At 40.5% G+C, this 288358-nt stretch overlaps 2 protein-coding genes across 3 annotated transcripts; both read right to left on the reverse strand.

The window, feature by feature from the left end:
- Positions 1-19730: 19730 nt before the first annotated feature.
- Positions 19731-26697, reverse strand: PRR29 (proline rich 29). Its single transcript, XM_063301999.1, has 6 exons — positions 26641-26697; positions 24134-24218; positions 22564-22667; positions 21159-21358; positions 20404-20474; positions 19731-19762 (listed from the first exon to the last, which is right to left on the reverse strand). The coding sequence occupies exons 1-6, from the start codon at positions 26695-26697 to the stop codon at positions 19731-19733; spliced, it is 549 nt and encodes a 182-aa protein (XP_063158069.1).
- Positions 26698-40560: 13863 nt separating this feature from the next.
- LOC134495350 (acid-sensing ion channel 2-like) lies at positions 40561-190252 on the reverse strand. 2 transcript variants are annotated; one of them, XR_010067804.1, is made up of 11 exons: positions 189218-190252; positions 111289-111439; positions 63566-63693; positions 53578-53728; positions 52465-52521; positions 50823-50976; positions 49349-49440; positions 47041-47120; positions 44752-44820; positions 43531-43642; positions 40561-41761 (listed from the first exon to the last, which is right to left on the reverse strand). XR_010067804.1 is itself a non-coding variant. In XM_063300722.1 (10 exons), the coding sequence occupies exons 1-10, from the start codon at positions 189782-189784 to the stop codon at positions 41660-41662; spliced, it is 1551 nt and encodes a 516-aa protein (XP_063156792.1). In that variant the 5' UTR covers positions 189785-190248; the 3' UTR covers positions 40561-41659. The 2 variants fall into 2 exon arrangements, 1 of the variants encoding a protein (XP_063156792.1); XM_063300722.1 differs by lacking the exon at positions 43531-43642 and having other exon boundaries at positions 189218-190248.
- Between the last annotated feature and the right edge of the window lie 98106 nt (positions 190253-288358).

Raw genomic sequence — 288358 nt, forward strand, 5'->3', positions numbered from 1 at the left:
AAGCATAAAGAATCACACACTTAGACAAAGTAGGTTCAAAAGTAAGCAAAAAGAGCCTTATTAATTTTATTCTTTATGGTCCAGTTACATTTCCATTCAGAAAAGATGAAATCTTTGTTCTTCTTTTGTCCCTAAACTTAATTTACCCTTAGGCTTCATTGCTGCTAAGGGCTGCATGGAGAAAAAGGGGAAATTCCTTCTTTTCTTGGGCCTATGCATGTGGCCAAGATGGAAGGAGAGCAGCATGCATGTTGCCTTTCCTGATGGTGGAAAGAGGAAGAAAGAGGAAGTGGGAGGGACAACAAACAGCTTCCTCAAGAAGCAAGGAGAGTTGCATCATGGGATGAACTCATTTACATGCTAATAAGGCATGCCGATTTGCCAGGACCTCCAACACCTTCTCAAATCATGCATGCATCATGCCTACACAAGATTTAGCTCACTTTGTAGGCCTTGACAGACACCCTTTGCAAGTGGCTTTGTCAGGATGTCTGTGATCATGTTCTCTGAGAGACAGTACTCCAAATTTATTAGTCCTGTCTCCTGTTCCTCTCTAACGACATGATAACGAATATCCATGTACAGCCCTCCCACCTTCTTTGATAGAGAGTCCTATACAACTTTGGTTGTCCTCAAAGACCCTTATTGGAGCAGGAACACTAACCCCCAGATCCTCAAGTACATACTTGAGCCATTGCACCTCTGCACATGTCTCAGCTGCTGAGACATACTCCACCTCAGTAGTTGAGCATGCCAACATAGTCTGCTTGTGACTAGCCCAGCTCACAGCCCCTCCCCCAAACAAAAACACATTCCCACTAGTGGATTTACAATCAGTTGCATTCTCTGCCCAGTATGCATCGGTGTACCCCACTAGTTCAGGAGAATCAGTTGCTGGCAGCTTAAGCTTCAGGTCTGCAGTCCCCTTCAGGTATCTTGCCACCCACTTAATGCCTGACCACCCCTTTGGGTAGGTGCGCTGGCTTTTCTGCAGAGGATCCCCACTCTTGGGCTGCTTTCCTCCACTTACTTGCTTCAGCTGGTGGCAGCTGTTGTACTTCCTTCCATGATGCAGGCTCTTTTGGCAACACCACCCCTGTGAGTGGGACAGTTGCTTGGCCGGAACTCTCTTGTTGGCTTGCGATGAGTGCCTCAGGTCAGGAACAGAACTCAGGTCTGGATCATACTGCATCTCTGCCCCTTCTGTTCCTCCTGGTTCCTCATCATCTGACACAGGTGGAGTGTCCATCTCAATCTCCTCTCTCTGGGCTTGTCTGCTCGCTGCATCTGGAAACACTGGGTAAGGTACCTTGAACAAGTGTTCATCACCTTCCCCTTCTGCAGTGCTATTAGTTAGAGGATTTTGATTTGGCTCTGTTTCATCAAAATGTACCACTCTGAAAGTATGAGTTGACCCAGTCCTAGGATCTAAAACTATATCCCTTGCTTCCCGGTGGGTATCCCAATAAGATTCCTTCTTTTGCTCTGGAATCTAATTTGGTTCTTCTCTCTTTTGCAATGTGGTAGGTAGCTGTCATTGCTACTCCCCCACATCTGTTGCCCCCAACAGATGCTTGAATTGGCCAACACAGCTCAGTGTGAATTAGCTCCAGGGGTTGTTTGGAGCACCTGGTGCTTTGTTTTGGAATTGCAGGCCTAGTGGCCTTTCCCTGTATGCAGGCTTTGCGCCTTGCATCAGTCTTATCACAGTCCTTGATTTCCAAATTGCTTGCCAATCCACTTTTCTTCACTTGAAGAATTGCATTTGAATTTCTGTGTCCAAATCGACTGTGCCAGAAGGTGGCACTGTCATCCTCCTCTCCTCGGTGACTAGCCACGCATGCCATGCCTGGCTTCTCATAATTGAGAAAAATTAATCCTTGATCTAGGAATCCAGTTAAAAAGAGACCTTTTTGATCCATTATTTCACATTTGATACCTTTGAATCGAATAGTATGGCCCTTTTTCATCAGCGCAAATGCACTAATCAGATTCATGCTTAAGCCTGGAACATATAAAATGGTAGTTGCAATCATGTTCCTCTGGGTGGCGCAATTTCCACACCTTAGAAGTTCACCCCCACCCCCTTCCACTGGGATTGTTCTTCCATCAGCCAAACCAATCTCTTCCTTTGAACTTGGATTCAATTCAATAAAGAAATCATGATCTTTCATCATATGCATGCTGCATCCAGTGTCTATGATGAAGGAAGGGCAACTTTTATTAATAGATGAAAATGCAACAAGAGTAGCTTCTGGAGCCTTTTCCCTGTTGCTTTTCTGATTTGCCTTCCCGGCCCAACAATTTTTCTTTAAGTGCCCACTCTTTCCACAAAAATGGCACTTGATGGGTTTCTTTGTCTTTGAATCACTCCTCTGCTTCTGACCACCATCTTTGCCCTGAGGCTTTGTAAAATAGCCTGCTTCATGATGGGTCTGCTTGGAATTTCTTTAGGAGGTCTACCCACTATTTTCAGACTTTAATTCTTGAATTAAGTCTGATAGGGGTTGTCTTGACCCCCTATACCTGGCAGCAAAGCTTGAAAAACTCTCAGGTAAAGATCCTAATAGAAATCCAACTTGAATTCTATTATCCAGAATTACATCATTACAAGCAAGCTTGTGCAATAATGACTGAACTTTGGAAATACGTTCATCAATGTCTGCATCTGCTTGTAGTTTTACATTGGATAACTCTCTCACCAAATTAACAACTTGGGAATCTCCTCCTTCTCACAGAGTTTAAACAATTCCTCCATCACTCCTTTTGCAGTTTCTCTGTGCTGGATCTGTACCAACATTGATCCATTTAAGGAATTCATGATTAGCCCTTGGAGTTTCAGGTCACTGGTTGCCCAGTATGCATAGGCTTCTGAATCTAAACTAGGAGGATCTTCCTTTAAAATATTATACAGATTCAGAATCTTTGCCTGCCTCTCCACCCAAATTTCCCGGGGTAAAACTCTCTGGGTTTGAGTTTAAAAATTACTGGATTGTGAGGCAGAAGTTCACTGGCCATTTTGTCTAAGCAATAAGGTTTTAAAAATCACTTCAAAAAGAAAAAAATTCTTTAAAACAAAATTTCTTCCCTTTATGGGGTGGGGAGCTGCTTGCTGTATATCTGCTTCTGCTTAAGATGAAGAAGATGTGCCTTCCTTGTTTAGAAAGCGGCTGTCAATCTGGTGAATGCCACCTGACATCAGAACAGAAACCTTGGGCTGACCACAGTTGCCCCAGAATACTGGATTCAAGTTCTTACTTAATATTTTTGTTTTGCAAAGAGCTTCATCTAGGAATTGGTGGAGAAACAGTTTAATTCATTGATACCTCCACAGGCCCTGTGCCCTATATTAGGGAGTGGAGGTCCTCACCTCTCCATTCTGAGCAATCTAGCCTCCTCTGCTTTTCTTCAATACCTGATTAAGTGAATGTCAATAAATAATCAAATTGCAACTTCCCTGTGCATTAGCAGCAGTACACCTGAGTTAGTCTCTGAGGTTTATATCTCAGCTAGGCTATATTTCTGGAATCCCAATGTTGGTTAGGAAATGTAGTTATTGAGAGACGTGGTACCTATGGGGGGACCATTTATTTATTTTTACTGTTTTATTTGCATTTTTCTTACACCTTTCCTTTAGGAGTGAGAGGAATTTCAAATACCTTTCCTCATGTTATCCCCACAGCAAGCCTGTGAAGTAGATCAAGCAGAAGTGGACAGAGCAAGGGAGTAGTAGGGAATCACCATGGTAGAGTTGGTATCCCCTGCCCCAGTCCTAGTCCAACATCATAGCTACTATTTTACAGCTAATGCCTTTCCTGTAGCTCCTATATTTGGCATACACCACTTGGGTTATTTTCACAAGAAGCATTCAATTACGAACCAAACACATCTTTATCTGCCTAATGATGCCAGATCAGCTCCTGTGATTCATGTTGCCCTCAGATGCTTATGTAATCAGCGTTAAGTTTAATTGATATCATTGCTTTTATTCTGAATGAAACATACATAGGATTTTATTATTATTGAAATGGGAAAATCCAATCCATGTCTTCAGCAGCAAAATCTCAGAACTGACCCTCTCAGGTTGGCCAGTTAAAATTGCCCTTTGCTGGTTCATTTTGGTCTGCATCAGAAAACCCATCACATTTTTAGCTTATAGCTTTAATCCAAATGCAGGCAAATAAAAAACTGGATCTCCAAATGAGAAATGTATTCTTTTAGAAGAGGATGGGAGTACAGCTCATTCAGAACAGGATGCATTTCAATTAATTATATATCATGGGATAGATGGAAAGGAGAAACTCAGTTCTGTCATCAGCACACTGATGGCATCTCACTCAGGTTTCTTGGTTAATCTCATCTAGGGCAGATCTATGCAAAATGTTTAAGTCCTACTGCATCTGTCATTATGCTCTCCAAAGGCTTCTAGGAATTGTAGTTTGGTGAATTGTAGAGGATCCCTTGGGTTCCCTGAATAGAGGCAGTGAATAATAAATCTTATGCATGTGAAGTGTAGATAGGCTGTCTGAGATTTCTTACAGATCTTCCTTCCCTACTCTGATGACCTTCAAATGTGCTAAACTAAAACTCATATTACCATAGCCAGCATGACTACTGATTATGTTGACAGAAGTTACCATTCTGAACATTTAGAAGACCTCAGATTGGAGAATGCTGATGGAGATGTTGACAAGAATGTTGTGTCACCCAACTTCACTGGTGCCTTCAGGTGAAACAGAGATTCTCAAGCATTACATTCTGGAATCTTTCTGTCAGATAGCCACGAAGTTAGTCTGTCAAAGTTAGGGAATGGAAAATTCCTGTCATGTGATGTGATGTGCAATATATAACTGGCTCATAAAATATTCACTAATTGTCAGTCCACAAATCCTGCTAGATAAACCATTTGTTCTCATTCACTTCTCCCAAACTTTTTTAGGGAATCAGAGAACATGAGAATATCTGTGTATCATCTCTCTCTCTCTCTCTCTCCCGTTTTATTTATAAACAAATGTAATGAAGTGTTGTTTAAACTTTAGTAGGGCTTCCAGATGATTCATGACTGGATCCAAGATTTCCTCTTGGATTTCAAGCGCCCTCTGATGGCCAGATGGTTTTCTGCAGTACTTTCCTCTTTGTTACATGAAGTACCTTGGTATAGGCTACCTTTTAAGAGCTGGGCACATCTGGAATTATGAGAGCATGTGGTATATGCCCTTACAAAATGATTGCCATACAAAACTTGCCTATTCACAAAATGGTTTCTATGGTTGGCATGGCAATTTTCTCAACCTGGCACCTCTTGATGCATTAGATCACAATTTTTGCCATTTCATATATGTAATTTTATTAAGGATAATAATTATAATAGTAAAAACTAATACAAACTAAAAGAAAGAAAGAAGAATAGAAAGAAAAAAGTGCAAAGGAGAAGAAAAAAAGAAAACAGAAAACAGAAAAATAAGAATATAGTAGAAAGAGAAAAGAAATATATAAAGAAATCCAATCACAAGTATAAACAATTTTTGTAACTCTTTACCCCCTCTTAGTTTACAACCAATGTAAACTTCATCCCATATCCCATCTCTTATCTACAGACTAATCCATAAAACATCATCTTTTCAGTTCGGGTGTCAGCAGAAAGTCCATTAAGGCTTACCAGAAATAACAACATATCTTATTTCAACCTTCATCAAATAAACCAACTTTATATTCCTTCCTTTTACTTCTAACAGTCTTAATCTTTAGTCCATTCAAATAATGTCATATACTTTGATTTCTTTTCATTTCTTTTTTGCCCTTCTCACAAGATTCTTCAAAGCTTTAACAAGCCTCTTTCCTAAATTCAATATAAAAAAATTATCCAGGTCACTCTCTTGGTTTATTATTTGTATTTCCCTTTTGATTTTTAAAACATCAACCAGTTTCTTTTGTATGTCCAGTGAGAAATCCTTTTCCATATCATTCTCGTAGCCTGTCATTTGAGATCCACTTTCAATGCCATCTCTGTCTTGTCAAATAAAACTTGTTCCTCATCTGCCATTTCTTCTATAACATCTTCTGGGCATACTCTATCCATAGAAGCAAACTTCACTATTGGCATTGTTGATTCTAACTCTGATTCCTTTTTTCAAAATTGTCCTTCAGTATTTTCACTGTTAAAATGTTTTGTGTCATTTTATATGTCCCAGTTAATTAGATATTAATCAGGCTTGTGTATTTTTCTTCTTTAACTTAAATCTTTAGTTTCCTCTCATGTGCAATTTTAAAAATTGCTTATCTTTATTTTGCAAAAGTCCAAACAAATCTATTTCTCATGGGAAGGATTCTTTATAATTCTAAAATCTTATTCCAAATTTATCTGGCCCCTTAATTCACTTATAACTTTCTAAAAACAAAGTCTTATTTAGCTTTTTGCTGTTTATCTCAATTAAAAAATTTTTTAAGCTAATGGTTAAATTTTTCTTTCATTAACAATTGAAGGCAAACTCACCTGGCATTTTCAGACTTGTCGATCTGAAGGTCTCTAATAGTTTAAAAGTAGTTAACATACAATTTCAAATGTGATTAGAAAAGGAAGTTTGTGAACTTAGTGTCCTTTAAAAGGCACAGACCATGGTTGCAAGCAAGATGGCTATTCTTGGCTATTCCCAGTGCTCAAAATCCACCAGGGACTGCTTTCTTGCAGTCTCCTTTCAAGGAGCAACTGTCTGGAGCACTTGTGGATGATCTCAGGTCCACTCCTTGACCAGAGAAGTTTCAAAGAGCGGTCTCCTTGTGAGGAACAATTGTTCACAGTGCATGTGGGCAATCTCCTGTCCTCTTCTTGTCCGGAGAGGTTCCAAAGAGCTGGTCTACTCACTGGCTCTTCGTTGTTCACCGTGGTCATTGGCTGAGCTTTTCACAGAGCTGTCTTCAGTCCTCCATTTCTTCCTCTGGAAGTTTCACAATTTTTGTCATTTCCAACAAACTGCTATTCATATATAGATGAAAGGTGTTCATCTATATTTGTAGGATAACAGAATGGGAAAGTCCATTATTCTTCAGCTAGAATAGAGATCTAGAACATGAGATCCAGTTTGGTGTAGTTGCTGAGGCATCAGGCTACAAACTGGGAGACCATGAGTTCTAGTCCTGCCTTAGGCATGAAGCCAACTGGGTGATCTTGGGCTACTCACTCTCTCACAGCCCTAGGAGGCAAGCAATGGCAAACCACATAGGAAATCTTGCTAAGAAAACTGCAGGGACTTGTCCAGGCAGTTGCCAGGAGTCAACACTGACTTGAAAACACCCCCTCCCCACAACACACAAAAGGCTATAACAAAATGAATTGAAGCCTCATCCAAGCATAACTGTCTTGGCAACAATACAGGAGTGCTTGTCATTACTTTTTGCCAGGATATTTTTTGACTTTCCAGTCTAGACTATAGCTCTGGCATTTCCTGTCGGTTCAACTCTGCTCAGCTTTACAAGATCAGCCAAGGGTAGCTGGGTGCTGCCACCTAGCTAGGCAATTAATTCTAACCAGGAAACTATTAAAATCTGCAGCAGGTGTGAGATGGGTATATAAAAGAATATTGGATCAAATCTAGAGTTCATAATGCTTAGAATATGACAATTATGCTTCATGTTATGTGTAGCAGTGTGTGATGAGATGGTGTGTTTCAGTGTAATTGTTTACTCATTATGTGACTATTACTTTGGTCTCAGTTGCATTTCCATCCTTGCTAGCATATTAATTGGAGAAATAATTTAAAAATACGATTGTCAAACATTTGTCATCCTCATTCAGTTTCCTTTATAGATGACAAGTTAATTTTCTATGTTCTAACATTACTAAGATTAACATACTGTGGCAAGATAAATCCAACTGACATACATAGTTGCTTCAGAAGAAATGAAAAGTGGAACAAAACCTGAACCCCCTTGTTCCAAAATGAAGGTCAAGATTAATTGAAAGAGAATATAAAAGGATTTTAGTTTTCTTATTCATGTTTCACTGACACTAACAGAAGAAGAAGTGGTGAAGAGCTAAGAGGAAATGGTTGGGTAATCACTGTTGTTGGAGGGACACAATGAGTTGGGGATGGTGTGTTGGAAGAGGTGTGTCTGTTGCTGTAGGGGGGAATAGGACTGATACCAGGAAAGCGATGCCTGCTTCTAGGGCTGCCTGGGTCGACAGTGACTCAAGCCTGAACCTTGGTTCCTGGATGCTGGATTGCTGGAGGCCTTGGTTTTTTGGGGAATGCCAAGCATATTTAATGAGACACTGCTCCTTCATGAGTTAGTGGTAGAAGAGAGACTGGTCTGGCTTCTATCTCTCAGACTCAGAATATCAGAACTCTGTCTAAGATCTGCATGGCCAGGCTTCATGTGGGCCTCAACACCAGGCTAGCGAGGAGAAGTGGCAATAACGTTCTGTGGCAACTTTGATGGTGATCAGTTATGTTGTTCTGCAGGTAGTTGGATATGATGTCCTGGAAGTGTGAAGCCATGTGGAAGTGTGAAGCCATTTGGTGGCCAGCTAGAACCACTGAAATGGAGTGGAGCTTAACCCAGCTGAGAAGCTGGCACAGAAAAAGAATATTATCTTAAAATAGCTTTAATGAGCATCTCAGAGAAACACAGGTTATTGATCTTACACATTCAGCCCTCCCAAGCATAAAGAATCACACACTTAGACATAGTAGTTTTAAAAGTAAATGAAAGAATATCTTACTCATTTTTATTCTTGGTTCAGTACACCCATGTTTGGTGAAAAAGATGTTCGTCTTTTGTCCCTATACATAATTCACCCCTAGCCCTACAGCTGCTAAGAGATGCGTGGAAGAAAGGGGAATTCCAGGCCCACCGCACGGTGCCCAGAGATGGAGCAGCACACAGCCATGTGCTTCTCTCCTGGTGGAGAAGGAGGAAGAGAGAGAGAAAGGAAGTGGGAGTGGCAACAAATAGTTTCCTCAGAGTTTCATCTTGGGATGAACTCAATTTACCTGCTAATGCACATGCTAATGAGACATGCTGGATTTGCTAACACTTCCAACAAAGTGGATGTGAGGGACAAGGTGGAGCTACTAATAGTGTACAGTCTCCACTGCTACCTAGCAGACTCCTTTCTGTGCAGCTTAATTTCATTTACAGTTGGTGATGGATTCCCCAGGCTTTGCTTGCTGGAGGCTTTCAACCTCCATGCCTTTGTAGAGGGGTCTGAGACACCTGGGAATTCATAGTCACCATGCCAATTCTGGGTTTCTTCCAAATCATCATGGCCCTGACACATACTGGAGGCTATACATTAGAGCAGGGTTTCTCAGCCAGGGTTCTGTGGCACTCTAGGGTTCCGCAAGAGGTCACTAGGGGTTTCCAGGGAGATCACGATTTATTTTAAAAAGTATTTCAAATTCAGACAACTTCACATTAAAGAGGTAAGTTTCATTCTTTATGTTTAGTTTAAGAACACTGTTGATGTACATATACAGGCCTGTACATGAAACAAATATAGTAATTTTGTAACTTCTGGCCTATATTTGGGCCTGAATGTGCAGGGGTTCCCTGAGGCCTGAAAATATTTCAAGGGTTCCTCCAGGGTCAAAAAGTTGAGAAAGGCCAGTCTGGACATTGGCAAAGAGAACAGTGACTGAGAAATGTGGAGGGCTGCCATTTTTTTTAATGACAGCCACCATTTTCTTTTCCCAGAATACTTTGGGGGCAAAAATAGTTTAAAAAGAAGAAGAAAGAAAATAAAGATGATTTTTTTCTCAGTGAATGGAGAAGAAGGGCCAAGAAAAGTGGGAGCAGAAGTGAGGAGATAAATTACAGTAAGATGGACCATCCGAGATCCCTGACTGGTCTGAATTTTTTTCAGTGGGTACTTGAGTGTGTTTTCCCAGCAGTTCTGTCGAGTGCCTGGTTAGCCATTGGCAACAAGCAGCAACCTGGACATTTGACATCATTGCTCCCAGGCAGCCTTTTCTGTTGGCCGGTTCTGGCCAGTTCCTTAGTTTAGTGAGTAAGGATCTCTGAAACTGAAGTGGCAGAAGAGTCACATAAAGCACTAGTACAGGAAGACTAAAAGAGAATCTGACTCAGCCTGGGTACTTATTCAATCTCAAGTTTACTTTGTGGTGATAGGTAAAGGTAAAGGTTTCCCTTGACGTAAAGTCCAGTCGAATCCGACTCTAGGGGGCGGTGCTCATCTCCGTTTCTAAGCCTTGGAGCCTTGTGGTGATAAGGAAAGTGAAATATAATTACTTACCCTTCCTTAGTGCTTCAATGGGCATTTAGAAGCCTTGTTTAGGGTGGCCAATTCTCTTTTAGTACACCTGGCTGTTGTGACCAGTTAGCATAGCATTTTGCAAATGAAGATTTTTTTAAAAATTTATTTTCTATCCTGCCTTTTTTATTTTTATAAATAACGCAAGATGGGGAACATACCTATTATTCCTTCCTCCTCCTATTTTCCCCACAACAACAACCCTGTGAGGTGAGTTGGGCTGAGAGAGAGCAACTGGCCCAAGGTCACTCAGCCAGCTTTCATGTCTAAGGCAGGACTAGAACTCACAGTCTCCTGGTTTCTAGCCTGTTGCCTTAACCACTTGACCAAACTGGCTCACTTTGGCAAAAATCTTGACTTCACAAGCAGAGTCCATTGTGGTGACTAGGGCAATGTCTATCTATGGTATCTTGGATTGTTTGTAGTTTATGAACTCTGATGAAATACTCTTTTGGCGCTGTCTGACCATCTGTGGGCTTGATCCTGCCCTTGTGGCTCCTTAGGAGGTCTGGAGGAGTGGTGACAGATTGGATCTGGAAGGTATCAGTACTGCTTTGGGGGGCTGATGACCTTGCAAGAGACTATGGCGTATCCCTCCATAGGAAGGCCTCCCGGGATCTGTCTGTGTTGTCTTATCTCTAACCTTACACTTTTGGGGAAGGTTATTGCAACTGCGGTTGGTATTCAGCAACAGAATGCCCTGGGGAAAACGAATTAGCTGTATTGTTTTTCAGTCAAGAACCTGGGCAAGGGACTGAGACAGCACTGGCTGCTCTGATGAATGATCACTGTCATTCATGGGGAACTGTACCCTTCCTGGATTTGCTAGAACTTCAGTGGCTTTTGATACCATCAACCATGGTATCCTTCTGGACCGCTTGCAGAGGTTAGGGGTTGGAAGGATTGATTTGCAGTGATTCCACTTCTCAGCAGTTCCAGTGGGTGATAGTTGTGAAGGAGAGATCATCCAGCCCCTCCATTGTAAGGTAATACAGAACAGAGCCAGGCAGAGAAGCAAACTGGATCATATGAAACAGAATGGAGGCAATCCCATTCCAGATGAAGAATCAAACAGACAGAAGACAATGAAAAATGCTACATGTCCCAGCTGTTGCTTTAGGCACTTTGCAAGGAAGGGAAGAAAGATGGTTTTTTAAAAAAACAATCTGTTGTGTTTATGTGTGATGTGTGAGTGAGAGAAAAGATGGATTTCTACTTTCTTAGTTAGCCTTCAGAGCAGCCCTCAACAATGTTGGCTGAAGATTTGGCAGTTGAGTTGTCTTAAATTAATTGCCAAAGCAACTGGAGGGATCCTGCTGGGAGATCTCCTGGTGAACTAGCTTCTCAAAACCAAGTTAGTGTCTGTGTTAAAACAGTCACTACAAAATATTTTAAATAAACGATAGACACTTCAGTTTTTCAGAGGTATTTGTCAGCACTGAGGATTTAAGAGAAAATGACCATGAATGGCTGCTCCTTGCCTTTCCTTCTGGCAGGGATGATTGACAAATGCTATGAGAGAAAAATGCAAGTGGAGCAGATGCTCAGTACTGTGTGTGTATGCTGAAAGCACTGATTGCATTTCTGGTCATTGTGTAGACATGCCAGTCAAAAAGGCAAATCCCAACAGCTTTTCCCAAACTGTTTAAACACCCAAAGTTCTGACCAACATCCCCACTGGTGGAAAATCCAGTATTTTTAAAATTTATTTAATTTTACTATCAAATACCAAAACAAACGTACTAGAAAACAGTAAAGGGCATTATAGGTAATTGAACAAATCCTTACATAGAATGGTACTTAACTTACCCAAATTTCTGGACAAATGAACCTTTGATAGAGGTGGCAATTGCAATGAATAACTTTTCTGGAGATATCCAGTGAGCTGTTAGCTAAGAGGAGAAGAGAATACTCCTCATCTGAGCTGACCTATGAGGGGGTTAGGGAAAGTATTATTGCATGTTTTACTGCCATAAAAAAGGGACGATGCACAAACACAACAGACATCATTTCTGGTTCTTCCAGCAAGGACAGGCAGTCTCTCTCTTGTACAGGGATATTGGATTTCCTTCTGACGGTGAAAATGGCAAAATGTTGTAACAGGCTAGAGCGGTGTTTCTCGATCGTAGCAACTACAGTCTTAAACTTGCCACGGCTGAGAAACACTGGGCTAGAATGAAAGCTGTTCTGTGGGACTGGCAGAGAAAGTTTATTAAATGTTTGGTATGAGAGAACAGCCTCGTGAATGAGCCCACTCTGAATGAGAACAGGATTTTGCTAGGGTTGGGCTAAGCCAGTTGGATGTGTGGGAAAAGACACTGAATGGGAAACTGGGAGACTGTGAGTTCCACTCCTGTCTTAGGCATGAAAACAGTGGGGTGACTTTGAGCCAGTCACCCTCTTAGCCCTAGGAAGGAGGTGCTGGCAAGCCATTTCTGAAACGTTGCCAAGAAAACTCCATGAACCTGTCCGTGTAGTCATCTGGAGTCAAGACTGACTCAGACACATATTTACATTTAAAAAGTTGTACTGGACATTGATGTTGAGGGCCCTTTGTTTCCGTTCAGGCCAGACTCTCTCAGAACCAAATAAAGTCATATACTGGCTGATAACTAATAATATTTTAAATACGCAAGGAAGCCTGTCTTCCATGAGGATATACAATTAACCTGTAAGCTCAGGAGCCCTATGTGTGAGTTTATAGTAATTTAAACCGATCTTCCAACCAGCAAAGCATATGGGATCACCCCAGAAATTAGGCCAGCCAGGAATTTAATATGCATCAGGGCACTGGCAATTAAGGTCTAAAAAATTTAGACTGAACTACTTGTGTACAGCTTAAAGAACAAGCCTGCACGCCATATAACAGGTAGCTAATAAAAGAGTTTTTAGAAAAAGGTGTGGCAGCGGCATATAGAAATTGCCACTGCGATTAGCAAAATGCAAAACTGTTTCAAAGTTTATGGGCACTAGGGGTGACCTCCTTTGGCTGATGTTTCCAGCTGGACTCTCCCAATATCTTGTATGGGTGTGTGGTGAAGGTAAACCACAGATTTATTGGACTAGATTTGATGAATAGAGTGACTGGAGAACTCTGGGCCAAAATTTGTGATATCGTTAAGGATGAAGCAATAAAAAATATTCTGCACTGGAGAAAGCAAAAGAAGGAGAAATGACTGTCTACACAATCTACGGAAATACTGTAGCTGAGGAAAGGAAAAAAGCAAAAAGCAACATGCTGAATTTGAAAGAAGAGCAAAAAGAGATAAGGAGATACAGTATATCCCCAAATACAGTGCAAAGATTCCAAGGACATCAACCAAACAAGAAAGACAAGATACTTATTTAAGAAAATTGAAGAAGTCAAGGGAAAGTTTTACGCAAAGATGGGCACAATCAAAGATAAGGAAAACAGAATTCTACTAGTTACAAAGAAATGATGGCACAAATACATGAACTATACAGGAAAAAAAAAAACCCAAATCACCATTAGGTTTCAAAGCGTAACCACGAAGATGGAGCCAGACAATTTTGAAAGTGAAATGAAATGGGCTGTAGAAAATATTGTTAACTGTATTCATCTATGCAGGTGTAAATACTACCAGAACTGTTTAAAATTCTGTAAGATTATGCTATTTATGTGCTGCTTGCAGTTTTTTAGCAGGTATGAGAACCACAGCAGCAGCCAGAGGCCTGGAACAGACCCACCTATATTCCAATAACAAAAAAAGACAGTGTTAAAACAAATGCTCAAATTAGTGAACAGTTGCATTTACCTTACGCACCACTAAGATTATTTATTTATTTATTTATTACTCAAATTTAGCCACCGCCCATCTTCCCCAGAAGAGGGACTCTGGGAAGTTTACAATAAAATCCCACATGAAACATAAACATTAAAATCACATAAAACAATTATGATAAAACACAATAAATAAATAAAATCCAAGAGAGATGTAAACTCCAGGCTGGTGGGAGGGACTCTAGGGTGTGAGCCATCCCCAAGAATGGTTATTCGCTTTCCCGCCCCAGGTGAGACGGCAGAACCAGGTCTTCAGGGCCTTCTGGAAGGTCAGGAGTGAAGGAGCCTTCCTCACCTCCTGGGGCAAGATATTCCAGAGAGCGGGGGCCACCACAGAGAAGGCCCACTTCCTGGACCCCGCCAGATGAAATTCTCTTATGGACGGGGTCCGTAACATGCCCTCTCTGGATGATCAGGTGGGGTGGGCCGATGTAATGGGGATGAGACGGTCCCTCAGGTAACCTGGCCCCATGCCATGTAAGGCTTTAAAGGTAATAACCAACACCTTGAATTGGACCCGGAAGCAAACTGGCACCCAGTGCAGCTCTCGCAGCAACGGTGTTATATGTGCCCATCTAGGGGCACCAAAAATAGCCCGTGCGGCTGCATTTTGGACCAGCTGAAGCTTCCGGATACTCTTCAAGGGTAGCCCCACATAGAGCACATTGCAGTAGTCTATATGGGAGATAACCAGGGCATGAATGACTGTTCGGAGGGCTTCACGATCCAGGAACAGGCGTAACTGGTGCACAACCCAAAGTTGCGCAAAGGCCCTCCTGGCCACGACTGCCACCTGCTCTTTGAGCAGGAGTTGTGAGTCCAGGAGAACCCCCAGATTACGCACTGAGTCTGTCTGGGGCAGTGCCACCCCATCCAGAACTAAAGATGACAGTTTCACGGAAGATGAAGCCCCATCAATCCACAGCCACTCCATCTTACCAGGGTTCACTTGAAGCCTGTTGTTCCCCATCCAGATCCCCACAGCCCCCAGGCACCAAGAAAGGTCACTGCATCACTTACCTCACCTGGGATAGAGATGTATATTGGTAACAGATGATCTCACCCAGTGGTTTCATGTAGATGTTAAACAAGAGAGGAGAGAGAACCCTGCGGCACCCCACAATGGAGGGGTCAAGGGTCGGATCTCTCCTCTCCTATCACCACCAACTGGGACTGGCCCTGGAGGAAGGAACCAGCACAGAACTACGCCACCCACCGCCAACTCCCTGAGCCGTCCCAAAAGGATACCATGGTTGATGGTATCGAAAGCCGCTGAGAGGTCAAGGAGAGCAAGGATGGATGCACTGCCTCCATCCCGCTCCCTCCAGAGATCATCCATAAGTGCGACCAATGCAGTTTCTATCCCATATCCTGGCCTGACACCTGACTGAAAGGGGTCCAGATAATCCGTTTCCTCCAGGACCCTCTGGAGTTGTAATGCCACCACCTTCTCAACCACCTTCCCTAAAAAGGGGAGGTGGGAGACTGGATGAAAATTGTCCAGCACAGTTGGGTCCAGTGATGGCTTCTTGAGGAGAGGGTGCACCAGTGCCTCCTTAAAGGCAACCAGGAACACCCCCTCACTCAAGGATGTATTTACCATCGCTTGGACCCAACCACACGTCACCTGCCTTCACCAGCCAGGAGGGGCATGGATCTAAATAACAGGTGGTGGCATTCACAATCTGGAGGATCTTGTCCACTTCCTCAGGTCCAACCGAATCAAACTGCTCCCAGATAACAAGGCTAAAACATTCCCTCGGTATCTCCACAGACCCTGCTTCACGCACGGAGTCCAACTTAGACCGGATCCGAGTGATTTTATCCTGCAGATGCTCAGAAAACTCTTCTGCACGGCCCTGTAGGTGGGTCACTAGGCCCACCTTCCCCAAAAGGGTACGTGTGATCTTAAACAGGGCCATCGGACGGCAATCTGCGGATGCAATAAGAGCGGAGAAATAGTGCTGTTTTGCCACTCTTACCGCCACAAGGTAGGCCTTAATAGCAGCCCTAGTTTGTGTTCGATCAGATTCGGTCTTTGTCTTCCTCCAGCGGCGCTCTAGGCATCTCTTAAGCCTCTTCAAAACCCTCAGCTCCTCCGTGAACCACGGGGAGTGTCGGGTTGGATGAGGCAAGAGAGACCGCACAGGCACAATCCTGTCCAAGGCCCTGGCCACTTCCCTGTTCCAGGCAGCAGCCAGGGCCTCTGCTGGACCGTGCAGCAGATCCCTTGGCACCTCCCCCAGATCCCTCTGAAACCTCACTGGGTCCATCAGTTGCTGGGGGTGGACCAATCGAATGGGTCCTGCCTCCCTGTGGAGGGGAGCAGCATAGGAGAAACTCAGGGCCACCAGGGCGTGATCTGACCATGACAATGGGGATAGATGCGGCTCTCCCCTCAGATCACGTTGCCCCTGCTCCGACAAGAAGACCAAGTCCGGAGTGAGACCACTGTCTCGAGTCAGGTCCTGAATGATCTGGGACAGGCCCATGGCTGCCATGGTAGCTATGAACTCCCGAGCTGCCTCCGAGGCACACCCCGGGGAAGGCAGATTGAAGTCCCCCAAAACCATAAATTTGGGGAACTTCACTGCCAAACCCGAGACAGCCTCCAGCAGCTCAGGCAGGGAGGTTGCTACGCAGCAGGGGGGCTGGTACAGTAGCAATACTCCCAACTGTTCTCGGGAACCCAACTTGAAGAACAGGGTCTCACACCCGGCAACTTGTGGGGCAGGGCCCCTGAAGGCCACAAAAGACTCTCGGATGACAACAGCCACCCCTCCTCCCCTACCCTGGTATCTCGGCTGGTGCCACACCCGAAACGCAGCTGGGCACATTTCTGAGAGGGCTACCCTGCCTTCTGAGCCCAGCCAGGTTTCAGTGATACACGCCAGGTCTGCCCTCTCCTCTGCAATCAAATCGCATATGGGGGGGGCTTTGTTGTTAACTGACTTGGCATTAAGTAGCAGCAGCCGGAGACCAGGGCCCTCAAGGATCTGCTGTCCAGGGCCCAGGTCTGAACTTGGAGGGCCGGAACATGCCACCGGTAACAAACACCGGGGGTGTCTTCCCTGAAGATGGCCCTCCCTCTGGTTCCCGTCATAGCATCCCCGACCCATCACCACCTTGATGATATACCCCGCTCTATAGCCCCCAGAATTTCCAGGCCTGGTTGCCTCCACTCTCAGACCTCCAGAAACCCTGGGTGGAAATAAGGGTCTCCTCCTCCATTCACACATTCTCCAGAATCAATCAACAACTGGGCAATGGCCAGCCCCACAGCGCACCAGCTCATGCTCTCGGCGCTGCGGGATTCTAGCCAGAGCTCCGCACACCTACCCTGTGCCCCCCTCAGCCTCTCTCACTGGTCGATGGGGAGCACCCACCCATTCCTGCCCCACCCCGTCTCTCACACAGGGGGTAGACACTCTCTCACACTCTCATGCACAAACACACAACTCTGGACCCCCCCCCCCGAATCTCTCACCCTCGGAGGGGAGTACCACACCCACACAGGAGGGACCCTCTTAACCGCCTGCTGTCTCTGGGCAGGTTAGGGGATGACTCGCACCCACACCCTAGCCTCCCCCCAAAGTCTTCTACCAGGAGGCTCTGGTGCGGAATCCACTATCCTGGAGACCATTGTTCCTCCAAGGCCTGGCTGTCCCATCCAGGTCTTGTCACTCTGCCGGTCCGCCACTCCACCAGCCACTGCCAGGGTCCAGCCTTGCTGCCTGGGCCCAGGGCCCAAAAAAGCCCCAGGCCCACCGCTCCTCACCACACACCGCAGAGTCGCCACAACCACCAAGGCCTGGCCGTCCCATCCAGGGCTCGTTGTTCTGCTGGCTCACCACTCCACCAACCGCTGCCAGGCCAGCCTCGCTGCCGAGGCCCAGGGGCCAGGGGCCAGAAAAACACCAGGCCCGCCACTCTTCGCCACAAGCCACAAGCCGCAAATTGTAGTGAGCCCAAGCCTCGTTGCTGAGCCACCGAGCCTCGTCCGGGACCGCGGAGACACTCAGGCCACACCTCCACGCTGTCAAGGCCGTCGTGTCACCCAGCTCTGGCCCATTCAGCTCGCCGCACCAACCGGATCCAGCCTGCAGGCCACAGAATCCACCAGGACCTCCCGATGCCCGCCGGGGCGTGCCAGGACCTCCCGCCGCGGCCCCCCACTCACCGCCAGTCCAGGTATTGAAGTCCAGGCTGGAAAGACTGACGAATCTAAGACCAGGCTATTTAATTTAAGCCCAGGCGATTCTTGTCCACCTCAGCCCCATCAGTAGCAAGGCGGGGGCTTGGCCAAATGGACCAAAAGAGCTGAAAGCCCCCGAAATTCCTCAGCACTGACCCGGCTGACTATCTCAGCCGCTCTGTCCGGGCCTTAAGATTTACTATCCAGGTTTCAAGAGTAAATGAAAATGTGAACATCCTGAGATATGAACTGGTTTTGGAAATGGCAGATACAACAGGGATCATGCTGACAACATCTGATGGATAATGGGAAAGGCCAGACAGTTCCAAAAATACTTTCAATTTTGCTTTACTGATTACAGGAAATCAGTTTAGTGACTGTTCACAGTTATGACAGTGATAAAAAAGTAACTTTACAACCAACCCTTGCATTTATGACCTTCACAGTTTCTAAAGCAAAAGAAAGCTGAAGTAAGATCATAAGCACAGTTGTGGTTTCACTCAGTGACCTCTTCGCTTAACAACCGAGTTGCTGGTCCCAATTGTGGCCACTAAATGAGGACTACCTGTATATGATATTTTTTCTGCCGCATAGACTACAGCAACTTGTGAACAGCCCTTAAGCATACCAGGCCACCTCATCTCCATTTATATGCTGACTAGAAAGCAAGCATTAGAATGACTTATGGAATGACTAATTGGTATACAATAGGTAAAGAAGTGTGTTAAGACTGTATACTGCCATCCTATCTACTCAGTTATATGCAGAATGTATTATGAGAACTGCTGGACTAGAAAAAGCAGAAGTTGAATTAAAATGGCTAAAAGAAAAATGAAGAAGTTCACATAATTAGTATTAGGTATGTTCACTGCCTTGAGTTATTTATAAAAATTATAAAGGTGGGATAGAAAATAAATAAAGAAAGAAAATATAATGTTGATACCACTTGAGCAGTTTGAAGTGAGGAAGACTTGAGGAATGTCTTACTGAAGGAGTGCAAAAGACAGTCTGATGCTCAGCTTAAAAAAACAAAACTAGGTTAACTGCAGCTGCCAACCCAGTGCAGATAGGTAAAGAAGTAGCAGCACAGACTTAATCTTCTTGGGCTCAAGAGTCCATAAGGATGATAAAGAGATGTCTACTTCTTGGAGGAGGGACTGACAAATCTAGACAAAATATCAAAGTGCAGGCTGCCATCTAGGAAATGGAAGCAGTGCTTGTCAGTAGCAGCATTATGCATAACTCACATAACTTAATACAGTTTATTCCAAACTTTGGTAAAATGGACATAAATATAAACATACAGAGGTAGCTTGGGGTGGAAGATTTTGATCCCATGAAGAAAACAGTAAGATACAAAGTTTGCCACGCTTGGCTAGGGTGCAGTTTTGAAGAGCTTTTAAAGCCTGCCTGGAGTTAGAAACCAGTATCTTTTTGGAGGAAGAACAGGTGAAACTTTAATTTCATCTCCATTGCTCAGTGTAGTCATAGTATTCTGGAAGGAGAAAATTATATAGAACAGTTTGACAGAGTATCTAGCATAGGAAAGGCACTTAATCTGCCATTGACCCCACCTTTCTCTCTCTCCTTTCCTCCTGCCCCCGTCCTCCTTTCCATAGAGAGAAAATAGTTATTTCATATATATGAAATAACATTTAAATATACTCAAATTTGTTTCATTAAAATTGTTAACTCATGCAATATTGCTAAATTTCATCATATCTCTGTGCTCTCACTGGCCATCTTGCAAGATTTCATATGAAATGTATGGAATCTGATGAAACTGGGCCCTTTTAAATTGTTAATACTTTTAAAAGTATTTTTTTTTAAAAAATAATAGTTTCCTGTGACTGTGAAACTGCGTACTGCCTAAAAAAAGGCAATTTGTGATACAAACTGAAGGAGTGAACAATATAGAGCAATGTTACTCTGTTTCCTCTGATTAGGTTTGATTTTGACTCTCGTAGTTCCCATCCGTCTAGAAACTTTGTGGCAAATGGCCAAAGGGTCATTAAGCCAATGGGCGAACAGATTCCATAACCCAGCCTGCATCAGAAGGTTGTGATGGGAATAATGGACATATTTGTGGATCTGTGATCATTCCACTTCAGAGCATACCATCCACTGCATCCTTACCTGAAGCTGGTAGGACATCAGCTGTCACTGTTCCAGTGGCACTTGGAGGTGGGGGTGGGGGTACCACTTGACTAAATAGAGATAAATTAAGATGGGGTATTAATATAACAGTGGGCAAGGTGGTGGGAAATATCCACTGGTGATTCTCAATACTCAAAAGAACTATCTTACGCTAACATGATAATCTGCTTACTTTAAAAAATACTAATTTTCAAGGTTCTTCCTCTTTTTGTTTAAAGCAAGTTTCTTCCCTCATATTACATTTGCAGAAATTTGATCTGACTTTGTCTTTGGAATGCCTAATAAAATACTAGGAGCCAAAGGAAGCTTCTAATATTGCTGGATTTTTAGTTCTCTGTAAATATCATTGTTCTCCAAGATCTGAAGTAATTGAATAAATTATACAAGAATAAGCAGTGGTAAATATCTGGGATATTTACACATTTAACAGAAATTGATATGCAGAATCTGGGATTACCACACAACAAAGAACTGCAGTAGTGCCACGGACAGGATAAGAGTGGTAGTGACTAAACAATGCAACTTTGCTTCACTTGGCTTACCATAGCCTAGAGAAGATTCCATGTTCGAGTGCATCTCACCTTGTAATTTTTGTGATGAGCTATTACTATTTTACTGCTTGTCTTAGCCTTACATTTTTATATTCAACATTTGGATCAGTTATTGCAATGCGTATTGGAATACTGAAACACTTTGTTTTATCCTCCTTTTCCCATCTGCACAGTTATGCTCACCCATCATCTTGTCTCCCAGTTGACTGAAGGTCTGGGCCCACATGGCGAATGATTGGCTGCTGCTGGGTTAAAACTGAGGACTGAGATGGGGGTTGCCATGTTCTGAATGGAAGGATGCTTGGATAGGGTGCATAATGGTGGTGGAATACCATATCAACCTCTTCTTCATCCTCTGTCTGCCAGGGGATAAGGGGCATCTGCTAGGAACAAAGAACAGGGCACCTAAGACTGTGGTTCTTGACTTGACAGTCATAATCCCACAATGGTTTTGCCTGTGGCTGCAAAGGCCCAGTATTATCTTGACAGGCAAGCATACTACTACCTCTGAGAGTCCTTCTCTGTCACTTCCAATTCTCAGTATTGGCTCTCTCTTCTTCCTGTAACTCACAGTGGCCTTGACTAGAAAACTGTTTATACTCAAGTCTGCTAATATGTGCTGTTTGTGACTGTTTTAGGCAGAAAATCTGGCTGTGTCATGTGAAAAAGCCCCAGAAAAGGTGAGTAGTGAAAATTCTGAATTTATTATGCATAATAGTCCTAACTATGGGCCATGAAGTTAGCATCCAGATATATTCTGGATCCTAACCAGAAAAAGTTAAAAACTCCTGACATGAGAACCAATTTGTAATGCATCACATTCCTTTATTTCTCCTGTGTGAAATTTGAGAAGATGTGGCTGTCAAGTCAGGGCTTTGAAGCTGTCAGCTCTTCAAGGTAGACCTGACTCAAACACCAAAGTCATGAATAGTAAAACTACTTTTATTATAGGGTTACAGTAACAGAATCTTGCAACTCTGAATGTGCCCCCCCCCACCTTTATCCTAAAGAAAAGGGTCAAGTCTGAGATGCTTTCTCAAGTTCCATTCCTGCTTTGGGCTCAGATTTCTCTTATCGGACTGTTGCCTTGGCGGCGGCTCTTCCTCCTCTTCCTCAAGATTATTCTCACAGCCCATGACACAAGCAGACTCATTCAATACTTTATGGACTTCAAGGATGTTTCAGATGATGTGCCACTGCTTCATGCATATCTGTTCCTGCCCATATTCATCACTAGCTATGTTTCATGTGTTAGGCAGCCAATTTCAGAACAACAAAATCATTGTGCATCACAGATATCTCCTCATTACGTTACTGAGCACATTCATTCTCACGGCAGGTTTAGGTTTAAGGTCAGAATGGAACCTTCAATATTGTCACTGAAAAAATGACAATCCATTCCAAGGTTGTCTTCTTTTATGTATGATGTGACATCACAGCACATGTTTTTCTGCTCTCCTGCCCATCAGCTGAAGCCAGTAGAAGGCAGGGCAGTTGGCACAAAGATGCCTTTTCCCCCCTTATTTCTTGCATCAGCTTAGCTACCTCCATCTTATGTAGGTCCATCCTAGATCAGCAATCTGCCTACCTGTGTCAGGTTGGATTCAAAGCATGCTGCTGCTGACATAGCCAGATTGTTCATTATCACTTGATGCATCTGGGCATTTTGTATCATCATGAGCTCTATTAAATCTTCCAGAAAGTAAGAATACAATCAGTTATGCATTACTTTATTTGTACAGATATACGAAGAGAAATGTGTTACATGAAAGGAGGAATCGCAGAACCTTAGTGCAAAGGTGCACAACCTGAGCCCATAGCATCCATAGCCCCACAAGCTTTCAATATTTCCAATTTCCATATGAGAGGAAGTAAAAATTACTGAATACTTGATTGCAGAATAATCATATTAACTATATTTAGTTTTAATTAAATGCAAAAGAAATGAAATCAAACTTAGTTACTTTTGACATGCACTTCCATATGTTCAAAGTCCAAGTGTGATTTTCAGCATGTGCAGTCTTGCTTTAGAGCTTAATGTTTAAAAATTGGGGCTCTTTTAATTAATCAAATTAAATTAAATTCGAACAAATCAAATGAAACTCTACAAAACAAACTGAAAATGTAGTATAAGAAAGAAAATGCTAAGCCTTAGAATATAATAAGTAATTGTATTTTCAGGCAGACTCATATTAAAATTGAAAGATTCTCAAGTCTCAGTCCATGCTTCTGATCTTTTCATACATCTGCTCTCAACATAGTAACACATCTAATCCACACAACAAATAAGAACCAGTGAAGTGACTACTGTTAATAGACCCATGTGGCAAGCCTTTGCAGGGATGAAATTCATAAAGCCCTTCCAGATTATTTTCAAGGGTTATACAATTAGCCACTTACTGCAAGGAATACCAAAATATTCTGCCATTGGGCCATGCACGGCTCCTCCAGATAATCATGCACCAATTATATGGCTTAATATATCACTGGAATCAGTTCTGGGACAGTCACTGGTACATATAGCTGTAGCCTCAGTAGTGAATACGTCCATGTCAAATGTGGTGGATGTGTATGCCTGATGGAATTACATGCTTCACACACATTTTATTGCAACTTCTCATCTTCCTTCTCTTATTGTTTGTAATAACAGATGTTGACAACACTCTATTTTACCATTACAAAAAATCCTCTTTATAACAGAGGGACAGAAGCTGGAAAGGTGATGCTTGCTGCAAGATTCTCTTGCAAAAGTCAAAGCACCTGTGTAAATTCCTAAACCGGTTAAAGACTCAAGACAGATTTGCATGCTTTTGGAGGTTAGGAAAAGTATTTAGGTCATGTATGGAACTAAAACCAGTTTATACTAGAAATATAAAAACTACATATGCTCACATTATAAGTGATTCTCTTTCTGATTTTTTAAAATCATTATTAGGAAGAATTAACTATTGATATAATAGCATATAAGAGACTCAGAAATAATTTAAGCTTTAAAATATACTGGATTTATTCATGTTCAGATAGTAGTAGTAGTAGGGGAAAAGTTTTTCAAACTAGTGAGATATGGATGTGCTCTATGATACTCAGCCATTTCTTTTAGGGTCTCCTCCCTCCAACAATCTCAGTTCTCTAGCAAATTGGTAGACCTGATTTCTTACTTTCTCTGATGTGGCTTGTGCAGCTGGACTGAGGAAGTGTCCACGGCATCTGCTGGAGAATGGTCACCTCTGGCTGCTGAGCAATCTGAGAAACAGTGGACAGAGATTCAGAGAAACACAGGCAGTGTTGGGGACTCGACTCTTGCCACTTCTTCCTGGACAAGGTTCTGTTGTTACTGTTGTTTTACACAACAGTTACACATCTAATTGAGCCAGACTAGACTGAAGCTAAATGCACTTCTAGTCATCTCTGGCTTCTTTCACCCCAGTGGTATAATTTAGAATGGATGGATCCATATTCTTCTGATGGTGAAGCAATTGCAAACAGAAATGTTGGCCTATATATGTGAATCTCCCAGGAATCTTTTGGTAGAGTCAGTTGGTCTTTTGCCCTCTCTTGCACCAACCAGATGGTCCTGAAGAGTCCTCCTCAATATTAATGAAGCTGTCACACCATTCACCATTTCTTTAAAGTGAAGTTTTACTCAGATTCCTGATCATGGGCAAAATTGTAAATCCCTTCAGCTGAATCATTAGGGGATTTAAGGATTCCATATGGGGTCCACCTCCTAGAAGCCTCTAAGATTAGATTTTCTCCAAGGTTCCCAGAATAACCAGCTGTAATACCTACTGAGTTGTAGAATATAATAGGCCCCTGTTCCCACCCACCCCTGCCCCCTGCCGCCCCTGTCCTTGTGGGACAAATTCACCAAAATCAGAACAGCAACTTAAGTTGAATACTGATTTAAAGAACATCCAAACAATATATAAATTGATTGCCTAACTAAATTAATTATATTAACATAATAATTAATAAAATTAACATTAAAAAGAACTGGGGGTACAAATAGATAAACAATATTTGTATTGCCTAATTCCCTCTTCAGAACTATAATGTCTTTTCTTTCCTGATCTTCAGTCATTTAGCTGGTCCCCTCTGTTACAGACATGGTGATCACCTTCTTGGATTTGAGCCAGAGATTCCAGGTTTTTGCCTCTTATATCTGTGCATTGCAGGAGCCCCCTCAGTTGGGCAATTTGGCAGGGGTCTCCTCCTGCTGCACCACACAACTTCCTTCTGCACTGTACACCTTTTGGGAGGAAACTGCATACTTCAACAGAACACAATCCACAGCATGCCTGACAGACTAGTTTTAGACATGGTTTAGCACTCTTCCACCTCACCTAGTTACTGATGAGAGGGTGGTGCTGCACCGTGAGGCAGGAGTCCCCCTCCTGCTGCACTGCACATCCCCTCTCCTGTGCTTGTCAGCAGTTGGATTAGCTGTTTTTAAACACAGTTTTACTGATTTAGAGAAAGAGCACTGAGCCCATCTTTAAAAATAGCCCACCTCGCAGCTGACAGGGTGGTGGAAGTCCTCCTCCTGTGGCACTGCACAGCCCTTCCATCCATCCCCATCACCTATTAGTTAAGCTAATCCCTCTTTCCAAGGCTGAGAGACCTAATGAGTTCAGTGGGAGAGTATCTTTTGGAAGGACTCCTGTAGGCTTTCCTATTGCTCTCAGCAGAAGTGCTCTGGAGAATCTGGCCCAAGGAAAGGAAGGGAGGAGATGTGCCTGAATCATCCCCAAGTGGCCAATTGGTGCTGATCCAGTCCCAGCCCTGGGAGACCCCCGACTGTGCTACCAATGGAACGATTGCTGAGGCATGTTGGATTATATTTACAGTTAAAGAAATGTCTCGGGAGATTACTTCAACATTAACACAGCTAGGGACAGCTTGAGAGCATCTCAGATATGGGTCATTGATCAGATGAAGGCAACGTCATAGTGATATGGCAGAAAAAAAGTCAGGTTTCTCCATAGCTAGATGGTTTTTTGGTTGCATCTCAGGTTTGCTGGCCAGGTGAAGATATTAAACAAAGCTACATGTTAAACAAAGATCTCTAAGAGCAACTGGGCATGGTACTTCTATGTGCCATCTGTGTACTGTGGACATCGGTCTGCACAAGGTTTCTCTGTCCTCATTTTCAGTTTCCAGAATGGTAGCCATGTTGGTCATTTATAGCAAGTGCAAAAGATGTCTGTGTGACTTAATCCATTTATTATCACCTAAGTCTACTTCATCAAATTACCTAAGGCAGGGATATTATATACAACTCCTCCTGGCCCCAACAGCTGCATTATATAACACTGTTCTCTCTGTACTGTATTCCATGCATCTGATGAAGTGGATGGAGATCTATTAAATTTTATGCAGTCATAAATATGCTAGACTTTAAGGTGCCACAAGAATTCTTGTGATACTTCCATTTTCTGTTCTCCTCTTGGGACTCAGGAGGGCCATTACAATTAATGATGGCGTATAAAATGCACTGCCTCTTCCACTACGGTCTATCGCACAGACCTCCCAGAATTTGGTAGCCACCCAGAACTTTTCTTGGGTGGAACTGAATTAAGAAGACATGCAGGATTACAAAAGATTCTTCTCTTTGCCACTCAGAGTGGGATGCCCTTCAATCCCCCCACCCACCAGAGTGACTTACTGGATGTTGAATGAAGTACACTTGTGGGGAGGCAGTGCTGTGGTCCTCCAGGTCCATAGCAAGGCCTTACGGGTCAGGAGGAAAGCCCAGCAGGAGGAAAGCCGTCAGACTGGTTGCTAAGGGAGCTGTGTTCAAACATACCCAGTCTTGCTTGCCTGCAGGTGTTTTTCCTCCTTCAGTTTGTAATTAGTTTTATCACAAGCATCCAGAGGAGTTTGCCTAGCAAATAATCTAATAACCACAATACTCTCAATCATACGTCTGTGTGTGCATGTGTGTGTGTGTATACACATGTACCACACATATAATTGCTATGCCCCTGAGACTTGTAACTCCAAGTCTTAGCAATAATTCTAAGTCACTTGATTTCATTTTTAGATTTTGCCCATTCCAATATGCCTGTCAAATACAAATGGGTTGGAAGGCTACATTTTCCAGATAGTAATTGACCTGGGCCACCCACACCATGTGAACACAAAGTTGTTTCCTGAGAAATAATATTTGCTAAGGAAAGGGGCCAATGGAAGAAATAAAAGATGATGCCCACCAGCTGTTTGGATGTAGCACTCTTTGGCTTGATTATCTTTAGCTGGATTTTGGCTGGTTCCAACTGAGTGTCCCAGTTGAAAAAGCCTGGACATACCACCCCAACTCCTAAGCTCCCTTCCTTTATGGAACTGCTTGTCCACTCAGAATTCTCTGGCTAAGTTCATGAAGCATGGTTGAAGTGGTTACTGAACTGACCCCATATTGTCTAGGTGTACACGATACATTAAATCACAAACTTAACAATCTGGTTGGGTTGATACAACACAGGAGGGAGGGGGACGGGGGGAGGGGGAGGAAAGGTTGATTCTAACCAAGAAAGCATGTTGTGTGAAGGCAGTCTCTAAGACCTGGTTGGGAGAACATAGCCCTTGTGTGCTGCATACAGCCACAGCAACTGCTTCTCCATCCTGAGAATGGGTAAACAAGGGGCACTAAGTGAGGTGGTGGGAGAGTTCTGGTTTTTAACCTGACAGCCTTGTACTGACTTGTCTGCAAGAAAGACACATAAAGTAGAGCCTCACATTTCCAGCAAAACTCCCTTCCCACCACAAACCAATTGAGCATAAATTATCATCCCACTCGCAATGCTGAATTGTTTAATGAGGTCTGATGCCATCAACCTCTTCTGACAAGACTCTATTCTCCCTTTAGAAGATTAAATGCAAACTTCCTGCTTTGAGGAAATGGAGGGCTTGGCAGCCTTTCTCTCCTGCTCCAGTCAGATAAGGGAAGGCAGTGTGGCATTTTGGCAAAATGAAAATCAGACCAAAATTATCTGTCCCTCCATAATTGTACAGTATTTCCCCTAATTAGCCAGGGTTTCTATAGGAACTAAAAGTATTCTGCAGTGTCAGCTAGCCGTTATTACATAGGTACAAGTCAGGGAGTATTGTCAATCAGCTGAGAAAAAAGGAGTTTAGGCAGAGTGAGGGAGTAAGTGAAATGGACTATCAATATTGTTCCCAGCAGTAATAATCTATATGCCTCGGGGGCTTTTTGCTTTGAGAGTCAAAAGGATTGGAATTAGAATTGGGAGAGGCCACTTCAGTTACCCCAACGTTATTGCAGAAATTCAAATTAAATCACAATTTTTGCTGTTATGAATTATGCATTGGGAGATTTTGTCCCTTACACGTGTACCAATTTGTTAGTACAAACCTGTTCTTTGCCCCAGAAAGACCACATTCTCCCATTCCAGCTTACAAGGGGAAGATTTTCTGAGCTTGTGCTTTGTTCCTACTGTTCTAAATTAACCTGTCTCCTAAGAAGTCTATTCTTCTCACTAGGGAAAAGATGGCTGTCTGATTGGATGGATGGATGGATGGATGGGCAGGCACAAGGCGAGACCTATAGTCTTATACTCCAGGGAAAAAAAACTTAGCTTGGAAGAGTGGAAAGATTTACCAGCAAAATAAATTAGAAGTGAAATCTGCAGTTTGTTCTCTAGTTCAAAAGACATATTAATACAGTTGTGCTGGACAACTTGGCTTTTGATTTGCGAAGTCCATAGGGGAATGGCTAAGGCATGTGCATTCTTTTCCAGAAGGCCTGTAGCTCCTGGGATGATCTAGGTTGGGAATATTGGATAGGGGCCACACTCATACCAAATGTATTAAGTGATGGTGGCAAGAGTTTGTAGGCTTGCAAGGAGTTCTATGTTAGAAATCCTAACTTATATGTAGAATAGCAGGGATATTCTTGGGAGTAAAACCAGGTTTGGGCTGCACTTTTGGCATGCTCAACAAATGTGGACAACTTTTGAGTAGGAAGGCCTCTTTAAGATTGCCTATTTGTTGAACTGAATTGTTTTGCTGCCCACGGAGAGCCAACGTGGCATAAAAGGTATTGGGCCCTGGTTCATGGCCACCCTCAGCCATGGAAACTCCCTTTCGGATAATTACTCCACAGCTACTCCACAGGATGTTGTGAAGATAAAATTGGGTGAGTGAGGGCCATGTATTCAGCCTTGAGCTCTTGGAGGATATCTATAAGGAAATGTTGAATAAAGATCTGGGGTATGATGAACAAAAGTCATTTCTGCAGGTTGCTGGATTCAGCCATGCAGGTTTCCTGTTTCCTAAGTGTCACCACTCAGTATTCTTGTAGGAAAGTCTCTCACTTTCATGACCTGACAAAATCACTGATGAAGGCTGCTTCCTTGGATGCTTCCTTGGCAGTCTGGGTCCTTTGAGGGAGTATAACTAGCTTTCTCATTATGCTTGGAAATTGTAACTTGTGACAAGGGAAAAAGTTTTCAAGGAGTTGGGGGGTTGTTCAGAGAAGTATCTTGCAAGCTACAGGCAAAAAGTGGATTTTCAGTGGTATGATTTGTTTTTCATTCAAAAGATATAATATGTCCTAAAATACATAAATCAGGATGATTTGGTGTAGCTAGCTTGACTAAATCACTCCTCAAAGAAAGATTGAAAATGTTCTGCTTCTAGAAGATGGATAATTCTGTGTCCATAACACCCCCAAACAACTCACCAGATCATACTTCTTCATGAGTGAGAATCACTATATTAATTATGTCTTATTTCTGTGTAAATGTGCCAAAGATTAGGATAATCAGGCACTGGAAAGTTCATGTCAAGTGTGCTTAATTTACTGTGGAAATACATAGATACCGAATATGCAGACCCATTTGTTTTTTAATCTTTGAGAGACTCAGCAAAGCTCCCTCCAGTTGTCACTTAATGAGCAGAACTGATGCTGTGCTTTAAGAGGAGGAGAAGGTGGGATTTTTTTTTTGGAGGGAGGTCTATCATTCCCCCGGGAGATCAATAAGCCTGTGCCCAAAAAACAAAAATAAAAAAATATTCTGATGTCATGGCTGGTGGGACACAGGATGAAGGAAGGGGGAGCATAGAGTCCCTGAAACACATCCTGTTCTGGAGAGCATTTGGTGGTTATTTCCCTGTTAGCAGGTAAGACTTTTTGCTGCTGGAAGAGGAAAGGAAGATGGAGAACCCATCAACGGCTGTCTTGAAACTTGCACATCACAACCATAAGAATAGCACTATTCCCTGGCCTACTAAGGCTTTACTATGCCACCCCGGCATGATACTGTAAAGCTCAGCCATGGGGACGGCACAATTTATGGCAATATAGTTCTCTGCTGGTCAGGGGTGTCTGTGACACACATAAAAAACAGGCAGAACTTCAAATGCACCATTGCAGCCACCATCTTGACTTTTTTGACCACACCTTGTGGACACCCCTGCTGCCAATTCGAGAATGGGAAGAATGCACATTACGATAGCCATGAGAAAATACTCTAAGTTATTTTAAAGCTCTTCTCTCAAGTTTGTCGTTAAATGAAAAGTTAATGTCAATATAAATATTTGTAGGACTTGCAGAGCAGGTAGATCTCTGAATGCAAAATTTTGTATTAACCTCTGTGATGGATTAACTTAGCTTTGATATAAGTATCAGGTTGTGAAGCTTTCTTCTAGAAGGAGATTATCAGTTGTAGAACAATTTTGTCATACAGTTCACCTGCCACTTTTGGTGTAAGGCAAACACCTTTTCATTTTTCCAAGTTTTGAAGCTGCAGTTTTAACCCCAATGACTCTCTTAATCCTGCTTTTATAGTTTTATGGCTATAGCTTATCTACCTTTATTTATTTATTATAATTGTAATACATTAAGCAAGCCCATGGTTGTTTGTAATGTAAATTAACTCAAACACATTTTTATGAAAGTGAGTCATCTGGATCAGAGACAAATGGGCTTATGATTCCAGAACTGGGAGATGATCTTGCCATTTGATCCTGAGAAGCAGTGGGAGAACAGGAACAGAGCCAGGAGATCTGGGAAAGCAGGCAGGACTGAAGCAGGGAAGAAGTCAAAAGTGGGCAAAGACAGGGCAATCCAGTCTTCCTCCACAGGCTGGCTGGTAATGGTGGAAAGAGATCCAACATATCTTGCAGATGTCAAGTTCAGAAGGGCACAACAGGGTCTCAAACTCTGGATTTCAGTCCAGTCCCATACTGCGTGCCTGCCTTTTTTATCTACACTAGGGGGCACTGTGGTTCCAGTTAGCACTTTGTGGGGCTTTTGAACCTAAGGATTTGCAGAAGTTGCTTCTTTGCAGGGTTGATGGGCTTGAACTTTGGTTTCAGACATACTATGTACTGTATCAACAAAGTAGCATTGTATCTGTCAGACTTGGGTGGTGTTTGGTGACTCTCCTGCTGCCCACTCAGACACTTCTTGGAAAGTTTGCTTTAACAAATTTAAGTGCAGGCAAGACACAAACCTACAGCTACAGCATTTGGAGGAGCATCAGTTGAAGCTGGAACTGATTCATCCTTTTTTAAAATGCAAATTAACACAATTGACCACCATCAAAATAGTGATTGAATGGAGAGATTTAGGTGGAGAATGAATGAACGAATAGAGAAGTGAATCCAGGTCTCTCTTAATTCAAGCCTGACATGTTATCCACGACACGTCAGTCACTGAATCCTTATGATATAGATTTGTCCACACAACCAGTTTCAGGAGTAGTCTGGACTGAGAGATGACTGGCTCAAGCTCAACCAACAGCAAGTTTTGTGTCCAAGGGGGAACTTAAACTGTGTCTCCCTGGTCCAGTATTATCTGTTAATGAGATCCTATTGGCTGGCTCCTCCCCTTCCCTCAGAAGTTGGGAATTTGCAGTCATCCAAATATTGCTAAACTACTACAGCACCCACTAGCTCCCAGCAATGAGGACCCCATCCATGTGGAGGAGGAGGAGGAGGAGGAGGATGGGGAGGGGAAGAGAAAGAGGTTGAGGAGGAGGAAGAAGAAAGCAGCTTTTTCATCTTCTGGAATAGCTGATTTCTATATTCCCAGAACCCTGAAGAAAAGACAGACACCTGCATCCAATATTAATCTCACTTAACTGCTTGGCTCTAAGTCATCCGATGCTGATTCTTTTCCTAGCTGAGGAACTAACCACACAATGAGAAGCCAGGGGACAAGGACGGGGCTTCAGGCAATTGCAAAAAAAAAAAAAGAGGATGCCAAATGCAGTTAAAACACTGAAGCTGCCAATGCAAGTTGTTCAGAGCCACCAGGAGGAGCTGTTAGCTTTACATTCTCAGCGGCGGTACTTCGTTTTTCTTTTTTTAAATTCCAAGTTGATGTCACTTGGTGATTTTCCTGTCTGACCTTTCAAACATACTGAGAGCAAGACAGTAGATTCAGAAGGGAGAAAAGACAGTTGGTCTTCACACAATGTATATATAAATTATGAAACTTTCTGCTACAAAAAATGTGGTGAAAGGCATTCACTTAGATGGCTTTAAAAGAGGATGGGACGAATTTATACAGACAATGTATAGCTAATCAGAGCCTACTAATTCAGGGCAAGTATCATCAATGCCATTATTATCTTTTCAATATTCTTATTTAAGACATTGCATTAAAAAAAATAATTTTTTAAGAGGGCCAAGACTGTCATCTCCTGCCAAACAGATTTAAGGTAAGGCTACCAGATCTGTGCTAAAAAATCAGATAACTACCCATCAGCAGGAAGGAGTTAGGATTTTCTGTATCTTTTTGATGCCATCTAACTGTGGTCTGGATTTTTGCAGTCCAGGTCTTCTAAACCTAGCAAAAGGGGAGTGGATGTGCTCAGTGGGAATGGAATGCTGATGTTTGGAGTGGGAGGAAACAGCTGAAAGCTGCTGCTGTTAGAAGAGGATGATGTGGAAGAGGAAGAGGAGGAGGAAAAGGAAGAACCGCCCAGAGTCCCTCTTTTGGGGGAGACGGGCGGTAGCAAAATTTGAATAACAATAAATAAATAAGAATCGAGTGGCTGGAACTGAAACAAACACATTCCAAACCATAGTACTTTATTACAGTTCCAACTTATTTGCCCAAACAGCAGGTGCTGGAGGAACCATCTTCTGGAAAGCATATGGAAGCTGTTATACTGGAAATGGGATTTTGTACTCCGGAGTCCATTGGTCTGATCCACCTGATGTCTACTTGTTCTCTTTTACATCTGAACCTGCTGAGATTTATGTTTGCGAGTCACTTTTTACTATGTGAAGACTTGTGACACAGAAATATTGTAAATAATTGCAATCTTCCGTTTTCCAGAGCACTTACATTTTATGCCTCTGTAGTCTAGGCTGAGAAAGGTGGCTGACTCAAGATGAAACAGTGAGCTTCATTTCCAAGCAGAGATTTGAACTCAACTTTCCCAGTTTCAAATTCAAAATTCGATCCATTACCCTATCACCCCTCAGTTTAGGCCCTCCTTACAGACTTGTTGGAATAGGGCTGCCATCAGTCATAACCTGGAATGCTAGGGATAATGACAGATGTAGCCTAGCACATCTGCAGAATGTTAGGATGGGGGAATCTGATTTTGATTTTGGCTCAGATCTTGCAATAGCATAGGTACCACGGAGACAAGCAGAAAATTATGGCATTAGGTATGAAAGCCCCAAGGCATGGATATTCAATTACATCCTAGATGGGAAGGATATCACAGTCAGTATTACTATTATTTTAAAAACTACTGAAAGGAGTGCTCTCCCCGTGACTGTCATGCTGGCCACATGACTGTGGAAGTGTCTTCAGACAACGCTGACTCTTTGGCCATGAAACGGAGATAAGCACCGCCCCCTGGTGTCAGACATGACTAAACGGGAACCTTTACCTTTACCGCCCCCCCCCCTCCATGGCATTTGCAATGTAAGATGCTATCAGGATCAATCTAACATACTAAGCTACAATGTGGCTGGCTCAGCATGTTATACAAATACTGCCAGTGTGATTAATTCATGGTACTGCATGTGGTACAACCAAGGCGGTTGGGATAAGCAGTACTTGGTTTAGTTATCCAAGGCCTAACAAGCTGCACGAACACAGCCATTGGCCTCCTGCTGCTTCAAATCTAAAGTTGATTTCAAGTGCTCTGTTCCTTACTTAATGCTACGTTGCAGGCTAAGAAATTGATGTTTACGTATACTTCTTCAATCAGCTTGACAATCAGAATCAGTTTCACTCTTCTGGTTATTTGCTTCCCCTCACCTCTGCAACATCCTTTTTGCCCAGTTAAAGGGTTACCAAATTGATCTAAATAACAAAAACTGATCAGATTTTTCCTTTAAACATTGCTGCCGAACTCCCAGCTTCCAAACAATGAAAGGGCTCTTTCTGAAATATTCTATTCTGGCCGTAGACGATTATTGCAAGGTAAACTCTTGGGACTCCAGCTGGAGAATCACAGTTGCTGCAGAGGCAGGAAATCTGCAGCCTGAAAGATGTTAGTGAAGTCCTATTTCCATCATTCATGCCCACTGTTGAATGATAACCATAGTCCAGTAACATTCTCATTCTTTCATTCTTTTTTTGCCAAAGACATGTGTGTGAATCTGCTTTGCACATGCTCAAAAGGAAAAAAAACCCTATCTCAACAGGGATAGCTCTGTGGAGTTGATTAATTCAACCCTCTCCCCAGACTTACAACTCTTGCATCTGGCTCATAACTTAGCTGGAGAGTTACTTTGTCTTTCCTGAAAATGAAATGTCTGCAAAGACAAAGAAAAATGTCTTTGTAATCTTGAATGAGTTGGAATAGTGGCAGGTCCTGGTGTTGAAAAGGGGCAGGAGATTAATCCAGCCCCAGTGCTACTTCATTCAGTTTACAGGGTCCTATTCATCAGTGTCACAAAGGAGTGAACAGATTAGTTGGACCTCACAGCTCTCTCCTAAATCCAAAGCCTTTTTGACAGATCTCTTAGCTCAGCTGGGGAAAATGCAGTTTTAGGAGTCGTTGGGCAATGAGAAATTGGGTATGAAAACACACTGAAAGGTCCATCCTGAGATGAAGCAGCCCCTTCAGGTACCACCTTGGGAGAGCAGAGCAGGTAGACGACATATTCCTTCATCCACAATTTACCAAGCCTTCTGCCTGGAAGCATCCTCTTGATTGCATCTGACATTATTTGTCAGGAAGAAATGGTGCCACTTTGCTTTAACTCACTATGGATATTGGAGACTGGGATTTGTTATTTTGAGGCCAGGTGCTTTTCTTGTTGTATTCTTGGGCCTGGCTGGTCCTTGGATGGCAGATCACTAGAAAAGTCCAGGGTTGTAAGCTAGACTAACATCCCAGAAGAAGGGAACGGCAAACTATTTCCACACTGTTCCTGAGCAAACCTCATGGATATGACCACGCAGTCAATAGGAGTTGAACTTGACTTAAAGGTGGTTTCACCTTTACATTGTTCTGATGGATTGTTTTGCTCTCAGACAGCCATTGATCCAAGTCAGCTCATAACAACTGAAATAATTACATTAAGATGCACAGTTGCATCGAATATGCAGTGAATTGTTTCAGCGGAGATTTTTTTCAGATCATTAGATCAGCAAGCAGCTCCCACCTGATTCCTCTTTCTACAAATACCAACTCTCCAAACTGAAAGATCTGTGATAACTGTCAAAATAAATATTTCCTGTAAATTACAATATTATTATCTACGCTTATTAAGATTTTCTCTCTCCTCCCTCTTTTTACTTTTGCTGCATTTAATTTTGGAGTGTTTCACATGCAGCCTAGCCTGATTTGTATTGGGTGGTGGAGAACCGCTTCTGCCTCCCCCGCCTCCCCAGTATCTGCAACCCAATGCCAAATGGTAGGGCTGGCACTGCAGCTTCCTTCTGCCGAAGGCAAAGCGATTGTAATAGAAAGCAAGCATCACCATTCATTCCATCTCTGCTGTGTCTTGTCAGGTTTTGTTTTCTTTACTGTTTTGTTCAGCAGTTTCTAGTATTCACCAAGAGTGTACCTACATGGTTTTTAAAACTAGTCTGTGCATCATAAAAGTGCTTGAGGTTGAGAAGATGGAGGTAAAGCAGGGGATACTCACAAGATTTCCTGCTATATGATACTGAAGTGACACCAATTCCTTTAGGGGGCAATGCATGCCTATGAGAGAGCATTTGGAATACAGCATGCCTATTTTTGTCCTCACCATTCTTCACTTAAGAAAAGCATTATTTGGTTAAACATTTGGGCTTCCTCCACCCATGATGTTTTATGTTTTTCTAATTTCCTTTCCAAGAATACTGGGCCAGAGATGATTTCATATTGGGAGTTTGAATTGGTTGCATGAAACTAATGGCTTCTTAGAAGAGTCTGGATCAAAGGGTGGGGGTGGAGGAAGTGTCCACACAACATTTTAGGGATTGTTGGGACCAGTGAGGAATGATTCAATGACAAGACATGAACTTGGGGTTAGATGAAGTGGTAGGGACTTAATCCCAGTTTGCAAGTCCAAGTACTGAAATTTGGTGATGGTTTGGAGAATTCTGTAAGGGACCTGCCTTCAAAGAAAAGGAGGATATACATTTACTAGCATAAGGAAAGTCTGGCAAATAATAAGACTGTGCAGTGCATCAGATTAGATTCCAAAAATGGGCTTTGGGGTGGGTGGAAGTGCAAACCTAGTACCTGCCTGCAGTTCTTTAAACTAGACACATCTGCCATGGGTCCCAAGAAAAGAAGTGGCTATGTTAAAGAATGGCAGGAAAGTGCTATATTTACATGAAACAACTTTTTGGAACAAAGGCTGAAGTACTTCACAGCCCTAATGGGAAATAAAGAGGAAATATACCCCAAGGTTCAGAAAGGCTAATATTTGCACCAGTTGCCAAGTTCCATGCTTGTTACTATGATGCAGTGTTAAAAATGATATAATACTAGATACCCAACTGATCTGGGAGAAACCACACAACAGCCGAGCCATAAACTTGCTTGGCTGGCATTAAATTTGCCGCTCCAGTCTCCCCACATGACATAGAAATTAGCAGCTCTTACCTTCAACCTTGTAAATAACTAGCCTGCATAAATATGCAATTAAAGATACAATAGTTTAGTAGAGACTTGCAGAGTTCTTCCTGTCCTACAACAGCCTGCAGTGCTGGCTCCAGCATTGCCTTTTAAAGATTGTGGGCAGAATGACCCTTGATGCCCTACCCCAAGGTGAATATTTATGTACATACGCATGTCTAAATAAATAGTCCATTAAAAAGAGCATGCAGGGAACCTCAACTGAAGTCAGCCTTGGGTTTTTATTCTTGCTGGTTTTACAGCATTGAATTGATAAAAAAATGTCCATTTCATACTTCAGACTATATTGCATAGGCCTCCCCGCTCCATTGATGGAGTCAGAAGAAATTGCTCCCCCGCCCCACGCTGTGAGGCACAAGAGCTTCCTTCTTCTAATGGCCCACCTGCATCCTATGCCAGGTGCAGCTGAGGGATGTCATTCTCCCCCTAACTCTTCTCTGCCAAATTTTTCATTGACCCACCTGCGTGCAATTCTGGGTTGCCTGAACTAACAAGGGACTAATTTCAGTAAAGGGGTAGCTTTCATCAATGATCTGTTCCTGACAGTAAACTACCATCATTCTTTGCTTGCATTATGTAAATAATGGCAACATTTGCATAATGAGGGGCTAGTAGAAGTGAATAAAATTAGTGGAATAAACACCTGAACTTTTAATTCCAAGCATGTGGAGCCAGCCTGCAATAGCTTGGATCCTAGGGGAAAGGTAGTCAGACCATGAGCAGAGGTTCATTTATTATCTAGCAATATATCGTATCATTTATTTAAAGTAGTGGCATGGCAATGGGTGGGTAATAGTAATTCATCAAATAGGCCCTAGGAAAGTGTCATACAAGCTTTGGTTTGGAGGTGGGAAAGAGAAGTGTGCTGTAACACCCATTTTATATTCTGGAACCCCAAGACACACTTGTAGGATCTAAGTGTTGTACTAGCAGACGGTTCAAATGCCTGGTGATCCGAAGTTGTCTGAAAGATTCTTTTCCTTGTGTTAGGTTGTTACCTCTTTAAAAAGGGTTATATTAAGGAAGTTTTGACATTTCCATGGACGGACAAGAATGTCTTGCAGACCAAATTCATAGGTAACAATTTTGCAAATCCCCCTTCTTTTGTTTCATTTTCCTTGGCATTTTTCTAAGGCACGGTTGTCCTCTTCACTGAATAATCTACTCACCTTCTTGAAATGGAGCTACTACAATCTACTCCATGCAGAGAGCACTTTGACAACAGAGCAATTCTCTCTTTCCTGATGATTCTTGATAGTCCCAGGAAGATGGCACTTCGGACACAATTATCTATTAACAAACAGATCACCTAGGTTCATCGTGGGGAGATGGCCGTTTTTGTTTTTTCACTCAGTGCTCAGTATGTGATGTAAAGGCAAAGAAGATAAAGGACTTTGCTGAATTTTTCTGACAGCTGCACTGAAATCTGGACTTTAGAAGGATTTTTGACGCTGTTATCGTTGGCTAGAGCTCTGGTAAAATGAGAACAAAACCCTGCTAATTGGCTTGGAGCTGGATATGGCATCTCACTGCAGTTCCAATCCTGCTCAGGTTTTCATTCATTTGACTGGAATGCCCATGTGCGCGCGCCAGAGAGTGAGAGAGAGTGAAATGCTACCTGACTGCTAGGCTACTTTGGCACAGAAAATCAGTGGAAACTTCTATAGATACTGTGAAATTGACTAGGTTATCCTTTGATTAGCTGGTAAGATCTACAAATGAAACTCACTGTCATAGGCAAAGCACCAGCGGGAAGGTTGCAGCATGGAGGCGTCTTGATCTTGCTACCCCGTGCTGCATGCCTATGGCCCTCAGGATACCTTCTATGAGCCCAAAGCACCCACAGAGCCTCCCAATAGAAGGGACCCCCCCCCATTTTATTTTGTTGAGTGAATTAAGGCAAAGATTTGAACCAGAAAATGATTGCCAACAGAAAAAGTAGAATAGCATAACACCTATTACACTAAAAGTATGCAACAATGTACTCCTCCTTGCACACACACACCACCCGTTTTGCCTAGTTTCAAGATACGTCTCTCATCTTCATCTTGTAAGCTCGGAGATGAGATGATGAAACTTCTGTATTTAAAAGTGATGTTCCCTTGGGACTCTTAAAGGCAGTGACAGCAACATTCACAGCAAAACATGATGCCAAAATGATGCGTGTGATGACAGTTACGCAAAAGCCATTTCCTGTTTGTATCCATCTTGATGCCTGATGCAAGGGTGTCATTCACAGCACTTATACTACATGGTGATGTCACGCATGCCTCAGCACCTGCCTCCATCTTGCTCCCCAATCCCATCTCCATCCCATGGGCACATGCTCACAGTGGTAGCAGTAAAGTAGCATATATCATAGTTAATAGATCCCTCCAGAACCAAAGCCATGTTGTCTGCTGACTGGAAATAAAATTTACCTTTGGCTAGCTGCCACATCTAATCTTCGAGTGAACTCTGGGAAGTGTTTTGCACCTGCTCTCAGTGAGATCATCCTGGAGGGTAAGCATGCTGGTTTTATTTTCCACTGGGAACAATTTGCATCCCTAGTTGGTTATGGCATGGGAAGGCTCACTGTGAATGTCAACACTGCCTACTGGTCATATGCTCAATGAGCAGCAACTGGGAAAACTGCTGCCAGCATGGGACTTTGTATAGGAAGGTGCTCCAGTGTAGATCCTGCCAAAGCTTCAGTTAATAAAACCACATGGGTTGATGCAGTAGGCTCTCACCCAGCCAGAAGAATGTCATTAGTCAACAGTAACTTCACTGTCTGAGTGCAAGACTGCTCAGTTAGAAAAAAAAACAATGAACAAAAAACAACTAAAATGCTGAAACAACATGACATTAACTTTTGCAGAGTAATTGTTTCATTAGATACCTACAGTGGATACCTACAGTGTATTGTGAGATTCAAGTATTTACATATTAAACCAAAAGCATGGGTAGAAATAGAAAACAGTGCGGTTGGAAGAAAATAAAATGCAGAAGATGCAGACAATAATAACTACACTCTTGACTTAGGGTATTTACACTGACAGTCTGTGGAGTGGTGAAGATATTATTTCATTGGTCAGCTGATTACTACATGTAGGCCTAGAGTCTCCATATCTATTTTAGGATTACTGTTATAGAACTTAATAGTGCCATTCATAACAAGAAATGAATAATGTGTTGTTCATTTTCCAATGTTACCTATGCCATTATTTATAAGTGCTATTTTACTACATTCTGCATAGGACACACTGATTGGTTTCTACACAAAAGAACAAATGTGTAAATAACGTTTTCCCCAGAAGTTATAATTGCTTGTATCTTCTGCATTCAACTTCCCTTTAGCCTCACCAACTACTCAGTCTAGAAGGGTGCATACACTCTATCTCAAGATAATACTGCAGGGATCTGATAAAGCAGATGTAGTCCATGAAAAAAATTGTGTGGTTTATTGTAACAGGCTGATGTGACACATCACACTCTGAACTGCAAACTAGCCACCCACATTGTGACTTAAGTTGTATGAATCTAGTTTGTGTGTTAGTTTGCATGTATCGTGCAACCCAGAGATTTGGGTTCAGTCAACCTCTGGTAAGTCTATCACATGACTTACACAATCTACCAGAGCTACCTCTCTGGAAACTGTTAAAACATTGCTTATAAATAGCCTAAGAGGACATATTTTTTCTTTATTCTTTTTAATGTTGATAGTTCCCAAGTTGTAGTAAAACATCCACAAAGGTGGAATAAGCAGAAATGACAGTTTGTCCCCTTCCACAAGACCACCTTTAATAATGCTGTTAACAACGAGGAAGCAGGGCAAGTCAGAAAGGTAACTGGACCCAGCCTCCCCCAATCCTGGGACACACACATGTTGCATTACACGCCAATCTGAACAAGACAGTAGCTGTATGGCTAACTAGTGCCAATGGGGCTGGTGTGTTTGTGGGTGCCTGCATGTAAGAAGTGGTCTGTAATGGTAGATGAGGTGAGCCATTCTATTTGAGCATGCTCACCTTGGTCATCAAAAAGCTGTCTTACCCAAGGATTTGAGCAGAACCTTTGACACCCTGTCAAATATTTAGCATATGACAAAAGAGAATGGTGGCCCTTGAAAATGGACCATTGCTTGCTTCTAAGTCAGCTGTGATGTTAAATAATGGTAAACTTTTGAGCAGGAAAGTCTGTGCCATGGCCTCCACTTTTGTTGTGGCCAAAAAAAAGGAACAGTTGTTGGATGGAGTCATGGCTTGTAAGGAAAAAGAGAGAGACTGCCATCAAAAGGACTGGCATGCAGGCTTCCTTTGTATAACTGTAGGCTGTCTATGAAAGAATGGTTCCTTGGTCATCGCACTTCTCCAGTTCAGAAACTGAGATGTGCTGTCCGCTGGTGGAGATAAACCTTGCCCCTTCCTCCACCCTCCTCCACTCATCCTGGTAGGACAGGCTGATGCAACTGAGTCCATGGAATCTTTCACTGATTTTGGCAAGAAGAGAGAAAGAGAACAGTTGGGTGCATAGCGAATTCCTCAGTGGTTCCCCCACCCTGTTAGTGAGCCTGAGTAGGATTCCCTGGCTTCTGTAGGTTCTGCCATCCATGGTGCTGAGGAAGCACTGTCAGCACGCAATTTCTTCCAACGTGCCAAGTGTTGTCTGCAGCGGGACTGTCACAGTGTGGCTCGTGGGATCAGCGTGGTTTGACAAGGGTTCACACGTGCTCTGTGAACAGAAAAAGGGAAGATGGCCAAGGGAGAATAAGTTGACAAATCTGTTCTTCTAATCTTACCTCAACTAGGAGCTCACTAAATAGTTTTAGGCAGCCATTCTTCTTTTGGCCTTAGCTGCCCATCTCCAAGATAACTTCCAGAGAGACAATATTGTAGGAGCTTTGCTGTGTTGCATAAATGCTAGTTATTATTAAAATCACCGTATGGAATTTTAATATCCTACTACAACAGGCCAGAAAGATAGGCATTTCAAGGATGTAAATAGAGCTGACTTCCCATTTATATTAAACTACTCCTCCCACATTTTTTCTTCAGGTTGTGATGAAATTTAGATCTGATGGCTTCAACACCAGCTATTTTTTCCTCCCATCCCAGCCAGTGTTTATTTTGCTTACTGTCTTGATTGATAAAATCTATGGGGAATTTAAAAACCTGTACACTATTCTGCAACCTTTGAGTTTTCCTAATAAATTGCCTAAGCATGATGGTTCTCAAAATACTAGTGTGTTTCAACCTACCATTTTCAAATGATGCGTCCTGAGAGCCCCAATGTGCACTGAAAGTTTTAAGGAAAAATTCAGAAAGGGTTTTGATGGCTGAGGGAATCACAGTCTGTATTTGTATGCATACAGCTTATTAGTGACACAACACATACTTGAGCAAAAATACATGAGCACTTAATATGAACACTGAATATGAACCAGACAAGGTTTAAAATGTTGAAGTCTTGTTCATAGCAGTGTGGGAGTTACAACACTTCTTTAATTTCTCTTATTAAAATCAATGGAATATCAAATAATTTAATTTGGGCTAGGTTAAAACTTATACACATATATATGAAGAAAAATATCTGCGAAACTTGATATCGGAAACAACTATACTTTGAAATTTGAAATATGATTCATGAGGGGGGTAGTGTTAAATTCTGAAAAGCAAATTTCTTTAGGATTTCAAAGGCTAAAATCACATGTCTTCCTGAGCCCAAGAGAAAGCACTCCCAAGTAAAGATACTTGGATTATGTTGCAATTCCTTGAATTGGATAATTTTAAAATATTATTTTCATATGTGTGCATGCTTCCTCATAAATGAACTCTATTAAATTCAATAGCACTTACTCTCAGATAGAAGTATACAAAAGTACAATCTCCAATCTTATTGATTTTGTTGGATAAAGTTAAAAGGGATCATTCTTTGTAGTGGGCAAGGTATTCTTAACTCCTTTCTTGCAATGCTCTGATGACAACTCTAAGATTGCTAAAGCCCTGCCTGTGACAAATCAGGTTGTCAGAAGAGAGGGCAAGGAGTAAAAATACTGCATCTGGGCTGTAAAAAGCCAGACAACCACTAAAAGGCAGCAAAGAGTTAAATTTTCTGCATTTCTTTAGTGGCATCTACAATAATAATTTTCTAGATTTTTGCATATCAGATTTGGTAGCCTTAGCAAAAAGACATATGTATCTCTCCTTCTCTCTAGGATGCACTTAAAACAAACAAAAAGCAAACTAACCAGTAATAGTATGCCTTTCCATTATAAGCCAGATCTTTTGAACAAGGCAGAATTCTAACTAATAGGCTAATAAAACTATTTTGGCATAAATGTTTGTGGAGCAATAAGATAAAATGGTCTTTTTAAATCATGTGGGCAAACTTCAGATCTGCAGCATTTATTTTGTTGATTATGAGATTGGTCAACTGAAGCTAGTAAGAAAAGGCTCAATTTGGAATTAAGATTTTGGAGTTCAGGGATTTATTTAGAATACCTAATCTTAATTGTCCTTGTACTCCTCAGGCACTTCCATATTGCTAATGTTTCCATTTCCTCCAATCCCTTCAGGAAGCTGTCTGAATCTTCACATCTGTCAACCTCAAAAGCTGGCAACACACCAGGAACATCATGAGCTAATCAGTGTTCACCTTTTCCCTTCAAGGAAGAATCCAAAGAATGTAATGCTATTGGTGTCTAATGCACTAAGCAACAACCCCCCCACACTCATATAGCCACTGTCCATGCAAAAAGGAAATAAAATAAATTGCTAATGCATAACAAACAGTAAACATTAACATTTCCCAAAAGCCTTCTACATGCTTTGCTGCCATTCCTCTGTGACATTTAAAAGTCCCTGTGAGCTGTGAAGGTGAAATGTTGGATGTCTGCAATTTTGCAACCAGCAACTGAAGCTGGGGGGCAGTTCTAGCCAACGCTACAGTGAGAATCAAGCTCCAGGCACTGAACTTCTATTGGCTGGGGGGGAGCCCAGGACCGGGGTGACTCAAGAGTTCTGCCAGTGGGAAAATGTATTGCCCACAAGTTGTGCAGAGTCTCAGTAATTCAAAGGGAAGTCCCAATTTTGCAGCAATTTCCAATAAATCAGAGCAGCATCAGAAATAAATTGACTCAGCTTGCCATAACAGAAGATGGCATGAGATCAATCAGGACCAGAGTTAATCACAAAGTGGTGCAAAACAATAATATTGAATGACTCTGGAGAATCCCCCTCTTGGAATGTTTCTTCATTTTAGTAGTACTAAGTAGGCGAAAGTGGGATCTGTTATTCAGAAATCCTTGCCAATCTAATGCACGTCAACTAGAGATCTAGCAGTGGAGCTACCCAGAGCTATCTTCTGCCCATCCCTTATATAATTAATAGTGACCATTTGCTCCAGAGCTCAAACTCAGGGCTTTTTTTTTGCCAAGCCAGAAGTCAACCTGCACAAAATGAATTAAAAAGGGACCCCTCTGAGCATATGGAAATGACCTTGCCTTCTGCATAAGGATAACTACAAGAAGCTGCTGTATCTCAGATTGGAGGGTAAACGTCTGGAGCAGAAAGCATAAACTGGAGGCCCAGTGCCACTCTGTGCAAAAGTTAAGGTCATCTCTCCTGCCAGATAGCAAACAGACTCTACCAAGGAACGTGCCAATCTGCTATATGTCGGCTTCTTGCTCTTGTGAGTCCTGGCAGGGACTCACGTCTACTTACCACATTCTCATCATGGCTTCCTTCTTCCTCCTCTGGGCCAAGAAGATCAAACAATTTCTCTTTGATCAGCTAAAAGAAATAGGAGAAAGGAAAAGGTTCTCAGTCCCAGCAAAAATCTGATTAATCCCAAAACCTTTGGCAGCAGCAGGAGAGGTTCTCTTCTTTGTATTGCGCTGGATTATTTATTTATTCTTAATCCATGTGTTGTGGTAAATTCAGGGCACTGAAGCCTGTTTGCACAAGAAGTCTGAACCAGTACTCTTTGCTGAATTTAACATTTTTAAATTTTAAATAGCTTGTTCACCTATTTCTAAGGCTGTTCTTGCTTTCTTAAAGCCTAGGAATACATTTTGTTAAAAAAAAATTAAAAAGAACATACTAAGATTTAATTTTAACATTGTAAAATTCTTCTTTCCACATTGCAACTCTCAGGAGGGCTATTTTCAGCAAACCATTATGATCTTAGCTTCAGATTCCTTTCCAGAGATAATTATATTGACCCAGCCAGAATGGGGAGAGGGGAGGCATGTTTCAAAGCCCTGCATCTGAATTATCCCAGAGAAAGGCAGATGTTGCAGGGCAGACCTGTATGCAAAATAGGTTCTCTTGCCAACTTCAAGCAAGTGAATTGTGCTACAGGTTTCTAATTCTTTCCCAGAAACTGCTTTGTCCAACAGGCCCTAAACCCTATGCCCTGGGGAGCCCCTACGCCATGCTTGAGCATTCCAACTGACTGCAGTCAGGAAAGAGACTTGAAAATCGATAGACATTTTATGGACTTGTGTTTATTTATTTTTGCTTCTTCTGCCTCTGCTTGCAGGGAAAAGTTTGATGCCAGCCAAACAGCTAGCTTAAATTCTACTTTCCCGTGGGCTGGTTCTATGCAATAAGGCTAGAGCTATGCTTAGGATGCTTTGACTACTGGGTATATCCCACCCCAACCCTAAAGTGTCTCTTTTTGAGGATTCCCCAGTCTGGAGAAAGCCAGCCAAAGAGGTGGGAACCAAGATCCAAAATCACCTTTTCCTTCCAAAGCTTATTTGTCATTCACTTCTTTTGTTAGATTTATATCTCACTTTTTTTTCAGGATCCCAAGCAACGTAGAGATCAGTCCCCCACAATAACAACACTGTGAGGTTCAAGAAGGGGTTACCTCTGAATGACAGAATCCCTGCTTTTCATACAGTAGGTTCCAGGCTCAATTCCTAGCATCTCCAAGCAGAAAGACTCTTTCATTCAGTGTGGATGATACTGAGCAAGCTACACTGATCAAACCTGGTAGAAGGCAATCCTTTGTGACAGCCAGTGTGATGCTGGGATTAAGGTGCTGCATTAGGACTAGAAAGACCCAGATTCAGTCCCCACCTCAGCCACAGAAGCTTAATGGTTAACTTTGGGCCAGTTTCTCTCTCTCTCTCAGCTCAGCTTGGTACCTCAGGGGTGGGCAATATCAGGAATCCAATATGAGGATTGTGCTATTAGCTGTTGTTGTTGGTGGATATCCATAAGAAGGGGAGAAACCCCCCCAAAACCAGCAGTCTTAGATGGGAAAGCAATTGTGATGATGCTTTCTTTCCATGCTGCAACCCCTCTCCTCTTGATCAGAGACAGCAAGCAAAGGTTAACAGCTACCAGCCTATCAAGGCACAACCTTGCAAAGCCCCTGGATACCTTTTCCTGTTCTCTCTCTGCTTGGCATTGGAGAGATGCAATTTCCTGACGCCAACTGATCAAAAGCAAAGCAAAGATAAAAGCTGTTTAACCCTTCAGATAGGCTCAGCATACCCAAAACTGCCATAACAGCCCCAACCCAAGACATCACTTCATCCCAAACTGAATAAAACATTAGACTGTGGTCCTGCCTTAACTGCTGGGAAAATATATAATGAAAGAAAATGCATGTTGACATCAAATATGTATTTAATGTCACATCTTGCTCAGCCTTTTTTTTTAGTTAAGTTAAAATGCAAACTGGTGTGTGTGTGTGTGTGGAAGGCAGGAAGGCAGGCAGGCGCATCAGGATTTCTGCTACCCTTCTGGAGTTCAAATTTATATTCTAAACCTTATTATTTTTGAATCTTCTAGGAGAAATGTGAAATTTGGTGGTTAGATTTTGTGCTTCAAGATTTCAAAATGTGTATTCAGGAAACAGTAAGATGCCAGAACTTATTATATTATTGGGTCAAAGCAGGCCCACGGATGGAGGCTCTTCTTCCATTCCCTCGGCCAGGGAATGCTTGGCCGCTGGACCATGTTATTCCCTACCTCAGGGAAAGGGCTGCAACTTACCTCATAGATATAGTCAAATACTTCCAGAATAGTGAGGATACTAGCACCAATAAATAAACCCATCTGACCTCCAATATCACCTGGGGAAGAAAGGGGGGAAAACAGAAACAGACATTTTAATGTTGCATTTTAGCACACACTGAAGTAACCTGCTTGGGCTGTGAGCCCCTACCTGGAAATAAGCATGCTAAACTAACTAAACTAAAATGTATTTTGAGCATTTTTATGCTGGCGGTAAAGGAAAGGGGAAGCTGCCGCCACCGCCACTGTCTCCGCAGTCAGCATGAAACTGTAGGTTATGCATCCCTTATTAGCAGGATAGACCACTTCTTTTTGAAAATCAAGTTCCAGAGCATTGCAGTTTCTAGGTTTCCGGCCAAAGCTGTGTAAACTCTGCATCGGTTGGCTCCTGGGACAAAAACTCCTATTTTCCTCAGCAGGGCTTCCACTTACTCCATCCAGCATTCCAGAGATGAGGACTCCTACTCCTACTATTACTCCTACTTCTCTCTTCCCTAGGTCACTGAATAAAGAGTTTACCTAAACTGCCAGGTGCTTGAACATAATGCCTGGTTTTAACAAAAGTTGAAAGCCTATTCAAAGCAAGCTGTCAGCACAAAGGATAAAGATCCATGCCAGGACTGCCACTAGGTATTGATGTCAAAATTGAAAACAGAGTTGGGTTGAAGGAAAGAAGTAGCAGAAGAAAAAAATACCCTACGCGTCATGTAGAAGTGTATCTATACATATATCTTCCGTGATGGAGAGGTTCTATGGGTTGGAAATGTAAGCAAGATGATTGCCAGGATCTGGCACGGAGTAACACGCAAGGTCGTAGCTTCCCTTCAATTGCTACCTGCCTTACCTCTCCAATTCCTTGATCCCTGCCTATATCAGCCTATTTCCAAAGTGTTTGCAGATCGTCTTTCCTGGTTTGGAACCATCCATGATTCTGATGCATTCTTTTGATACTGCCCTTTGCTGCCCATTTACCATGCCCTTGTCTGTTTGGTTTCTCCATCCTATTTGTGCATTGTCATCAGACTTTTTCATCTCTGCTGCTCCAATTCAGTAACCTCCATAAAGCATCCAAGGATGCATATACATTATGAAATACATTACAATAGCAGAATCTTCCTCTTTTTCCTGTCTTTAGGTATCACAGTCAATCTCTATACAAACTAGAATGAATCTCTCAGTTTATTATTCAGAAAGTAAAAAGCCTACATCTCCATGACAACAGGGGATATGTTTAAATGCAGCTAACAAAGACCTTGGGACAAACAAGACAAAACTCAGATTGTCTTCTTTTCACCCAAACTTCATACAAGGGTTGGAATTTGACTTCATAAGCCAGGTATTTTTTTTAGGTGGATGGATGGTAAGCCACAGCTTCTATCATGGCAGCCCATATTTTCTCATCTTTTTCAGTATTGTTTCAGTTACTAGTACTATGATTTAAGGTGCAACCCCATATTTAGGATGCCTAACTAAGGGCCAGAGGATCTGGGGGAAGATCCGATACATTAGTGGAACACCATATCAGATAACAAACACCTCATATACACAAATACAGGGATATGGCTCCTTTGAGTAATGGGTGCAACCCTACACAAGCCCAAGATCTGATGCAAGAAATTCCCCTCTCATGGACTCTAGTCTCATCTTTCTTTGGCTACTTGGCAAAATAGTTTTTTTTCTTCAATTTTATCTGAGAACCATAGCCTCCTTGCCATCTCAAATATTCCTCTTTGTGCTAATTCAAGAAAACTTCACTCTGTCAGCAAGACTTCAAGTCAAAACTGGATGAGACCCAACAGAGAAAATAGAGAATAGTAGGCATGGCCAATACTCTTCTGACAGATAGATTTACCTTGAATATTTAAAGTGGTGCCAGACTCTAGACATAAGCAGATAGATCTTCATTTCCCAATTTGGCTATTTTCCCTGCATGACTTGGCCCAAGCTCCATGCGTTCATACTGTGATTCTAAGCTGCTGGAATCAGACCTTTCTGAGCTCAGCATGAAAGCCTCTTAATTATAGACCAGAGCAAGCCAATGATCCTAAAGGCTTCTGGATCAGACCTGTTCAGTGGTCAAAGTAATAAGGAGAGCCTATTGCTGCCTATGGCATTTCTTATGGCTGTTGGGTTTGTCTCTCTCTTCGTGCCCATCTTGTTTTGTCTCTGCTTCAAGTTGTTCCTCACCAATTGACAGGTGTTCCCTGGGATTAGCTCATGGGGCTGAAGGTCCAGATTGCCTGCAAACTGCAGTTGTGCTGGGTATACGCATAGAATGTTTACTCACCAAGTAATGCTGCCACTTCATATGCTTTCCTCTGCTCAATGGTCTCATAGTTAAGAGCTTCGAAGAATATATCCAGAACAAGGATATTCTCCCTAAGGAAAGAAAACAGGCAGCCAGAAGGGCATCAAGAAGAAGTAAATGCATCCTCAAGTTCTGTAGCTGTTGTATGTCTCTGAATTTGTAGTGGGAAACTCCTGTGTGGCAGCCTAAGGAGAATGCGGTATTTGGTACTGGGTCAGTCCACCTCTTGACTAAGAGAATAAGTAACTGGTGAAGAACATGCAGGATCCCAGTGTTGTTAGACAGTAACCCCTCTTGTACCAGACCACTGGTAACGTTAGTTCCTGCTATAGCTCAACACAGTACAGAGGGTCTCATATTCTCCAGTCTTGCCTTATAGTTTCTTGACAACCAGAACATTTACTCTTCTCTTATCTACCCTTTCTTCATGCATACTTATTCCAAAAGTCCAGGTGATTAAGAATAAAAGCTGCTTATAGACTACTCTGATTCCCTTGGTGACTGGGGAGAAGAATGCCACAAAGTGCCAGTAAACAATAGGAATGCTTTACTAGATTTGACCTCCATTCTCAAAACTGGCACCTTCCAGATATGCTGGTGCCATAATTCCAAGAATGCTTAGAATTACAATCCCACCAAATTTGGAGTGCAGCAGCTTGGAGAAGGCTGAGATAGTCCATCTTCTTATTTCCCACAGCAAACAATGACATGCACCCAGAGCTTGAAGGCAGTAACTCTCTGAAGCTGTTGCCATTCTCAACAACTGATAGTCAGATGTAGACTGTAATGAACCTGGAAGGTCCGTGCTAATAATTTTGTCAGCAGTCTAAATTATTGGGTTTGGGGCTGTTGATTTTGACTTGGCAGTTTGTGCCACTGACTACTGTGAACTTTGCAAAGCCCCTTGCCTTCAAGGAATACTAATTGCAGTAACAGCCTGCCAGAACATAACAGCCTGACTTAGGGACTGAGCCCAAGATACAGTGTCCTGTAAAATCCTGACTTCCAATATATCTCTTCTGAACAGTACAAGGAGAGAGTACTTGCATCTTTCATGGATCTGGTCAATTGCTTGTTTTGACTGTCTACCTACTTCTAGATCTCCTGATCTTCAACTGAAGGTTGTGTCTTCTATCTAAGTTTGACTAGGCACTTGCCTCTAGCCCTGAATCTTGTTTGGTACTTTGGAAACCCTAAATTGTAACTGAATTGGATTTTGGATTCCTGGTCCAGTTGAGTGGCTTATTCAGTGGCCTTTGTAGCAAGTAACACACAATTCTCTGAATTCTGAAACCTAATGAATTTGGAACTGACACTTGAATGAATCCCAACTGAATGAATCCCAAATGACAATAACCACCATATATTTTGGTATTACACAACCAACCTCTCCTTGGCTTACTTTACTTAATAAAATGATTATTCCACCCCTGTTTGAACCAGAATTACGTACGAGATATATTTCTCTGACTTGTTAAACTTCTTCTCAAGGTATTTAGCTGAGGTCTTGCTGGGGATCTTAACCATGGAGAGCTCCTTGTTGTAACGGGTCAAATTGCATGGGGTTTGGCACTCACAATAATCGTTACCTTTTTCACCAAGAAGCACTGTAAGGCAAAGCAAGAATTGGTAAAGTTCCATGCCCCCACATGCAGATGGAAGAATTGCTTTTCTGGCCTAGATGAAAGATTGAGCCAGACCAGCATTCCCTAACATAGAGCCTTTCAGCTGTGTTTGACTGCAACTCCCATGATCCCACCCAGGCTGTATCCAGAGGAGTTACATGCTCATGAAACTGAAGAATATGCTTTTGGAAGAGGCAGATTTATACCAGCACCTTAATAATAGCTAGGTCAATGCCCCAAGAATGTTTTATGCAAGTCATGACAGAGATAGCTAGGAACCTATTGTTCTCCTTTCTGTTCATCAAAGAAATTCATTGAAGTTCTATTGTTAACAATCACAGCTAATAAAAGCCTCTGATGGAGCAATCCATTATGAATTGTCTCCTCCTTTTAAAAAGTCTATCAAAAACCCAATTCATATGCTGTAGTGGCAGTGAGCTTGTTGCCAAAAATAGCCTCTGCCTTCCCTGTGTTCCACCAACTGTTTTTTGTAGTAATACATAGAAACTTGCTCTAAGACTATACTCCATGCTCAGCTGTATGTAACTTTAGAAAATGAAATAGAGGTGTACAGTGTTCGATGTTTGAAATGTTTTGAGCTCAAAAACATTTGTTTTTGCTAAATCCTGAGTTTGCAACAACTGCTCTGATCATTCCAGAACTGTGCCAAGCTCAAATCTGAAATAACCCAACCGTAAAACACTCCATTTTGAGTCCAAAATGCACTGATCCAAGGTCAAAGGAACAAAAGCAGCTGTTGGAGGGTACAGGATGCATATAGTGTTAGGGAAAGCTGAGGAGTGCTTAATTCTGTCCTTTCCTACCCCAGAAACCACCTGTCTTGTGGAACAAACCAGTATGTGAATAAAGATACCACAGAAGAATGAAAAATGGGATGTGAGTCTAAATAGATACCATATTAATACTGCGGCTGCCCAAAGTTGTTCATGAAGTTGAAATGTCAAAAATAAACTCTTGCTTTTTAATTCTGCCTTGATGCAAACTCTTTACAGTACAGGTTTCTGATGAATTTCAAGGCAAAAATGTTTATCTCCTTAGATAAACAAAGGCCGCAACTGGGGGGGGGGAGTTAATTAGTACACTGCAAATTCAAATGTGAAATTAGAAGAATTGGTGTGAATTTCATTCTTCAAATTCTTCCCAGTTTTTCCCAAGTGCTATCACAGGCAGAAGTTGTAAGTTCTGGGAAAACACGTTACATTGCAACTGAGTCATGCCATGTGCTGTGGAAGGGTTGCTCAAGCCCTTCTTCAATGGGGCAGCTGACATTTGCTTGGTTGTGTGCAAGACACACTCCACGTGCATGCAGAGGAACTTTCCTTCTCATTTAACATATTCTGTGACAACAAGTCAGAAAACACACTCCCAGTTTGAAATGTGGTCCTTTTGAAATATCGAACTAGAAGAAATAAACAGTCCTGATGGTGAGAGAATCCTTTCAGAACTCACCTAGTGCAGGCTCTGCACACTCCTTATACTGCTCCGGTGTACAAAATGGAGCATCCCCTGTATAAAAAGAGCACAGGGTCATTTTTAATGTAAGCTTAGCAGTGATGGGTTTCTTTCTAAAATGCTTAGGAAAACCATTCTTACGTTTCAGCCACATATGGGCAAACCACAGTCCCAAGGCAAATATGGCAACTGGAGTTCCCATGGGTGGTATTCCAGGGATGGGCACTACCTTCCCTGAATCCTTCCTTCCTCTGTTGCCACTGTTGCAATCATATAATGGGAAAAAAGTGGGCGCACATGTCCCTTCTTGTCTTCTCCTTCCGCAGAATGACTGGAGGTGATCAGTCACTAAAATTGTTTATACTTGTGATGAAGGTGGGAATTCACTTTATATACAGTATTTCTTTTCATTTTACTATATTCTTACCTTTCTTTCTTTCATTTCTATTTCTATTTCCCTTTCTTTTCTGCACCTTCTACTCTTTTTTCTTCTATCTTTTTTTAGTTTGTATTAGTTTGTACTGTTGTAATTATAATCTTTAATACAATTACTGTTAAAGGAATTCATTAGGGTTTACCCTTAAGTATATAGCTTAAAGCATGCAGATTTACATGAAAATAGTGCTTTTGCCACGTTGTCTCTAAAATCAAATCAAATAAAGGCAGGAAAAGATTTGAAATAAAAAATCAGGTATATATTTTGAAAGCTCTGTAGTTATTGGATATGAAAGCTCTTTATATATAGCTATAAAAGTTTATTCCAATTACTTCTGATTGTTTTTAAAAGCAAATAAGCCTCTACGAAGATACACTAAGTATTTTGAGCAGCATATCATTAACAGTAGAAGCCATCTCTGAGTGATTAATGTTTGAATTTTTTGTGGTGCATCCTAGAGAGGCATCTGACTTGGTTACTGAAAATAGCCCTTTTAGTGATGGCCTGAACGTGAGGTTTACTGATTCAAAGAAGCGATGAAGGATGGATGCTGGCCAAACCATAATTATCTCTAGGGCCATATATCCTCCAGGTAAGTTAGAGGGTTGGAAGGTAGTTTCTGCATGCGTTCTGCATTCTGACAGAATTCTGGCAGCTCATCCCCAAAGACATACCTGGCATGTGAACCATTTTGCAGTTGCAATTCTCTACCACGTAGCGGGTCTCACAACTGATCCTGCATGCAGTGATGCTATAGGTGGGGAAAAACTCAAGGCCAAAGTCTGATGAGTGGCACTCACCCCATGGAGGTGGAAGGTATGTCAGCTGCAAGAAAAAGGCAGAGATCTGAATCAGCCTGTGGCCAATAATGGCACTGGCTCCTCACTACAAGAACTCTAAATGCCTAAGTAAGACTATGTGTTTCAACTTCTCACTGTTGGCAAAATGGCTTAACCCAACCATCATTCATTCATTCATTTTATTATTCTGACTGCACAGTACTGGATTTCTCTGGGTGGTGTTGAAAAAAAATAATGCACATAAAATGAGAAATAAAAATAATAGTAAAAGAAACACACATCATTTTTAAAAAGCCAATCATAATGATAGGAATGACACTTGGATACAGTATGGCCCTTTCTTTTGTTACCACCTTTCTCCCCTGATTTGGCATATGCACTTAAGAGAGAGTTTCTCAAACTTTGGGCAATTGTGGACCCTCAGTTAAAGAAATACACTCCTATGTTTTTGCCCTTAAGAACATGGGAGCTTGCATTGTTGGTGAGTAGGATCATGACTATGGTTGCATTTGTATACATCTGTCTATCCCCCTTTTAAAAACTGTTTTTAAATTAAATTTTGTACCCAAAATGTAATCCAGAATCATTTAGTATCAATTGAATTATTTTATGTGCCCCATCCCATAATAAAATCTCTTAATACAAACTTGTTGGTAAAAAATGTTCCTCAACAGAAATCTCTAGGTACTAAGGGGCTACAGGCAAGTCCACTCAGTCCACTAAAATTCTATTTTTATTCTTCCTAACCCAATAGAAAGTTGAAGATAAATGATGTAAAGAGGGTCAGGAGTCTGTCAGAAGGACAACTCTCCAAACACTGAACAAGCTGGTGTGGGGAAAGGAGCTGGCCAAAGAAAGATGGAGCGTGAGAATGGCCTGGATCCAAGCAAGGGCAGCTGGAAAAAAAAAGTGGGGGAAAAAATCCCCCAATGCATCCCAAGGGGAGAAGCATTTGGACAGCAGCTTGGAATGCTCCCGAATGCTCCATTTTAAGCCCCCACTCCAACCTGTCATATGACGCAAAGCAGGGTGTAGATAGCTTGCCCTATGTTTCCCACTGCACAAAAAAGACACAGCTTGAAGGGAAAGCAGAAATACACACACCCAGAGGCAACATACAAGCATCTACCCTGATTACACCCTCACAGGTATGCATGCATATATGCACACACACAAAGAGAGGTTTGAAAAGCAGTGTCCATGGAAAAAGGTAAAAAAAAAGGCAAGTTGGTGATGCAAGCCCCAGCCCTTTTATACATGTGTCATTGTTGCATTCATGTATAAAGGGACAGGGCTTGCACAGCAATGTTGTTTGCACCATCTTGCTTCCACCTCCATCCGGATCTGGCTCTGTTTGCACGTACCCTAATTAATCCCTGGGGAGAAAGTGCACATACAAATGCAGAGGCTTAATAAATGACTTCAGTAGGTTGAAGCCCTGTCCTGCTTGTTTTCCTTGTCTTGGCCAACCCAGTGGAATTCACATAAAAGGGCTCAGGATTCTGTCAGTCCAGAAAATAAATAGAATGGGACCAGATTTGGGGTAGGGGTGGGGGAGAAACTTGAAAAAGAAATACCAAGTTCAAAAGCGGGCCAGATTCAGCCAAGGGCTGCAGGGAAATTTCACCAGTTCATCCCTAAAGTAGAGGCAGTTGGGTGGCAGCTAAGAACGTTGGTGACTGTTCCTTTCTAAGTCTTCCTGCCTCCTGGTCACATGACCCTGAGCACATACAGCCTGCCTCTGGTTCTCAGTGCACACATACATAAAAACACACAGATGCAACACCAGAAAAGAACACAAACAGAGAGATGCAATGCATTACTGCATTACACAAAAAGCAATGCAGTCGCCTCCTAAGGACACTGTTGGTGAAATGTTTGGGGAAAAAAATGCTAGAAGCCATGCTCTGCATGTTTTCCCTACCTTCTTAGATATTCATCACCGTATTTCCTTTTTGCACTTTTTAACAAAGGTTATTTGTGCAAGAACACAGTTCCACTTAGCACAGAACATGTGGACTCCCAGTTGGTAACAATACTAGTTCACTATCGATAGCTTAGTAATGGCATAAAGTAATCATATTGGCCATTCTCCATACTTGGCCTATCTTATTTTGGAACAACTTCATAATTTCAAGGGCAGCTCTACATATAATATATTGAAATAAATGTATTACTAGCTCATGTTGTAGGGCTGTTTCCAACTAGGGTAGTTGATAGTGTTATCAGCCTAAACTGAGTTTAAAAAATACTTGCTAGTAACACTGATGGATCCAAAAACCTCCTAAGTTTACACAACTGTCTTCTTAGGACTGTAGGTCCCTCCAGAATAAAGCAAATCCCATGCAGCCACACAAATGAACATCCCAGAGAATATTTTATTTATTTTAATATGCACAGAAAGGAGAGAAAACAAAAGAAAAAGAAATCTATAAAAGCATGTATGTCCCACAGGCAAATCAAAACCACCCTTAAATGTATATTGTGTTATATAATTAAATTACTAACATTTAGTCCAGTTGCAATGGAAAATAAGTTGGAAATGAAATTTTTAATTGGCATGTGCATCATCCAGTCATCCAGTTGGGATTCCCAATGATAAAACTCTTGTTCCAATATAGAAAGAGAAGTAAATCCTTCAGTCCATTGGGCAATTGATGGAAAATGGGCATCTTTCCAACCTTGTAGCATTAATTATTTTCCAATCATAAAAATGCACAATATCCATTTCCATTGTCCTCTGTGAGCTTCCAAATCACTGGTATATATTTTAAAGGAACATGAGCCTCTACAAAAGCATAATTAATATGTGAAAAGGAAACCGCTGTAGCACAAGATCACACCATATAAGCCAATGTGGCATTCTGAGTACCACATTTCCATAATTAGCTGAACCTATCAATTTCTTCTTGAAAAGATGTGCAACAGCCATTAAAAGGTGATTTTTGTTAAATTAATCATCATTTTAAATTTGAAAGCCACATAAATATGTCCTGGAGATGACAAAAGTTCTTCCACTGACATTTATGTACCGGACACTCCAATTCCTTATTCCAACTTTAAAGAAAAGCTAGCAAAATGAAAAATAGCAACCTGCGGCAGTCCTGTAACCGTCCACCTGAATCCCAGCGAAAGGGTTTCCTTCTGCCAATTTAAGTTTCCCCATCTTTTACGGCATACATGCTGAAGACTTCTAGGCTCATCAGTGACAATGGACTCCATAGAAGCCACCTTTGGATATATTCTGGGAGCTTCAATAGCTACTGTATGTTGTTCTCAGGGATAACTTGAAGAGATTGTGTTTTCTGTGGGCTATTGATTTGTTTTCATGCAAAATATAACATGCTGTTAGCAATCTATAAAGGCAAGGGCCCAAAACACCAAAGGGAACACCACTAATGTCATCTGAGGAGCTCCAGCTGCAGCTCTGCTAAACATTCAATGGCGATTCAAAGCCAGACTTCTCTGTGGTGGTCCCTGAGCTTTGGGAAACCCTCCTACTGACAACATCACTGGCAGCTTTAAAGCCAAACTTCTGTGGGCCAATATTTAGCAAAGCTGCCTTGTTTTTAGCTGGTTTAAGTATTTTGTTTCAACTGTCTTTGTTTTGCCTGATTTTGTGTTCTAAACCGCCTAGAGATAAGAAATTATTGTAGTAAAATGTGATGCAGTCATAAATGTCAGCCATGATTTCAGCTGAAGAAATGTGAACTTTCTTCTTCTTCAACTTTACAACCCAGATTGGTGGAGAAACAAACTCTGTGCCAAAGAAGTTGCAACTGGAATCCCTCACCAACTGGCTGCAAGAACGATACTGGTTCTTGAGGGAGCATGGGATGGCATCAGAGCAGCTCTTCTAGAGGAGAGATGTATCAGTTCCTTTATGACAGGGACAAAATACCATGGGAGGATCTCCACGCCTCATTTACATTCTTCTATCATGATAATAGCACAGCATCTGCCACCATTTAGTCATCTGGAGAGGAGAGCAACACCCATATGCTGCAAATAGTATAATACTGGAGAATAAATATTCGTCAACTCTGATGACCAGGTGTCTGTTCCAGACGGGCTGCCTTGCAAATCTTTGAAGTTGTTTAAATTGTATTGCAATGTAGGTGATGAGCGAGGCAATGAAGGAATATATACATATTCAATTTCAGTGTTTCTCAGGAAGCCAGCCCTGACTCGAAGTCACATTGCTCTTGAGAGGGCCTGATGTCTGCAGGAAAGGCATAACTTGAATGCTTAATTATGCCTTCCTGGTTGTGCCTTTGATTTGCAGAAATGGCAAGAAGAAAGGCTTGCTTTGCTCTGGCAGAATGTATAACCGGAATGCTCTTGTCAGGGCCACATTTGGGACCTGCAGTGAATCTGGAACCAGGACCTGAAATGTAATACACATAAAATATTTAACTAGGTGAGAGTAAAAAGCCAGGTTCCTAGCGTTTAGGCTGATCCAGAGAGACTGTCCTTTGTTGTCAAAACCTCTGGAAGGTAAAGTAGGATAAAAGAAGAATATTACTACTTGGATCTGACCATTCTAAGTCTTTTTTTCCCCTTGGAGCTGTGTAGATTTATCAAGAGTTCACAGTTCAGTTCCTGTAGACTCCAAGGCATATAATTTTTGTTTCCTTGCTGCTGGCTAACCATGCTCAGCCCACAAATTATGTCTTTGCTTTCACCATTGTACTCTGATCAATGGGCTGCCTACCTTTCATGTTCTGTCTCAAACAATGAGATTATTTCTGAAGTGTTTCTCATTAGCAGCATCTTAAACAAGCATGGCTGAGGAAGATTAGAGGCTTCATTTCCTTGGTGGTCACTTGCTCAGCCCCAAGTAAAAGGGGTCAGGGCAAACGGTTCTGTTTCTTCAATCTTCTTTTCCTTTCTAAGAAATTATACATTATTGTTGGTGCCAGATGAGGCTTATTTGCTGAAACAACAACAATTTACATGCCCAAACTGTTTTGGTAAGTAAGATGATACCTGGTAATATAATCATCTTTTTCTTCTTCCTTGTTCTTTCTCCTTTTAAACTAGTTTAGGCTCCTCACAAAACCAAAAGAGATTATGTTTACAAACAATACATATTACTTCAGCAGTTTTATAGCTACTGAAGTAATATGTATTGTTACTTCAAGTAAAAGAGACCCAATATTTCTATGCCTGAACTGGAAAGAGACAGAAAGGATTTTGGGAATTCCAATTTAATGATGGGAGTTGTAATCCAAAAATCTGGAACAGTCTGCGCAAGGGAAAGTAGATGTGCATCTCTGTGACCCCACATTTGACAGGATTAGTCTCTATCAGTCTTTTTCAAACTAGGCAACCTTAAGATGTATGGACTTTGGATCCCAGAATTCCCCATGTATCCTACTGAATATTAGTAAGAAAAAAAAGTAAAATTCTCCCTGCACGTAGGAAAAAAATCACATTAAGAATTAAGATGGACTCATCCCCCTTAAACACTCTCTGTGTATCTGTGGAGAGATACTCTGAGACGGGAAAAAATATTCAAATGCCTGCTTTCCAAATGGAAAAACTTTGATTCCATTGTCAGCATAAACTGGTCATGTCTGTCTGTGCAACAAAGTTAGTTTGGTTATCAAGCAACATTAAATAATCTGTAAAGGAGGAGTGAAGGGAGTAAATTAAGAAATCTATCATCTGCCATTTGATAGTTTTTGCAAGAAAAAACGAGGGAGGGAAGTCAGAGGCACGTGCTAAGCACAACAGGCAGTGAGAACAGATGGGCAAAAGGGAGTGGTAGGCAGGCTGGAACGCAGAAGCAATTCTGCTTGTGTGGTCTGATGTGATGTCTCATTGAAGAACAATTACAGCTTGCTCTTATTTCAGTGTTCAGCAAAAGTCAAGAGCCATATACTTGCTCCTTCAGCATTGTGGGGAGGAACCACAAGATAAACTCTTGGAAAGTAATACAGTAGGTTGGAAAAGGCTGCCACAAAGGTAAGAAAAAGGACGGAACCCACACACAGCCAAGTGATCTGAGTTTTAACAGATGCGTGTTTGTATGTTTATCTATCCTACGGGAGAGACAATACGATTCATGAAAGGCTGTATATAAATTATTTCAATAAAATAAATAATCAGAGTAGTTTCTGTAACAGTTGTGGAGGAAACAACTATTCTGGATAAGAGAGAAGGTGCTCTGAATGTGCTGGGTCAAAGAGGTAGAAAAGAGTTTTTATTATTTTTGAGAGAAGTGTTTGCTTTATGTATTTGAAAATGTAAAACACTAGAAGTATTTTTCCCTCACTACGAGTATTTTGTTTGTAAGTCAAAGTTGCGATGGTGCTGAGCGAGGGGTGCTTATGACCAGACCACAAACCTCCAGCTGCTGCAGCGTCTCCGTGGTCATGTGATCGTGATTTGTGGGCTTGGCAACCAGCTCGGGCTTACCATGGTTGCAGCATCCCCCGGTTGAGCAAAGTCAGTGGGGAAGCCGGCAGAGAAGATTGCAGGTCACCCTGGAAAGCCCCCCTGGCCTTCCAGCACTTCTGCCCTGCTACGCTGCCCCTCCCCTGGCCTCCCGGTGCTCGTGCACAGCCTGTTCCAGGCCTCCCAAGCCCTCTCCCAGCTTCCCCCAACCCCCCGCACTCCTTACCTGGGACTCCTGCTTCTTGCTGAATGACCTACGTATCTTGGGTTTACAACGGCAACCGGGACTGCCAGGATTGTCATCATTAAGCAATGCAGTCACGTGACATCGCACTTTATGACTGCATCACTTAGCGATGGCAATCCTGGTCCCAATTGCCGTCACAATGAGAGGACTACCTGTAAATGGTTTTGGTCACATAGGAATGCAGTGTGGACTATAATAGGCCAGGACAGATACAGATAGCAAACTAACTTGAGTTCGTGATGAGTCAACAGAGGAAGCCAAGCTACATGGGAGTTCTTTAGTAAAGATATAAGGCCTCCTGTCTAACATCAATCTTTTATGGGAAATGTTTGTCCCTCAAAAAATAAAGATGACAGCCAAACTCTTCTGAAGTGGTACCAGCCCAAGATACGTTTTATCTTAAGTCTTAATTCCCCTATCTACTGCAGCCAAAATTTTAAATGTCACATTCCCTCCACCTCATATTGCCACATGATGTCCAAAAACTTACTCCAGCCATATATTCAATAGCAAACTACTATTTCTGCTGGAATGATGTGAACTGTAGTTCAGTGCATCTAGAGAGCAGCAACAGATTGGGAATGTTGGTTGGCAGAGATTGGAGAGCTGGGCCTGCAATTTCCACAATCTTCTACTGTTGGCCAGGCTGCCTTGGGACTGTGGGGGCTGATGTCCAAAACATTGGAATGACGCTGGGCTGCCTCCTCCTGCTTTAGATGAAAGGCTCTCCACTGCTTTACTCGCTAGAGCAGTGTTTCTCAACCTCGGCAACTTTAAGATGTGTTGACTACAACTCCCAGAATTCCCTAGGTGCTAGCTGGGGAATTCTGGGAGTTGAAGCCCACACATCTTAAAGTTGTCAAGGTCGAGAAACACCGCTCTAGAGAGTTTTGTGACAGCCACCCCAGAGTCTTCCCACATCCATTCCACAGCAATCCTTCCACTGTTGCCTCTGTCTCTCTTGCCAGCTGACTTCTGTCCTAATGCTCTCTGTGCCCTGTATCAGCTGCTGCCTCTCAATTCACCAACAGTCTGTTCTCTTTTATTATAATCCATATACCACATATGGCTCCCAAGTGACAGAGTCTATACTGGGAATCCCCATTCTTTCTTTATAAAATCATCCTAAGATATTTTTCTCATATTTCAGTGGTCTTTCTCTTTCCATACTGCATGAACATTTCACAAAATGAATCTCAAAGGCCCACTTCAGCCTTCCTACCCAGTATCACCACCACATCTCCAACCTTTTTAATTGAAGCCTCTTTAATTTTTATGGCCAAATTGGCAGAAATGGTTGTTTTAGAGAACATTTCATCTTTCTTAACATCCTGCCTTTAGCAGCATAATAAGCTGCAGATGAAAGAAAGATTTTGCAGCTTCAGTAATTCCTTCCATAATGGTACAGTGTGGATGATACATGTACCCATCCCACAAAATTAGTTTTGAGCAGGCTTTATAGGCACCTGCCACTCCCTTGCTCCAGCAATTGCTGGACCTAAAAAAAACCACATCTATATACTGCACAGTTACTTTTGTTATGTGTGTGATTTAGAAATATGACTGGTGGGCAGAAGCATGACAATTCTGCTGCTGTGTACGTATGTATAAACAAATAAAAATAAGGACAAGCTCTGCTGAAAACAGTCAGATTCATCCATGAGCTGGCAAAACCTTGGTTTCTCCCTGATCTCAGGTAAGGCTGCCTCTCTGCTGACAACATATGAAAAAGCTGTAAGTTGTTCAATGATGCCAGACTGTATACTGGAAATAATTCAGAATATTGTTTCTTTCATGATGTTTCTTCAGTGGCAATCCCACATTCGTATAAACTATACAAGACAGACTGACATGCAGTTTAAACCTTGTTGTTGTTTATTTGTTCAGTCACTTCCAACTCTTCGTGACTTCATGGACCAGCCCACGCCAGAGCTTCCTGTCGGTCGTCAACACCCCCAGCTCCCCCAGGGATGAGTCTGTCACCTCTAGAATATCATCTATCCATCTTGCCCTTGGTTGGCCCCTCTTCCTTTTGCCTTCCACTCTCCCTAGCATCAGCATCCTCTCCAGGGTGTCCTGTCTTCTCATTATGTGGCCAAAGTATTTCAGTTTTGCCTTTAATATCGTTCCCTCAAGTGAGCAGTCTGGCTTTATTTCCTGGAGTATGGACTGGTTTGATCTTCTTGCAGTCCAAGGCACTCTCAGAATTTTCCTCCAACACCACAGTTCGAAAGCATCTATCTTCCTTCTCTCAGCCTTCCTTATGGTCCAGCTCTTGCAGCCATATGTTACTACGGGGAACACCATTGCTTTAACTATGTGGACCTTTGTTGTCAGTGTGATGTCTCTGCTCTTAACTATTTTATCGAGATTTGTCATTGCTCTTCTCCCAAGGATTAAGCGTCTTCTGATTTCCTGACTGCAGTCAGCATCTGCAGTAATCTTCACACCTAGGAATACAAAGTCTTTCACTGCTTCTACATTTTCTCCCTCTATTTGCCAGTTATCAATCAAGCTGGTTGCCATAATCTTGGTCTTTTTGAGGTTTAGCTGCAAGCCAGCTTTTGCACTTTCTTCTTTCACCTTCATCATAAGGCTCCTCAGTTCCTCTTCGCTTTCAGCCATCAAAGAGGTATCATCTGCATATCTGAGATTGTTAATGTTTGTTCCAGAGATTTTAACTCCAGCCTTGGATTCCTCAAGCCCAGCATGTCGCATGGTATGTTCTGCGTACAAGTTGAATAGGTAGGGTGAGAGTATAACAGCCCTGCCGTACTCCTTTCCCAATCTTAAACCAGTCCGTTGTTCCGTGGTCTGTTCTTACCGTTTAAACCTTACATGCAGAAACATCTTCCTTGAAAGTCTACAAAGGTTTAAACCTTTTCCCCCACAGTTTTGTGATGTGGCAGAATGATTCAGGGGGAAGACCACAAAATTCTGGGAATTCTTATTAAATGACAATTCTCTGGATTCTTGGAAGTATAAACTAAATTATTATAATCCAATAGAAGTTTCTAGTGTAGCTAAGATTTTTTTGTCGTCATCATAATTCTCAACCCATTATTAGAAGTCCACAGATGAGACCCCATCTCAAGATTAGACTGCCTTTGTTAAGATTGTCACCAAAGTATTCAACCAAGGTGGCTTTTCTTCTCTTTCTGCCTTAGAAGTACAGCAGGCAGGGACCTAGCCTGCCTGAGGAAAACAACTTACCCTTTGTTCTTGCATGGCTACAAAAGTTTGGAAACCAGGTGCCACACCAAACCCAAGTTCCTGAACGAATGGTGGCTCAGACTGACTGTGGATCTGGACTTTGACTCCTGCTTCAAATGTAGTTTCATCTAACAAGAGAACAGGATACATGAATTAACTGGAGAACCCTGTGTTCTTTGACTATCAGAGCTGCATAGATTCGAAGCTATATACCACCACCACCACCATTATCATCATAATTTGAATCTTGTAAAACCAATTAGTCTTTTTAACTTTTTAATGTAAAATATGTTATGCTGTCAACTCATAGGGAGAGTCCAAATGCTATACAGAAACGTAGGAGGATGGCACCAGTAGATATACAACGCCAAACCCAAAATGAAATAGCTTGGTGCAATCCAACAGAAAATATTCTCTTAAGACTCAAGGGTTTCCTCTGGGAAATAATTTATAATTCTGCATTCAGTCTCCCTTTCAGTGCAGGTATTGTATCATTATGAAATCCATACTCCTCTACCAATACCTCTTTTTTTTTTTGGCAGAACAAGGCCATTAGAGAGGTTTTCTTGCTAGCTGCCCACAATTAAGCTGCCTCCCATAAACTGGCTGACATAAAAGTTTAAGCTCAGTAAACCTCCTAGGATAATTAACCATTGTTTCCATTTTTTTCTGCGTTTGGAAACTATGAAGATTTAACTCTGTTGCATGGGCAAAAGAGCAGCGATTTCAACCCTTTGTTTTTGTATGGTTACATCTCAAATTGTCCAGTTTGCATTACTTGTATTGCTACATTTGAATTTGTCCAGTGTGATGCATATTTGAATAGTTTTTGAAAAATGGACTTGAAGCTCAAACTAGATGCTAGTGGCATATGTGGTTAACCTCCATTTCCTGGCATACAAGACCACCCTATCCTGCAAGAAGTAACAGATAGGTGCATGTATTACTGATACTTAACAACATCAAGAATCCATTTTTCCCTATAAATTATCTGGGAATTGGGGTCATTTAGCTGTCAAACATATTCTCTACTTGTCTGGGGACCAGCAGCTAATAACTCTTCATGGCATTCTCTGCATGTTTGCTCAGATTTCACAATGCTTTTTCATATTCAAAACAGCATTTGGTCTCCCTGTCCATTTCAGCTCACCTGACAGTGGCCCTCTAGGAACTCAGCTGTCGGTCTGAGCTGTGCAGGTGATTCCAATACTTCCTTCACATTTGGCAAAAATACCACACTGGAAAAAAAAACTTTCCAGTTTAAACCTCCTTGACACTGAGGTCATTTTCTCACTTGGTTAATTTTAGTTGCGTACTCACAAAATAGAATAATGAGCTGGTGCATGATGGGGGTGGAAGTGGAAGGAGGAAGTACAAGTTGGGTTTCTTCCACTAAACCTTTTAATGGGATTTTACAGATACAGAAGAAAAGACAGTGGATTTGGTCAGATTGGTACAATTTATAAATGCTGTAAAATATTTTTTTTTCCAGCACTGCCTTCCTTCCTACAGAAACAGCTCAGAGTAAAGAAAGATTTTATTTTTATAAAAGCACACACAGACACACAGAGTTCCCTTACATTATGTTGAAAAGCTTCTCTGGCAATCTGTGATGTTCATGAATATCTATCAGTGATACAATCTGGTGGAAGGAAGGGTATTCAGCTTATTTATTTATATACTTTAGAAGCAGCTCAATTCCAAATAAATCTGGGTAGCTTATGCTTTAAAAGCAAGTAGGACTAATTAAAAAAGATTATCAAGAACATCCAGAAGGGAAAACCATACATAACAACAAGAAGCAACCTGGAGGAGTTCAGCAGCCACCCTAGCCCAAGGCCTGGGAGAACAGCCAGGCTTTCCGAGACATTCAGGACATCATCAAGATGGGAGCCCAGATCTCGGGGGTGGGGGGTATGCTGTGCCAGAGGACTTGCACCACAACAGAAAAGGCATGCTTCTTAGTCCCAACAGATTACATTGTTTAATTCGAGTTGCACTGATCAGGGACAGCCATATTTCAAGCTCAGCCCTGTCTGGTCAGTATTTCTAGCATCTGGGCTGAGTATTTTGTTGAAAGTTTCACTTTGTGCACATCTGTGAAAGGCAATCTGGCACATTTCACTCAAGCTGGCAAAGTGTGTGTGTATAGAGACGCTTGGATTTATCATTACAGCTTCCCATCGTTATTTCTTCATGCTGTTATTATGGCTCTCCAATGTGCAAATATATAAAGATTAGTCTGTCAAAGAAAGTACCAGGAGAAACAAGAATACAGCACAGAAAAGACCCAACTAAAGGCCAAAACTGGGATTGACTGTGACTGCTGAATTTCAAAACCATATATACTGTACTGTATGCCAAGACTTCAGTGATATTTAAGATGGGCTGAAGATCAATCCTTGAGCTAGGTCCTTATAGGGTTTTAAAAACCCCTGAGCAGCTGACAATGTACACGTTGCAATTACCCTGCAAGACATAAAGTCACACTTCTCTCCTGGTGCAAGGCTATGCTCAGCAATATTTCCAAGCAAGGAAGTCCACTTTCAGGAATATGATAACAGAACACAAAGGCCCATTCCCAAAGTGGCCTAGCAATGCATCTGTTGTTACTATATTCCCCACTGCACTCTTCACTCTTTATTGTGTTTTTATCCTGCTGCAATAAAAAAATTACTCTTGACAGTTTACACAATATAAAACAACACCAAAACATCCACAGTATAATTTAAAAACAACTAAGCACAATCATATTATACAAAAGCTCATCTATTAAATTAAATGGGTGGTCAGATCTAAGCTAAAATGCTTTATGAAACAACTCTGTTTTCAGCATCTTCCTGAATGCAATTGGTGAGAAGGCCAGTCTGATTTCAACTGGGAGACTCTTTCAGAAAGCCAGCCCTGCTACTGAAAGGCAACACCTTCTAACCCTAGCTCACTTTGATTTCCAAAAATGGGGAACTATAAGTAGTTTCTCCTACAATGATCTTATGGATTGGGCCAATTCCAGTTGGAGTTAACAGTCCTGCAAGTACTCAGGTGCCAAGCCATAATGGGCTTTATAGGTCAAAGCCAGCACTTCAAATTGCACCTGGAAGTCAATCAGCATCACAAGGGTAATGTGCTCCTGGCAACATGCGTAAGCCAAAATAGGGGCCACCACATTCTACATCTACTGCAGCTTCCAGATGAATGTTGAAGTCAGCCTCATACAGAGCATGTTGCAGTAGTCTAACCAGGTAAATGAGGACATGAGTACCATAGCAAGGTTCTCTTGCACCAGGAAAGGCCACAGCAGGTGTACCAGATGAAGCTAGACAAAGGCCCATCTGGCCACATCTTCTACCTACCTTTCTAGCATGAGCCATGAGTCCAGAAAGACCTCCAAGTCACAAACCTGCTTCTTCAAGATAGTGCCTTCCCATCAAAAGACAACACTGGCATTGGCAGAGCCTTAATGGACAAATAGCACCGTCTTGCCTGCATTCAGTTTCAGCCTGTTCTACCCCATCCAGACCCTGATGTGCTCTTGGCAGATCTATCTCCCACTCAGTTTAGCAAGATGGCTGAGCTGGTGGTGGAGAATGCCTCTCCCCCTGTGAAACTCATCTTCTCCTTTGAAAATCTTCCACATCTCAATTTAAAAGCATAGGGAGCTCTTCACAAGTCAATATCTTGCTGGGCAAGGAAGAAGGAACTTTTCTATCATGATCTAGTTGTGCACAGATGTGGCAGAATGTGAATGGAGATGTGTGTTTGAAAGCACAGTAGAATGAACATCCCATTAAGAATAATGGTTATATAATTGGGTGCACATCTGAATGTGAATACCCTCGATTCACCCAATATTTCAGTGAGCTGCATATCCTTGTCCTCTTTCAGATCTTACTAATCATTCATAACTATGTCCAACACGAGCTGTAGGGGGAGACAAGTATTGCTGTCAGTGCTGGCAGCCCATGAAGCTCCAAGTGCAATTTGACAAAAGAAGGTGCATTGGCCTGCTTGCCTAGACGAAATGGAAGTATTAATTCTCTCTAAATCAGAGGGAAATAATTAGGGGGGCTTATTTGCAATGAAATCTAATTCATCATCTGTTGCAGTGTGACCATCTTGGATCCTGATTGCATCGATCAAAGTTAATATTTTTTCCCATGAAACATTTCAAGTCTGACTATAGATTGCTATATCCTCCAGGATCCCTGGCTGGCTAAGCTAAAAATGAAACTCTGTTCAAGTACTACCACCACCACCTGGTCACAAGAGGGAAAGTAATTGAGAAAGTAAAGGTTATTTCTACATCACAGAACAATATGCAGAAGAGTAGAAGATAGGGGAGTTTTTGCTCACTTCTTTTACATCATGAACCCTCAACAAATGAGGTTCAAATTTGCTATCTTTGGAGGCCCTTTAGAACCATCTCAGTACAGGATTCAGCAAACACTGGTACCTTCTGATTCTGTTGTAGCATAAGCTGATAGTTCAGTTTGGTTTGAATTCTCTCTAGTAGCTTCAGAGTAGAGAAATGCATCTAAGAATACCCAGAAGACTTGTATCATCTGAAATTCCTGTTGCGGCCATGTGTCTCTATATAACTGTTAACGGTTTTTGGTTATCCGTTCTCCTCTAAGATTGAATTTTAAACCTAAAATTGGAAATATGCAGATCAGTTCTCTTTTCAGCTGGCCAAACTCCAGTTTGGGCTGATAAAACAGCAGGTGGACTCCTACAGCTGCCAAAAGAGCAAATTATAATAAAAACTTACAGTACTATAAAGCTCAAGAGACACAGATATATACTTTTTCTTCAAGCTGATGATGGCCAGATGTGCTACAGTGCAACTTCCATCATTCCCATGAGCAGGGCTACTAATCATCCTGGTTGGAGATAGATGGGACTCAGACAGGGAAGACTGGTAAAAATTATACACCTAAAATGAATAAAACTGTAAAACTATTTCAGGACAGAGGATAAACTTTCTAGTCCTTTTTATTTTGAAATGAATGAATTCAAGTATCTTCCCCCAAAATCAATTTAAAGCTTGTTTAGAAACCTGACTTATAGCCAAGACAGGTGATTTAGATATATGTACAATTATTATGGTGAGATGTAGGCTCTGCCTTCCCCTTTGTTTCTATATTTCCAATGAAACAGGAGGGCAGGCACAGAGGTAAACTCCAAATGTTCCTTTTTTAAGGGCACTTCTGGAATGTCCATGAATTAATTGACTGGCATGCTCTGCAAAACTGGCACTTCCTCCCTCTTTCCTTTGCTTCTTTGTGACCACTTTGTACATTATAGGTGAGACTATATTTCAAATGACGCCAAAAAAGAAGTCCCCTATGTCCAGAAAGCTTTTTTTTTGGGATCTTCTAAAATATAGAATCCTAAACTGATGCCCCTACATGGAAGCATTGGAAGGGATCTTGGAGATCATCTTGTGTAACTCCCTACCTAGTGCAGGGATCCCCTAGTACAGCATTCCCAAAATAGGACCGTTCAAAGCAAATCCATAGATGAGACTGGGAGATTAGATGTCCTATTGATTTTACAGGGCAACAAAAGCCCCTTCAGTCAATTAAAAAAAACCCTCTGATGTAAAGGACAGTGACAACTAGACTCCAGTCCACATGCTCCAACCCACCTTCCCTGTGTTGATGGTCTATGCCTGAAGAGAAACTGAAACTATATTCTACTGAATGCATTCACCACTTCAAACTTCTACCAACACAAGGAAGTTATTACACTGTGGTGTATATTCTCATTTCATTTAGATTTTCAGAAGGCAGCTAATAAAAACCAGAGAATAGGATGGAAGATTAGCATCGCATCTAACATGCCTACTGTACAGAATACTTCTCCTCTCCCAGTCTGCTCCAAAGTAGCAACACTGTAGACAAGCTAAGTACTTATATTTTCTCTTTCAGGTTATCATGTACTACAAATCTGTGGTTTCCAACTGCCTGAGTAACAGAAGGTGTTGCCACCAAGTGCATTACACTTGTCGGGTATTTTTAGCAGAGCAGATTGTGCTCACAGCCAAAATCCAGAGGCTGTATGCCCTGAAGTATATTATTAAAAAGTATATTATAAAATATCTAGGACAGGAAGAAGCTATCCCTGGATCCCTAGGGAAAACTCACCTGCCACGATTGAAAACTAAGCATGTGGCCTGTTGTTCATCCTGCCAGAAACCAAAAGGGTACCTATGAATAGATATCAGGGCATGACTAGATACCATTTTCTTGAACTCCTTTCTTTGATGCTGAATGGGGAAACAGGCTGGGAAAAGGCTGTAGCCATTTTCAGAGAACACCCCATGTTCGTAGGGAGAATGCAGACATGTGAAATGTAGCTTCATGCTTCCTCCATACTTTCTGGGATTCTTCTTTCAGATCTTTGCTTAAAGCAAGCATTAGGCAAGGAAAGACTGCTTTTCTTTAAACTAGTACTCATTCCATTAAAATTCATTTTTGTGTTTTATTTCAAAGGAGAAGAGAAATTCAACAGAATCTTCCTGGGTGCACTATGGTGTTCTTTCTGTTATTTAGCTATGAGGTGATAAGGAGTATCTATGAATGTCCCTGAAATAGCCTGTAATCTGCATTAAAGCACAGGGGAAACTATGAATGAGTGTCACCCGTTTGGTTTTTTTTCAGATTGGGAATTGGGGGCAGCCAAAAAGTCTGGCATGACTGAAAGATACAGAATGCAGAACAGAAAACAATATTGGCAGAGTTTCCTCGCCGTTGCCTGCACTAAGGTAAGTTCCAATGCAAAATTCTCAAGTGTTGTGTGAATAAGGTAGAGAAACAGAAGTCTTTCACAGAGGAGAAATATTTCCCAGAAATTGCAAAGCAAACTTTAACACCGCAATGCTTAAAACTACTCATCTCTTAATTCCCATCCCTTCCTGAAAAGAAACCAATGCATGCTTAACCTCACTTGCTTTCCATTAGAAGTTCCTTCTGCAGGGAGAACCCTTTGCAACCTGGAATGCTGGAAAGAAATCACTGTATGTAAAGGGCTGGGCTGGGCTGGAACTCTGTCCATCAACACAAAAACGCTCCTGATGGTAAAAGGGCAGGAAAGAATTCTAGAACTTTCCTTACCTTGTTTATTCTTTCCAACTGAATAAAATGTTGGGGGACATTATATACAGGAGGTTAGTGTCTGTCAGCATGACAATTCTCGGAAAACCAACTGTGGTGTGTTGGGAGAAGCCAGCTGAAGAAAGATCAAGTGTGAAAATGGGCTGGATCAAGCTTGGTGCAGTGGAGAAAAAAACCCAAAAAAGTTTCCCCAGTGCATTCCTATGGAAGAAGTAGTTGGGCAGTGTCTCAGTATGTTGCTAATTGTTTCACTCTAAATGCCTCCTCCTGATCACATGGCCCAGAACAAAGTGTATAAAATCAGCTTCTTGATGCGCATGTGCACACAAATACAACACAAAACAACACATACAAAGTGTTACACAGGAGAAAATGCAGATGCCTCACTGCTTGTGCAGAGGTGGTAAAGAACCCCAGAAACCACCCTTAGCATGCTTTCCCTGTCATATCTTCTTCTGCAACTATGTGTAATGCTAGTGAAATTTCCCCAGGTTGATGACTTAGGTGGAGGCACATTGCCAGGTCCAAGACAATCCAAAAACACTTCTTAAAATTATGCTGGATTTTGCCTGCTTAGTTATGAAGCATACCAAATTTACAAGTGTTAAGCAGTTCAATTTCTGTTTACCTTCATAATTACACTATTTGCTATCAACTATTGCCTCTTCTTTAATGCATTCTTTCCATATTGGTATTTGGACAGGGATCATCATCTTTAATATTAAAGATCCTAACTCCTGAGAAGGAAATCCATCTAACAATACTTCCGTTAAGATGTTAACTTCTGTGGCTATAATAAAATTAGGATCATTTGAACAGAACTGTTTAATAAATATATGAGTGCAATACTGAATGCAAATGAAGTAAGAACTCTTAGGTCAGTCACAATTGAGGGCTACTTCTTTTTGGAAATTACAAAGATTTCTGATAATCTGTCCATCTTAATTAGAAATTCTGATAATGGGAGCTAAATCATCTAGCCTGCAGAACAGAAGAGGCAAAGACAGCTTTAAGAATAGTTTGAAGCAGAATGTTATGATGTCAACAGGAAACTAAGAGATGCATATTCCAGCCAAGCTGATCAATCTCATCTTCCTTCTAGTTAATTTAAATTTAAAGGATTATTTTTATTTATTTTCTATCCTGCCTTTATTATTTTTATAAATAACTCAAGGTGGGGAGCATACCTAATACTCCTTCCTCCTCCTCCTTTCCCCACAACAACAACCCTGTGAGGTGAGAGAGCGTGACTGGCCCAAAGTCACCCAGCCAGCTTTCGTGCCTAAGGCGGGACTAGAACTCTCAATCTCCTGGTTTCCAGCCTGGTGCCTTAACCACTAGACCAAACTGTAAGGCACTTTACAGCTGAAGAAATATAAGGAGGATCGAGAGCTCTGGTCACTTTTAATGTTTCTTTAAATAACAAGCTTAAGCTTTTTCATAGTGTGCTTGCTAATTTATTAATTTCTAAAGCTGCCCACTTGTCAATGACTTTTTTAATCTCCATCCCAGATCCCAAGCTGTATTCCAATAAATGTTTGAGGGTTTTTGTTTGTTTTAAGCACAAATCTTTTCTGATCGGTTGTAGGAGGCCTAATTCAATGGATAACAGAGTTGAAATTTGAGGCTTTTGTACATTGAACTCTGTTGTTCATTAAGGATATCTATCAGCTGGTTCAGCAATTTTAAATCAGGGAAAGCACCAGGCAGGGATAACGTCCCAACTGTATTAAACAATACTGAGAGTTATGGACACAACAATGAACAGAGTTGGTAGAATGCCCTTTGGCTACAACAGCAACTATGTGGTCCCCACATATAAAAAGGGTAAGCATGAGATCCAAACAACTAGAGGCCTTTAGTCTGCTATCTATTGAAGAAAAGCTATATGTCAGATGTTTAAGTAAACTATTATTTTTTGCTTAGAAACTGAATCCTGGAAGCTTTTTGACAAGGGCTACTCAACACTGGATTGCTCTTGGGTGCCTACTCACCTAGTTGAGAAATAATTCTAGCCCTCTTATGGGAAAACTATTTGTAGTGCCGAAGGATTTAATGGCTGCATTTGATTCTGTTCCAGGGACTAACATATAGTTAAAATGAGAGGTTTCCTCTGAATAGGTGCCTAACTTTTCTCCTCAGTGATCGCTGACGCTTACAATGAATCCCAGAGATTTTTCAATATAAAAGCTCAATTTCTACACTGAAAAACTGTTTATCAAAATAATACCAGTAGTAATAACAGTAATGGCGAAAATGGATTCTCAACTATCCCTGATTTTTGATTGGTGAGTTTATCCTCTAAATGTTAAGTCAGCCTAAATGCCCATTCTGGGTAGCCTAACTGTACAGTATACAGTATGTTGTCCTGTACCAAGACTCCTTTTCAGACACAGGCAAGCATCAAGAGCTAGAGAGACCAAGCAGCTATGCCTAGCCAGCAACAGTTCCTACATTCCCTGCCTTGGACTTATCAGGTCTCCCCAGCTCTTCTCATTTGAGAGAAGAAAGTCAGAAGATGGAGAAGCATAGGAATATTCAGCTATGCCAAGAAACAGCTGAACTATACAGGCCTCCTTTGGAGTAACCTGCTGAAGGAAATCAAGCTTGATCAGGGCAAGCTGTGCTCAAACAAGATGTCAAAGCATCTTGTACTTAGGAAGCAACTTGGGCACTGCAAAGCTCCTGGAACAATGTAGCTTTGAGAAAGCCAATCATGACTTGCTTCATAGAAGCTTTGCTACCCCAAAGTTCCTAGCATTTGACTTCAGTTCATCTCTTGACTTTTCAGTTCATTTACTCCTTCAGATGCTATCTCCACAGTGAGCTTGCTTTTGCATGCTGAACTTGGACTGGATTTATGACCACAAGAGTAGCTTGATGGATTTATTGTCGTAACAAACAGACAACAAGATGCTGATTGTGAGGATGGGATAGTGAGCAATCTATGCCCATGAAAGAGAAACTATGTACAGTTTCTTACTCTAATAGATATATTTGCAAAGTATGAATCAGAGCTTAATACATCCTACTCTTTCCAATATCCCAAATTTCTCAGTGACAAAGGCTAGGGGAATCATGCTGGACACCAATAATTTTACCGGCTTGAGTTGGGGCCAAGTGAATTCTTTGATGCATCTACTGTGGCAATCCATGAATGTCATCAAATATTTAGCAAAGAGAAACTGCCAATTTATTGAGAAGCCAGCTGGAGGCAAATGTTATACACATGCATGACCACACATTCACCGCTCCTTAGCAGATGGAAAGCCCCACCCTTTAAATCTATTCCTGCTCATTGCTCTAAGGCAGCCTTGTCTAACCAGAGAGTTACAGTTCCCCACATCTGGAGATTGCCAGATGGGGGAGAGTACACTGATGTACTGTATACCTGAGATTATAGGAAGCATTTTGGGAAGGCAAGTATCATTTTATCCTAAGGTTGATGTTGCACCAGTTTTAGGTAGATTTTATTCTATTCTGCTTTTCAACTTTCATCTCAGCAATTATCACGCAGCTGTCTATGAAACATTGTCTCTTTCCAATGAGAAACTCATTTTTTATTAAAACAAGTTGTGGGTGGACTTCAGCTTTTCTTGTCCAGAATTTTAGTGTTTTAACTGATTTTAGCATAAATCAGGATCTACCTCTTGACTGCCTTGGGAAGCCACTCTTTTTAGCCTGAGTTGTTTATCTAGAAACTGAATTGAGATGTAGGACACCCATGTCACAGAATTAAATTTCATTCATATTTATTTTATTTATATTTATTGAGAATTTTATGTAAAGTAAAAGACAAATCAAAAGAAAAAGAAAAAGATGCGAGGAAAGAAAAAAACTAAAGTTATGAAGTACAATGACTTTCAACCTTCTCTTGAACAGATAATTACAATCTTACAACTTTCCCTCCCTCTTAGATGTTATACAAATCTCTTCAGCCCCTCACTTAATCCACTTTTTAAAAAAATCTTCAAACTCATAAATCATATCATTTTTTCTTCTTTCAGCAAAAAGTCTACATAAGGTTTCCAGTCTTTCAAAAAAGATTTTGTTTTTTCTCTGACCAAACAGGTCAGCAACATATTTACGTTATTATTGAATTTGTATTCTGCCTTTCTGTTTATTCCAACACCAACGTGTTGGGAACATAAAAAAAAAATCAGAATATAAAAAACTACAAAAAATGCAATCAAAGCCCAAACTGCCATATTAAAACAACAGTATAAAAAGTTTGTAAAATAGTTATTTTTACTATCTTCCTAAATCCTAGTAAAGTCAAACACATCTTTTTAGGGAGCACATTTCAGAGCTTGGAAACTTCATAGGAGAAGGCCCTTTTCCATTTATCTGATAGTTGAGCTTCTGACAGCAGGGGCATCTTCAGAAGGGCCTCTCCTGGCCTGATAACTGGGTAGATGCTTAACAGTCTTGCAGATAATCAGAGCCATTTAAGGTTTTAAAGGTCAACACTAGCTCCTTCAGTTGGGCTCAGTGGGCAATTAATAGACAATGCAACTCTTTCAGTACAAACACCATATAAATCTTGTATCCTGCACAGGTAAGCAACCTGGCTGCCTCAGCTTGCACAGATTAGAATTTTTGGACACTTTTAAAGGGCAACCCTATGTAAAGCTCCCTGCAGTAGACCAGAAGGACTGCAATCAAGGCATGGATAACTGTTACTAAGTCTGACATCTCAGGAAGGGTGTGGATGACTGCTAACTATAATTGTGTAAACAGGTTCATTGCTACATCCGCTATATCTGAAGTCAACAAGCACTCCTAAATTGTGAACTCAAGAAGAATATCAATCCCCAGGGCTGAAGGGATTTCCATATCATCTAAGAGGGAGGGGGGATTATAAGATTGCAACTATCTGTTGAAAGTTGGAAATCTTCATGCTTCATAACTTTAGTTTTTTTTCCTTTCTTGCACCTCTTTCCTTTCTTTTTTTTTTCTTTTTCTTTAGATTTGTCTTTTACTTTATGTAAAATTCTCAGCAAATATAAATTAAAAGAGAGAGAGAGAGAACATTGACCTCCTGAGGGATCCAAGTGGATCACAGGGTGTTTTCAATAAAGATGTGTCCAAAAATCCCTCCTCCTGTTTTTATGGGGTCATATGATCTTTTATCTCCCATGAAAGTGGGTAGCATGTTAAGCAGTGGCAACTTTCACAGTGAATTCCCATCCCAGGGTCTCACTTAACAGCCCTTTCCTGCAGTGACCAGCCAAATGGCTCCAGTGATTTGAAAACAGTGCATGAGAATAATAAAGCTTTCCCTGTTATTCTCAGAAAATGGTATGCGGAGGCCCAGTGGCTCTAAATACTTCTAAAAGGCAACTCAAGCTGGTGTGAAAACTCTCCAGGCCATCAGCCAACACAATGTGTCAGATATTGATATAAGTGATAGGCCCCAGCACAAGGCGAAATCACTCCTAGTGGTTGCCATGTGAATGTTAAAGCATGTGTTCTTATTCTGAAAAAAACATTGTAAGGGTATATACTTGGCACTCCTGCAACTATGCAATAATGAACATCAGCAAAAACAAGCAAGCTCTTTTTACCATGAAGGCAGCTTTCCCCATCCTCCAGCTTGGCTGAACTATTAAAACAGCTGTAAGTCCTACCTGCATCTACATATAGTCTAGCATATCCAGAAGGCAACAGGTTGGGGGGAAATTATATAAGAGTTGTCACACACTTAAGAGAGACACAGAAACAGCTGAGAAATGAAGCTATGTCTGTTATGTTCAGTTCACATTTAGAAGCTTTTCTTTACCCAAAACCTGTTCAAAGTGAGACAGAGTGGTATGGGAAACAGGCTGCTCGGCTGCAGTGCTCTCTTTATGAAATTATCCCCAAAGGGAAGCTCTGATGTCTTTTCGTGCCAGCTGAAGACCTTCTTATGGTTACACTGTTCTTCATTTTATGAACTAATTCCATGATTATTGCTGCACTTGTTGGTTATCTATCACAACAAAAGGATGGCATCTGGGGAAGTAGAAAATAGAAATGTAAATGCTTGGCTAAATTCTATGAAATTATATTCATGATCTGTGTTGAGCATACGAGTCAGCCCTCCTTGGATTCTCCATCCATCGGTTGACTAGAGCTTATGTGCTGCTTGAATCCAGAAATATTCTTTTCTCCAGCATACACAAGGCTCTGTAGGAAAGTTTAACCAACTATTCCCCCAGCATTCAGGGCCCCTTGCCTCTAAAACACTCTTTCAAAAAACAAGGGTGTGAGCAAATATGAAGGTCCAGGATTTGTCTACCATTAGGCAGAGTTGCCTGAGAAGCAAGTAATTTTGATTGTTATTGGAGAGCAGCAATTGTTAGCTGTTTATTTTCATTGTTTTTTGCAGCAGCAAGGGAAAGTGTTGTTTGCATGACTTTATGCCTTGAGTCACAAAATAATTCAACCCTGCTCCTTAATTTGCAGAGCGAGAGGTACCACTTGTCTCTCTACTTTGGGTGGCGAAATCTCTCAGGCCAGCTCTACAGATTGCAGAAGGGAGGGGGATGGATGAGCTGAGAGACGGGAACCAAAATCCTTGCACATATGAGCTTTTGAAGCTTTCTTTTACTCTCAGTAGTTCTTTGCATCACCATAACAATGCTTAATTATTCTTGCAGCAAGCAGAATATTTATAGACCCGTATAATATCCATGTAAATAACCAATTCAGGCAGTTACGATTGTTATGGATATAAATATCTGCTGCCAGCAGCTTTCAAGATGAGACAGCCAAGATGGATTGCCGCTAGCACGTTGAAGGCAAGTTTGGATAAACACTGACATTTGTCAATCTCTCCGTCAGGGCTTGGGAGGCAGAACAACGTGGTACAGGATAAGCACACCACAAAAGGAGTCTTTCTGTAGGCTTCTGCAGTGAGTAATAAACCTCCCTCCCTCTTATCAATGTGCTTGCTACCTTGACCGCTCATACAAGCCCATGGTCACTGCAACACATATATTATGCAATCTTAAAATAATTTACAAAGCATTCAAAATCTGAGCAAATATCTTAACATCATGTTGTAAGAATATGCTGTTGAGCTTCTATGTTATCCATGCAAGTGTGAGAATGTCATTGATGCAGAACAGATAGTGGAAGAGAGACCTCTTAAAACCGAATATATTACAGCTAATGTCCATTATATACTGGAATCACTGATGTGGGCAAAACTGATGGTGAATTTTAGCCAATGGCACAGACTTTAAGAAACACTTGATCTGCACAAAGAGGGGTGATGAATCTTTATTTTATTTATTTATTTAATTTTTATCCCTTTATTTTTTTTATAAATAACACAAGGCGGGGAACATACCTATTACTCCTTCCTCCTCCTCTTTTCCCCACAACAACAACCCTGCGAGGTGAGTTGGGCTGAGAGAGTGTGACTGATCCAAGGTCACCCAGCCAGCTTTCATGCCTAAGGTGGGACTAGAACTCACAGTCCAGTCTAATTTTTAAAATTCTGAAACCGGTGGAGGCTAGTTGTGGTTACACACTGCTAAAGGGAATGCAGTCTGCACATGCGTAAGTTTTTTTTTTCACTTCCCATGTCCTAGATTTAAGATTTGGTTACCCTAAATGTCTATTCTTTTCCCCAAGCTGAGTCTGGCTTCTGAGTACCTAACTCATGGTCTAGCCTTTTAACTCATGGTCTCCCAGTTTCTAGCCTGGTACCTTAACCACTACACCATACTGGCTCTCATCATAGCACAGTATACCTCTGATTAATAGATTCAAGGGGACAAACAACAGAGAATGACTTATATTACTCAGAGGTTCTGATGCTGTGAACAGAAGAGTTACAATGAAACAGTGGCACTGTGATAAAGCTTTGGTTAGCATTTTACATTTGTTTTTGCAATTTATCCCTGCCTCAATCTGGATGATTCCAGGTGAGAATATATGCAGCTGTTTCCTTCAGTGCAGAAAGTTCTTGCTTCCTGGAGCCTGAGGTGAGGGAAAAGACACCTGTGCTAAGGAACAGCACATCAGAATGCTAGACATTTCTACACCTTGTCACTAAGATCCTGTGAGCCCAGATGTTCTCTTGGATCACGAATGAATCCACAGAATCCTACTAAGCTTGTGAGCAGCCTTCCCCAGTTCTGAAAATTGTAGTCCCAATGTGTCAGGAGAACACCCCAGTTGCTGGAGGATGCAACTCCCCTGGAGGGCAATAAGCTGTACACAACGATTTGCTCTAACAATACTGTACCTGTGATAGTAAGAAGCCTGATTTGAAGGTTTTAACCTCAGAGTCCTCTCCACTTCTTCTTTCCTCCAATCTTCCCTGCCTGGCTTCCTGTCACATTAATATTGCTATTGTTTCTAGTCAGCTGTTCTTTCAGAGCCCCAAAACATTGCAGCCTCAGTGTCTTCGCATTCTGTCACTGCTGTCTGGAGCCCTTTCAGAGCTGTATGTTACATTTCCTCAGTCCTCCATCTTCTCTCTCCATCCCTTTCCTCCAATCCTCCTTTTTCTTGCTGTACCTCACTCTGGTTTAGCACTGGCTCCAGCTGGACTCTTTTCCTACAGCCAAGATGTTTAGTGGGACTTTACTAGCAGCATCTCCATGGCAACCCTGCTTAACTCACACTCTTGCCCTCGGACCATGGAGACATCTGATCACCATCACCTGGGTTCCCTCCATCCCTTCCCCAAGCAGCAGCTACTGCCCAGAGCATTTACATTATCTCGCTGTTCTGCCAGCAGTGGCTGAGGGTCCTGCTGTCTCAGGCCCTTTTTTCCTGCAGCTATGCTAATCCGTTACTCCTGGTCACCTTGCTCTTAGCAGCTCATTTTGGAGGAGCTGCAAACTCCTGACAGGAGACAGAGCTAAATAGGAACAGAGAAGTGGTTCCCAACCTCTATTAAGCACTGCTCGACAAATGAGCCCAAGAATGATATTAAAATGCTGAGATGTCAGCACTCATGTTTACCTGAGAGCTATACCAGAATCACTGCAGCGTTTCAAAAACTTTGAAGTGGGAAGATCCTCCTCCTCCTCCTCTTTTTTTTTTGCTGTTGCCTTAGTGGCAACTACAGAGGTGATCAATACCTACCTGAATCAGTAGGTCCACAAAGTTTCTGTATTTGTTGCAACAGTAAAACATAAGTGGTCATTCCAGAGTGTCTTGCTCCAGACTCCCCCACCCCCCAAAATGCTCTATTGCCATGGCAAATGTTGCAGTAGCAATTCTGCACACATTTCAAAAATGATTCAAAGGAAGGGTTTGGACCTCATGAAAGTACAGCATTTCTCTACTATTCATTAAGGTGGTCCAACATTTCTCAGATTCACGTGGAAAGCAAAAAGAAATTGGGCTATTTAAAAAGAATAATAAGGAAATGCTACACTTGTGTGTCATATGAAGCATTTCTTCTGAATCATTTTTAAAATGTGCACAGCCCCACAAGCAAAGGCAGGTGGGAAGGAAACTGCTGTTACCACTTTAGTAGCCCCATCAAGGAGATGTAGCTGGTTGCAGTGGCAACAGATAGCCCTCTAACAGAGGATAAGGGCACACAGTCTGCTGTTTGTGGCAAACATCTTATCTGTCTGATGTAAAAAGAGTCAATGCGCAGACAGTATTTTCACATCACCTCAAACACAACGTCCATCAGTGGCTTTAAGTTTTAACACATTCAGCTTTTAAGATCCTAACTACGTAGGCCAGGTCAACACATTTAGCAGAATGAGATGGTATAAAACCAAGGGATCAAATGGACTGTAACATACACTGTAGATAATTCAACAAATTTGTGAAGCTCACCTAAATAAATAAATTAAAAAACAAAACAAAACACCTGTGCTGCTGCTTTGTCAAAAGCAGAGATGATATTCCTGCGCTACTTTTCCATTTGTAGATTGTTTTGTAAAGGGAGTAACACTCAAAATGGAATAAACAAACTGCATTCTACTGTTCCGTTCAGCAGCAGGTGCAAATCAGACCTGACCTCAAATGCAGAAAAATCAAGTAAAGGGCATGCATATGTAAAACATCTTCAGCTTATGTGACCCACTTCATCTAGAAATCAGTGGCATTCTTGATAATGCAGAAACGTAACAGCTCCAGACACTATACCTTTGCAATACAAAAGAAAAAAGAAAACAAACAAACAAAAGGCATGAATATAAGACCGACACTTCCAAAGATCTTTAAAGCTTTGGGAGATGTGATGCTTCCTTCTGACCTTCTAACACTGCCTGGTGATAGTACAGCTCTAGCAATTTACTAGCTGCCCTCTGTGTGGGCATTTGCATGCTTTGAAGGCTGAACATGAACAGTTCTCCAATTTTTAGAAAAAGGGTTTTAACTTGTTACATGTTACAAAACATGCTGGTTCTTAGTTAATCCATTTTTCAGGGTTTATGTAATATGGTGCACAATAAATTAATCAAATCAACTAGATTTGCAGGATACACTAAATCACCATCACCATCAATCTCATAAAGGTTAGCACTAATCAAGCCTAACATACTGTACAGACAGAGCCACTGTAAAGGGTGGGCAGCCATTAAACCTACTTTAGATGTAACACTTTTTATGTTTCCTGCCTCCAAATGGAAGAATAACGCAACACCAATATTCAGCAACCATGGTCAAAGGAGTTTCCAGAGGATGCGGGAAAAAAAAAAGAGAGAGAGATGATCTAGGACCACATGTGGCCCTAGGGCTAAAGTTGTCCATTCCTGCACTAGGTCATGATCTGATCTGGTAAAGTATATTGTGTTAGCACAGGCTCTGAGAGGTTGCAACAGAAAGAAGGATGCTATGGGGCTGTTAGCTATCCAGAGTGGGATTTCCTCCCTGTGTGTGAAGTGCTGCAGGGAAGAAAGCCTCACGCACCAATGAGCCCTTAAAACCTGGCTCTTCCCCAAGGACTTGGGTTAGAGTGGGTAATGGACCACTTGCACGGTGTTTGGGTTTATAAGATAGTTGTTGATTTCTCCAGAGTTGCTTCTTTTTAGGTTATGTATACTGCATCTTTGTTTTCATTGTGTTATTGTCTTATTCTCTAAGCCACCCAGAGTCATGACAGATGGGGATGGTCTATAACTTAAATAAATAAATACATACATACATACATACATACATAAACGAATGTTTATTGGATACTGCAATTAACTATATATGGCTAGCCCTTAATCATTACTGGCTGAGGACCTTATTTTACTGGCCGAGGACCACCCAGAGTCCCTCTGGTGGGAGGAGATGGGCAGTGACAAATTTGATTGATTGATTGATTGATTGACTGATAGATAGATAGATAAATAGATAAATAGATAAATAAATAAATAATCCTCCATATAAGAAAAGAATATGATGGGAAGAAGAAACAACAAAGAACAAATTTCAGTGTGCTAACATTGCTTAAACCATCTAAGCAACCAGACATTGACAATCTCATGGGATTTAAGAAGAATGATAAAATAATAATAGCAACAGTAACAATACTAATAGCTGAGCAAGTCCTGTTTAGCACTCTCTAAACAAATATGATGTGCTAGAATAGGACTTGCCAAACAAAAGTGTGGTGAAACTAGAGTCCCTGAGGTGGGAGGAGGGAAAGAAAATTAACCCCTTTCCATCACACCATTTACCTGTTAAAATTTGCATAGGAAAACTCCATATCTTTTTCCTTCCTGAGGCAAAAAGAGGCTGGGGGAAGATGTTTGTGAACAAGAGAGGAAGGCTGAGGAGCCTCACCTCTGAAGCTCTTTAGCTTCAAAAGACTTCCTGTTTTTTTAAGTAATAAAACTATAGCAAATCCAGTATTTCTGCTTTTCTAAGTCTGTCCAGGATACTGAACTGAAATGTCACAATAGCCAAAAATTTATAAAGTTTCTGTTGGCAGGGTGATATGATATGATCTCATATATGCTTGTCAAAATAAAATAATTATGAACTCCAAAATACTCACCCACAGTTCACACTCAGTTCTACATTTCTGGAAAATACGTGTAAGCAGGGGAACAGTGAGACAACCAGGATTACAGAATCAATGCAGGCCTCCGGTTACTGAGAATAAATACATTTACAGGAATCCATCTACCAGCAAACCAAACAACTTCAAACTCATACAGATCATCCACATCAGAAGATACGAGAGGAGGCAGAAGAATATGGTGGCTCCTTCACTAGTAGCCTGGAAAGCACACTTGGAAGAGAGGTTCAGCAACAACTATTATAGATATGATATGATGGTGGCTCCAAACCCTAATTTTTCAGAGACGAACTATCTTGACAGTCAAAGTCAAACAATGGAAAAGATAGGGCTTCTAAACAGCTGGAAGCATCTGACTGGCCACCACTGGAAATCGAATATCAGATTTAGACATTGCCCACTCCTGAAGAGTGCAGCTTGTGAAAGGATGGAAGGATCCATATGCCTCCTCCTCCTCCTCCTCCATATGGCCCAAAGATGACATAATCATCTCCTGAAAAGGATCTCTGCTGAGCTGTATTCAGCAAACGATGCATGTCCTTGAAGTGAATAAGGAAATACAACCTTTGCAAAAAATAATGAACTCTATTTTACAGAGTGGAAAGATACTAGATAGCTGGATAGAAGCTAATATAGCATTAATACCTAAAGAAGGCCAAGTTTCACTTTACCAAAAAAATTACTACCTAATATATTATTGAATAAGTTATTTATGATTTTAGCCAAGAGGATGACATTTTTTTACAGGACTTTATTCATGAAAATCAGTGTGGGTTCTTATCCAAAAGACAATTGAGAGATAATATTAGAAATGTATTGGATCTTTTGGAATACTTAGAACAACATAATAAAAAACAAGCTGCATTGATCTTTCTAGATGCAGAAAAGGCCTTTGACAATTTGACTGGACTTCCTTGTTAAAAATTTTGGAAGATATGGACTTTGGTGAGAATTTTATTAAATGTGTAAAATTGATTTATACTTCACAAAATGCACAGTTAATTGTAAATGGAGAATTAACAAAACCTTGTGAGATTCAGAAAGGGACAAGACAGGGATATACCTTGTCACCTTTGTTATTCATCTTAGCTCTGGAAGTATTAAATAGAGACATAAGATAAGACAAAAGAATTGCTGAAGTCAGGATTAAAAGGGAAACATATAAATTTATGGGCATTTGCCGATGATTTGGTGATAATTCTGGGAAATCCTTTGGAAGGAATAGAAATACTAATGGAAAAATTAAAGGACTTTGGTGTGTTAGCTAGATTTAAAATTAATAATGAGAAAACAAAGATGTTAACAAAAAACATGAGGATAGAAGAGCAAAAAGAATTGATGGAAAAAACTGGTTTTAAGATTGAGAAAAAGAGAAATACTTGGGTACTGTATTGCTATGAATAATATGAATTGTATGTTATTTCAGAACAATTATGTTAAGACATGGAATGAAATTAAGAAGGATAGGCTAAGATGGGAGAAATTACAATTGCCATTGTTGGGGAGAATTTCTGTGATAAAAATGAGTGTATTGCCCAGAATGATGTTTTTGTTTCAAACAATACCTATTTTGACCATTGATGTTCCATTTAAGCAATAGCAGAAAGATATCTAGGTTTGTATGGCAAGGGAAAAAGCCAAGAGTTAAATATAAAATTCTCCAGGATGCAAAGGAATGAGGAGGATTGGGACTGCCTGATTTGAAACTGTATTTTGCAGTCTGCTGCTTAGTCTGGATGAAAGAGTAGGTTTTGCTGAGAAATAAGCAAATTTTAGAACTAGATGAGCACAACCTGAGGTTTGGATGGCATGGCTTTCTATGGTACGATAAAATTAAGGTTAATGTAGCTTTTAAAAATCACTATATTGGAAATGCCATATGGATGAATCTGGAATAGATATAAATATAAATCCAAACTGTGCCCAAAAATGTCTTTGTGGGTCTCAACATAAGAAGAATTTTATAGAAAAGAAACAGCAGGCACAGAGAGATGGTTAACATGTTGAGAGCTGTTACAACAAGAGCCTGGAGAATGTAAGATGAAGTCAAGAGATCAGTTGACTGCAGAGGGATTTAGTTTTCAATGGTTTTCATATACCCAGTTAAGAGAAAGAGTTAAAGTAGATAACAGGACATGTGGAACTGAACAGCACAAGGAAGAATTTGTACTATGTACAAATGATGAAGGTTTAATTGCTAAAATGTATAAACTTTTGTTGAAATTTTAAATGCAAGATGAACAAATGAAAGAGTGTATGATAAAATGGGCTAAGAACTTTGGACATAATATACTGCTGGAACAATTGGAAAACATGTGGCTGAAAGGACTGAAATTTACATTATGCTATAATTTAAAAGAGAACTTTTATAAAATGACGTGCTGTCGGTACATGACTCCACAAAAATTATCTAGAATGTATAAAGGTACTGCAGATTTATGCTGGAAATGTGAAAAACATGAAGGGTCATTTTATCATGCCTGGTGGACTTGCAAAAAAGCCAGAAAATTTTGGGTTCAAATACACACAGTGATACAAAGTATTTTAAAGATTAATATTCAATTGAAACCAGAACTTTTCTTGTTGGAACTAATGGATAGACAATTAGAAAACAGTTATGGAAGATTGTTTCCATATATGGTAACTGCTGCAAGATTATTATATGCACAAAAATGGAAAGACTCTGAAATACCCACAATGGAGAAATGGTCGGTGAAGATGACAGAATCAGCAGAGATGGCAAAATTGGCTTATTTGATTGGAGAAAAAGACAATAACTACATTTATTAGTGACTGGAACTCCTTATGGATTTTTTGCTGAAAAAAGAAAAAGAAACTTGTGATTTATGGGTTTGTTGATTAGAAAGGGTAGACTATGGAAAGAAGGAAATTATGTTGTAACCTTAGAGAGAGAGAGAGAGTAAAATATAAATGCACTTGTAACTGCTGTTAAGAAGATCGGAAGCAGCTTCTTTATAACATTTCCTTTCCTTTTCTCTATTTCTGTCATGAGTAAGAATGGCGAGCAGGGGGCTCCCATCCAGACTGTCAAGCGCATGCGTAGCACTGAGGAATTGTTCAGCCATTCAAAGAGACACAGATCGGGACCGCCTTAACCCTTGGGGGTTATATGGCTGGGTTTTTCCCACGCTTCTTCAGTTTGTTAGGATTCCTGTTAAGTACTAGCAATAAATATTAGAGACCAGTTCATTGTCTCAGTATGTTTCCTGGTTGTTAGGACAATTTCTTTCTTTGAACTTTTTCATTTACTTACTACTTTCCTTTCCCTTCCTTACTTTTGTCTTTCAAAATTTGTATTGTTTTTATTGTTTTAAAAATTTAATAAAAATTGTGTGTGCGCGCGCGCATGTGTGAACAAGGAAAAAAGGGTGGAGTACTTGCTTAAAACTTCCTTCCCATAATCAGTGCATTTCAGGGGTGATAAACTACAACTCTCATGAACTCTCAGGAGGAGGAAGGCAAGCAAGCCTAGCCACGGCTTTCATGCTTAAAGAAATGAAAAGGGTGGAATGAAAACCTTTCAGAGAGGAGGGGCTAAAAGGGAAAGTGATTTAAAAATGTCAGCCTGCACCATTTCCAGACCCACTGCCTCCAAGGGAAATTTAAAGCATTTGGTAAAATGAAAGGTCAAGTTGATTAAGAAATAGTTTATAAAATAGTTTATATTCTTAAGTTTGGATAAGAATTAATACCTAGATACTGGTTCCAAAGAGCCCATTGGTGTAAGTTACAACAACATTTAAGATAATGCCACGGAAGAGATTGCTGTGGCCGAGCCTCCCTTGTCATGCCTGACACACCTCAGGTCCAGGGGCTGAAGCAGAGCAAATCTAGTGCATAGTAACTGTAAGTATGCAGTTCTGTTTCACATGCTGAATGTTTTTTTAGGTGACTGAAAGTAGCTTTAAAAACAAATCTTGTCATTCAGACAAAAAGCTTCCAGTGAATTTAGAGATTGAAGCAAACAAACAAAACCAAGTCCATACAAAGAAGAGATCTTCCCTCAGGTTTACAACCTAAAAGACATGGCACAAAAAGGAAAAGAGGGAGGAAAGAGAGGAGAGAGCCAAGCAACCCCAGGCATCAGTTCTGGTTCAGTGTTACACATAATAATTAGATGGGACAGAAACAATTCAGGGAGAGGAAGAGCCAAAAACAGCCCATGTTTCAGCAGAGCAGATGGAATGGCCTGTTTCCCCTTCTTCTACTGCAGTCTGACGGAAAAGCTGTCACAAGGTGTTAGCTGAGAGGACTCTTCTATCTATGAAGTCAGCTTGCAGGCAGCCATATAGGAATGGAAAGACAAGAAGCCAATCTGAAGAAGAAAAAGGATGGGATAGCACCCATCACCTAAGAGCGCTTGCATGCAAATTCTGTAGTTGCAAATGTGAATTTGCCCACAACTACCTGGCTATTAGGTTGGTGCTGGCAGATGGAGGGAGGCAGAATCCCTGGAAGCCAGATTTGGCTCTTCCAGTAAGTTGTTATTCCTACAGTATGTCTCAGCCATCAGCATGTTAGCTTTCCAGGTAGCTTTGCACATTCGTTTTCCACATGGCAAAGCTATCCTGGCCAAGCATCCTTCCCTCCTACCCCCCACCCAAGATCTTACTAAAAACCACAAGATCACTTGGAATTTTTCCATAGCACAGTAGTACCTTTTCTATTAGATCCAGGGATGTACTGTCCTGTTTTCCAAAGTTTATATGGTGCCCTGAAAGAAGGGATGACTACTGTATATGAGATATACATCTGCTACTTTGAAATGCTTTTGACATATTCAGATGGACAGACGGAAAGCAAAGTGAATGTTAATACAATGGACCATACTGAAAATCAAGCAGCTTGGGGTTTTTTCATATTGAAGCCATTTCTGTTGAGGTTTGAGCACTGGCAATGAAACAGCAAACTGAGTAGGGGGAAGGAGAGTTAGCAGTTGTGGAAAAGGCAGTGGGGACAGGAGAAACCTCTGAAGCTGCCAGGAGACTTGTCGTTGACACTTACGGCTTAGAGCTGTAATGACAAGAATGTGAAAAGCAAACAAGAGATAAGTGAACGGCTCTGCCCAAACACCAATAAAACCTGGATATGGACCAAGCTGGGAACTATTTTCTTTGTCCCAAATCTTTTCACTTCTTTCACAAAGTATGATGCTCAACTCATTTCCTGACTTTGCCTTTTGCCAGCTAAACTACTCTATGGTCACCCCTTAATTTGCACACTTCTGAATCCTGTGTCTTATCAGTTCTTGGGGTACCTTGCACGTTTAACAAACAGAAGTACTCTCATCCAGTGTTTCTCCAACTACTGTAGGTTCAGCAAACAACTAGCCTTCTTCAGGCAGCATGAAGGTATTCTGTTCCCAAGATCTAAGAGAAGGCACTTTATTTTGGACCCATTCAGTTTCACTGGCCAAATAAGTCCACTATTGCCTCTGAGGTCACACTGAAACTACTGAAAAAACATCATCACTGGAAGATGTCTCTATGAAATTTCACAGAGAACATCAGCTTGAAGTGAAAGGCACTGAAGGTGATATAACCTTTTCCTTCAGTGTATTTTTTTGAAAGGAGACTTTCAGCATTCACTGCAAGATTGAACATAAAATCTTAATAGGGGCTGAACATTGTATGTGACTGTTAAAACTTTCTTAAACAAATCTCACTCCACTTTGATGAAATGTGCTGCCATTAAGACTTATATTCAATATATTAAAGGAAAACCAAGAACATTACAATATTTTTGTTCCAATAACAATTATAGGTGTTGTTCATACAAGATTTTGGTATTCTGGGTGCTTGAAAACTTAATACTGCTCTAAGCCCTCAAATTTCCTGCAAACCTATTGCACTAAACTGTTTTAAAACTTTCATGGCTCCATTACGATTACACAACTGTAATATATGCATGATTCTAAAAATATAACTGTGGCTTTGGGGTGAATCTGGCAGTCATCAGTTGCGATGCTAAAGAATCTTCTCAAACACTCCAATCATAGTTTTGAATCTGGCAACTCTTTTTAAAATGCTAAGTCTGTAAATTTTACTTTGTAAATATACCCCAACCCTAACCTATGCATAGAAAACAATTCAGGGATTGTGCAAATAAGCAAATAAATGAGCAAGATGCTTATTCAATCTAATAAAAACCTGTCAAACACTGACAATTACCCAGTGTAGACAATGAAATGCGCCCTTCACTCAATTGCACCTTCATTTGTCTTTCATCAAAGTATGACGCAGAATGATGATTCTTTGAATTCTTATTTAAATGTTCTTTCCAAGTACTGAAATAAAAAAGGGGAAAAAACTCCCCAATGTACTTAAGCAAAGCTGAGACAGCCTGAGGCCCTAAGAGAAGACTGGTGGACCGGACCAAAGCTTGACACAATGGAACAGAAATCAGCTAATGGTCAAAATAAGTGGCAATCGTAGCCCTTTCTCATACAAGTGCACCAGAGACCACTTTGTGCAGCTAAAACAAAATAATCCCAGCAAAGATGCAGCTCTTGCTTGTTCTTAGAACAAGAGTTTAAGAGAAGTGGACAAATGCACGGAGACAGGAGACTATCACAGAATATTAGCTATAGCCTCACTGTTTTCCTCTGGTTACCAGATGAAATATCTGTCTAGCTGAGGGGCAGGGCCTAGGTCACCCTCCAGATGTGGTTGGAGCATAATTGCCATCCCCCATGATTACTGGCTGCATTGACTAAGAATGATATAAATTGCAGTTCAAGAGTTGGAGATCCCAAGTTTAAAAAAGACTGCATTGTAGGCATGGTAGAAAGGCCAAATAAAGACAAAAGCTATCTCTACCTGGAAAGAACTGTATATAATTGAGCAGGCTCATATGTAAAAACCTGACTGAGGCTGTAGACTCAGAATATTTTAGAGCTGGCTTTCACACTGACAATGGTGAATACTAGTTCAATTAACCTTTATGTTTGGAGCACCACGTGATCACATGTTCTGAGCATTAATCTGTCCATGGCTCCCCACTGGCTATGGACTAGATTTAAAAAACAGTTTAAAATGAAACATATTCTGCAATATTTCTGACATATCTCTCAATTCTCCCAAGCATAGCATAAAGGCAACTAAATTACATACTTTTGTTTTAAAAAGATAAATTGGTTTTAAAGGTGGAATGAAAATTCCCCAACTCTCTCCTGCTCTTGTTATATGGGAACTCAATGATTAACTGTAGGTCAAAGATGGACCTGAAAGAAAGTACTTCATACAATGGTATAAAACTTACCACAGCAAGATGTGCTAATGTCAGTTTGGTTACAAGGCTTTAGAGAGCATCAGACAAATTCAAGGAGGATAGGTCAACCAACAGCTATTATTCATTAAACTTATTTCAAGTTCAGAGGTACTTTGTCTTTAAGTATCATGTTGTGAAGAGTAAAACAGTAAGAATTGCTTTCAGGTTTGCAAGATGCATCAGTCTGACCATTTGGAAACAGAAGGATGGCTGAGCTGGAAATGCAAAGCCATACAGATGTTGTTTGACTACAAGTCCAATCAGCCTCAGCAAAAGGTCACTGGTCAGGAATGAAGAAAATCCAATAAAAATGGAGGACCACTGGGTGAGATTATATATTTAAGATGAGCATGCCACAAAGATCAAATTGATGCCCACTTTCTTCCAACGAACTCTGAGTAGCATAAAAGAGATCATTTTATTTCATCAAAACAATACTCTGAGGAAGGTCATATTGGAAGATGGTGAATGCTACAGTGAGTGAATTAAGATAACATTTACTGTATTAATCCATTTTCTGGGTTTGTTCAATACACTGAATATTAAACAGTCAGAATCACAAGGCTGGGAGAGAATTTGGAGTCTTCTGGTCCAACTCTGTGCCCAGGGCAGGAATCCTTATGTTGGAAGAAATTAAGATCTCTCCCTGCTGTTTATGTTGTCTTCCCTCAGAAACACTGTCTCTACACTCTATTGCCTTCTCCTTGAGCAAGGTTAAAGGTTGCACATAAGAATGAGTTTGATGCAAAAAGGAGATGCCAGAGATTAATATGTAAAAGGAAGCCCAACTGTTTAAACAAAGGACTTCCTTCTGATTCAGTCAGAAACCCTGGAAACATTGAAGGTTGCTCATTCACAGATACTAGCAGAACCCATCCAGGTAAACCTTCCCCAGCCAAACAGATCTCCCTAATCCAATCACAAAAGATTCCTTCCAAGGTGAACATTCCAAACTAGTAGACAGAGCCACAGCCCCGCAGGGAACCCAGACAACCAGGACAGGAAACACCAACAGCAGGGGGCCAAACCACAGAGCGCCCCCTCTCTGAAATCCGGGAAACTACACTTTTCTCAAATTCCTAGGGGGCGGGAACACCTTTGCACAGCAATGGCCTAGCTCTCCTATATAAGGGGCTTATGTGGGAAATACTAGCGTGGCCACCCTTGACAACACGCTTACTCTGTATTTCGTGTTCTTGGAGAATAAACCTTCAATCTCTGTTCCAGCAACTGCCTGCATCTTTTCATTCCCAGCTCGGGACGAACCCTGGTAAGAATTCCTTCTAACACTTAGACCATCCCAGACAAATGGTTCTCCAATGTTGCAGAAAACCTACAGTGATGGCACACCAATGACTTCAGAAAGCATTGCTGAATAGCTCTCAGAGTCAGGAAATTCTTCCTTATTTTGAGTTTCAATCTTTCTGTATAAAGCTTCTACCCACTGGTGCTTGTCCTACCCTATGGAGAATAAATCTACACTCTCTTGCTTGTGACGGCTCTTCAAGTACTGGAAGACTGCTATGAAGTCTTTCTTTAGGCTAAACATACCCAGTCCTGTTCACTGTTTTTCATAGGATTTAGCCTCCAAGCCCCTCACCATCTTCAGTGCTTTTCTCTACACTCCTTCCAGTTTCTCAGTCCTTCTTATATTATGACAACCAGAACTGCACATCATATTTCAAGTACAGTCTGACAGCGCAGCATAGAGCAGAACTATCACATCACATGATCTCAATGCTACACCTCTGTTGATATAGCCCAAGACTGCATTAACTCTTTTGGCAGCTACCACATGCTGCTGGCTCATAATCTCTTATCTACCAGAACGCTGAATTCTGTTTCGCTAGTACCACCACCTATTCTGTACCCATTCATCCGTTTTTTACTGCTTACATGCAGAACCCACATTTCTCATCACTGGAACACAGCCTGTTGGATAGGGCCCAATACTGAAGTTATCAAGATGCTTTTGAACTCTGAACCTGTTTTCTGAGGTGTTAGCAATCTATCCCCCTTTATGTGTCATCTGCACTTCAGCAAAGGATCGTTACCTTGTCGTGGTGCTGGAGCTTGAGCACCTCAATGATGCCATGAGCTAAACCGTGAAGGGCCACCCAAGACGGGAAGGTCATGACAGAGAGGTCAGACTAAATGCGATCCCTGGGGAAGGTAATGGCAACCCACCTCAGTATTCTTGCCGTGAAAACTAAATGGATCAGTACAACCAGAGATATGTCGGTATACCATCGGAAGATGAGACCCCCAGGTCGGAAGATGGTCAAAATGCTACTGGGGAGGAACAGAGGATGAGCTCAACTAGCCCCAGACGTGATGACGCAGCTAGCTCAAAGCCGAAAGGACGGCTAGCGGCCGACGGTGCTGGTGGTGAACGGCGAATCCGATGTTCTAAGGATCAACACACCATTGGAACCTGGAATGTAAGATCTATGAGCCAGGGCAAATTGGATGTGGTTATTGGTGAGATGTCAAGATTAAAGATAGACATTCTGGGCGTCAGTGAACTGAAATGGACTGGAATGGGCCACTTCACATCAAATGACCACCAGATCTACTACTGTGGACAAGAGGACCACAGAAGAAATGGAGTAGCCTTCATAATTAATAGTAAAGTGGCTAAAGCAGTGCTTGGATACAACCCAAAAAACGACAGAATGATCTCAATTCGAATTCAGGGCAAGCCATCTAACATCACAGTGATCCAAATATACGCCCCAACCACAAATGCTGAAGAAGCTGAAGTAGAGCAGTTCTATGAGGATCTGCAGCACCTACTGGACAACACGCCTAAAAGAGATGTTATTTTCATCACAGGAGACTGGAATGCTAAGGTGGGCAGTCAAATGACACCTGGAATTACAGGTAAGTATGGCCTGGGAGAACAAAACGAAGCAGGACACAGGCTGATAGAATTTTGCCAAGACAATTCACTCTGCATAACAAACACTCTCTTCCAACAACCTAAGAGACGGCTTTATACATGGACTTCACCAGATGGACAACACCGAAATCAGATTGATTACATCCTTTGCAGCCAAAGGTGGCGGACATCTGTACAGTCGGTAAAAACAAGGCCTGGAGCTGACTGTAGTTCAGATCACGAACTTCTTCTTGCACAATTTAGGATCAGACTAAAGAGATTAGGGAAGACCCACAGATCAGCTAGATATGAGCTCACTAATATTCCTAAGGAATATGCAGTGGAGGTGAAGAATAGATTTAAGGGACTGGACTTAGTAGATAGGGTCCCGGAAGAACTCTGGACAGAAGTTGGCAGCATTGTTCAGGAGGCGGCAACAAAATACATCCCAAAGAAAGAGAAAACCAAGAAGGCAAAATGGCTGTCTGCTGAGACACTAGAAGTAGCCCAAGAAAGAAGGAAAGCAAAAGGCAACAGTGATAGGGGGAGATATGCCCAATTAAATGCAAAATTCCAGAGGTTAGCCAGAAGAGATAAGGAATTATTTTTAAACAAGCAATGCGCGGAAGTGGAAGAAGACAATAGAATAGGAAGGACAAGAGACCTCTTCCAGAAAATTAGAAACATTGGAGGTAAATTCCAGGCAAAAATGGGTATGATCAAAAACAAAGATGGCAAGGACCTAACAGAAGAAGAAGAGATCAAGAAAAGGTGGCAAGAATATACAGAAGACCTGTATAGGAAGGATAACAATATCGGGGATAGCTTTGACGGTGTGGTCAGTGAGCTAGAGCCAGACATCCTGAAGAGTGAGGTTGAGTGGGCCTTAAGAAGCATTGCTAATAACAAGGCAACAGGAGACGACGGCATCCCAGCTGAACTGTTCAAAATCTTGCAAGATGATGCTGTCAAGGTAATGCATGCTATATGCCAGCAAATTTGGAAAACACAAGAATGGCCATCAGACTGGAAAAAATCAACTTATATCCCCATACCAAAAAAGGGAAACACTAAAGAATGTTCAAACTATCGAACAGTGGCACTCATTTCACATGCCAGTAAGGTAATGCTCAAGATCCTGCAAGGTAGATTTCAGCAGTTCATGGAGCGAGAATTGCCAGATGTACAAGCTGGGTTTAGAAAAGGCAGAGGAACTAGGGACCAAATTGCCAATATCCGCTGGATAATGGAAAAAGCCAGGGAGTTTCAGAAAAACATCTATTTCTGTTTTATTGACTATTCTAAAGCCTTTGACTGTGTGGACCATAACAAATTGTGGCACGTTCTTAGTGGTATGGGGATACCAAGTCATCTTGTCTGCCTCCTGAAGAATCTGTATAACGACCAAGTAGCAACAGTAAGAACAGACCACGGAACAACAGACTGGTTTAAGATTGGGAAAGGAGTACGGCAGGGCTGTATACTCTCACCCTACCTATTCAACTTGTATGCAGAACACATCATGCGACAAGCTGGCCTTGAGGAATCCAAGGCTGGAGTTAAAATCTCTGGAAGAAACATTAACAATCTCAGATATGCAGATGATACCACTTTGATGGCTGAAAGCGAAGAGGAATTGAGGAGCCTTATGATGAAGGTGAAAGAAGAAAGTGCAAAAGCTGGTTTGCAGCTAAACCTCAAAAAAACCAAGATTATGGCAACCAGCTTGATTGATAACTGGCAAATAGAGGGAGAAAATGTAGAAGCAGTGAAAGACTTTGTATTCCTAGGTGCAAAGATTACTGCAGATGCTGACTGCAGTCAGGAAATCAGAAGACGCTTAATCCTTGGAAGAAGAGCAATGACAAATCTCGATAAAATAGTTAAGAGCAGAGACATCACACTGACAACAAAGGCCCGCATAGTTAAAGCAATGGTGTTCCCTGTAGTAACATATGGCTGCGAGAGCTGGACCATAAGGAAGGCTGAGCGAAGGAAGATCGATGCTTTTGAACTGTGGTGTTGGAGGAAAATTCTGAGAGTGCCTTGGACTGCAAGAAGATCCAACCAGTCCATCCTCCAGGAAATAAAGCCAGACTGCTCACTTGAGGGAATGATATTAAAGGCAAAACTGAAATACTTTGGCCACATAATGAGAAGACAGGACACCCTGGAGAAGATGCTGATGCTAGGGAGAGTGGAGGGCAAAAGGAAGAGGGGCCGACCAAGGGCAAGATGGATGGATGATATTCTAGAGGTGACGGACTCGTCCCTGGGGGAGCTGGGGGTGTTGACGACCGACAGGAAGCTCTGGCGTGGGCTGGTCCATGAAGTCACGAAGAGTCGGAAGCGACTAAACGAATAAACAACAAAAATGTGTCATCTGCAGATTTAATGAGCATCCCTTCTTTCCCTTATCTAAGTCATTTATGAAAACGTTGAGCACTGGCTCCACTGCACCATTGGAAACTTCCTCCATGTTTACGTATAATCGTAAAGACCTCACATTGTGTATGGTTGTTAACCAGCTCCAAATCCTGCTAGCAGGCCATCCTTCCCACACTATTCTATTTTACCAAGATGGAGGTTATGATCAACTTTATCAAATGCCTTACTGAAGTTTAAGTATACAAGCATCCATAGCATTCCCTTGGTCTAACAATCTAGTAATTTTGTAAAAAAGGAAAAGCAGGAAGTTTTATCTGTTATCTCCTGTTTTTAACAAAACCATGCTGGCTCCTAGCAATCACCTTTTCCTTGCTAAGTGCTTGCAAGACTACAGCTTAACTTTCCTAGGACTCACGAACATACCACGCCATTAAAAAAAAAACACTAGCAAAGTTTAAACTGATCAAGCCTAGTATGTTCTGTAGCTATTGAGTTTGTAATTGTCCTGGTTGAGCACAATGTGAATGGAGACAGTGATTTTCAGGAATCAGTACAGAATTAAATTCAGGCCTCTGTAGTCTTGATCTATTGCCACAATGATTGCATTGAGATAAAACCAAACAAATCATACTGTGGGCTAGTTTGATATGTAAAGCCTATTGCTGTCTCTCAGTGCTCATGATTTTGGGTCTATGTATAAGCCTACATGGAATCCTTACTTCGTATTAATGTATGTCAAGATTGGCAAACCTGTGGTTTTCCAGATGTTGCTGAACCAGAAGCTCCAGCTAGTATGGTTAATAGGGAGGCATGCTCAAGCTGGAATTCTGCAACAACTAGAGGGCCACAAATTCCCCATTCCTACTTCTAAGAATGGGGCATGGTGGAAGGGGATAATCAGTTGGATAATGATGGACAACCCATGACCTTTAGGTGTGGGATGTAGAGTGAGTACACTGATCCTCTTTCACATCAGCTGAGTAACTACATAAAATAGCCTAAGGCACTTTGTTTTCTATGGTCTCTGGGCCACTGGCAGAGAAGCGAAATGACCTTTTAGCTCTGGAAAAACACAGCTAATTGCTTGTATTTCTCTGTTCATTAGGAAAAGGTCCAAAATGTAATAAGATGAGAGAACATTTGCATGTTCCTCTGGGTGACATCTCTTGATGTCCTTATGAAGGTCAAGGGCAGCCAGAGCTGGCATAGAGACAAATTCTCAGGCCAAAGCTCTCCTCCTCCAACACTTTTGAGAATTTTATTTATCCTTCTGCCTAGTAGCATTTTTAGGGATGTTATTCATCCAGCAGGACTTTTTACATTCCCAGCAGCATGAATCAAGAACCTTGTCATTTTTTTATGGCCACAACTAAATACTGCTACCTAGTAATGCAGCCTCTTAAGATTATTTAAAAGAAAGCTGTGTCCTTCCTTTTGTAAGACTGTTGGTGCCTCAGCCAAGGTTGTTTTATGGAGGAGTTTAATAGAGGGGTCCAAGATGAAGTCCTACTTATGACAAAAGAGCTGCCACAAAGATTTACAAGATTAAGGACTAGTTTCTGGTGGCAAAGAAAGGTGAAAAAGTTACTCTGCAGAGAAAGGTACTGGCAAAACTGTGACTAGAACAGCAATAAACTACCTGACACCATCCAGATGTTAGGGATTTCAATTCCCATCAGCCCCAACCAAAACAGCCAAAAGAAAGGGATTGTAGGAGCTGCAGTCCAAAACATCTTGAGGGTATCAAATTATCTACTCCAGCACATATGCATGATGTTAAGACACATACACAGAAACATTGTAGTGTGATTTATATTAATAATGAAAATTAAGGACGTTTGTGTTACTTAATCTGCAATTTGGGGCTGTCCTTGAAGACCACCCAGAAGTTACAGCTGGTTCAACATGCAGCGGTGCATGCAATTTTGGGTACTTCATGTTTTGCCCATGTTATACCACTGCTGCGTGAGCTGCACTGGTACAACTGCACAGTTGCTTTCTGGGTGCGATTCAAGGTGCTTGTTATCACCAATAAAGCCCTAAATGGCATGGGGCCAGGTTATCTGCGGGACTGCCTCTCCCTGAGGCTGCCTGCCCATCTTACCAGGCTAGATAGGGTGGGCACACTCCAGGTCCCTTCCCTTAAATGTTGCCATCTAGTGGGACCTCAGCGATGTGCGTGGCTACCCCAACTCTTTGGAACAGCCTTTGCTCCTGAGATTAGGAGGGTCCCACCCTTCTGGAGAGTGGTGAAGACCTGCTCTTCACCCAGGCGTTGGGCTTGGACAGAAGCGAGCCCAGCAAATGTAAATGTAGAGTTAGTGGGATGTTGTGGTGCTGTGGCTGGAATATATGGTGTTGCTGTGGGGTTCTGTTGGTCATATTCTTTTTTATTGAATGCCATTGTGAAGCACCTAGGATTATCATACATAAGATAGCCAGCCATACACATTTTCTAAATGAAATAAAACTTTTGGTCAAGGTGAGACCATGCATCTTTTGGTGCATCTTTTTTTTTTTGCCAGATTCTTTGTTTGTTACATGTTATTTCCCTTGAACACAATTTTATGTTTCAAGTTTTAGCATACCCATTACATTTTAAAAACCCTGAAAAGATGTATCTACGTAATTCAAAATCTCCCTTCAACACTAACATTTTACAGTAAAATCTGGCATCTGCCATTGCATGTTATTTTTTGTTATGAGTCTGAGTACCATCCTGTGGTGTAGTGCCTCCCACTCTGCAGTCTTGAGGCCTTCCCCAGTGGACTATTGGCCATCAAAGGTTTCCCACATGTAAGGCAATGAAGCTCTTCCACAATCACTGCCAGCAACCTCATCAACTATTTTCCTGAATTCTGAGATTTCAGCAAATGTATCTTTGCAAGCATGTGGTGAACAAAAACACCAGCCTCCTCATAAATAAGCCACAGCTCCTGACTGTAAGTGCCTGCAGTCTCAGGGCTGGCTAAGCTTAAAGGCTGCTCTGCCAAAAGGGCAGATGTGGGGGTTGGGGAAGAAGATGGAGGTAGAGGGGGAAATACTAGACTGCAGAAGAAGTGCAGGAAATTACTCTTATCAAGGCCCATTTAAACAGACCCTCCCACCTATTTATGCTGCCTGGTTGGAACCCAGCTTATTTGTCAGGCACTAAATAAAGCTGATTCCTCTACTGAAATTCCTTATAAGAGGACAGGAAGGGGCCAGAGACTTCACAAGTAGGGAATTACCTTTTTGCTGAGGTTGGAACACCCATTGAGTCTGCTGGTGTGAAGGAGGATAACAAGCCTCAAACTACTGCCACCTGTTCCATTTTTCTCCCTTAATTTGACTATTTTACGTTTGAGAATTTTTCTTTTGTATGCTTGGTTTGGACTACTGAGACTCCAAAGAGACTGTTTTGTTTTCTGACCCTGAGTGCTTAAGGGTCTGGTTAGAATAAACTGCAGCAGGTTTTCTACATCTTTGGAGTCCAGTGTCTGTTTGCTGCTAATTATGAGTCAGCTCCCCATCTCTCTATTTACAAGGGACTTTACTACAAACAAAGTTTGTGTTCTTCAGGAATTAAGAGGTTGTTAGAAAGTTAAATTGTGTTTGTTACTGCATTCTGTGCTTTCTTGCTCATCTATGGAATGCATACAGGAGGCTCAAGGTTCAATCCTACATGCTGTTGGTTAAACTGTAACTACTGGCTAATGGATAGTAACTTCCAAATCCACCTCTTTCTAAACAAGCTGTGGATTGTCAGCAGAGATACAAACAGAGGAACCAGTCCTCACAACCAACCCAGATGCTAGATCATGGTTTCCTAGTAAGATAGAAAGCTGCTTCAAATCAAACTGAACCAAGGTCTGTCTAGGTCAATAACACTGGCAACAACTCTCTGGAGATAGCAAGAACTGAACTGGAAACTTTCTATATGGAAAATTGTGACCCCGTAACAATTTTAGGTTTCATTTTCCTTTGAAAAGGAAGTAGAATTTGATAGGTCACCAATTTTTAGTCATATATTAACTTACTGGAGCTACAATTGCCAACTTTTCAGGTTTTCAGTCTGTTCCCTGCCTGCAGTGCTCAAGACAGCATCATAAATGGAAATTCTGTTGAGGTTTTCCTACTAATAGATTAAGCTGCTATTGTGCCTAGTCATTTTGGCCGGGTGAAAAGGTTGCAAGTGATTGTCTCCTCTCACGTGCTTCATGCAAATCACCTGGGGGGGAGAGAAAACCTGCCCGGACTTGTTCTTACTTCCTCTTTTTTCTCTGCTGGCAATGTAGCCAAGCAAGGCTTGCTCCAAAGGGAGCTAAGTCCTTTAAATATGTTTTGTTTTTTGTTTTGCTTTCTGTAAATAAATTATTTTTATAGAAATGCTTGGTGTGTGACTTTTTTGACCTCTCCTGGGCTAAAGGCTTTCCCAGCATCTGCCAACAAATTCACAGGAGGAGCCTTTTCCATCCCTGTACAAACATACTGGAGAAAGGTCTTCTGTTGAATGTTTGCCTGTCATCAGCATAACAGCACAGAAGCTGTTCTACAAAAAGAATGTAATCCTATACAGAATGACATTGTATTGTTATTCATGTTGCACAAGCCACATGTTCAAAAAATTTTGAGCACCAACTAGCATTTTCCCATGCCAATACACTATATGCATTGGCAGGTGCTGTCAATATGTATGGGCAGAGAGAAGGGAGTGAAAGTTTTATTATGTTGGGTTCTCTAGAGTTTGCTAAACATCATTAGCCAAGCAGGCTGGAATTCGTAGTTCTATAATCTTTGGGGGGTTGCAGGTTCTTCCTCTTTGAATATAAGATGGGTGGAATTCACGTATTGAGTTTTTCCAAACTGTAGTGACAGGCTTATCTCCAAATACTGATCTCCAAAACAAGAACAAACAGCCATATAAAGCAGGCTAGTACACTTCTCCCCATCCTTTGGGAAAGGATAGGAGCTGAGGCAGAAATTAAGAAGAGGCCCAAACTTTGGTATGTTACCAGCAGAGATATATTGTCAAGTTGGAACTTCCGGTGTCATATTCCATCTTTCTTATATTTTGAAGAGTTCCAAATTTTGTTTTGGCCCAAAGTCAGCCCCTAAAATGGAGGGGAGGGGGGGGGGGAGAGAAAGGCCTCAGTTTCTTTTGATGCTAGTATTTGGATATCCTCAATTCTGCACCAAATTAAATGTTGTTATGGTAATCATGATGGTCCCAAGGCCAGATAAACGGGAAGGGTTGAGGTGAGACCTGGCGACCTACCTTGTAAAAACCTCACCAAGAAAAATGTATGGAAAGGCTCTCAAATGAATCAGATATGGTGCCCAATGGTAGGTACCCAACAAGCTACTGGGGAAGAGCAAGGACCCGCAATGAGTAGTCAAGGCATTAATGATGCACCTGGGGCAAATCCAGCAGGAACCCCAGATGCTGATGCAGCCACTGGTGAAAGCAAGGGTCTGTCTTGCATGAAGACACATCAGATAGCAACATAGAATGTCTGAGGAATGAGCCAGGTTAAATTGGATATCATCAAACAGGAGATGGCCAGGATTCGACCTCCTTGGTGACAGCAAGCTACACTGGATAGACAATGGCTATTTCCAGTCTGAGGAATTCACTATTTATTACTCAGGACATGACACCAAAAAAATGAATGGAGCGGCATTTGTCACAAGCAAGAAACTTGCCCAAGCACTGGAAATCTTCTCGACAGTTAATGTTTGCATTATGACCATCCAAATTTGTGCCAAGCCCCTCAAAATCACAGTTGTCCCAGTCTACGCCCCAACAACTGATGCAACGGAGCTTGAAACAGGTTTTCTATGCCAACATCAAAAAAACTCTGAAGCAAGTGCCCAAAAAAAGACGTACAGTAATTTACATACTGGGTGATTTCAAGGCAAAAGTTGGCAGCCAAGCAGAAACAGGCATCACTGGCAGCTTTAGATTTGGGGAGAGCTGTATGCCAGCAACAAAGAGGACCAGCCTTCTCAGGATGAGGAGAGCGTAGCAGAAACAGAACCAGCCGTCCTTCAGGAAGAAGTTGTGTGAGCAATGAGCCAACTGCCAAACAACAAGGCCCCAAGTGTCGATACCATCCCCGCAGAATTGCTGAGGCCTGTACCACCCACAACCATCACAGCCTTGTACCAGAAAATTTGGGAAACACACACATGGCCACAGGATTGGAAACAATCAGCGTTCATTCCATTGCCAAAAAAGGGCGACTCCAAGGATTGCTCCAATTACTGCACAATTGCCCTCATCCCTCACACCAGAAAGATTCTCCTTAAGATCATACAACAATGTCTGGTACCAACCATCGAAAGGAATTACCAGATGTTCAAGCTGGCTTCAGAAGAGGTCATGGCACTTGTGACCATATTGCAAATCTACACTGGATCATGGATAAATCTCAAGAGTATCAAAAGAACACCTACATCTGCTTTATTGACTACAAAGAAAGCTTTTGATTGTGTCAATCATGACAAGCTGTAGAAAGCCCTAGAAGACCTAGGGGTGCCAACACATCTGGTCAAGTTGGTGCAGTCACTGTACCCAAATCAGGAAGCCACTGTGCGAACACCATATGGAGACACTGATTGGTTCAAGATAGAGAAAGGGGTGCGGCAGGGTTGCATTCTTTCACCTTTCTTATTCAACCTGTAAGCCAAAGTGATCATGAGGAAGCTGGAACTTGAAGAATCAAAAATTGGAGTAAAGATTGGAGAAAGGACCAACAATCTTCAATATGCTAATGACACAACTCTCCTCTTAGAAACCAAAAAAGGCCTGAAACATCTAATCAAAAGGATTAAAGAAGAAAGCGAGGAATTTGGCCTCTTCCTGAACATCACAAAGACCAAGCTCATGACCACTGTGAGGAATGGAAATGTCAAAATAACAACTGACGGTGAAGAGATCAAATGCATGCAAGAATTGCAGACTGACCTAGGATTGTGGATTGATTAAAGCAGTGAATGTAGTCCATAAATAAAGTGTTGAATCACATTGGGTTGCACGGCGATGATGAGCATGAATTGAGTATGGAAAAGCAAGGACATCGGCCTGGCAACTAAATGCAGATTAGTCCACACTATTATGTTTCCCCTATGTTGGACCATGAAAAAACTAGACAGGAGGAAAATTGACATGTTCAAGCTGTGGTGTTGGAGAATGCTCCTGCGTATTCCTTGGTCAGCAAAGGTGACAAACAAACAAGTACTGGAGCATATAAAACCAGACATATCACTGGTGGGCAAAATCACAAAATTTACTTATTTTGGCCATGTCATGTGATCAAACTCACTTGAAAAGGCAATTATGCTTGGAATGGTCAGCGGTAAAAGGAAATGAGGCCATCAAAAGACACGGTGGCTAGACACCATCAAAGTCGACACCAGCCAGAGCATAAAACAACTAAAAGAAGGTGTACAAGATCAGAAATGTGGAGAGAGCTGGTCCATAGAATTGCTGAGAATCGGACATAGTTGGATAACATTATCATCATCTTGGTAACCAAAGCTGCTGATTCTTTTTTATTAGTGTGTACATGCAAGTGTATGTGTTGCATGCACACATGTGTCTAATTTGACCAAATAGGATAGGGGTGTATCAAGCTTTTCCTGTATCGTTTGTAAGTTTGGGGGGAGGATGCTTGTACTGAAACATACGTCTGTCTCTGTAGAAAAAGAAAATTTTATTTATTTATTCATTTATTCGATTTCTATAGCTGCCCATCTCAAAGACCCAATCTGGGCAGTTTTACCAAATGGAGCTTTTGATGAGCCAAACTTAGGGCACAAAGAATGGTCTTAAGAGTTACAGGCCCAGATCAGATTGTTGGGAAAGCCAGTTCCCAGTGGTAGAGGGTAGAAGGCAGCACTTAAGGAAAAGAGAAGCCCCTAATGGCCTTCTTTGCAAACAAGCTGCTCAGACTGAAACAGTAGAACAGATCTGGGAGCTATGGAATGGGTAAGGAACTGATTCCAGGGTCATCACATTCCCAGGGCCAGGAGACTTCATTTTTATATTAAATTCCCTACACCTTGGTCCTCTAACCAGATATTCTGGAGTTGCACAGAGCAGACTGCTTTTTAAATTTGCTCCAAGATTGAGTCCTATCTACAGTAGGTGCCTTACTCATGGCTGCCTTACAGTGCAGAGCAAAGGCAGAGTAAATTGGTAGGATTTAGAAGTTCTTATACTGGATCATCAAGCCACCAGTGCTGCCATCCTAAATTTCTTTTGGAATCCTGCTGGGAAAAAAAAATCCACCCTGGTTAACTTCTCCTAGCACAAGGCCAATTTAGGGATATTGAAGGTCTATAACTGGGCCTTCTCTTTGTTTACACTGCTTTTAAGAGGATTTATCTAATATATTTTTGTAGCATAACACATAACAGCTCAAAAAGAAAAAGGGCAGAGTTACATCTGGGAAATAGGATGAAGAAAGAATTAAATTGCTCTTCCCTATAATGACAGTCCCAATTCAACACATATACACTCCCTCAACAGCTTTTAAATAAAATTAAAGAGGCGGGAAATCTGATCAAGTACCTCCAACATCTCATCTATTCCTAATATTTCCAATCCCTGTGGTGAGTTGAAAAGTCAGTGTGATCAGCAGAATAAGCATAGACAGGAAATATGCAAAATTAAATTCCATCTCAGTTATGAAAGTCACTGGCAACATGGTCAAATAACAGTCTTTCTAACGTATTTCTGTTCAATGTGTTTTCCAGAGGTCTTTCAAGGAAGGGTTAGGGTATGTAAATATAACAAATAAGATAAACTATTACTATCTCTATCCATACACTCAAGTTTATGTTCTCCAGAAATACTCCTTAAGCTTATCTCTGTCTTTGTGTTAGGAGTCAGCTCTTGTGTATGACATTTTCCTCTTAGCTAGGGAAATGCCTGGGTATCCATGTTCTGAACAGAGAGGAAGGAGAAGAATATCTCTCATACAGTTTGGCTGAGTTCACATAATGGCTAAGCTATGATTTGCTTAAATATTGTTGAATAAACTATAACGGGATAGGCTTCTACAATATATTGAGCCATAAAACAATACTTTACAAACCAGAATCCCTAATCCAATATCGAATAGATCTCATTATAACTTAGTGTGATGTGTGAACCCATTTCTTCCCTACTTCTCTCACAGAGATGAAGCTATACATAACCAAATAGACACCAAAAGCAGTTTACATTTATGAGGGATGTTATCTGTGTTCACAATATTGTTTGTTTCTTCATTTAGTAACTGAGATCTAGTTCCCAGTGAGATGACAACCCAGTATTGGACTATACCATTTCAGACTACCAATAGTAGTCCTTGGGGGTTGGTAGTAGTCCTCCTCCTTCCTCCAGGGTTGGTTCCAGTCAGGGTTGATAGGAGAGTCCAGCTTGCGGCCCCAACTAAGTAAGGAGTGCTACAGGGCTCGGTGTCCTCTCTTCTCCTGTTTAATATCTACATTAAGCTGGTGGGTGAGGTCATCCATTGGTTCAGCTGGGATATCATCAGTACACAGATGATACCCACTTATATAACTCCACCCCAGGCTGTCTGAGTGATGCCATGGAGGTCCTGTCTTGGTCTCTGGAGGCTGTGGGGGTCTGGATGGGGAACAAGAGGCTTTGGCTCAACCCTAGTAAGACCTAGTGGCTTGGGTTTTAGGACACCTGGTTCTGGGGACTTTCCATCTCTTGTTCTGGAAGGGGATGACATTGCTCCAGACAGATCCTGTGGGCAATTTGGGGGTCCTCCTGGACTCGTGGCTCCTGCTCAAAGAGCAGGTGGCAGCCATGGCCAGGAAGGCCTGCTCATAATCACTTGTCACCCCCCGATTGGATTACTGCAATCGCTCTACGTGGGGCTGCCCTTGAAGAGTATTCTGAAGCTCAGCTGGAGCAAAATGCAGCAGTGCGGGCAGTTATGGGGGCAAGCCATTTGGCACATGTGACACCTGTGGTTCATGAGCTGCACTGGCTACCAGTATGCTTCTGGGTACAGTTCAAGGTGCTGGTGGTTTAAAGCCCTTCATGGTTTGGGGCAGGGCTACTTATAGGACTGTCCCTCCCCTGTGGTTACCACCTGTCCTGTTAGATCCAGCAAGAGAGGCATGCTCCAGGTCCCATTCATGAAAGTGCCATCTGGCAGGGCCCAGGAGAAGCTTTTCTGCTGTGGTGCCCACCCTCTGGAACATCATCTCCCCAGAGATTAGACTTGGCTTGACCCTGCTAGCTTTTTGCATTAAAAACCTGGTTTTGCCATCAAGTCTGTGGCCCTGATAGTATGGGTGATCCGTTTCTTGGTCGTGGTTATTCTGAATGTGGGATGTCATGAGTGTTCTAGGCTGTTATTCTATGTTGTTTATGATGTTTCTAATTTGGGTTGTTTTTTTACTCTGGTTTTATTCTATTTCAACTGTTAGCAACCTGGAGTCATGCACATGAGATGGGTGGCCATATAAATTTATTAAATAAATAAATGTGGGCCAACAGGTTGCATATTTCTCCCTCATAGAGAAAAATGCTTCCTGCACTTGGAAAGCTAGAAAGCTGTGCATCTTAGACTCAGTTATGTGGTGGGGAGAATACCCCTTTAGAAGATGGTACATATTGTTTCATGTACTTCAAATGGTTTTAAGATATATGGAGTCTCTTCCCTTACCTCAAAATATAATAAATTACCCCTACTGTGTTCAGAGACTCTGTTAAACATTTCTGAGAAGCCTTTGGATGTTTGCCCCACAGCCTTACCATGATGGAGCTGCTGAAACTTGCATTAAGGGAAATGGTTAAGATCCAGAAGTTCTCCCCCGTTAGTCAAACAAGCCTCTTACTTGTAGTCTGAAGTGGTATAGCTCAACTAAAGTTGGCCACTTCAATGGGAATTAGTTGTCAGTCATGCATATAGCCCAAACAAAACAGATTATGCTTGCCCCTGATATGGTGCAATTAGCCAAATATACCTAGTCAAACTGGCCTGCTCTCATAGAACTGAGATGTATCATCCAAGGCCTTAAGCCCAAATATTGCCCCCAAAGGGAACAGCCCAACAGACCTTTTAGGATTACCAAATTATTATAGTTAATCTGACAGAAGATAAAAATGTGTGCATATAGCATCACTGAGTGTCGGTCAGAACACTGTAAGTACCTTTGAGTTAGTGAGATGCAGGCAGCCATATTGGTTTGGAAGGTAATCTCTAGATTAGAGATCCTAGCTTTCACAGAATAATGTGAGCATGCTAACAATGAATGTTGATTGTTCTTGTGGCACAGTGGCCAAAATGTGCCAGTACTACCTTACCATTAGTAGGGAATGCTGCATGTGGCACAGGTACAATGTACACCTTCTGCATCTTATTAAAAGTGTTGTATGAAACCTTCAGGTAACCAAAGCCATCATGGGCAGATGAGATGAATATGGGTCCATCTGGTGATGATCATGCCATATGGAAGATTGCCGCTTGGAATGTATAAAGAATCTGAGTTAACAAATGGAAGAAAAGGAAGAACAATATGTACATTGTGTGGCTGAGAAACTTAAGAGAAAGTATAAGGGTATAACAGAGCTGAATGAAGGTGGTCCGATCATATAGAGTGGGGTTAATGCATATATGTATCATGTGAACGTGTAGGCTTAATTACAGTTGAAGTGGCTAAATAAAATGTATGTCAGAAAGTATGAACTGGAGAAATATAAGCTCTTCTGGGTGCATATGAAAATGGAAATCATAGGTTGGATGAGTTCCTCATATCATATGTCATAATTAGATTTGGGAGTTCTGCTTTGTGCTGGGTGGGATGCACATGCAGAAAATATTTTCACATGCAGAAAATAAAAGGAAATTACTTTTGTTCATATAGTCACAATCTATGGAAGAACTCATGTTTATTTTGCTCTTTTGGAGACAACAACAGCAATGCAAGTATTAATTGTCAGAACTTTAGGTAGTGCTTTCCATTATGGCCTTAACTGAGGGAGAACTGAGGGACAACTCCTCCTTCCAAGGAAACCTTCTATAGCAATATTCCCAAATCTGGAGCCCTCTAGGTGTATCTAAGTATGAAGCGTGGCCATACTAATCTGGGATGATGGAAACTCTAATCCACTACATTTGAAAGCATAAAGTTGCGGATGGCTGCTCTCAGTATGGTTTCAGCTGAGGTGGGATATAGTGTAAGCCACGTCAGTTTTCTACTTAGCTGAAATGAATGTACTGTGCATTCTTGGAACATATTCATTCATTCAATCAATCAATCAATCAATCAATCAATTTATATTGCTGCCCATCTCAAATACATGACTCTGGCTGACTTACAGCAATTAAAAGCTATATAAAAACAAATAACAATAAAAAATATATATACAAAAACATAAAAACCATACAACAAAATCAGTAGCTGAAGTATAAAAAAACCAACAACAACAATCAACATAACATTATTTTATTGTAAACTGCCCAGAGTCCCTCCTTGGGAGGGAGATGGGCAGTGATAAAATCAATCAATCAATTAAATAACCAACTAACCAACTAACCAACCAACCATGGTAGAGGCTCTACTGCACTCCCGAATCCCGGTGGCAAAACCATGTCTTTATGAAAAGCCAATAGGATTGGGGCAATCTAATCTCCAGGAGGAGGATGTTTCAAAGGACAGGCACCACAATAGAAAAGGCTCTCTTCCTGGGCCCTGCCAGTTGACATTCCCTAGCGGAAAGGACCCAGAGCATACCTCTTCTGCCAGACCTAATGGGACAGGCAGATTTAATCAGGCAGAGGCGGTCCCTCAAATAACCTGGTCTCATGACATGAAGGTTTTATAGATCATCACCAGAACCTTGAATTGAAGCCAGAAGCATACTGGTAACCAATGCAGCTCACAGAGCAGATGTATAATGTGTACTGATTGAGGAATGCACATAACTGCGCACATAACTGCCCACATAGCTGCATTCTGCACCAGCTGTAGCTTCTAGATGCTCTTCAAGGGCAGCTTCACGTAAAGCGCATTGCAATAGTCCATTCAATACCCTCCTTCATCAATGCAGGAGGGAAGGAAGACACTGGGCAGATTGGGGAGAGATGGGTAAGCCACCAGAATTTGCCACACTGGCAGCTGCTGATGGGAGAGATGGAACAATGTGCACCAGCCATGCCCTACTTGCCTCATCTGGAATTTGTTTTGTCTAAAACCCGGAACAACTCAAACATTTTTGGTCTCAGTTTTGATGATTTGAATTTTTTGTTTTGTGAACAACCTAAGGTTGCAAGGATAGGAAAGCTAAGTAAAGGTCTGGGGAATGGGATTAGTATAAACTAGATTTAGCTACATGTCTTTTTGTCATGGTCTCAGAGCCAGGCTCCAAGATGCAGACAGGTCAGGTCCCACTGGGCACCGTGCCTACTGATTCAACAGCCACTGAATCCAACACCGATACCCTCTCAGGTCCCTCCTCAGCCAGCACTGATCCTTCTTTAGCCAACCCGGGTGCCAAGAAGCAGGGCAAACCCACCCCCCTGCCCTGGCCTGAGAATCCTGCACCCTGGCAAAGTAAGCCCCTCACGGGCAAGCAGCAAGATGCTGATTCTGCAAGCAAGCCCAGTGCCGCTGAGCGGGGAAAGCCTTGGCTGTACATGCTAGGTGGGAGAGGATTTAAACTGCACAGACTGCCTTCCACTGCTAGAAGCAACTTTGGCATCAGGCTTTGTGAATTCCTGCTCCTCACTCCTAATTCATTTTGACCTCGGTGTGTTCCTGACCAAGTCTCTGGCTCATCCCTCGGTACAAGCTATTGTGTGGTATTTGATTACGGACTGTCTGACTTGAATTACGACTTCTCCTCAGTCTCCTGGAAGCTGTCATGCACGCTCCTCCTCTGGCTTCCCCAACTCCTCCTCTGTTGCCTCCCCATGCCTGTCTGCGGCCATCTCTCCAGACAAGCCTTCCTTCCTTACACGCCTTGCTGCAAATGCATTGCTCCTAAATGCTCCGCTCCTTCCACTGTGTGTCTGTATTCCCACCCACCAGCTCTGCAAGCCTTGCCCTCAAGCACCCGCATCACGCCTGCACTTTGCCAGTTGCATGGGCATTTTCTCCCTTCACTGAAGCCAGGACACAAAAGTTTTCTTTGAACTCTGGCTTTTAATTTCTTTGCCTTATTATTTCTTATTCCCTTTCTGTGCTTTTCATAATGTTGGTTATCCCAAAAGGGAATTGTGTGATGGAAATGTATGTTAAACGATTAAATTGATGACTAGAGTATATTTATTTTAACTAGTTAATTTATTTTAACTAGTTAATTATAAATGAAATAAAATTCAGTTTTTATCTTAGTCCAATCCATCACCTTTTGGAGAGCAGTCCTTGGCCAGATAAAATTGTATCCCTGTCATAAAGGTCCTTTATTAAAGTTTTTCCTAATTTTGCATCTCTCTCTGCCAAATATTACCCAAATTCTCAGGGCCTGGTTTTGTGGTTATGGCAGTTCCAGATATAATCTTAAAGCAACATTCAGCAAAATGTTAACATTACTTCTTGAATTTTGGAGGGGGTGTTCTTGCTGATGCAACAAAAGGACCACTGACTTTTTGAACCACGTCCCATATACAACCCAGCTATTTGCAGCTGGTAGGAATTTTCTAACAAGGATAAAGTCATCTCTATTCACTGGTGGTATTCTTGTGCTGTTAATATTAAAACCTGACTTCTCCCTTGGGAGAGCCGAGAGATCTGTCTTGTAAAGTAAGCCCATGTCCACAGTCAATTTCAAATCTAACTACAACCCTTACTGAAGAAAAAGTCAGTGTAAACCTACTATGTGTGAAACGTTCCTAGATTTGTGCTTTGAAGTCTAAACTCCAATGAGGATGGTGTGTAAACTGATAGTGTTGTATTTAATGTGGGGAGAACTGGATTCAAACTCTTCTTCACCTTGAAAAATGTTGGATAATCTTAAATTATTCAAAGTAAAAATAATAATAATAATAATAATAATAATAATAATAACACAGAATAAACGTGATGTCTATCCTTGTATACATAAGACTACATGTTACTGAATTCCAGCCATGCTAATGATTAGGAATAAGGACAAATCTGTCATGTTTATTTGTTTTCATATTCTCCATTTTCTCCTCCCCAAGTTTGTTCTTGTCTATTTTCAGATTACCTCATGACATAATAATAGCAATAATATTACTGAATGAAATCCTATGTTGTCCTTTTTCAGGAATCCATGCATATTTGTGTGCAGTTTCCCATGAATGTTTTGTTCAGAGAATTGCACTGAAATAACAAACTGCATTTCAGTTTGGATATCAGTTTTCCTTCTTTAGGGAAGAATAATGGGAGAAAGGATCTAACATCCAAATCTGGAGGGCACCAGTTTCCCATTATTTATTTATAACTTCCAAACCCCTGGAACATATTAAAGAATCAACTGTGATAAATTCAAATACATTCAAATGGGATCTAGGTCTATCAATAGGTTTTAGCTGTGAGAGCAGTATATTGTTGAATATGAAATGCTGGGGATAAACAAGAAACATTTGTCTCTGTGATGTCCTGTTTCAGAGTTTCCCAGAGATGTGTGACAGTCATACCTGGGAGCAGAATGACCGGACTTTATATATTCTCACTGTAGTTTCAATTAATGCGATAAAAAATGGAAGGCTGTCTGAGCAGGTAGTAGCATCTGGTTGACCTTGTCTGGCCTGGAAATTATGTAGGGTCTGGCCTAATTAGCACTTAGATGATAGAGTATCAGGGAATATCATGGCTGTAGGCTGAACTGAAAAGGTGAAAAATATTATGGAAGAAGACACTGGTGAATCATGTCTTTACTATTGCCCAAAAGCTACATGGATTAAGTTACAAGGAGGCAAGTTTGATTTAAAATAAACCATGTTTGCCACAATCTGGGAAGTATGGGAACTGCAGTTCCATTATACTGGGCTACGTTGATTCAACTTCTACTTATGTTTAATACTGAACTGGTTAAAGATCAGAAGGTATGGATGAAGAATCTGGCAACAGACAAACAAAATAGTTTCCCTCTCACCTGTTTCTCCCCATATTGGCAAGTACTCATCTTGCTGAATATCCAGCATTATCTCCAGTCCATTGCCTGTCCCACCCTTGAATGTGGTCAACAGAGGATGCCCATCTTCTCCTGAGTTAAACATGTAGCATTTCCCATATTTCGTAAACACCTACGGGAGAAAGAAAGGGAGAGAAAAAACATTCAGGATCATAACTGAGTAACTTTCCTAGAGACTGGGAACTTGGTTTCAGAAAGCTTAAGTAGTATAATACTTTATTTAATTTTATTTAATACAATTTAAAGGCAAACAATTCTGGGTAGCTTACACTTAAAAAAGCAGGAACAATAAAAAATAAATAGATCATATACATCCAGAAGGCAAACGTTCTTTAACAAGCAAAAGAGAGACTCAGTTACCACCTTGCCCCAAGGCCCGGGAGAACAACCAAATTTTCAGTGACTTTCTGAACGTCACCAGGGTTGGAGCCATACGGATCTCTGTGGGGATGCTGTTACCTCACTGAACCATCTTTCAGAGGCTAATTAACTAGTTGAAACCCTTATATAAGATATCCCCTACAGTTCAAACATTATGTGGATATACATTAACTATGATCACCAAGAGTCACACCATTTGACTGGTTACTTATTTTTAATTTATAGCTTGCTATGGGCTGCTCCTCGTTTTAAAAAGCCAAATTAAAACATGAATAAATGATCCACCTTAAAATTGTAAGTAATGTAATTTATGCCATTACATTAGTATGTAATGATCATTATGCAGTCGACAAAATGGAGATAATGTAGTAGTAGTAGTAGTAATGTAGTAGATAAAACAGCAAAGAGATCAATAAATCATGACATATTTTTACATCCGTCCCACAATCCCAAACCTAATCATCTAAAAGTCCTAGTAGGGACAGCTTCACAAACATATATACGCAGAATCCTGTGATTAAGGCATCAGCGTAGGGAATGCCATCCTTTCTTAGGAGAATCACCAACAATATTTATGTTACTGAATATTATTTTAAAACGAACTTTTTAATACTTGCCTATTGGACAAAGTGTTTAAATTTCTCCATTAAAATCTGCCATGATGTCAAAAATGCCAATAAAACTTTTACGATTTGCTTTAAAGTATAATGTATTTCATGGATTGGGATTTTTAATGCAATTGAAATGTGCAAAATTTAATTTCTACAGATGTGACCAACTATAACCAGGTATCGGCTAGCCATTGACACTGACCACTGATAGTTTGGCTTCTCTTAGAAATGTACACATTTGTCCATTATTTCTTGATATCTATTCAGTCTAGAGAACCCCTTCTATCTTGAATCCTCTGAGAACTCTTGCAATAGAGGCTCCATTTGCAAAAGATTCTAAGGATATTTTTAGAGCTTAAATGTGTGGGGGTTGTTGGTCATACTAGTTAAGGCTACGTGTTGTACCACACACACTGAGCATAGCCAACTCAGCAATATTCACAAATATATTAAAATCTTCCTGGACTTCCAGGAGAGAAATGGCGGATTGAAGATGGCTCTGCTTTTTGTGGAGCCAACAGCCGCGACGGATAAGAGGATCTGGCGCAGGTTTCTTTGGAACCCTCTCATACCCACATGTATTTGTACAGAGGCTCCCTGCATAGAAATCGCCCATTTGTGATCTCCAGCGGTTGAGTGCTCTGGGAGTTGTGGGAAACACCTTGCCAAAGTGGCGGTTTGGAGCCTTCAACGGACACTCGATTCGCTTTCACTTCCTCTCTTAATTAACATTGGAAACTATCAATTTTTTCTTCGAAAATTAGGAACCTTCCGAAGGGCAAGTCTCAGCACGCCAGAATTTCCTTCGATCCTTGATATAAGAAGATTTTTGTAAGTTTAAAGATTAAAAAGACTTTTGAAAATAGCAAAGGAAGTTTAAAATTGACTTTGTATAGTTAGAGTACCAGAAGGATTTGTAACAAGTTTTAATGGACTATTTAAAATTTTATATAAAACGTATTTTAAGTCTTTGAAATTAACTGTAAGAACTCTCCCATGGGAAAGTCCTGCCAGTGAAAAATAAACATATAATAAGAGTGGACTTTGAAGTTTAACTAGAGGCATTTAAAGGGGAAGATACCTATTAAAATAATGGAGCAGCACTATCTGACTAAAAGGAATTAAGTCTGTTTGGGAACAATACACTCAGGACTTACTTTTAGAAATATCTGCTACTACAAGAAAGGATTGAACAGAGGCTACAGAAGAATAGATGCTACTAGATAAAAGAGAGACTGAGGCTGTTTTGGATGTGGATTTGAAGCAGGATCACAAAAGTGATATAGAAAGAGATGCCATGGTTTTGAAAATCAATTCAACAATGCCAGAGTACAAAAGTGATATGGAAAAAGATGTCAAAGTAGAGAATCAAAGGAAAGAGATCATACAATTAATAAATCAGAAGAGTGACTTGGAAAGACTTTTTATCTTGGGATTTACAAAAAGAGTGTGTTAAACCAATGAAGTTGTTTCTGGGAGGAGACAAACAGAAATGATTGAGGCTGTTCCTGAAAGGAAACAAAGTCATGATAAGAAATGAACTTGGGGGACATTATTCAGCAGGGTTAAAGATTAAGCTTTTTAAAAGTAAACAGAAGCTTTATAAAGTGAATCTATTTGATCAGGGTTAAATTTTATATCTTGTGGTTTCTGGTAGTTATTAATGGATTTTTCTTCTTGATCAGGACTGTATGACGAGGCTTTAAGGATTTGTCTATAAGTGAAGAGAGTTTTCTTTTGTTTCATTTCGTAGAGAAAGGGATAAGTTGGTTTATAAAATAGATGTTTAAAATTAAGTTTAAAATGTATACGCTATCTCTGGTAGCTCTTAATAGATCTTTGCTAATTAGGATTAAATGATGATTTCTTATATTTTGATTATTAAGAAAGGATGTGATATGGGAAGAAGAGTTTTTTTTTTCTTTTTTTCTTATTAGAAAATGTGTTAACTTACTGAAATTGTTTATACTTGTCTGGAGGGAGGGTCATCTTTTATATACCTTCTTTTCTCTTTTTTTTCTCTATTTCTTTGTATTTCCTTTTTTTCTTTACTTTTTATACTTCCTTAGTTTGTATTAGTTTTTTATTTTTGTATGTGTAAACTTTAATAAAATTATTATTAAAAATATTTAAATCTTCCTGAAGCTACACTGTGCCAGAACAAACTGAAAATGGTGGATCCACAGTCTCATAACATTAGAACTCCAAATCATCCAAAGAAGATGAATCTGGAATAAAGTCAGGAAATGGTATTAACAAATGGAATTCACTCCCATAAGAGAACTTAAACGGCTTCAAAACAAGAATAGTCAGACAGTATATAATGGAGAGCTAGCCATGACAGCTGAAGACAGACTTTAAGAACAGAAGCAATGTGTCTCTACTGTATACTCAATATAAGCAAATGAAGAAGTTTGACCTTGATACCCTGTTTGAAAGCAACCAAAGGCTTCTGTCTGGCTCTTGTTAGTGGAAATGGAAGCTTGGAATTTCATTTAATTCAAAGAGCCATGTTCTGTATGGTGAACACAGGCAAGCAAAATTGGGTCTGAGGACGTTTTTTATTATACCCTTTTGTCCAAATTCACAAATTGAAGGTGTTAGTTACGACTTCAGCATCAAATACTGAGATACAGGTGGTCAGGTAGTGAGGATTCTTCCTATACTGGGAAAGAGGGCAGCTATCATTGTACAATGGAGGGCTTGAGAGCAAAGCTCCCTCCCCGTCTTCATTTCCCTATTACAGAATTATTCTTCGTTCCAGGCAATTAGCACTTTGGGAAAACAGCCATGACGACAGGAATTTGTTTAATGTACAGATCCACGTGCATCGCAGTTGTCCAGAGCCTGACCACTACCATTTTTTCAACTGCTGCCTGAATATTAGCTTTTTAAATACCCAATCCAACAACGCTAAATTGTACTGAGGGTTGGACAGATGATTTAGCATACCTCTAAAGACCATCTATAGCAGTCACCAGTCAAACACAGCCTTCTGCCCATTTGCAATTAGGGTTATATAACAACAGTCTAAATCAAAATTAAACAGCAGGGACTCTTGTTTTCCAGATATTCCTACTTACCGCATCTCAACTGAGAAGAGAAGGGGCGCTAAATTACTTCTATCATTCTGTACTTGTTTCCATTTTGGCTTTTCTGCCCAAATGGAGAAGCAGAGAAGTTCACTTTTGCCTTAAAGCTTCACTCTGACCCCTCCCCCAAGCCTTTTCTCATCTAAATTCAGGTACTTGCCTGGTAATTGTGTTTACTCAGTTGGGGAGGGAAGTACACTTCCTTAACAGTCCCAATCTCAGGAAAAGACTTAGCACTAAAATAGGTTTTGAGATTAGTGTAAAAGCTAGTCTTCTCTTTCCATTGCTTCCTTCATTCTATTTATGCCCCTCCTTTCTCTCCCACTTTTGGACCTTCACATTATTTAAAGCTCCTTCAGGACTGCACCACTCTGACAGCAGATGACAGATCATGCAAATACTCAGTACAAGCTATACCTTACCTCAGCTGGATGTACTCTATAAATGGCAAGCTTTGCATGTGCAAAGGGATTATTCCCCGTTGGGAGTACAACACTGAAAACAGACATTGAAGTGGTGAAGTCCTACACTTGACAGGATGACTGTGCCTCATTCTGGACAGCCAAAGTCTATTTTCTCCCTTTCCCACCAACAGAACAGAACGATAGGAGTCCGATAAATATTCTGCTTCTTAGTCAGCAGGCTCAGAGCAGAAAACCTCAGTGAATGTCGTGGAGGGTATACTATGAAGGAACATGGCAAAAAATAGACCTCCTAGCAGTAGAAAGCTCTGTTATCCCTTAGGAAAGAATGTATATTTACAACCACTTGTCTAGAGCACTAGGCTAATGTACTACTGAGACTTGAAATGTTTTTAGCTTTCAGGCACAACAATATTAATAGCAACCCATAGCTTTTTAGATGCTTTCTGAAGCTTGATGACTCCTCACCTAAACAAATACGTCTTATGTGAAGTTAATGGCCACACCCTTCCAACAAAATCTGGAAAACTTTAAAGTGTAACTTCCCTAGAGTTCCTTGACAAGTTCCCATAGGATGGTTTGGTCACCAACAGCAATGATCTTGTTGTAAATATATCTACAGTACAGATGTATGGGTTCTACTCTCTCACAATCACCAACCTCATCATTTCTGTTGTCCTCTGGAGATGAAACTTGACATTTGTATCTTGAGCAATCCTGGGGTTTGCAGTCAACCTATTTCAGAAAAACGTAAGCCGAACATGGTGTTCTATGGGGAAAATGGCAGCTATCCTTTCTAGAAAAAAGTAACCATTTCCAAAACAGCAGAAAGTCTTTATTGCTTCACACCAGCCATTTTTAGCTTTGATGGTTATAACAATCAAAGTCAGCAAGTACACCAGACTTTGGTGGACAGGGGGGGAAAAGAAAAGGGGCTGCATTAGACCCCCCAACACATCTCTTAACAACAAAACTGAAGTTAGCAAAATGTGGCAAAACAGTTTGAGGACAGATTCCCAAACACTTGAATCCAGTGGACTAAACGAGTTTGTTAATTTAATTAACTTTAATCTAAAAAAAAATTCTTAGTGATGTTTGGACAACATACAGGGCACTCTGTTGAAGTGCCCATTCTAATCCTCAAGCAAGAACTAAGACACATTAGAAGAGTAAAACACATATGGAAATTATTCCAACTGGGATTTTTTAGGAAAGGAATCTAAATACAGATTACAGCATGGATATAATTTCATGGCATCTTCAGATTAAAAAAGTATCTCTGGGCTTATGTAGAGCACTTTATCAATTATCAATAGTGCTCTTTTCTGGTGTTTGTTCCCTATGAAGACTAGTTATAATATAAAGGACCAAGTCAGAAGAAAACAAGGTGGTTTGCAACTACCACCACCAGTACCACCTCTAGCTCCTGATACTAACACTAATCCTCAGCACAGTGCTTCTTTCACCCAAAAATGATCATGTATTCCCTATTTAAAGGAGGTGGAAGGAACTCCTATACCCATGTTATTATAGCACTAAAATTGGGGTAGATGAAGCAAACAATATAATAGGGGTAATTATATGATGAGAGAAGGAGAGCGATGGGGATCTTTGACATTTCAGCTCTTGTTCTTCCTTGTTTCATAAGGTCATTTGTGCTTACCAGTAAATTAGATTATGAGTCCTTGGGGATGTAACTTTCATATTAGCATTCTTTAAGCCAGAAGGTAGGCTGTAAACAAAACAATTTTCAGCCCTCAAAACAGCAGCCTAGTCTGACTCAAATCACACCCCGAAAGATTAAGTCAATTTCTACTTTTTTTTTTTGGTCAGCAAGCGTAACTGCTGTGTTACTTGTCTGGCTGACATTTTTCCAGGCTGTCGTTTCATGTAGAGAAGGGAATTAGGTCCCTCCCACGAGAAGACCTGAACAGGAGGCAGAGCCTGTAACCTATTTGCTAATTGGGGGACTCTGGACTGGGCTTTAGTGTTTTGCTACACTAGTTATATACAAACAAAACGACCTTCAGCATCACTCTTGTTTTCAGCCTTTACAAAATGTCAGAGACCAGGGTGATGGACATTTGCTTAAGGATTCCTTACAATGCCCTCAGCTCATCCTTTGCTCTGAGGCTCTTTGCAAGGCTGATTGATGACACAGACCTTCAAGGGAAATATATTTAACATTTTAAAGAGCAGTTTTAGAAATAGATTGCATTATACATGGGCCAAAATTGTGGATAGAAAGCAAAACCTGCCTGGTGGGTAGGTCAGAGTTCTAATTTACAAACAGGAGATATGAAAGATGTGGCTTGCTCTTCTTAAATTCAAAAGATAGTTTGGTTTTGATTGTAAGATGAATGGTACAGGTAGTCCTCGTTTAGTGACTACAATTGGGATCGGCACTTGGTTGTTAAGCAAAGTGGTTGCTAAGTGAAACCATGACTGTGCTTATGATTTTACTTCAGCTTTCCTTTGCTTTATAGACTTGCAAAGGTCATAAATGCAAAGATTGGTTGTAAAGTTACTTTTCAATCACCATAATTGCGAATGGTTGCTAAGCAAGGCAGTCACTAAATGAGGACTGCCTGTATTAAAGAATCAGAAACAGAACATGCAGAAGTATCTATCTCAGCATCACTCACTCACAGCAAGTTTGTGTCAGAGTCCAGCCTGTCTCTGACTCAGAAAGCGAAACCCCTTCTGAGTCAGAGTAGGAAATAGAAACTTACCAGGCTGAAACTGGGAAAGCAAAACTCAAAGTGGAGCCAGCAGCGCAGGAAGATTCCAAGGCCCTGATTGGCCAGGATTCAGTGGAGAATTTGAATCACCCAATCAGTACACACCAACAATGGGCTGAAAAGCACATGAAAGAAAGAGCAGCCTGACTGGCCGCAGAAGGGTCCAGGCGCGCAAAGGATCGGGATAAAAGGCAGACGCGTGAAGAGTGAGCTGCTGGAGACAACCGATCCTCCAAGCCTGCAGCTGCAGCAGAAGAGTCCTTACCTGCACTGGAGACCGCATCTGTTGCCGAAGAGGAACCAGAGCGTTTGCTCCACTCTGAGGAGGAATTGAAACCTGCTTCTGCTGCCGCCAAGGGTTCTGCATTAGCCGTGCCCAGTGATCTCAGCCTTGCATCCAGCCTTGAAACTTCACAGTCTTCCATGCAGCGTCCTTGTGTCCTTGATCCTCAGTTCCACAGCGTGCCTTCAGTGCAGTTCTTCCGTGCCACGGGTGCTCAGCCTTGCTCTGGAGTTTCACACCTATCTTGTTGTGAACTCGTCTCCCCATCTTGCTTCAAGTCTCCAGCTCAGTCTGGGGCTTCCAGCCGAGTCTAGCCTTGCTCCGAGTTCCAGTCTTGCTCCTAGCCTCCGACCTAGTCCAGAGTTTCCAGTCAAGTCCAGCCTTGTTTCCAGTTCTAGCCTTGCTTTGAGTTTCTAGCCTTGCTCCAAGTCTCTAGTTCAGAGAATTCAGCCTAGTCCAGGGCTTCCAGCCGAGTCCAGTCTTGATCAGAGTTCCCAGCCTTGCTCCAAGTCTTCAGTCCAGAGAACCCAGCCTAGTCCAGGGCTTCCAGTTGAGTCTAGCCTTGCTCCGAGTTCCAGTCTTGCTCCTAGCCTCCAACCTAGTCCAGAGTTTCCAGTCAAGTCCAGCCTTGTTTCCAGTTCGTAGCCCTGCTTCGAGACTCCAGTTACCGGCTTCCAGTTTGAGACCTGCATTTTCAGCTGTAGCAGCACTCCAGTCTCTTCCAGCCTCCCAGTTCCCGTTAAAAGTCCTGTTCCACTGCCTTGTTGTGGCCCATTTGGGCTTGTTGAACCCAATTCTTCATATATCAAGGACTTATTTATTGTAAACAGTTCATTAATAAAGAGTATTTTTGATATTACTCTGCCTGGTTGCATAGTCTGAACAGGAAAGATTTGCAGTCTTAACACATGTAGCAGTGTATTCCTAAAATCTGGTGTGTATACACACACACACACACAGTGTTAAAATAACTGGATGTATGTACAGTATGTAATCAATTTATATGACCTCCAATCTCACAATTGAGAACTGTGAATGGTAAACACAGGGTTAAAAACCAACAAAGGCAACAAAAACAGCAGCAGCAGCAGCATAAAGGCATCTGAGGACAATCTAACCCAGTCCACACAACCACAGTCATGTTAAAAAATGGACTCACCCAACCTCCAGACCCCATCCCTGAGGGAACATCTAGGTCTTCAAGGACTTACGAAATGCTAGCAGGGTCAGAGCCAAATGAATTTCAGGGAGGGTGATGTTCTAAAGGGCATGTGCTGCGACAGAGAAGGCATGCTTCCTGGGTTCTGCCAAATGGCACTGCTTAATAGATGGGACTCAGAGCATGCCCACCCCAGCAGATGTGATGGGCCAGGAAGAAACAGTTGGAGAAAGGCAGTCCCACAATTAGCCTGGCCCCGTGGCTCAAGGACTTTATTGGTGATAACCAGCACTTTGAATAGCACCCAGAAGCCTACTGGGAGCCAGTGCAGCTCATGGGGCAGTGGTGTAACATGGGCATACTGAGATGAGCCCTTAACTGTCCAGACTGATGGATTCTGGACCATTTAAAATTTCTTATTACACAGACTGCCTCAACTCCAAAAAGTTCAAGGCACCCATGAAAAACCCTGCTTTATCTGCAACAACTGCAAGGACAAAAAGAAATCTTTAATTCTGGCCAGCAAAAGTGTTCAGGGAGGGAGGATGCCAGAAAACTTAAGGCATATCTCTACTCTAATTCTGAATGGCAGAGTCAAGGGTTTCTTCCTCCTCTTTCTGCTGAAATTCCTGACTCTGAACTGAGGTGGGGTGGGCTACCTACTGTATTTTCATTTCTTGTGCTGTGAGGTATGGTATTTCAGATCTTTTGCATCCTTTTTCCAGCACATTTCTCCTCCTTGACAGGATTCAATCCAGCCTCTACCATTTTTTGAAGTGGCTATACTTCTTCCAAATACCTTGCTTTCAACAGATCCCTGCTGTTTCTTTTCAACTGCAGCCAGATTTTTAAAAACAACAGGCTGCTCTGCTTTGTAAATTGATTGCGTTCTTCTTTTTCCATTTTTTCTCTGTAGCCCTATTTGCAACTGGCTTCTCTCTAATCTTCCATTTTTATCCCAGAAAGAAAAAGACAGAGGATTAAGGAAAAAAATAGTTGCGAAGAGCTGCTGCAAGGAAGCTTACCACATTATGATTTTTCAGGGAAGAAAGGGTAAATTCATATTTTCAGAAAAAGACCTACTAGCCATTCAAGCTGATGGAGACAATGACATCTACATTATTACTCCTTCTCTGTAATTTTGTAGGAAAGGTAGAGAGGAATGGAACTCTGTATCTGTATTCAGAGGCAATGTTACCATATTCTTGATGGCTGGCAGAAATGTTTTTGGCTACTCTCATTGAAAGTATTTTATTTGTTTTACTGGGGCTTATAGGCTGTTTGAATCATGAACTGACTCAAAGTGGCTTACATTCCCAGTTACAGAGAAAAAATCCTAAAAACGAAAAAGACCTGAACAATTTACCATGAGAACAAATTCTCACTTATATGCAGTTTACCTCATCTCCAAAAATTATGAACAGTAATTATTTTAAATTGCATGTGTCTATATGTTACATCTGGATGTGTGTATCCAGCCAGAATTTATATTAGAGCCAAAAAATTCCTTTGTGCCAGAGTATAAAAATAGATATAATAAATATGGATAAAAATAATGAAAAACTTAATGGTTCAATTCCAACCTGCTTCAATCAGTTAGTTAAAAGGGGAAAAAATGACAAATCGCTTTAAAGGCTTCCAAAAGCCAAAGGAAGCAGCTGCTCGGGGGTACTGCTTGATAACAGAAAGCTGTCAGGGACCAGCCAGCATGCTTTCCAATTGTGCCAGCTTATTAGGCCCTTGCCACAAGCAGCTGTTTGCTGTCCAGCATCCTCACGTGGCTTTTTTTGAAAGTCCACCTGCCAGCATTAAACAAGCTCTTCCGAGATAGGCAATGATATCATCCTTACTATGTTCAACAGTTATCTACCTTTAATTAAAAAAATGGAACTTGGTCTTGTTGTTGGATTAAGAAGCATTATCAAATATAGGGTCGATTGTTTCCACCGATGTTGCTCTTAAGGTAAGGGTAAAGGTTTCCCTTGACATTAAGTCCAGTCGTGTCCGACTCTAGGGGGCGGTGCTCATCTCCGTTTCAAAGCCGAAGAGCTGGCGTTTGTCCGTAGACACTTCCGTGGTCATGTGGCCAGCATGACTACACGGAACGCCGTTACCTGCCCGCCGAAGCGGTACCTATTAATCTACTCACATTGGCATGTTTTCGAACTGCTAGGTGAGCAGGAGCTGGGACTAGCAACGGGAGCTCACCCCGTCATGCGGATTCGAACCGCCGACCTTCCGATCGGCAAGCTCAGCAGCTCAGCAGTTTAACCCGCAGTGCCACTGCGTCCTTATGTTGCTCTTAGCTGGGAAAAAATAATACAGGTTGCTTTTCTTCTTTCCAGACAAATCAATATGACTGTTTTGTAAGGGCTAGGTACAGTTGCTTCCTCCTGTTTTTCTCAGTTAGTTCCCTACCCCTTCCATATACCTCAGCCTATATTTGGTCTTTTCTCTTAGGTGACTCCACATATGTCTTCAGATTTGTAAGTCAATAACAATTATTAGCTTTAAAAAAAAGTTATTAGTTTCTAGCTGACTAGAAAAAAATTCCTATACGTATTAGGCTCATTTCTGTTACCATAATGTATATAGGAACATTTCTCAGTTTGTAGTGGACATTTTTCACTTTGCATCAGACCATCCTTGGCAGAGATTACCAGGAGGGCATCAATCTTCAGAAAACTGCTGTACCCCAACTTTTTCCCATCCTGATGATCTCCAGATGATGAGTGAGGTATAACAAGAGACGAAGTCCAGAGTTGCTGGCAGCTGGATGACATACAAATTTTACAAATAAATAATTAAATCCAATACATCTAAAGGTTGGGTTGCCTGCAGGAAGCTGGTTTAGCCACAGTACCAAATAGACATTCATAGATTTGAATCTGGTTAGAATTCATTATTTGGGGCTGGGAGTTGAATATGTAAAAACGATTTCCATGACTAAGACTCAGATAATAGTGGAGAAAAGTGATGAAAGAGAATTTGTGAACCTTCCAGAACTATCCTTAATCCAGTGGTACAGTGACCTACACTGAGATCAGAGTTTCTGCTAAGTTCCATTAAAAGAGAAGGTGATTCTGGTTAAAAACACCTGAAACTATAATGTGCCACATCTTTATTGAACCCATTGTCCCAATATTCATAGTCTTTGCAGGAAAAATATATGTGAAGCCCTAGGACAACCAGCCATTTTTAAAAGCTTTGTTGAGACAGATATTCCAAAAGCAAGGCAAATAAACTTCAGGAAATTGCAAAGAACCCCTTGGCAACAGCAGAGGCTCTGCAGGGCACTCTTGCATTGTCAGATGTCAGCGTTCATGAGTCCACCATAAGGAAAACACTGAATATGAGTAGTATGCATGGGAAGAAACCAAGGAAGAAACCACTGCTCTCCAGAAACCACATTTCTACCTATCTCAAGTTTGAAAAAGGATGATTCAGCAGGCTACTGGAACAGCATTCTGTGAACAGATGAGACAAAAGTGAAATTGTCTGGCTTTAATGAGAAAAGTTATGTTTGAAATAAAACTCTCATTCCCAAAAAGAATCTCATTCCAACTATAAAGCATAGTGATGCGAGTATCATAGTTTGGGGCTATTTTGCAGTTTAGGATCTGGGTGGTTCACAATCATTGAGGGAATAGATTCTGGATTGTACCAGAAAATTCTACAGGAAAATATCAGGGTATTCAATCCATCTGCAAGCTGAAGCTTAAATTAATGTGGCACAACACAACAATAATCCTAAATATACAAGTACATCTGCAAAAGAATAGCTTAAGCAGAAGGAATGTCACATTCCAAAATGGAAAAGTCAATGCCCTGATGGATCTTAAACCTAATGAAAGGGTGTGGCTCATGATCTGAAGTAAGCAGTTTGCAAGAAAGCCTCAAAATATCAATGAGCTGAAGCAGTCCATAAAGAAGAATGAACATTCAGAAAGGTGTGTTGGATTGACCATGTTTCACATGTTTGATTAAACTCACTGCTGTTAAAGGCAGTATCACCATCTACCTAATCAAAAGCTCCACATACTTTTTTCAACAAAGACAGTGCTGATGGCTCAATGCGTTCAATAAGGACATAATATAGTATACTGTTTTAGGTGATGCCTGCTTAACCAGATTTTTACTTTGTAGGGTACTGAACTGCAGGACTTCCAGTGGTTGTAAAGGTGACAAACTTTCTGTCACCACTGAAACTCCATCAATTTCAAATTCTACTCAGTTCATAACTCACATACTGTAATTTCTTGAACCTTTTGAAATATACAGCTGGCATAAGAGTTCTAACAACTTTTGACTCAAATAAGTGTATTGGGTTACTGACTACTGCACTAGTAAATCCTCAAAACTTTCTTCTGCTTGATCCCCAGATTTGATTACTTTGGAATTAATTCTTTAAAAAAGAAAGCAAGTACAATCTTTTTCAAGTATGCTATTTTCCATGCAAATGAAGTTTTGAGAAGCCCGATCTTTTTCTGTAATTAGTCTCAAGCTAATTTAAAAATAAAGCCTTTAACAGGTGTTTTCACACTAGTTAAGTGAAGCTGAGGCTTGCCTATCATTATCACGTCTTATATACAATTCTGGAACAGAAAAATTAAAACTGAAAAGGACCTGAAAGAGACTGATAATTGTTTTGCAAAATGATGTCCTCAATCCACCAAAGCAGAATTTAAATTTGAATTGCTTTAAGCATTTTACATGTAAAAAAATTGTAAAAAAATTCCTGGTCAGATTATGGGGGAGGGGGAGTGATCAATATACTGGCCTCTCTCTACATTTATGAGATTTGGATCTCCACCCTTCCTCCTTCCCAGAAGTTCAAATCAATTCTCCATCATCAGTGAGGAAGTGGGGTTTGGCAGTGGTTCAGTTAGACCTAGAATTCAGAGCCAAAACCCAGGACCCCAGAGCCCACCATCAGGGCAGTGGTAAGTATTAGAAAAGAACACAAGCCTGTCATCGAACCTGGATTTACATGGGCCTAACGGGACCGACAATGTTCACTCTCATACTCTTTCTCCTTTTTTAAAAAATAAGTATTTTTTAAAAATATTTATAGTAAGCTGATGGGTGGCTAGATAGGTCTATAGCAAATGCTCATGTTAAAATATATATAAATATATATATACACACACACACACTTTAACTTGAGTATAAAATACTAAAATTATATATTACAATATATTTTAACTATGCAAAACAGTGCTTATTCCCAGGTAATAAACATGGATACTGAAAAAGGAGGGCACCAGAAATCCACCAAGCCCAGCATTAAAATTATCTAGCTGTACCATGGGGTCTGGTGAGCTCCTGCATTTCGGGCAAAGAGATGCAAAGAAGAGAGTTCATTTTGAAGTGAAGAAGCACCACAGCTCTCCTCCCACCGCAGGATACCTTTCCCTGCACCATTTATTAGGTTGGATAGTTGTTGTGGGGGCAGGAAAGGAAGAGGATTTTGTACAGAATGTTTCACTTTGCTCATCCCCTTTTTGCCCTGTTTCGCTGTTATTCTGCAAAGTGCTGTGCCTAGGCCTTGCAACAAAATTGTGAGATTGGGGAGGCTGACAAATAACTCGCCTAAGAGCCCTGCAAACTATGACTCCCAGGCATTGCTCCAGTTTTGTATTCACCACCAGAGCTCTGGAACTCCTGTCTCCAATAATACAATTTTTTCTCTGTTTCTCAAATGAGAGAAGAGGCTTCACTTACGAGTTTTTGTAACTGACTTGATAAAACTGACATCCATAAATCAGCACTCTAACCTGCAAGGGGTGCAATGAAATTCAGCACAGCTGAATAGGAAGTGTTATATGCTGGAAGCCAAGTATATATAGAGATACCGAATAGTGGGAGAGGATGGCTAGATTCCAGGATAAAGTAAGAAGGAGCCAACAGCTGCAAGGTTATTCACAAAATCAGTGTGATTATCTCACAGTGTAATACCGCTATAAAAAATGTGTTTGGAGGACTTAAGAAAAGTTCTTAACAAGCATTTAAATATAGGAATTTGTCTTTTTCAGTTACTTTCTTGATTCTTCCAGTTCAGGGCCTTTACTTTAACTAAAAAAGAACCTTCAAAGTTGCAGAGAGGTTAAAGAAAAATCCCTAAACCAGAGATGGAAAAGGTTAAACCTCAGGTAGAGCGATTTTGTGCCAGCGTTTCCCAGGTGCTCATGTCAGCTTCAGGGAGGCATGATTGTATCTCTGTAACATTTCTTCTGCCCTCCATGTGAGCATTTTCCAGCAGAGAGTTTCCCAAAAAGGAGCTGCTTGGGTATGCACTCATCTGGCATACGAATGACGTGACCTGCCCACTGGGTCTGCGCTCTCATCAGCATTGTGTGGACTGATGGTAGATTTACTCTAGAGAAAACTTCAGTGTCTGGTACTTTATCTAGCTATCTGATGCCTAATATCCTGCGAAGACAAGTCATGTGAAAATGGTTGAGCTGTCTTCCATGCCTTTGATATACAGTCCATGTTTCACAGGCATTCAGAAGGGTAGTGAGTACCATGGCTCTGTAGACTTTTAATTTTGTTGCTGGACTAATTTCTTGACATTCCCACACAGTGCAGCACAGTCTACTGAAAGCAGAACTTCCCTTTGCTATTCCGCAGTTAATTTCTGTATCAATGGTCGCTACTAGGGAGAGAGTGCTGCCAAGGTAATTGAACTGGTCCACTGCTTATAGTTTCTGCCTTTTGATTGTGATTTTGGGTTCTGTGTATGGTGCATAAGGAGCAAGCTGGTGCATGACTTCGGTCTTTTGAATATTGATGGTGAGTCCGAAGTTGTCACAAGCCGTAGAGAATTTGTCCATACTGACTTGCATCTCTGACTCTGAGCCAGCATTCAGGGTGAAGTCATCGGCAAAGAGAAAGTCTTTCAGAACAGTTTCCTTCACTTTGGTAATAGCTTGAAGTCTCCTCAGGTTAAGAGCTTCCCATCCTCTCTGTATTTGAGGCTGATTTCCGCATCACTGTCCTGAAAGGCATCATTGGGCATGGCAGTAAACATCCTGCTGAACAGTGTGGGTGCAAGCACACAGCCCTGTATAACACCACTGGAGACTGGGAATGCCTTAGAGGATTCTCCTCATCCAGCACCCTGGCCATCATGCCATCAGAGTCATCTGCTGTGAAACTGAAAAGCTGCATACACAATGGTTCTGCAATACACATCAGTCCAATGGAACTCACTACCACAGATAGAAATGTCTTTAAAATAATCTAATTAAGACAAGAAATATATATATTTATTTGAGTTTCTAGATGCCTCTTCTAATCTGGGTCAGGGTTAAGGCCTTTCCCAGTCTGGCACCCTTTCAGACAGAGTAGAAAATACCTCCCATAAACCACAACAGGTATATTCACTTGCCGACTGGGGATTGTAACAATTATAATCCAACAATGGGGAAGGAGTCTGTCTGTAGTTTCAGAGATTTCTGTCCAGCAGATGCTAGCAACTAAAACAGATTATCATCATAACCAGATTCTTTGTCCCCATCTGGCAAGTTGTCATGAGACTTCAAAACATCTCTCTGGCTCATATCAGTACTCTTAGGTCCAAATCATTTTGGTTTTTTAAAAATGCTTTTAGGAGCTATGCCTTACTTTAGTGCATGTCTCTCCTTATTTGGCCCATTATAAATATTGCCTTGGGATGTGCGCCCTAAATAATAAAAAAAAAGTGTGACATCATGCAATTGAAGCAAATAGCAGCACTTAGACAATTTTGACTGATCTAGAAAGCTATGCAGAGCCACTTCTACTACTTAATACTTGGATGGGGCATTGCTGAAGAATACCAGGACTATCAGCTAGATTGATTGCTGGAAACGTCCCATAAGAAGGCAATGAAAAGCCACTTCCATACTGTTGTCAAGAGAAGTGTGTGGATTCAGTCCCTAAGAGCTGAGTTTGACCTGATGAAGTCTTTCCCGTCTTGGAAGCTCTCTGGTTGTGAGACAGAATACCCCCAACCCCCACTATCAGATCACTGTTTGAAGAACAGATCCCTACTCTCTCCTTCCTCCCCAGAGGACCACACTACATGAGAATGAGAACACAATCTTTCAATGTTTAAATATTAGCAAGGGTATAACATTTTAAAGGCCATTTGTTGCTTTTTATAGCTGGATTTTTTTTTTATGAAACCTGGCCTGAGAAACCAGCCAAGATTTATTAAATACACACTTGGAAATACTAGTAGGACAATATTCTCTCAGCCAAAATATCCAATACATTCTATCTCTTTCTTTAGTAATGTGTGTGTGTGTGTGTATATTCAGCACCCATTATTAAGAAGCCTAGTTTTGTACTCTAATGTCCCATTTTTCCATGCCAGACTGTTTATAAGAAAGGTAACGAGCTTGACTTTGTCTGCCTCTTTCACCTTGTTCACTAGCCACCCATGTTATGTTTAATATCATCTCCTGTGCAATAATTTTTTTTGTACCCCCCCAGGGAAGTTATATACTACTTTACAGAATTTGTTTCCCTTCTGGACAAATCAACTACGCTGGAACTGCCATTATTGTTTAATGTTCTGAATTGTGTCCCCATGAACAAAAACATTTGGTGACATCATAGCAATTCAGCCAATGGCAATGGAATTTTGTGGATGGACATTAAAGAAAATATCTATTCAAATTTACCCTTCACATCTCTTGGGAGCATTGCTAACACCTTGAGGCCATAGATTCTAGATAAAGAAAATTTAATGCTTTTCTTCCTTAGCTTTAAAAATTCAGATGTCACCCCTTGCCTGCCCTAGGCTGTCTTATTAATATTTAAGAGCTATCATGAACAGCTTCTGCTGAACAGGCTTTTTCCCCAGCTAAATTTTGCTTAGGATTGTACAGCTCAGATATGTTCATCCAACACAACAGTTTGCCAATTGACTCCAAGAAAGGGAATCTCTTAGTCCCAAACTGCAGCTTCCTTTAGCCACTGCCAAGTTTTAACAGTGATACTAGCCAATCCTTATTTAAAAAGCGTCTAATCAATTAGCCATCACTACATTTAATAGCAAAGAACCCTTTGAGCTAACTATGCATTGCAGAAAAAAAATGCCTCATTTTTAAAAATCCTGAAGCGGCTGTTTTCTGTTTCATCTAGTGCTGAAAGAGAATAATTGCCTCTGAAAGATTCATAGTTTTATAAACCACTATCAATTTTCCCTGGAGCCACATTTTTGCTGAGTAAAATCTTGATTTCTCATAAACACATAATCTTACAAAACAAATTCTGGTGATCTTTAAAAACAGACATAATAGAAACTACTTCTACCAAATTGGTGGGCAAACATATGTGATGATATTTTTCTCTAATAAACGTAAAAGGAAAATTGATGCATTATTCTCCTAGAAAATAAGTTGCATGTATGTGTATATAATATATACAAACTATTATATGTACAATATATATAAAGTATTCATTCAACACTTCCTGTAAAGAGATATAATTAAACTGTTTCTTGACTGCATAATTAAAGCCTGGACAGGCATATTCTATTTATTTATTTTTAGCTGTTTAGCCCCTTAGTTTTGCTGCCATTGCTTTCTATATACCACATTATTTTATACTACATGATATTCTTCTCATAGTTTCAACATTCATATTAATATTTTTTCTAGCAGATTTAAGTCATATAGTGATTTTATTCTTTGTATTAGCTATTTTTACATTTAACTATTATTCCATAATTTTATATATTAACTTTTATACCACACAATTTATGCTGCACTATATTATGCATGGTTTAGTTACAGTTTCCATAATCTTCTATTTTTTTATTGAACTATGATTAACAAACATTATCAAGTAACTAAATAAGATCCATGATGCATAGAGAAAAAAGATAAATACAAAAAATCTAATAAAAATTAGGAGACAGGTATTATACACTTACATGTTTATCATATATCCTTAATATTACCAATAATAGGTTTGTTGCTACTGAGATAAACTATAATATCCATCTAATTTTGACAGAATTGTGGTTCCCACCTCTGATGTTTCATTACTTTAACTCTGTGATTTTTTTCTAATGTGGCAATTGAAGGGACCTTATTAATCCACATCTCATACACATACATACACACACACACACGCCTGTCCACAATCAAGAAATAGTCTAATCACATCTAAAATATTGGAGTAAACAGAAGTAATATTAGTAGTCAATGTGCTAAAGGGGTATTAAGGAGCCTTCCCCAACCTGGTGCCCTGACGGCCCTGCCAACTTTGGGGTGATAGAAGTTGTAGTCTGTCAGCCCTTCAAGCTAGGTCAGGTCAGGAAACAGACACCACAAGGAGTCCTGGAACTTTATTGTTGTAGGGTATAATGACAGAATTATGGAAGTCTACCAGAGTTTCCCTCCATCCTCTTGTGTATCAGACTGATCAAGGCAGTGTTATTTTAAATATTTTTCTTACATTTCCCAGGCCTGAGTTTTTGCTTACAATCTCTATTATCACTTAATGGTTCTTGAATTTTTGGCTAATGTTACCTCTGCTTCCCTCTACTCCAGTGCTTCTCAAAGTGTTGTCCAAGGACCTCTGGGGATCCCCCAAGACCTCCTAGGGGTCCGCGAAATCAAAATTATTTGCCAGCCTATGTTGAAAAATAATACAATATTAAAATCCCATCAAACAATTTTGAGAAGCTGCAGCAGTGGAGGAACAGTAGAGCCTTGCCTGGACCAATCTGAGCAGTGGTGGCAGATTGGTGAGCTGGCAGCAGACAGTGGCATCTTGGCAACAGGAGAATGGAATGGTGTGGAATGGCATGGCATGGCGAGCTGGTGGTGGAGCCTAGCGGGGCCATGGACTAGCTTTTTTGGTGCAGCTGACTGGTGATGTTTGGCCAGCCCTTGAAGCTGCAGTGGTGGAGCAAGAAGCAGATCACAGCCTGTTTTCCATCCTTCATTTTGTGGCCTATTCTGGGAATAAGATGGCAGTTGGCGGGGCTGTCTGTCTGTCTGTGGTGAGGTAGCTGTGGCTAGGGCCCTGGGAGTAGGAGTCCTGGCTGACCAGAGGACTCAGATGCCCAGGTGGATGGCGGCAGCAGAAGCAGGAGTGGGCAGCAATGCTGCAGGAGAACCGACCTGCATCCTGTGGCTGCCAACTGGCCAGCCACATGGTCCAGCAGCCATCTTGATAGCTTCTTCTTCCCTCTTTGTGGCACTCAGGACTTGGATGGACTGTTTTGATTTGATCATGGTAGCTGGCGGCCTGAAGGAAAGACCTGAACCAGCAAGGATATTGTGGGTTTTGGATGGTTTTGTTGGAGTGGGGCCAACAAAATGAAATGCGTCAACATTTGGAAGATCTACAGAACTCAGTGAACCAATATTTTCCAGATAATCAAAGCATGATACTACAAAATCATGCATGGGTAAAAAAGTCCATTTAAAGTGCAAGACAGACCACTAGGTTTTAATGTAACCAAATGCAAAAAGTTTATAAATATGTCAGATTCCACATTGCAACTATCATTTGAGAAACTACCACTTGGTGAGTTTTGGTGAAGTATCAAAGGTACTACAAAGAAGAATATCCACAATTCTCTGAAAAGACTGTCAAAATACTTCTTCCTTTTCCAAGTACATTTCTGTGTGAAGCCGGATTTTCTTCATATACTTCAACTAAAACAACATATTACAAGAGATTAAATGCAGAACCAGATATGAGAATCCAACTGTTTTCTATTAAGCCAGATATTGAAGATATTTGCAAAAATTTAAAACAATGTCACTCTTCTTAATTTTTTGTTAAAAAAATAGAAGATTTTTTCATGGAAAATATTTAATTTATGTTAATATCTAATGGGATTAATGTTGTTAGTTTTACATGGTTCAATAAATAAATACAGGTAGTCCTTGCTTAACAACTGTCCTATTTAGTGACCGTTCAAAGTTATGATGGCACTGAAAAGGTAACTTTACAACTGGTCCTTGTACTTACGACTGTCGCAGTGTCCCCATAGTCACATGATTGAGATTCTGGCATTTCACAACTGATAGGTGTTTATGACTGTTGCAGCATTCCACAGTCACATGATCACCATTGTGCACTTCACAGCTGGCTTCCGACAAACAGAATCAATGGAGAAGCCAACAGTCAAATCACAAGTCACAGTCATGTGATGTCTTGTTTAATGACTGCGGGTGATTTGCTTAACAATCATGATGGAAGTGAGGTCGTAAGTCCGTTGCGGTCACAGGATGTCTAACTTAACAACCGCATCACTTAGCGACAAAGTTGCCAGTCCCAATTTTGGTCATTAAGTGAGGATTGCCTGTATTCTACAAATCCATCGATTTTAATTTTTAATATGGTAAAAATCAATAAATATAATCCATACAAACAAAAGCTTGGGGTCCTCCATAATTTTTAAAAGTATGAAGGGGTCCTGAGAGAAAAAAAAATCAAGAAACAGTGATCTACTCTGTCCAACATAACTATAGCACAGGCTAGCTTAAAACTGCCGTTGTCTGAAAATAAAACATCTTTTTCTAAAGTACAACTGTATCCATGTATCACGCTAAGCCATAAGGCTAGTTTAGCAGCAAATTAACCTGCTCATATGTGCAGTCAATCCATACATAAATCTTTAAAGTTTTGTACAACTTTTGTGAAGACATATATGCTATATAATCAGGCTAAATACACCCTAAAACGTTTGCCAACTCTTAAAAGCTGGCTACCTAAAATATTTACTGTCACAATCAAGTGCACATGAAATACTCAGAGATCTAATTCTTTCAATACATACATTTCACTAAAAGGCACTAAAATCCAGTGCTAACCATCCTGGATTCTAATACTGGTATTTCAAAAACTGCCAAATATTATCCGACCTGATGAAAGATCCCTTCCTTTGCTTCCTTCCTTTTAGCCTTGCAAGGTAGCTCAGACAAGAAGCACAGCCAGGAATACTAGCTCTCTCTTTATTGTAAGGTTACATTAACAGAATACTGCAAGTCTAGAAGTACCTGTCAGGATGGAGCAACTCAGAAGCAATAGTTAATTGCGTCTGGATGCCTCACCTGGACATGGGTTAGATAAAAGGGGAAAGTAGAGTTTAGACATGGGTATAGATTAGAAGCTTTCAGCGTAAAACTCTGTAGAACAAAGGAGTGGGGAGGAGGCTTGCATTCCACAAGGGCCGTTAGAGAAATGTTTAGACGAGATTTCACCTCAAGGCCAGGTGGCTGGCACTTTCTGGAACGAGGTGAGAGGGGAGTGAGTGTCTGAAAATGAAAGGGAATTTTACTAGACATTAAATCACAGTAAAGGGGAGGGGATGAAATTGCAGGGAGACTGAATTGCTTTTTAGGGAAACTTTGAGCAGGAAAAATCATTCATGGCTTTGCAAGCGTCTGGTACCAATCTTAATAAAGAACTTTCAAATATCCTACATGGCTTGTACTGAGAGCTACTGATTTTAAGATTACAAGAACCAAGTACCTCACAGTACCCCTCCATCCCTCACTTTTATTCTCCCCAAACCAAGGGAGGGTCCCTTCTCTTTTGCCACACCCTTCCAACTCAAATTTCGTTTATCAGACCTTTGTCCAGACTATGACTCTTCCTCCTGTCTCCTAAGGTTATTCTCACAGCTCATTGCATCTCCCTAGGTCCAAAGCTTGGAACTGGAGAAGAAATGAAGAACAGTTTTTGTACTTGCCCTGTCCTTCCAAGACACCACAAATGCATTGGAAGCAATAACTAGCCCAAAGTCAAACAATTCTGCGACAGAGTGAAATTGCTGGGACAATCCTTCATTCCTCTCCAGCTTTAATTTCAAACAGAAGTCTAGCTTTTCAAGGTACATGTGATACTTGAAGCACAGCAGAACAGGCAGAACATATTGCATGGCTCATGGAACTGAGGATCCTAATTAATGCAGAACAATGAACTTAAAATGTGTTCAGTCATAATGATCTTTGACCTTACTGAATTATTTGCTGAAGAGTTTTCTTCTCCTTCCCCCAAACAACTGAAAGTCTTATTATTACACACATCTAAAAAGAAAGAAAACAGAAATAAAGCAAAGTAATATACACTCTCTAAAAGTCAGCAGAAATCTGTTTATAAAACTGCAGTCTAAACAAGCAGAAAGCCAATTCTCCAAGCATCATCAGATTTTTGGCTTTATGAAATATTTGACTTGCCAACTGACTTATATGCCAACCCAAATTCATATGTGTTTTCATTATGTACAATAGATTGCATTGGAGATAATTAGATAAACAACATTAATATTTCTGCAGCTTACCAAATGTTGTATTTTATAAACTTTGCAGTTTTGGGGGAATTACTGAACTTTCTGGTCTACAGAAAATACAATCAAAAACTTTGAAGAGATCTATAATTCTCCATAAACTAACTATCTGAAGGATTTTCTTTTAAAGAGTTTTGGGAGTTATATACATAAAACCGTATTCATTTTAAAATGGAATGTACAGAAGTACAATTCTCAGCACCACTTACCACTGGCCATGTATACTTGGACAGCTGTGAATTGTAATTCAGCAGTAACAGAAAGACATAGGTCCCAACCCCTGCAGCAGGTCACATCCATCTTCTGGATATTCTACCTTAGGTAGCAACATCTCTTTCGTCAACCCTCTATGAACTCAAACAAATTTCTTTATTTACAGCCATCACAGAAAGAGGGAAAGGTTAAAGACACAGGCCATCACAGTTCTAACCAGCACTTCTGGATTTAAAAATAAGCCAGTTTTCACACTCTAAGTTCCATAGCCAAGTAAGTATAGATTTCATCACAGAGATAACAAAATACAGACTGACACCCTTCTCCATAAATACAGAAACACAGTCAATGCAATCTTTCTATTGTTGCATGTAATTCTGGACATATCTGAGTCTTCTAGCATATCTGAGAAGCAATCAATCAAGCTCTGCTAACAAAATCTTTGTCTTTCTGTTATTCAAAGGGAATATTTTTTATAAGGGACATAAATCTATGCCCTCAATATCCAATATGTAGTTCTGGCAGTTCCCAAACCACAAAAGTGTGTTTTGGAGGTGGGGGGTGGGGCTGAAGGGAGGAGTTAAAACAACATATTCCCAACTATGTTTCAAAATAAAAAAGACATCTATAATTACTTAGGAAACAATAATTTCAAAGATTCTGGAACACTAGTTCAAAACTAAAGAATGGAAGTTCAAGAGCAAGACAAATTTCACTGGATATCTCCCTTCAGATAGTTTTGAAAGAGTGTGTGTGTACTGAAAGCAGAATATTTGCAGTACATTTAAATGAAATTCAGCCAGAAGACACTGATTTGTTGGAAATTGAATGTCAGAAACTCAGAACGTTTGTGTTATGGAATGAGATTTGGCTGAAGTATTTGGGAAGAGTTTTTTGTTTATTTCTTTAAATGGTTTTCTTCTTTATTTGTATGTAAAAGGACTGAGTATCTCCCCAAGGGCAAGCAAAACTGCTTTTTTTTTTTTGAAGATTTGACTGCTTATTAAAGATTTTCTTTGATTTATGACAATCCTGTGGGCAACATTTGGAACCATCCTGATAATCCACTGTCAAGCCAAATAGAGCACTGCTCCAGAAATTTATTAGAAGATCAGTCATGAGGCCTCCCTACATCCTTCTTTTTCTCCAAGGCAATTCTTTCTTCAAGATTTTCAAAAAGTCCTGGCAATATTTGCAAGATGTTCCATTGGTCTAATATTGTGTGTAGCTCTATATGGGGCAGTTGCGTTAGCTTACAATTTATCTCGGCAGATGCAAATTATGGTCTCGGTCTGATCAGCATGAGCTAAAGGTAGATTTCTACCCCTCTCTGAAATCTAGTATCCCAATTTATTCTGTTTGGATCATCTCATGGTCGTCGTTATGTACACATATATAAAAGTTTTCTGAGCCCTTCTCTAGGCTGCCTGAGCTGCAGGATAGTATTGTGTAGACAAGACCATAGTCAGTTTTCAGTGACACCCATGGAACTTAGTCTGGGATATTGTTGAGTGATGATACCTATGGACCTCACCACAAACAGAAAGGAACACTCATTTCAGGCCAGGATTTGTAAAAGTGTAAATATTCTAATGGCTGAGGGGGGACGCACCTTAGGCATGTGTATGGGAAGGGGACAGAGGTATGCAGTATTTCTGCATACCTCTACATCAGATTTAGGTATGGACTGCATATGCTCAAGCAAAAGAACTTAGTGGGACAATGATGTTCTTCTTGCAATAATAATAATTAAAAAAAAGACTAATGCGAACCCAGTTTACAGTGAGAACTGAGCCATGGCAATCACATGCAATTGCAGTTGCATTATTGACTTTATTTTTTATATTCATATTCTTTTAAAAGCAATTTTAACTTTTGTGCCTGTTATAAAGACATTTTACTATGTACTGTAATTTTTTCATAGGGTGGATTTATTTTTGAAATGACAATAAAAAAGATAAAGAGAAGACAATTAATTACTGCACTTTATATAACTTCTAGCATAAAAATTTTAAAACTCTAGTTTGCTCTGCTCTGCTTCATCCCAAATAAATAGGGAGAAGTGAGCTCTCCAAGCTGCAAGAGCAAATGAAAATTACAGTGCTTATGCTATTTCTCTGCTTTGCATAATTCATCCCAAATTGAGAATGAGGATGTGCAGCCTCAGAAGAGGAAGAACCTATATGGGAAAAATCCTAGGTGATCTTTTTTCTTGTCAGTTATACTCAGCTCAAATCTCCCATCAATTTATGCTAAAAATAAATCAGCCCTAAGTACTGACCCAATAAATTACTCTGAATTAATTATGTTTTCACTGATAAAAGATTGAGGGTCACTGCCCTGAGCAGCAGGCCTTGCTTTCGTCACTCTATTCCTTTTGTAAGTTGGGGAGAGAACAGAGACTTAGCTACCAAGAGCTGTACCAAGAAAGCACTGTGCTGATTAAATAATTGCAATAATAATGCTTATGCACGTAAAGCAATGTTCAAGAAGACAAAAGGTTGCTAGGTTCACTCTTCTTGCATTTCCAAGCTACAACCAGCCATTAGGAATCCATTTGTTCTCTCAAGTGCTTATTTTGACCCAGAGCGCCTTGGAATGTATGTCTGTGTTATGTATGGTCACATCCACATAGCTGCTTTGCCTTAGCTCGAAGCTAATTCCTTCTTAAGAGGACATAAAATACAGAGATCACACAAAGACCCTGCTTCTGGTTCCCCATGGGAAGATGACATTCAGGTGGCAGGACTATCATACAGAAGGGTAAAGCTTTTCTATCTCCACATCTGTATGGCACAATAACTATGGGGAGGGAATGGTTACCACCCAAGTGGCATGCAGCAGGAAGCAAAAAAATGCGCAGGAACTGAGCTAGACCAGTTAAGAGTCATCTCAAATTTTCATGTTACCATTCTCTGCCATCAGAATGGCAACCAAAGCAATAACTAATCCCAGTAAAAATAATACCCACACATTCCAGACATTACAAGTTTAAAATTGGTCTCTTAACTATATGAAAAATTGTATTTTAGTAAGAAACGTTAATGCGTTATTATTTTTGAAATACAAAACAAATACATCACACAATGCTATGAAATTAAACTACCATAAGATACAGTGATGACCATCAGCCTGGATAGTTTTCAAAGATGGTAAATTATATTATTAATCAGATTATCCATGGTTATAAATTATGGCAGCTACCTTCATTATCAAACGCTGTAGATCTCTGAATATCAAAGGATGGTGAACATGAACACAAAGGGGCTACAACACCATTCTTTTGCTTGTGGGCTTCTCATTATAGCCTGTTGGCTACTTTGGAATGAGATTCCCGGACTACATGACTAAGTTCACATGGCATACTGTCTTGTCTAAAAGCATCTAATGTGGTTTGTAAATCATAGTTTATATTTGCAGTGATGTGTGAATCCAGCCAACTGTAGCCCTTCAACAAAACATTAAGAAAAAAAACTAGCTTGGCTTAGCGAGTTCTATGAATCTAGTCAGTAAAATTTCAGTCTGACTTTGATGAGTTCTTATGTTGTTTACAAACAACACACTAGGTGCGCCCTCTCTTTCTCTCTTTTGCCAGATCCTTATAGGAGAATATGTTAATGGAATAGAAAAATAGGATCCTTGCTTATTCAGAGTCAGGCTTTACAATTGCAAAGTGGGTCTGTCACAAGCAGACTGGTAAGAGATGTCCCATTTGTCTCTGAACTATTGCCTGAGCGGTACAGAGATTGGGAAATGACAGGTATCCAGTGCTTTCTGTGCATTTTCCTTGTCTCCCCCACTCCTCTCGCCCTTGTGAACTATAGTCCTCCTACAGCAAAGCCATGACATCTGAATCAGCTTACTTTTGTAGCACAGGTATGTAGAGCATGCAGCTTGTCTTCACTGAGAAAGGAAGTGTTGATACTGTAGAGTATGAAGCTTTTCTCTCCTTCTTCCTTTTAGGAACAATTGTATCTCAGTAAAGAGGCTGCTGAAAAAGCATGAAAACAGATTTATCTGCCTGAGTTGCCGGCCCATCACCACGCAGGCAGCAGGTGAGGAAGTTCAGGATCAACGGGCAGGTGGCTGCTTATCAAAATGCTGATGGGCTTTGTTTGTCAAATGGCTGTGTTGTTTTGTACTCTCCCCACAATCAAATGGATGATGCTCAGCTTTCATAAGGGTTCTTTTCAGAGAACCTTTTGGAGGCTGGTTTAGTAAGGCCTCCTCCTAGCAGGAAAAATCTTACGGACCACTTTACTCCATGCACTGCTAAACCTGAGCTCTGGCTGCACGAAAATAATTACAGTTACCTTGTTTGGGGTTCTATCATTGTAACATACAGAGATCTTTGGGGAAAATCCAATGCAGTCAATTTTGGCTGAGAAGATTCTTCCTTCAAAAGGATTAAGCCAGGGCTTACCGTACATAACGCCTCTTCAGATAGTGGCTTTCCCTATATCAGGGTCTCCTGAGATATAAGTCAGGAGTCTCTAAGGTTAAGCAAAATGTCAGTGTATGGAGAATTATGCAGTTCAGCATGGCTCCATCTTTCAAACAACCCACTGCTTCAACTTGGCTTGGCCATAAGTACTTCCAAATCAGACACGAATCCAGTGCTTCACTTTTTCTCCTGGATAGATTATCTAATTGATTTATTAGGGTTATATTCCACCTATTGTTCACCAGCCCAAAAGGTAAACAGAGCGTCCCTTCTCCTTTTTTTTCCCCCCCACAACAACAATCCCGTGAAGTAGGTTGGACTGAGAGATAGTGAATGGCCAAAAATCACTCAGCTTCTATGGATGCTGATTCCAGTTCTCCCCACTTTGTCTCCAATTCGCTTTAGAATCCATAATGTAAAGGCCAGTTTCAGATCCTCTCAGACCTTTTACAGAGCTGTCCAAGTGCTTCAACAGGTACCCCTTGCTCTTTAGTGCCACGTTCCTAACTTCCCTTTATTAAAGAAAGAAAAGAGTTGCAGGGAGCTTTTTTTATGTAAATATAATGTCAGGGTTACAAATTGGGAATGGGTAAGCTAAACTAATTATTGTTCTCCTTTAGCAGTCAGCAGAGTCCACGACTCCCTGTGATACTGTCTGGAGGATCATGGAAGGTTTGTCTGCTACACATTATAAGTAAAAGAGAAGAGCTTGGTGAGTGGTTTCATTTTCTCTGTTGCAACAAATTAATATTTTGAAGCATCCTATGCACTCAGACTCTGGCAAACTCCAAATCTGCTACCACGGCAGCAGCCAAGAAAAGAAAGGTCTTCAAGTCCAGGCACAGGTGGATAGAAATTATATCACCCTAGTTGAGGATCCTGTTGCTTTCTCTGCTTCCAAAGGTGTTTGAAATTTAATAAAAATCCCCCTTTGATAAAAGCTTCCAGTTTCCTAGAGGAAGAATGCACAAGCTGCAGACTTCCCACCCACCCAATAAAATGCTTCTCCCAAACCTGAGTCAGGGGCAGTGGAAAACATGTGGATAAAGGAACTATTGGTGTGATTTGATTTGATCTTCTCTACATGAATTTAGATTAAACATGTTTTAGACCCTTAGAGACCAGCCTATGCCACAGATTTCATTGGTATCAGCCTACTTTAGCAGTTGCATCAAAGGTAAAGACAGAGACACACAGACACCCAAGGCCTGAAGATCCATCAAAGATTACTTATCAGCCTACAGCATTCAGTTTCATCTATGATTTGGGGACAAGGAGATTAAAGGGAATGGAAAGTGACATATGCTTTATACATACTTTACAACCTGCTCAGAATTTCTAGGGAGTTTCTGAGCAAAGAAAAGATGTTAACATGATGTTTATTTTGCAAACTGCTTTAAAACTATGCTGATTAACACAACTATGTGGCACATCCTTTATTCTCCTATTTGATTGAGAGCTGAAAGGATAAGACCTGTTAGGACTGAAGTTACCCCATGACTTAAGAATTGGCCAAGAAAGTCAATGTTAAGAGATAGAATCTGTGTCCAGTTTCTGTCCCTGGATATCCTACAGAATGACTACAGAACGAATAACCACTCGTTCAGCAACCATTCAAAGTTACAATAGCGCTGAACAAGGGGGACTTACGATGGGTCCTTGTAGTTGCAGCCATCGTGGCCATGTGATTGTGATTCAGATGCTTGGCAACTGGCTTGCAATTATGTCACAGCATCCCACAGTCACATGATTGCCATTTGCAACCTTCACTGCCAGCATTTGACAAACAAAGTCAATGGGGAAGCTGGCAGGAGGTCGCATATGGCGATCACATGACTGCGGGACACTGCGACCATGCAGGATTCGCCCAACAATGGCAACTGAGACTGCCACAACTGCCATTGTAAGTTGGCGCAGTCACATGACATCGTGCTTTATGACAGCATTGCTTACCAACAGAGTTGCCGGTCCCAATTACCATTGTTAAGCAAGGATTACCTGCAGCCACTGAAGCAAAATAAAAAAGAATCAGAGCGGTACACCCATGTCTTTATTTCGCTGCATACTTCACAGTGAACGCCTGAATGGAACCTACACATATTGACAAAGGTCAGATCTAGTTCCTACAATGGACATCCATGACATTGGCCATTACTTCACCAAACTACTATGCCTATTTCTTTGATTTAAGGCCCTATGTAATAGCATCATCTCTGCCAATTCAGTAACTGGATACCTCATTCTCTACTCTTTTCAGGGTGGGGAAGTTCCAGTAAGAGAGGAAAAAAACCCACCATCTTTCAATGTATGCGAGCAAATTCATATTAGGAGAATTTATAAAAGGAATTTGCCTCCAGTTTAATACCTTATTTCTTAAAAGAGTCTTCCCCTTGAAACACTTTCTAAGAATGAGTTGTCATCCTGCATACATTGTCTGCTGAAAGCTGCTAGAGACCTGTCTTGTTTTGGCTGATTGGAAGAGGCAACACTGACAAGCTGATCAGTTGCAGGCTCCAAGGTTGTTCAAAATCTGGCTCAGTTATAGCTTGGACCTGACCAATGTGTCAATTTTACTGTAAAGTTCAGCCTTCAGCTGGACGGCTGTCTTTCCTCAGGTTGCACTGTTGCAGCTTGGTCCCACTGGTATTGAGGACCATTGTTTGTTCCAGTTCCATGTAGATGAATTTACATGAGGCTCCACATATATACTCCAGCATTTCCATTGCTTGCTGCACAATGATGTATATATAAGAATCCTTAACTGCCTGAAGGATGCCTCAGAATAACAACAAATACATAAATGCAAAGATTAAGAATGCATAATCCTAAATCCTTATATGCAGGCAAAGAGTAACTATCTGACCCTTGAACTATGAGTCTAGTAGCTAATTTCTAGCTTAACAACTATTCTACCTTTTAGTATATGCACAACCAAGCAAAAACACAGAGCAGAAAAACAATTACCTTCAAAATATTTTAAAATGTAATGTAAATGAATAGGATCTAACAGAATCAAAATACCAACTAGTTTAAGAATGCCAGGAAGGGAGAAGAAAAGGGAAAAAAAATAAAGAAGGAATAGTAGTTTTGGAAGGGTGAAACTTGGCCAGCCTAGGCAAAGGTGACTGCTTTCACTGCCAAAGTAAGAGACCTGATACACATCATGGAGGAAGAGGAAGATGCAGCACTGAAAAGAAGACAAGGAGGAACTGCAACAACACCTCACACTTGATCTGGCTTCCGTTGACTGGGAATGTGTGGCTGGCTGCATCCCTAATATAGAGTCTTCTCCATAAGGTCCAGGAAGGTAGGTGGCTTGGCAGATGCCTAGCTTACTAGAGTTATAACAAACTGTTGCCAACTTTGCCAGATCCAGTTCTTTGAAAGAGATTTCTCTGTTGGGACTCAGATGGCTAAAGCAAGCCTTCCTGACAAAAACACTAAGCTAAAGGGCTGGCCGCTGCTACGGATGATATGGCTCCAAGCAAGCAGAGCTATTCTGGGACTTACAGACAGGAAAACACCAACAAGTAGAATCCAAACTCAGGTTTGTTTGTTTTTCCTGGTTACTATATACAGAGTTCTTGGGCATGTTCCCATTTTGGAGGAAAAAAACAACAGTTTACAGTAGTCTCAATTTATTTTTTCAATTTTGTTTTAAAAAGGCTTAGAGTGGAAGGCTCTTAATTTTTAAAGCAAGAGGTGTAAAACTGGCCTTTCCAGGGCATTATGGGCCCATCCTAAAAACCTGTGAAGCAGAACACAAAGCCCCTCCAAAGAATGTCTCCTAATTTATGTATTAGATGTATATCCTGCCTTTCATTCAGGTCAAGGCAGCATACACAGCCCTCCCTCCTCTTTCACCCTAAAACAATCCCATGAGGTAGGCTGGACTGAAGGCTGGCCCAAAATGACCCCGTGAGCTTCCCGGGCTGAGGGTGAACTAGAACCTGGATCTCCCCATTGGCTGTCCAGCATCGTAAGGTTTATACCACACTGGTTCTCTGTAATGTGTAGTATATCAAAAGGAGTTAACTGCTGTTAATTTTAGTTTAATCAGAAATACAGTAAACCCAATTTTGCTCTTGCCCTGGTCCCACCAACTTTTTGGAGTTCAACTTGCAATATGCCACTTAGAGATGAAATGAGGAAAATTATATTCATACATCAACATTAATAGCAATGGATGCATATCCCTGTAGCATAATTATAGCATCTTGGCAATCCTTAGCTTCATTTTGTTCTTTGTACACTTGGGCTACATCAATATTGAAATTGGGATCTTTGCTGAACCTGAAACAAACAAACAAATCCCAAGCCAAACAACAATAGACCTTTTACAGTAAAAAAAGGAAAAGAATTATGAATCTTCCCTAATTTACTTCTTTTTCTTCCTAGCATTTTTCCTGCAGGTGCAGGGTCCACTTTTTCGGAAGAACCAAATGTTGATCTGTTGGTTACAATAGGAATTTACCAGCTTGTCGCTCAAGCATGACGTGGGCTGAGAGAAAGTGACTGGCCTAAAGTCACCCAGCCGGTTTTCATGCCTAAGGCAGGACTAGAACTCACAGACTCCTGGTTTCTAGCCTGGAGCCTTAACCATTAGACCAAACTGGCTCTCTCACTTCCCTAATTCACTATTTGTCCCATCACATTTTCATTTCCCATCACCTTCATTTCTTCATTAAGACTTTTCAATAGTCACCTGATACAGGAACTACACCTTTAGAATGTTGCAGTTATCAATGTTTCAAGTGGTTATGAAGACCCATGACAACATTCTCCTGGATTCTTTCTACCTGGGACAATGGGAAATCAGAACTACAATTGCGTAAGATTCTGCACTGCAGGGGAGTATGCACAACCACAACTAAATCCTTACTGTTGCAATTACCCTTTCAATTTATGGAGGGCAACGGGGCTGAGAGACAGAAACACAGCAGAAGAGCAAGCCAGAACCTAGGGTCCAGCCAGTTCCATCCTAAATCGTCACGGATGAGTGTGTTTGCCTAAACAAGCTTTATCTCAAAGTCATACTATAAGATATAATTCAAGGACCAAAGTTGCCAGTAACTTGTAATTTCTAAGTGATAGAAATTATTAAAAATATGGGGAATAAGCAAGTGAACTATATTTAATTAATTAAAATGTAATTAAATCAATTGTTTTTTGCAGATCCTACCTGCTCCAAAATTAAGGTCCCTAAAAGTTGTGAAATCCAATTTTTAACCCTCAGAGGAAATTTTTTTTTTCAGACAATTCAGTCAAACTCAGCGTAAAAGATTTAAGGTTAGTGCTCTGTGCTATACTCAAAAACCCTCAGGAAAATCTGCATTAAAATTATGCAAATCTAATATAATTATGCAAAAGTATTCTTTTACATATTCAGTAAATTTATTCTGGGCATTGCTTCACTGCTTTTTCTCCCCCAATTTTACTAGCCATTGTATTATCTTACAATTAGGAAAAAACATTTAAACTAGCGAGTGTAAAACCACCTTCAACACACTGCTACCATTTCTGTTAAAGATCTCAGGAGATGCCTTATAAAAAGTCATGTTATTATGTCTGTTTCAATCCAATATGAAGGGTGTGTGTGCTACATATCCTTCAAAGGTGCACAGTGAAAGCAGGAAATCTTTTTTAGGGACATAACCCTTTTACCTCAGTTCTAAAGTCCTGTCCCCAACATACAAATCTGCATTTTTGTCTTTTTATTTTTTTATCTATCTCCACATTATATTAATTCACACTGCAACAGCAGCCTGGCTGGCCTGATTTAAAAGCAGTGCAGATGGATCGTTTGTCATACTAATGTTCAATTCATGCAAATTTTTAGAGCAATATGCCATGCTGTGAAATTCAATGCCTGATTACTAGGAAGAAAGCCCCACTGACTTCAGTAGGGCTTTTTCACTCCAGTAACTTGTTTTCTGAGATGGCATCCTTACTGTTTTATGTCTGATTAAGCAATCAAAGAACAACTCCTTCAAAGCTATATGGATCAGATGCCTGGTTCAAATTCACTGGCTCCTGACCTTTCTATGGCTTGGCCCATTTTACATACCCACCTCCGACACTTATTTACTGCTTTTATAGCTCACCTTTTCTGCAATGATGTCAAGGTGTCATAGTTTGTTCTCCGCTTCATACTGGTGTCTTCACTGCATTCTACTGTGGTAGATCATATTTAAAGATAATTACTTGCTAAAGATCAAGGGAGGTTTATGGTTGACTGAGATTTGAACGTGGATCTTACTAAATCTTAGCATGGCTAAGCAATGCTCAACAAGGTAACTACCTGCCTTACTCCAAGCAGTGTGTGTCTGGGATACAAAGCAATCTGAAAACTGCCAAGTCGAATTACTCATCTTAATTTAGACCCCATTTTTTTCCAACTTGGCAAATTCTATCTATATTAGAACTGCAACACCCAGAATTCTGAAACAGCTTTGCTGTTATCTTAACACATCTGGAGGGCATGAGTTTGGGGGAGAATGATTTAAAGGAAGCGATGCTCTTTTGATTTCTGTCTTAGTGCAATCTCCTCTGGCATTTTTTTCTCATTCTTAGTCAGAGGTTTTTAAGTTTTGCTACTTCAGTTCCTTTAACTGAAGATGGCAATTTGTGGGTCAAATGGATCTCACAAACTAGCCAGTTTAACTCAGGATCAGTAAGAGGTGGTTTTTTTTTTTCTTAAGCAGAAATATAATGAAAAGAGAGACTCTATTATAGGACCACTTTGACTTATTAGTTCAATAGCACTTCTTCTGAAAACAAACGAATCTAAGATTGGTAAAACATTAGGACACAGAAAAGCAATATGGAAGTACATGATCATATTTGCATGAAGTGGTGCACTTTGCATAATGAGGCAATTTACTCAGCTTGTAGTATATTTCAAGGTATTGATTTTCATTCCAACTTAGAGAAAAGAGGCATATTCAAGAACAAAGGAAAGTAACGTTTGCCCAAACACACCTGCTGCTAAGAATTGGAGAAAATATTCAGATGTTGGAGCAATTTACATCTGTCTCTTCAGTCTGTGCTGGAAAAAGCTGGCAGGTGAGATTCGGTAGACCAGTGGCTCTTTGGATTCCCTTGAAAGGAATTTATCAGCTGAAATTTGATTGCCACTCAGACATATCTCATTAGGCTACAACTTTAAAACAGACTAAATAAATAAACTAAAAAATTAATCCAACTTTAGCAGATTAAATCAGAAAGCATCCATTTATTGGGGCCAAAGGTTATTTTCTGGAGCATTTTGGGGGCTGAAGTAGGTTCCACTAATCAAGAATGAGAAAAAGTTTTAAGTAGTTTATCCTACTAAATATGCATGCTATCTTTTGCTTATTATAGTGGTACATGTTTCTTTAAACAGTTTAAAAATCTGTCATACACATATTTAAATAAATTCATCATTAATAAAAATATGAGACTGGTAGAATTTTTTAGCTAATGTTATCAAATACTTTGTGTTGCCAAATATCTGTAAGCATATGCAAAGGACAAAGAGGGGTTGGCAAAAGTTATTAATGAAAAATACAAACTTATCCAGAAACGCTTTCCTTGTGATGTGAAGCACCTTTTATTTAAAAATGGAGTCTGACCATAGGCAAGGTGGTGGAATGGCCCTCTACAGGGAGGACTTTTTTGCAGGCTAATTATAAAAATATAGTGACCATATGTCATGTTCACTGATTCAATGTAGTTTATACATCGTAACATTTCACATGCCATGGCACTGACACGCGTTTCTGTTTGGGAGGGAGCTGCTGTGAGACCTTGTACCAAGCTCTGTATGTGAAATCAGTACAATGGAATGTGTTTGGGTTATTTTCTCTGCTCAAGGACTTTTCCCGCAGACCATCAGAAACTGTTAGGAGCACCTGGGATTGTGGACTTGAGAAGATTCTATGGGGGGAGGGATTTCATTTGCACCGAGGGTTTTTAGTTTGAATTTGGAGCACTTTCATCATTCTCAGCTTTCTCTGTGATCCTGCATACTGTTCTTTAATAAATCAGATATCTTTGAATTCCTACTTAAGAGTCTGATGGTGTTTTAGAATAGGCAACCATTACATAAAGCTGAGAATCCCCAAAGTTATACCGTTAGCTCCTACCAAGATTAGTTTCTTGTGAGGGAAAATAGTTAACGATGGCTGAGTCGAAATCCACGACCGGGGGACTCGAGGAGTCGGCTAGCTTGATGCCCGAGTCGACGGTCAAAAGCGGAGAACTGAACCTCACCACAGAACCTTCAGAATCCCGAGACCTGTCAAAGGATGAATCGAATTCCAATTCTGATTCAGAAGAATCTAACAATGGGGAAGAGCCAAAGCAACTGGCACCAAGCGGATTTCTCACAGAGTTGATCACCTTGGATGAAGTGGGGGACCCCCAACCAGGGACGTCGGGGACGTCCTGGAAGTATCGGTTCCCACTAACTCCAGACAAAGAATCTACTACGGTGTCAACTGAGAGGAAACTGGGCACGCGAAGGAGAGGGGACTCTTGAACCCCTGAGAGACTAAGAGTGGTGGAAGCCAAAAATAGAATCAATGGAGTACATGTTGAAAAACCTGTCTTTGTCACTGGAGGGGCAGGGGAGGCGCGGAGGAGATCCCAGCTTCCCACAACCATCCCCCATCCTCCCATCCAGACTGCCGGCAGAGCGGGGCCGGAGACGGCTCCAGGATGAATCTCCACCCCTCAGAGCCTGGCCATCAGTATCCCCACCCCAAAAAGGGAAAGCTACTGTAACCTGGGGCCAAACCACTCAAGCGCCTGCTGGTTCCACTCCAACCGGAGGCGGAGTGAGAGACTTTTCTGTCAAATTTGATGGGGATCCAACAAAGTTATCTTTCTTTTTAACTAATGCTAAGAGTTATATGAGGCAGTTTGGGGCATGCTTCCCTTCCGAAGAGGCTAAAATAACTGCCATTGCCACCAAGTTGAAGGGTCGAGCGGCTGACTGGTATGTTCAATTAAGTGATGCTGACTCCCCTACACTAGATTATTTTGATGATTTCATGTAGGCATTAAAGCTGCATTTTGAAGATCCTCTGGCCAAGGCAAGAGCTAAGAAGGTGCTGAAGGATCTTACTCAGGGCCAAATGTCAGTAGCTGATTACACCCTAGAGTTTAAAGCTCTGGCTGGGGAAATCACTGACTGGTCTGAGTCAACTCTAATAGAGTGTTTTAAAGAGGGACTCAACTGGGATGTCCTGCATTGGGCGTTGTGTAGAGACGACCCCGAGTCATTGGACGACTGGATCTGTCTGGCAGGAAAGGCTGAGCACACTCAGCATACCTTCATGCAAACTAGAAAACCTGAAAAACCACCTGCCACCATGAGAGGACCCCGAAGTGCTGCGACTGCTGCCCGGCCAAGCTAGAGAGCCTGGGATGAGGAGAGAGATCGGCACTACGCGAGGGGTCAGTGTCTCCGATGCGGAAAGGAGGGCCATCGAGCAGCTGATTGCCCAAAAGCCAAGGCTGGAGATCAAGCGGGCAAGCCGCCAGCCAAATTGCCCCCCCCTCGCGGCGAATGACAGCAGCCAAAGGGACAGCCGATGCTGAAGAAGTAATCTACTTCTCAGGAGAGGCTGAAGACGACTCTAAGGAGCCGGCGGGAAATGCCAGCCACCTGCCATGAAGGGCGCCAGCGGGCAGGTGGAAGAGGATGGGTGCGAACATGCTATGGTGAGTGCTGACTGTCCCACTTTAGCAGTAAAAGTGAAATTGGGTTCCCGCACAAAGACTACAGAGGTCTGGGCTTTAGTTGACTCTGGGTGTTCCAGGTGTTTAATTCATCCTGATCTGGTTGCTGCTTTGGAACTGCCTAGTTTCCTCCTCCAGCATCCTTTGATCTTCACACAGTTGGATGGTTCAACAGCGGGGGGGGGGGGGGGGGCAGCAACCCATTTCACTGGAACTGTGGCAATGCAAATGGGCAGCCACTGTGAGACTTTGAAATTCGTTGTAGCACCTGTTGGCAATCCCTTGGTAATCCTGGGGATCCCTTGGTTGACCTATCGAAGCCCCTATATAAACTGGGACCACAGAACTGTGACTTTTAAAGATGGATTTTACCATGCTCCTACAGCGGAGATAGTTGCACATGTGGGGGTTGGAAGGGCAGTGATCGCCACGCCACGCCCTGACTTGCCACATTTAGAAGGCTTGCCTGCTCAATACCAAGAATTTGCAGACGTATTTGGGGAGATGGAAGCAGATCAGTTACCCCCCCCCCACCAGAAAACTGACTGTGCAACAGAGTTGGTCCCCAATGCTCAATTGTCCAAGCCAAAAATTTATCCGATGACTCAGAAGGAGCTCGAGGCATTACAGGACTTCATTGACAAAAATCTGTCAAGGGGGTTTATTGAACCTGCTAATTCCCCAGTTGGGGCTCCTGTGTTATTCTGGGAAAAGATGGCACGCTTCGACTCTGTACAGACTATCAAGGGTTAAATTCCATCTCTATTGTCAACAAGTACCCTCTGCCCCTCATGAAGGACATGTTAGCTCATTTGTCAAAGGGCAAGATTTTCTCCAAGCTCAATCTTCGCGAAGCCTACTTCCGCATTCACATAAAAGCTGGGGATGAGTGGAAAACTGCTTTTAATTGCCCACTAGGAACATTTCAGTACAAAGTCCTCCCTTTTGGGTTGGCAGGGGCGCCCGGAGTCTTCATGCAATTGATTAATGAAGTATTACATGATCATTTGTTTAAAGGGGTCCTGGTTTATTTAGATGATGTTCTCATTTACACTGAAACCGAGGAGGAACACGAACGCCTCCTCAGACAGGTGTTACACAAACTTAGATATGCCAAACTCTATGCCAAACTTTCCAAATGTGAGTTTCACAAAACCCAACTTGACTATCTGGGTTATTAAGTGTCTGACCAGAGTATAGAAATGGACCCTGCAAAAATTCAGGCAATTCTAAGTTGGGAACGTCCCCGCACCCGGAGGCAATTACAAAGTTTTCTAGGGTTCAGTAATTTCTATCAGCAATTTATCCAGGGGTTCGCTGAGATTGCTCTGCCCCTCACTGATTTACTCCGTACCAAGGGCTTGGGGGAGACATGCAAAGTAAAAAACCCTGGGGCAGTGCTGAATTGGACGACTGAATGCCAGGCAGCATTTGAGAAATTAAAAACCCTTTTCACTGCTGAGCCTATTCTACAGCACCCTGATCCTGAACGCCCCTTTGTGGTCCAAGTTGATGCTTCTGACTCCTCTACTGGGGCTATTTTGTTACAAAGGGATTCAGAAAATCGCTTAAAACCCTGCACTTATCTATCCAGGAAATTTTCTGAAACAGAACACCGTTGGCATGTTTGGGAAAAGGAGGCGTTTGCTGTAAAAGCAGCTTTAGAAACTTGGCGCCATCTCCTTGAAAACGCTAAATGCCCTTTCGAGGTTTGGACCGATCACAGGAATTTGGAAGCCCTCCACACCCCATGACGTCTCAGCCCTAAACAGATTTGCTGGGCTGTTTTTCAGTCACTTTAACTTCCAGTTAAAATTTATTCCGGGAAAGAAAAACTTTCTGGCCGATGCTTTGTCACGTTTACCTCAGGACCTTGACCAGGTGGCAGATGTGGTTGGAACTGTTCTCACTGAACCACAACTGGGCTTGGTTGCTGTCACTCAGAGCCAGACCCGTGCACGGGCAACCCTGCCCCCAGCACAGTCTGGGAAGCGGAAAGTGCAAGTTCCTTGTCAGTTTCAGAAGGACTTTCTCCAGGCACTGAAATCTGATACTTGGTTGCTAGCTAATAGAGACAATGTTTCTTTTGAAAACGGTCTTGCTTGGGTGGAACACCACCTTTATGTGCCTGAAACTTTAAGAGCTGATGTTTTGCAGTGTTCCCATGATGATAAACTTGCTGGACACTTTGGTTTTGTTAAAACCTTGCATTTGGTTCGCCATCAATTTTGGTGGCCAAACTTAAGACGTGATGTAAAAGACTATGTTGCTTCCTGTCCTGTCTGTGCCATGTCCAAATGAAAAGGGGGGAAACCACAGGGGCTTCTACAGCCAGTGGCCAGCCCATCCCGCCCCTGGGATGAGATTTCTATGGATTTCATTGTGGACCTACCTCCCAGTCAGAAGAAAACTGTCATTTGGGTTGTAAAGGATTTTTTCTCTAAGCAAGCTCATTTCATTCCATGTGCATCCATCCCATCAGCCCCACAATTGGCACGCCTATTTCTCCACCACATCTACTGCCTCCACGGTAGCCCCTCCCATTTAATTTCTGACCACGGCACACAGTTTACTTCCCAATTTTGGAAATCATTTTTAAAATTGATTGGCACTAAACAGGCACTGTCCACATTGTCCCATCCACAGACTGACGTTTCTACTGAGATTTTAAATGCCACTCTTGAACAGTTCCTTAGAGCATACATTAACTACCATCAGGACGATTGGGTGGAGTTGTTACCTTTTGCTGAAGTTGCTTACAACAATGCTGTGCATCAAAGTTCCGGACAAACCCCTTTTCGCGTAATTTCTGGTCACAACTTTGTTCCCATCCCTGAACTGCCACAGCCCCCTTCCCAAACATGTTCTGCATCTGACTGGGCTGTTAAACTGTCTGATTCCTGGCCAGTAATTCAACAAGCTTTGGCCAATGCTCAGGCTGCTTACAAGTCTCAAGCTGATAAGCATCGTTCTTTACAACACGACTTCAAAGTTTGGGATCAGGTGTATTTATCTACTAAATTTATCAAATCCCCACAAACATCTAAAAACCTTGCTCCCAAATTCATTGGTCCTTTTCCTATTGTTTGTCTTGTCAATCCAGTTACTGTTTAATTGGAACTGCCTCACAATTTGAAGCGCTTGCACCCTGTTTTCCATTGCAGGTTACTTAAGCCTGTGCACCACTCACCGTGTTGGCACCCTCAACCTCCTCCTCCTGCTCCAGTTATGATTGACGGCCAACACCACTTTGAAGTCAAGGACATTGTTGATTCTCGCAAGCTTCGAGGCACCCTGCAGTATCTGGTCCGATGGAAACACTTTCCTCATCCTGAATGGGTGTCTGCCCACCATGTTAATGCTCCTGATTTAGTTAACCGTTTCCACCTTGCTTATCCTTTGAAGCCTGCTGCTTAATGTATTCTTCATTTGGGGGGGGGCAGTATGTCATGTTCACTGATTTAGTTTATACATTGTAACATTTCACATGCCATGGCGCTGACAAGCGTTTCTGTTTGGGAGGGAGCTGCTGTGAGACCTTGTACCAAGCTCTGTATGTGAAATCAGTACAATGGAATGTGTTTGGGTTATTTTCTCTGCTCAAGGACTTTTCCCGCAGACCATCAGAAACTGTTAGGAGCACCTGGGATTGTGGACTTGAGAAGATTCTATGGGGGGAGGGATTTCATTTGCACCGAGGGTTTTTAGTTTGAATTTGGAGCACTTTCATCATTCTCAGCTTTCTCTGTGATCCTGCATACTGTTCTTTAATAAATCAGATATCTTTGAATTCCTACTTAAGAGTCTGATGGTGTTTTAGAATAGGCAACCATTACACCATAACCTTGGCAATGTAGCACCCCCACCTCCCTGGTTTCGGCAGCTGCCTGACTGGATGAAAATTCTGTCTGTAAAACCTTAATTGGAAATCTGTAATTATCAGTCCTTCGAGACAGATCAGACTATGAATCCAATGTCATGTAAGCCACTACTACTGTTACTGTAAAGCTATAGTAACAGAATCTTGCAAGTCTGAATGTGCTTTCCCCCCTCCCTCTATCTTGGTGAGAACTAGAGAAGATCTTGTCTGAGATGTTTACTCAGGTTTCATCCCTGCCCCAGACTCAGTCTTTTTTTATCTGTTGTCTTGGTAACAACTCTTCCTCATGTCCCTCAAGGCCATTCCCCCTGTCCTCTACAGTAATGGATGAACACATAGCACAAAATGATGGTGAGTCCTTCTGCAGTGCTTCTAAATAGAAGCACTTATAATTCCCTCTCTCTGGTGGGCAATGGCAGCAGGTCCCTGAGATAGGCACCTCAGATGTGCTGATAGATCTGCAAGGACACTGTGGAGAGACACAAGGTGAAAAAACAAAAGTAGTGAAGTGAAGGAACTTGACCACCACAGTCTTATCCTAATCTGGTGGGCCAGTGTCATTTCAAATAGAATGCCTGCATTATGTTTGGGGTAACATAAAATTTAATAGTTGTGATTCAGCCTGTTGTGCAAAACTAATCACTGCCTCAGCATTTGGGTTGAACTGGGCTAGCATATCATGCTATAGTATGGTTTACCTTTTTATGTGATAAAAAGATAAACCATACTACGTGAACACAGCAACTGTCTTTTGATAACTTGTGTTTAAAATTTAGCAAGTTGTGCAAATCCAGCCTATATGGCATCAAAGCAGGAGTGTTTTATTTATTTATTTATTCATTCATTCATTCATTCATTCATTCATTCATTCATTCATTCAAATTTCTATTACCGCCCATCTGCCCCCAAAGAGGGGGACTCTGGGCGGTTGCAGGATGTTGTTAGACTTCTCTCATCATGCTAGCTCAGGCTTTCTGTGGCACTAGGCCCACACCACTGGAGAATGGGAAGGCTTTCTTTGATATAAAGTATCTTCAAGAGATTTATCATACCTTGGAAATTCTAAAGCTGATGCAGAAAAAGGCAAATGGCACAAAGCATTTTCCTTTGTGGAATGTTCTTTGAGGAATGGTACAAAAATAATAGGGAAAATAAAGATATACTACTCTAAGAGTCTAGGAGATGCCTATGAAAAATAAAACACTGAGGGAGACTACGCAGACACGTGAGACACAGGGGAGGAGGGAAGGAATGAAGAGACTACTGGTCCCAAGAAATCCCCTATTGCAGACTCTGCCTCCTTTGGTGGAAGCTGTCTCAGACAGACTGGAAATCTCCAGAATCAAAATTAGTTAGAGAGAGACAGACAGATCTTCAGCTCCTCCAATGCTGCTGCTGCCGGTTTCCTTTAAAAGAATGCTAGCTTCCCTTGCTAAACTGGGATTCAACATTTTTAATCACAGAGATCTAAATTTATTAACTGTCACTTTTTAAAATTAAAACACACACACACACACATGTAATTTATTTTTATCAGAGAGTTGCAGAGACAAGTCACTAAATGAATGCTAAACATATCATAACCAAACTCCTCTTGCTCACCTTCCCGCTTGCTAGTGTGTTAGGAAAAGGCCACCCAACTTCCCAAATGTGCTGTGTCTATAAATGCCAGATGAGACACATGTCAGGGTCCTGACTATACAGGCACCACAATCCAGAAATGCTTTTAGAAGAGAGAGAGGAAGGAATTTTCAGATTTCTAGTTCTCATGGTTGTGTTAAGAGATCTGAAAAGTATGTGGACGTTCTCCTGTGATTTCTCAGACGTCAGGGTTAGGAGAAATTTCCCATGAATGCGGGAAAGAATTTAAAAGCTAGGTATTACTCTTGCTTCCTTCCCCTTGTGGAATTTACTCATGAGGAAAGCCAGCCTTATCATCTCTGCATCAGAAACATTTGGAGTGTAGCATATTGAGCTATTTTAATAACTGTTTTATACTTGGGGTTGCTAGCACTTCGTTAGAGCCGAAGGTTGTAAACAATTCATTAATTTAATGAACTGTTTCTTATTCCACCATTTATGTCTTAGTTCTGAGCTCGGAGTGGTTTCTAGAAGGGTAAAACCAATCATAAATCATCTTTGAAAATATGAAATCAGACACAGTGATCAGCCCTTTTCCAATCTGATGTTCTCCAGATGTGCTGAGCCTAGAAATCCCACCATTGATAACTAGCACAATTAGTGGTTTTGAAAGCCTGCAATTATGGAACCTGGGGAAAGGCTATAGTAAGTCATGCCTACTTTAAAAAAAGAAGAGAGCAAAAGCTTAAATACTTAACCTGGCCAACTAAATGTATTCACAATATAACAGTAAACTGAGAAGTGGCTGGTGGGCATCCAAGATTAAAAGCCTCTAAAAGCCACAGGGTGGCCATATCATTTGCTTCTTCCTCAGTTGTGGATATGAATCCCTAAGAAACAGCTGGGGGAAAAAATTAAACATGCAAAACTATTCTGTTTTCCACTCCCTTTCTATGCTATAAATGGGTAATACACATAGACTGAAATAAGAAGTCAAGAAAACATATTTGAACACTAGTAGCTTTTGCAGATACATTTAAACCATTTTGAAGTTGTTAAGGATTTGAGCTGGTTTTGCTTGTAAAGGTCTTTACATTCTGGTGTTGGCTGTATTTCAAGGGAAACTCTCGTTAGCTGACCAATCTTGAGCCAAATAGGTTAAGAATACAGAAATAAAACAATAAAGAGAAGCAAAATAAACCATACAAACTATACAGATGGGGAAACTTCAACTTTCTACAGGCTTCTAAAACTAGCCTGTATTGACAGAGAATTAGGATAATTTAACAAATTTAAATTCTACATTTTGTACATTTCAATATAGTTTACCATGCAGAAAAACATCCAACTCTTTCCTAACTATTTCAAAGGGACCCCAATCAAGAAAAGTGGCAGCAATTAAAATGAGCAATAGAAGAGCAGCTGAAAACTGACTCCTACCCACTTACTTTCTAGAAATGCCAAATGAAATGGCTATGATATGCCTTCCACTTCTTGCTTTCCTACTAATAAAAGCCCAGAATACTCCCAAGCATCGAAAGAGAGCAAACTTTACAGCCTTCATTTCCATAACCATTCATATTCCCTTCAGATAAAACTTTATTCAGAGCCTTTTGAAATCTTAGTAGTAATAAATAGTCAGGATTTGTCTAACACTTGGAGTACTTGAAGTATTCCACATACATTACTTATTTTAAAAACTTATATCCCTCCTTTGTATCACAGCATTCCTGATAAAGAATAATTGGAGCATAATGTAACAACTAACAACATCCAAGATATTTAATATAGGAACATCAACTTATTCATTCATTAAAACCCTGCATATAACAAAAAGCTTGGCTCAAGAAAGATGGACACAGAGGATGACCCTGGAGAGGTCATGCCAAAGTCTCCTTCTACACAGAAGAGAACAAGACTCAGATTAGTATTCAAGTGATAGTGGATTCCGGATTCTTCAGTGAAAAGTACATTTTCTCAGGTTGGTGTGGGAAAAGTTCTATTGCAAAGCTATGTGTCCTATGTTACAGAGGACAACCCTGTATCTGAAGGATATACATCCCAAACACAGTTGTATGAAGGGAGAGTAAAAACGACTTGGAATAACCCATCAAGAGTTAACATCTAACTGAGTAACTCACAGGTCATAGTCTTCCCCACTCTGGAAAGAGCATAGCATTCCAGTGGGAATTAGAGTAATTACTTCCACATGCTCATTAATCCTTATAAACTAGCCCATATATATTAGAAACTAGTAATTAACTCAAGAATATACACACAGGCTTGCACATATTTCAGTTCCATAGCAATATCAGTTTTTCATATTCCTGACTTAGTATTATAGCAAACTAGGGAATATTAAATGTGTCTTCCCTCAGGAAAGACAGAAAACAAATATTGTCCTCCATCTAGTCCAAATGGATCATTAATATGCAGGAACCTAAACAGTAGAAAGCAGAAAGGAATAATATGCTGCAGTATTCTAGGTGTTTCCCACAACACCATAAACGAGAGTATTTTGTGTCCAAATGGATGTCTAGCTCTGATCCTAAATTCTGCTGGCATCCAGCCATAAAACTTAAGTATCTACAGCAGCCTTCCCAAATTAGCTCTAGATAAGCTGGGACTAAGTTCCTGGTTGGCTAGGAATCCTGAGATTTATACTCTCAACTTATCTGGCTGCCACACTGCACAGAATACCTCTACTTATTATCCCAGGTTGCACTGCCCAGGCTCCTTTGGTATTAAGTAACTCAGCCTCCCTATTACCTGTAATGAATGGTATGCCATCATCTCTATTTTCAGTTACCACTAGCTAAAGATCCTTACATAATCCTCAGCCAGGGAAAGACAGTTCCAATTCCCCCAATTTAAATCCATTTACGTCTATCATGTAACTCACACCTGCCTGTTTTAGTCATTTGTGGCACTAATAACTACTCATAATTTACAATATCCATCCCTGCTAAAGTGCCTCAAAACAATTCCTACATGCCACAAACAACTGAGCAAATAATTAAGTATAAATATCTAAGAAAATCTCTAGGCACATTCTGACAGTGGGCCTGTACTGGGGGGAATGACAATATGTATTACCTGGGTTGAGGAGGAGGTGAGGCCATGGATCGGCAGCAAGTATTATAGCAAACTAGGGAATATTAAATGTGTCTTCCCTCAGGAAAGACAGAAAATTTCTTGGCCCCTTCTGTAATGCCAAAGGCATATGCAGGCACATATGGCGAGAACTCTTTGGAAGTGAAGAGGATCAGTTTCATTCATATAGGGCTAATTTAAAGGGTCACAGCTTGCATCTAGTATTTCAGGAAGGAAGGAAGGAAACACAAAACAACTGTCCAATAAATAAAACCTATCCTTTCTGTAGACTCCCCCCCCCTTCTTTTTTATCTCCTGGATGCTGCAAATACAGAGCCGGATTCTTCCATGCTTATTAGGTATATGGGTAGCTTATCCTCCACCTGCTTGGCCTCCGTGTGTGCCCCCATTGGAAAGTCATATAGAAATCTCAGCAGGTGGAAGCATTTGTCTGACCCTGTCTGGGCTCAGGAGTTAAGCAAAAGGGGACTGGTTCATACGGAAGAACTCTAGGGAATTCCAAGCCTATAGGCCAGCCTGGGAAGCTGAAGAAACATCCTAGAAGGCAGCTGTGCCAAGAAAACTACATAGATACATCCTTGAAGTCAGCAGAAGCCATTCAACATAAACACGATGGGTTTATTGTATTGGGTGGAGCCAAGAAGATGGCAAAGGAGTTAGGATTTAGCAGTATGGGGATAACCTTGAAAAAGGAATTCACTGACTATTGTGTAAACATCAATGTAGCCTGAATAGACAGGAAGAGGTGAAGAAAAACCTCGATTGTCCCACCATGATTCTATTTAGTATAAGAAGGGAGGGAGGGAGAACTCTGTCAGACTTTCAAGATTCTGTTATTGTACTCTATAACAGATGCCCAGTAGTTCATGTGGTATCTGTTTCCTGACCTGATCTACCTTAAAGGGCTGATGGGTTGTCTTTATTAATACCAAATTATGTACAGCTTTCTTGTTTTTACTTGGTTTCATCACTTTCACAGTCTGAAAAATCAGGGAGTGATTTTTTAAAAATAGCTTTTTATTTTTTAAAAAAAATCCAAACACGTCCCCAGGGTCAGATGTCCAACAAGTGCATTCAGAGTATGACGACTTATTCAGGTCATCATAATTCAGGCAAAATCCTCACCAGCCCATTTTGGCCCTTCCCAGCCTGAGAATATACTCCTCCTGTTAAGTGAGCACTCAGAAGACAACTCTTCCATGGTTTCCCAGTTTCCTAGCTATTTGAAATTCGAGGTTTCAAAAAGGGTTTCAGATCTAGAATTGGCAGCAAGCAGGGCCACCAGTTGCTTCATAGCTTATGAAATGCCTCAGTGGATCACAGGCAGGTCTTGGGAGAACATTTGCCTATATACCTCCTGTACAGAAGCCTCCAATGTCCTGATAATGCCTGTTTCAGCATCTTCTACTCTTGATGTGTAACCAGTCCCTAGCTGGCTTCCTTGGCTTTCCCATTCAAGCCAGGATACAAAGAGATGAACACCAGTGCTGGTTCAGAAGGCACTGCTTTGAAAGGCTTCTGGTACTTTGAGTGAATGGCTCCTGACCAAACTGGCTTCACAGGAGAGGAAGAGGCTTGAATGAGCAGCCTGACAGTCAGATTATTCTTTGTCCTGCTGTACCGCACTGTAGCCAATGACCACCCAAGCTGCTATTTGGCATAGGACAAATAATGGTGGAAGCTAGACTAACAAGTTTGCTGCAACAGAGTTAACAGACTGCCATAGTTCACACAGGCCTGCCACCTGTCTCCTGATCCTCAGAACAAGGTATAGACTTTTTTTTAGTATGGAGACACAGTTGTGGGGAAATAGCATCTACAAAATTTCTGTTTTCTGCCATGCTGTTGTTCACAGGTACTTCCCCAGGAAATAAGAAATCGTTACTCTAATTTAAACTAATGGATTAAGAACACTGGCTTACATTTAGACTCTTTAAAACCTGGATAGGTATTTTTTTTTTGCTTTAGGGAGAGGAAGGGGTTTAAAAAGATGTGCTAAAACTGTGGAGGCTCAACACATCTTTTTAATCCCTCAAGTGCACAAAAAAGAGTGATCTTGGGTTGCTCAGGGGATCAAAGGTATCATGCGATATACCACTACAGAGGAAAGAAGAAAGGTAGTTGTTCTTCTCTTAAACAGTAAGCACTGGCCATGCAAACAATGTGAACAAAGAAAAATTAGAAATCCTTGTAGAAATACTCAGCATTTTAAGTCAGCATAGTAAGAGTATAGGAGACTGAGACGGGGCCAAGAAATCTCTTACTGTAGTTAAATCTGCCATGATCTTAGACAAACCATTTTTCCTCTCCTATGTAGTATGTTGTATATCATCACTCTCCTGCTTCATAGACTTTTTAAGCCAAACATTTGGAAGTTATTAGTTGCCAAATTTAGCTTTCCAAGAACTTTTCCATGTCTTTATTAAAAAGAAAATAAGTTTCTAGTCTTTATAATTAGCTATTTATGAAAGCACAATGGCTGATGAAATTGCAGAAACCTAAAGAGTTGCTAAATAAGACAGAGACAGTGGCAAGGGAACAGAATACCTGTTTGTAATCCTATGCACACTTAATTTGGAGCAAGTCTTACTGAACACAGTGGGACTTACACTTGAATGACCTTGTATGGGATTGCTCTGTTCGTGAGGATTCTTGCCCCTTCCCATGACTAATTAAAACAGTTTTAATTATGAAAAAGATAAATATCACAGATTAGGTAATGCAAAATTAGTTATAGAATTCTGTTACTTGAATTGGATTTGAGGGGTTTCATTTTTTGCACTTATTAGTTCATTATAAGGTGCATTTTCTTTCTAGGCAGACAGATTTCAACTATTTAATTGAGACCTTTATTCCTTCAGAGAATGATACTTCTCATACTTCTTTGGTCAGCAGCTGTAGTTAGACAGCTTTTAAAACTAACATGTTTTGATGTATAAGCTTGCACTCTGGCATCTCTTTTCTTAAAATATTTTAATCTATTAAAATTAGGATAAAATGAAACATACCTGGTCAAGTTAAGGCAGGAAATTAGACACATTTTGTTAAGTTTACCTTACATAAAAGTAGAAAAATGTTTTCAACAAGAGGCATTAAAACCATCCAAATTTAAAATAAAAAGGTGTGGTACAAATTGGGGAGGAGAACATAGTGCAACTAACAAAGGCTCAGTGAGGCTTCTTTTTCAATCAACATGTCCAAGATTATACTATTAACTATTTGGTAATCATATTTCAGTTTGTGAAAGTGATGTTCCACCTGTTTCCCATAACATCTGTCTGGTCGTTCACCCAGGCCTTTGGCAAGGGACAGTAAGACCCATAGCGCTTACCAACTTTTGTCTATTTCCTTAGTTTTTACCTTTTATTGATGTTATTGTAATTTCTTTGTTTGATTGTTGTGAGCCTCCCAGAGTAGTTGAAAATCAGGTGGCATACATGTGTGTTGTAGTTATTATTATTATTACTCTACAGCAGAACTTGTTGAGTTTGTAACTATATCCCAAGAAGAAACATTTTTTCAAAGTAATATATGAAGCACACTATAAAGTTATAAACTGTGGCCTAGCCACAATTTTAATAGAAGGTAATTTTACTAGAATGAAACATACAGATTAACAGCTTCATGTTTGGTTTCTATATTTAACAACAGCTGGTAGGAAAGCAATAGCTTATAATTATGGCGCAGGTAGTGCTAGAATTAACAGAGTGGCATATAAAAAAAAGACGAACAGTTAATGTGGAAAATGTGTTTATGAGCACAGCTAACATTTAGAAAATTTTTTGAAAAATGGTCTTTCTGTCCATTATCTGAACAATACGCTTAATGATCAAGTAGACCTACATATAGTTTTCATTACAAAAGGGAAACTTATTTTTAAATCATTGAACATTTGCAGCAATTAAAGATGAAACTAAGCAGAACAAATGCAAATTAGGAAAAATAGTTGATCCTTTGGGCCCCTTTCAACTGCAGTGTTATGATTCTAATAGTATATTTACTCAGAAGTAAATTCAATGATATACAATGGGCTATACTCTCAAGTATGTATGCAGAATTCTCCTCTAAGCTAATATATTTGTTCTGAGTGGGCATTCTTCTATAATTTATGTTTGTTTGACTCCTATATTCAAAGGCAGCAAAAAAAAAGTCCAATTCCTGGTTGTGCTTCTCAATCATATGTGTAGAAGTCACTAGTTGTTTCCTTAGTAAATTATGGGATTATGCTGTGAACATACTGCATTGTGATATTATCAAGCATTCAGCAAAGAACCATTTAGATTATTAAGCTAGTTAACAATGGGTTGGGTGGTGTGTCTATTAAGGGAATCCATTACCTGGCCTGAAAACCAGTCAAAGAATGTTAAGCAATGTTTTATTATCAAACTGGAAGAAGGTATTGAGAGTGGTGCCAAGAGGGATTTGGCATGGGCTAGTACTCTTCAAATTTTTTTTATTAATGACTTGGATGACCAGATGGAGAGAACAAAAAGGCAGATGGCACAAAACTGAATGGAAATGTTAGTAGATGACAGAAACAACATTCAAGACTCAGGTGGGAATCATACATTATGTTGTTATATTACATCAAGGTTTGGGTTTCTTAGCTCAGTGTGATAGAGTTTGTAAATCATGGTTTATAGTAAAGTATATTTCAGAAACGCCACCTGTTGCAATCTATTCAATAAATAATGGTTAACAAATAACAGATTAATGCGTAGTGCAAACCATGTCTCTGAACTGGAATCCCATTTAAAGTATAAAGTGGTTGCCTGAAGATGTAAATTTATCCAATTCTGCTTTATTCAACTTCAGTTTCACTTTTATGTATGAACCCAGATACTTTGTTTCTGCTGCAAACATACTAACAGGGCTATTCCTCTGAAAAGTGGTAACTGCCAGTCCCGTGGAAGTCAAAAGAACCCAGCTGGCACTTCCTATAGGAAAATTAACTGCTTTTGACCTCTTGCTTACTGCTAATGGTCCCTTCCTGCTGTGTGATTTTTCTCTCATGGATTCTTCCCTTTCTAGGTGTTCACTTTTCAGCTACTATTACTGTGAATTAGGCTTCCAATTAGCAAGACTGAAACTCTCCCATGTTGTTAAGTGGGTGAAAGATATACACACAGAGAGATATGCCATTGTTAAAGCTCATCTCCTACACTCTTTTCCTGCGTTTTCTCCTAACTTCACGTTTGACTCCTAAATAGCCTAACTGGCCATTAAGGTACATTTTCTAAGAACAGAATCTGGCAATGTACAGTACAGAGAGCACCTGTGGTGCAATGTGGACAAGATGTTATGTGACTGAAAAATCCCTAATTATTTACTAGACAAATTTGTATCCTGTCTTTCTACCAGACAGTGATCCCAACAACCCTCAAGTTCAATAAGCGATAAAAGATCTCTTAGGACAATGATCTCTTAGGACAATTCAACACGGCAGCCTTTGCTCCTTGTCTCCTGTGCTGCTCCCAGCTGATCCTGAAGCCAATGTAACAAATTCCAATCTGGCTTGCAATGGTTTGGCAATAAGATCAGAACTGTCTTCGGTCCAAACTACAGTACAGCCATCACAAGCCCTGACTGGTTTTTCCCCGCTTCTTACCCTTCCTATCCACACAGCAAAGGCAAGCCTCGCTGGCTGGCCTGTCTGGACAGATCCATCAATGACTGCCTTTTCTTTTTAGGGACTGTTCCCTCCTCTCTAGTCCTCACTGCTTTCCTTTGTTTCCCTGAAGTTTGCACATATGGATGCCTTTGCACCCCCTTCCCACATTCTCATGTTTGACTTTCATTCATTCGTTCTTTCCCTGTACCATCATTGTTTGATGTTACAATGATTAAAACAAAGGAATCACACTGCAGGTCCTTAGAAACTTTGCAATAGTTGAGATTCATAGAAGCTAATCGACTTCCGGTGGGGACATGGCAGACTGTACAACTGTGCCCATGGGCTCAGTGGGCAGAACTGACAACGCGGCAGTTTTTTGAGGGCTCAGGCAAGTTTTTCCTGAAGCCCAGGAGTGTTTTTCCGGAATAAGGAAAACACCTGGAATCACCCCATCTGTCCTCCAGATGGCTGCTTGCAGCCAGAAGATTGCAAACAGTGTTCACGCTTGACTGGCAAGAGCTTAGCTGGGAGGTGGGGACATCACCATTTCCAAGCTGCGCTGTAGCCTTAAAGAGACACTAAGACTGGCCACCCCATTTCTAAATCACCAAGTTTATATTTCTTTTAAGTACACATACCCTAAGAGAGGCTTCCTATAGCAAGGGGAAGTGGGTTCTCTTGGTGCTTATTGTTATTTTTGGGATCAATTTTTTTTTAAAAAATATTTTTAAGTTTTGGACATCGTTTTCCATCCAAATATTAAGGAGAGTAAATAATTGTCTCCCTGTCATTATTTTTGTACTAAATCTGAAGATGTTAGCATTTTCCTACACATTGAATCAGCTGTTTTGAACTTTCAGTTTTCTGCTTCTACTTTCCTTGGGGAACTGTCTGCATATCTCACTTTCGCTTATGTAAACCAATTCCGGAATTCTTTCATATCTTCGACTTTAGCTGGTTAAGCTCCTAGGGGGCGCCATAATCTACTGCTTGAGACGTGAAGGATTTTAAACAGATTTTCTCTGACTTCCAACAAGATTGTAAACAGATTCTTTCTGATTCCTACCAAGTTTTTATGCAAGGCATTCAGGACATTGTGGAAAATATGAGGTCTAAAATGTGTCATCCAGTTGGGAATGCCGTGGATGAAACTGAGGAATTTAACAGCGACAGAATTGTCTCTCCTAATAGTGAGATCGGGACTTCTGTTGAAATGCTGGATGAAGATCAGACAGTTGAGTTGAAGATATTAAAGGGCGAGATCAAGTTACAAGCCATAAGTGAAATTGATCTTCTGGTGGAACACCATGGAAAAGAAGGGGTTGTTATGTATGGGAGGTCTCCTGAAGAGAAGTTGGAGTTTTTGAGGGGGGCAGTTGGGCTGCTCGAAATTTTAAAGAAAAAAGCTCTGTGAGCATTGTGGGCATATGTAAATGCTCTGGTTTATTTTGAAGTGGGATAAGGGTTTAAGAATATTTATCTGGATTGCTTTTAGGGTTTGGCTGATCTCATGTATCTTTAACGATTTGGATTAAGATCATTAAGGTATAATAAAAAATAATAGATGTCTGGTTTTGGATTTAATAAGATTATTAAATTTGTTGTATTATCAAGTACAATGGCAGACAATTTATATGTTTTTTAGTTTGATTTTTATTATAGTAGACAGGAATGTATAGTAGTAGGAAGGAAATAATTAAATAAATGTTATCTTTGGGGGGAGTTGATTAGGAGGTTTATATATTTTTTTCTTTTAATATGAGGGGAGGGAGCAACTGTATTTAGTGATTTTTATAATGTGCCAATGGAATGATTTATAGAAATAATATGATTTTGGTTTAATATAGAGTAAGGGATCAATTATAGAAAATTGTTGTATATCCTTGCTGTTAAAAGTCATAAGTCACCTCTTTTTGTAATTTTGAAAAAAATTCTCTTGTATTTCTACACTTTTTTAGTTTTTTCTTTGTACTCTTTTGTTTTTCTGTAGCTTTTACCTTTGCTTGAAACCTAACAAAATTCTTATATATATATACAAGAAAGAACATGATCAGTCCCCTTTTATTCATGTAAGGCTTCTATGGCATAATCACTTCATTGGGGTGAAAACAACACAGCCTTATTAAGAGTAATAAATTTATTATGGCGTAAGTCTTCACAGATCACAGCATATTTCATTCAGATATGCTGGAGGAATGCTCACTTTTGTGTGCAATTGGCAAGTGTTTTCAAGTCATGCAGTATGAGAATATCCCAGTTTTTTAAAAAAGGATATTTTTGGAACTGTGCTATTGTTCTATTTATCACCTTATTTTGCAAAGATTTTATTTGCCATTCTCTGGGAAATAATCCTGAACTGGATAGTAGCTGGAGAATGTATTCCTCAAACAGAGAAAGAAAGAATATACATCTATTTCATCATCTGCCTGTTTGACTGATTTGCATAAGTCCCTGTGCAAGAGGAAAATGAAGAAAGGAGGAGAAAAATAGTCTCCAGCCCTGAACATCCCACTCAGTATCCAGAGATTAATCAGTTCCATTAAAATGTGATAAAATCTTTGCAAATGAGGCAGTAGGGTTGAATGCTCTGGTACCCCGACCAGTAACTCCACCAATTAAATCCTTCTAACCCTGTGTGACTAAAGGCTGGTGATCAAGTCCTATTGGGCACGTGAAAATGTTAAGTCCTAATTTCCATGAAAACTGACTGGTGCATTTCCCTCTGCAGATTCTCCTTTTTATAGCAACCAAATCTTATAACCTCTAATTAGCACAAAGTGATCACAGATCAGCCTTGGAACAAATGTGTGTGTTAAAAGCCAGGGGCAGTGAGGCTATTGAACCTGGCCACAAGCTCCAGGGCAGGGTTAAAGAGGCATTAATTCTGCCCACGTCCTGGTGAGAGGTCAAGCTGAGTTCTTGATAAATCAGAGCAGAAGCCCAGGCTGCTCCCTGCCTATCAGAAATTGCGTCTCTCATTCACTTAATGAAATGAAGCCAGCAACGCAGAAACAAGGTGGTGATTATCACCTCTGCTTCCAAGCTGCTGCACACACTCTGCCCTGGAATACAGATCACAGGGGTTCTGCTCTATCTTCCAAAGGCTTCTTTCAGTCTTGTTTTGTTTTTTAATACAGAAAAGCTTCTGAAAGCATTTGGGGCATTGCTTGCAGTCTCCTTCTCTTCAAATGGTGCATGTGGCCCATATCACCAAACAAGTAATGATTATTTATGCATTAGCTGTTTCTTACAGCTTTTTAAGAACAGTTTACAAACTGGAAACCACAAATTCAATTCAGGCTCATTTTCGTGCACTGCTTTCTCTCATTTCTGTTTCCAAATTTGCTAAGCTTCCTGCATAGGAGCCTCACTATCATCCCAACAAACTGAACTTCTCACTTTACTGGCTTTTTCATCTCCTGTTTACTGACTTCTCCTCTACTGTACATCTCCATTTAAGAAGTTGACCATTTACCTTTTTAGGTGTACAATTACAAAATGTGAATGCAAAAACTGCATGACTGCAAACATATTTATTATAATGGATCAATGAAAAAGTGTTAAGAGCTCGTCAGATTTGCGACTGGCTGCATTTCTCTTGGGTTGGTCTTTTGCAATGAATGGAATAACTCTAAGACGCGGATTTACAAATTAGTTTGTTTCATAATGAATTGCTTCTAAATACTAGTTTTTGTCATCCAGCATCTTGCCAGCAGTGGCTATTCCTGGAGATGGCCATAAAGGAAGACATAGAATTCACCATGCAATCTGAAGGAATCACTTGGTCCATCTAGGAGAAGCAAGAAGGTTTGCTATCTAAAAGCTGAGACTGTAAGCAGACTGGATCTACTACAGACTGCAGATACTCTGCACTCAGGAGAAGACCCACAGTGAAAAGCTCTCCTCACCCATTTACAGGGTGAGGACTCAGTATCATCTTCTTGGCTTGAGAACATTATGTACCATAACAAGTTTAGCAGGCTCATATTCTGTGAAGAAATGTAAACCTGACCCTGGGAATGGGGAAGAAATGAGCTGTTAAGGGGGAACTTTTAGAAAATAGTACTAAGTTCTGAAAAACAGGAAAGCATGGGAAAAAACTCAGAATAACCCTACCTTGATTTTGTTTGGTATAACATGGGGCAGTGAGAAATTCTGACAGGTTTTCAAGATTCTGTCATTCTACCTTACAAGAGAATTCCTAGAATCCCTTCCATGCCTGTTCTTCTCCTTGCCTATTTCAAAGGGCTGACATACCTGAAGATGAATCTCCCATAGCCTGCTCTGTATTTCAATTATATACACACACCCCTGAAGTTTCAGAAATCAGTTCTTTCATGATTAGAGCAGCCAAAAGCAGAGGTGGAACTACATGGTCATCAAGTCTCGTTAGCTTTTAAGGCCTCAGTGGGCTACAGGCACTCACCGGAACAGCTTTTTTTTAAGAGCCACCATTAAACACTGCATTATGTTCTCCAAAATCCTGAAAGTCTTTGTCTTGCTGAAAATCAGGCCTTATTTGATACTCCAGCATTCTTTTTCAAGATAAAAGATGGCTTCTTCAGAGACCACAACCAAGCCTCATGTCTATACTATTATCTGTATAATCCATGGCATGCAGGATCCAGTGGCTCCCCATTTAACTTTGCAACCCTAAAGAACTCTTATGCTATCGCACTGGATTCAGTACTAAAGGCTAGTTCCCATGATTATGAATCCAGCTCAAGAAATCTGCAATTTGCCAAATGTGGGCAGGGTCAGATTTTAATTAATCCATCAGAGACTAATGTAAGGGCAAAACAAGACTTGCAAGCTGCAAGGTTAATTTTTGTAATCATTACATGAAGACCATGCAGCTCATGAGTTCACTACTCCAACTGCTGAAGCAAAACTTTGTGGGGGCCCAAAATTGTGTTTTCTATCTCTCCTTTTCTCCCAAGCTGAAAATCCTGTTTGAAAATTACATCTCATTATATCACAATATGCAGTTCTTCATAACTGAATAGCATTTGAAATCTTTGTGCCTGACATTGTATGCATGTTTCCAGGAGATTAGCAACTGCTTTAATTTTTAATTTGTGCTTCTCTCTATTATTATTAGGAAACTTTAAAACTCAAGGGCCTAAAAGAATATTTTCTTCATGGGGGAAGTGGGAATGCCTATTATTCAAAAAGTAAATTACAAATATTAAGAGGTTTAGTAGGATGAGGTAGGAGGATAGAAAAAGTATAAAAAGGGAAAGAAAAAGGGAAAGATTACAAGTTTCAAAACCCAGTGCATGAAATTATATTCTTTGGAATGGTTAAAACAATGCTTTCTTTCCCCCAACCAGTGACACAATAAATAAATCAAGTGTGTCACTACTGAAGTTTTATAGGCACAAAAGGAAGAAAGGCCCTTGCCACATTCAGAACATAAATGTAGAAATGAGGAAGCATAAGCAATGACACATCAGTTTTAATTCAATCATATTCTAAAGTTTCTTTCTTAAAGTCCAGGTTCTGGAATCAAGTCATTTTGGGATAATCAGAATAGTAGAAATCACTTCAAGTCCTACTTTAATGTATGCAAAGCTTTTCTAAAAGGCTAGGGTGTTGCCTTGCCTTCTCTGCCCCACCACTGACATCTTGACCCACCACCAACCTGCCCCTTCAAATGCCCTCTTGAATCTTTGACCACTCCTCTCCTCCTAGTCTTTTCTATCATTCACACACTGAAAGTCCATTGCCCTGCCCTATATAGCTTCTGTATATGTGAAGAGTAGAGAGCAGCCTAGAGCAGCATATGTGCATGCTATTCTTGCTGGAAGTTATATCCCAACACAGCTTGAGGGAAACAGGTTGGGGAAGGGTAGCCTAGTGATTTACAATATAAAGGAATATTGGGAAGAAGGTACACAGCCTTCTTCAAATACAGAAAGAAACAGGACATTCTACAGATGCCCTCCCACCCCAAATGGCAGGCAGTATGAAGCCTCCAGACCAGTCATGCCAGGCACAAATATAGGAAACTTAGCCTGCTGTCAGTTGGGCTGCAGAACAATCATCTTTTCCTCCCACACATAGAGCTGCAACTCAAGCCTGAGTTCTGGCTCTGTGGCCAAGCGGTACATTATTTATTTTGCATGAAGGAAGCCCCAGATTCAGTCCCTAAAGTCTCCAGGTAGAGTTGTGAAAGTCTCTTCCTCTGAAATCCCGAATACCAGAGCTAGACAAATTACTGATCAGACATTTCCAAGGCAGCTAGCTTCCTATGTACCTCCTTTTTAACTAACCACAGTACAGAGCATATGTGATGTAATAGAGGTTTTAAATCACCTTTTTTGAACCAGAATGTACAAGCATGGGCTAGAATCACTTCTTGGGTTTGAAAAGTTCAAACAAGAGTTTAAATGCTGCTTAAGCCATGTACTCATTGAGTGATCTTGTGAAAGTTGCTCCATGACTCTCATGCCTAACTTCTACATCTCTACACTGAGACCACAGTAAGAATAGCTTTATTGGACAAGTCTCACCTTTTTCAATACTAGCTTTCCTATGCTCTTGGGCCATGCACAAGCAGCGCATAATAGAGACATGAATGCTCCTAGCAGAGGAACCAGATACCACTTTCCCTGAGCAGTTGTGCCTCACTCCGGAAGCTGTTAGAGAAAAATGGAAAGTGTCTGTTTATATCCAAAACCAAACAAAGGCACAGGCAAACTTATCAGCCAATGTTAATAAGCTTCTTGAAGTTTCATAAAGCTAAAGGCGGCTCTGAAAGCTTCACAGGTGCTCATACATGTGAAGAAAATTCACACTGATTCACAAATATTATGAGTTATTACATACTGCAAGCAGCTATATAAATCCCTTGTACCAATTGTGCTTTAGGGCTGCAAATCATTAGTTCAATCTATTTCTGAACCTAAACAAAGCTACTGAAATGATAAATTTGAAAACCAATGATGATGTACATGAGGATTATTACTATCATTTATTATTTCTTTTTATTCTACTAATCCTACTCCTCCCTAATAATTCATAGCATGAGGGGAAAGGGGGGGCAAACTCTTTTTTGAGAAGCTATTTTCTTAAAAAAAAAAAGCTTCCAACTTATCACATAAATTTACAGATAACCGAATAGTCTTTAAAGACTTTTTCTATCACACAAGTCATCTTGGATGAGGCAATCATCTATTCTAGTGGTTAAAACTATAATTTGGGGGCCAGAAAATCAAAAAGGACAAATATAAATCTGGCCTCTGTTAACGTCACAGGCTTTCATCCATTAACCCATTCTGAAAAGCTTTTAAAATATATTTATTTTTTAAAAGGAGCTAGTTTGGTGTAGTGGTTAAGGCACCAGGCTAGAAACCAGGAGACCCTGAGTTCTAGTCCCACTGTACGCCAAAAGCCAGCTGAGTGACCTTGGGCCAGTCACTCTCTCTCAGCCCTAGGAAGGAGGCAATGGAAAACCACTTTCTGAAAAACCTTGCCAAGAAAACTGCAGGGACGTGTCCAGGCAGTCTCTGAGAATCGGACACAACTGAACAGAATTATACATACATACATACACACACACACACACACATACACACACACACAAATATATATTTTCCTAAAAATCTACCAGAAATTTAGATCCATCTGACTTTTTTGCAAGTTTCTCAAATATGTTTAGTTTTTAAGTGCCTTCCATTTTCAAGCACAAGTTCCCCTGCTATATAATTTTTAAACTATATTTTTTCCTATGTGTGCTTTTAAAAGAATGTAAGTAGCTCCAATATATATTTTTAAAATATAAAAACCATGTAAAAATATTCCTTTTTTGCATATATTCTAAAACATGTTCCTTTTTAGATGCATCTTTTGAAAATTAGTACTTTTTTGATAGAGATTTCAACTTGCATTTGTTTTAGATTCTGAAATATGGAAAAAAGTAACAATGCCCTCTTTCTAAGATTGAGAAACTGAATCCGACAAAACAGCCTCCCTTTCGTTGGCTTGTGCACATCCCTAGTATTGTTGTAATAAGATCAGGAGCATTCACTTCCATTTTCCATTAAGTGTTTCATCCAAACCATAAACTGTGATTAATGTTTAGGACTTTATTGAAAAGCCTAGCTTCAAAACCCAAGACTTGAAATTGGCTCCTTTCAAGCAAACCATAGTTAAGATTAGCTGCGCCATTGGCTTTGATGATGTAATAAGCTGTAGTTAAACTAGAAGCAAAAGTTTCCAGCCTCCTGATTTTTTAGGGAAGTACTGAAATTCAGACCTGAAGTGTATGTTTTCTCACCCAGCATCCCTGTGGCTATTTGCTGGAGCTGAAATCAAAGCCAGGACCAAAGCTTAGTACTGGGAGAAGAAAAAGTAGAAGTGTTTGTCTTCATGTCCAGGGAAAAGCAGAACCACTCCTTTTATCAATCTGGGCAAAGGGGGAGGAAGCACAGCTACTGATAAATATTTCGCCCTGCAGCAAATTAACACAGAAATTTCCATCTGATTATTGTCCAACAAGCTCTTTATTTGGGAAGTGAATGGAGATGGTATAAGAAAACAACACACACATTTTAGTAGTAATTAACTCTGGAGACTCCAAAGCTGCCCTATTAATCATGCCTCTTGCCATGCTTTGCTTCACAACCAAATAATGAGAAAACACTGCAAGGCCTTCCCAGCACCACCCATCCCACCCCGCACCCACAATCTGTGCCTCTTTTCTGGTGCTACACAGCACACGGTTGCAGTGATAATTTCCTTGGCCATGTTGTCACAGATGAAATGGCTATACTTTCTTTGCTCAGTTGCTTAATTGGGATAACTGAATCAGGAGTGCGGCTTTAAGTGCAGCGTGCAACATTAATAGGCTTTCCACTTAGAATAAAATATAGGAATGAATGCTGGCCAAGTATAGCAGGAAAAGAATCAGCTGAAGAAAATAATCCAAAAGTGGAATGAGAGCATTCAGAATTTAGCCTACCCCCCAGCTGCATTACAGCATAGATCAGAACTTTATGTACTCTAAAATTCAGCGAATTCCATGACATGAAAGACTGAATTCCACAAATTGCAATGTTTCAAATCTTTGCAATCTTAAGTGCTAGAAACTTGGAAAAAAACAGATTTCTCTGGAATTTCAGGATCTCTGCTTCTTTTCTGCGCTTCTGCACTATGTCAATTTGTCTGTGCCCCATCAGGATTACACTGCCTAACCAGAACAAAATAAAATAGGGAAAGGACAAAAGAACATAGCTATAGGAGTCTCAGGTCATCCCTGTGATCCTAAGCTATTTAATGCTTCCTTTGAGCTAGAATCTCAGACAGAATTAAGCCCCAACACCATCCCAAGATTCTGTTCTTCCCCAAAGAGTTCGCATGGTCTGGGATCTTTGGTGCTTCAAGGATTGAGATGGCTCTACGCTAGGTGCCTTTCATGGCCCTTCAGGGGTCCCCCCATGTTCTGCCTAGCCACCTTCTTTTATATGCTTATTCATTCTTTTCTCTTTCCCCTTCTCTCCCCATTCTTGTCCCTTACAGAATTGTTGCCTGGTAATGTGGACTGGGGGACAGTGAATACATGCAAGGAAAGCAACGTGGACACACGGCACTTGCGTTTGAGAGCCCTTGCCACAGTGGTCCAGCTTAGCAGCTTGCGCCCAATAAGCTTCTTTAGGCTGTCCATTAAGGAAAAAAAAATGTCTGAATTAAATCAAAGGCAAAATTATTTGGGGGGGGGGTTAATAGTTGACAAGCAAATCAGCAGCAATCAGGTGGCTTGTAAGGTTATCTTGGATAGCAGTCAAATTTAGAAAAGCAGCCTTTGGGCAACTGAGGAATCAAACAGTAGGAGTGAAAGATGATCTGAGACGTAGTGGAGCAGCAAAAAAATCTAAGCTGGTACAAGGAGTGGGCAGCAGAATTTTATCACAACCCAGAGAACCACATGCTAAGAACTTGTCATCCAGAATTACTTTGCAAAGACAACCAAGGAGGACAATGGAATTTTTACTACCTAGTCCCTTTTACTACCTAGGCTGTCTCCAGTTTGCCCAGAACTGGAAAATGGAAAGATAGTTCACATACAACCACACTCTGCAAAGCTTAGAGTAGCTCTTCAAATCAACAGTTTTGACTCCTTTCAAGACTGAACTGAATGGTTTTTACAAGCCAGGTGAAATAAGCTTTATTTTCTCAGTTTTTAATAGTTTAAAGCCAGCATCTTAAATATACTTACTTCATATTATGTTCAGATTTAATTAACAGGACTTACTGCATTGATGTTACCTAGCCTTGTAATGAAATATCTGCAAGAAAACAACCAAGTTCAGTGAACACCAAGAACCCAACATTTCAGCCCTGAGCTACAATATATTTTCTACTGCTGGTAACAAAACTTATTTCTCAGTAATTATTCTTAGCATTGCAATGTTAAGGGCTGTTATAGTTACTGATGTTTTAAATTAACATTTATGTTTCAGCAAAAAAGAAAAAAAGACTGTAACAATCCCTTTGAAACCGTTTCTAAATTTGTGTTTTAAAATTCATCACCCATTGCAGGACCTGCCATATTTTTTTCCTCTCTTGCAATTTTCAATCTTTTTTTAAGTGATTGTTTCTAATATTTTCTGGAATCTTCACAACTCTGTATGAATGAGGAAAAAACTTTTCTACCTCCACCTTCAGAGCTCTGAAAGGTTATTGAAAAGCAAGAACCACTGAGTTGGAAAGAAATCATTGATAGAACTGTTCCTGGATCATTCTTGGGAAACATCTTTTTTTTCCCCGACTGTCATTAGAGTCCTTGGCTAAGAAAAGAATTGAAGCAGGTGAATGTTAATACAATTTTGCTGATGACAGGGCTGGGAGACATTGTCAATAAATGTGGACAACTATATTATTTTTTAAAACAGGAAACACCAAACAACCTTGTGGATAAAGCTTGCACTAAAGAATGAAAATCAATAGTAGAAGGTTTTGGGTTCTGTACTTTGAGGCTAGTAAAAGCTATAACAACCAAGATGAAAAAGGAGGCCCGATGTAAGTCATCAGAAGATTGGTTGAAATGAAACAAATGCAGTTTATTTAAAGAGCTATCACAAGCAGCACTAGGCACAAGTTTCCATCTCACTTTCCAATGGAACAAATGAACACAGCTAGCAGAGTATTAATACAGGGAAAACAGTGTTTTTAATATAAATTATATTTTATATTGTGATGAACTCAATTATTCTGCAGTATTAACACCAGAGTGTTTTGTCATGATCAGTTGAGCTATACTACAGTAATGTTACAGAAGGACTTGGCAAGGCAGAAGACTTGGCTGTCATTGACTGAACTGCTCAGGCCAAGAAGTCTGATGAACTGATGAAAGAAAGGAGCATGCAAATTAAAGAGAGCAAAAAGCCAGGGTTTAAGAAAGCAATTAGCAAAGAAATTGGGGTAGGGGGTGAGACAGTCCAGGAAGAAACAGAAAAGGGAGTGGTTCATGTTAATATAAAGAGAAAGCTGTCCTGATGAAGGTTATGGCAGCCTAGAAAACAGAATGGATAAGGAACAGAGAAGAACCACAAATGGTCAGGAGATTGGAGTGGTGCAACAGACTGGCTTTTACTTGTATATCTGAAGTAGTAAGACAGATTTTCACCATGGATATTTAATGCAAATGAGTTGTAGATGCATAATTTCCTGTTCAGTCCAAAGTTATACACAATCAGCTTCCAATCATCATCATCAATCAGTTCCTCTACACTACATTGGACAAAATGGCCAATTTCTATGCAAAAAAAAATCCTAACAAGATTCTCAAAAGTAGCGGGGGACATGTCATTTTCCAGGACTCTGGAAGTAGTGATTCTTGAGGAATGAATTTTGTTTTCAATTTCATTGGAAACAGCTAAAATAGGTCATTAGGTGATTTAATAGTTTTCCTCACTGATTAAACACATTAATCACACCATATATGTTCATCAATGCAAAAAAATCTGTGTCACAACTACTTAATTCTTTGTTAATGATCACAAATCCACTCGTAATCCATTCACCTCTGCGAGTGAAGCTATGACATTCACATTTGTGTAACGAGTGTGTCCAACATCACTGCACAGAAATAAATGTATCTTAAGTTCATCCATTTGTCACGTAATACAGTATTTCAGGTTTCCTCCTCTTCTGTATATGCATCTATCTCACTACTCTTTTCACCCAGATGTTTTTGGTATTTCCTTTCCTTTAAAGTTTAGCTTGCTCAGCTCAGTATATTTAGCAGTACGTAAAAAAGGATGGATCTGTGGCTTGTGAAGAATTAAAGAAACCAGAGCAGCTAGAAAACAACCACTCACTTAAGAGAGGTAGATATCTTTAAGCTCTTGTATACGTAGGGGGAACAGTAACATTATATGGAGGCAGCAAAGGTTTATGGATTACAAAATAACACAAGACAAACTGAAAAAGGATGTTAACACACATAATGTCTTCCAACTGAGTTCTGTCGAACTAGTACCATGGGTTCTGCCCAATTCAGCACCAAGACTTGCTCTGTTTATCTATTTGTTTAATGGCATTTGCACCCACTGCAATTGAACAAATTCTTGGCAGTTTGGTTTATCGGACAAAAAAGTGAAAGTGAATAGAAAGTTCAACTCTGGGAGAGCAAGTGATCTAACTCTATTCATGCATTGTTAGGCAATAGGGCATTACCATGTAGAGAGTGGAGAGCCAGTCTGGTGCACTAGTTATGGCGCTGGACTAGAAATTGGGAGAGCCTGAGTTTTAGCCTTCTTTTAGGAATAGAAACAGGCTAGGTGATTTTGGGCCAGTCACTCTCTCTCACCCCAGCCCACCTCACAGGATTGTTGTTATGGGGAAAATAGAAAGAGGGAGCATAATGTACACTGCCTTGAGTTGCACAAAATCAAGGAAAGATATAGAGATATAAATCTAGTAAATAAATAAAATAAGATGAAGCAGGAACAAGATCACACTTCCAGCCCTGCCTCCAGTGTTGTATGCGTGACATTCCACTTCTGCATGTTGAGTAGGGATGTACAAAACGTTCCATGCATGAATTATTCCATGCATCTAAAGCACAGCTGATTTGGTGGACTGTGCCCAGTCAGAAACATTTGTGCTTTAGATGTTGTGGTTTGTATTCAGAATGAAACAGGGCTGTTTTGTTCTTAGCACAAACCAAAATGTGTTTGGTCAGCCAGTGGGGGTTAACAGGGGGAAAAAGACAAGGCTGGGAGTTTGCTTGGTGACTGCATGAGCTTGTATTAATGATGGCAACAACAGCTGAATAGAGGCAGGGAGGGAGGGAAGGTGACAGGAACCCAGAACATGTGGGGAGGTGAGACATGCCACAATGAGAGATTGGCAGTGGTAACTGAAGGCAGGAGGGGAAGTGTTGGGGAGACTGAGAAGGTGGGTGGATCAGTAGAATATGCCATGCTGGGAGCCTCTTCCTTACTGCTGAGTCCACCTCGGTAAGAAACAGGAACACAGGCTAGGGTACTGGTGGCAGCAGCAGCTGAAAAAAGGCTGGGAATGGAAGGCACTGGGAAGATTGGATTGGAGTAGGTGGGTGGCATGCAGACTATATGGAAAAGGGGACAAGAGAGGGGTTAATGCACACCAGCCTTGCTCTACTTGCCCCATAAAAACACTCTGGAATCCCTCTGGATTTTGTTTCATCCAAAACCCCAAACCATCAAAATGGCTTTTGTTTCTACTGATCTGCAGACAACCTGAAATAGTTCAACAGAACTTCCAGAATGTGATTATTTGCTTCAGGTTTGAAACAAAACACATTTTCTATTTAGTGCATGCCACTAATGCTGAGTATAATTGTTGCAAGGGAAGCCTAATATGCAATCAGCACACAATGAAGATATTTGCTGTTTGGGGGCCTTGAGCAAAGGGTTCTTTCATTAGACCATCCACTGAATATCTGATTTGTACCCACCACAAAATATTAGACTTGTACCCACCTCTTTTCTCCATCACTGTTGTTGCTACACTACTCACTCACCTCTCCCTTTAGGCTTCATCTGCACCATATTCAAGGCACATAGGAAGAAATGACAAGGCAAGCAGAGGTTAGTGTTTCTTTGCCTTGCTGCTGTCATTTCTCATTTACTAGGGAGGTCAGATGAACCAACAGCAACTGTAAGATGAAAGTGCAATAGAGCTGGAAGGATCCAGAGACTGGCAGCGGGCTCCCTACTGTGATGTATGTCTTGGGAGGTGCCCAATGATATAAATCCTTGATGCCTGCCCTGGGCAGGATCCAAGAGATGCCCACTACTCATACCCAACTTGTTGACTTAGCCTTCACTTCCCCCTTTCAGGGAAGAAAAACTGGAGTTCCAGTTCAGTTTGGAAGAGTGAGAGCTATGTATCTGCAGAATCTCTTTGATTAGAATCTGCAGAATGTTCATATGTGAGCATCAGTGTGGGAAAGAAGACCCATTCATATATACTGCCAGTAGTGATAGGATTATCACACCATTTCCCACTGCTCTGAAAATATAGAGACAGTTTGGTCTAGTGGTTAAGGCGCCGGGCTAGAAACCAGGAGACTGAGAGTTCTAGTCCCACCTTAGGCATGAAAGCCGGCTGGGTGACCTTGGGCCGGTCCCTCTCTCTCAGCCCAACTCACCTCACAGGGTTGCTGTTGTGGGGAAAATAGGAGGAGGAAGGAGTATTAGGTATGTTAGCCACCTTGAATTATTTGTCAAAATAATAAAGGCGGGGTAGAAAATAAAATAAATAAATTACATTTTCTGGCTCTGCAGCAGGTGCTGACCCCATCACATCTGAATCTCAAGATCCCTCTCCTGTCCCTTCTTCACAATTCAGAAAAATGGGGGGAGGATATTATTCTAGCTGTGAAGGAGGGGAAAAAACCCTATTGCTGCAGTCATGTCAGAGGAAAGGCTGCTTTCCAGTTCCACATTCCTCACTGAAACTCTGGAATCATTCATTTGAGGGAGAAAAATAAAAGAGACAGAGCTACCAGCTTTAGATTTCTCAAGAGAGCAATCTGAAAACCAGCCTTCCCTTGTTCTGCAACAGTAAGGAGGCAACAACCAGGTATGACAGCAAGAGTAAATTTCAAAACAATCTCTCTAAATTGAACATCCAATCAAATAAAAATCCACAAAAGGGAAAGGGAAAGCTATTAACACCCTCAGAGAAGTCAGATCGATTCAATGCAAAATGGAGGGGGGATTGACTAAGATTCCCTCAGCGCCAGCTATGGCTGTTTGTCATAAAGAACAAAAGCACCCCTTCCCCGAAGGAACAGGGAACCCCGCTGCAATTTTTCAACACAAGAGCTGGAAGTTATTCCACAGCATCCTGCAGTTGTTGGAGAGAGAAGTATGTTTTTCCTTCTTACACCTGTAATTAGATGCAGAAAGAACATTTGAGGCTTGCACCACCTGGAATTTTAAACTTGGCTCTAAAACACCATCTTCTTCTTCTCAGATGCAGAGTAGTGGTCATATCTGAGATTTCGCGGCAAATCTTGTGCCACTGAGGATTGGACTGGAATTTGATCTTGAAGAAATGGCTTATACACACCTTCTGAATGAGATTTATTCTCACAGGCCTCCTGATCATCACTGGATAGTTACACAGAAGCAGGGAGAAAGGAAGTGTTCCTCTTCATCCTGTTTCTTTTCTACCTTTTTCTTAGAGTACAAACTTTTGCTGATAGACAAAAAAATGGATGGGGGGGGCAGTAACAGGGAAAAGAAACATCATCCCCTCATCTCATTTTCCTGATCACAATCTTCCAAGGATGATTTTCATTGTTAAAAAAAAAGAGAAAGCTGCTAGAGAACAGAGGCATCAGACTCTATATTAAGTTGTAAACTGGCTTAAAGGCCAACCAGATATGACAGGAACTGCATGGAGTACCTAAAACAAAGGTAGGCAGGCTAATTCTGAGGAAAATGTGCATGCATGATGGAAGCTGAACCTTGTCTTACTGCACTACAACACACAAACCTGTATAGACAAAGACGACACTTTCTTCACAGCCCAGCATCCTTCCAGAATCAGAATCAGGTGGGGGAAGCAAACTTGCTTCAGGGAAAGGTGTGTTAATGAGAACAGGCAAAGAAAATTTCACCTCAGCTCACCTGTCTGCACATTTTTGTTGCAAAGATTAATACCACCTATCACATTTCAGGTATTACTAGGTAGACTCATGAAGGACAGATGGAGCTACCCCCTAACCTGTGCCATCCTGTCCAGTTAGGTTCAGTTTTGAGCCTTTTCAGATCTGAGCCTTCCCAGAACTCCAGCATACTCTGCCAGCCTGCTGCTAAAAATTCTGGTAGACCCAAGCATCTAGACAGCACCTGGTCAAAGAACGCTACCCTAAGGCTACCTTACTTAAGAATGTAGCTTCCTTGTGATCTGTCTTTGTTCCTGATGCCTGCCTTTCATTTCCTGATTCCAGATCCTTGGCTTACTTTCAACTTCTCATTCCATGATTTGGATAATACTCCACAATGAATTAAACTAGACATTGAACTAAAATGGAAACATTAATGTAACTACCAAATGTGAACAGTGACATCACTGCATAAAAAAACATAAAAGCTCAACATGTTTATCACTCTTTCTCGGAATGGTTCTGTAAATAGATATCCCCTTTACAGATGGGATAACCTCAGTTGACGTATTCCAGACTTGCTCCAAGGCATCCATTGAGTGAGTTCAGGCCTTTGACAGAGACTTGAAGCCAAATCAGCATTTATTCCACTCTTTCCACCACTGTGGCAAAATCAGGACAGCTTTTCATCTTAGGCACTGCCTTTAAGGAACATCTAGGACAGAGAGGCTTCAGGAAAGAACACTGGTGATTAGGGCCACAACACTAAAGCAAAAAGAGGATGTCCAACTATTTGCTGTCCTATCAACCCATATTATCCAGACCCAACCAGAACATAACCAAACAGCTGTCAGCTCTCGAGAACAACTATTGGGTTCCAAGAAGCCATCAATCATGGCTCTTTCCAGACGGTGCTTTCTGGTTCTCAAAAAGAGCAACACTGATGAGGTATCCTTTGTGATGGAAGGCATACTACAGATCAAAGAAAAGGGAGCTGAACTTCAGGTAACAGCAGGACAGAAACTGAGCATTCTTCCCAGTCTGGCCTCAACACCACAGCCCTGAAGCATAAGGGTTACTGTCAAACCAAGAATTAAGGCTCCCCACTGGAGAGGAACAGTATGGAATTAACAAGCAGGTAAGAAGCAATGCATCATATTTGCTGATCCTGTGAGCACAGACTTGCCTGTTCAAACTTTCCTCAATCTAGATTTAGCCACAAAGATCACAGCCTCAGTGAGACCTGCAAATTGAATGGAGGTGTCAGGTAGTGTGTGACTTAGAATGTCACTCGGTACCAACTGCTTCAGGGTTTACCTTTGGTTGCACCACCTTCACTCTGGGCAGGTCTGTCTTCCTGTTTTCAGTGCTGAAAAAAACTTAGAACAGAGAAAGAGCTGAAAAAGCAGGAAAAGCCTCTGTACACAAAGTACAGAACCACCACAGGCAACCAGGAATGAGGGGAAATGTACTTCTAGGATGGATCATATGATTCCCAACCCTAAGCATTTTTCATGTTCATAGTTGATTAGCTATGTCCCAAGAACATGTTATCTTAAGCTTCTGCATTATCAAATTCTTTTCTAACTCAGGCATCTCTTGGCATATACTATATACTGTCATCTGACTTTAATCAAAGCTACTGAAGAACCTGAGAGCCAGTTTTGTGTAGTAGTTAAGGCATCAAGCTAGAAACCAGAAGAATGTGGGTTCTAGTTCCACCTTAGGTGCAAAGCCAGCTGGGTGACTTGGGCCAGTCTCTCTCAGCCCTAGAAAGGAAGCAGTGGCAAAGCACTTCCAAAAGCCCTTGCCAAGAAAGCTGCAGGGACTAGTCCAGGTATTGCCAGGAGTCAACAACTGGCTCAAAGGCTATACAAAGAGATACATACACATATTTTATTTATTGAATTTTTATCACCACCCATCTCCCCCCACAAGGAGGGACTCTGGGCGGTTACATATACATATACATTGAAGAACCTACCTACTTGTTCTTTTCAGCTACAATAACCAGATACTTCTGCTTTATAAAACAGAACATCAGCTACAAGGTCCTTTCCAGCCATAACAAGCAGCACAAGTAATATAGTAACTGACCTTAACATTTATGAGTGGTTCTGTATTGCTGAGAACCCCTGGGATGGCATATACATCTATTACATAGAATTACTTTACCTTTGATGAGCATACTCTGTAAAGTGTGAACTCAAGTGATTCTTCTAAAAAGCACTGGCATAAAGCAAAGTGGCATAATGCCCCATCGACAAAGTCAAACTACCAACGCCTGCATATTATCTGTTGTTTTTATCTGTGATGGCTTCTGAGGTTCTCTGGACTGCTCATATTTATGCTCTGAATATCGTCCAGAAATGTACTATGATGAAATAAGTCTAGAAATATTTTATACAAATAAACTTGCCCCAAACTGAAGTACTTGCTCAGTGCTAGTGATTAAGAATTTCTTTGAATAAAAACAGTTTCAATTGCTTCCACAGACCTTGAGCATCTCGAAGTCAGTCTACTGAAAGAAGCCAGCTCAAAAATTTAGGACTACCATTGAAGAATACCCCTCTAGGTTCCCTTGGTTTGTTGCTATCCATTATATGGATGACACCATTAACATGAAGGTAGTTCTTGATGGACGGCTACACAAATATGGTGTTTTGATAATAATAGTGAATGAGTAAATAGCAGCCTACAATCTTTGTCTGCTTTTTTCTTTTCTGATTCTGGAGCTAATACAGTGAGCAGAAAACCAAAAGTGAAACCTCTTCCAAATTTAATTTCAGCATATGTCCAACTAGATATCAAGACAGAATGCTGCCAAATTATGTAACTGCAGAAGGACTTGTAATAAGCTATGGAAAGTCAATGAATGGCTTACCAATAGCTTCCTTTGAAATGAAAGAGCAGTGATCTAACATGCCACATCCATGAAATCAGTACAACTGATCCCCTTGCTAGATATGCTGGGAACTGAAATCTAGCTTCAGAACATTTCTGCCAGCTTGCCAAGCCCAGATTGCAGCTGTATAATGCATGAAATGACTATCAAGAGCTGTTTTTACTTCCCAGTTTCTCTAATTACATTTTTAAAAACTTTTACCTCTTTATTAGCATCAAGAGTTTCCCATTTCCTTTTGGATCTCTGATTACCTTACCATAAAATCATGCTACACCCCTGATCTCATGTGTTACCTTCTGCATTATTTTCCAAGCCTAGCTGACCTACTCCAAGCCCTTCAATGAAGGCTGGATCCCTGCTGTGAATTTGATACACTCCCACCATTAGATATAATCTTACATTCACACAAACAACGCAAACACTACTTCAGACGTAAATGCTTACCACATTTTACTCTATACAAAAGCCCATGACCTCCTTGAGCTTGTTTGGAGGTTCTATATCAGGGGAGCACAGCTATTGTATACCCTTGACCGAAGATTGGTACACTCCTTCTATCTGGAATGGTCGTCCTCTTCCACTGCGTGTGCAGCTTCGGGAGGGACACACATGGAGCAGTGAGGGAGGAAGGGGACACCCGCCTAGCCAGCCAAATCAACCCTGGCGGTCAATGGGGTGACAGATGTCGCAGCCAGATCGCCCTCACATCCACCCGTAACCTCCTACAGACTGATGGAAGTTGTGATCCAACAGTAACAACAACAAGGGTTCTGTCCACTGCCACATCTTTGAAGCCAAGAACCATACCTGAGTGTCACCTGGGAGCTGCACACCAAAAATGGGAAGAGCAATAATAAAACAAACCAGCATTTTATAAATCAAGTTTATTAAAATAAAATTAGATCAATTAAATACAATTATTACTTCCAGGTATCTTATCCTCTCCTCTTTCACATAAAAAACACAGGTTACTGGTAACTTCTGGAGGGGTTAGGAAATGCAGAGTGTGCATCTTCATTATATGCCATCCTCAGAACTTTAGTTCCTCTATTCACATTTCTTACATTTAAAAAAATGTCCTTTCAGTGATATCATGTGAAAACTTACATATGGTAGTTCTTCTTAATGTTGCTTTCTAAGGAAGAAGTTTTGGAAAGGACGTTACGTTGACAAGCTCCAAAATACTTTATCCTGCTATGATGTTCCCAAAGGCAGGTGCTGCAGCAGAAAAAGCTAGTCTCCTGGGTCCCATCAGATGGAATTCTTCGGCAGGTGGGACCCGCAGCATGCCTCTCCTGCTGGACTTGATTGGACCAGTGAATGTAATCAGGGACAGGCGGTTCCTCAGATAGCCTGGCCCCATGCCATGTAGGGCTTTAAAGGTTAAAAACAGCACTTTGAATTGGACCCGGAAGCAAACTGGTACCCAATGCAGCTCACAGAGCAGAGGTGTAACATGTGTTCATCTAGACCAGGGTTTCTCAACCAGGGTTCTGTGGAACCCTAGGGTTCTGCGAGAGGTCACTAGGGGTCCCCTGGGAGATCACAATTTATTTAAAAAATTATTTCAAATTCAGGCAACTTCACATTAAAGAGGTAAGTTTCATTCTTTATTTTTAGTTTAAGAACACTATTAATATACAGCTGTACACATGAAATGAGTAATTTTGTAACTTCTGGCCTACATTTGAGCCTGAATGTGCAGGGGTTCCCCAAGGCCTGAAAAATATTTCAAGGGTCCTCCAGGGTCAAAAGGTTGAGAAAGGCTACGCTAGAGGCCAGGGCAGCAACTGCCGGGGGGTGGGGGGGAGAAGAGACAAGCGGGGCATGTGCCCCAGGCGCTGTGCTGGGGGGGATGCCAAAATGAGCACTGGGGGGGTGCCAAAATGGGCGCAGAATCCATGTTTGCCCTGGGTGACACAGACCCTAGTTGCAGCCCTGCTAGAGGCACACATAACTGCCCGTGCTGCTGCATTTTGCACCAGCTGAAGCTTCCAGATACTCTTCAAGGGCAGCCCCATGTAGGGAGCATTACAGTAGTCCATTCGGGAGATAACCAGGGTATGAGAATTAGCACGGTCACTGGCAGAACTGGAGCAGGGAAATCATAGTCAGCATAACCGAACGTCAGAAAGACTGGAATTGCAGGCTAACAACATCTGGAAAGATATAGGTTCCATGCCCCTGTGGTAGATCTTTCTTCTAATATGAATGAGCTTCTGTTGTGAAAGGTAATATTTTAGTCTCAATCCTTATCTAGAAAATGGGACATCAGAATAGCAATCTGGTAAAATAAAACTTATTGATTTAATACTTGTGAAGTCCTTCTTTTAGGTCTCCATGGTTGGAGACCTTCTACACATGCTACTGCATAGAGCATAGGATTTCTTAAATTAACAGCTTAAACATGCTACTAATGTTGGGTTTTATAACTCACATGCCCTGTTTGACTTGCAAAAAGGCACACTTGTTCAACACTACACACACAAGGTTAGAATTGTTTTAAATAGGAAGGTTATCAAGCCACTTCATGAGACACTGTCCATTGTTGACAGCATACTCACCGAACATTTTTTTTTTTTTTTCAAATATAGATCTTTTTTCAAAGGTATCTTGATTATCCCTCCGCAAAGGATCGTTACCTTGTCGTGGTGCTGGAGCTTGAGCACCTCAATGATGCCATGAGCTAAACCGTGAAGGGCCACCCAAGACGGGAAGGTCATGACAGAGAGGTCAGACTAAATGCGATCCCTGGGGAAGGTAATGGCAACCCACCCCAGTATCCTTGCCGTGAAAACTAAATGGATCAGTACAACCAGAGATATGTCGGTATACCATCGGAAGATGAGACCCCCAGGTCGGAAGATGGTCAAAATGCTACTGGGGAGGAACAGAGGATGAGCTCAACTAGCCCCAGTCGTGATGACGCAGCTAGCTCAAAGCCGAAAGGACGGTTAGCGGCCGACGGTGCTGGTGGTGAACGGCGAATCCGATGTTCTAAGGATCAACACACCATTGGAACCTGGAATGTAAGATCTATGAGCCAGGGCAAATTGGATGTAGTTATTGGTGAGATGTCAAGATTAAAGATAGACATTCTGGGCGTCAGTGAACTGAAATGGACTGGAATGGGCCACTTCACATCAAATGACCACCAGATCTACTACTGTGGACAAGAGGACCACAGAAGAAATGGAGTAGCCTTCATAATTAATAGTAAAGTGGCTAAAGCAGTGCTTGGATACAACCCCAAAAACGACAGAATGATCTCAATTCGAATTCAGGGCAAGCCATCTAACATCACAGTGATCCAAATATACGCCCCAACCACAAATGCTGAAGAAGCTGAAGTAGAGCAGTTCTATGAGGATCTGCAGCACCTACTGGACAACACGCCTAAAAGAGATGTTATTTTCATCACAGGAGACTGGAATGCTAAGGTGGGCAGTCAAATGACACCTCGAATTACAGGTAAGTATGGCCTGGGAGAACAAAACGAAGCAGGACATAGGCTGATAGAATTTTGCCAAGACAATTCACTCTGCATAACAAACACTCTCTTCCAACAACCTAAGAGACGGCTTTACACATGGACTTCACCAGATGGACAACACCGAAATCAGATTGATTACATCCTTTGCAGCCAAAGGTGGCGGACATCTGTACAGTTGGTAAAAACTAGGCCTGGAGCTGACTGTAGTTCAGACCATGAACTTCTTCTTGCACAATTTAGGATCAGACTAAAGAGATTAGGGAAGACCCACAGATCAGCTAGATATGAGCTCACGAATATTCCTCAGGAATATGCAGTGGAGGTGAAGAATAGATTTAAGGGACTGGACTTAGTAGATAGGGTCCCGGAAGAACTCTGGACAGAAGTTGGCAGCATTGTTCAGGAGGCGGCAACAAAATACATCCCAAAGAAAGAGAAAACCAAGAAGGCAAAATGGCTGTCTGCTGAGACACTAGAAGTAGCCCAAGAAAGAAGGAAAGCAAAAGGCAACAGCGATAGGGGGAGATATGCCCAATTAAATGCAAAATTCCAGAGGTTAGCCAGAAGAGATAAGGAATTATTTTTAAACAAGCAATGCGCGGAAGTGGAAGAAGACAATAGAATAGGAAGGACAAGAGACCTCTTCCAGAAAATTAGAAACATTGGAGGTAAATTCCAGGCAAAAATGGGTATGATCAAAAACAAAGATGGCAAGGACCTAACAGAAGAAGAAGAGATCAAGAAAAGGTGGCAAGAATATACAGAAGACCTGTATAGGAAGGATAACAATATCGGGGATAGCTTTGACGGTGTGGTCAGTGAGCTAGAGCCAGACATCCTGAAGAGTGAGGTTGAGTGGGCCTTAAGAAGCATTGCTAATAACAAGGCAGCAGGAGAAGACGGCATCCCAGCTGAACTGTTCAAAATCTTGCAAGATGATGCTGTCAAGGTAATGCATGCTATATGCCAGCAAATTTGGAAAACACAAGAATGGCCATCAGATTGGAAAAAATCAACTTATATCCCCATACCAAAAAAGCGAAACACTAAAGAATGTTCAAACTATCGAACAGTGGCACTCATTTCACATGCCAGTAAGGTAATGCTCAAGATCCTGCAAGGTAGACTTCAGCAGTTCATGGAGCGAGAATTGCCAGATGTACAGGCTGGGTTTAGAAAAGGCAGAGGAACTAGAGACCAAATTGCCAATATCCGCTGGATAATGGAAAAAGCCAGGGAGTTTCAGAAAAACATCTATTTCTGTTTTATTGACTATTCTAAAGCCTTTGACTGTGTGGACCATAACAAATTGTGACAAGTTCTTAGTGGTATGGGGATACCAAGTCATCTTGTCTGCCTCCTGAAGAATCTGTATAACGACCAAGTAGCAACAGTAAGAACAGACCACGGAACAACGGACTGGTTTAAGATTGGGAAAGGAGTACAGCAGGGCTGTATACTCTCACCCTACCTATTCAACTTGTATGCAGAACACATCATGCGACAAGCTGGGCTTGAGGAATCCAAGGCTGGAGTTAAAATCTCTGGAAGAAACATTAACAATCTCAGATATGCAGATGATACCACTTTGATGGCTGAAAGTGAAGAGGAACTGAGGAGCCTTATGATGAAGGTGAAAGAAGAAAGTGCAAAAGCTGGCTTGCAGCTAAACCTCAAAAAAACCAAGATTATGGCAACCAGCTTGATTAATAACTGGCAAATAGAGGGAGAAAATGCAGAAGCAGTGAAAGACTTTGTATTCCTAGGTGCAAAGATTACTGCAGATGCTGACTGCAGTCAGGAAATCAGAAGACGCTTAATCCTTGGGAGAAGAGCAATGACAAATCTCGATAAAATAGTTAAGAGCAGAGACATCACACTGACAACAAAGGCCCGCATAGTTAAAGCAATGGTGTTCCCTGTAGTAACATATGGCTGCGAGAGCTGGACCATAAGGAAGGCTGAGAGAAGGAAGATCGATGCTTTGGAACTGTGGTGTTGGAGGAAAATTCTGAGAGTGCCTTGGACTGCAAGAAGATCTAACCAGTCCATACTCCAGGAAATAAAGCCAGACTGCTCACTTGAGGGAATGATATTAAAGGCAAAACTGAAATACTTTGGCCGCATCATGAGAAGACAGGACACCCTGGAGAAGATGCTGATGCTAGGGAGAGTGGAGGGCAAAAGGAAGAGGGGCCGACCAAGGGCAAGGTGGATGGATGATATTCTAGAGGTGACGGACTCGTCCCTGGGGGAGCTGGGGGTGTTGACGACCGACAGGAAGCTCTGGCGTGGGCTGGTCCATGAAGTCACGAAGAGTCGGAAGCGACTAAACGAATAAACAACAACAACATCTTGATTATCCAGAAAATACTACATTATACGTGTTATTTTTATTGTTGTCAAGCGACCTTACTTGTAACATAATGCTTCCAAACTGCTTGGGGTCAGAACCCAGAAGGCATCCATACAGATTCATTTATAGAGAGCACAAACAAGATTCTGAAATTGGTTTCAAATTTCCCTCCAGTATCTTGTTAAGGAAAGCATTTGTGCCAGCCACTAATCTATCCTGAGAAGTTATCTTCTACCCCTTGGCTCCTTTCCTTTGTCATAATGCAAATCTATACAGCTTCCTTCTCATAAATACAATTTTGTTTATAAAATGTCAACTATTCTCCATATAGAGAGAAACAGAAATCAATCTTGCTTCTTTACACATTCCAATCAGCTCCAGAGAAATTAAAGGAAGGAAGGAAAACATCACTATTCCTCCTTGGAATCTGAAGGGCCAGGAAAAATAAAAGTTCCCTTCAATACATTTCCAAATGGTTTTCACTTCACAAACCCTGTTCCTTTGCCAGATGTCTCCTCAGCTCCACAATCTCCCTAGCTGCACAAAACAGGACACATGCCTCTTAAATCTCTGCACCCCATGAATTTGTTCAAAAATAGGTTAAGACTAGGGTGTCTCTACTTTCCACTGTATTCCATTTCACTATGTGAAAAACTGCATTTGTATCCCCTCTGAACAGAAGTGAATGAAATTCAGCAGGATTACTTTTCATGATATGGAATCAGAGAAACCGAAAAGCTTTGCCCAATAAACAACTGCTTTTCACACAGCTGTTTAAAACACCAAAAAAAAAATTACAAGGGGGGAAAAATATTTCCTTCTTCATTGCAAGAATACATCTAGTGCATAGCCTAGATGTCAAACTTCGGTGTCAAACTTCTCCCTACATAAGCCATTTTTGATTAACTATAGAACATGCAGAAATTCAACAGGTACAGCCTTATTTCCCACAGGTGGAAGGCACATATAAACCTGTTGACTTTGTTTCAGTTCAAAAATAAATAAATGAATGAAAAGAAAGCTGGTTCCACTAGTGGTTAAAATGTCAAAAGCAGCACGGGGGAGGCCCTGGTTTAAGCTCATCCCAGCTATGGGAATTAGCTGAGTGATTTTGGGCTACTCTCTCAGCCCACCGTAGCTCAGACATCTAGGGGATCAAATGAAGGGACGTCCCTGCTTAAGCTGTTCAAAGAGATACTAATCAAATATTAACACTTCCAAGTTCACGATTTTAGACGTTCAACAGGCACTTGCACCCTATCCACAGAAGCGGCTCTGCTCACGCAAGTCCTAGGCGAAAGAGGTACAGCCGCTTCCCACCACTACTGGGGCTCCGCGCGGGCAGCGACAGGGAACTACAACAGGGATTTCGGCCTGACGGGCCGCTCCGCAGATTTTCCCACGACGCCGCCCCCACGGAGCCACCCCACTCGGCTCACCCCTCCTTTCCTCTACTCACGGCGGAGAAGTTGTGCGGGCCGCACATTTCGCCTCGGAACTTGCAGGAGAGGAGCATGTCGTCGAGGCGGTGGCCGAGGCGGTCGACGAACTCTTCGCTGATGCCACCGAAGTGGCGCGGTGGCAAGAAGAGCCGGAAGTCGGCCAACTTGGCGAACCAACGCAGGCGCTCGGGCTCGGCGCGCAGGAGCTCGGCCAGCAGCGGCCGCGCCGTCCGGTTGGGCAAAAGGAGGCCGAGCCAGTTGCCGGCGTAGTACAGGTCGCCTTTGGAGAGGCGCGGGAAGCGCAGCGGATTATTGTTACACAATGTGACGGCCGGGAAGGCCAGCTGACGGCTCCACTCCGTGCGCACCGTCGTGTGAGACGGGAATTCCAGCCAGTGCAGGAGCCGATTGGACGACCACGCCAGCAGCAAACCCAGCGAGGCTCCCAAGGCCAGGAGCCACAGCGCCCGCCGCAACGGGGCTGCCCGCCGCCAGCGTACCGCCCGCAGCCCCGGCAACCTCGGACGCTGTCTGGGCCGCCCCCTCGAGCCCCGCCGCCGCCGCCGCTGTTGCGCCGCCGCCATGCGCGCTCCCCGCCTCCCGCGCCCTCGCAGGGGGGGCAGCCGTGGACCAGCAGCAGCGGCAGCATCCAGAGGAGGGGGGCGGGAGCGCTTGGCCGAGGGGACGGCCGCTCCACTCACTCCAGACGGACGCCGGCGGGCAGAATCCTCACGGCACTTCAGGGAAGCCCGGCACCCCAGCGCCTCCTCTCCCACCAGCTTTGCCGAGGTGGGCGTCGGTCTCCAGCGCGGCTCATCTCCGCAGACCCAGGCGAGGAAGAGGAAAGGCGGGAGGGAGGAGAGAGGAAGAGAAAGGAGGCGGCGCTGCGCTCCGCCGTTGCTGCCCTGGCTACCCCTCAGCGTCCTTCGGCAACAGAGGAGGGAAGACTCAACTGGGGAAGCGGAGCGAAGGGGGCGCTCTCAGCCTAGCCCCCCCGCCGACGGGGCTACCCCTCCTGCTTGCAGCAGATCTACCGCCAGACTTGGCGCGAGAAGAGCAGCCGCTTCCGCGGGGAGAGCGAGGATGCGCTGCGGCTCCGCCTCCTGCTGGAGGCTGGGGGAGGGGGCGTGTACGGCCAGCCGGTGCGGGGGGGTGGGAAGGTGAGAGGTGAGATTAAATAGGTTTAAGCGCGCGGCTTTTATGATAACTGCTTTGTGATGAAGCGAGGCCGGCATCTATCTTGCCGAAATAAAAAGAGGCGCGGTAAATCCTTTGGCCTCTGAACTGAATTGTACATCTTACCCGAGACTGTGATGTTTTCAAAAGTTATTTTTAAAAGGGGGGGGGGGAGGAAGAGCAGAAAAAGCTTGCCAAGGCTTTAGGTTTCATTCTCACACGTGCGTAACTGGGGCTGAACTGTGCACTGGCGTGGGGATGTTACTAGTTCACATGTTCCCAATAGGAAACAACAGTCACCAGGTCTGATCCTCTGATTCAAGCTTAAAGGATTCATGATAGATCAACACATTCATTTATTTTACCATGCTATTCCAAAGATGGGAAATTATGAATGTATAGAATCCCCCTGGTGCAAGACCATCTGTGCTTTTTCAACATTTTGAACACATCTGTCAGTTCTTTGCATTTTCTATAAATTTGTTTCCGAATCTTTTGCTGGCCTGTTTTGTATGGTGCTCATTCTGAGAGTTCCATTTTTGCTGAACCAGGTAAGCATGTAAATAGGGTGGGAGGGGTGAGGAGAAGACAAAATGGCCTGGAGGGGTCAACAAAGCAACAATACAGAGTCAGAGGAGAAGGTGCCTCTTTCTTTCAAAGAACCCGCCCCTCTTTCTGTGTGACCTGTTGCTTGTTCTGTCCCAGATTTTACATTCCAGTTTCCTCCCAATATTCTGCCTTAATGTTTAACTAAATAATTTATACAATCCATTTGTTGTGAAAACTCTGGACTTGATGGCTTTGCCATTGGAAAAAGCCATCAAGTCTAAGGCTTTCATCACTTTCATAGAGGAGAGGTGTGTCAAAGTATATTAGCCATGGAAAGCACACTTTCAAAAGCATTGTGCTGGGGGCAAACTCTATAGAACGGCTGTTACCTTTATTCCAAGCTTGTTGGCCTTCCAAAGCATCTAGCTCGTGAAGAATTCTGTATCTTTAATTCAGTTCTCATGCTTTTTTCTCTTACCTTATCCTTGTAGTTACTGCCTCTGTATTTTCATTTTGACTGCAAACCTTTTTTTTCTCTTCCCCACCCCACTTCCAAAGAAATTTATAAAATCTGTGTGTGTCCAGCACCTCCTTAAAGAAGGCACACTTTTTCCTGGATTCAAGTGGCCCCAGCAAAATATGCCTTTAAAAAAGGAGGTGGTGACGGATACCACAACTCTACAGCATCTTGTCTTCACTTTTGTAACTCAGGAATGCATTTCCCGGCATTGCACATCTACTGTGTGAGCCCAGGAAAGCTGCAGCTTCTTTAAGGAGGCACCACTAGGTGCTCAAAGTGCTCTTATGTCCCCTTCAAAGTACCTTTTCTGCTCTGGATTTGAATAGCAGAAACAGGGGCCTGTAGACTAGACTGTTAAGTGTTCTGCAACTCTAAAACCACTGTCTTCTTCCAATAAGAAAAACCATTCCAAAGTTGGATAGTAGCTATAATCCACAGTGGATACACATGCTAAGCTATAGTTAGCCAGCATATACTGTATTGAATAAATTCCCTTTGATGGATTCACAAGGCACTAAGCCATAAACCATGGTTTAAAAAATAATTGCATTCATGCAACTCTAAGCCAAAGAAACAGGATAAAGATTGAGCATACTATATGAGTGAGGCCATCCGTTTACACATGATCTTTGAATAACCCAAATCAGCCAGTGGAATTCCTTGTCTGTACTGTACAGAGTTTATACCATACTTGAGGGCAACACACTAAAAGAAGCTGAATTATAATGATAGAATTAATATCTTCTGATCAGGTTGCTCTTACTTCCTTGTGCAACTCCCACATGTGAGTTAAGATTTCTGGCTTTTCTCTCTGCCTAGCAAAACACAGTTTAAAGAGTTGCTGAAATTCCTATGATAGTTTCCAAAAGGTGTTATTTTAGCAGTTTTGTAGCAGAAACATAGGGCTTGTTCCTGAAGCAAAAAATGCTGCAGAAGAGCCAAAGATGGGTGCATTTTAACTTCTGACTTGACCACCAGAATATTGGTGCTGTAAAATCAGCCCATGTGACACCACTGTTACGCAAGCTGCATTGGGTCCCAGTTTGCTTCCGGGTCCAATTCAAAGTGTTGGTTATCACCTTTAAAGCCCTACATGGCATGGGACCAGGCTACCTGAGGGACCGTCTCATCCCCATGACATCGACCCGCCCCACCTGGTCAGGCAGGGAGGGCATGCTATGGACCCTATCAACAAAGGAATTACATCTGGCAGGGTCCAGGAGGCGGGCCTTCTCTGCAGCGGCACCCACCCTTTGGAATATCATGCCCCCAGAGTTGAGACAGGTTCCTCGCTCCCAGCCTTCTGGAAGAAACTGAAGACCTGGTTCTGCCACCTTGCATGGGATGGGGGGGGGGCGGTAATAGCTCCACCTGGGGGTGGTTGGTGCCATAGTACCCCCTATTGATTGGGATTCCATCTCCTCTTGGATTTTATATTTATATTTATATTTTTATCTTATTTATGTTTTTAAAGTGTGATTGAAGCTTAGATGTTTTTATTACTGTTTTTATTGTAAACTGTCCAGAGTCCTCCACTGGGGGAGATGGGTGGTAATATAAATTTAATAAATAAATAAATCTTATCTAAAATAGAACTGGGCTTGGAAGCCTCTGCCCTACAACAGTGACCAAAGAAGATGGCTCACAGCCTTTGTTGCCAAGAGGAGCTTGAAAGTATATTTGAAGTCTTCTAGACATAACAAACACTTCCTTGACTGGAATTGCAGATGCTGCACTTAGGCTTAATTCGAATGTGACTCTCTAAAGCTCAGATAAGCAGCAGCTATGAAGATCTGTGCTCCTGCGCCAGGTCAGTTCCAAGTATACAAGTTCCCCTGCCCCACATTTGTCATTTTTCCATTGTCAAAATTTAGCTTGTGAGTCCTGGGCTTATGATCCTCTGTAAGGACTCATATAAAGCAACACTGTGTACACAAAAGAACCAAAGCTACAGCACTCTGAGCCAATAGCAACAAAAAAAAGTTTTATTTAAGGGACATTCAGCCTCTGAATTTTGTCTTTTCATAGTCCATGTTATTTTTGCATATCTTCACCCATATTTCTGCTCTGTCCCATTTCTGCATTACTATTGAGCCTGCAGGTTAAAATAATCCCCACAGAAATCTCCGTATTTAAGGTATTTTCCAGAAAGGTAGCCATGATAACACTTCAGTCATCTGTTTTCCATAATCAGCCATCTTCAATTTAGTGTCATTCAAATGTATTTGACTGCAATTCCCATCATCCACAGATGGTAGCTATGGAGAGTAGCATAGTGGGGAAGGCTGCTTATAAACAGTAAAATTATTTATTATTAAGTTACCACAAGATTCTTCCTGTTTTTAAAATATAAATGTCTAAATATGCTTTTTTATTCAAATAGGCATTTTAAATATATTTTTGTGGAATTTGTTTCATCCTTCATTAATTTGCAATTTTAAAAAGCATGAACATTTCACAGTTAAATGAATATTTTTAAATCTCATTTTTCTCAAAATTGTTATGATTAAAATATCTTTTGATACATATTTTCAAGCTAGAGCTGTGTTAGAAAACATGGCAATGAGTAGACAACAAAGTTCTGATCCATTAATCCAGGAAATGAACATCAGCCAAGATCAACCTGGAATTTGCAAGCATCTCCTTCACAAAAATCCTTTGTTAAGTAGTGTCAGACTAAGATTCAAAGCCCTTCCATAAATATACAGGCACTGTGAGTCCAATCTGAGTTCATCTGAGACAATCCAAAATCCATTTTAAGGGGTAGGCTTGAAATAATGACAATAACAACACATGTGAATAACATACCAGCTCCAGCACAAGACATCAGAAGCTGCAACACTGTGTACCAACCTCCTTGCCTAACAAATATGATGGGAAACAAGCAAACTTGTGCCTTCTTCATTTAATATAAACTACATTTAAGACCAGGTGACTGCCTAAACCCATATAAGGTTTATAAGTAGCCTACTGACTGGAGGGAGTTGTAAAATGGGCAATTCCTCCTCTTGCCTTCTGATTCAGAAGAGCCTAGGCTTGGACAACTGTTTTTATAATGCCTGATAGCTAACATCAAGAATCCAGTCAAGCAAGTGACTAGCAATCATGAAATCTGCCACCTACAACAGGGTAAGCACTTGATTCAGATGTATACTGTGGAGTTTCAGCTGTTAGCTCAGAATGTGGGCTGGAATAAAAAAGGATTAATTGACCAATTCAACGAGGGGCTATCAAATGAAACATGGGACAAACTCATTTGTCAAGGTACCCCAGAGACTATAAAAATATAACTCCAGGTCTGCTTGGGCAGTGATGAAAGACTCAAGGAATTATGACAGAGAATGGATAGAAAAGGAACATGCCACTATTCTCTTTAATCCCCTCCACACATACCTGAGTCTTTGGATGCTGAACCCGTAGAGTTGGCAGCTAGCAGAGCAACATCATCTGTCAAAAAAGGGCTTTGCAAGCAGGACTGTGTCTATATTCTAGAAAACCTGACTATGTTGCATGTTCACTGTTAACAGCACTCCCGCCCAAAACATCAACTAAGCCTCGTGCATGGGGAAGGGAGGCATTTTGCAACTAGATGTCCTAAATGCTCCAAATCTGGCTTGTCAGAAAATGAGGTGATCATAGGCAACCATAAATTAAGTGGAGCTCAGCCATGCAGAGCTATGAATTGCTGTTCAGTCATTCCTATTGTTTTACAGACCCGGACTACCACAGAAATTACAACTGCAGTCCTTAGCAGATTCTGGAAGTATGATAACTTCATTGATTCCTCTGTGTTAGGGTTGAGAATATTGATGGCCAGGATGAAATCACAACCTGCCAGTCCTCAAACCCCTATCACTCAACACTCTTCAGCACATACTCCTCCTACCTTGCCTGTCAAATATGCAGATTATACTGATGGGTTTAGGAAGGAGGAAGCATAGATTTTGTCTCCACCCCTCATTGGTTTGTGGTCTGGCCATTCCATTATAATTGTAGAGTCCTGATTCCCACAAAACAGCAGGACCCAATGTCGTATACCAAGATAGCTTCCCTAAAGGTATTTATTAATGAAAACACACTATAACTGGCTGGGAATTGACTGTTACAGTTTTCAAGATTCTGACTTTACCCCAGACTAGCCTGAAAGGTACCTTACAGAAATCTGAATAGTTCTTGCTTCCTTGGTCTTATCGGCTATGTGGGACTTGATAGAATACCCCAATCTTTTCGGTCAAGTAGAATGGCTCCCTACTGTACGTGTAGTCCATGCTTATTGGCTTCTGTATCCACTAGGGACAATTTCCTTCTTCCCCTCTATTCTGAATGCTTGGAACAGTTGCAAAAAAACACATATTTTTACAGAATTCAATCTCAGAGACACTTACAATCTGATCTCCATGATTCCATTAATTGCCTTTGATTCTCATAATTGGAAGTTTGAAAATACAGTAATACCTTTTGGAATGAGTCACAGCCCATTATAGGTAGTCCTCACTTAAAGTCAGTAATTAGGACTGGAATTTCTGTCACTAAATGATGCAGTCATAAAGCACAATGTCACATGACCATGCTGCTTAGTGACGGCAGTTCTGGCACTTCTGGTTGCCATTGTTAAGAGAATCCCGTGCCATTAAGTGTGATGTCACATGGTTGCCATTTGTGACCTCCTGCCAGCTTCCCCTTTTCCATGGCCCAGGACTCCGACTCTGACTCTGAAGAAGCTGCTCCAGCTGAACCAGTGGAATGTCAGCCTCAGGAGACACTAAGCCAGGAATCATCTGAGGCTGATCAAACACAGGCACCATCAGAACAGCTGGAGCAGTCAGATGATGACATACAGCCTCCAAGCCCTTGGACTCAGCCAGTAGAGCAGAGAGCACAGTGAAGATACTCAGTGAGGCTCCTTGCCAAGCAAGGGAGTATCTCGCTTAATTAAAGATAGCTAGCTGCAGCCTGATTTAAAAGGCAGCCCTCACCCATGTTTCTCCATTGGAAACCACTGTCTGATCTCATGCTCTGGCATGCGATTCTGCTCATGATTCCTAAACCCTGACCTTCGGACTGGCTGACAAACATGACTTGGCTCTCTGAACTTAGGACTGGATTTGACTTCCCTTCTGCATGTTCCTACTGAAAGCAAAACCACTCAGGGAAGCTTTCTTTCCCAGAGGCTCTGTTTTGATTTACATTTCTTTCTTTGTCTGCCGTTATCTACTCAGCCTTGAGTAAACTGTTATTTTCACCTAGCAACTGTGCATGAGTTTGAAACCTGAAACAGGACACCCATTGACTTTGCTTGTCAGAAGCCAGCAGTGAAGATCACAAATTGTGATCACGTGACTGTGGAATGCTGTGACATCATAACTGCAATCTGGTCTCCAAGTACCCAGATTGTGATCACATGACCATGGGGACACTGCAATTGTTGTAAGTATGAGGACTGGTCATAAGTACCACTTGTTCAGTGCTGTTGTAGGTTTGAACAGTCATTGAATGAGTGGTTGTTAAGCGAGGACCATCTGTAGTCTTGCTGAGATTTATGAATGATATTTTCCATGATGTTTTGGACAGTCTTATTGTCTATCTAGATGATGCACTGAATTACTTTGAGGATTCTGCCCTCCACAGTGATCAAGTCTGAGCTGTTCTTCAACAACTTTGTGACTGCAATCTGTAAACTAAGCTAGAGAAATATGTCCTTGACCTGCCTTGTGTTGAATTGTTTGGACAATTGTATTTTTTTGAAAGGAATTCAAATAGATCCAGCTGAGATAGAACCCATTTTGTCCTGGGATACCTTTCACTCCACTTGCTATCAGAGGTGTACAAATGTTGGTGGGTTGGGAGGAGGTTTGCCTTTTTTTTAACCATAGTTATTCCTAAATGTTGCTACACTATTCATCTTACCAAGAAGGGGATTCCATTTAAGTGGCATTCACCAAACAAACTTTCATTTTATCAAAACAAGTATTTACTTTTCAACCCACCTGCTGTCATTCAGATCCCACCTGCCTCTTCATTGTACAGCTGATGCTTCTGATTCACTTTGGGAGCTTCTAGAATTAGGCCCAGAGTTTGAGGACAATTTTCAGGCAACTCCTGCTAGCTGAAGGATTTTTTTTATTTTTTTTTAGCAAAGAGCTTTTGGCTATTGGTGAAACTTTTTAGCACCAACACTTGCTTCTCAAAAGTGTGGAATATCCTTTTGCATTCCAAACTTACCACAAGAATTTGGAATAGTTACAAATTACAATATTTACAGAAGTTCACACAGTGCCAGGGCAGGTAGGCACCTTTTGTTAATGTTCATGTCTTTAATATTCTTACTTCACAGAACAAGCAGACAGATGCATTATTGTGGATACTAGAATATTTCTTATCCTCCAATAATTTAACCAATCCCCATTCTGCACATGGCAAGATTTTGCCAGTCCCACTTACAAGTTCACCTTGCAGAAATCTTGCAGCATTTCACCTGCAAAATTCCAGCACACTAAAAATACACTCAGTTTTCCACAGTTCCTTCCTGGTCCCCTTGGATCCTTCTGTCCAAACATTCCTCCACAGGTTGGTGGTGGGAAGGAACAATTCCAGGGGAATGTATTTCAGATTCATGGTGCAGGCAGGCAGACTGCAGTATTTGTTTGATTAGAAGGGCTATCCAGACACTGAAAATTCTTGGGAGGCTGCCAGTAATGTGCATGTCCCACATCTCCTTTAACAGTTCCATCTGCAATATCCTCAAAGCCTAACCCACCTGGCTGGCTGTGCAATCACATTTCTGCACCTGCAAGAGTTCCAACTTTAAGGTGGAAGAGGACAGAGAGAAACTGAAAGACAAACAGCCCCACTTGAAGAGGAACAGTAGTAGTAGAAAAGACAATACCCTCTTTCTGCTGCATTTATTCAGGAAGGATGAGTCTAAAAGCAGCAGAAGAAATAGTAATGGAAGAAGAGGAAGAATATCCTCTCTATGTCCATGATCAGAAGAAGGAAGAGAAAGAAGCACCTGAGACTAGATGGATTTAAATTTGCTCAATACAATCCTTGAAGTTAGCTCTCAGGCATGCCACAAAATTCACATAATTGTCTCTATCTGGGCTGTTCTACACTTCTTTACTCATTAGGCTAATTATAAATCTTGTGTGGGTTTGGTCAGTGGGGAAGTTATCTGATCTCAAGAGGATTTATAGTTAACTTTAAAGGAAGCTTGGATTTCTCTTGTGTTTGCCAGTCAAGGAGATGAGTACTCAGTGTTAGAGGCCAGTGGCTGCTCTAACCGCAGGGCCAGGACTGGAATGGGAACCATTGGCTATGGTAAATTGTGTCCCATATGCTGGACTACCTGGTTCATCTCTGTCACCACTTACTTCTAATTCTGGAGCAAGGCATTGGCAACTTGGTCTAGAATTAGCAGAATTGTTAAGGGGTCTGTAGGCATTGTGTTAATTCTTGAAGCCTAGGTAATGGCTCTTCTCCTGTACTGATGGCAGTATGAGAGAGTACTGTAAGTCTGTTCATCAGACTTAACAGAGGCTTAGCAGGAAGCGTTGGGTGGTTCATAAATGTTTGGTTAATGGCCATCTCTACTTTGAGAATTGCTGATTCCTACCTCACCAGCTGAGCCCTTACATTGCCTTGCTATCAATGCTTTGTTGTTGTTAGGTAAGTCATGTCTGACTCTTCGTGACCCCATGGACCACAGCCAGGCCTTCCTGTCTTCCACTGTCTCCCAGAGTTTACTCAAATTCATGTTCATTGCATGGGTGATGCTCTCTAACCATCTCATCCTCTGAGGTCCCCTTCTCCTTTTGCCTTCAGTCTTTCCCAGCATCAGGGTCTTTTCCAGTGAGTCCTCTCTTTGCATTAGGTAGCCAAAGTATTTGAGCTTCAGCTTCAGTATTTGTCCTTCCTATGAACAGTCAGGGTTGATTTCCTGTAGGATTGACTGATTTGATCTCCTTGCAGTCCAAGGGACTCTTAAGATTCTTCTCCAGCACCACAGTTTGAAAGCATCATTCTTTGGTACTCAGCCTTCCTTATGGTCCAATTCTCACAGCCATACATTACTACTGGGAAAACCATAGCTTTGATTATATGGACCTTTGTCGGCAAGGTGATGTCTCTGCTGTATAATATGCTGTCTAGGTTTGCCATAGCTTTCCTCCCAAGGAGCAAGCGTCTTTTAATTTCATGGCTGCAGTCACCATCTGCGGTGATCTTGGAGCCCAAGAAAATAAAATCTGTCACTGCTTCCATTTCTTCCCATTCTATTTGCCAGGAAGTGATGGGACCAGATGTCACAAACTTTGTTTTTTTAATGGTGAGTTTCAAGCCAGCTTTTGCACACTCCTCTTTCACCCTCAAGAGGCTCTTTAGTTCCTCTTCAATGCTTAGCTGCCTTCAAAATACCCTGTAAGTTATGAAGATAAAATGCTAGCATGTTGGTGATTTTGCAATGCTTTGCACTGTTTTTTTCCAATAGCAGTGACCATGCTGCTGTAGTGGATAAATGGAGGGGGATATAAATTCTAATCAATGTATATAGAAAGAAAAAAGTTGTAGAAACTCAATCTACATGGAATGTTCAATCTACATGGAATGGAAATAATGTCTAGCTTGAGACTAAGAAACAGCATGAGGCATGACTTTCTATCAGTGGGGAAATGAATTGCTCATGATACAAAGAGGAAGTTCAAACATATTGCTACAATAATTCAAAGGAAAATACCAACATTAGTACAATTCATTTTTTATATTTAATTGATTTTTTTAAAGAAAAATACAAAATATAGAGCCACTCCCAATAAACCAGAGCTGTATAATTCCTAATAAATCATTTTGATTTATTAGAGCCAGTTTGGGGTAGTGGTTAAGGTCCTGGCCTAGAAACCAGGAGACTGTGAGTGTAAGGCCTCCTTTAGACATGAAAGCCGGCTCGGTGACTTTGAGCCAGTCACACTCGCTCAGTCCAACCCACTTCACAAGGTTCTTATTGTGGGGAAAATAAGAGGCAGGAGTATTAGATATGTTTGCTGCCTTGAGTTATATATTAAAGAGTTGGAATATAATAATAATAAACCAGAACTAATTTAGAAATAATTTGATAGAGGACCATAATATCAGTCAGATCTGGACATGAACCTGAGGTCTCGCAAAACTCAATTGTGGAAGTGCTTGACTGCTTTGAAATCAGAATGCCAAGCTAGATGGAGCTTGGTCTGATCCAAAAGAGTACTTTTTGAAAAAAAACAACTAGTCTTGTATTTATGTAATATTATTTGTTGTGGCAACTGCCCTCTCCAGCTCTATAAAAGATTAAAATAAAGAATTATAATAGTAGTTTAGTATATTGAATTTTTACACTGTTTTGCATTTTTATTAAATTTTGACTGATTTGTTATATAGAATGAATTCTGGGACTGTTTTACAATGAAGGATGTGATAAAATGTATATATTAAAAACAGTTAACACCAAATTCATAACTGTACACATGCTATCAAACAATGTTAAAGTATATACGAAGTACAAAGCTGATAATGGTAGAAATACAAATCAGATCTTTTAAATACCATTTAAAACAATTAAGCCTTTAAAACCATTTAAATATCAGTTCAAGCCAACAGGATCACAGTACTTTTAAAGTGAAAACACCCAAAATTTGACTCTGTAATGTCTGCTTGAAAGACTGCAATAATACTCTTGTTCCTGTCTTGTCCACAGATTCAGCTGCAATTTCCATGCCCTGATTTCATCTTTCCTGGTTCCCACACTCCAGATGTATTGTAAAGTTGATATTGATAAGCAGAATACACTACGCAAAATAAAACTGGTGTATACCAACATGATTTCTTTCTATGTATTCTTATAGAAAAATTGGATCTCATGCATTTAAGATGGAGTTTTGATAACTTACTGTTCCTATTATCATCACCATCTTCCCAGTGTTCAGTTTACAGTAACCGTCACAACAGTTTACAATAAAATAGCAAAATAAAAGGCTATTAAAAATCCATTACTAGAATCATAAGCAAACAATACAATTCTAACGTGATTTTAAAAACAAATCTACAAATTTCTTGAACAAGAAATATTTTTAGGAAAAAGAAAGGAAAGAAAGTGAGCCTCAAGATTTCAGTGTTCAAGTTCATCATTTTGACTATTTTTAATTCTGGTCACTCTTTTCAGAAAAAACTACAAAGTGACCAAAGGCTGTTTTGTCGTTCTCCTTTTAGTGTTGCTACTCTGAGAGCCCTATAATAATGCCATTGGGGGGGCAGAAAAAATAATTAGGTAACAGTCATGCATTGTCCAGGTCTGTCAAAGGGCTGTGTCGGCAGTCCCAGTGCCCTGACTTCATTAGAAAATATTTTCACTCTGTGTACATAGAGGTGTATTTCCTTCCCTTCCCCTCTCTTGTGTGTGTTGTCAAAATGGCAGCAAGAAAAAAAATCTGTTTCATTTGCTATTCTTAAAGCAGTCAGCCTGGAGCAGTAAAACAACATTATCTCTACTATAGGGAACGTATGTTTTCTTTTCTATTTCCCCCCTTCTCTTTTCTTTCTTTCTGCCTGCATATTTATTTTAAATGCATGTCCATAACTGAAAACTGGAGCTTGAGAGGTACCAGATATATGTGTATGTAAATAATGTGCTCAAACAAATACACAGTACCACAAGGACTGGCAAAACGTCATGCCTGTGATGCTTGAAGGATGGCATTGCCCTGCCAATTGGCCAGGGTTTTACTGGCCAAGTCAGTGTGTTCACCCATGAGCAAAGCCATAACGTAGCTTGTTTTTGGTTTAGCATGCTATGTAAATGCAGCCATGGTGGTTTGCCAACCCATAGCTCATGTCTTAGCAGGCTGAGTGAGTCATTATCAGGAATCTAAAGGAAAAGGAAGAATCTCTTCAGGTGCTCAGGAGAAAACCAACTTGAGTCCAACGTATTTCAGACTGAGTCAGCTCTACCTTACACCAGTCTAAGGTAGAGCTGACTCAGTCTGAAATATGTTGGACTCAAGTTGGCTGGGGAATTCTGGGAGTTGAAGTCCACACATCTTCAAGCTCCCAAGGTTGAGAAACAGCATTAAACAGGGCACAATGGTTGTCTCAGCAAGGATGGAAGGACCGAGGAGCAACTCCTTGGCTGTTTCTCCCTGGTCTTTTGACCTTCTGAAAAAATGCCGAAGTACCAATGATGCCAGCTATTGAAGGCCTTGTTCTTTTCTCCGAATGCATTGCATACATGGCATCAAGATGCCTTCAGGATTACCTCCTTCAACTAGAATTTTTATTTTATTTATTTAATTTTTATCCTGCCTTTATTATTTTTATAAATAACTCAAGGCGGCGAACATACCTAATACTCCTTCCTCCTCCACTTTTCCCCTACTACAACCCTGTGAGGTGAGCTGGGCTGAGAGAAAGTGATTGGCCCAAGGTCACCCAGCTGGCTTTCATGCCTAAGGCAGGATAGAACTCACAGTCTCCTGGTTAGAGACTGTTCTAACCAGTTGGCCATTCTGATATGAACTTATTTTTTTAATAATATTTTTATTAAGAGTGTTAAGTACAGTAATAAAAAATAATACAAACTAAAAATAAAAATAAAAATAGAATAAAAGATGCAAGGAAGCAAAAGAAAGAGAAAATAGAAATGAAAAGCAAGTAAGAAAGCAACTTCCTACCCTCATCATTACAAGTATAAACAATTTCACTCTCTTTTCACCTCTTCTTAGTTGACAAATATAAAACTCTTCATCCCATAACTCTTAACTATAGGCAAATTCAATAAACGTCTTTTCTAACCCAGGTGTAAGCAAAAAGTCCAGAGACCTAAAATAATTACATTAGTTAACTAATATAAAATTTATCATTCCATATCTCAACTCTTAACTGTAAGCAGATCCAATAACACGTCTTTTCCAGTCCAGATGTCAGCAAGTCCAGAGAGAACCCCACAAAGTAACAACATATCCCACTTTAACCTTGATCAAATAAGCCAACTTTATATTCCTTCTTTTTACATAAAATAATCTTGCTCTTTAATCCATTCAAATTATCATTATCCCTTGTCTTGAATTTCTTAAAAACTTTAACAAGCCTCTTTCGTAAGTCCAACAGTAAGAAATTATTCCAATTACTCTCTTGAATTGGCATTTTTATTTTAATTTTTAGAGTCTCATCCAATTTTTTTTTATATATCCAGTGATAAATTCTTGTTTACTTTGTTTAACATAATCATGTCAGATGAATTTTTTTCCAGATCATTTTCTGTAACAACATCTGATGTAACAGCTTCTTCCGGGAACAGGGTGTTCATGAAAACACACAACATATCTGACAATGTTGATTCAAAGTCCCATTGCCATTCCTCAACAGTATATCTGAACGCCATTATAACCTGCTTATCTTGTTATGTCTCCAATATTGAAAATATTTTTTCTTTCCCACAAAAATGCATTTATTCTTTAAAATTAATTTCAAAGTCTTAATATTCAAAATCAAATATTCCAACTTTTTCTGAGTCCTTAATCCATTTACAACTTTCTGTAGCCAAAATGTGTCTTGCTTTTTGCTGTTTATTTTGAATTCTTAAAGCTTATAAAGATGCAGTTTCATTTTCTTATATTAAGGATTGAAGGCACTCACCCCGTGTTTCCAGCCTTGTCATTTTGAAGGTGTTTAACTTATTTAAAGCAGTTAATAGGCAATTTCCTAAAGTGGTTAGCAAAGGAAGTGCAGTCCTTTGAAGGCTCTGGCTGTGGCTGGAGCAAGAATGGCAAATTCCCTTGTCTCCTAGTTTTCCCACCCTCTGGAGACCACTGTCTTGCAGTCTCCTCATGAGAAGCATGAGGAGCAATCTCACGTCCTCTCTTTCACCAGAGAGAGTTGAAGGAGCCAATCTACTTGTCGGCTCCTTGTTCTTAGCCTCAATTGTCAGCTCCACAAAACACAGAGCTGTCTTCAGTCTGTCATTTCTTCCCTGGAAGTCAGCCTGGTATGAACTTCTTAGGAAAAACTATTTATAATCCCCCACTACCAGTTTTTCTGTCATGACCCACATGTTGTGGAACAGCCATCCCATGGAAGTAAGACTTGCTCCACCCTGTTGACCTTTTGGAAGCAAGTGAAGGTAGAATACTATTTCTTAAATAGTTAGAAAATGATACAAAAATGTTATATGTTTCTCCATTTCTTTAGGTTTATTTTAATTGATTGTATTACTGTATTAATATGTTTTTGTACACCACTCAGACTTCTATGATTATGGTAGTATAAAAACAACAAAAATTAAGAAATCAGGGCAGTGCTATTTGGAACAGCCTACTGGTCATGAATTTCAGCAGGCACTGGGTGTATATAGTGTTGCTTTGCTCACAGGATGCCTGCTGGCGTGGCTGCTAAATTGCAATATGTGTTATTGCACTCCTTTATGCTAAACTGTTGTCCTCAGTGTGGTGGAAGGTGCTGCTCAGTTGCCAAAACAAAAGGAAAATTCAGTTGTCAAGATATTTGGCTTCTGTTTCTATGAACAACTAACCAGCTATGGATCCTACAGAGCTTTAAACCCATTCCTGATCCTCCAGCTTCTGCTAATGGCTCACTAGAGTCTCTTCAACGTGCTTCCTGATGAACAAATACTTTTAAAGTATCTATGAATGGCTGTAAAAAGATCCTCCTTTAAATCAATTAACAATGACTTGTTAAAAGATCTTGAATTGGCATGCTTGCTTTGTTAACTAATACATCAGTAAAATAAAGAATATCTAGCTGTGTTTATTCTGAAGCCATGGAAGACACAAGGATAGTGAGCAATCTTTTTTTAAAAAAAAATGCTGATCAGTGCAGACTGAGCAAAGACACATTGTTAAAGCTACTCTTGGTTCTTCACCCACATACTACATTTGGCTTCTTCCCAGCTTCACAAATTATGTGACTGGTACATAGAAGAGGAACAAGTGCTGACTCAACCATCCATCTTCCCACATAATTCAGGAAGAGTGCTTTTGAACAAATTAAAATATGCATTGTTTTGTTACTGTTTTCTATTTTTGTAAGTAACTTTATAAGAAATTATTCCAACCTTCCATTTAACAAATCTCCTGGTAATATAAGTGGAATGGAATTCCAGGAGAGTGAGTAAAAAGCTAAGTGGAGGAGGCCTGGAGCACTCCTTCCTTCATTAGCCTGCATGGTTTCCATGGTTGATGTCAACCCTTTGAAGTAGACCAGGTCAGGAAATAGTCACCACAAAAAATACTAGGACTCTACTTTATTGGATAGGCTTTAACAAAAGAATCTTGAAAGCCTGACAGAATTTCTTCCCCTCCCTTTATACCCACAAGAGGTATATAAGGCCAATCTTCAGTTTCTTCCTCATCCTTTCCTGTCTTTCCAGACTATGCTGATGTTTTTGTTACAGCTGCCCCATAATTCCTTCAAGACTATCTCTGTATTCCTCTGCAATAGTAAGGACAGAATGGACCTCTCTCCTCCCTAACTAGTACATATACCCAGCAGCATGTTGGCAGAAGTTAATCACTCTGCTCCTTTTCTTCAGGCTGCCTGTTTCTGTGCTAGCTGCGAAGTGGGAAAAAGACTTATGCAGTTAGCATGGGAACACTGCAGGTTGTAGATGAGCAAAGGATCTCTTTCTGCTTTCCCCTTTACTGGAAGTCATATTTTAAAATTAAGTAGCAACCTCAGAACAGGGGAGGTATCAAATAAGCCAATTTGGAGAGACCAAGTCTCACAAGATACCTAAAGAAATATATCCCCCAACATCTTTCAGAGCATTGTTCACTTTTCTCTATGAGGAATCATTTCTGTAACTTGGTTTCAACAAAATAAACTCACTTCTTCCTTGTTTTCTTTTTTAATTAACTCACTGAGTGACTAGCTAGTAGCCTTCATGTTCATCCTTCCACAAGTGGGACTTTCCATCTTCTGCAGCCAGCATGAAAATGAAGACGACAGTCACTCTGCCTTAGCCTTAAATACATTTATGGATGACATTAAGCCAACATCAAATCAAATGCATTATGCTGAACATGTTGTGTGAACCAGCCCAGCAACAATTAACCAAAGTATTTTAGAGGGCTATTTAAAAATGTTTCAGGTTTGTAACCTATGGGCTTATGTAACAAAACTGAGTTTTCCTAAAAGGCAAATTATAAAAATACATCATAAATACATAAATTAATATAACGTGCAGTCTTCAGCTAATTTTTTTAAAAAATAAAAAGCCAACATTTTTAAACGACTGAAAATCTGAAGTGAATCTGGACTGAAAAGATAGAGAAGAAAGCTGGGATCTGCTCTCATATAATACTAGTCAATAAATGTCACCACAGGTGGTTTTTCTCCATTTGAGCTCTACTGCATTGAACAATTTTATCCCTGAAGAAGCTTAATAGTGGGGAGTAATATGTTTGTTTATTAAGCAGCAAAATTGTAACTTCCCTTACAGCAATATGTTCAAATGCATCCTTAGAGTAAAAATTCTAATATAGATATATTCTAGCATCACAGTTCTTAGCAATTTACTTGGTAATATAATATCTAAATAATATTAGCACCTTGTTCCATTCAGGGGCATTGCCACATCATTCAGTATCTCCAACAAAGAATGTTTTTAGTCTTGTGTAAATAAATATACCCTCAAGTTGAGTTAGACTCCTGGTGGTTGCATGGACAGATCATGCAGTTTTATTGGCAAAGATATAGAAATGGTTTGCCATTGCCTTCTTCCACAGTGTTTTTCTACCTGACTTCCCAGTCTAGGTTATATCCCTGCAACACCCTGGTGGATTTCCATCCAAGTACAAATTCAGCTGACCCAGACAAAATCAGCCAAGATGTTGCCATCTGCTGAGATGATAGCAATAGTACACAATTATATGTTTGCTTCTTCTTCATGTTAAGAAAACATGATGCTTAAGCATTAGATAAAGCCTATTTTCTATATATTGTGTCATTTCCCTTTCCTGCCATTCCCAGGTGTTTCATAAGACTTGTGCCCTATTTAGATTACAAGTTCCTAACAAAAGGGAATATATGTTGAAGTTGTTGATTTATCTGAAGCATGAACAACCTGATCTTTAGCCAAAAAAGCACTCAGGGCTGCTGCTTAGAAGTAAACAAAAGACAGTCCCTGCCATCCAAATACAATCTATAAAAACACCAACAAGGAAAAGAATCCAGAGCAAAGGAAAACAAAGATAATTCTTAATCCTGTATTGATATTATAGCAAGCAGCTATAATGAAAATGGTCTTTCATTTTTCCATCTCACTGGGACCTTTTCAGAAATGACCAGACCTAAGCCTTTCAATAACACAACCAGAAACTGTTGGTCCTGTAGGGTGGGGACTTAGCATTTGGGGTTGTTTGGAAACTACTAACTTCTTGTCACTCCTGCTACTGCAAGTAAAATTCAAGGGGTCCAGATGTTAGCATACCCACCCTCCAGAACAGCTGGTCCTATTTGTCCTTTTCACGAGATACTTTGTCTCAATGCCCTGCATCATGAAGGGGCTGGCCTAGCTCTTGTTTAACTTTGTTTGCTATTTATATGCAATTACAACTATTTATTTATTTATATTTCAAATTTCTGTCACCGCCCATCTCCTCCAAAGGGGGACTCTGGGCAGTTTACAACACAATAAACAAATTAAAACCATAAAACCTAATTTACAATGCAAACTATCGTTATAAATAGATAAATATACAACCCTTGTGGCGAAAAGCTCTCATTCAGTGGGGAGGGCACTATGGCACCAACCACCCCCAGGAAGAGCTATTGCCCTTCCCATCCCAAGCAAGGCAGCAGAACCAGGTTTTAAAATTCTTCCGGAAGTCTGGGAGCGAAGGCACCTGCCTCACCTCCAGGGGCAAGATATTCCAAAGGGCGGGCGCCACTGCAGAGAAGGCCCGCCTCCTGGACTCTGCTAGATGAAATTCCTTTGTTGACGGGGTCCGCAGCATGCCCTCTCTGCTTGACTCTCTGCTTGTAACTGTATTACACTAGCATTAGAGGCTACACATACAATATCATGTATTGTATTCTACAGTATCCTTTGACCAGTGTTAGGGATGTTGCAGGACAATTAAATTGCCTCTTACCTCTACAGCCCAAATCTGCTTGAGAGATGGAAAACACTACAAAGATAACTAGAGGAAAGGACATTCCCACTGAATGAGCAAAGGTTCACTCATGTAACATCAGGTTTAGCTCTGTAGAATTGTGCTGGCAATGTCTTCTCATGGAAGAACAATTTTTAATTATAACTGACTTTGCACTTCACAATTCAAGAGAGCATTATGGAGTATAGAGGTAAGAATACAGATAGCCCTAAAGCAGCCTTGATCTCTCCAATAAAACTTCTTCCCAAGAAACTTTGTTATTCTGCTTCTGACCAGGCCAAAAAAAACCCCCAGGTTTTGGACCCCACTTTGGCAAAAGTATGCTATCCAAAGTTCAGATTGATTGATTGATTGATCAATCATATGTATATAGCTGTCCATCTCACATAAAAGTGACTCTGAGCATCTATATAAAAAAGTTTCTGAGCAGATTTCAAAGTAACATGAAGCAAAACCAACCAGTCCCCTATGAGTGACCTGTGTCACCCTTCAATGAAACTGCCCAGGAAAGGAAAATTTCTCTACATCCCATGGGTCTCCCCGTATGATGTTTAAGTATTCTGGTTGGTTTTTGTATTAATTCTCACTGAGCTTTCAGAGAAAAGGCAGGCTAGAAGTCCAAACATGAGTAACTATTACCTTGCCATGGTTTCTAAAGGAACTCTTATCTCTACCACACCCTTTCCATGTACTGAGAGGGCTTCCATCAGAGAAATTTCTCTGCATTATCAAATTAACAAATAAAGGACTATAAGCAATTTGTTCCTGCCTGCTGTTCTCCATTAAGATTTGCTGTTCTAGCTAATCTGTTTATTATTTCACAGAGATTGCATTGCAAGATGGTCTCCTTGTTTAATCAGTCTCCATTTTTAAAAAAAATGACTCTATAGACAGTGCCATAGGAGAAATTCTGGTTTATTTAAAATGTGTCTGCAAAATTATGGGCTTATTTTTTCTGTAAAATCTCATCTGCTACTTCAAAGATGCTCTGATTTCTAAAAAGTCACAACATTTTGTAAACATTGTTTAGGAATTTTTGCGTGCAAAGAACTGGAGGAAAAGTATCTCAAAAACAAACACTTCAAATTTCTAGGGTTTGATTTTGGGAAGCAAGAGTCAGCACCAGAATCTTTCTTAAGTGAAATCATAGCAAAGATCTCTGTGAGCATGCACAAAATGAAAAACTAAATATAAGAATGCTGAATTAGCCGGTGTTTTGGCTAATACGATAAGATCCAAGATGGCAGCCGGGAGCAGATGCTGACTGCTGCCGCTCTGGGTTTCCCAGCTCTGCCGAGTTTTGGGGCTTCTTTTGGGCTTGATTGTCAGCCCCCTGCCCTACTATTGATTGGGTTGAGGTTGGGGAGAGTAGTTTTCCAGCCCTGGTATCTGCAGTCTCCCAGCCTGAATGTTTGAATACTTTGGGCCGCCGTTCCTGGATGGAGCAGTGAGTGGCAGCATGCTTCGGGAGGTCCCAGTAGGTCTGGCAGTTCTGGTGATAGACCCTGTGACTTGGGCTGGAACCAGGCGGTGTGACAGACTGGACAGGCTGGAACCAGGTGACGCAACAGCCCCGACGGTGTGGAGGTGTGGCCTGGGCATTTCCCTGGTTCCCGGTGGCTCGGCGAGGCTCAGTGGACTCCAATACAGTGGAGGAGGCTTGGGGTCACGGTGGCTTTGCGGCAAGGAGCAGTGGGCCTGGTGTTTTCTCTTGGCCTTGGGCCCTGGCAGCGAGGCTGGTGGAGTGGTGGGCCGGCAGAGTGACGAGCCCTTGGTGGGGCAGCCAGGTCCTGGCAGAGCAGCAGATCCCAGAGCGGTGGATCCCAGTGCGGTGGATCTCGGCACAGTGGAGTGGGCCAATTTTGACCGACTTTAGACTGAGGGCATTAGTAGGGGCCCTGGTGGTGCGGTTGATGACAGGGGGTGAAGAGCTTCTTAGAGTTTAGATGCTGGTGCCAGAGCCTCCCTGGACAAAGATCTTGGTGGGGAGGCGGTGAGCCTTTACAGTCCCAGGCCCCTTACTGAAGTACCTTAGACAGGGAAGACGGGGAAGGGGGATTGAGGGGGACTTGGTCAGCGGTTTCCAGTGTCCAAGGTGGTTTAACAAGCATGACGGGCATTGGGGTGTAGGCCCCAGTGGTGACAGGTGGGAAGTAGTCCAGAGTGTGGGTGTGGGTCATCTCCCAACCTGCCCAGAGATGGCAGGCAGCTAAGAGGGTCCCTCCAGTGTGTGTGTGGTACTCCCCTCCGAGTGTGAGAGACACGAGGGGGAGTCCAGAGTTGTGTGGTTGTGTGTGAGAGTGCTTACCCCCTGTGTGAGAGACGGGGGGGTAGGAATGGATGGGTGCCTCCCCATCGACCAGTGAGAGAGGCTGAGGGGGGGCACAGGGATAGTATGGGGAGCATTGGCTAGGCTCCCGCAGTGCCAAGAGCGTGTGCTGGTGCACTGTGGGGCCGGCCACTGCCCGGTAGTTGATTGAGTTTTGGAGATGTGTGAGTGGAGGAGGAGACCCTTATTTCCATCCAGGTTTTCCGGAGGTCTGGGAGTGGAGGCAGCTGGAACTGGAAATTCTGGGGGCTATGGGGCGGGGTGTACCATTGAGGTGGTGATGAGTCGGGGACATTATGACGGGAACTGGAGGGTGAGCCATCTTCAGGGAAGACGCCCCCGGTGGTTGCTACCGGTGGTGTGTTCCAGCCGTCTGGGTTCCGACCCAGGCCCTGGACAGCAGATCCTTGAGGGCCCTGGTCTCCGGCTGCAGCTCCTTAATGCCAGGTCAGTTAACAGCAAGGCCCCCCTCATATGTGATTTGATTATAGAGGAGGGGGCAGACCTGGCATGTATCACCGAGACCTGGCTGGGCCTAGAAGGGGGGGTAGCCCTTTTGGAAATGTGCCCAGCTGGGTTCCAGGTGTGGCACCAGCCAAGATACCAGGGTAGGGGAGGAGGGGTGGCTGTTGTCATCCGAGAGTCTCTGGTGGCCTTCAGGGGCCCTGCTCCACAAGTGGCCAGGTGTGAGACCCTGTTCTTCAAGTTGGGTTCCCAAGAACAGTTGGGAGTGCTGCTACTGTACCAGCCTCCCTGCTGGATAGCAACCTCCCTGCCTGAGCTGCTGGAGGTTGTCTCAGGGTTGGCGGTGGAGTTCCCCAGACTTATGGTTCTGGGGGATTTCAATCTGCCTTCCCTGGGGCATGCCTCGGAGGCAGCTTGGGAGTTCATGGCTACCATAGCAGCCATGGGCCTGTCCCAGATTATCTGGGACCTGACTCGAGACAGTGGTCTCACTCTGGACTTGGTTTTCTTGTCGGAGCAGTGGCAATGTAATCTGAGGGGAGAGCCACATCTATCCCCATTTTCATGGTCAGATCATGCCCTGGTGGCCTTGAGATTCTCCTATGCTGCCCCCCTCTGTAGGGAGGCAGGACCCATTTGGTTGGTCCACCCCTGGTGACTAATGGACCCAGTGAGGTTTCAGAGGGATCTGGGAGTTGTACCTGAGGATCTGCTGCACAGTCCAGCAGAGGCCCTGGCTGCTGCCTGGAATAGGGAGGTGGCCTTGGACAGGATTGCGCCTGTGCGGCCTCTCTTGCCTCATCCAACCCAACACTCCCCATGGTTCATGAAGGAGTTGAGGGTTTTGAAGAGGCTTAAGAGACGTCTAGAGCAGTGCTGGAGGAAGACAAAGACCAAACCTGACTGAATCTGACTGAACACAAGCTAGAGCCGCTATTAAGGCCTACCTTGTGGCGGTAAGAACAGCGAAACAGCAGTATTTCTCTGCTCTCATTGCATCCACAGATTGCCATCTGACAGCCCTGTTTAAGATCACACATACCCTTTTGAGGAAGGTGGGCCCAGTGACCCACCTACAGGGCCGTGCAAAAGAGTTTTCTGAGCAACTGCAGGATAAAATCACTTAGATCCGTTCCAAGTTGGACTTCATGCGTGAAGCAGGGTCTGAGGAGATGCCGAGGGAACGTTTTAGCCTTGTTATCTGGGAGCAGTTTGATCCTGTTGGACCCGAGGAAGTGGACAGGATCCTCCAGATTGTGAATGCCACCACCTGTCATTTAGATCCATGCCCCTCCTGGCTGGTGAAGGCAGCCCGGGAGGTGACATGTGGTTGGGTCCAAGCAATGGTAAATACATCCTTGAGTGAGGGGGTGTTCCCGGCTGCCTTTAAGGAGGTGCTGGTGCACCCCCTCCTCAAGAAGCCATCGCTGGACCCAACTGTGCTGGACAATTTTTGTCCAGCCTCCCACCTCCCTTTTTTGGGGAAGGTGGTTGAGAAGGTTGTGGCATTGCAAATCCAGAGGACTCTGGATGAAACAGATTATCTGGACCCCTTTCAGTCAGGTTTCAGGCCAGGATGTGGGACAGAAACTGCATTGGTCGCACTTATGGATGATCTCTGGAGGGAGCGGGATGGAGGCAGCACATCCATCCTTGCTCTCCTTGACCTCCCAGCGGCTTTTGATACCATCGACCATGGTATCCTTTTGGGACGGCTCAGAGAGTTGAGGTGGGCGGCGTAGTTCTGCACTGGTTCACCTCCTTCCTCCAGGGCCGATTCCAATCGGTGGTGATAGGGAATCAGAGATCGGACCCTCAACCCCTCTATTGTGGGGTGCCACAGGGATCAGTACTCTCTCCTCTCCTATTTAACATCTACATGAAACCACTGGGTGAGATCATCTGTCAACACGGGATGAGGTATCATCAATATGCCAATGATACCCAATTATACATCTCCATCCTGGTGAGATAAGTGATGCAGTGACTGCCCTTTCTTGGTGCCTGGGGGCTGTGGGGATCTGGATGGGGAACAACAGGCTTCAGCTGAACCCTGGTAAGACGGAGTGGCTGTGGATTGACGGCGCCTCGGCTTCCGGGAAATTGTCATCTTTGGTTCTGGATGGGGTTGTACTGCCCCAGACAGACTCAGTGCATAATCTGGGGCTTCTCCTCGACTCACGACTCCTGCTTGATGAGCAGGTGGCAGTCATGGCCAGAACAGCCTTTGCGCAACCTCGTGTTGTGCGCCAGTTACGCCCTTTCCTGCATCGAGAGGCCCTCCGAATAGTCACTCACACCCTGGTCATCTCCCACATAGTCTATTGCAATGTACTCTACATGGGGCTATCGTTGAAGAGTATCCGGAAGCTTCAACTGGTCCAGAATGTGGCCGCATGAGCAGTTATTGGTGCCCCAAGATTGGCACATGTGACACCACTGCTGCACGAGCTGCACTGGGTACCAGTTTGCTTCTGGGTCCAATTCAAGGTGTTGGTTATCACCTTTAAAGCCCTACATGGCATGGGGCCAGGTTACCTGAGGGACCATCTCATTCCCATTACATCGGCCTATCCCACCCGATCATCCAGAGAGGGCATGTTACGGACCCCGTCTGTAAGAGGATTTCATCTGGCGGGGTCCAGGAAATGGGCCTTCTCTGCAGTGGCCCCCGCCCTTTGGAATATCTTGCCCCTGGAGGTGAGGCAGGCCCCCTCATTCCTGACCTTCCAGAAGGCCCTGAAGACTTGGTTCTGCCATCTCGCCTGGGGCAGGAAAGTGGGTAACCATTCTTGGGGGTGGCACGCACCCTAGAGTCCCTCCCATCAGCTTGGAATTTTATAGCCTCTTGGATTTTATATTTATTTACTGCATTTTATAATAATTGTAATGTATCTGGTTTTTGATGAGATTTTAACATTTAACATTATGTTTGATTTTATTGTGAACTTCCCAGAGTCCCTCTTTTGGGGGAGATGGGCGGTAATTAAATTTGAATAATAAAAATAAATAAAATAAGCATGTTTGGTCTCATATGCTGCTTTCAAATCCCCTCCCCGCAGAAGAAGAATGAACATACAGGCATGCCTCTGAGTATGTACAGAACTTAATTGGTACTTGGACATTAATGAAGTTATGTACAAGTAAAAGTGAATCAGCTCTAAGGTGTTGATGAAATACAAGCAGAGAAACTAACTAATTTCCCCAGACACTATTTGAGATGAATTTGTGGAGGATGCCCCTGAATTCTTGCATACAGACTATATAAATCCAATCAATAGAAAATTATAAAAACAGACACTACTTTCTCTATGTGTCTCCCAGAGGAATAAATTTTCCAGCTAACATCCAGAACTGGATTAGCTACCGTGGAATGATACACAGAGTTTTGTTAAATTAGGTGACAAATGCAACCTTTCCATACTCTCAAAGATGCCTCAAAAGACAAGAATATCAACATGCTATATAATATGAATGTGCCTGTCATTTATTCCCAACATCATATACCCCATGGGTGAACATGTCCTGAGATGTGCTTCATCTGGAACTCTGCAAGCAATATGGAGAGAATGATCACATGGAGGTGGTAGTGGTGGTGGTCCATGCCCAGTATTCTTCTCAGGTTTTTTGCCATATGAAGAATCAGTGTTGTAGATGATAATTAACATGTTAGTATTGTAAGTCAGAAAAATAAATATTAGTTTGCTAATTATGACTGTAAATATAAAAGACAGTCTTTGCATGTGTTAACAACCTAGTTTTAATCTCTGCAGGCAAGGGGAACCTCTGACCCTCTAGGCATTGCTGAATTACAATTTTCAATAGCTCCAGATAACTATAGCTCTGAGTTTTAGGGTAATAATAGTTGAAGGTTACAGCTCTGCACCACTGCTTAGAGCTGTATGAAGAAACAGGAAAGACTCTTATCTAAGATGTTGAAGGACTTCTCCAGTCAGTAGTGACAACACTGGATTAACAGACTATGGTTGACTCAGTATAGCAGCAGAAAAAAGGTGTAATTAGATGCATTTTCTCTTAGTGCATGTTTGAGATTTCATCAGAAAGCACTTTGCATGAGGACTTCCAGAAGAAGAAATGAGGGACTGAAGATGGCTCCACAAAGAGCAGAGCTGATGACAGCAGTGAAGAATGAAGAGCCAGTGAGTAGATTGGCTCTTTGAGCCTCTCCAGACAAAGGGAAGATGGGAGATGGCTCACAAGTGCTCCAGACAGTTGCTCCTTGTGAGAAGACCACAAGCAGCAGTCTCCAGCAGGTTTTGAGCACTGGGAGATGAGGGAATAGCCATCTTGCTCAAACCACAATTAATACTTTTAAAAGGACAGTAAGTTTGCATACTTCCTTTTCTAATTACATTCAGAAATTGCTTATTAATGGAGCTTCTGGTCAGGATTCATGGCAAACTAGACATCCCTGAAGGAGTGGGGACAGCACTGCAGCAGAGATCAGCAGCTAGATGGTGAATTCTGGCTGGCGAAGTCTCTCTGGATAAAGGAGAGATTCTAAGATCGCCCACTTGCACTCCAGACAGCTACTCCTTGTGAGTAAACTTCAGGAACAGAGGTTTTTGTGGTCTGCTCATGAGTTGAGCAGCTAGGAGTTGAGGGATTTCAATCAAACTCATAGCCGTAATGCAGCCTATATGGATAATAAGGTTTGCATGAGCCTCATTTCTTAACCTCTTTTGGATGTAATTGATTTATAGCTAAAGAGAAATTTTCTGAGTGGCAGGATAAAAAATCCATTTGGTGAATTATTATTCTCTCTGGATTACAAACGAATAAAGAAAAAAAGTTTTAAAGATGTTTAAAAATTTGGCAAAAAGTTTAACAAGGAGTCAATGTAATAAAGTTTAAAATGGATAAAGGCAATAGTTATTTTGAAAGATTATTTTTTGGTGAAAGTGATATTGAATAAGTTGGAATTAAATTTCACAAATGAACCAGACCTTTGTGGGAATGTTTTTTGTTTACTGTTAAAGAGCACAGATAATTGGTGGATTTTACAAAACAAAAGATAAAGTTAATATGAGCCATACTGTGCTGATGACGATAACTATGGAGATGTTGACTGATGCTGACTGTTAACTGTGGTGTGCCACTTGAGCAAAAGTATTAAGGGCACAGGAAGACAAAAGAGGGGAAAAGGGGGGAAAGGGGGGAAGCTTGCCCTTTCTTTTTCCCTTGTTTGAGACACTTTCAGTTTTGGATTATAATACCATAATGGCAACCACCAGAAAAGTGGCGAAAATGCAGGGGAGGAAAGGATTGCTAGAGGAACCTGCAGAGAAAGGAATTATACTAGATTTGCTTCAGAAAATGTTTGAGCAACTGGCCAGTAAGTTAACTGAATCACTTGATACCAAATTGACAGCTTTTGAAAAAGAATGGATGAAAGGTTTGTAAAGATGAAAGAGGAGATGAAAGAAGAAGTTAAGAAGACGAAAAGCTCTGTAAAACAAGTGTCTGCAGTTGTAAAACAAATTAATGATGAAGTGGAAATTTTGGAGAGAGAGACAGAAATTATAGACAGAGAGCTGGAAAGAGAACTAGATAATATTGGTATATTGGAATTGAGAGAGAAGGGATTTTGTTTGAGATTTAGAGCAATCCCAGAGGATTTTGGTGAAGATATTAGAGAAAAGATTATTAAAGTTTTAGCAAATTTTTTGGATTGGGATGAGGATGCAGAGGCAGAAACTGATAAAGTATATAGAATAAATACAAGATCTGCGAGAATAAGAAATGTTCCAAGGGGTGTTTTGGTGCACTTTGTCAGGAAGAAGACAAGGGATCAAGTTTTGCAGCAGCATTTTAATACAAGACGGAAGATGGATAATAAAGTGAATTTATGACCCAAATGAAGACAAAATATTGTTTTACAAATGTCTTATGGAGAGATTAATAGGTTTCTCTTATGAAAATTGGTGTTTGATGGGGGATTGGAATGGAGTGATCTCCCCACAACTGGATAAAACGTCTGAGAAAAATATTAAAATCACTCAAGGCAAATTACCAAAAGTTTTCTTTGATTTAATGGACAATTTAGGGCTGGTTAATATATGGAGACAGAAAAATGGCAATTCAAGACAGCATACCTACTTTTCTGAAAGACATAGATCCTTTTCAAGAATAGACATGATTTGGATTTCAAAGAACTTGGCTACTAAGGTGTCTAAAGTAGAGATATTACCAAAGACTTTTTCAGATCATAATCCGATGAGTTTGGTTTATAAAAGAAAATCTAGTTCTTTAAGATGGAAACTAAATGAAATCTTGCTACAGAAAGAAGCAATAGTGGAGGACTGTAAAAAGAAATTAAAAGGTTTTTTTGAAAATGATTTAGGTAAAGGCACTGATTTAAGAATGGTTTGGGATGCAAGTAAAGCTTTTATTAGAGGTTATTTTATACAACATAATGGTGAACTTAAAAAGAAGGGTCAAGGGAAAACGCAAGCTATTTTGGATGAAATAAAGAGAAAAGAAGAAGAATTAAAGAAATTTCCAGAGAAGATAAGTATTCCTCAACAAATTAAGCTTTTACAACAACAATTATCTATGTTAACAGTAAGAGTAACAGTAAGAGAAATGGAAATAAAAATGAATTATGTAAAGCAAAAAAATTTTGAGTTTGCAAATAAACCCAGGGAGTGGCTAGCATATAAAGTACAAAAAGAAAATGATATTGAAATTACAAGAGGGAAATACTGTATTAGTGGATAATGTGGCCATACAAAAACATTTCATCAATATTATTCCAATTTGTATAAAGAAGTGATATCTTTCTAGAGAAAATAGATGAATATCTAAAGAAACACAGCTATAAAAAAGATTAAACTAGGAAAGGTGCCTGGACCAGATGGATTATCAGGTTCTTATTACAAATGTATTGAGGATGATCTTTTACAACTTTTATAAAACATGACGAACTCTATCTTACAGGGAGGAAAGATGCCAGAGAGTTGGAAAGAGGCCAGTATAACATTAATACCTAAGGAGGGACAAGATTTAACAAAAAACTATAGGCCGATATCATTACTGAATAATGACTACAAGTTGTTTACAACAATTCTAGCTGATAGACTGAAAATAATTTTCAAGAATTTATTCAAGAGGATCAATGTGGGTTTTAACCTAAAAGACAATTAAAGGACAATGTTAGAAATGTGGTGGACATTTTGGAATATTGGGAAGAACATAATAACAAGCCACATTGATTTTCTTAGATACTGAGAAGGCCTTTGACAGTTTGAACTGGGCTTTCTTGTTCACAGTTTTGGAAGATACAAATTTTGGAGAAAACTTTATAAAATGGGTAAGATTGATTTACACTTCACAGAAAGCACAAATAATTGTTAATGGAGATCTAATAAAACTCTGTGAGATACAAAAAGGAACAAGACAGGGAGGACACTGTCTCCGCTCTTGTTTATTTTGGTTCTTGAAATACTGAATACAAATATAAGGCAAGATGAGATGATTGTGGGAGTAAAGATTAAAAAAGAAATTTATAAGTTAAGGGCTTTTGCAGATGACTTGGTGTTGGTTCTGGAAGATCCTTTAAAGATCCTTTAAACATTAATGGCCAAATTAAAAGAATCTGGGCATTAGCAAGTTTAATATTAGTAAACAGAAGACAAAGATGTTAACAAAAAATATGAAAATAGAAGATCAAATAGAATTGATGAATAAAACAGGTTTTAAGATTGAGAAGAAGGTAAAATAACTGGGTATCACTATGACCAATATGAACTGTATGCTATTTCAAAATAACTATGTTAAGACATGGAATGAAGTTAAAAAAGACATATTAAGATGGGAGAAACTACAACTGTCATTGCTGGGGAGAATTTCTGTGATAAAAATGAATGTCCTGCCTAGAATGATGTTTCTGTTTTAAACAATACTTGTTTTGACAACTGATGCACCATTTAAACAGTGGCAGAAGGATATATCTAAATTTGTGTGGCAGGGATAAAAACCATGAGTTAAATATAAGGTGTTACAAGACACAAATAAAAGAGGAAGATTGGGTTTACCTGATTTGAAATTGTATTTTGCAGCTTGCTGTTTGGTTTGGATGAAAGAGTGGGTGCTGCTGAGAAATAGAAGGCTTTTAGAATTAGAAGGACACGACCAGAGATTTGGGTGGCATGGATATTTATAGTATGATAAAGTCAAGGTTAATGTGGATTTTAAAAATCATTATGTTAGATGTGCCATACTGAGAATATGGAATAGATACAGACCCAGGTTGTGCCCCAAAACACCTTTGTAGCTCTCAGCACAAGAAGCATTTTATAGACGAGAAATAATAGGCAAACAGAAATGGCTAACTTATCATGAGATACTAGAATTTTGTCAAGGGGAATGTAAAATAAAATCAAGAGAAGAACTGGCGGCAGAGGGATATAGTTGCCAGTGGTTCTCTTATTTACACTTATTAAAAAGTTCTAAACTAGACAATATAATTTATGGTTTTGAACATTGTAAGACTGAATTTGAAACAGAATTGAGTACAAATGATGAACATGTAACTGCTAAAATATATAAACTTTTATTGGAATTTGAAACAGAAGAAGAATAAGTGAAAGAATGTATGATAAAGTGGGCCAAAATTTTTGATTATAATATACAGATGGAACAATAGGAAAATATGTGGTTGAAAGGATTGAAATTTACATTATTAATCTTTTTATCTTAAAGAGAATTTTTATAAAATAATGTACCATTGGTATATGTCACTAGAAAAATTGTCTAGAATGTATAAAGGCACTTCAAATTTATGCTGGAAATGTGAACAAGAAGGGACATTTTATCATGTTTGTTTGGTGGACGTGTAAAAAAGCTAGAAAATTCTGGATTCAAAAACAGACTGATTCAGAGGATTTTAAAGATTAATATTCAATTTAGACCAGAGATTTTTCTTTTGGGATTGATGTACAAGCAGTTGGATAAAATTGTTGAACTTTGTATTTTCTATATGATAACGGCAGCAAAATTATTGTATGCACAAAGATGGAAATATTTGGCATTGCCCACAATGTAGGAATGGTTGGTGAAGATGATGGAACTTGCTGAGATGGCTGAACTGACTTCTATCAACAGAGAAAAGACAATATCTACTTTTATTGCTGACTGGAAATCCCTTATGGACTTTTTGCGTAAAACAGAAAAAGAAATTAAGATTTATGGTTTTGATGATTAGACAGGATAGATTATAGAAAGATTGTATTGTAACCATCAAGTAAGAGGTAAATTTATAATTGTACTTATAACTGCTGTAAAGAACATCGGAAGCTATTTCTTTGTATCTTTTTTCTTTTACATTTTTTTCCTTTCTTGCACTTTTAGTTTTCTCTTTGATTTATTTCTTTTTCTTTTCTTTTTCTTACTTTATATTAGCTTTCATCTTCCTTTTTAAAAATCTTTACTAACATACATACATACATATATATATATATGGAAATTGCTTATTAACTACTTTTCAGCTATTAGAAACCTTTGGATTGACAAATCTGAAAACACCAGGTGAGTCTGCCTTAATGAAAGAAAATTTTAATTGCAAAGCTTAAATTTTAATTTAATCCTTAATGAAAGAAAAATTTAACTACAAGCTTATGAACTTTAAAAAATTGAAATTAACAGCAAAAAGCTAATTAGGGCTTTGATTTTAGAAAGTTATAAATGGATTAAGGGTCCAGATATATCTGAAATAAGATTTTGGAATTAATTGTAAAGAACCTTTCCCACAGGAAAGTCGACTTGTTTTGAATTTTTTCGAAAACATAAAAAAGATGAACAATTTTAAAAATTGGACACTTAGAGGGAACTAAAGCTTTGAATTAAAGGACAAGAATACATAAACCTGATTAACAGCTACAGGATGAGGAAAATATTGTAACATTGGAAATACTGAAGGATACTTTTGAAAAATGGAATCAGAAGTTAACATCAACAATGTCAATAGTGATGTTTGCTTCTATGGATAGACTGTGTCCAAAAGATGTTTTAGAAGAAATGGCAGAAGAGGAACAAGTTTTATCTGCCAAGACACAGACAGAGTTGACACTGAAAGTGGATCTACAAATGACAGGCTAAAAGAATGACATGGAAAAAGATGTTTCATTGGACATATAAAAGAAATTGGTTGATGCTTTAAAAATCAAAAGGGAATTACAAATAATAAACCAAGAGAATGACTAGGATAATTCTTTTATATTGGATTTACAAAACAGGTTTGTTAAAGCTTGGATGAATCTTGTGAGAAGGGGTAAAAAAGAAATGAAAAGAAATCAAGTTCTGCAACATTACTTGAATGGATTTAAGATTAAAATTGTTAGAAGTAAAAGGAAGGAATATAAAATTGTTTATTTGATCAAGGTTAAAATAGATATGTTGGTATTTCTGGTTACCCTTAATGGGATTTTGCTGACACCAGGACTGAAATGATGATGCTTTATGGATTTATTTATGGATAAGAGATGGGACATGGGATGAAGTGATCATTGGTTGTAAATTAAGAGGAGGTAAAAAGTTCCAAAAATTGTTTATACTTGTGATGAAGGTTGGAAGTCACTCTTTATATATTTTTCTTTTTCTTTACTAAATTTGTACTTTTCTTTCTATTCTCTATTTTTTTTTCTTTTCCTTTGCACTTTTCATTCTTTCTTTCTACTCTTCTTTCTTTCTTTTAGTTTGTTTTAGTTTTTACTATTACAATCTTTAATAAAATTATTTTTTTAAAAAGTACTTTGGGTGATAAGAATACAGCAAACCTTGACTCCCCATTTTGTGGCTTTCAGAGACCCCTTTGAACATGATTGTTGAAACCAATAGCATAGTTTCTGTTGTTTTGAGAAGGGGAACAGAGGTAAGCTGTTTTGTATTTTATCTGTAAACTGTAGCCCACTTCATCAGATGCATGGATTGGTTAAATGATGTAGGATTTAAATTGGGATGAGCAAGGCAAGGGAGGGTGACAGAAAGTGTAGTTATGCAGATACAGGTTACACGTGAGTCAGATTACAAGTACCTAATCAATTCGCAATTGTAATGTGTTAAATATGCATTGTGTTTGTTAAGACCTTCTGAGATGAAACCTTTCCATGTATGTGAGTTTTGCAGTCTCTGGCTCTATAGTGCTGGTGTAGTTTTGTTGTTCTAAAATAGCTGTCTTGAGATTTGTAATGGAGTGTTCTGGGAGGTTAAAATGCTCTGATACTACATCTTCTTCCTTATTTTGAGTCCTGATTCCAAACTTGTGTCCATTAATTCTTTTATGTAAAGTCTTGCCTGTTTGTCTAACATAGAAATTCTTAACAAACCCAATGAAACAAAATGTATCACAATCACTGATTTTGGTTTAGAGTGTGATCGGGAAACCACGCCATTGTGGATTGTAACTTGCAGTTCATGGCTTAGTGTATTGTGTTCTCATAGCCAACTTTGCTTTATTCAACAAACTTTAAGAAAATATGCACACCAGCTCTTAGTATAATCTGTAAAGTCTATGGGACAGAATTTATCTTCTGCCTGTGTTACTCTGTGAAACACCTGGTGCACTGAATATGTCATGGTTATAATTATCAGTACCTCACGGTACAATCTATACCTACAAAGATCAGATTCATGCAAGCCATGGTATTCCCTGTGACACTCTATGGAAGCGAAAGTTGGACTTTGAAGAGGCAATATAGGAAGAATATTGACACCTTTGAACGTTGGTGTTGCAGAAGACTCTGAGAATACTGTGGACAGCCAAGAAAACAAACCAATGGATCATTGAACAAATCAACCCAGAGTTCTCACTAAAGGCAAAAATGACCAGGCTCAATTTATCCTACTTTGGACACATTAGGCCAAGGCCTAGCTCTCTGCAAAAAGCTCTAATGCTGGGAAAGGTGGAAGGAAAGAGAAGAAGAAGATGACCAGCAGCAAGGTGGATAGACTCAGTTATAGTGGTGCATCTCTGGAAGACCTGAAAGACTACTTAGGTATAGATCATCATGCAGAAAATCTATGTGGTCTCTAGGAATCAAAAATAACTTGGTGGCACATAATCAATCACAGTACAATTAACTTGGTCAGCCCTGCTAACAGGGGTAGAGGTAATTTAGGCCTGTCTTCCCATTCCTGCTTTTCCAGATATGGCTGATGTGGTAAAGCTAACAGTGCCAACCCACTATTTGATAAGAGTGTGTGTTCAGCTGTCTGTACATGGATTTGGGCCTGCATAATCATGAAGTCTCTATTGCACAGCAAGAACCATATGTCAAAGTTGATGTGTTTATTATAAACTGGAATTTTACGCATTACAAATCTCTCAGACTTAAGCTAGAAATTAGCTAGCCATGACTGACATGTCCCATGTTTCATTTGCCCATTAACAATCAAATTATGTACAAATAAATAGGTGCACAATTGTGAGCTACTTCTTGGCATACTACTTTATTTATCTCTAAGTATGACTCTGGGCTTGGATTCTTGCCCTTTTTATTCATGAGCTCTTACTAACTGATGGCATACATAATGTTGATCACCAAGCTGGATTGCAACTTTTGGACTCATGTTTTCAGAATGTCATGTTCGATTAAGAAAGTGAGACAGTTTGGAACTTCACTGAGTGCTAGACAAGTAAGTTCATTTCCTCTTTCATTATTTACTGCAAAAAGTAGTTCTTACAAGAGACTAAACATAGTTCTCTTAATGAAGTATAAAAGAATAGCTTATCAAAACGTTCTGAATGAATGTTTTGAAGGATACAATAATAATTGTGTTTGAAGGAGAAATGAAATTAATTCACTCGCTTTGTTATTTGAAAAATAGAAACCTTGCATAATATATTAGAATGAGCATTGTAACTTTGTTTTAGTGGGAGGAGAGGTGTTTTTGCAGCTCTTTCTCACCTTTTAAAACATTAAACATTAAAAGAAGGAAACCTGGCATGAGTTTTCCTTGGAACATCTGCCTCACACTCAGCCTGTTTATCCAGTTCCCATAGGATAAAAAATTATAAGCCTCAGGTGTACTGCTAGCTGTTCTAAGTGGTTAGAAAGCTTTATTAAAATCCTTGTAGAAAGAACTCCTGATTAATAAAATGGATGAGCAGTGATGCCACAAGATTCTAATTACAAAACAAGTAGAACCTGCAATAAAATGTTGCAGAATTCTCATCTCTTGAATAGAAACTTCATTGTTCCACACAGCCATCCAAGCCCCTCCAGCAGGCCATTCCATTCCTCATTCTTGGTTTCTCATTTTCCTTTCCCAGTCACTGGTCAGCATTACATACCTACTAAGAATGCTTAGTCTTCATGGAGCTGATTTTATTTTGGGGAAATAGGCTGCCTCCTTGAGATTGGATTTAGAGTGGGGGGTTTTTCCCATTTGTTTTTGTTCTTCTGCAAGCCTTAAGATTCTCCAAGACAGTGATCTCCCTTGTTCTCCATAGTTTCATTTTGGCTCCCTTTTATTGACATTCACCACTGAGATTTGAGAATAGTATTGATTTTATCTAAGCAAAAACCCCAAAAGTGACCATGGCATATTTACAGAATATCAGAAAAAATGGGAGCGAGGGGAAGCCAACAACACAACCAAAGTCAAGAACAAAAATGTCTTCACAAATTATGTTAAGGTATAAAAATTAGATTGCTTGAATTTAACTTACTATAATGTGCAAACCCATGAAGTTCTTTCAAAGGATACCTTATGAGTATTGATATAACAATTTTAACCATTGGCTGAGATTACACATTGCGTTAATCATATGGCTTAGTATCCTATGAAACTCTAATAGCAAGGGAAAAGTTTGAAAACTCAACACTTGTAGCTTGAATAAATCATAACTACCAGATCTGGGCTGCAAAAATCTCAATAATTACTAGTTGGCAGGAAAAAGATAACAGAAACCTCTCTTTAATAGCCTGCCTAAATCAATTATCAGGTTTATGGCTGGATGCTCACATAACATAAAATTATGATTTTAACCATAGTTTAAAGCCTCAATACCTAGATTCTCCTAAACTGAGCCAAGATTATGGCTTAGCATGATGTGTGAACCCAGGCAAAATGATGTCTGTCTCTGATTGCTGAATAAGGTAAACCAGGGACATGAAACCTGATTGAAACAATATGCTAAGATATAATATAATTTATCTAGTTTTAGCATGCTGTATTTACTTATAGAACTTATATGGCTACCTATCTTGTATATAATACTCCTTGGCAGCTCACAACAAAACCAATAAAACAGGAATAAAACAATCATTTCACCCTTACAAAGGAACATCATACTTACCAGCAAAGCACCATAACTTCCCATCAGCTGGCATATTGCATGAATCCAGTCATTGTGGCTTATCCATGGTTAAGCACCATGTATACTCTTAGACTTGGTCCAGATACAGTATTAAAGTATAATGTGGTTTGTTTGTCTTAGAATAGTATGTGAAACCTGCCAATTGTGGTTTATTCACTTGCCATGGGAAAACAAATCACAACTGAGTGTGATGTGTGAACCCATTCTTATGTTCAGACATGATTGAGATAAAGCAGGAGCTGAACACGCCAGTTTTATCAAACTTTTAAAACCCAGATACTTTCTATCATAGTTCTTTTTAAAATGTTATTCTTGGGATGTTCCACAATATCTTTAATAGGTTTTAATAAGCAGAAAGAAATGAGTCTTAGGTTGGCATTGTTTGACATTCCCAGGACTGCTCAGTACTCATATATCATATCATGGTTTTCCATTCTTCTCTACAAGAGAGATAATACTTTTGTTTGCAGACTAGTGCTGGGTGTTTGCTTAGAGTTCCTAGACACAGGAGGAGGGCACCATACACAACCGTAAATGATCAGGCACTAGCAGGAAGCTTCTTATTAAACACTTGAAAGAGAGAGAAGCAAATCCTCTAAAAAGCAAATATTGAAAATAAAGCTTTGTTTGGGAAAGAGAAACTGATTACATTTGTATTCTGCTGAAGGATGGCTAAGCAGCTCCACAGCATTTGAAAAAGAGATGCAAACTTGCCAAACCTCTTGGTATGTGTGCATAGGACACCTGGTGCTGTGTTATAGTCTTGCTCAGCAGACTGAGACTGCTTAGCATATAATGTGAAGCAAAGGTTTTTAAACCACATTGTCTTGAACAAATCATGTCCTGATTTGCACATATTGCTAAGCTAGCATTTTAATTATAGTTTGTTGAACATGCCATAATGAACTTTGTTTTAAAGTACTTAGAATAGGGTTCAGATATGGAAAAGTCTATTTGCATATATACAGTAGTCCCTGGCCAAGTAACCAGTATGTCCTTTCAGTCTAAAATTGTTATTCATACATCATTTGCAGAATACCACATTTAACTCAGTAGCAAATAATTCACTTGAGAAGCTGTTGAAGCTTAAAATGTGACCCACCCAATTCACAGATTGCACTAAGCTGTGGTTTGCTCAACCATGGTCTGTTGAATATGGTACAGCCACTAATTCAGTTATTGGCAACCATTATTGATTCTTGCATAAAGAAGCAGGTACAAAATTCCTCCTTTCCCCCCATGGCTTAAATTTCACAAGATCACCAAATCTTGTAATGTTAACTTTGTGGTGTTTCATAGATGTTGCCAAGCTCTGCAGTAATTAATCAATCCTGGCTTACAAATCACAATGACTGTTTCACACAACACAGTAATCCAAATCCAAACAAGCTGCATTTAGCTTAGGCAGAATTGGGAAATAATTATTTCCAAATAAATGACTAAGACCTATTTCTTTAGTTGAATATGATGCCAAATAGTTGGCATATCTCAGCAATGACAATATACCAACAAAATGGAATGAATATGGATCAGGGCCTCCTCATGCACAGTTGTTAGATTTAACAGAATGATATGAACTAAAAGTTAGATTTACATTCTGTTCCATTTGGCACAAGCCATGAAAATGCTAGCAGCATCTGGAGGAGTCTGCAGTTAGTAAGAAATTATGTAAAAGGAGGAGATGCTTCCAAAATCCAGGCAGACAACATATCTGCTTCTCTAGGAATGACAGGATAGCACTTGCTGTTCAGGCTGGCAAAAGACTAATGATACTGCCAACAAAGATGTAACTCAGGGCAGAAGGCAAATAGGCAGGCTGATGATGCACTGATGATGTTACTTAGTTTGGTAATGAAACGTCTACAAGCAAACAACCAAGCTCAGCACCAAGGACTCCACAACTAGGCAGGCTGTCAGAGAGATTCCCCAAGTAATTATAAAATAATGTGTTATGAACTATCAGAAGATAGTAATATCATGTCAGCATAAGCTGCACAGTCATAACATTCAGGGCAAGTGTGGATTGTCACCCCCAGTTTGTGCCATCTTCTAGCTGCATAGCTGAACTGGACCAAGGGAACATCTATTGTGGGGTTCTAAATAAAGTGCCATTCTTGGATCCAAATTCCCACTTCAAAGTTAACTGGTTGGTTTTTGGCAAGTTTCTAAGATCCAGCCATTTTACATTCTTCATTAGATTCTTATAAAAATAAAATGGAATAAATCCATTGATGAGAGACTGCAGCTCAGTGATATGTCACAAGTAAGGCCTGCCAGGTTCAATCCAGAGGAGGTGGTATGACTAGGTGTTGCAGGAATCATTGCTAGAAGGATAAAAGTTTTCATAGAATGGATAAGGAGATAGAATCCCAGTTTTCAGTACTAGGTTGAGAAACTAGACAATAATCTTAAATCTTGTCAGAGAGTGAATTCAGATGGATGATTTCAATGATCCATTGAGGGACGAAAAACAGATCCAAAATCTGAAAAGATTTATCCTCTCTTTAACTAGAATTCAAAACTGAGAAGACTAGGGCACTTTTCTTTCTTTAAATAATAAAACTGCTTCACATTCACAGCACACGGGTGAAACAGAGAGGTTCACTTTCTTTATACTGTGAACTGGCATGACCATGGGACCATACAACATTAAAGTGTTTGCACAGTCATTCCAGGAAAAGTTGCAAAGAAGCAGCTTCTGCAGACAGTCCTGCTCTATTGTAGACATTTAGGGCATTTTTACTGTTAAATGAAAGAAGATGCCAAGAGTCCTGCCCACAGCACACATTCTACCTCCACCCTCTCATTTCTTAAAAGGATGGACAAAAACATCTGGACTCAATATCTTCATTGTAAAACAAGCAGTAAGATCAGATCAGATTTACCCCACTTTGCATATTACTTCTCCAAATTATGCTGAACTGTAACTCCCAGCATTTCTCATCATTAGTCATGATGGCTGTGACTACTGTGAGTATCTACCTACCATCCATCCATCCATCCATCCATCCATCATCTATCACCTACCTACCTACCTACCTACCTACTGTATCTACCAAATTGCTTGCTGCCCCAATCAGTGAAGTAACTCTAGGCAACTTACACATTAGGGTTAAAATAAGAGAAAAATAGTAACGAACAACAAACAATTCCCAGCCTCAATGGAAACTTTCCACGCATAAAACTCAGAGCTACACCATTTGGCATTCACAGAGAATTTCAAATCAGGGCATCTTTTTGTCAACAGCATGTGTCTTTTTTTCTCCAGGAAACTGGGTTGATCAAGGAAACAGTCATTCAACAGTTAAAACTCAAAATCACTGAATCCACTCAAGAGAGATGCCAATGGGAGATCAGGAACGTCATTATCAAGTTCACATACCACAATTTGTTCTCTAAGACACAGCTCCTTGGTTTTTCCAGAAGACTAATCTATAAACTACAAGTGAACAATCTTTTTCCAGCTATAGCTGCACTTTTCCTACCATGCCCACTTCTTCCCTAAGTCTCCAAAGATGGCAGGAGACACACAGACATCGTAGGAGGAGTGTTGTGTTAGTCTTTGATGGCAAAAATCAAAAGGAATCTGGTAACACTTTTTCTAATGAACATTTTTTATTAAAAGGCATAAGCTTTTGTAAGCTGCAGCTCACCGCATCAGATGCACAGAGTGGATAAATTGATGTAGGATTTAAATTGGGATGAGGTGGGAGGGGAAGACAAGTTGATATATAATGCAGGTTACTTGTGAGACAGATTACAAGTACCTTATCAATTAACAATTGTAATGTGTTAAAAACCCATTGTGTTTTTGAGACCTGAAATTGCTTGAAACTTTGATGTATGTGAGTTCAGCAATCTCTCGCTCAGTGGAACTGTTAAAATCCCATTTTTCCAAAACAGTCACTTTCAAGTCTGCCATAGAGTCCTGGGAGATAGAAATGTTCTTATATTATTTTGTCCTTGTTTTGAGACTTGATGTCAAACTTGTCTCAATTAATTCTTTTGCGCAAAGTTTACCAGTAGAGCAGAACCATTCCCCCCGCCCCTTGGAAGTTCAAATATGTTTGTCCATCAGAGGTGCATTTTGCTTACAATTTTTTTAAAAAGGAAACAGTATAACAATAGAAAGATATTATGCCTCCTTAGGAACTTCAGAAGTTGCCTGATACTGAGCCAGATCATTGATCAGTTTGCCCAGCATTTCCTTAGCAATGATTAATGTGTTGTTTAAACCACAAATTCAATATTAATATAAACTATAAGCCATGGTTTACAAACTCATAAAGTTTATATTACACACTAAACTGAAAGCAAGTCATATTCTGGCTTGATGTGATGTTGACACAGCCTCTATGTGACAGCAGGTCTCTGGCAGAGGTCTTTATTATCACCTACTGCTTGACCCCCCCCCCAAAAAAAAGTCAGCAAAAAAACCTGGCTGGGACAATCTTGTCTACAAAGTTTGCCTCTGTCATAGAGATCCCTTTTCCAGTTTTAGCCATATCCTACCATAGATTGTGTTTTTGTCAATGTATTGCTACCCACTCCCATCCTTCATGATTTTGAAGGCTATACATTTAAGGAAAAAAACATTTAAGGAAAAATATAAATGTTTGTTAGGAAGCAGATGGCAATTCTCCTGGCCTTTGGTTCATTAACTTGGAATGCAGATTGCAATAGAGGGTCATTTTGGGAAACATTTCTTTGGAATGGGTAATATTCTAAATGAACCTTAAATGGTGAATACATAATCAAACACATTCAAAATAGAAGTGCAACCAGTGCTGAACCTGGAGCCAGGACCCAAGCTATGTTATTCAGAATCCTGTTGTATCAGGGCACTAAGACTAATTAATTATAAGTTGTTTTTTGTACTGAAAACTCCAAATAGATTTTAAGGAATTCCACCGATCTCTCACTCAGATGAGAATGGGAGTCTCAGTCTGTACCTTAGTTTCACTTGGCCAATCACAACTTGTCAAACACTAATAAATTTGATTCTGACATGCTAAAACATACTGAAAAAATGAACTCATTCTCCTAACATTGTAGTGTTGGAATAGATCCAAGTACTATTTAATTCTATTGCTATTTCAAGACAGGACTGGGCAGACACTAACCTTCCTTGTAAATAAATATAGATCTTGACTGGAAAAAAAACATCCAATCAACACTAGAAAGTGTCACACATAGCCACAAAATTAGTTTGTAAAATTACATCTAAGCATGTCTAGCCTGAACTTTAGTTATAGTTCAGCTAATAATTAGATTCATCTCAAAAACATTTTATGGGACTGCAGGAATTCAGCTATGCCAGAAAATCTCAATGACTCAATGTACACATCCCACTAAGGGTGCTCTCCACGTGCCACTAACCATGGCACAAAGATGCCTAGCAACATCTCTTTCCTGATATGTTCTCATGATGTTGGCCTCATTTTGTTTGCAGCCCATGAGTAAGACAGCCTTCAGTTCTCTTTACCTGGACTGGTGTTATGGTAGTATTTTCTCTCTTATTCCAACAAGGACAGCCTCAAGATGTATACCATCTGTTAGCTTTATCATCCATTACCTTGGAGGGAAGTTAGGTGACTACAGTGACTTGAAATAGAGGCAAGATAGGGATTTGCAATAGGGATAATGAATTTCATGCCAGTATGGTTTTCTGCCAACTCAAAGATGGCAGGGCAGGATTTCAACTCAGCAGCGGGGAAATGCTTTAAGGCAAAGCCAAATAGGTCACATCATGACTTAGTGTTGGAAGTCTCACAAAACACATGGTGAGTACTAGCACATCCTAAAGATATCAGTATCATGCATGACTGGAGGCCTCCAATGTAGTAAAGGGACAATGAAAATCATATCATGATGGGGGACTTCTGGTGGGAATATGGCAGACTGAGCAGCTTTGCCCACAAACTCCATGGGCAGAACTGGCATCGTGGCAGTTTTTCCAGGCACAGGCTCGTTTCTCCTGAACCACCTGATCGTGGACAGCAAGTATGATCAACCAGTAAGACTTTGCTGGGAGCCTGGGATTTCACCATTTCCAAGCCACGCTGCCGCCCTTAAAGGGACAGTAAATCCAGCCACCCCATTTCTTAAGCACCCAATTTATTGTTTTTCTTTAAATTTTTGTAACCTAAGAGGCTTTCTGCAGAAAGAAGAAGCGGACTCTCTTGGTGCTTATCATTATTTCTGGATTTTATTTTTAAAAACTTTTAAAGTTTTGGCTTGTTTTCCCATCTAAAGATAGGGAGGACTGAGAATAAAGAATTGCCTTCCTGCTATTATTTTTGTATTGAATTTGAAGGGTTGAATATTTCCCTATATGGATTTAGGGATTTACCATTTTAAATCTTCAGCTTTCTGCTCACTTCCCCTGGGATCTGCTTGTTAATGTACTTTCCCTCCTGCCAATTTAATCTGGAGCTTTTCTATTAACGCATTAAGTTCTAACTGTGCAAGTCAAGTATCTAGGGGGCGCCATAATTTACTGCCTGAAACATGGAAGATTTCAAGGAGGATTTTTTAGAGTCCTGTTGTGAGCCTGAGCAGACCTTCAAAGAGATTTCTTTTAGAGTGCTGTCAACCTATTCTGCAGACTATTCAGGTCATTGGGGAAGATATTATTTCTAAGCTGTGTTATATGGCTGAAGATGTTATGGAGGAAGATGAAGATTTAGACAAGGCTGGAGATCTTTTTACTGGCAGCAAGGCTGAAGTAATGCCAGGAGAAGACCACATTTTGGTGTCAAAGGGGTTAAAGCAACAGCCTGAGTTGCAGATTACAAGGAGAGCTGTTTTTCTAGGGATTGTTATGGCTTTCTAGGGGATTGTTATGGGAGAGAAGAGAATCTGCTTTGTGGGAGGTTTTTTTGCTGAGAAGTCTGAGTTTTTAAGGGGGGCAGTTGGGCTGTTTGATTTTTGCAAGAAAAATGCCTTGGGTGTAGTAGGGAGGTATGCAAATGCTTTGGTATACTTTGAGGTAAGGTAAAATTAGGAATGTGCAATTGGGTTGATAATAAGGCTATTATGATTTCATTTCTCTTCAATGATTTGGATTAAGATCTATTGGACTTTTTCTAAGGTTTGTTTGATTTGTAAGACTTATAAGGTATTAATAAGGTATAATAATATTTGCTTGGTTTTTAGCTATAATAGGGTTAAGATTGCTGTAGTATTATAAAAGTAGAGAATATATATGTTTTTACAATTTGATTTTTATTATAGTAGACAGAAATATATAGAATAGTAGTGGGAAGGAAATAAATAAATGTTGTTTTATGTGGGAGGGAAGTTGATTTAGAAATACTGTATGTGTACGTATGTATATGTATATGTATAATGTATAATGTATAAGGGGAAGGAACAATTGCATTAGTGAGTTGTATATGTGTTTATGGAAGGATTTATAGAAACAGTGTGATCTTGGGTTGATATAGAGTAAGGGATTGATTGTGGAAATTGCTGTATATTCTTCCTGTTGAAAGTTGGAAGTCACCTTTCTATGTAATCTTCAAAAAAAAATTTCTTGTGTTTCTCACTTTTTCTTTAGTTGTTTTTCTTTTTGTAGTTTTTTTCTTTTTGTATCTTTAAACTCAAGATTTTGTCTTTGCTTTTATCTTCTTTTATCTTTGCTTTAAACTCAATAAAATTCTTTTTTAAAAAAGAAAATCATATTACGATGAATGCATTATTATTGATTTCAACTTTTTCCCATCTTTCTTCCAAAATACCCAAGTCAGCACAGTTTCTCCACAATTCATCTCAATAATACCATGTGATAGGTTAAGTCTGTCAGAGAAAGGAAGAATGACTGGGCCAAGGTCTCCAACTGAGTTTCATGGCTGAAAGAGAATTTGATCCTGGATTTCATCATCCTGATCTCTAACTACTAGACTCTCCTGGCACTTAGTGGTATCACTGGTTTCATACCATGGCAAAGAAATATTTGACTGTGGCCGGAGAATCCTAGAGGCCGTTTTAAATGATGGTTGTTTGCTTTCAGTTTACATGCAGTTCCAGACTAGAGACAACTCAGATATGAAAACTTGCAGAGAAATACAGCATATTCCCAAATCTTCTCCAAGGGCTGCCACTGTGCTGTTGGATTTAGGGTTTGCACGCCTGAAATACTTCATTTATAAGCCTTAAATTTTGATTAATTATGTACTCTTAAGTCATTTTTGACTCCTAGCAACCACACAGATTTTCTCTAAGACAATCTGTCCCTAACCTATTATTTCATGTCTCTCAATGGTGCACTCTTCACCTCTGTAACTGAGTCCATCCACCTGGCTGCTGGTCATCCTCTCCTCTTTCCTTCTACATTTCCCAGCATTAGAGCCTTTTCCAGGGAGCTGGGTCTTCACATAATGTGTATGAAGTAGGATAATTTGAGCCTGGTCATTAGTGCTTAAATCCTGAAAGTTAAATTCTTAACTTTACTGCCTTCCTATTTGTTAGCAAATAATAGAATGCTCTGTAAGGTTCAAATATCATGAGCCTTCAGCAATCTTGTACCCTTAAACTCATCTTTGTCCCACTCACCTATAAAACAGGATGGAGTGAAGATTTTACAGCGCAGAGAGTATAACTGCATAAATATGAGATTACGCATTTAGTGCCTAATGCTTTCATTTACTACTATCCTCACAATCCAGACTGGTTGTCATCTTCTTTGCTATTGGTACTAGAGTTTAGTTAATTGTAGAGAAATAAATAATAGATAAGGTAGATTTACATCCATTCATTCTTTTTGCCCTAAAAGTCTTGATCTGAAGGACATGGAAAGATTTCATTCTATTTGCCTTTCAAAGCAAACCAACCCAATCCACAACTCCCAGAGTTTGCATATCTCCTAATTTTGGGATGCTGGGCATGACTCAAAATATTGCCCAAATGCATTTAAAAATATGAATCTGAGGATAAAAAAATAATTTAACACACCTTAGTTTGGTGTCACAAACTGGGGTGTGGGGAACTCAACTTCATCTCTAGATGCTTTTCTTTGAGTGTCACCACCCTGGCTTTCTCTCTGCTTGCCAACTGTTGCTTAATCACATGTTCAAATTTCAGCTATTTATTGCTAGTGCAAATTTTTATTTTAATTCTCATGTTTGAGCAGCTGCATGCTCGTAAAGAATATCAGCTTCCTCTGGAACAAGAATCTGTCTAACATAAGTCACCAGGGTTCTTTGGTGCCTGCCTTTTCTAATAAGGCCATTTTCTCTGCATTAGCAACAGACGCATGAGAGCAAAGATTTTTTTTAAAAAAAATCCCTGATGTTAAATTAGTAAGGCCTAACTTATAATTAATTTAAGATGAATGGGAACCACTAGGTTAAAGATCTTTTCAAATAATTAGCTGGCAAATTACAGTAAAAAAGAAAAGGCGCAACTGAGGGTAATTACATGAAGAATATACATTTGGATCTGAAATTGCCACCTCATTTGGCAAAATAGCAGCTGTGGATAGAGACAGATCTCTGTGCACTAGCTGAGGCTTTGGGAAAAGGAATGGCAATACAGTGGCACAAATGTACAGAAGGAATCTCTGCACAGAGCTGTGACTCAGTTTGGGGTCACACATCATGCTAAAGCCACGGTTTGTTGAATTAGTTACAACTGGCTGAGTTCCAACTATATGGTAAACAAAAGCCAAACAATTATAGCTTAGGGGGACATGTATACCTGCTGCAAAATGTTTATTTGGCTAGAAACTGCCTTTATACCAGGAGAGTACTGGCAAGGCTTCATTACATCATCAATCCCTTCCCTATTGGCCAGGAAGGCTTGGCCACTACAGCCAATCAGTATTTGGGAGGTGTGTCCTGCGCTGCCAAGCCTTTGAAGTGGATTTTAGAACAGAGAGATCTGCCTTTTCTTCTGCTTTTTTTCTCCAGCAACTTTTCTTGGCAAACTAGGTAGACAAAATAGGTTATTTGACTGGGTCTAAGTATTGCCACAACCGAACTGACAGTAATCGGTTAGTTTAATTAGTAAGTAGCCTGCCTGACTGCCTGCCTTCCGTGGCTAAATTTAATCCTAATTGACAGTATCAGTGACTGCCTTTTGGTATTTGTACAACACATTAACTACCCCAATAACCCAATTAAGTGTGTTATGGGAAAAAGGCTACTGAGTCCCAAAATAGCTACCTTGCACTAGGATTTTTAAATCATGGTTTGTTGAACTAGCCAAAATGTCCTGACTTGTACATACAATTAAGTCATGATAATCTGTCTTATTTTTTGGCTTAGTGTAATGTGCAAATTGAGCCACTGTAGATTATTCAACTAATCATGGTTAAAACATAGTGATGTGTAAATAAGAACACAGAGTGTAATTGGATCAATTACCATGGTAACTCACCACACACAGATGGAATAGAATAATTGGATTTACACATCATAGGGAGCCATAATGTAGCTATGTTTTATGTTGTAATCAATTATAAGCCAAACTCAACAAACATATAACCTGGGCCTTTTTTAACCCGTCTTTAACTGAGGTATTAGATTTACTGTGTTTTTCCAGAAAGAAACAGCAACCATCTTGGATCTTTTTAATGTTGTAAGAGAAATTAAACTACAGCATCTGATTTAAAGAGATTTAAAATAGCAGCTGTATTATCATGGCACACTTCCAGGTAATTTGAAGACCTAGCATGTTGTATAAATCAAGAACTTGGAATAAAAGGGGATTAAATTGGAACACCTTAATTAGGCATTTTCTACAAATGATCTGTGATTTGGTAACTTACCTTGCCCTAGGCTCCCCATGTTTTCTGAACCCAGAAAGATCATCTGGCTCATAGAGATAGAGATGGGAGGCTAGATGAACCACAAAATGCTTAAATTATTTAAATTAAATTATTTAAATTATGCAATCAATCATCTATTCACAGGTGTGCAGAAGATTGAAAGATGGAAGAGGAGACAAAGCCTCTTCCCCAACCTGTCCTTAATAGCCCAAAGTCCAAGTTGGCCACTGTGCATTTAATTTGTTTCTTCAAAATTGTAAAAAGAAAAAAAGAAAAATGGCTTGTCCAAATACAATTGGATAAACCCTTAGCAGCTTTGGTCATCTAGCACTGGAAAGTCAAGTAAGTGATTTCCCAAGAGAAATGCTAAACTTGGATAAGCATATTATTTATTTATTTATTCAATTTGTATAGCTGCCCATCTCAGCAAGGGATTCTGGGCAGTGAACAATATTAAAATAAAAAGAAAAATAATTACAACAGTTATATAAACATGCCCTACATCATGCTTCAGGAATAAACCATGGTTTAAAATAAATTATGACATTAGATCTGGAATCACTGCAGATGTGCAGGGAAAGGCTGAACCTCTACCTGTCCTCTTTGTATTACCTCCACAGCAAAGAAACAGGTATAAAAGAGATTCCACAGCTGGAATAGCCCCATTTTGTGGCAGCTCCAGCCTCTTATTTCTACAAGGGCTGAATGAAAAATAATACCTTCAGTGTTATACTGTAATCACAATAGATGGCAATAGTGATGTGCTAGAAGTTCTGATGGGTTCTTTAGCATCTGTTCTTTCATTTCAGTTTGCAGGAAATTGCCATGAAAAAAGGTTGCATTTCATTGGTCACACTTATGGATGATCTCTGGCGGGAGCGGGATGGAGGCAGTGCATCCATCCTTGCTCTCCTTGATCTCTCAGCGGCTTTCGATACCATCGACCATGGTATCCTTTTGGGGCAGCTCAGGGAGTTGGGGGTGGACGGCGTAGTCTTACGCTGGTTCACCTCCTTCTTCCAGGGCCAATCCCAGTTGGTGTTGATAGGGGAGGAGAGATCGGCCCCGCAGCCCCTTTTTTGTGGGGTGCCACAGGGATCAGTACTCTCCCCTCTCCTTTTTAACATCTACATGAAACCGCTGGGTGAGATCATCCATCACCATGGGATGAGGTATCATCAGTATGCTGATGATACTCAATTGTATATCTCCATCCGTGGTGAAGTAAGTGATGCCGTGACCACCCTCTGCGAGTGTCTGAGGGATGTGGGGGCCTGGATGGGGAACAACAGGCTTCAACTGAACCCTGGTAAGACCGAATGGCTGTGGGTTAATGGTTCTTCTGTATCTGGGACATTAACATCTCTGGTTCTGGATGGGGTTGCACTGCCCCAGACAGACCTGGTGCGTAACTTGGGGGTTGTCCTGGACTCACCGCTCCTGCTCAAAGAGCAGGTGGCAGCTGTGGCCAGGAGAGCCTTTGTGCAGCTACGTGCTGTGCACAGTTACGTCCCTTCCTGGGTACGCCCTTCGAACAGTCACTCATGCCCTTGTTATCTCCCAGATAGACTGTTGCAATGCGGTCTACATGGGGCTACCCTTGAAAAGTATCTGGAAGCTTCAGCTGGTCCAGAATGCAGCTGCATGAGCTGTTTTTGGTGCCCCCAGAAGGGCACATGTAACACCACTGCTGCGTGAGCTGCATTAGGTACCAGATTGCTTCTGGGTCCAATTCAAGGTGTTGGTTAGCACCTTTAAAGCCCTACATGGCATGGGACCAGATTACCTGAGGGACCGCCTCTTCCCCATTACATCAACCCGTCCCACCCGATCGTGCAGAGAGGGCATGCTACGGACCCCGTCTGTAAAAGAATTTCATCTGGCAGGGTCCAGGAAGCGGGCCTTCTCCGCAGTAGCTCCTGCCCTGTGGAACATGCTGCCCCTGGAGGTGAGATTGGCCCCATTGCTCCTGGCCTTTCAGCGGAGTCTGAAGACCTGGTTCCGCTGCCTCACTTGGGGTGGAGAGGGGAATAGAGTTACATGGGGATGGTTGTTATAGACCACTCCTCCCACACTTGGACTGTTTTATATGTTTCATCTCTTGGATTTTTTATTCTTTATTTTTTATTTCTATTTATAGTATTTTTACTGTATTTTATTTTTTGTATTATTCTGATGGTTTTAATCACTTGTTGTAAACTGCCCAGAGGCCTCCGACGGGAGGAGATGGGCGGGGATAAATTAATTAATTAAATAAATAAATAAATAAAATGGAAGCCTGGAGTGAGTACTCATCAGTGTGCTTTAAGCATCATGCCATGATTGAATGTTTGACTGCCAAAGGAGTTTCTCCAGTTGGAAGTCATCACCAAATGCAGGCTGTTTATTGTCATGACTGTTTATTGACATGAGTACTGTGCATCACTGGGCAAAAAAATGTAAAGACGGTGAACCAGAAAGAGCTGATTTGTGTGATCAAAAACAAAGTTGTTATTCCCCCAGAGATAAGACTGTCCCCCACTTTGATGATTTTCTGGAAGGCCCTGAAGACGTGGTTCTGTCAGCAGGCCTGGGGACCCCAGGCTGATATGGAGCTGATTAAATGGCTAGTTTAGAGTAAGTTTGTTTCCACCACTGGGTGTTTTATTGGTTTTTAATCTTGTAAGCCACCCAGAGTCAATATGTGTGAGTTGGGCAGCCACATAAATTTGTTTAATAAATAAAAGTGGATGACCTGTAACAGCAACTGATGAGTTTCACATGTGAAAGGTTGATGAACTGATTAAGGGCAATCAGCAGATTACTCAAAGGGAAATTGCTGTCAAGCTTGGCATTTCACAGGAATGTGTGGTCACATTATTGATGTTCTTCAATATTGGAAAGTATATGCAAGACGGGTTCCGCACATTTAGCAGAGATGAACGCTTCAAGAGTTGAAATTTGCCAGCAAATATCACACCATAAGGATGAAGTCAAGGAATTTTTACAGCATTGTGACAGCAGAGAAAATATAAGTTCATCATTATGACTCAGAAACAAAGTGTCAGTCCATGGAATATCAACATAAAACTCCACTTGCAAAAAAAAAAAAAATTCAAAACCCAGGCCTTAGCAGAAAAATTAATGGTTACATTTTGGGAGGATGGAGATGGTGTTATCCACATGGGTTTCCTTGAAACTGGCACCACTTTCAACTATATTGCAATACTCAAAAGTTTGAAACAAAGATTAAAAAGAGTTCAAAAGCACTATAAGAAATTTTGCTGCAACTTGATAATGCTATGACATGACATCTCACAAGCACCCAAGAGGCAGTTGTAAAGTTGCATCTCACAGTCTGACCCCATCCACTATATAGTCTAGACCTGACACCATGCAATTTCTACCTTTTCCCAAAATTGAATACCTTTATTCCTTCAATTCTGGGAGGCATCTGTTTGACTCAAATGAATAAATGGAAATGACTGTCAGACCTGACTGAAGACTCAAAGTGTATATTCTTTTGTGGCAACTTTAAGAAGCTTATCCATCACTGGCAGAAGTGTGTAGCAAATGGTGGTGTTTAAGTGGAAAAGTAAATACAAGAAACAAAAAAAAACTCATTTCAAGGATTATTGTCCCTTTTCATTTATTAAATATCCCTATTTAAACTAAAGTTATGGAGATGGAGGCATTACATTTTTTGTTCAGCTTTTGCTATATTACCAGAGGCTGGAAGTGAAAGTTAATCATAGATTAGCTCCTCTTCCCATCTGAGTTTGAATGATATCTCATTAACCAAACTTAGCAACACTAGGCCTTACCACAATACTACTTAACATGTCAAGTGAACTAAGGCACTGAGCCCTGCAGTAACATATAACTGATAGGATCTGAACTGTCTGCAATTACTCAGGAAAAAGACCCTGGGGTCAAAGTGGAAGCTCAGTGAAGATGAAGATGCCAACTCTGTTGAGCACTTTCAAAAAATCAAATTCCAGGCTAGGGATCATTAGAAAAAAGGACTGAAATGAAACTGCCAGCTGCCAACAGTCCACATCTGGAATATTGTGTACAGTTCTAGTTGCTGCATTCAAAAAGAGAAAAAAGAGAGGTGGGAAAAACTGTACTAGAGGGCAGGCAAGATGATTAGGTTCAAAATCTATGAGAAAAGGCAAGAACATTGGGCAATCTTTAGCTTGTAAAAAAGTGATGGGAAGCAGGGGGGTTGACATGAGCAAAGTCTATAGAAATGTGCACGACATGGACAAAGTAAACAGGGAAGCTGGTTGAAAGATTTAGAACAAACAAAAGAAAGCACTTCACACAGCTCATTAACCTGTGGAACTCATTACTACAAGGCATGGTGATGGCCACTCATTTTTGATGGCTTTAAAAGGGAATGGATAAATTCAAGGAGGACAGGTTTATTAAGGACTATTAGTCTTGAGACTCAATGCTGGGGACAGGTTGGGGACAGAATGTCTCCAAATGCCATTTGCAAGGGAACAATGAAAGGAAAGCAGTGGGCTTCCAAATTCTGATGGAATGTGCTCCTAAAGGATTGGCCACCATGAGAAAAAAAATGCTCGAATAAGATCAGCATTGGCCTAACCCAGCAAGGGTATTGTCCTAATAACCAGGAAACACACTGAGACAAGGAACTGGTCTCTAATATTTATTGCTAGTACTTAACAGGAATCCTAACAAACTGAAGAACCGTGGGGAAAACCCAGACATATAACCCCCAAGGGTTAAGGCGGTCCCGATCTGTGTCTCTTTGAATGGCTGAACAATTCCTCAGGGCTACGCATGCGCTTGACAGTCTGGATGGGAGCCCCCTGCTCGCCATCCTTACTCATGACAGGTATTATGACTATAGCCTGCTTGCCAGACAAGTTCAGATATTCCCAGTATACATTCCAAGGAGTGAGAGATGCTCTTTGTCTCACACACAGAGTCAGAAAATCCAGCCTTTCTGCTGGCAGGAAGAAAAGTGTGGTCCTTTTTAAAAAAAATGAAGTAGGACAACTCTCCAGAAGTTGGAGGACCAAGGCTAAGAAACTACCAACTTTTCCTATAGCTTCTGATTAAAGTTTAGAATCTTGGGGAAAAGGGAAGTCCAGGTAATTGGAGCAGGAAAAAAAATCCGTTTCAAGAGTCTTTTATTTCCATAAAAATAGGTAAAACATTTCTGGAGTTTGTGCTAGCTTTTTCTTTTTTTGTGTAGTGCTAAATTTAATTTGTTATATTTCTCTGTACAAGTTCTGAAATATGGTATTTGATACATGCCTTCATGAATACCTCAGGCTATGTTCACAAAGCCAATTTTTTTTCTTTAGAAACTTCTTGTAAGCAGTAATATTAATTTGGAATTCCCTATCTCCTCTCTTTATGGAGCAGACAGCACCAACTTCAGGTCTGCCTGGAACATTGCATTTCTTTTTGTTTTTTTTTCTTTCTTTACCTAAGTAACCAGCTGTTTTTCTTGTAAACTGGACAGCTCAGTAATTTATTTTTGTTCAATACTGAATGTTTGTGTTTTAATATTTAATGTCTAAAACAATTTTTACATTTTATCCTTTTTTAAAAATACTTTTTTTGGTTTATGTCTTGTGAGATTGTTTTATCTCCCACAGAGGGGAGAAAAAACTGAATCCTCTTTTTTAATAAGAATTTTATTAATTTTCCAAATATAATTACAGTACAAAATACAGAACATAGAACAGATAGAGTACAGGTATAAAGAAAAAAAGAAAAACTATAAAAGTGCAGAACAGACAGAACAGAAACAGAAAGTGACTTCCAACCTTCTCCAATACAGATATGAATACATTTGCAAATATAATCTCTTACAATTACTTAAACCTTAGTAACATTATTTCTATCAAGTCAAACCATTTAATCATTAAAGCCAAAATCAAAACTTCATTTTTTTCTGACACAAGCAAGTAGTCTAAAAGTGGTTGCCAAGTAGAAACAAATCCAGAAATGGTATTTTCTCTTATCAGTGCCTTTAACTTGGCCATTTGGGCCAGCTCCATCAGTTTAATCATCCAGTCCTCCACTGAAGGTATTTGTGGATCTTTCCATCTTTGTGCATATCAAAGTCCTGCTGCTGTAATCATACATAAAAGCGAAGTCCCATGTTGTTTCTCGAGCTGCTTCTCCATCATGCCCAAGAGAAACAGTTCTCTTTTTTTCTGTAAGTCCACTTTGAGGATCTTTTGAATATTAGCACATATTTGGTCCCAGAATTTTTTGGCCTTTTCACAAGTCCACCGAAGATGATAAAAAGTTCCTTCAGCAAGAGAACATTTCCAACAAACATTCGTTACTCCAGTATACATTTTTGATAACTTACCCAGAGTTAAATACCAACAATACATCATTTTATAAAAAAATTATTTTAAGTTATAATTCAAAGTAAATTTCAAACCTTTGTTCCACAAGTTCTCCCATTGCTCCAACACAATACTGTATATCCAAAGTTCTTAGCCCATTTAATCATACATTCTTTAACTTGTTCATCTTCTAAATTCATCTGTAGCAACATTTTATACATCTTCGTAATAACATGTTCATCATTTATACAGAGTTCCATTTCAAATTGAGTTCTTTCATTAACAAATCCAAAATTCTTTTTGTCCACTTTAAAACGTTCTAACAATTGCACATATTTAAAGCAATGACATGTAAAACCTTCCAACTCTGACAGTTCCCTTCTTTCAAGCTTCGGTTCACTCGCTTCAATTAAAAAAAAAAAAAAGCTGAATCCGCTAACCATATGGCTATCCACTGTATTGCTAAGACAAGGCATTATAGAAATTATTTCAGTATTTCCTTTCTGGTCTTTTAAAAACCAGTACAGGAGCACAAGGTGTATTAGAGCTCTGTCTCTCACCAACTGTAGTTAGGGGGTAAAAAGATAAGGTATTCCCTAGAAGGTATGTGGTAGAAGCAGGAACTACCAAGCCAATAACCCAAACTGCACGAAGGTGGGCCAGGTCATCAAAGTTTGCAAAATAATATAGTTTACTGAGTTTTCAAGAATGCTTTAATAAAAGAATGTCAGTCACATTTATTTCCCCATCTTATGTTCTCTTTGGCTTTTTACTATCTTGATTAAGAATTCCTGGAAACTTGCCTTCTAAAATTCCCTATTTTTGTTTCATCTCTGGAAAGTTTTTAAGGCTGCTGGAGCCGTTATATGGTGGCTTTTCTCTCCCTGGTCCACCAGGTGTGGAATTGTAGAAATTGTGGTCCCACACTGGTGATAGTTGATGCAAAGGGAGACAGGGTAGGAGAGGGTCCTTACTGTGCGCAGCGGCTTTTGGGAAGCATTAGCGTGGCAGCTTTTGGAGACATGCTGGCCTAGTAGAAAGTTGATCTAAGGGAGGAAGAAATTCCTCCCACGTGGAAGTGAGATGTCACTTTTTCAGCAGGAAACTCTTCTACATAACTCCTTCCTCTGCATTTTAATGAATGTTCTTTTCCCCTTTCTGTAAAGCTTCCCAAACTCACACTAATCCTTTTATTTCAGAACTCCCTGGGTTCACATCAGTTCAACTGCACTGACTTTTTTTTTGAATGGGGAAAAGAGACCCAGAATACCCCAACACTGATTTCATTTTCTGCTCCTGAAGTTCCCTCTTATTATAACCTTGGGCATTTGTTTCTGCTTTTCTTTTTATGTGGAATGCTCGCACTGGCATTCTGACCCAACCAGCTATGGTGTAAAGAACTGCAGAGCTGCACAATCCTATGTAGTGAATGACATTTGCTATCTGATGACATCACTGAAGGCGGATCAGAGTGGGTGAATTTAAACAAATGTGAAAATTTTTGCAAGAACTGACAAATAACTAAAAGGAATAGAATTTCAGCACTACCCACAGATACACAAACACACACTCCATGAAAAGCAACAAGTATATTTGCATGATACACTCATAGTTAACTTAATGATGGTTTACTGAATTAACTCAGTTGGCTGTGTTTGCACAATGTACTAGAACTATACATTAACTGGTTGGCATAGCCCCCCAACATACTAGGCTAAAATGGCGTTGTCTAATTTATGGTTCAGTGTGCCATGTGAAGTCTAGTAAAAGCTTGAGAGACCACAATTACAGCTGATCCATACATGTATGCTCATCATTTGATTACAAACTGAAGTGGAGTTTGTTTTCGTTGCTGACCTTTAGCCAGGGTTTTAACGTCGTGTCATTTCAACTCAAGCTCAGTACCGTTCAGTTGCAACCTCAGGAATCAGTGAAGTCATTAACTGCGTTCATACAATGTGCCAAGCCATGGTTTATGTAACTGTGTCTTGTCAGCTAAACCACAGTTATCTGGGTTCACAAAGCAGATTCAGCTATAAATAATGCTTTACAAATCACAATGACAGGTTCTACAAAGCATTCTAAACAGAATAAAAACAAATTATATTATTAATTAGTACAAAAAGAGACTAAGACCAGTATAGAAGTTTTGAGAGAGACACATGCAGTACATATGCAAATTTCCACCATGGTACAGGCACAGAGGACTACAATGAATCTCTTTAACTTTTCCTATCACTCAAATTCCCTTCTTTTGTAGATCAAAAGTTTTGCTGTAAGCTCACCACTTTTATTGAGAAATCTTTTCATAATGTAGTATTGTAAAACAGCTGGAAAAGAGGTATACTAATTGTATAGTAAACAGATACACTAATTTCTTTCCTGAGATAAAATTGTAAAAAAAGAAAACAAATTTGTTTTTGCTGATTCCTAATTTGGCCTCAGTTCAATCTAGCACTCACTTTATTGATCTAATTCAGTCTAGGTCCAGTTTCCCTATCCAGCCCAAAAGTAGTTTGGGGAGCCTCCATTTCCCGTTGTTCTGCTGGAAAAGAAAAGTTCGCACCCCAAATCAGCAACTGCAATTAGATGGGCTGTTGCAACTATTTGAATGATTTCTTGCAGCCTTTGAGGTGGGGGTGCTTTTTGAGGAAGAATATTTATGCAAGAGAAGACATTACCTTCCTCTCTCCAATCCTGTGACCCTCTAAAAACTCATCTTCATGCTGTAATAAGTTTTTAAAAATAGTCTCCACCGATGTACGTACTGAATATATATGCATGTTTATGTGTAAACAGAATGAAAATACTGTCTTGATGCGAGTGTGAAAGGGTGATAGGAAGCACTTTTGATTTCTTGATCACGTTTAATGTAGATCCACTGGGTGGTGACCTCCCACTGCTTTCAAACAAACCTGGACATGCATGACTGGCATTCATTTATGCCACTGGACTGAAATTGGTTCTCCTTTCTGCCTCAGTGCTATACTTTTAAGTTTTCTTAAACTAGTTTCCCATTAAATCTGATCTGGGAAATGTTGGTTTGAGCTGTAGGTGTAAACTAATATGGCAAATCATGGATTGATCTTGGTTTAAAAGCCCAAATTGTAGTCCAAATCTAAACTACCACTGTTTAATTCAAATGTATAGGAATCATGGCTTAACAAAGGCCACAAATATTTAGATATGCCTGACTTATTCCAGCAGTTAAGTTGGTATAGATAGAATTCCCCACCTCCAGTTTTAATGCAAGAAATTGGAGGGAAGAGAAAAAAGAGGAAGGTACAGTCCCCACAGGTATCTCATTCTGAAAAAACAGACTTTATTGGATTGATATTATCTAAATTAGGTGGAACTTGAATGGAAAATATCTAGTTACTGAAGGGGTTCAGTGGCATCTCAGATGGGATGAACCTTTTCTCTCTTCCAGCCTTTGAAGCAATTCTTTCTGAACATATTTCCTTCCAGCTGCTACCTTCTGTACCATCAGTACAGAGCTGAAAATGTATAACAGAGAAGGGAGTCTTAAAATCTATTGCTGTGCCTTAAATAGAGACAAGATGAAGCCTCTTAGTGTTTTTGTTTCTGACATCTTGTTAGAAATATGATTTCACAAAGGCTAGAATATCCTGTTCATAAAATGAAGGGAAAAGATGGGGGGCTTTAGAAGCTTTAATTTCTTCTTATCAATTTCCCAACTTTGGAAGATAAGCATGTTCTGGGGTTGCTAAGAAACCATAGCACTTCTTCTCTTCTGGAGTACAGGAGAAGGAGAATACAGAACAGAGATCATCCAGGCTGGAGAAATGAAGAGAGAAAAGTCCATGTCGTCCAATGACCACACAAGAATGATGACCTAGATCTCTTGCTCCCCCTTGAAATCAATTCCTGTAGAAGCAAATCTTTTTCATTTTATATGCATAATACAATTTTTATAAAATCTTTTTTTTTATAAGTTCAGGGATTAACATAAACATATACACCTAGAGACGGGTTGTTTGGTAGGTACATAGATAGATAAGCTGACTGAACATCTCTTTGTAGCTTAGACTTTAAAAGTTGCTGTTTGTCTTTTACTTATCTTTTAATTCATGTTGATTTGTCAGTGTTTTTAGTTTAGCTACCATGGTCTACAGCAGCTCCCCCCCCCCCCGCCATGTTAGGCATTGACTCCTTTAATCTGTAGTATGGCTTGCCAAAAAGACAGGCCTTTGACAGTAGGAATGTCTTCAAAGGACCTCTCCTGCAGAATGTATCAGCCAGATGGATTGATAGCAGGAGCACTGTTCCATCTGGTAGTCAGGCCTTTAAATGTCGATACCTACACGTTAAATTATAGCCACTCAACAGCTAGCACCCAGTGCAGATCTTTTAATACAAGTTCCCTTCCAGCCACTACCTTTTGCACCATCAGCAACTTCTATACCCTTTCCAATGGTAGCCCCAAACTATCTCCATTTTACATTTCAAACCAGGCAATGTCTATAGTGCACATCATACCAATAATCAATTCTAGGGTCAGCTTCAAATGGAAAACAAATCTGCAAGTTTTTTCTGTACGAATTCATTGTCAGCTGGTTACAAAAGGGGCCTAACATCTCTCCAGAGTACAGAATAATGCTAAAAACACATTACTTGAGTTAATTCACTAGGAGATGCTTTCAGGCTATAGGCAATCAAGTATTTAGGCAGCCACAGGGGAAGCAAACTTTAACTTGGTGCCAACATATTGGAATGAATAAAAATGCCCGGTGTGTTTCAGCATGAGCTGTCTTCAGCAGCAATAATTCTATACATTGTTTTCTAGAAGTACATTCTCTCAACGTTTGTCTTTTTAAAGGGAGGATCTCTCAAGTGTGAGCTTTACCTGCATTTCATAGTTAGAGCTTTGAGACAACCTTTTCTCTAGTCTTCTGTATAGTTAATAATTTATAAAACATACATTTTTTCCTTTGGAGGGCACTGAAAATTGGATATTTATTTAAATCATTCTTGATCTTTTTTGATGACTGATTACTAATTATGAGACTCACTCCCACCTATCTGTCACGAATGGAGCAGGAGAGAATCGGTCACCAACTGAAATACAGTCTAATGGAAAAAGGAGTCTCTATTCTGGCAGCTGCAAGGAAGAAGAGAGCTTTTGGGGGGACTGATAACTGTTTCATATATTAGGATGACACATCCAGGAATCAGAATTTCCTATGGTACATGTGTTGCTGTGTGTGTTCATATCATGGATCTGGATTAAGATGTTGCACTTAGGAAGGGAGATTTAATTGTTTTTCCAAACCCATTTTTCCTGACCAAAAGACTATTTTATCTGGAAGAGAAATAATCCATTAGCACTTTGGCCTAATTCAATCTGGGGCACGAAGACCCCAGTAACTGCTATTGAAGTTTAAAGTCCACACACATTTAGTTACAACAGCTGCTTGCATGCTTGCTTGTTCCTCCCATGCTCAAGTTTTTCTTTTTCTTTTTCCTTTATTCCTTTTCTTTTTAAGCTTTATTATACTGTATTTTCAATTTTGTTTGGTTTTATTGTACACCACCCAGAGTTAGTTTGGAATTAGGAGGTGCCTAAATTGAATTGAATTGAATTTTTCAAATAACTTGTGAAAACAAAAACACTTTTTAGTAGCAACACAACATTTCAGTCCTCCTATCCTACAAAGAAACAGGTCAGGTAAAATGCTGCCTCAAGAAGCTCCTATTCATGGACAATCAAGGACTGTAATGGGGCTGCAATTGGCGGAGAGGGTGGCAGCAGCAGAGATTGTCAGGAGGGTGGAAAACAAGGCAGATCAGAAAAAACTGAAAGAAATCAATAGGTTTAGCCACACTGGAGGAGTGGACTGTGAAGATGGCAGAACTTGCTGAAATGGCCAAATTGACTTGTCTGATTAGGGAAGGAACAGTAACTACTTCTATAAAAAACTGGAAACCCTTTATGGACTTTTTGCTGAAAATGGACAAAAATGAATTGATGATTTCAGGATTTACTGATTGTTTATGAGAAGAAGGGAACCATGATATGTAATTTGGGAGGGCAGAAATGGTAATGATCATAATTGTAACTGCTGCAGAGAAGATTGAAAGTCACTTCTTTAGATATTTTTCTTTCTCTCTTTTTTCTTCTCTTTTCTTGACTTTTACTGTTTCTCACTTTTTTTTTATAATTCTTTATGTTTCTGTAGTTTTTAATCCTGTACAAAGTTTTTTCTTAATAAAAATACATATAAGTAAAAAGGAAAGAAACTGATAGGTTCAGCCACATGATAGCACTCTTCAATTACTTGAAGGACTACCACACATAAAAGGCAAAAACTAGAATGCTTCAAGGGAAAACTAGATCTAGGTTAAGGAAAAGCAGATTTTAATGGAACAGTTGGAGAAGAGGTTGTTTTGTTGTACAGTAATAGTTCAACAGTGGAACTAATTCTCCAGCATGGTGACAATTCTCTCTGACCGGAGATCTTCAAGCAGGGATTACAATGACATATACTGAGTATTTCCTGCTGTCAACCAGAGGATTGGACATAAGTTGCTCTGAATTCTATGATTTCATAGTTCAAAAAGGGGGAAAGGTTGGCCTGGTTTCTCAGTATATGTCCATAAGGTACATATGTCCATAAGGTACATACTCCAGCTTTATAATTAGAAACTGGTGGATTTTAATAAAAACAGGTAAGGAAGGATTTCATGACAATACAGAGCTACTGTATTTTCCTCCAGATTCCTCCAGATGACAGAAACAGCTGGTTATTTTGCATTGTGCTTTGCTTGTAAACAGTTCATATGTATTCAGGCAAGAAACGCAAGAATAGCAGTTAATGAAGGTCAGCTTTGAACTTCATTCCAAAAGCCTGAGGTGATAGGTGTTGTAGTCCAGCTAGCATTGAGGTCTTCTGCTTGGAGAAGACTTGATTATAGAAATAGAATAAAGTAGTTTATCTTTTATGGATTGTATCTATGTAAGCTGCACATGGGGAATACATTTTTTGGGAGAAAGGGGTTACTCCTGGAACATAATTCTCTGCACCTTGAAAATAGCACATTGGTATGAAGGTTAGACTTAGGCCATTTTCTCACTGGTGATTTATAGCATCTTACAGTGGTTACCCAGCTATTATTGTGGCAGTATAAAGCCTATCATATAGGCACTGTGATAGTTGGAAGATGCTATAGATCATAGTGAGGAAATAGCCTAAATCTTTCTCCCTGGCATGCATGTTTATTATAAGGTTTTAAAATCCACAGATTTATACATGCAACCCCTCCTGCTCCAGCCTAGCATGATAAAGTCCAAGAAAAGCTTTTCCTCCAGATTCTATTATTGTATCAACTGGCTCTAAATGCAAGCACTCGGGAACTGAATTCTCTTCATAGTACATTTATATTAAAAATGGAAGTTGGTGGTAAAAGATGCATGCTTTGTACTTTAAGAAGATCATATTAAAAATCTGTGCCAAGGGATGCCAAGTTCTTTTCCTAGGAAAATTAAATTCTGCTAGTTGTATAAATGTTGAGTGAATTAAGGAAATCTGCATGCATTAGATTATTTACTAAAATCTATTCTCTCTACTGATGCTCATGAGGAAGAGGACCACTAAAGCCCCACTGGCCATTAATGGAAATTCTCTTTGACTCCAGCACACTGATGTTGCCTACTTACAGAATACATGTGGTTTGTTGGCTGTGTTCTAGGTTCAGTGAATACAAAAAACAGATCATGAAAAATAATATTTTAAAAAAAGTTTTCATAAAAGATGGGTCTAATTTATTGGAAAAGCATTATAGAAATATGAAAGTTTTGGCAGCATATGATCCAAAATTAGGGGTATCAATTGCAGGTGCAGAAATGTGCAGGGAGAAGTAGAAAATCAACATGCAACAAATCCCTTGAGTAGTTCTAGGCTTCTTGCTTGAAATACATTGCCTGAAAGAAGATCAGCATCTCTCCCATCCTTACTGTGACAGCAGAGATGACAAACATTTTCACAAGGAGTTCCAGCTGTCAGCTGAAGCACATGAAAACAAATGTGTATACAGAATGGTCCATTAATAAATCTGCTAATGAAATTGGTGTAAACCAAGTAACCATGCAAAACATGATGAAAGCATCTACCATAAGGTAAGTAGAACCAGATGCTTTGGTTTTTTGAAGGGAAACTAGAATCTGGTGCCTTAGAAATAATCATCATTAATGATTCCCTGGCTTCATTCACAAAGATAGATTTTCATGTAGCTCTGGAGTAATTAGACCTATACTTAGTTGTGTACATGCACAATGGCCTATTCAGGGGTTCTCATACTTTTTAACCCAGCAGCCCATTGGCAAGGGGGGAAAATCATCAAGGTAAGCCATCACAAAATGCTACCTACTCTATATGAAATCAAAGCATAGAACACTTATCATTGAAAATCATTATTTGCCTTTATGGAGGGAATACTTGCTTTAACAACAAAAATATGTTGTTGTTGCTGTTGTTACCACTGTAAAAAAAACTTCTAAATCCTTTATAACAGCAGGCTTCAGCTGAACGTTGGCAAGACTGAGTGGCTTTGGGTTTTGGGGCCTTCTGGGTCTGGGACTTTACCATCTTTGGTACTGGATGCGGTAGCACTGCCCCAGAGATCTGGTATGCAATCTGGGGGTCCTTATAGACTCACAACTCCTGCTCGAGGAGCAGGTGGCATTCGTGGCTAGTAGGGTCTTTGCACAGCTTTGCACTGTGTGCCAGATGTGCCACTTCCTGGATCATGAGGCTCTATTCACAGTTACTCATGTCCTGGTCACCTCCAGAGTAGATTACTGTAACACACTCTACATGGGTCTGCCCTTGAAGAGCATCCAGAAGCTTCAGCTGGTGCAGAGTGCAGCTGCATGGACAGTTACGTGTGCTGCTAGGATGCTGCATGTTACACCTATGTTCCATGAGCTACAATGGCTGCTGGTGTGCTTCCAGGTGCAATTCAAGGTGCTGGTTGTGAAGCCCTATGTGGCATGGGACCAGATTATTTGAGGGGCTGCCTCTTCACAGTTGCATCTATCCATCCTATCAGGTCGAGCAGAAGGGTATGCTGTGGGTCCCATCTGCTAAGGAGCTCCATCTGGCAGGACCCAGATGGCGTGCCTTTTCTGCTGTGGGTCCTGACCTCTGGAGCATCATTCCCCCTGAGGTGCGGTTAGCCTCATACCTGCTACCTTCCAGAAAGCCCTTAAAACATGGTTCTTCCATCAACCTTGGGGATTCCATGGTGAGCCTACAAGGTGGCTGTATGGTTCTCCTGCTATCTTGGGTTTTTATGTTCTTATATTTTTATGTTTGAGTGTTTATGGTTTTTAATTGTTATTATGATTGTACACCTCCCAGCATCATGTTTTGTGAGATGGACGGCTATATAGATTTGCTAAGTAGATAACTGCATCATACTTTTGGGCCTTTTGCCTACAATTCCTCTGTCATCATCTAACTGGAGGTAAGGAAGGGGAAGCTATAAAGTTCCAAGAACAATGATAAAACAATGATAGTGGCATCCAATTTGAGAAATGTTGGTTTAGTCTGGGAGTGGGGAACCTGTGGCCACCCAGATGTAGAATCACAGCAGCCCAAGCAGCACAGCTAATGTTGAGGGAAAACAGGAGCTGTAGTTTACTATATCTGGAATGCCACATGCATGGTAGAGCCGTCATTTTCTGCTTAGCCATGCCAAATGTGCAGGCTATGTGTTGGAATTAAGTTAGGACTTGTTTTACATTTGATAATTATTAAATTTAACTTTTGTATCAACTGATCAATAAATAAGCAATATTCTGCTTAACCTTGCTTCTTTTCCCCTTCCTGACCCACCCTTCTCTATCTCTGCTGTTTCATTCATTCATTCATTTACAATTTTTTCATACACTAAAAGACAAATCAAAGGGGCAAAAAAGGAAAGAAATAAAAAGAAGAAATAAAAAAGTGCAGGAAAAGAAAAAGAAGGAAAAGACTAAAGTTAAGAAATATATGAATATATGAACCCTCTTTTCAACAGATAATACAATCTTATTGTCCCTGCTCCCTCTTAAATGTTATACAAGTCCCTTCAGCCCATCATTTAATCTACATCTTTCTTAATATTCAAATCCATGAATCATCAATTCATTTCTTTCTTCTTTCAATAAAAAGTCCATATAAGGTTTCCAGCGTTTCAAAAAAGTTTTTGTTTTTTTCCCTGACCAAACAGGTCAGTTTGGCCATTTCTGCAAATTCTGACATTTTCACAATCCATTCCTCCACTGTGGGGATTTCATTATTCTTCCATCAATGTGCATATAATAATCTTGCTGCAGTTACCATATATGAAGTCAATCTACCAAGAGTCTTTTCTAATTCATTGCCCATATATCTCAATAAAAAGAGTTCTGGTTTCTTCACAATACTAATCTTTAAAATCCTTTGCAGCATTGTATGAATTTGTATCCGGAATTCTTAGCTTTCTCACAAGCCCACCATGCAGGATAAAATGTCCCCTCATACTTTTTGTGTCTCTGCTGATTCTGAAACCCATGTTAAATCTTCCATGCAAGTTTCTCTCTCTCTCTCTCTCTTTCTCTCTCTGCCACTGAGTCCCATTGCTGTCAATGGCAGCTTCACACATTCACTTGTTACGATTTTGTGCAGTGTTCTCCAAATGATTAAAAACCTTTGTTGGTGTAAAAAGAAACACACATGCACACCAAATCCAAGCTCAAGCCCCATTTTTAAGAACCATTTATTTAACTCTCTTAAAGAAGGCAAACTGAAAAAATGACCTACAGTTTTTATACTGTAGAAAACAGTTTGTGGCTCTACTTTTTTCACATGGATACAGAGTATTTATAAAGAACAAAAAGCCAAAATTATAGGGAATAATTTTATTTTGCAGCAATGTACTATAAATAAACAGTCTATAAGGGATCATGCAGTACAAAGTAACCAACTGAATGTTGGGATAAATACAAGAAAATTTCTCCCCTCTTGCCTTGTTATTAAACATTTTTTTATATATATAAGAATTTTATTAAGTTTCAAGCAAAGATAAAAGCTATAGGAAAACAAAAAAAAAACTACAAAGAAAAAACTAAAAACTAAAAAAGCGTGGAAACACAAGATAATTTTTTTTTTAATTACAAAATGAGGTGACTTCTGACTTTTAACAGCAAGGATATACAACATTTTCCATAATCAATCCATTACTCTATATTAAACCAAAATCACATTATTTCTATAAATCATTCCATTGGCACATTATAAAAATCACTAGGTAGAGTTATTCCCTCCCCTTATATTAAAAGAAAATATATATATACATATATACCTCCTAATCAACTTCCCCCCAAAGATAATTTATTTAATTATTTCCTTCCTACTTCTATTCTATACATTCCTGTCTACTATAATAAAGATCAGACTAAAAACAATTTATTGTTATATGTCTGCCATTATACTTGATAATACAACAATTTTAATAATCTTAATCATATTAAACCCAAAACCAGACATTTTTTTTTTTTTATTATACCTTAATAATCTTAATCCAAATTGTTAAAGATAAATGGAATCAGCCAAACCCTAAAAGCAATCCAGGTAAATATTCTTAAATCCTTATCCCACTTCAAAATAAACTGGAACATTTACATATCCCCACAATGCACACAGAACTTTTTTCTTTAAAAAATCAAACAGTCCAACTGCCCCCCTCAAAAACTCCGATTTCTCTTCAGGAGACCTCCCATACATAATGACCCCTTCTTTCCCATAGTGTTCCACCAGAAGATCAATTTCACTTATGGCTTGTAACTCAATCTCGCCCTTAAATTTCCTCAACTCAACTACCCGATCTTCAGCCAGCATTTCAACAAAAGTCGAAGAGACATTTCTATTGCTGTTAAATTCCTCAGTTTCATCCATGACATCACCAACCAGATGATACATTTAGACCTCATATTTTCCACAATGTTCTGAATGCCTTGCATGAAACTTGGTAGGAATCAGAAAGAATCTGTTTAAAATCTTGGTGGAAGTAAGAGAAAATCTGTTTAAAATCCTTCATGTCTCAAGCAGTGGATTATGGTGCCCCCTAGGAGCTTAATCAGCAAAAGTCAAACATATGAAAGAATTTGAGAATGCGTTTACACAAGCAAAAGTGAGATATGCAGACAGTTCCCTGGGGAAAGTAGAAGCAGAAAACTGAAAGTTCAAAACAGCCGATTCAACATGTAGGAAAATGCTAATATCTTCAAACTTAGTACAAAAATAATAACAGGGATAAAATTATTTACTCTCAGTCCTCCTTAATATTTGGATGGAAAACAAAGTCCAAAACTTAAAAGAATGTTTTTAAAAAAATTGATCCCAGAAATAACGATAAGCACTCGCTTCTCCTTGCTGTAGAAAGCCTCTCTTAGGGTATGCATACTTTAAAGAAATATAAATTAGGTGATTTAGAAATGGGGTGGCTGGTCTTAGTGTCCTTTTAAGGCTACAGCGTGGCTTGGAAAATGGAGACGTCCCAGCCCCCTGGCTGCTCTTACCAGTTGAGTGCAAATTCTGTTTGTGATCTTCTGGCTGCAAGCAGCCGTCCAGAGGACAGATGGGGTGATTCCAGGTGTTTTCCTTTTTCTGGAAAACACTCCTGGGCTTCAGGAAAAACCTGTCTGAGCCTGAAAAAACTGCCATGTTGTCAGTTCCACCCACTGAGCCCACGGGCACAGCTGTTCAGTGCTCCATGTCCCCACCAGAAGTCCATTATTAAACATCTATTTTTACAAAGATGAAGATACTAAGAAATTTGCTCAATGGAGAGATAATTGTTTTAGATTACAAGATTGTATTGATAATAGGCAAAGATAAAATCTCTTGAGTCTCTTACTATACAGTGTTCCTCTATATTTATATTTTCAAGTATCTTGAAATAAGCAGTGCAGCAATAAAAAGAATTACAGAAACAAGGGGGAATATTGAGAAGTTTGACTAAATTTGGAAATTTTATAACACATAATACTGTTAATTGCTAGGCATGATTTGTACATTACTAGTGAAGTATGACTTAAAATCCAAACAACTCAAAGATTATATCATTATATGAATACAGAATATGAATACAGCCATAAAGATACAACAGTGGGAATTTCAGTGAAAAAAGAATATCAAATATATTTCAAACATTATACATAAAGAGAAATGGTATAAGCTGTTCTAACACTGGTATATCACTTCAGTCTAGAAATGTAAAAGTAGGATGGATCCTTCTTTTTCATACATGGTGGCAGTGCTATAAAGCCCAATAATATTGGAGAACAATTCACTGTACAATGGAAGAAATTTTGAAAGTTGTAATCTCATTACAACCTGAGATATTTCTATTACATTGTACTAAACTGATGTAATGGTATGTGGGAATGACCTTGGGATACAGGAGGAAGAGCCACAGACTAGACAATGGTTGGACAAGTGGCAGCTGAGTTTGTAGAAGGAATGTGGGCATGGCAAACATCTCAGAAGGGACCCTACCTAGTTTTCTGAAGAGCAAAAGAAAAGGAGGGGAGAAATACTTCCAAACTTGCAAGACTGTAACCTTACAATAAACATAGAGTTAGTACTTATAGTTGTGCTTCTTGTCTGGACTACCTTGAAGGGCTAACAACCATATATCCTTTCAAAATATACTGAACTAGCATTATATGTGTTAACAGCTGCAAGGATTCTATAAGAATGGCCAACTAAACTGTGGGAGGATGACTTGATATCCAGAATATCTTCGTATTTAAAGGATAAATCTGACCTAGAATATAATTTTAATTGGAAACCGTTCTTAGACTAAAATATTCATGGAATTTGTCAAAATTTGGGTTTTAGAGTTTATATCTTAGCTTGATGTATAAGTTGTAGCATTGATTTAATGCATTATTTACTACCTATTATTTTCTTTTAATGGATTAAACTGTGTTAACCAAGGATTTTTAGCTTATAAGTCAACAGGACATGTGGATTTTGATTAGAAAATGGATATGAAATAATACTATAAGGTTCTAATGATGCATTAGAATATATTAGTAGTTTTATGATATTTCAGATCTGTTGCTTACCTACCAATATTTCTATACCAGTACCTAATTTTCTTATCTGTACCACCTATTTCTTATATTCTTTCAAAATATATAATAACAAAAGGTCAAAAACAAAATTTTGCTTCCAAACTTCTTAAGTCTGCAGATATGAGGATTTTTATAGGTGACACACCTACATTGTTTTTGGCAACGAAATTATATATTGATGAAAAGTAACATTTCCCAACATCCATTTTCAAAATTCTCACTCTACGGCACAAGTTTCTTTTGAAATTTACTTCTTATTGTTAAAACATCATATTTACTTTGAAGAGGCAGATTGTATGCTTATTTTTTTGAAAATATTTTCTAGTTAGCAGACTACTGACAGCCCTTTTTATTCACAGATCAGCAAATTGGAAACACTTGTCTTTTTGGGGAAAAAAAGGCACAGAAACTCATAATTCAACTCTACAACTCTTTTAAATACTTTGCCATGAGACAATCAGGGAACCTCTGTGTGATACAAAAATATTTCATGACCCCATCTCATTACACAGAATTGTAAAGATTCTACTGTTTGAAAGATCTTATTTTTATAAATTTAAACACACTGATGAAATCCTGTAGCATTTTGTGCACTTTGGGCTCCAAGTTCTTTGTTGTAGTAGCAGTGAATGAATTTTACATGTGGTGTTATCTCTGTAACCTGACCCTGGATTTCTTTTTTTTCCTTCCAGTCAAAACAGCTGCTCCATCATTGCTTACATTGCACAGTTTTTTCCATTTTTCCATTGTTTTTATTAAAGAAGGCGTTTACTGTTAAAAATATAACTTCTCCAGGACATCTTTCATTTAGTGGCTAACAAATTAGTAAATCTTTGTTTTTCACAAGAGCTTCCCCAATGCTACGTGGCTTTTTGTCTTTTGTTGTTAAGTACAAAAACTCAAAAGAGGCTTTTAAACATTATGATTAAGTTTGGTGAAATTTTGTAAAGTACTGGATTGCATGACTTAAAGCATCACTAAAAAGAATTGTGGAGGCTTGTTTTCATGTTCTTGATGCTTAGTTTTTAAATATATTGGTAGGTGTGATGGCATCACACTAACATTAGCTAATATCTCAAGGCACAATACCCTTAGGGCAAAGTTCGCTGTTAACGATAATGAATATAAAACTTTGTTTTAAATCATTTTTATAATGTTAATTTAGTTTTGGTTGGCTTCTTGTCAAATAAGATGAGATCATCAGTGTTTTTATTTAATAATATGGCTGACAAAGCTTGTACTTGAAGTAGGAAAGATGTCATTTCTGCCATTTTCCTGTTGTTCGTTTGTACTATCATTATAATTATTACCTTCAATTGGTAATTATTTTGCAGGAACTTTTTTTAAGCCACTTGTCCATTTTGTGAGGGTTAGTTTGGTTAAAACTAGAGAATATATTCCATAGATGCACTTAATTGGACACATATAAACTGCAAGACAGTTGCAATATGCTGAAAGTGAATGAATGAATGAATGAGATCTCCACTGTCAAGTCTTTGTGCTGTGAAAGTCCCACTCTTCTCAGGACTTCCGGTGAGGACATGGCGGACTGAACAGCTGTGCCCACGGGCTCAGTGGGCATTGCTGACAATGCAGCAGTTTTTTTTGGACTCAGGCAGGTTTTCCTGAAGCCCAGGAGTGTTTTCCGGGAAGAGGAAAACACCTGGAATCACCCCATCTGCCCTCTGGATGGCTGCTTGTAGCCAGAAGATTGCAAACAGCATTTTGTGTTCAACTGGTAAGAGCTTAGGTGGGGACGTCACCATTTTCCAAGCCGCGCTGTAGCCTTAAAGGGACACTAGGACCGGCCACCCCATTTCTAAATCACCTAATTTATATTTCTTTTAAGTATGCGAACCCTAAGAGAGACTTTCTACAGCAAGGAGAAGCTGGTTCTCTTGATGTTGTTGTTTGTTGTTGTTTATTTGTTTAGTCGCTTCCGACTCTTCGTGACTTCATGGAACAGCCCACGCCAGAGCTTCCTGTCGGTCGTCAACACCCCCAGCTCCCCCAGGGACGAGTCCATCACCTCTAGAATATCATCCATCCACCTTGCCCTTGGTCGGCCCCTCTTCCTTTTGCCTTCCACTCTCCCTAGCATCAGCACCTTCTCCAGGGTGTCCTGTCTTCTCATTATGTGGCCAAAGTATTTCAGTTTTGCCTTTAATATCATTCCCTCAAGTGAGCAGTCTGACTTTATTTCCTGGAGGATGGACTGGGTTGATCTTTTTGCAGTCCAAGGCACTCTCAGAATTTTCCTCCAACACCACAGTTCAAAAGCATCTATCTTCCTTCTCTCAGCCTTCCTTATGGTCCAGCTCTCGCAGCCATATGTTACTACGGGGAACACCATTGCTTTAACTATGCGGACCTTTGTTGCCAGTGTGATGTCTCTGCTCTTAACTATTTTATTGAGATTTGTCATTGCTCTTCTCCCAAGGATTAAGCGTCTTCTGATTTCCTGACTGCAGTCAGCATCTGCAGTAATCTTCGCACCTAGAAATACAAAGTCTTTCACTGCTTCTACATTTTCTCCCTCTATTTGCCAGTTATCAATCAAGCTGGTTGCCATAATCTGGGTTTTTTTGAGGTTTAGCTGCAAACCAGCTTTTGCACTTTCTTCTTTCACCTTCATCATAAGGCTCCTCAGTTCCTCTTCACTGTCAGCCATCAAAGTGGTATCATCTACATATCTGAGATTGTTAATGTTTCTTCCAGCGATTTTAACTCCAGCCTTGGATTCCTCAAGCCCAGCTTGTCGCATGATGTGTTCTGCATACAAGTTGAATAGGTAGGGTGAGAGTATACAGCCCTGCCGTACTCCTTTCCCAATCTTAAACCAGTCCGTTGTTCCGTGGTCTGTTCTTACTGTTGCTACTTGGTCGTTATACAGATTCTTCAGGAGGCAGACAAGATGACTTGGTATCCCCATACCACTAAGAACTTGCCACAGTTCTCTTGATGCTTATTGTTCTCTTGATGCTTATTGTTATTTTTGTGATTACTTTATAAAAATTCTTTCTAAGTTTTGGACTTTGTTTTCCCTCTAAATATTAAGGAGGATTGCGAGTAAGTGATTTTCTCCCTGTTATTATCTTTGTACTAAATTTGAAGATATTGCAATTTCCCTACACATTGAATTGGCTGATTTGAACCTTCAGTTTTCTGCTTCTACTTTCCCTTGAGAACTTTCTGCATATCTCACTTTTGCTTGTGTAAACACATTGCAGAACTCTTCCATATCTTCAACTTTCGCTGGTTAAGCTCCTAGAGGGTGCCATAATGTACTGCTTGAGGCATGGAGGATTTTAAACAGACTTTCTCTGACTTCCACCAGATTCTTTCTGACTCCTGCCAAGTTTTTAAGCAAGACATTCAGGACATTGTGGAAAATATGAGGTCTAAAATGTGTCATCTCGTTGGGGATGTCGTGGTTGGAAGTGAGGAATTTAACAGTGATAGAAATGTTTTTTTTCTAAGAGTGAGATCGGGATTTCTGTTGAAATGCTGGATGAAGATCGGATAGACAAGTTGGATAAATTTAAGGGAGAGAGCAAGTTGCAAGCCACAAGTGAAATTGGTCTTTTGGTGGAGTGCCATGGAAAAGAAGGGTTCATTATGTATGGGAGGTTTCCTGAAGAGAAGTTGGAGTGTTTGAGGGGGGCGGTTGGGCTGTTCAATTTTTTAAAGAAAAAAGTTATGTGCGCATTGTGGGGATGTGTAAATGCTCTGGTTTATTGGTTCAATATGGAGATTTTTGTATAACCTTGCTGATGAAATTCGGAAGTCACCTCTTTTTGTAACTTTGAAAGATTTTCTCTTGTGAGTTCACACTTTTATAGTTTTTTTTATTTGTAGTTTTTCATTTTTCTGTAGCTTTTATCTTTGCTTGAAACTTAATAAAATTCTTATTTAAAAAAAAAAAAGTCCCACTCTTCTCTCAGGATACCCCACTCACCATCTGATATATGGATCTGGTGAAGGTACCAGTTTCAATCTGTATATTAAGTATTAATATACCTTAATTTCTTTTTAAATAAAAAGTAAATATAAATGGACATTCTATTTTTTTTTTCCTGCACCCCAGTGGATTATCTTGGAAGCCCAACTTTGGACATTACTGGTTTAGAGGGACTGACAACAGTAAAATGAAATGTAACAGAGATAAAGTCAAAGGAGTTCACCTAGAAACAAAAACTCAAAGTTACAGAAAGGGGGATACCTGTTATAGCAATAGTATATGCAAAAGTGTTCTTGGAACTTTAGTTATTTATAGATTGAATATGATTCAACAGTGTAATGTGGATGCAGAAAAATGTAAATGCAGCAAGGATGATCAGGGAACTAGAAACTAAATCCTATGAAGAGAGTTTGAAGAATTGGGAATGTTTAGCCAAGAGAAGAGAAGACTGAGTATGGTTATATGACAGTATTCTTCAAATATCTGAAAGGTTTGTCAGAAAGGAGATAGGTAGGACTGTTTTTCTCTGTTGTTCCAGCGTAGAGGACAAGAAATACTGGATTCAAATTACAAAAAGAGAAATTCCAACTGAATAAAAGGGGAAAAAAACTTTCTAGCAGTAGAAAAGTTTGACAATGGAGCCATTTATCCACAAAAATGGTGGGCTCTCCTTCACTGGATGGGTTCAAGCAAAGGCTAGACAGTCATCTGAACAGGAGGTCAGATTCAATACTCTAAAAGGCCCATTTCAACTCTATGATTCTATGGTTACACCGTTAGCCCCGACACTGTGCCAGCCAACAAAGGTGAGGGTGTGGGTGGGTTTAAGATGAGTGGCAAACTGGGGGGAAAGTGACAGACTGGCTTCTCAAGAAATCATCCAAAGGTGAAGAATAAAATGTACCAGTTCCAATTTGCCTCTACATTAGGAAGAAGGTGATATCAGAAGATCTGGTTGGTAGAGATGACAGCTTTTTTTGCCTTTCCCTGCTTGGTCCCTCTAAATTAGTTTGCAGCCTCCAGAAGCTGCTTCCTCATCAGTGTTATCTAACTGCCAGACCAATAAGCTCTGTACAAGGAATAGGAAGGTGACATCATTTTCAAGCCACAAAGTGTATTGAGTTAGTCCTGTGATACTGCATCTGAAGTAGTTTCCCAACACAACAGTCTGCTTGTGTTTATTTATTTATTTATATTTCAAATTTCCATCACCGCCCATCTCCCCTGAAAAGGGGACTCTGGGCGGTTTACAATCAGAATTAAAACACATAAATTACAGTATAAATAACTCTATGAAAATAAAATAAATATGAAATATAAAATCCAGCAGCACAGATCTTGTTTGTTGGGGAGAGATTTATAATAGCCACCCCGAAGATTAACTGGTGCCCCTCCCACCCCAAGCAAGGTGGCAGAACCAGGTTTTTAGGTTCTTCTGGAAGTCTGGGAGCAAATGGGCCTGTCTCACCTCTGGGGGCAGAATATTCCAGAGGGTGGGTGCCACTGCAGAGAAGGCCCACCTCCTGGACCCCGCCAGGTGGAATTCCTTTACCGGCAGGGTTCGTAGCATGCCCTCTCTGCATGACCGGGTGGGGCGGGCCGATGTAATGGGGATTAGACGGTCCCTCAGGTAACCTGGCCTTATGCCATGTAGGGCTTTAAAGGTGATAACCAACACCTTGAATTAGACCCAGAAGCAAACTGGTACCCAGTGCAGCTCGCGCAGCAGTGGTGTCACATGTGCCAATTTTGGGGCACCAATAACTGCTCACGCGGCCGCATTCTGGACCAGTTGAAGCTTCCGGATACTCTTCAAGGGTAGCCCCATGTAAAGCACATTGCAATAGTCTATGTGGGAGATGACCAGGGCATGAGTAACTGTTCGGAGGGCCTCTTGATCCAGGAAAGGGTGTAGCTGGCGCACAACATGAGGTTGCGCAAAGGCCCTTCTGGCCATGACTGCCACCTGCTCAACGAGCAGGAGTTGTGAGTCCAGGAGGACCCACAGATTATGCACTGGGTCTGAATGGGGCAGTGCAACCCTGTCCAGAACTAAAGATGATAACTTCCCGGATACAGAGGAACCATCAACCCACAGCCACTCCATCTTACCAGGGTTCAGTTGAAGCCTGTTGTTCCCCATCCAGACCCCCACAGCCCCCAGGCACCTGGAGAGGGCAGCTACCGCATTACTTACTTCACCCGGGATGGAGATATATAACTGAGTATCATTGGCATATTGATGATACCTCATCCCGTGGTGATGGATGATCTCACCCAGCAGTTTCATGTAGATGTTAAAAAGGAGCGGAGAGAGTACCAAGCCCTGCAGCACCCCACGAAGTAGAGATTGAGGGGCAGATCTCTCCTCTCCTATCACCACCGATTGGAACTGGCCCTGGAGGAAGGAGGTGAACCAGTGCAAGACTACGCCACCCACCCCCAACTTCCTGAGCCGACCCAAAAGGATACCTTGGTTGATGGTATTGAAAGCTGCTGAGAGGTCAAGAAGAGCCAGGATGGATGCACTTTCTCCATCCTGCTCTCACCAGAGATCATCCGTAAGTGCGACCAATGCAGTCTCTGTCCAATATCCTGGCCTGAAACCTGACTGAAAGGGATCCAGATAATGTTATCATTTTAATGTCATGTATTCGAATTACTGTATTTTAGTATGTATTTTAGTTATTCAGAATTCTAACTGATTTTAGTATGCTGTAGGCGAAGAAAGGAAACTTGGTTCAGAATGCCAAAACCTGGAAAGACTAACATATTTTATTGTAAAGTATTAGCTTTTGCGATCTGCTTACTTCATCAGAAGTGTGGTGTGGCTTAACTGGTGTTCTTGAATGGTGACATGTACATGAAAAATAAAATAAAATGTAAAAAAAGTCTATGAGGGTGGAGATGGAGGAGAAAGTGAGGAAGGGCTGAAGGTTCCCAGAAACATATGGTTGAGGAGGACTGATTTCCTCTAAGAGCTGATGGTAATCAACTCCTTTGGTTTTGAGGCGTGGGGCGTTAAGGGAAAGGAGCTACTCTATCCCTTTCACTGCAAATTGTCAAAATGAAAAATCATACAACTTTAAAATCAAGTGTATTCGATACCTTCACAAGTGATGTATGAGGTTGATAGTAGATGTATTTTAGCAGATGCAGATTTCTGAAGAAAAGTAGTGTGCATCATTTCACCCACACACACTTTTAACGCTGTTTACTAACGTATTAAGTGCTGTGCTTGTCTGAATGAGCTACTGCAGGTCAACTGCCATGACAGGATTTGAACAAATAATGTGATAGCTGAATTATGAACTGCACCACTTGACTACCATTTTCAGTCTTTTCCATAAACACACACACAGACAGAGAGACATACATAGTCTGACTGTAGTTAACTTGCAAATCAGGGAAGTCATTCAATGTAACATTGTTGTTGAAATCCTGGTTTACATTATTAAAGAAGCTTTTTGTAGGGAGGAGGAATTTTTTTTAAAAAAATATTTCCTATCACACCTACCACCATACAGATTGAAGCAATCCAGGCCAGAATGGTATACAGAATTTAGAGATCACTTCAAATGCAATATTTTTAACAGAGTTCTATTTTCTTACATAGAATGGTCACATGAATCAGACTATATAAATAATAAATAAGAGTGCCAGGAGTTATGAAGTGCATACTAACGTGAGGTGAAATTAAATTATGATCATTAATGTATAAAAAGGACTTTAGCCTCTGAAGTTATTATAGTACTCTGTCTTCCCTTGTCCGTGTAGCTTTCTTCAGGAAGTTAAGATGAAAATGCCAGATACAAAACCCGACCTATTTCTAGCTTGAAGATTCTTCACCAGAGCAGAAATGTGGATATTATTTTGCTTTTCACTGGAGGCAGAAGGGAACCAAGAATGTGAAATTGTCTGCAGACAGGGTTAGAGACTGAATAAGAGATTGTAAGTAGTCATTGGCAACTTGAAGAAGATAAAGTGAAGAGGCTAGTCTCAGGAGGAAACAAGGCCATAGCCCAGGCATGATTTTGGGGACATCTAACAAAATAACACTCTTTGAAATATTTTTTTCTGGTAGCAAAAGAAGGACCTAGTAATCCAGGCCCACAGCCTGCTTAGCAAGGAGGAGAAGAAAGCAGGGGTGGGGGTGGGGGAATCCTGTTGATGTAACTGAAGATAAGCCTTGGGGTTGTGAAAGGCAAAGAGTCTGCAGTAACCAATTCAAAATATAATGCTTAAAATGCCGTGTCTCCTGTGTATGTAGTGTCTACTGGTCTGACTAGATAAAAAAAAACTTTTGTTTTACCAACTATATTAATACCATTTGGATATTAATTTGTTTTACCAACTATATTAATACCATTTGTGCCAATGAGCCCCAAATATGCTTTTAATCTATATGGCAATGCCCAGGTATGTGACTTTTCCTTTTGTAACGATTAAGGGTAACCCATATTTACATGATATTTTACCTCTGTCTGTCCCTCACACTACCATTCAAAAGCAAATCTTTTTTTCTTGAAATATGATCCCCACCCCCCAGTTCTAGTACAGTAAATGTTTAGCATAGCATTTCCTATAAAACACTGATTGCTCACTTGAGTTCCAAAAGTTATCTCTGTGAGAATTCAGTCTTGAGAGCATTCTGTGAATGTGATATATATTTGCTCCTGACCAAGTAATAAATGAAGCCATATGAGTCAGGAGAGCAAATAATGGAATACATTTGATCTAACATGGAACTAACACGAAACTGTTTTACACGAATAAGAAATATACACTTGAGAAGAAAAGGACTTGATCATGAGATCCTTTCTTAAAAATAAACTAATGGATTGTTGTTTTGGATTATTTTTACCTTTATATACATTAAAATTTTCACAATTTCACTAATTCCTCATAAACATGTGAACAGGTTTATTTAAATACTGAAAATGAAAACAAAGTACCTACAAAACATTATTTTAACTTATATGAGCTGGTTAAACCATGTCAGCTTGAAGTTTTTAACATTTACTAAGAAAAACAAAAGCTGTTATAACTTGTAATGATAATGAGTTTGTTTTGCCTGTAGGGGAAAAAAAAAACATCCCACAGTTCCTTTGTTGGCTGGAAATTATGGGAATTGGAATCCAACATATTTGGAGGACACTACTTGGAAGACTGATTTACACTAATTCACAGTGGCTTTCCATAGTTTTCAGATTGGAAGTTTTCCTAGTTGTATCTGGCTAAGAATTGAAACTGGGTTCTTTCCATGCAAAACATATGTGCTTCCACTGAAGTGTGATTCATGCTTGGCTCATGGGCTGAAAACCTTCTGCAAGCTGTGATCTATGAGATAATACAGAACCTGGATAGATCCCTGGGACATGAAAGCCTGATTTTTCATCATTGTTTGCTTTTCTGAGTTGCAGTTGAAGTCTAGAATTTTGTACCAACATTTATGAAAAGCTTACAACTTGCATACATTTAGACTAGATTCATATAGTCTGCTAAGCCATGGCTTTTTCATCATAGAATGTTGAACAAGCCACAGTAACTGGATTCAGAAGCATACTAGCTTTAACCAATCATATTATGGCTTAGTGCAAATGCATGAACTCAGTCATAATAGGGCTATACACAGTTCTATACACAACCTGATTTGGAAGTAAGCCACCCTGAAATCAACTGAATTTTCTTCTGAATAAGCAAGCATGGAATTTTGTTACCACTGCTTTCTTAAAGAATCTTTAATACAAAACAGGCAAGTATTAAATCTCATTAAAAATCAACATGACTTTAATAAAATTAAGGCAAACTAATGTGAAAATTTAACTCATGAATATTCAGCTGAACCTTAATTCAAGTCATTCTATTAAATATTCATAAATAAGTAACTCATGGTATAGACTGTTATGTAGTACCTCACTAGGTGGCTTTGGGCAAATCTCTCTCTTTTTCTACTTCTATTAATCTTGGTAGAAGGGCCATGGTTCATTGGAGATCACATGCTTTGCATGCAGAAAGCTACTAAGATCAGTCTGCAGCAGCATTCAAAAGTGTCTTATCAGAAAATGTCGTTTGTTTAACTATAATTTACAGAATGAACCACAATTTGTTGGGTTTGTTCACTACACTATGTCATAAAGCATGACTTACAAACTCCATCACTGGGTTCACAGCAAGATGCTAAGCCAAAATCAAACAAAGCATCTTGTGGCTTAGAATAATGTGTGAACCCAACCAGTGGGAAAGATAAGAGTCTGGATCCTTGGAGAGGCAGAGCTACTGACACTCTAAGAAGAGTAGCTAAACAGATGTATTCATACATTCAATTTAGGAAAAGCCCAAGATACTTTGCAGCAGGAGATAAAAGATTACGAACCCCCTCCCCATTCCACAAAGAGCAGCTAACTGGACTGGCAATTGAATCTTAATGTGAGCAGTGATGATGAGACAGCTTCTGTTACTAGACTAGCAGCTAGACTAAGCAGCTAGTTAGCTTAGGCAACAAGGGAAATGTGGCCGCTGCCTCCCTCTACCCAATTATAGAAGAGCTTTAGTCTCATTAAAGAAGCCAGAACAAAACTGAATTAAAAGACATACTATCCTTTGCATTTGCGTATTCCCAGCTGTGCTAATATCAATTCTCTTAGATTTACTCAGTATGCACAGTGACAGATTCCTGGGATGATCCAAAATTGCACTATCAAACCATACAAATGCAGGATATTTAGCAGGCTGCGAAAACTAGGGAATAGCTTCAATGTCACTGTCTTTTATGTTATAGTTTTCTGTGCTGTGTAAATTCTCTTCTCTTCAGCAGCAGAAATCTCATTTTTATTTCCTAGTGATAACATAAGCTTTAAAACAACCTCTTCACTGAGCCAACTTCATGTGATTTACTATTCTGCTCTCATTTCTATATCATTAAGATGTCACCAACCTAGTCTCCCAGGATGCATATGAGGAAATTAACTTGTTATTTCCACTTACTTTTTGGTAGTCAAGGTGTCATTCAAACCTGTTCCGGCTGAGACAATAAGCCAAGAAAGTTTAATCACCAAAGCTATATCCAGGATTTTAAGTCTGCACTATGCTTAAAATAATAATAATCTATACCAATAACTCAATTTTGCAATATGAATGAAGTAAGGATTGGATCTAGACATAACTATATTCAGAAAAGTCTTGTTTAAATCAATGAGTTTTAAATTTATAATTAACTTAAACGCCATTGATTTCAATAGGTCATCTAGAAATATGGCTATGTCTGGATCCAATTCTATGTGAGTTAGGTAATTTTGCGTATTTATCGCCATTTTTAAATACTTTTTATTCAAGAGGAAGAAGCAAAAAAGCTACAGGGCATTGAAGACCCGATCAGTCTTCCATGTGGCTCCTGAAATTGTTGGAAGGCATAGATAATGAAAGTTCAAGCCAAGCTTCGTAAGGACTAGGATCAAATAAATATTAGCTGAGGCTTTTCAGAAACTGAACTGCAGTCTCCAATCTATTAAATTTTGTCCACCCTTGATGTAGGACATCCATGAGCAGATTTCCTATTTTTGCTTTTTAAATTTTATTTGAAAGTAACAGCAGGAAGCTGGTTTCAGCTCAGGGATGACACTGAGAACAGAAGTTTTAAGCATTTCTCCTCACTATTTTCCTGATCTAGATGGTCCCCCAAAGCAGTTATTAGAACCTCAGTGAAAAGGAGACAAGTACAATTCTGGAATCTACAATATACATCGTTGTAATAACAGTTTTAATAGCAGTAGCAGCACTAATCACAAATTAGTGATTGGTGATTTGGGTGTACTTGATTTTGCTCTGCCCACACTTGGGAAAAAGGAATATTGCTCATCACTGCTGCTCGCCTGCATCTGTCTCTGCTCTAAGGTGGAGAGCCAGGGTTTTTACAAACAAACTGTACTAAAGTACCACAGTCGGGCACACAATAGCTCCTAGAGTCATGCTTGTCTATACACATCCCAATGGCATGTCTGGCCTTCCTGGATTACTACAGCAATGGGATAACTTTGCTAAAAACTAGTGCTTTTTGCTTCTCTCAGAAATAGTTGGTTTTGATAACAGCAGGGAAAGCACTGGATCAGGTGGTGGGGAGGATGGGCTTTGTTTCCCATGCTAAAAGGACTTGACAGAACAGTTGGAAATTTCTGTAGTAGTAGTAGTAGTAGTAGTAGTAGTAGTAGTAGTAAAGGGATTTGAATAGAGAAGCCAGTATGACCATCCTGAAAGTGGCCATTTGGCTAGTGTAGCCAAGAGTCGTAACAGAGCAATTTCTCTCAAACACGTAGGACCAGCAGTTCTCCCACTTGCAAAGAAATATATACAGTATAGGAATATATACTAGCCTTCTCTACTCTGATGCCTTTCAAATGTTTGGATTACAACTTCTAACTATATGTCCAATTGTCAGGAATGATGGGAGTTGTAGTAAAAAAAGTGCTAGCATAGACAAGGCTGGCCTCATCCCTGTTCAGTACAGCAACAATGAGGCTGTGTGTATTCTGTAGAATGCTAAATTGAAATCCCTATTCAGACATGTAGTTCTTACTGGGTCACCTTGGTAAGTCACTATCTTCAATCTAAGCTTTCTTACAAGGTTGTTGCAAAGACAGAACCGTCTACACCTTCTTGAGCTCCTTACTGCAAAGGCAGAATATGACTAAAACCTCTCCAAAATCTTTGTTCAACATTTAAAAAATTACTAGAGTTTTCTCATGAAATAAATGTTTAATGTGTTTCCAATTTTACCCTGCAATTATTGAAAAAGCACCTATAGCTGGGAATTTGTAGGCATAAATGGCAACCAAAATGGAGACCTTAGCATCCCCAAAATAAATAAATCTATTGCTTGAGAAATTTCTCACTTGAAAGTAATGAAGCAGTCACTCTCATCTAATGAATGGGAAATTATTATTTAAGGAACAAAATCATGTATCTTGATAATTTTGAAATTATCAAGATAAATGATTTTGTTCCTTAAATAGTCAAAACCTTAAGTTTAGTGGCTCTGAAAACCAGTTAAATCTGTGGTACAGAGGTGACAGGAAAAGACAGTAACATTCTGCATAATAGTTGTTATGGAGATTGGGTAAATACATCCATCTGTATGTAAATGGAATCTGAAATGGGCTAAGAAACCAGTAGTTCAGAGAGTTTGAAACATGAAACTGCACACAGAACATCTATCTATTATAACTGTTTTCCCTGATATGTGGGGAATGTAGAAATTTTATACCAATGAATGGGGCAAGTGGAGAGAGCAATCACTTTTATATGAACTAGGTGAAATAATGCACCTTTCTAAGCTGTATAAGGAGCAGTAAAATCATTAAGCCCTAAGAGTAAAACAATCTAACTGCTCCGTAGTTCAACAGCCAATTTCAGATTGGTTAATAGGAGAGAAAAGGACTAAACAACTTCACTTACAAAAACTGAACTCATTGAGGTTGGGGCAGGGGGGACAACAAGATGAGGATCTTTTTTAAAGAAAACTTAGGAAATGTAATCTGATTCCCATTTCTTTCAGAAGTGTTTCAGCTCTCATTTAGGTAAAGCACTTTTTAGAATCTCTTTAGGAACTGTCCAGTGCTGAATTTCAAAACCATAGAAACTTGAGACCAGACTGAAAAGCTCACCTCTGCAGTCAGAAAGGCAAATGCAGATGAATGAAGGGAAGTTGTGTGCTTCAGAAAAGGCTTAAATAAACTTAAACTGACCTATGCAAAGATGGCCAATTTGTGACTCAACGAGTGAAACATATTGTCTGGGCTTTAATTAATCTTTTTGTTATTGTTTATTAACTATTTAAAACAGCAAGGGGAGGGCACAATACATAGTTAGTTGGTCTTAAATAGATTTACCTAATCTATTTGACTGCAAGAAAACTGATTTAAGTAAGTTATGAATCAGTTTAAAGAATTAGGCCATTCACAGAATTAATTCAAAGGGATAGCTGCATTTCCTGCTGCTAGTATAGAATGGATTCTCTTATGCTATTCCCTCCAATACTTAGCCTTGGAGTATTTTAGGAACTTTTAGGGCTGGTGTTTCATTGGAGGGATAATGCACAGCAATACATCTCATAACCAAGGAATTATCTGGGTTGTTCATTCAGTTATCCTTTCTTATCTCCTGCCTATTTTTCTTCACTCTACTATGTCTGCTGTAACTTCTGCTTGCCCCCAACCATTTGCCTCTCTCCAACCTTTGCTTCTCAATAAAGACAAAGCCTGGAAGCACCCTAACCACTCTCCTATCAGTCAGGGACAGCAATAATATTGGGGAGGGGGGAGCTGAAGGATTATTATTTTTTCCATGTCAGAAGCACCTACCAAGGCACTTCTGTATTGAAGGGATTTGCCAGTGATGTCACTGTTGCCTGGGGGATGCCCGAGGGGGCTCCTTTCATGTCCCTGTTATTTTCCCACCAAAGTGGTACCTATTTATCTACTTGCATTTGCATGCTTTCAAACTGCTAGGTTAGCAGGAGCTGGGACAAGTTGACAGGAGTTCACTCCATCACGCTGCTCATGCTCCCGGGTTTCGAACTGCCGAGCTACTGACCTTAATGGCCATCTGACTCAGCATCTTAACCACTGAGCCACTGCAGCCCCTAGCTGAAGGACTGAATATAAAAGTAGGAGGTAATGTACAGTACTTTAATCTGAAAGAAACAGTAGGGCAAATCTGAGCTTTAAAGTGAATACACGGTTTGGAAGCCAGTGATACTACAAGAACAGATTCACCTTTTTAAGGTGGCACCTACTATTTTGTATTGTCTCATATATCAACTTTCAGAATAAATCCCCTGTAATGAGCCAAAGTTCCAATAAACCTGGATATGTAAGAATGAGCTGGGATTGATAGATGAAGAAATTATGTTCCATTTTTGATCGTTTGTTTTTTGTGCCAGTGTTGACTCCTGGCAACTGCCTGGGCAAGTCCCTACAGTTTTCTCAGCAAGATTTTGAAAGTAGTTTGCCATTGTAGGGGATGCAATGGTAGGATATTAGAACCCACACAGTCACTGCTATACTGAAGTTTAACAGACTTCTCAATGGTAGAATAAGGGGAAATAAAAGGAAGTAAAAAAGGAAGATGGATAGTTATTGAAAAGACAGGAGTCTCACAGGGACAAGACAAAAAGGAGAGAAGGAAATGTTTCTTCATCCTTCCCTAGAATATTAGAACTTGAGTCCGCTGAATAATCTGTCTCTGTGTTAGTATTATCATTTTCACATATTGCAGAGCTACCTCACAGAACTCATTGCCATAGGATGTGTGTTGATGGGTGTTACCTTAGAGGGACTTTACAGTGATTAAATATGGTTGATAAATCTAAGAGACTGTTAGTAGTTATAGCTATAGCTCAGTAAAGCCTCCTGATGCAGAGGCTGTTTCAGAGGCTAGGAATAACAAATGAAGACCTCCACATTAACATGCCTTGTTTATAAATTTCCAAAGACACCTGACTGATCATTCTTGGAGACGGAGAATTAGGTCAGGATTTAATCATGTTTGGAATCAATGGGATTTAAACTTCTCATGACATGAGTAATTTAGACCCCACTCCTTTCGTTTAGTTTATGACTTGCTCTGGATTCAGCCCACCATGCTGAACAGATCTTGATCTTATCCAACAAAGCAAATGCTTGTATTCTGATAAAGACAATGAGTATCTTTGAACCAAAGTCAGAGTTTTTCTTTATTTGTCTCTTTTCTTTCTCTCTTCTTGTTAGTTGAAAGTAGAGGGAATGAGGCAGGCATAAATACAATGAAGAAAGGGCTAGGCTAGAATAACACATCAACATCATGAACAGGTATATAGACCTTGATGCTGTAATTTTCATCTTGAATAGGGCATAAAGTCATCTACAGAATATTTTTGACAAATAGAAAAACATGCACAACTGCCAGACTCCACTAGTGCCAGAGACAAAGTGTGGCATTCAATCAGGTGAAGGCCCAGAGCATGCAAGCAAGAATGATGTATTCTTTTTAGCATCATCCCTGATAGTCTCGAGGCTCAGAAAAACCAGCAGTTTAGACAACAGTTGTAAAGAGCCAGTCAGCTCCTTTGGGTTTTCCCAGATCTCATGATCTGGTAAGCTGACATCTCTAGTCATTACAAAAGAATTGCTGAAAGCCTCCTTTGCCTGAAAGCTGCTCCAATGACACTGGGAGTAAGGGCCTGGGCTATCCTCCCAACATTCCTCATTCAAGCTGCTGACTTGCTGAATTAAGCCCAAGACTTTCCATCACAAGAATCAGCCTAGCAAATGCTGAAGGTATTTTCCTCTTTCTGTGCACTCAAATCTCAGGAAGCATTTTCCTTCCAGTGCTTTGCTCTGAGAAAGGATTACACTAAAGTCCTTCCTCGGAATGAGGAAAATAATACGTGTTACGTCCTTCCTCGGAATGAGGAAAATAATAAGTGTTTCTTGCCAGGTAAACATTATCTTTCCCTCAAGAGTGAGTAATAGTAACAACCCTTCCAGTCCCAATCCTGTAGTTTCTTACATGAATCTACCAAGATAGAGGAATTAGTTGCATGCTAGAGGTCAGCTGTGAAACAGTGTTCCTGACTGAAATACAGTGCATGATTGTAGATTTCCACTCTCACATGTAATAAATGGGAGATGGGGGAATCTTCCATAATGAGTAAGTACAGCCAGCTCACTCTCCCATCTAATTTTCATGGGCACATTCCAAACAGGTCTGAACCTCTCTGTTTTAACCTTTTTGTTACAAATCAAGCCCCTTTCTTGCACAATCTTCATATGCAGCTGCACATAATTGGAATTACATTGAAATTATAATTCCCACAACTGTAGTACCAGTATAAACAAGAGACACTACATTTGCTGTTGCCTGTTGGCCTTGCTTCCCTATATATAATAACTTGCTTCTAGGAAGAATAAATGGGAAGTGAAAGAGGGAAGGAAGGGAGGTGGCTTTTAAATGTTTCCTTGTTTCCTTGTTTCCTTTGCTTCCTTCAGGTGAAACCTCCACAAGCAGTCTTTCTCTCAATGTGTGGAGATGTGATGGAATGTGTTCCTGAAAGAGGGGGTGATGTGGTGGATTCCAGCACTGCCGCTGGTTCCGGGGTGGGGGGATGATGCATTCCAGACAGGTAAGAGGCTTTGCAGCCTGGACACTGTTACTTGGAAGGTTAAGGTTCCAGGTAGCTCCGCCCTAGAGCCCTTCTAGGTTATTTCCCCTTAGGTTAGCTGAGTGGCTTTAGTCTGGCAAGATTCTGTCTATATGGTGAGAACAATAAGGAACTAGAGTTGGAGATATCAGCTCAGCGTGGTTCTTGGCCTGGTTCCTGACAGGAAGACACTTGGAGTAGGGAAAGAACATAGAAGAATGTGTTGACCCATCAGTACTACTGTAATGATTGCCTATCCTAACAGAACCAGACTCACAAGCAGGAACTTAATGAAATCTGATTTATTAAAGAATAGTGTGCAAATACAGAGAAAGCTGAGAATGAGCAAAAGCGCGCCAAATACAAACTAAAAACCCTCGGCACAAACGTAATCCCTCCCCTCGCCCAACCATTTCAAAGTCCCCACCCCAGGTGCTGGTAACAATTTCTGCTGATGTCCTGGGAAGAAAACCTTGAACACACAAAATAACCCAAACACATTCCAATCCTGCTGAATACAGATAACATCCCAGGAGACAGAATCCTCCTCCCCTCCCAACCGAAACATGCATCAGCCAAATGACATGAGAAACGTTACGATGCACCTTTAACATTGAAACGATGAACATGATAACTACTTTTTCATACTTCAATTTCTCCTCTTGGGTAGAGGCTAAATGATAGTTAGTCCAATTAATAGACAGTTTTGGATAATATACCCAGGATCTAATTTCACTAATCTCAGTTTCAATTTATCAGTTATCAATGGGTCGTTTCTTCCCATTATGTCTTTAACAGGCTAACCAGAAGAAGAAAATATTTCTGGACCCCTTAAAAACCAGGATGTCACTGAACCTGCAATCTTATCACCCATATTATTATCAAGTGTAACATGAGAATATATGATAGGCAGAAACTCTGCATAGTGACTATAGCTTGTGTTTTCATTTCAGTAATATTGCAAAACTCCAATGCCATGCCAGCACCCCCTCTTGGATTGATCTGTGGTCCTGAAATAGCCATCTGGGAGAGCTATAGTGTCAGTTGTCACTGTGAATGAAACAACTAATGCCTATAGAGGCTCTGGGTGGCTTACAAAGTATCTAATATACTGTATAATTAAAACACAGTTAAAACATAACATACCAAAATGTAATTGCCAGACAAGATAACAGCAATATTATTTAAAAAACACACACAACAGAGGCTCCACAAGAACTGTACCCCGAGCATGGGAGTAGAGCCAGGTCTTGAGGAAGACTGGGAGAGGGGGAGCCATATGTATCTCTGGGCTTTATAGGTGGCTACCAACATCTTGAATTACATCCAGAAACTGACTGGAGGCCAATACATCTTGCGTAAAATGGGCATAATGAGGACTGCCCTATTACTGCTTGTTCCACTGCATTTTGAACCATGTGTAGCTTCCGGATAGTCTTCAAGGGTAGCTCCATGTACAGTGCATTGCAGAAGTCCAATCATGAGGTGGCTAGGGCACGAGTGACAATCAGAAGTGCCTCCTGGTTGAGGAAAGGACACAACTGGCACACAAGGTGAACCTTTACAAAGGCCCTTCTGGCCACAGTTGCTACCTGCTTTTTCAGCAATACCTGAGAGTCCAGAAGGACCCCCAAGTTATACACCAGTCTCAAGTAAGGAAGTGCAACCCCATCCAAGACCAATGCTGAAAAGTCTGAGACTCAAGGGGCTCAAACAGCCACAGGCACTTGGTCTTGTCAGGATTGAGCCAGTCTTTTCCTCCCTGTCCAGACGTGAACAGCCTCCAGACACAGGGTTAGTACATTGGCAGTGTCACCTGTGAAGCCCAAGATTGAGATGCACATATGGGTATCATCTGCATCCTGATGATACTGAACCCCAAGCTGATGGATGACCTCACCCAGTGGTTTCACATAGAGGTTAAACAGCCGGTGTGACAGTGTTGAACCCTGAGGCACTGCATGTGAGGTGACAGACTGCAACAGATATAATGACATATTGTGGATTGATAGATTGATTGATTGATTTAGCTACTCTTCTTCTCCCCCCTCCTCCAATATGGTCAAATATTTTGAGTTAGCTGATGAAGTATGAGTGTCCTCCAGAATTTTACTATATATTTATTGTCTTTAATGTATGCACAGCATCATTAACAGAATGAAATTAGAACTAATCTGGTTAGGTGGCAGCAGATGGATTAAATCATTCACCACAATGTTTACAGAAGTGGATGCTGTATGCAGATATGTCTCCTGTAGTACTTGAAATCCACTGTAAAGATTAAGTTCTACTATCATAAAAACCAGCTGTGAGTAGAAAGAGGGCTGCAGTTGGATAAATCTGCCACTTTTGATTTTTTTTTATTTCCACATTTTTACCATCCTCAAATATTTTTAAACTCCACATGAATACATTTTTATATTCAAATTTCCAAATTTATGCATACTATACAAACTGCCTTATACTACTTTTTTAAAGCATTCCCTTTTCATATCTTATTTTAATTAATATTTGCATTTTGTATTAACATTTCCCTAACATGCATGCTATTATGTGCTCTTTTTGATAGAATAACATTCATTCAAAAACTTGAAGAAGTGCAGCTAATTATGTATAACTGTGTTTTGCTTTATCTACTGGTTCAGAAATGTGAATTAAGGAGATTCACATTGATAACAGTTGAATAATTTTCTCCCCCTCAAGCATAAATTGATCTGAAAATTTGATATATGATATGGGACTTACAAGGAACTTCAAAGATTTAAAACAAGAGGCAAATCTAAACATTATAAATTCACTCATAAGACTTAAGATGGGCCCTGCTGGCTCAGGTCAACAGTCTTTCTACTCCAGCATTCTGTGTCCTGCAGTGGCCAACCAGTTGCAATCAAGAAGCCCTTAGGCAGGGACAGGAAGGCAATAACCTATAACTTCACAGTAAACAGCCATCAGGAAAGCCTAATTCTCCACAAATTTGCCCAGGGCCCCTTTTAAAATGGTCTAAATTAAGTGGCCATCACCATATTTGATAGCAACAAATTCTACAAGTTAACTGCATTATGCACATAAGACTTAACCGGCACAGCAACTGCTCCAAAGATGCTGAGGCCCACACCGAGGACTTCATGAATATCTTTTAAACAGAGACAGCCCTCTGCCCATCTAGTCACAGATGCAGGATTCTTAAGGAGGATGAAATGAGCATGCAGCCTAATTCTTACCTTCCTCTAGTCTTCTTTACTTCTTACCCTCCTCCAACCATCAGGCTTGTTCTCCACCCACTTGTATATAGCTCAACCCTGCCAATCTACTTAACCCAAAGAAAGAATAGAAGGACAATAAATCAGTTTGCCTCCCACATACTAAGGTTTACTGCTGCACAGCCTGATAAGAAGGTTGAACTGGAAAACTAAAGGTAAGTATGATTGTATGAAAATAAAATTACACTGAGCAAAATGAAATGTTAAAAAGATTCCCTACCGACTATGATTGGAACATGCCAGATTTAGGAATGCCCAAATGCCCTCAGTAAGAAAAATAGGAATAATACAAAACAAAGTTCAGAAGAATGGTGGATTTTCTCAGAAACATAAACCCCAGGAGGAAAAACATCGAGAAAATAGTAAGGATTTTAGCATGAGCTCATGAGAAATAAATATCAGTGGAAACATTTCTAAGGCCTAAGGAACTGATTTTGCACTCAGGCAGCCAGGGACCTTTTCAGCAGAAAACTGCTGGCAGTTGCTAATGAGAGAACTTGTCTGCTTTCTAAGCTGTCACATTCCATTTCATACAAATGTGAAGTTTGTTTGCTTCTTCTCCCTTGCCTCACCTGTGTGGGGTCAGCAAAGCCATTATCATATTCCACATAAAACAGAAATGACTGGCACAACCACCAAAACAGGCAGAAGATCCTCAGCCAGAAATGAATGGTGCTTATCAAAGTGAAGGACGGCAAATGTCAGCATACCGGCCTATGACTTGCTGAAGAAATTGTGGCACAAGATGACTGCTTTCTGCGCAAGGGATGCAGAAATGCTAGGCTTTGTTCTGTTGGGCTGCTGATTCACACACATGCTGGCAAATGGGAAAATGAAATCTTTTTGCAGCATCTTTAATGGTCTCTGATCTGTTCAACTTTCTCTGTCGTTTTCTTTCTTTCTTTTCTGTTTAAATGGAACTGTAAGGCACTGATGCAAAGTTCTCTTCCCCAAATTGCTCAATTTTTTCCACCATTTGTGAAAGGAAGGACAGCATTGCAAACAAAAGAAGCACAAGTCCAGGAGCTCAGTGATTCAAGGCTGAAGCATCAGCCAATGAGAGGCTACGACAGCAACAAATAGATGTGAGAAAGGAGTAAGCATCACACTAGCTGTTTTCAAAAGAAAAATGTGACACAGCTATTTTCTATCCAGACTCTTACCATCTAATCTGTTAAAATGGTATTGATTCAGGAACTGGAAAATGATAGGGTTGGTGATTTGTGAGTCTCTAGGAAAGGAAGTGCATCAAGGAAAGTGGACCAAAAAATGACACTGACTTGCATTCTTTGATAAATAGATAGACAGATCATTAGTATAATACAAAGGTAAAAGTGAATTGCTTAAATCAGCTAACAAGACATTTAAAGCATTTTTATTAAAAATATTGGTGTACCACTTCTTACTGTAAAAAATAGTACTGTATACTATTTCATAATAGTATAAAAATAATATTTCAACATAAATTTGGTCCTTTAAAAATGCACATTTAACCAAAGTTAATGGCTGGAAAAGGGCAATATAAAAAGGCAGGTATCAAACTCAGAACTAGAAGTCTTTCATGTAGTAATCCATGGATACAGCTCTTTGTTAATCAAGACTATTTCAAGAAGTAGGAAAGCCACTAAGGAAAGCTCCAGCAATTGCCAAGTGCCAAATGCAAGCTCTATTTAGAGTACAAGCAAAGCTTAATTTTTTGGGCACCTATTTCTATTACCTGCATGGTACAATGGGCAGAAGACTGCATGTTTGTGAGCAGGATGAATGATTGCCACTTGTTCCTTGTTGTTCTAACATAATCTGGTCTCAGGGTATTTTCCTCTGACCCCGCCAGAACTAGCTCTCATACCACAGTTCAAAAAAGATCTCTGAAACATGTCAGCCTCAAGGCTTGGGATATTGTGGGGGTTGGGGGAGAGGACCCTCTTGCAAAGAGCAAGTGCCATCAGAGGGAAGACTCTCCTGCATGCCATCACCAAATGACAAGCCACAAGCAATGATATGGAGACCAGGACTCCACAGAAGTCCTTCAGTGCCGAGAGGTCTAGCATGATTAGAAATGTCTTAAATGTTTTAGTGCCACACATTCCAAAAATAGATAATAAATAAACAAAAAACTAAAATGGCAGTAAATTAAACCACAGCCAATAGGAGCAATAGATATTATTTTAAAAAGGAGGGATAGTTACAACCAAACTTCAAATGAATCACATTTCTAAAATGATTTGTGCTAACTGCCAGGGGACCTACTATTAAAGAGGGTTAGGTTTAGGCTTAGGCTTTGAGTTGTGCTGATAGCTTGACTCTAAATCACATCTTCATGGAGTTGAGTTCTGAGGACTGCATGTGTACATTTTAAGGTCTGACCTAATGGATGGTCTCAATTTCTAACATAGAGGTGCAAAAGGCAAATGTACACCCATTTGTTGCCTCACAATGTATGACTTTTTTCATCAAAATGTAAATCAAAACCCAGAAAAAAGAATCAAATAGAGAGTACAGCAAAGGAGAAACTAAAAGGAGAGATAATTACAAAATGCCTCCAAAAAAGCCTTCCTAATTCTTATTTAATGAGAAAGGGGACCATTCACCGATGTCAATTACATAGGAATGGAGAAACTGTCTGCCTTCACATTGATCTGCTTCCAGAAGAGACTAACAAAACAATATACTTCCGACAGATGCAATAAATGCTTTAAAAATGAAAAGATTGGTTACATTTTCAAATGGCTGCACATAGACGTGCACACTCATGCAAACATGCACTGTCAAAAGTATAAATCCAGACACTATATTTACTGAGTAACTGAAAATGAATGTGATAATGTGGTGATGTGGTAATAGTTTGAACTAAAGTGGCATTTCTATTAGTTCTGCTTACATTCTTACTTCATAGGACTGTGGTTCTTAAACAGGGAGTAATTACCCCCAAGGGGGTAATTTGGGCATATCCTGGGGGTAATGGAACATTTTGTAATTGCTTGTTTGTGAGACAAGGATCCAGTTTGGGACTGATGCTGCCATTACACATGTGTAAAACAACAGTCTGGTTTTGTGGGGGGGGGGGTGGATTATATTACTTGAGACCAGGAAAAGGGGTAATTGAGTCAAACAGTTTAGGAACCACTGCCTTAGGAAGTATATTCTGAAAACTGGAAAATCTAGGCCCTTGCAGTGATATTCTTCCATGCAGGGAGTTTGAGCATATAAAACTGTAGATTGTCTTATACAGGACCAGACCAAGAGTCCATTGTTCCCCAGAGTGTCCACTCCAAGTGCCACTGGCTCTACTGCCATTTTCAGCCTTCCAGTTGCCAGGGATTGATCCATGGGTATTTTTCATATAAGGCAAGATTGTGGAACTTTTTCTGAGTGAAAGACAGCACCTGGCTTTTCAGCAGCACACAGGGCGCCATACTCTAAAAAGCAGTGGGTGTGACCTAACTAAAAAGTAAAACTTATTTAATTTTATTTACATTTAATCGAAATTATATATAGTTATTATAATTATTGCCATGTCATGAATTTAATAATTCCTCCTTTGGGATATTAAAAAATTACAATTTGGTAACAGCATTTGGAGATTTTGGGGTCACACTCAAAGTTTTTGGGCTTCAGATTGTATAACTCTGATATAATGTCATACCATTAAGGTATATTCCCTTTTCAAAGATCCACTTGTCTGGTATGGGAATCCAGATGAATATGGTTTGAGCCTATACCCTTATGAATGCAAGCTCTTTGTTGTTGTTGTTGTTGTTGTTGTTGTTTTAAATCAATCATGCCACTTTGTCTGGCATGCATTTCCTACAAATGGGAGTGGATGTGTTCACATGAAAATATTGCTATACCAGTCAGGATCAGAAAAGCCATGGACTGCCACATGTTCTGTAAGGCTCAGCATCCTTCACCACTAGCCATGCTGGTTGGGGTTAGCTGGCACTGTAATTCAACAACAGCTGGAGGGCTTCAGGTTCCCCACTCCTAAGATAAACTATTCATTTTAAAGATTCAAAATTGTTTATCTGTGTAGTGACATCATTGCTGCAGTTGCACCATGATCAAAGATATTTTATTTATTACTTCATATATTTCAGCACTCAGTTCTGGTATTGAAAATACGTTTTAAAATTGAGTGCCAGAAATCTGTAGCACAATTTATGCCCCAGGCCAGAGCTCACTTTCTCCATGCTTAGAACAAGGATATCATCATTTTCATTCTGGTTATGAGTTATAAATATATAATACTACAAGAGTCAATTGGAGTTTTTGAAGTTATTATACTTCTATTCTGCCACTGTATGATTTCCCCAAGTTCTGCCATTCAAATTTGTGCTTGGGTCCATGCATGCTTAATTCCACCAAGTGGAAAGAGAGAATTATAGAACTGAAAGAGGCATCTCCTTGAATATATCCAGAAAAGAGGCACTCATGGTCTCTCTTGGTAACTTGTTTCACTGTTGAACGGCTCTTACTATTACAAAGTTTTTCATAACATTCAACTAGAATCTGTCTTCCTATAGCTTAAGCCCATTTTTTTTTACTAGTATGTATTCTGGGATGACAAAGAATAGGTTTTGGCTTCTTTTGCTTGAAACACCCAGGTTGAAACTATTGATGGCTGCTTCTTATTTTCAAGATCCATCACAGAGTGCACTAAACTGCTCCTAACTGCATCAACTATCATCTTCAACTCCTACAACTTGATTCAGCTTCCCTTCCAATAACTTTGGGAACAGCCTGTCTTCAGATTTACAGCCTACATATTCATTGGAGCTAGGAAAGCATGAGCTTTGATTTTGCAGCTTGCGAAACTCACAACCTGGAGGGCCTCAAGCTTCCACTGCTCACTGGCCCTCTGCAGGATCTCCCTCCTCCCTTGCCTGCTAAATATGTGGCTATGCAGGTGGGTTTGGAAGGGGGAAGCCTAGACTCTGCCCTCCCCCTCCCATTTCTGCGACTGTACTATCAGTGTCATTTCTGGAGTTCGAAATCTAAAAAACACCAATATGACAGACTTGATCTGTCTAAGAGTTTGATTATCTTACCTTTTTTTGTTAAAAAAAGAATGGCCTTTCATGTGTCTATGATTACTGACTCCCAAACTCTGTAACTATTAGGAATCACTACCCTCATCCTCTAATTTCAGAGCTCTTGGAATGACTCCTGAAGGTCCACATGTTCACCACCAGGTAGACTAGAAGTCGACTCCATAGGAAGGCTAAAACTACTTTTATTGAGAATGGCTATAATAACAGAATCTTACAAGTCTGATTACGCTGAACTTCTTCCCCTTCTTATACTCATGTCTGAGCCTCTTTTTTGAACATTTTGAAAAAAAAAAGAGCATATTTTCTTCTTGTATTGGACTTAAGATATATTTTTCCCCTCATTGCTTTGGCAATGGATCTCCATCAAGGTCATCTTCCTTACTCTCTACAGCCTCCTACAAGCACTCTGCCAATCATCATCCTCAGGAATGTCACCTCGCTGCTGTTGGAGATCACATCTAACTTTCTACCAGATTTCTCCCCTCCACATGACCATCTAAGAAGCCAAAGGCTAAGCTTCTTGGACCATTTCCTGTACTTGCCCAGATTTTATAGCCTTTCATGTACAGCTTTCAGGCCTCCTGAGAATACATTCAGATTTCCACTGTTCTCTTCTGGTACTCTCTCACCCTGTTCCTTGCACACATCTGCCCCTCCACTCCAATCTTAGTTGGGGAAAGAAAAAAATTGAGTGGGAATGAGTTTTGAACATGGCATAAAAAGGGCAGACTAGAGTATTTGATTCACTGGAAGGACTACTGTATCTAGAGTTGGAAAGATCATAGGAAGCAGCAGGGTAAATCCATGCCCCTCACCACTTTTGACAGTTCCATTTGTGTTACACTCACAAATCCAAAGCACCTGACTGGCTACACATTTCAGCTTCATTACCTGCCAGCAGTTCTGGCTCTGTGTGTGAGAGGAACTACTTGGGGAAAGGAAGGGAGATATTTGTATGTTTTGGAAGTGGGTTTGGTCGCAATGGAGATCCTCCAATTTGCTGCCTGTTGTCACAAGGCCCTGAAATGGAAAGGGCTTCTCCAACTTCATCTGAAGAAGAAATTGAAATTCCCATCCTCCCTGAGATTTCCAGACAGATAAGGTTCAGGTAGAGAAGTCTGTCAACTCCAGCTGATGAAGAAATGGAAATGGAAGGAGGGCCATAATACTCACTAGTCTTACATGATCACAAGAGGGGAGAGGGGAGGAGGTGCATCTGGCAACTCTGGGTCCAAAGTAAATAGAGAGGGAAGGCATAAGGCTTGAAACTAGTGAGCTGGGGAAACTAACATTCTCAGCCCAGACAGAATTGTTATATAAACATGGAAAAAATGCTTAAGGCTAGGAGAAGGCATCCTCAAAAAGGTAGTCAGAAAAGGCCTACAATTTAAACCCTGGAAATGATCTATGTAGAGTACTTGATTCCTATATTCTGCAGTAAGCAGAATTCTTGCATGTATATAGCTTCTTTCTGCTCTGCAATAAAACAGAGCTTATTTGAATTTATGTCAGGTCCTTGAAGTGTCGGCTGTTATTCAGCCATAGAATACAGGTAGAGTTTCCAGAGAGTCGAGATTTATTGTTGTGCCTTGGAGAGACATCTGACAGTCACCAGGAGTCAAGTGAGACTTGTAGTCAATTTTAATTTCTATGTATAATGATCTAAGAATACTTAGGTAGATACTTGGAAACTATAGAGATTCTTTGCTTGGAGTTCCACAGCAAAAGAATGGCATCATATGAATGTACTAAACAAATAATGTACATCTTTAGCTTCTTTTGAAGATGCCTTCCCATTTTTATGATTTATTAAACAAACACACACATACACACATAAACCAAAAGGACCAGAGATATGAGCCCATCTCAGGTCTGTATATGTGGAAAAACAGAGAATGTTTAAACCTGCAAATGCTTATGCATGCATAGGAAGTTAGTGTAATATTGAGCCATTCACCATTTCTCAGCATTGCCCAACTCACAGGGTTGTTTCAGTGATAAAATTGATGATGACACTCGTTTTATGCTGCACTGAAATTTTTAGAACAAACATAGGAAATAAGTGCACTAAAGAAAAATAAAGAGAAGTCAACTCTGGCTAGTTCATAACCAAACTACTGCAAAACAAAAAACCCACTTTCTTGGCTTGAGCAATATTTTTCTCATTCCTCATTCTGACAAGAAAACAGATCATTGACTTCTTGGGTCTAATAACATCTGTGAAACTCCATATAATCACAAGTATGCAGTTAATACCGTAGTACCTTGGCCACCAACTACCACAGGCAAGGAAACAATTGTTCAACTTATCTACAGATGATAAATGGATTTAAATTATAGGAAGAAAGCTTGATCAATTATTGGGGAGGAAAAATCTAGCTCTAAGAGCAGTTCGGCAGTGCAAGATAAGTTATCAGACAAAGTGATGGACTGTTCTTGCTTGTGAAGCTGAAATTATTTGTAGGAGGAGAGCTTCTCCCCCAGAATCTTCTGGCTTAAATTTGCTTGAAAGTGAACTCTTACATATTTATGGGTCTATATACGTGTACTTAATCCGGTTACACATATGTATCTATACTGCTTCAGCCACATGCGTTATACTCCAGGATTACTAATTTTATGTGTGCTGATAGTTATTCTGGGTATTTCAATTAAAGAATAATATAGAAATAATAAATTACATATGCAAAAATTCTACCAGCACACCTGCTGCTGTGATTTGTAGATTTACAGTGATAGCTACTGTAGTGTAATGGTTAAGGCATTGAATTTGGCTCACGGTGATGCAGGTTCACAATAACAACCCCACCACCACCAATTCTTTAAAAAAATGACCACCTAGACAAAACCACCTAAATAACTTTTTGAAAAATTGACAGGGGCTCCCTGAAAACCCTAACCACAGGACCTGGAACAAAGCCAAGTCTTAATAAATTTCTGGATGGTTTTTCAGAGGGTAGGGGGCCACAACTGAGAAGGCTTCCTTGGTTCCACAAGATGACAACACTTAATTAAGGGGACTCACAGTGCACTCCCTATGCCCAAATATACCAGATGAGCAGAAACAATCGGAGGCATGAAGTCCCTCAAATAACCAGGCCCTATGCCATTGAAGGCTTTATAGGTAATGACCACCACTGAATTGCGCCCAGAAACTGACTGGCAACCAATGCAGCTTGTGTAGCAGTGATGACACATGGGCATAGTGACAAGTGCCCCATTACTGCTCATGCCACTGCATTTTGAACTGTAGCTTCCAGGTGGTCTTCAAGGGCAGCCCCATGTACAGCACATTGCAGTAGTCCAGTCGTGAGTTGACTAGAGCATGAGTGACCATCTGAAGTGCCTCCTGGTTGAGGAAAGGGCGCAACTGGCACACAAGGTGAACCTGTGCAAAAGTCCTCCTGGTCACAACTGCCACCTACCATCTGAGCAATAGACGTGAGTCCAGAAAGACTCCCAACTTGCATACCAGTCTCAGATGGGGAAGTGCAGCCCCAACCAAGACCAACAGTGAAATACAGACCCAGGGAGCCCAAACAGCCACAGCCACTCAGTCTTGTTAGGATTCAGCCAAAGTCAGTTCCTCTCCAACCAGACCTGAACAGCCACCAGATGCTGGGTCAGTACATTGACAGCTTCACCTGTGCAGCCTAGGATTGAGATGTACAACTGGGTATCATCATCAGTACTGATGATACCAGACTCTGAATTGACAGATGACCTCACCCAGTGATTTATGTAGATATTAAACAGGAGGGGTGAGTGCTGAACCCTGAGGCACCCCACAAGTGAGGGTCTGTGGTCATGATCTCTCCTCTCCTGTCAAAACTGACTGGGGTTGAGCAATGAGGAAGGCAGTGAATTGCAGCAGCACGATGCCCCCACTCCCAACCCCTAGAGCAGATCCAGAAGGATACTGTGGTCAACACATCTAAAGGTGCTGAGATATCAGGGAGCACAAGCATGGATGCACCGCCTCCATCCCAGCTTTACCAGGGGTCATAAACAAGCATGAGCAGTGCTGTTGCCATACTGTATCCACACCTTGAAACCTGACTGAAACAGGGACAGATAATCCACTTCCTCCAAGATCCTCTGCAACTGCTATCTGACCATGCTTAACAGAAAGGAACAATTCAAATACTCTGTTACACAATAAGATCCTTCTTCTACACATCAGTCTGAGAGATTCCAAGAGTATCATCACTCTTAAATAAGAGGAAAAGTTGTAGTTTAATTGGATGTTATTTTATTGATCTACAAGGGAGAACCCAACATTACCTTGCAATGGGAGCAAGGCACATCCATTATGGAGTCCTTGGATGAGTGCCATACATTGAAGTAGGATTTTATAGATTAATCGTACAAAATGTAGGTGACCCCAATCCATGCTTTTTGCTTACAATCACTATTTACAAGATATGATTACCACACACATACAGATTCTGTAATGACCATACACAGTTTGTGCTGGAGATGTAAATAGCTTACAGTCACCCCAGAATCTGTCATTACCCCTCCCAATGATGGGATTTAGGCTGTCTTTTATGTGAACTTTTAGTCCTTAATGGCATATACAAAATCACTAGCTAATTTTGGGGTGACAATGTCTTTAAGACAATTCCTTAACTACAGGACTTTACCATGTAAATACCACCTGAAGCTTTCACTAAAAAGTTGGCATATAAAAGCAATTAATCAATACCTCAGCAGCAAGAAAATAAAAGATTCCATGTGGATGCTGTAAGTCTAAAGAGAGAGAGAAAAAAAAGAATAACCCAGTGTTAAGACTTGGGGAGGGGGTGGGAATAAAAATAAAAACTCTGAGAAAAACAGTTTAGAAATCACAGGTGTATTTTGGCTACTTGATTAACTCCATCAATAGATTGTTGGTGTGCTGGTAGAATTTTTGCATGTATAATTTATAATTTCTGTGTTATTCTTCTGCTGAAATACTCAGAACAGTTACCAGCACAGATATAAACAGCAATATTGAAATACAACACATTGGGACCACCTGTGGGCCCAGTACCACAGCTCCTTTTCGCAGCCCTTGGGGCCTTCTCATAGTAATTAAGAAAAACTGAAAGTACATTTTTTCTATCAATTTGAAATGAGAAATGGCTGAAAGCTCTGCAGCAGTATGATCTCTAAAATAAGCCCAGTAACATAATAAAACCAAGAATCCCCCTCCTTTAAACAGTTCTGCCTACATATGGCATGGCCCTGTCCACTCTGCAGCCCTCAGTCCTCCATTAAGTGCACACTGTGGCCAGGAAGAGGTTCTCCATCCCTCTTTTGGGACTTAGTAGGCTGTGCGATCCCATACAATTGCAGAGTATTCAAACTAACTATGCTTTGTTTGCTGTGTGACCCAATCACCATCAGTAGTACAAGAGAAGTTGTTATCACAGCATCTTGAAGGACTGGCCACAGGTTAGAGCAACTGAAGATAGATGAAATCTGAAGTGAAGCCCAGATGGTTGCTAGACAGCCTTTGGAATTAGCAGCCTGAAATGCATAGCAACAGCTTGGCAATTAGGATGGAGTGTTATAAATTCATTCCAACAGGTCTGAGAGAAGAAGGAAGGGTTGGCTGGTAGGCAGTTGTTCTTCTGTTATTTATATAGAAAGAAAGCATAATGGAGGGGGAAGCAAATTGTCATCATCTACAATATTTCTCAAGCCAGGGCTAGCAAACTGATTGAGGAGGAGCAATTGATTGACACAATGTAGAACATATTACAGATATAAAATTCACATTTCTTTTGCCATATATTTTTAATCACCCTCAATCCAAAGAATCCAAGATGGACCAAAACGGTGATAAAATTATATCCAAACCCATAGTTAATACAAAAACAGGCCTACAAAAATAGAATACAACATACAATTAAGCAGAATAAAAAGCAGGCCCAATGTAAAAAGCAAGCAAACAGAACATTAGAAAGGGTTTT

Source organism: Candoia aspera, chromosome 4 (genome assembly GCF_035149785.1).
Source record: "Candoia aspera isolate rCanAsp1 chromosome 4, rCanAsp1.hap2, whole genome shotgun sequence".
Classification (NCBI taxonomy): domain Eukaryota; kingdom Metazoa; phylum Chordata; class Lepidosauria; order Squamata; family Boidae; genus Candoia; species Candoia aspera.

Bases quoted from the DNA above. Each gene is read 5' to 3' on its own strand.
- PRR29 (XM_063301999.1), bottom strand. From the start codon at position 26,697: ATGGACCTGGAGGACCACAGCACTGCCTCCCCACAAGTGTACTTCATT. The intron at 24,219-26,640 runs GTAAGTCACTCT...ACTGTTTCTCAG, and splicing joins TGTACTTCATTCAACATCCA to ATTGCTCAGCAGCCAGAGGT. The intron at 19,763-20,403 runs GTAAGGATGCAG...TTCTCCTTCCAG, and splicing joins TGATGTCCTACCAGCTTCAG to AATACTATGACTACACTGAG.
- LOC134495350 (XM_063300722.1), bottom strand. From the start codon at position 189,784: ATGGCGGCGGCGCAACAGCGGCGGCGGCGGCGGGGCTCGAGGGGGCGG. The intron at 111,440-189,217 runs GTGAGTAGAGGA...TTTCTCCCGTAG, and splicing joins GCCCGCACAACTTCTCCGCC to GTGTTTACGAAATATGGGAA. The intron at 41,762-44,751 runs GTAAGTAGACGT...TTCTGTTCACAG, and splicing joins GAAGCCATGATGAGAATGTG to AGCACGTGTGAACCCTTGTC.